Raw genomic sequence first — 228,191 nt, 5'->3', positions numbered from 1 at the left:
GATCGGTGTCAGAGAGCTGAGAAGCAATCTAACAGAGTCGCGCCATTGTTGCCTGACGATGGTCTCCCTATCGAAAAAGGCCAAGCTCGAGACACCGCCGATAGACCCCCAAAATTTTTACTAAGTCTCTCCCATATTCGGAGCCGATGGAGTCATTAATTAAGATACCTTGGGACAAAGCTTGCCATGGTGGGAAGAGAATCTAAAATCTATCATGATAGAGGGAGGATTTGAAGTCCACCATGGAGGAGGATACAAAATCTGCTATGACAAAGGAAGGATCTAAAACCTACCATAGTAGGAGAAGGACTCAAAATCTATTATGACGGAGGAAGGACTCGAAGCTTGCAATGGCAAGAGCACTCGAAATCTGCCATGGTGGAGGAAGGACTCGAAGCCCACCACACTGGAAGGAGCACTTCAAATTAACCACTATATAAGGCCTTGAAGCCTACCATGGCAAGCTTTCGACTTGCGTGAGTATGCTTGAGATGCGTGAGTCGAGAAAACTCGACTTGCATGAGAAGAAATATGTCACAACAGAAGCATAGACCGAATGTGCTCGAGATGAGTGAGTTAGGAAAACTCAACCCATGTAAAAAAAAATCCACCACGGTAGAGCCATAAAGTAAAATGTGCTTGAGGCATGTGAGTCAAAAAAATTAAACTTTTATAAAAAAAAACTCGTTACGATAGAAGCCACAAGTCAAAGAAGCCTAAAGTGTATGAGTCGGGAAGCTCGACCTCCACCTCTGCCCGAGGCGTGGATGTCGAGAAGCCCGACCCTTGCCTCTGCTCAAGGCGTGGAGGTTAGGACACTCAACCTCTGCCTCCGCCATCGTGTGAGGTGTGGAGGTTGGGATGCTTGACCCCCACCTCCGCCTGGGGCATGGAGGTTTGGATGCTCGACCTCCGTCATCGCATGAGGTGTGGAGGTTAGGACACTCGACCCCCGCCTTTGCCCGAGACGTAGAGGTTAGAATGCTTGACCTTCTTTGTCACACAAGGTATGGAGGTCGGGATGCCAGACCTCTGTCGTCGCAGGTGGTGTTAGTCGAAAAAACCCAACCCTCAAAAGGAGATTTCGAACGCTCTCTTGTCGGATGAATTAAACGTCAAACTATGAGCCCCTTTAACAAGAGCCTCGAAGTACGTTGGGGGGGGGTCAAATTATAGGGAATACATTAACAGTCAACCATCATTCGACACGTAAGCACCACGTAAAAGCTATCATGGAAGGAAAAAGATCCAAGTCACCCTTGCTCATCTGCCCGCTTGGACAAAAGTCCAACACAGGTTATTCGGGGTTGTTGCTCCCATGTTGCTTGTGTAGACAAAATGTCAAAAGAGAGACGTTGAAGCAATTACAGATTATCCCCTCCGAGACTAGGTATAAAAGATAATCTTCGACTCTACGTCAAGGGACTCTTTTCTTAAAGGAAAACTCATACTCATTATAGACCCCGATCACTTAAGCATCCAAAAATCAGATTAAAAAAATTATTTAACGTTAATCTTAATACCGGTACGGCGCTGGAAGATCGATAACTCTATCTTAAGGAGCCATCTAGAGCAGGTGAGATTTTGTCGATTAGTTTCCCTAATAAGAGGTTTTGATAGATTCACTAGGACGATTTGCTTCACTTAACATGTCCTTTCCCACTTTGACATTTCTCCTCCAATATTCGGTAAAGAGGACATGTTCTTGTTGCCATAATCACCCCTGTCACCATCTACAATTATGTCAGCTTGTGGTGTGCCTTTGGAGTTGGGACTGCCCACTCCACCACCACGAGAGCCTTTTCAGCACCTAAGCTTTCCAACAAATTTTGCTGCGAATCTACCAACACCACAATCTACATAAGATCAACTATACTTCGTTTGTGGAGTCTGTCATCAACATTTTTAGTAGATTATTTGGATTGGGCAACATAAGGGATTGGAAGATTACCTCTGGATCCACTATGAACATTCTAACACGAATAGCGGAAGAGAGTTCCCTTGAGTACGCATCCGATAGACTTCGACGTGTTGTGTCAGGGTGATATGGTACGCCAAATTAATAATGTTATGTCATTCGGTATTTATGGGTTGAATTCACCTTATCAGTCCTTGTGGATCCATCTAAAGCCTTAAAACAAGAAACATTTTCTATATTTACAATAGTGTCTCTCACGTATGAGTTAAGAATTGAGCTATATATATGATATGATATGATATGATATAACCATACAAAAATTATACCCAACAATGAATTATAAGAATATGAAAATTCTTAAAATTATGATTGTGAAATGTAGAGTTACACCCAACTAAACAAGGAATAAAAATATTCCAATCATTTTAAGCCTATTAATGACATTTATAGATATCCTTCCAATGTTTTGGATTGGCATATATGTCCCTCTAAATTAAATGTCACATATTATATCTGGACATTTGAGTCAAATCGGACTAATCGTATGTACGTTTTTGGCCTTTTCTTAGACGCTCGCATATAGACCTTCATAGCGCAAGCAACTCCACTGGCTTTCCGTTTGCGATGGAGGAAAAGGCGGTCACACTTACACCGCCGTCGACGTCGCCGGCAATCGATCCCAGGAGTGGTTTCGACGCCGTCTCCAGGACTTTCCACAGCCTCCGTCCGCCCGTACAGTTGCCGGCCCGCGATCGGCCGCTCTCCTTCACCTCCTACGCCGTCTCCCTGCTCCCATCCCCGCTCCCTCCCCTCCCAGCCGTCGTCGACGCCGCCACTGGGGATGCGCTCTCCTTCCCCGATCTGCTGTCCCAGATCCACTCCCTCGCAGCCGCCCTCCGCACCGAGGTCGGCCTCTCCAAGGGCCACGTCGCCTTCATCCTCTGCCCCGCCCGCCTCGACGTTCCCCCACTCTACCTCGCCCTACTTTCCCTGGGCGCCGTCATCTCGGCTGCCAACCCCGCCTCAACTGCCGCCGAGCTCGCCCGGCTCGTCGGCCTCTCCAAGCCCCGCGTCGCCTTCGCCACCTCCGAAACCGCTGCCAAGCTCCCTGGCGACGTTCCGACGATCCTCCTCGACTCCCCTCGGTTCCGGTCGTTCCTCGCCGGCAGCGGAGGGGAAGTGCCGCCGGAAGAGGAGGTCGGGCAAATGGATGTGGCCGTCATACAGTACTCGTCGGGGACGACGGGAATGGTGAAGGCGGCAGCCCTGTCGCACCTCAACTTCATCGCGATGGTGGCAGGGTTCCACGCTTCACGGAAACTGCCGGCAGAAAGGAGGCGGCGAGAGGCGCCGGATGTGACGGTCGTCGGAGCGCCGCTTTTCCACTCTATGGGGTTCTTCTTTTTGCTTAAAGGAATAGCACTGGGGGAGACCACCGTTGTAATGGGCGGCGGCGGCGGCGCGAGGGAGATGCTGCGCGTGGCGGAGAAGTACCGGGCGACTTCTTTGACGGCGTCGCCACCGGTGGTTGTTGCGATGGCAAGGTGGGAGGAGAAGATCGACCTGGCAGCGCTCGAGTTCGTGACCTGCGGCGGAGCGCCGCTGCACGAGGCGGCGGCACACCAGTTCATATCTCGATTTCCCGGTGTGGAGCTCCGTCAGGTTGGGTGATTTATATTAGTACTTCTCTTTTATTTGTTTATATTAGCCTTTATTTGCATGAGACAAAAAAATTATAAATATAAGTTGAATTTTTATAAGCGAAAAAAGGAAAATAATAGTCTAAAATTGTTACGATAAAAGTGTGGCAAATAATTATACAGCTCTTTTCCTTCCTAAATAAAAAATGAGGTGGATTCAAAGCTCTCTCAGGCCATTGGCTGAGAGAGGCGGGTCACACGTGCGGTTGTCGTCCTACCGTCAATAGCACGACACGACGCGACGCGTGCGTCAAACTTGGTCGTCGTCGGGGAGTTGATTGGAAGTCCAACCCCTGTCGCTGCATTAAATCATGGGGGATAACAGAGCCATTTTTACTAGGTAATGCAATAGTACACTCTTTGAGTCATCAGTTTCCTTAGGTCTTTCCTTGCAATAAATAATCTAGTAATGCTTGTAATAATTTACCATGGCCAGCTATGATTGCTGGCACTGTCAGCTTCCTTGAAGCCAATACACAGTTAGGCAATTGCTTTGCATGTGGCCAACTGGAACAGATCTCAAGTTTTATGGAATGTTGTCTCTTGAATAAACCTGGATAATGAGATCCCTTGGCTTTGAAGGAAGGACAAGACTGATGCACACGATGTTCTTATTGTGGCCCTAACAAACAGCAATATTAGGTACATTAAAGGCAGCTGTTGCACTAAACTTTTCTTGGTATAATAGATGACGAATGCAGAAATTTTCTTTTATCGTCTACTTCTCCTTTTGTATAATGCTACTGCATCATCTGCCAAATTCCAATAGATTCTGATGCTATATTGCAGGGTCTGTAGTACCGAACTGTACCGCCTGGTACGGGTGGTACGTACCGGTCCGACAGGTTGCCGGTTCGAGTGCACTGTAGCAGTGCACTGTACTCGGCACACCTGAGTGTACCGCTCGATATACCGTACTGTACCGGTACCGAGCCCAGATCGAAATACCGGTATGGTACGGTATTGCGAACCTTGCTATATTGTGTAAAAAAGCTTACTAATATTTTAAATGAATTGTAAGTTCACCTTCCATCTTGTTTTGAGCCCCTTCTAATGAGTTAATAATTCATCATTGGGATGAATGATTGCAACTGAACATGGCAAATCATAATAGTTGTTTTAGACAAATCACTTCTATGCTAATAAAAACAATAAATCTCGAGTTATCATTTTGATCTCTCTAAAATTATAATAGTGGTCATTTCATTTTTTTATAGCTGTCACTGCATAGGATGAGTTCACTTAGTCTCCCTTTGGTATAATATAATAAAATGATGGAATAAGAAGTTATTTAGTCAAAACAAATATAGTCAATGGAGTAACCTATCAGGTTAAAAACACAAAATAATCGACTTTCTTGATTTTTAGGTTTATTTAGTAAACTGAATGAGATTACCGGAAATAGATTGTTTTGGTAGGATAGGAACATGCAATCCACAAGTGTACAGTTTCACCATGTTCTCAAAGTAATGCATGTTATTTTCATGACATTGGTACACGAACCAAAAGGAATTTTAGAAAGTAGTACTGTATCTTCATTGAATAGACCATTGCTTGACCAAGATGAAACCTTAGAATTTTTCATGTTCAAACAGAATAGAAGTTGCTGCAGAAGCCAAACCAAAATTGAAAGAAACATTTTAATTTCAGCTTGGGTATATTTGATAAGAATTTACCATGCGATGTGGATATTTGATTACTCGTTTTATTTATTTATTTAATTTTTGCTTTTGTGATTATATATTTTTAAAGATTATTATTTAGTTTTCTTTATGAAAAAGAGATTATTATTTACCAGGGTTCATCTTATTGATCTGTATCAGTATAGTAACTGGCTATTGATATAGTACGTATTGAACTGTACTGATGTATCGTGTGTAAGTATGGCAATACGTACCGATGACACAAAAAAATGATAAAAAATAGTTCAAAAATTCTTAAAATAGAAAATTAAAGATTTTTAAGTTAGAAATAAATTTAATTTTAGTATAATTTTAGCAAAAATAATCTAAATTAGGACTGAACAATGATATTTTTTTGGGCTTTGAGTAGCTTTGTGGTATATTTTGGACTGTCCTTCGGTTGAGGTTGAATTATCCGCAAAGAAATGATTTGAATTATTAGATTATTTTTTAAATAACTTAAACTTTAAGAGTCAAATAATTTAAGCAATCAATCGATGAATATACTTGGTTCTACCATAAAAAATAATGACATGACTTCATGGGTGATGAATTGGGGTCCTCGATCCTATGTATCTGTAAAGCAATTTGACATGTTTGTTGGACCCAATCTTGAAATAGATCTTACGACATAATATTGATACATCATATGCTATTGGTGCATCGATATGGTGATTGTTGTAGTCTGATCGTCGTGAACCACACATGTTCAAAGTGGCTCTTAAGACAAGTATGATTGTAGTATATATTGGTGCGGAGTATGAAAAAAATCAAAACTTTTACTTTCATCACTGATTTGCTACTCTGTATCATAAGATCGATCGTACTACTGTTCGGAGAAGAATAACCAACTATTATCATACTGGTATTGGCTATAAGATTCTCCATAATACGACAACTGTTAATACGAAAAGCTTTGCTCTATGTTTATATCATGTAAGCTTTGTTGTAACTACTCAAAATCATCTATTGCCTTTCCTTTCCCCTTCTATGTGTAAACTTGATCAGTACCTCGCCAGCTTCATGGTATGAATCTTGGGTGATGTGTAAAATACTGCTCCTTGATCCATGCACCACTCTTAAACTGTGTAAATGGGACCATCAACTCCCCAACGTCGTAGCCATCATTAGTTGAGGCACTATTGTCAACATTGTTACTATGTTTTTAAACCTAGTGGGTTGTTAAATGCAATTAAGAATGTGTCTTATCACCCAACTCAATTCTTTCCAATGATGCAATTGATGCCACTACCTTCCCCTTTGCCTTTGCATTTGCACGCTCGGTGGACGACTGTGATGGTTAGGTGTCTCTAGTTTCTTGAATAGTTTGACTCGATGTTGGCCGACCCTTTCTGCCATGTTTTGACCAAGGGAGATTTTCAAGTTGTTGAGGATATACGTCCTTTTCTTTTATTACCTCTGTAATAAAATATATTAATTAAATATATTAATCATAACATAATTAAATACATTAATCATAGAATTAACATATTTAATTAATCCCTAATTAGTCCTCTTTTACCATTATAAACATATCAAATACCCTGATAGGTATTAAAGATATTGAATTGACCCAAAATAAATCAATTCAATAAAATCATTATTTATACCACTAATCACAACATTAAAAACTTAATTAAAATATAGCTAAACCTATTATACCATCACATAAATCACCTTAGTATGCAAAATATAAAGATTTGACCCATTATCTAATTACAAAAAATTAATATTAATCATAATATTAAAGACCTTAATTACTCCTTAATTAACGCTATTCTATCATAAAAAATATATCAAACAATATTTTAGACATTAACCACATAGAATAGGCTTAATCATTTTATAAATCAATAAAAATCTAGAAAGAGAATACATACCTCTCGATTAGAATGTTCTTCCTCTGAATTAAGTATTAATCCAGCTAAATTAGCCTCTTGAATTTGATCTAATCCATAAATCACTGCCTTGTTAAGTTTAAAAGAATTCAAATGTGAGAATGAGAAAGAGATGTGAGTGAGAAAGAGTTAGAGAAAGTGAAATGAGTCGAAAGAGGGGAAGGAAAGGGTTTAAAAACCATTTCTATTGGTTCAAATGGTCGAATTGACCGTTTGAAACAAGGTAATTTCAACCCTTGATTGGTATTAGTTAAAATTTGACTATTACCGACTGATACAAGTCGGTAATGATCGGATTTTGATCGTTCTAATAGATATAGACCTCGTATCGCTAGATACAGGGTCATGTGATGTGTATTGCTCGGTATGGGGCGATCCACGTATTGGTCCCATGTCGAACTGGTACATACTGTTCGTGCCAACACCAAATTTACTATTTATAACCTATTTTAAATTTTTTTAATATTTCTAAGTTGCACCTTTGCAAATAGACATAAAAATATCATCTTCTTCTTCCTCCTCTTTTTTTCCTCATCCTTCTCTTCTTTTTCCTCCTCTTTTTCTTCCTTCTTGGAGGATGATGTCAAAGGGGTGATGAGCGGGGTTGGATGGCTTTGAGCGACGTTAGCAATGGCAGTGAGCGACAATGACAACGAGGATGAAAAAAGTGCTTATGAAAAAGAAGATAAAATCAGTAATACTAGGGCTCTAAATAGTAAAATAATATATTATTATTTTAAGGGATTGTCAATAGTAGAAGAAACTGAATAGTAAGCTTATATTAAAATTGAAATTTACCTTCCTTCTTGTATAATCAATTGCAATGATTTCAATTTTGGCTGTGAATCCTGAGCCAGTACTTCTTGGCCCTTGGTGGACTTTAGCTTCATCTAAAGAAACAGGTGTTGCAATTTTTTGTCATCTTAATTACAGCCCTTGATGCCCCAGTATGTTAGAAGAAAATATATGGTCAGTTTATGCATATTTGGATGGATAAAATTAAAAATCATGCAACTTTTTCTATGAGATAATAATGATGATTGAGTAAAACATTTTCTACTGATCCTTCATTTTTCTCTTTGGCTTTGAAAAATCAACTGATAAGATTACATCCATTCTTCATGTCAGGGTTACGGATCCACTGAGGGTGGTGGTATAGCAAGGATGATAGATCGTGAGGAATGCCTCCACCTGAGGTCTGTCGGTCGCCTGTCACAGAATGTTGAAGCTAAGATTGTGGATAGTGTCACAGGTGAGACCCTGTCAATTGGCCAAACTGGAGAATTATGGATTCGTGGTCCTTCAATCATGATAGGTAATGTAGCATAATGCATTCTTACTTGTCTGAACTCAAGTGACATGAGCACTCAACCAAAAGAAAGATATTTGGTTGCTCATTGTTTTCTCTTATGTCAGGTTACGCAGGAGATGAGAAAGCAAATGCTTCCACCTTTGCTACCGGTGGCTGGCTAAAGACAGGTGATCTCTGTTACTTCAATCAAGATGGGTTTCTTTTTATTGTGGATAGGTTGAAGGAAATGATCAAGTATAAAGCTTACCAGGTCAGTGCAGAATTCTCATCACTGAAGTAAATATGCCAAGACTTCTCATCTGTTGCAATGTGGACGTTTTGCAGGTTCCACCTGCTGAGTTGGAGCACTTGCTTCTATCACTACCTGGAGTTGCTGATGCTGCTGTGGTTCCGTACGTATCCAGTGATGCAACTTCAATGCACTTTATTTATACGCTGTTCATGCATCATTATCATCAGTCGTCATGAATTTTTGGGCTAAATACTCCATCAATCAATAATCACAACTAGTTTCATTAATCTGCACTCAGACTATTTCTGCATTGAAACATCAATGCAGTATTAGTACGTTCAGTATTAACCTATTAAATCATTTGATATTTTCTGCAATCAAGAAGGAAGTACCTTGAACTGTCTGTAAATATTGACAGCTTAGTTGTTCTTAAACCAAGAAAATAAAAACATCGCTTGTTCATTAAGGATCCTCTTTGTTGATTAGTTTGAGTTTAGATTCTACCCTCTTCTTCCTTAATGATTGTTTGCAAAATAACAGTTATCCTCACGTGGAGGCAGGCCAAATACCTATGGCATTTATTGTGAGACAGCCAGGAAATAACCTCAAAGAAACAGAAATCATGGATTTCATTGCAAAGCAGGTATCTTTGTTTATGATTCTGCTTCAGTGTTTTTGTATTTTAAGAATTGAAGCACAGAACGTGATTTTTGTTTTGTATTATAGGTAGCACCATACAAGAAGATTCGCAAAGTTGTTTTCACCAGCTCTATACCGAAAACAGCATCAGGAAAGATCTTGAGGAGGCAATTGCGCAACCATTCAATTTACAGCTCCATGTCCAGACTATAATGTGCGTCGAGTTATCTGCACCATGTCATGATCATGAGTTTTCAACCAAAGTCCCATTTTAGCATCTTTGTCAAACTCTTTTAGATGATCTGTTTCACCTACAAAAATCTGAAATGACCTCAGGATATCATCAGTCTACAGTATTTTCTGATTACTGTTCTTTGCATCTTGAGCTTTCAGGATGCTGTAAGTTATTGTTTTTTTGCATCTTAGCTCTATTGTTGATTTCATTTGTTTCCCAATGGCTGTTTGGCTCTGAATTATTGTTCTTTGCATCAATTAATGTCATGGGCTTAAGCCTGTAACCCATTATGTGTCAACCAAGTCAACAATAGTGGCATCTTAATGTAATTTCATATTGAAAGTGGGTGAAAAAGACTCAAACGCATCAAGTTAATGGAAGGATAATTACATTGGGCCGATTGATATGTATTGGGATGGGCCAACCATATGTGATTTGGGTAGACCCGATTAGGTTCGGGTCGGATCTTCTCCTATTTGTGTTGCCCTTTCTCCCTTCCCAAGCCGGCGTGAATGAGTTTCTCTTTGCGTCGTTGTCTTCGTAATAAGCCTTTCTTTGCCTCTTTAGCTTCTCCCTCGTCCTCTCGATCTAGGGATTCTTATCACTTCTTCTCGCTTGTTGATTCGTCTTCCGCCATCGTCGTGTTCGTGAATCATGAAGCTCGACGCGAGTGGTCTCCAATACTTTCCTTCGGTCACCGGAGGCGGCGTCGACGGTCTCGGCGAGGACCTCTTCGCAGCCCCTTCGTTCCAACTCCCGGATTCCTTTGATGTCTGTTTCTGATGGGTTTGTTGGTTATTTGATATGATGACGGGATTGTTGTGATACTCGATGTATTGATTTGTTGCCACATTTTGTTGTGATACTCGATCCAGATGGTGAAGCCTGCGAAGGGGACGACCACGCTGGCTTTCATCTTAAAGAATGGTGTCATTGTGGCCGCCGATTCTCGAGCTAGCATGGGAGGATATATCCGTAAGCATTTAATACTCCATGTCATTGGGAGATTATGCTAGAGCTGTTTGCATCTTGTGTGTGCCTCTGGTTGCTTGATGATTAACTATTAAGCAAACAAGAAACTCGTGATATTTGACACAGTGGAGATCAACTTAGCGTGGAGATCTTCATTATCTGATAGTTCACCTAGTATTGTATTAAGGATCAACTTGTGATGTATGTCCACAATTGCGTTTGATAAAAACTTCGAAACTAGTTTGATCTTCTTAGACATATATTTCTTGTTAAAGTTTTGACGAAGCAAGTGGAGTTATTTGCTTTTACTTTTTCTCCTTTCTTAATCACAAAGGGATTATAGCATTATTGTTATTATGTGAACTTAAATGAGCATAGAGTGACTCAAGGAAAATTAGCTGATATATTCATTTTTGAGAAAGCAAATGAAACTGAGGTTAAGATATGAGTTCTTTCTGTATGCTAATCACGATAATATTGGCATGGTTGACACAGAACTAAGATACAAATGACATCATACTGATGCATATTCGCAGAGTTCAGTGTTTTCAAAAGGTGTTTGGCCGTTGACCTAGAGGCTCAGGCAAGGTGAGGTGAGTCTTGAGCACCTTGCAAAACCTTGGGGCGAGGCATTGCAACGAAGCACTGCTCAGGTGCTCACCTGAGTCCAAGCGCCGAGCACTTGAGCTTATGGTTCGATTGAACGAGTAAGTTAGTTCAATCAAACCAACTAATGTACCCTTACACCTCCCCCAATCGCGTGCCCAACCCAGTGAAAGCAAAACCCTATGTCCGTCGCTACAGCTTCATCTACTGTTGTTCGCCACTGCAGCTTCGGCCATCGCCTTCTCCTTCCCCTACCTTCCTCCACAGCCGTCAGTTACTTCTCTTCTCAATTCATTCTCTCTCATTTCAATTAACTTGCTGCACCATATTGAGATGGTGCTTACTCACTTTGTTAGGAGTTAACCCTATTTAGTATCATATTGAAAATACTATTTAGCACAAGTCTTCGTCAGTAGAACCTTTGTTTAGCATATCATTTTTATTTGATATGTCATTTTTATTTTTATGATCATATTTATCAATAATAATATATTTTTAATTTTAATATTCTAGAGTGCCTCGCTTAGTTCGCCTTGCACCTTGGTTGTTTTGTAACCTTGGCGCATAGCGCTTTTAAAAACAATAGCAGAGTTACACTACTGCCACAATTTTCACCATTACCATAAATTTTAGCCAGAATTGCAGAACTATGATTGATTGAGATAGACTCATCTAAATCTGCCAAACTAGTAGGTAAATCAGTATACAACATTCATTGACTCTCTAGCACCTTCTTGATTTATTGTTCTACATCATCTGTTAAATATTCTGCATCGGTTCCTGTATCTCTGTCCATAACAAGAATTATTGCAAGCCCATGAATATAGAAAGAGCTTGATTCTCAAACTCTTGGCATTTGAATGACTCTTCAATGACTAAGAAATGATTTAAAAGTTTGCAATTCTATTAAGGATGGTGGTGCTGGTAATGTGGAGCCTCACACTAGCAAACAACAAGAAGTTTCTATCCTCAAACAAATGCTTATTGCCAGTAATACAGTCTCAGCAGTAACACTTGTATTGTTGTTCCAAACAAATTCACTTCCGCTAGGTGTCTACGATAGCTAAGTATTGCTTCTTCAGCTGCTTATTGCTTTTGCACAACCAGGAAGTATCTCATGCATCCACATCTTGAAACTGTTTTGCACAGCCAGGTTTGAACATTGCATTGTCATCTTTTCAATTTCCACAATTTGCAGTATCCATAGGGTACACCAACTTAATATCTTCCTTCCAAATGTGAACTGGATTTTGTTCTGCTTTCACATTATGCCAGGATATATGAAAAGGCACACATAAACCAAGATAGTGACTCTGGTACTTATCACTCCCATGATATCTTTCATCTGCAACTTCTCTGTGTTAAGAAAATCATCTAGATCAATCCATATATGCTCGGTACAATGGCTGGTGGTGCTGCAGATTGCCAATTCTGGCACAGGAACTTGGGCATCAAGGTATAGCTGTGCTTTTACTCATCCATGCATATTTGTGTGCATTGTCCATTAGTTGATCTGTTTAATTTAGTGGAATTCCCACCTTAGTTATGCTATCATTTGCTTATGGAATATTTTACTAGTTATCAGTTTCATCCTATACAGCACTGCCTACAATAACTGGCAAACAAGAGATGGATCTCAGTCACTAGTGCTTCAAAGCTATTAGCAAACATGCATTACTCTTACTGTGGAACGGGCCTTTCGGTAGGGACCATGATTGCTGGATGGGATGAAATGGTATACTCAAGTTCCAAATCAGTCCTTTTCTTCAGCTGTTTGACCTGGTCTCTTTCGTCTTGGGAACCTGGATTGTATTATGTTGACAGTGAAGGTGGAAGTCTCAAGGTAACACACTTTTCAGTCGGGTCAGGAAGTCCATGAGCTTATGGTGTTCTGGATAGCGGGTAGGCATTCGTTCTGTTGCTGTATTTTGTCATGGTAGTTTAAAAGCAATTAACTCATGTTCATTGTCACTTAGTTATCACTATGACACGACACTTGAGGAAGCTGCTGAACTGGCATGTCGAGCCATCTACCATGCAACATTTCATGATGGAGCTAGTGGTATGCTTATTTCTTTTTCTCAGTTATTGTACATTCTCTAGCTACTGCTAATGATAAACTTCCTTTCTTCACTCATGGTGGGTTCTTTTTCAACTAAATTTCTTTGATCGAATCTACCTACTAGTTTGAACTACTTTTTTATCATTATCACCCAAAAATGGTACAATTATGTCCAGAAAAACATGTCAGACCTGTTCTCCTAACTCCATTGATTAGAGAATTGCCTGTTGCCTTTGATGTTATAGACAATCAGATCAATTATATTTTTACTGAATCTAGATACTGTTGTTTGTGTTAGTAGAATAATATAAAGTAACTTATTTTATGAACATTTCGATTTAAGTTCTGCATTCATGACAATGAAAGCAATCATTCTATACTAGATGTCAGGACTGTGAAGCTTTTTCTTGCAGTTTTTCATGTCGGGCCTGATGGTCGGAAGAAGCTTTCTGGACATGATGTTAGTGAGCTTCACCGCAAGTATTATCCTGTCGTCCCAACGTCTGTTGAGCAAGAAATGGCTGAAGCTCCAGCAGCCTGAGAGACCAGCCTTATTGATGTTTGTGTATCATCGAGATTATGATTGACCACTTCCGTCGGGGTATATTGCAGACGAGGCAACTTGATGTAAGCCACGTTCTGCTATCCGTATAACTTATTTGCATCGTAACGACAATTCTGTGCCCAAAATGAAGGGCCATCAGGTAGTGTTCGAAAGTCGCATCTGCCTGTATTATCAATGTTGATGTGACCACCAATTACTATGTTTCCAATAGCAGTATAATATACGTCATGTCCTTTATTCATCCCATCGATCTGTCGCTCATGCCCCACGTCCTTCTTCTACTCCAATTTACTCTCGTTCGTTGCTCCACCGGCAAAGGATGACATCCACCACAATGGATCGCTCATGATGTCCCGTGTAGAGTGTGTCCAGCTAACAAAACAACCTTGGCAGCCAACAAAGCACGAACATGTTCGTCCACGTCCAAACGCTTCTTCTCTAACCCCAAAAAGACGCATAAACGTAACACCCAAGATAAAGCAATCACACCCCACCCCACCGCACCCCCACTCCGCTCCTCTCCTCGCCGCCTCTCCTTTTAACAACAGTAACAAAAACAACCCCCACCAACGCTCGAGCACATCATTTCCAACCCCTTCCCCCCTTTGCGTTGCTTCTACTGCTCCCTTCCCACGCCTGCGCTTCCCATCGGGCCCCCGCGATTAAGTATCGCCCGCACCTCTCTCTCATTCCACAAATGCATACGCATTAACGCGCGCACTCCCTCCACCTCCCGCTCCTCACTCTTAAATACTCGACCACCTGAAACCAAACTGCTTCCACCGCCACTGCTGCATGATGGTGAGGAGGAAGTTGCATCTGTCGATCATCTTCTTCTTATGTATAGTTTACGCGGTTGCCCTGGCGAGGAGATGCGGGGCGTTGTCGCCGGATGGGCTGTCGCTCCTCGCCTTCAAGGCGGCGGTGTCGGAGGACCCGTCGTCGTCGCTCGCTGGGTGGAGCGAAGGCGATGAGGACCCGTGCCGGTGGCCGGGCGTGTCGTGCGCCAACATTACCGGCTTCGCATACCCGCGCGTGGTCGGCATCGCCGTCTCGGGCAAGAATCTGTCTGGTTACATCCCGTCGGAGCTGGGCACGCTGTTATTCCTCCGCCGGCTTAACCTCCATAGCAACCGCCTCTCCGGGCCCATCCCCGCACAGCTCTTCAACGCCTCCTCCCTCCACTCTCTCTTCCTCTACGACAACCTCCTCTCTGGCCCTTTCCCCGCCGCCGTTGTTTGCGACCTGCCCCGCCTTCAGAACCTCGACTTCTCCCGGAACGCCCTCTCCGGTCCCCTACCCCCGGCGATTCGCGGCTGCCGCCAGCTCCAGCGAATTCTCCTCGCCGGGAACAGTCTCTCTGGCGAGATCCCCGCCGGGATCTGGGCTGAGATGGTGGGGCTCGTCCAGCTCGACCTCTCCTCCAATGAGTTCGAGGGGCCCATCCCGCCGGACCTCGGCGAACTCGACTCCCTCGGCGGCACCCTAAATCTCTCCCACAACCGCTTCTCCGGCGCGATCCCCAGCACGCTCGGCAACCTGCCGTCGACGGTGAGCCTCGACCTGCGCTACAATAACCTCTCCGGGGAGATTCCCGGGGCAGGGTCGCTGGCGAACCAGGGCCCGACGGCCTTCCTTAACAACCCGGGGCTGTGCGGGTTCCCGCTACTGATCCCCTGCGAGGCGCGGACGGAGCCGGCGGCGGAGGCGCCGGGAGGGAGGCGGGGGGCCGCGGCGGCGGCGTCGGCTGGCGGGGCCGGGGCAGAGGCGGCGGCGGGCGAGGCGACGGGGGGGATGAGGGCGGGGCTGATAGTGCTGATCTCGGTAGCGGACGCGGCTGGTGTGGCGCTGATGGGGCTGGTCGTTGTGTGCGCGTACTGGAAAGTGAAGGATCAAGAGAAAGGGTGCGCGAAGCTGGGAGGCGAACGGGGACGACCCGGCCGGCGGTGGGGTTGCACGTGGTGCGGGGCGGCGGGAGAGGACAAGGGGGAGCAAGGGTTGCCATCGTCGGAGGACGAGGAGGAGGGTGTCGCCGGGGGCGGCGGTGGTGCGGAGGGGGAACTGGTGGCGATGGACAAGGGGTTCAAGGTGGAGCTGGAGGAGCTACTGCGCGCGTCAGCGTACGTGCTGGGGAAGGGCGGGAAGGGGATCGTGTACAAAGTGGTGGTTGGTGACGGCGCCGCGGTAGCAGTGAGGCGGCTGGGCGAAGGCGGCGGCGCCGGAGGCAGGTACAAGGAGTTCGCGGCGGAGGTGAGGGCGATGGGGCGGGTACGCCACCCCAACCTGGTCAGGCTCCGGGCCTACTACTGGGCGCCCGACGAGAAGCTTCTCATCACCGACTTCATCTCCAATGGCAATCTCACCGCTGCACTCCGAGGTCAGCTCTCTCTCCCATTCTTCTTCTTCCGTACATCATTAATCAACTAGTTAATTAATTAATCTTAAACTAACAACTAAGACGTCAACATTATTCATTCCCATCTCATCCTCCGAATTAGAACCCAAACCCAACGATTTGACGAACATTAAGCTAAAAGCCGACACCAGGCACAGCAGTGTTCTGTCCGGGGAATCTTCCAAGTGAAGACCGGAGAGACTGCATTCGTCCTCGTCTCCTGCCGCCTTTGTCGTCAGGGCGCAGGCGACTTCAGTTGGGTTGGGGTGCGGCGCGGTGGATCACCGCTCAATTAATTATTCCCGAGTACTATATGCCCCCATTCATCAAATATATTATAAGCATTCTTACATATACAATCCTTCCCAAATTAATGATTTCCTTATTCACCGTTTTAAATTGAAGTTCCACATGTGCACATATATCCTGCAAAAAGCTAAAATCCATGGTATCAAATTAAAAGTAGTATAGAAGTCGACAATCATGCACACGAGGAGCATTACCTCTTTCTTTTTGTTCTTAATTCGGGATTCAAATGTTGAAAATGAATGATCTAAACATTAGCCGAAGATACCTTTAAAAAATCAAATTGTTTACCTAATTCCCACCGAAGGCTTTTTTTTCTTTTCTTTTTTTATATTTTCTTTATAATTTTTTATTATATTAAATTAAATTTATCAACTATACTTATAGTGTTTTATGCATCAGGATATTTCTACATAAATAATTAGGGCAAAGCAAAAGGTGTAGAAAAAGAGCCTTAAGTTGGGAAAAAAAAAAGATGTACATAAATAATTGTACATCATTAATTGCTTTCTCATGAAGTATAATTATGGGTGACACTCATAATGGGAGAGACTAGCCAGAGGAAAGGGGAGTAGTACACAAGTTAATGTGCGACCTAAAAGGCGACGACTTCCGTGTCCTCGAGGCAATCTCCGTTTTACTGTGGTTAGTCAAACAGCTCTGTACCGTCACATACACTCTCCACTCGCATCTTTTGCACCATTTGGACGCCCGCTTTGATTGAGACATTAAAGTCTAAAGACGTTTAATCTCATTTTAAATAATATCATAAGTAATCCAAAAAAAACTATTTTCCTGCTTATGTGAAGCTCGTGAAACCTTTTCTATATTGTAGATTAATTTGGGAAGTAATTCCACTTTTAATTTATAAATGTGAAAATTGTGGTAAATTAAGAAGACATTAATAATGTTGGTCAGGGCGGTCGGGGCATCCGAGCCTGTCGTGGCCGGTGCGAATGCGGATCGCGCGGGGAGCTGCCCGTGGCCTCGCCTACCTTCACGACTGCAGCCCCCGAAAGCTCGTCCACGGCGACCTCAAGCCCTCCAACGTCCTCCTCGACGCCGACTTCAACCCCCGCATCTCCGACTTCGGCCTCCTCCGCCTCCTCTCCCTCGCCTCCTCTCCCTCCTCCTCCTCCGACGCCGCCGCCCCTTCCTCATCCACCACCGGTCTCCTCGGCGCCGCACTACCCCAATCCGCTAAGTCCACCCACCTCGACCTCCCCAGCCCCTACCGCGCTCCCGAGGCGCGCGCCGCCGCCGCGTCCGCCGCGGCCCTCCCCACGCAGAAGTCCGACGTGTACTCCTTCGGCGTCGTGCTGCTGGAGATGCTGACCGGGAAGCCACCGGAGATGTCGTCACCGTCGCCGTCGTCGTCGTCCGGGGAGCAGGTGCCCGGTCTCGTAAGGTGGGTGAGGAAGGGGTTCGAGGAGGCGAGGCCGCTCTCCGATCTGGCGGACCCGGTGCTGCTCCGCGACCTGCACGCGAAGAAGGAGCTGGCGGCGGCGTTCCACGTCGCTCTCGCGTGCACCGACGTCGATCCGTTGGCCAGGCCGAGGATGAAGATGGTATCGGAAAAGCTCGACAGGATCGTATCGTGAAGAGGGTGAGAGAGTGAGAGGAGAGAGACAACATTGGTACGGCCAAATCCCGCTCTGAGTCGGAATGCTTTTATGGGGAGCAAAGAACGTTGTAATGTAACGTTGTGTGATAATAATAGGATTACAAAGGGCAAGCTGAAGATATGAAGTGTTTGCTAAAAAGATAGATAGTTAAATATGCCTTCTTTCAAACGTTGCGTCTTTAAGTTGGGAGTGAAACGATTATACACATGATTTTCTTGAAAAAAATCGTTTTTGGAATTTTCTCGGAAGATGCTTTTTAGTTTTTAGTTTTTCCATTTGAGGATCTTTGTCACATTCACCCTGTCATAGCCATCATAGCCACATATGCTCCATGATGATGGTGCGATCGAAATGATAAGGAATATGATAATGGGATGCGTAGGTAGTCATGATGGAACGAAAGCATAGAGCCTTACATAGGGAAAGGAGGTGATAGAGTCAAAGAAGATAGATGGAATTGGAATTATGAAGGCGATAGGGTGTAGGTGACCATGACAAAATGGAGGCGACGAGGCCTCGCGAAAGAAAAGGAGGCAGTAGAGGGACAAAAATAATGAAACGAAGGTGGTCAGGATGAGTAGAAAGCGATGATCCACAATGCCATCCAAATGAGAAGATTACGATGATGAGAGATATACGAGCCATGATTTCAAACATTAAAGGTGTTTTAGAAAAATCAAAAGATTTCTAAACATTAAAGAGCTATATTTTTTTTTTATCAGAGCTATAGAAAAATCCCACTAACATTAACTATTTTAATATATTTCAAAACCAAGCATGAAATTTCTAATTTTTCTCACTTTATATCAAATTTAGATCAAAATATCATAGAAATCTTTATAATATCTGAATGATAATAAAAAAATATGATATTATCCATTTGCAACGTTTTAAGTTCAGTATCAAAAGCATTATTATAACTCTATCTTACAATACTATAAATAGAAAACTTTACATGTCTATTTTAAAAAAATTATAAATTCTATTAAAAAAATAGCGTACATGATTATCACAAGTGCACATCAAACAAAATTTCTGTTACACCAACACGTCTCAACGGAGACACATTACAACTCCATTCGAAACTACTGTAATAAAAAAGAAAGTTTGTATCATACAAGGATAGTTTGTTATCTTTACATAGGAAACATAGAAACGATGGTTTAGGGAGCTAATTATATATTATCTGTAGTTAGCTATCTTTAGTATTTAGTATTCGATTCATGTACTTTACAAAGTTACACTGATGAAACATCTAGGCTCGTTTATCCTAATATTATCGGTTTTATTAATAAAAATACGAAAATAAATAGTAAAAAAATAATTTAAATATTTTTAATTGATGGTGGCGGATGACGTCGGTAGTGGTGGACAACGGTGCTGCTAGGGGCCGCGAGTAGTTGTTTTGGATGAGAAGTGAGGATTGCTCTATATCTGTATCGATACTAACACAAATACAAAGTGATGAAAGAGTCATTCGATAACTATACGTCGACATTGACGCAAATATAGAATAGCTCTCACCTCTCGCCAGTACTCTCTTCATTCATAATAGCCACCCGCAGTTCCTAACAACGTTTTTATCTATCACCACTAACTGAAATATTAAATTTTTTTTTATCATTTATTTTTTATTTTCGTTAATAAAACTCATGACATTAGAATAAATGGACTTAGATATTTCACTTTCATTACTATAAAGATATCAATGTAATTTTTTAAAATATAAAAACTAAGATATTAAAAGTCGCTAACTAAGAAAAATAATATATACTTATCCTAATTTTAGAGTTTTTCATAGTACTAACTTCATGGTTGGTTGCCCGACAAGCTTATTCGAACCAAACAATGTGCGATGCATGTTATCTCTAGAAGTCGAAGATGATAGGTAGGAGTAAAATATGTCATAAGAATATGGATATTGCCTAATCTCCCAACATGTCACCCGAGACCTTATAAAAGACCAATGTCGAAGATAGTCCAACTCGGTCCCTTCGATGTCTAAATCAATCTCTAATCAATCATGTTAGTGATGTAGAAAAAATAGGTGCCAAAGAGAGAGAAACAAAATGAGAAAACATGTTTATACCCTAACTCAACTGGCCACTATGTGGTTACATATCGTAACTAACATGCTAGAAATGACGACCTTCCACTGCTAAGTGAAGGTCTCGATATGTTGGTCTCTGAGATGGTTCATTTTATCCTCTATCAACTGTCACCTAGGAAATCGCCCAATATACTACATGAACATCGAGTGATGCACATCTGCAATACCATAGCCAACAAATATGAAAGGACCAAAACCATTTGTTAAAACTGCATTTCGTCTACACACACAAATTTACAACTTCTAGGAAGAAATGAAAACATGTTCACTGGTCGAAACAAAATAACAAGATTCCGCAGCACCCAAATCAAAAGAAAGCAGGCCAAGGGCAGCCAACAAATGGATTAAGAACAACACCCTGACCATGAGATTAACATATTTAAATATGACCACATCTACAAAATTGTAAACAAAACATCACTAACAAAACTAATTATTCAGTGGAGACAACTCAACTCGATGTCCAATCTGGCTGGCAAATATCACCCATTTTTGAAGTTGTCGTGCCTAATCAGTATATCCATAGTCTTTTGATGTGTCATCCCTTGGCATATATCCATGACCAGTATCCCGTAAACAGCATATCATAAAATAGCACAATGTGAATACTTTACTCGCTCAGAATATGCACAATAGACCAACTGCTACCATATTAAGCATGTCATATAGCAGCACCGGGTGATTCTTTTGCTTGCATTTTCTCATCTGCATAACCTGATGCCCTGCCGGACCTGCCTATCACATAGGATTGAGGAGCCAGGTTTTCATATTGCCTGTTGAGACCCTGGTAGGAACGAGCTGCAAAAAATTCCGACCCAGATCTAGCAGCTCCTTTGAACATAATAGTATTAGGATGCTGGCTTTGCAAATTTAGTGCCTTCTCAGTGGTCTCTGCCAATGCAAGGGACCTTTCCTCATGTTCACCATTTTCTGTTAAAATGATCAGTTCTCAATTATCAAATTAACTATGAAACATAAGTTCAGTAGCACTAGCGTTTGACCAAAAGGTATCAAAAAGATACCATAAAAAATTGCATCAATAGAAAATTGGCATGAATTACAGACCAAATGTGAATTCAATTTCCCAGTGGAAATGCTGAACAATCTCACTGTTTAAAAAGAGCCAATAAAACAAGAAATATTAAAAGATTGTCAGCATCAAAAGAAGCTATATAATTAGATGTCAGCTATAAGTCAATGTTTCAAGATGTACTGTGGCAGAAGGATTGGATACTTGCGCAGAAGGATTGCATAGTTATCTCAAGTAATCTTCTAATCATCAATGATTAGCTCTCCCCTCTTCTGGCATTATTCTGATTATAAACTAACTGGAGAGCTATACTTAAGAAGGAATGTTACAGAAGTATGCTAAGAAATTACAGGAATGCTACAGAGCTATACTATATCTAGGTCTCTTTAGCATGTCCATACCTCCTTAAGAAATTACACTTGAATGTAGATCGAAAATGCATCTTCCAGTTTCACATATACAGCCACATCGGAAAAGGTCATGCACATCAACTGATAGGAAGAAACTGAATAACTGCTAGGACTTGCTGCTTACTGGTGAAGGTATGACCAACTTAGCTCCCTTATATATGGGACATCTCTCTCAGCTCTCAGCTCCCTTATCATATTGGGCATCTCTTTCAGTTGTCACAGGATCATATGATTGAAAAACTTGATTTAGTATCCAAACTCATATCAATTTCCTAAGATTGATCCCAGCAATACCTGCAAAATTTACGTTCGGATGTGCCCACATGACATTAGAAGAAAGCTGGTCGCACTTAATGATGAGATCATCGACCATTTAGCTCATCAAAATTCCACTGCGTGTGGAATCCTTTGCTTTCTAAGTACAATAAACTTCTTGATCTTGTTAATTTTGAGCAATATTTTCCTTCATCAGAGACAGCACTATACAATAATGATCCCACACATTTACATGAATAATCAGAGAATCAGAATTTAATATTCACCTAAGGCTATAAACCATGGGTTTTTAATAACTTTAAGATACAACTTCTGAAATGTTAGATGCCAACCTAGTAGCAATGGGACACTTCAATTTGCCAGATGCAGTGTGCCTAGCACTTAACAGAAAATTTATAACTTTTATCTCAATATATTGATGACATATTGTCTGCTAATAATGACAAGGAACTTGTCAAATGCAATCAAGGAATAATCATCCTTAATTTTAGAATGGATGCATGAGAAGCTGCATATATTCTTGAAGTAAAAATCTATAGGGATCATTTTAGATAAATTTCCAATAGTTCCCATTAACTCTCCAATCTCGGAGGTATAGCATTTGGTTCCAGAAGATGATGCATCTCATGTCTCATGATTTTGCAAGTGGCCCATGGCAGCAAGTGATTCGTTTTCACATACTAAATATCAAGTTCATTCACAAACTCCTAACAACGGTGTATTTATCCATCCAACCATCAATAGTAAAGATCAACCATAGTTTGATAAATCACAAGGCTGACTGTAGCCTGTTTGTTATCATAAATTACTAAATAAAACTCAGTGCACAAGGAGGAAATTTACTCTACAAGGAAACAGATGATGAACAAATAAAGAGAAAGTATCATGTTAAAACACATTGAAAATACCTTCAGGCTGAATATCTTCCATATAACCACCTTTGATAAAGGAAAACCGAGCTTCTTCGGTGCCACTGACAGCTTCTGGTCCACTAGAAACCATCAGATCGTGGAAATTTAAAACATATTCTCCTGTCCACTGTCTTCCCCTAAAAGTTGGAAAAAGTCATTCAGAAACCTTTTCTTCTGATCAGATGTCCAGGAAAAGAAGAATGGTACACCAATCTAACAAAATAATTCAGTGGCCAAATTGCATATTTGTGGAGCAAGGATGCAGGGATAGACAACCAACCATGAATACATGTTCACAGCTGTCAATGACACTGCCAGTGCATTCATACAGAAAATTAGGAACAGGGTTTGCATCACAGGCATCAGTCCGTAATGAAAAGTTAGAAAAGTTAAAAGTTCAGACATTAGGACACCCAGTATGATGACATAGTTTGGTGAAAATATGCAAATCACTTTGAGGTCTAAGTTGGCTACCTAAACACCATGGTATCAAAATAAATTTGGGTAAAAAACCATGAAATTTTACTCTATGAGAGAAAGAGTTAACCATATTTAATCATCTTAAAATATAAAATCAATTTAAAGATAATAACAAAAATGAATAAACACATTTCTTTATCAACAAAAGGTAGTGAGTGCATGGCAGTTTGTGACAGTGCATGTCAATTTACCTGCCAAAAGCTAATGCAGCTTCAAAAGGAGTGATGATTGGAGCTAAAAATTCTTTGCTGTCCAGCAATGCGGTTTGGGCACAAGAGACATAGACAAAAACATCACACTGGCCCAGGATACATGATCAGATAATTCAACCTAAACAATTTAACAGAAGAAACTTGCAGTTTGTGAGTAATTACTACCTCGGGAAAGTTTGCGAGTTTGGCAGAGTTTGGTCTTCCCATTACTAGTGTATAGGACTTCTTTCCAGCGCCCTTAATCAGTTCTTTCATTTGTTGGATGATACTAAGATAACCAGCTGTATGGAGCAGACAAAATTGACCATATGCTTTTAACAAGAATTAACTTGGCAAATTAGAAACCAGAAACAGAAATAGACTGAATATAAAGCTTCAAGGATTTCAGAACTCAAAGCCAAAGAGAAACTGAAGTGTTTGCATTACTCTCCAGACCCAGTATAGCATGGGTGTGTATCTGATGGTCTGACCAGCGGTCAGGTAGCAAAACAAGCCCAATCAGGTCCAAGACCAATACAGGGATTACCATCCAATAACCCTGTAAATGGAGCTTACCAAGCAGAAGGAAAATAATTGGGTGCTTGCCTAGGTGCCCGAGTAAAGCGAGGCCCAAGTGCCTAGTAATAGGTCCAAGCAGGCACCATCAACTGGGGACAACCTAGGTGCCGGCGGTTCAGGCACAATCCTGAACCAAATCCAGTTGACTAGAACCTGAAACAAACCAAATTCGCCATGATCCACTGATTCTGGTTCAATGGAACCATGTCAGCATGAGCCCAACACCTTCCCCCGGCACCATATCAGCGTGAGCCCAATTCCTTCCCCCCTCCCCCACTCTCCTCACGCACATGCACGAAACACTATTTCTTTCCCTCGGAAAACCTAATCAGCGACAACGTCTTCTTTTCCAACAGCAAACAGCAGCAGCATCTTCCCCTCCAACGGCGAATGACATAGTCAACCTATAGTGAGAGGCTTCTATGCATTGAGTGGATCTCCGATGGGCTCTTCTTCTTGCAGTCACTCTCTCTCCTTCCCCTCCCCCTCATGTTGAGCCTCCCCGAACCCCGACAGCCTCCTACTCTCTCCTCCTACCCTTCTGCGTTGAGCATCCCCAGACCCCGATATAGCCCACTTCTCCCTCATCCTACTCTTCCGCATCGAGCCTCCTTGAACCCCGACAGCCCCCTCTCCTTCCTCCCCTACCTCCTCCCCAATAACTCCCTTCTCTCCTCCCTCCTTCCTCCTCCCGTCCTAGCTGATAGTTGACCCACCCTCCTCCGATAGCTCCCGCTCCCGTCAATGATAACTCCCTACTCCCTTCCAATTGATACCCCCATCTCAATCCTCCTCAATAGCTCCCTGCTCCCCTACCAATTGGCAGCAACTCCCAATAGCTGATAGTTGACCCACCCTCCTCCGATAGCTCCCTACTCCCTTCCAATTGATACCCCCATCTCAATCCTCCTCAATAGCTCCCTGCTCCCCTACCAATTGGCAGCAACTCCCAATAGCTGATAGTTGACCCACCCTCCTCCGATAGCTCCCGCTCCCGTCAATGATAGCTCCCTACTCCCTTCCAATTGATACCCCCATCTCAATCCTCCTCAATAGCTCCCTGCTCCCCTACCAATTGGCAGCAACTCCCAATAGCTCCTCAGGGATACAAATCAACTGAACAGCAGGATGATGACAAGATTGAGATTGTTGAGGATAATGAATGATCATTGATATTAATCTTGTTTTATTTTATCATTTTTATTATTATATTTGGACAATGTAATACTATGGTACTTTGAATTAATGTAATTTGATGTTTTATTTTAAATTTACTGATCATATTTCTCAATAATTACATATTTCTTTAAAAAATTTCAATAGTAGCAAGTGCATGGCATCATTTAGACTTCGGGCAAGCACCTAGCACCTCAGGCATTTTAACACCTTATTGCCTTTTAACGCCTAGCACCTTTGACTATACTACCAAGTGATAAGCCCACCCGACTAGTCGTACCTCAAGCGAAAGAGACCAATTGAGGTCTCTTTGGCTGGTTCATATCAAACCAATCCTCTCTCTTTCTCCTCTACTCTCCTTCTCATGTGCCCTCTCTCTCACTGTCATTCCCTTTTAATCTCCCTCAAAACTCTCCTAAATCACTCCAGAACATCTAAAATAGAACTACTTGCTCAAGAAGAAGATATTTTATTTTAATTCTCTTCAAATCCAGGTAAGTTTGAACCTAATCTCTAATCTAATTTCATGTAATTAGGTTAGGGTTTATGGTTTCTCTTATCACCCTAGCCTAGCTCTCTTCTACTAACTTGATTTACAAAAATCAAGCCTTGATTAATGTAAATTCACAAAGTAGTCATTGCAAATTATTTTTAGTTCAGCACATGACTAATAAGGTGCAACGTAAAGGACTAATTTATGCCAGAGATAGTGTAGAGATGCTGAACTTTAAATAAAATGCCAAAATGGTACATATATAAAATAAAAATCTGCTATGAACATACCACAACCTAAAGTGCCAACCAATATGCCAACAATGTTTGCATCCTTTGCTTTCTCCACAAGGTAATATCTACATGAATTTATGCATACATGGGCAGTTAATCCAGGTCAGTTGTCCATGAGACACGTGATGTATTAAAAACATATGCCCGATGCACATTTAGTACCTACGCTTGAGAATTCTTCTCTGACAAGAGGTGTCCTCCAGCAAGCGTCTTTCATCAGCATCATACCTGACTGAATAAAATAAAAAACTCAGAACAGAAACAAATGTGCATTATTTAAAACTTCAATTTGCATTTTCAAATATCCTCAAGAAAAATGATATCATTACGTGATTTTCAATGTTATCAGCATCTTTATCATGCTAAAAAAAGTTAAATCATAACAAGAATAAGAGACTATTTAATGCATGCATTCACAACATGTCTAAAAGTTTGCTTGCTCTTCCATGTTAAATTCTCAAATTCAAGTAGTGAGATAACTTTTGTTCCACCTTGACATTCTGAAGTGAGTCACACATATTTGTATCCTTGCAATAAGGTGATTACAGTGGTCCACTAGCATCATTTTACCACAGCATTGCAGTTCACTGATATGATAAATCATAGTGCATCAGTTGAAAGAGTTTACTTATCAAACTTGCAAAATAGCATCACTACTAGATAAGTGGTCATGAAGAGTAAATTTTTTACACAACTATCAAATTGAGATTGCTATCAGCACTTGCAATGAACAGAGATATACAGCAGAAGGATGGATTTATCTATACTAGACAAGAAGTCATGCATGAAAATGGTCCAACTCCTTAAGTAAACTTCTGACACATCTCTACTGAAATCAAGACTACCAGTGGCACTTGCAACAAAGATAAATAGCGAGGATGGATAAGCTACCAAAGATACATAACAGAAGGATAACAATTAGCTTTCCTTTTTGTTATGTATACAAGCTTAATTGCCTTCACTTGAGGTTCTTAATGTAAAGAGTCCTAGACAAAACTTACAACAAAATTAATTGCACAAATAAAATATTCAATTAGTCCTGTTTTCAGTGAAGGCCAAACTCATGTAGCATAAGCTGTCCCTAATCTGTTAAATCAATTTTGTTTTTGTCAGTAGTGTAAAAGGCACCCCACAGAGTTGGGACATTATGGATTCAACCAAGTTATGTACCTGGTTATGGACAGAAGTCAAGAAAGGCATGCTTAAGGAGCAACATCAAAGCATGATGGTGAAAACCAAATTTTGGACTGAAATTGCCGAATAATTGAGAATAGGAGTAACAATGAATGGTAAGATCAAGTGAATTTGATCCACTGAATTAACATTTTAACAAACAAAATAAAAGTAAGGGAGAAGCGCTATCACGTCATTGCTTAAGTTGTACACTGCTTACTAATATCACGAGTCTTGCAGACATACTGTATCTATCTACAGTTTCATCATATCGAGGATCTTGATCAACCTGCCATGGACTCACATCAATCATTTTGGTAGGAGCAGGTACATCTTTGAGTTTTACATTAAATTTATTATGCATGTATATTAATTAAAACTCTTTCCCATATACATGTATTTTTTAGATATTGTTTTTTATCCTTATCCGATATATGTTTCAATTTGGTATTTTATTGTTTTCAAGATTGAAATCACTTTATTGTTATCAATTCTGAATGTATTTGCCAAGCTTAGGTGAGAAAGAAACCTAAGATTAGGTTTTTTAAGTTTTTTTGCAGATTTTCTTGCCTTTTTCATACACCACAGTACATCTCCACATATCATGTGTCTATGCCAGTACAAACAGGACCATACTGATCCAGGCCCAACCTTGTATGTGTTTGGTACCCTAAATTCAGTTCCTTACAAAGAAACATTTATGCTAAATTACCACCAAGAATTTAAACTAAATTAGTCATTGTCTTGGCCTGTATTCTAATCTACCTGAAAATAAAAAATAAGACATCCTGACTTCAACTTATATCCAAGTTCAATTTTTCTGAAGTAGCTCAGATCTATTGTAAATATTCTAGCTTGGTGATTTTTAAAAGTGCAGCTCAGTTCTGATTTGAAACAATCCACGAGCTGCTTCATGTTTTTCTTTATATAAAGATATAGATTTACTAAGTTGTCCTTTTCCTATTTGTTGTGGTCGGGAGTTTGAGGGAGAGGTTGGGAAGACCATTGCTGGGGTTTGGAAGAGGCCAGGGTATCACCCCTGCTTATGCGTCTTTTGAAGAAAAATTAAGGAATTCACAATAAATTGAACCAGCCCTCCCTCGTCCTGAAGCAATGAGTCCTAGTCCTACTTTTAGATATCACCACTAACAATGATGATATGTGAATAATAAATTAGATGCCACCTCTTCCCTTCCTCATCCAAAAAGATAATAAAATAAAAGATACGAAGAAGACATATGCATAAGTCAAATGTCAATGTCACTTAGAGTTAACTGATACAGCTTGATCATGGCAAAATCAGCTGTAAGCAGTTGATCTGAATTGTTTTTCTCACATATTAATCAGTACATCCAATATCTACCACCAACCCTGCCATCATCAACACCATTCATTACTCTGTTAAGCCATCAGTCCCTTTCTATTTTTCTTCTTTCGTTCTCTTCTTGCTCTATTGCTACAGCAATTGACATGCTTTCATCCAGTTTTACATTAAGTGCAGCCCATGTTGCACCTCACACCAAGGCTCCAACAAATATTAACAATTCAGCGTCCCTTCAGCTTTTTGGTGCTGCCATTTCTGCTGGTCATCATCATATGGTATATCAAGTACAAAATATTAATGAGATCAGAACTCCAAAGTAACTCAAAGAGCAAGAATATATCATCTTGGCAACTAATATTTCCTTGAATGAAAGAGGGATATCTTGGCTATGGTAAAATTTTCACAATCATAATATTAAGCCTTTGAAGCATTATTTAGCCATCTGTTAATAACTATTGACAAGAAATGCAGCAAACTCTTACAGCTCTTGTCCTAATGAGTAAATAGATAAAAGAATGACTTCCATTAAGTATGAAACACCGACAATTTAATTCAATGGCAAATTTGATAGAAATTATTTTACACTAAAACTTCAAGTGCTTGTAGGTAATTGACATGCAAATAATCCAATAAATGCACAAGACATAACCTCCATCTAAAAGTAACAATAATGTTACAGAAAAGTCAGTACTCGAACAGGGAAAAGAGTATTTTCAAATAACAACCATATCCTTTAAATAGCAACCAAATTGAGTATGAGACTCAATCAACAGAATTATAATTGCAAATAAAATGAAATGGCACTAACTACTAAAAGGTCAATTATTGGCAACAATTGAAGTATCCAAACATCCTAAATTCAAGTTAAAATTCCTAGAATTTTAGCTTTAAACAGAAAAAGATCCATAATCTGACAATTAGTTAAAAGAAATATATCAAACATTTACAGAATTTTACTTACTTATTTCACAGTTATTGAATGTAAGCACAACATTGGTAAATGCAGAATTCTCGGGTCCAATCCAGAATAATAAGTAGTCCTCTATCTTGTGATCTGATGGGATACTCCATGTCAGTCCTCCAAGTTCGAAGCAGGTACCATTTTCCATTCTTCGGCCATTACCAAACTTAAGGATCTTTTTCTCATCTCTGCCACTAGTGAATCCAGCATTAGTAATGGAACCATTTAGTGACCTAATTTGATCTTTCTCTGTTGTACAGTCCTGTGATGGGTTTATCACTGAACCAATGACATCTGAATATTTCACCATAGGGCCCCAGTTGGAGTGACTCAATACCAACGAGTCAGCTACCACTGTTTTGAGATGCATCAATGCATGTGAATACTCCAGTCCATACAAGACCTACATATTAAATGTGGTGAATAAATAATTTAATAACAAACTTTAAAAGAGACCATGTGAATACATTACATTCTACTTTTTAGTTTTGTACACTGCAAGGTGATTTATTATGACGAGCATCTTATGACTAACTGATCATATAACTAAAGCCATAGAACCTTTTTTTATCATACTTATATGTCAACATGAAATCGCATGTACTCTAATGATTACATTATTTATAATGATGACAAGTCAGTTGCAAATGAGGATGGCCACATCATCTGTACAACATATTGGTTTTTAAAGCTAACCATTAGCAGATAAATTGTTTGGTAAAGATTAACAAATTGTAGACCAGATTAATCACCATAAGGAGAGATGTCCAATGATTCCATGAAAGCCCAATTAATCCATGAAGGGCCAATGACACAAAAAGTAAAGGAACTTAAACAAGTAAAAAATTGTGTTGAAAGATGAATAGAGCATGAAATTAAAAGGCAACAAACAGATGGTTGATGTGGACAAAATTTTTATTTCAAAAACAAAATATCATGGTTATGAAACATTTAGGAAACCATGCTCAGATTTATAAAAAGAAGTAGAATAGTAGAAACTAGGAAGTGAACAGCGTTACAAAAGTCCCAAAGATGTACCTCACATATATTCTTGCAAAAATAAATGACATCACAAAAAGGGACTGAAACTTCAAATATAATGTATATCCCTTCTATAGCTAATATTATGGTACATACCACGATTGTCACATGCTTCTTTTCTAAATCTCAATCTTTAAGGGGTAAATACATAGTTATATACTCTCAGGAAGTGGACAAGGGAATTTTTAAATGGCATACTTACATCATAACACAAGGCAAAACCAAAGGCAAGGAGGATTCATGACAACTGCAATACTAATAGTTATCACTTGTTTAGTTCGTGAAATTAAAGGATTCTTATATAATGGATTTTCAATCTAAGCTATAGAAACATGTTTATAATAACTTTCTTTACCTAGTTCACACCCCTAAAAAAACCAAAAAAAGAAAAAAGAAAAGAAATAATTGGTGACTCCAGCATGCCTATCAACAAGTAGTGTGATCAAAATGGGACATGCAATGTGTCAGCCAGCACAGTGTGCTGATGACAATGAGATCCTTATAAGATCTTATGATTTAGTTCAAGGTCTAATCCTTGATGGCGACAAAGCATTTGATTAACAAAAACATGTAGGCAAATCATAAATCTACCAAAACACATTTTAATGTCTACACGATTGAGATTTGGAATCAGTGGCACTTCCATTAAAATCCAAATGTAGAGGACAAGGAACTCCCTGCATCACTATGTCTCTACAAGCATCCATTGAATTTATAACAAATATTTTAAGAAGCTTGAATAGGTTGCCATGCTATTCTGCCTCACATGTTTTAGCACTTCCATTTTCTCTTATTTAAGCAGCAGAAAAATCTTTCTTTAACCAATAGCCTTTTGAACATAACAGACAGATAGAATTTAATACAAAAAAAACATAGGTACTTATAATATATATGCATGTATAAGTGGCACATACCAGAATAGGTTTGTTGGTAGATGATAAGCAGTGACCTATTAGATCAGCGCAATCTTTTATGTCGATAGAAGCCTTCCCGAACACAAACATAGCGGGCAAAGTCGACGTTCTGAAAGTAAGAAATCAGGAATTACAGATAAAAAGGAACAATGATTTCAAAGCAGAAGCAATTTGTTTAAAAATCTATAAAATGGAAGACATTCAAAACCACCCAAGTAGGGAAAAAATGTGTCCTTTTACAAAATTAAGAAAACTGAGAAAAATTGAGACAATAGTACAGTAAAACTTTGATAAAATTTACAACTGGCAGATCAAAACCTGAACAGGTTACTGCATCACCAAAAAATTCTCGATTCAAGTGCAAAATTCCACCAAGAAAGAACATTAAAACCAATAATAACAGCACAAGGTTGGATGAGGTATCAATTTCAAGAGATATCATACACTGAACTGGTAAAGACCATTAGAAAAGGGACCTATAGATCCTACTCAAATCTGAAAAATAGCTCTAAATTCAAGACCATGATGTGCAACCCATAAAGAAGCAAGGTAGTGGAGCTGAAAACAGTCCAGAACGATGAAGTTATGATCTTTATGCTAAAATTAAAGCCTTAGAAGCTTAACCAAAACCGTCAGTTGCCAAAACTAACTGGCAGCGACCAGAAAATTTTCCCTAAACTGCAACATCGGGAATTATGAAAAGAAAAGTAGAATCGTCGTCTGGATGATGGAGAAACCTAAGGCACAGGATGACGAACCGACATCTTTGATCACCGTCAAAGTGAGCCTTTTCATCAAAAGTACATACTTTTCCAAGTCCCCAGTCCCTAAAACCCAGAAACCTAAGTTAACATATCAAAGATAACTTACGGGCTCATGCAAGCGTGCCCATAGTGCACCACACAGTCGGCATCCACATGCGAGGCCCCAATCTCATCCACGCAGCAGCTTCCATACGCCGCGTCCGCCATGACGAACAGCCGGACCCCCGCCCCGAGCTCGCTCCTCAGGGCTTTAGCCACCCGCGGCGAGTCCTTCAGCAGCTCGTCAGGAAACTGACGACAAAGATAACACTTCATAGATCATGCGGTAGAGCAAGATAAACCCTAGAATCGGAGGTTTCAGAAAGCCGAAGCTATTGGACCGAAACAAAGGACGGGACAAGGACCTGCAACGCGACTCTGGTGAAGTTTCCGGCGCGAAGGTAATCGACGGTGCGAGAAATTTCGTAGTTCAATTCGAAATCCATGGCGCAGAAGAAGAGGAGTCGGAAGCGCAGCAGCGGAGGAGGCGGTGAAAGAAATCGCGTCGATGGGGTCTATCGGAAAGCCACGTTTGGAGGGAGGAGCGATGGATTTGGGCCTCTTTGAAGCCCAATCAAATCTCTTCATGTGAGTTCGATTTTTCTAGAAAATATATTTTCTTTTGGATCTTTTTTTTTTTAAATAGGATCCTCTAATTTTTAAAATACTTAAATTACCTCTTAAAATTTTTCTCATCTTTATTATGCTTTGGTCTGTTATAATATTTTGACTATCATACTAAAAATACAATAAAGTCTATTTGAAAATATTATAAATGATTTAAATGGATCTATAACCTCAATTAAACTAATTATAAATCTAAAGATATGATATTATAATAATTTATTAGTAATAATAACCAAAGAGATATGATATGAAATCATTTCTAGTTTATAGAGCAATCCAATGGTTTCTTCCTGTCCAAGTAGAAGTCTTGTTGTCAACTTATTATCCTTCAGTAGTGATATGCCATAAAGAGCAGAGTAGATGTGCAATCGAAGACTGAAAAGGCCATCTCATAGCTAAACAAAAGGATTAACATTAATGAACTGATCAAAAGAAAAGCTCAATGAAGTGACATAATCTGTGGATCAAGCAAACCATGCTTTAATTATGTAGGTTGGGTTATCGTCTTATGATGGATTCCTCCCTCAGCGGTATCTACAACCATGTTGTCTCCTCCACTGCAGCGATGCATGGCTAGCTAGGTCAAGGCCGCAAACCCTCCGCCCTTCATCATCTGCTTGAACTCCTTGAAGTTGACCTTGCCGTCGCCGTCGACGTCAACCTTGCTTATCATCCGCCGGCAGTCCTCCACGGTGCGGCCTTGCTTGAGGCCGAGTGAGCCGAGAACCGTCCGAAGCTCCTCCACGGTGATGAAGCCGTCACCGTTCTGGTCGAACACGTTGAAGGCCTCCAGCATGTCCTCATCCTCGTCCCGCTCGTCCATGATGGCCTGGTAGAGCGTGCCGAACTCCTCCATGTCCACGCACCCGTCCCCGTTCACGTCGATCTTCTCGATCATGGACGCCAGCTCCTCCTCGGGGATGTGGATCCCCAGGTTCTTGAGCGAGTCCTGCAGCTCCGTCTTGGTGATGCTGCCGTCGCCGTTGCGGTCGAACATCTGGAACACCCGCTTCAGCTCCGACGGGTCCATCCAGGCGCCGCCGACGACGACGCCGGCAGCCCCAAAGGTTCTCTCTTGCGGCTAGGAGAGGAGGAGGAGGAGTCGGAAGCTTGGCGAGAGATGAAAGCAAGAGGAGGGAGGTGAGCTTGCTGCGGGTCAGGAAATAGAGACGTAGGATGCTATGGAGGTGGTGGCCAACGAGGGCTCTTCTTACGATAACAGCTGGCCAGAGTTTTTTCCATTGCCCAACTTATTCGAGTGGTGCGGAGGAAACGAAGGTGGCGACGGTTGAGGATGGGCGGAAGAAGCCAGCCGTGGCTAATTTAAACGCTTCTCTCTCTCTCTCTCTCTCTCTCTCATAATGGCTTTGTTTATTCGGTCAACAGGGATGAGGGAGGGAGTTGGCGGGGGATAATAGGAGGGTGGAGAGTTGAACGGGAATGAGCTGTGAAAGTGGGTGGTAGCCAAGCAACGAGGCTGTGCTGCTATTGATAGGAAATTTGTTGTTCTGTTTCTGCTAAAAGAACAACATTCTCTTCATCTTCTTCGTCGTCGTCATCCTTCCTCTATATCGCCATCACGTTTACGTCTCCCTCTCCTTCGTCGTTCATTCGCCTCCCCACCTTCTTTCTTTGTTTCCCCCCTCTCCTCCCCGTGGCATCGCCATCACCATCGCCGACCATCACTCTAACGTCTTCGAGTTCATCTCTATTGTCATTATTAGTATTATCGCCCACCATCAGCATTCTCCAACAAGCTTTGCCTCCATCGAGACGCTTGCCCCCCTCGAATGAGGTTGCCGGTAGCGTCTTCGACCCCTGCTGGTATCGTGGAGGTTAGGTTAGACTGACCGCGTAATCGCATTCGGAGGTGGAGACGATCCATCGAAACTTCACCCCAGCCTTGGCTGCCACTATCATATGTCCATCGTCATGGGAGTTCCGAACAGTCCTAACCACACTCAATGTTCTATTCCACGAGTCAAAGAAAATAAAAGAATTATTAGTCACTTATGAAATGAGTGACTAATTATCAAAGAAAAACCATGATTTTGTATAACTTGAACTCTAATTGGGTAGAAATTAGTAAAAAATATAATTTGAAGTCATTCAAAAATCCAAAAATGCTACAAGTGTATAATATGCATTTACAGATTGTATGCTTCTTAAAATTTAATGTAATTTTAAATGGAATTACATTATTTTTTAATAAATGATAAAACAAACAATGTAATACTATTCAAATAGTTTTTCCATTAAATTCATTTTATAATTTCATAAACGCATGTGATATTGTATTATAGGCGTTTGATCCATGAGAAAAGTGACTAATTATTAAAAAAATCTAATTCTTAATTAGGCTAAAATTATTGAAAATGTCTTTTAGTTTCGAAAAAAAATTCCTAAATTTTCATATTTTTATTTAAAACTCATTTTTTTAAGAATTTCACATAAATCTGAATATTTTAGACTTCATGATCTGAGTAAAATTGATTTCGAACGAGATTATCCAGATATTTTCAATGAGGGATAAAATCAATGTAACTAATGCTCAAAAATTCCTTTTCCATTGAGATTCATTTGAAAACTTCACAATAAACATATGAAATTATAAAATAGTAAAATGAGTGCTCAAAGCATGAAATTAATAGAAAAATAACAAAGATAATCCAAGCCAACTATTTCTAAAAAATCTTACAGCATACCATTCGATAAATCAAACGTAGCAATTTGATTCGCCAAGAAATCCTAGTTTATTCTACAAAGTCGTTTGGAACAATGTCATATCATGAACATACAACAATATCAATTGGGGGCCATTATATATAGGAGAACACAGAATCTATAAATTTTACAAGAATGAGGAGACATCATGCCTTTTCTGAAATTGCGATTTCAATTCCCAATGAAATCAAATCTTGTTTAAGAGCATCTGCATTCCTGAAATGTAAACCAATCATACCTGCATCCTTGGCTGCCTCAACATTTGTCATCCTGAAAAATGAGAGATCTCTAGTATGTAAGAATAGTAGGGAATCACATCTTGTGTTCTTTATTTTGTTTATTATTTCATTGGATCACAGTTTACTGGATTATTTTTCATGTAGACTGAATCAAGAAAAAAAATATTCAGACAGTTGTTCCAGTGAATGACATTATACTGTTGTTGAACATGAAGTTCGGCTTCCTCATAGAGAATGAATTTACTCTCGCTGACAGATAGGAGTAGCAATAAGTCCGAATCCACCGAGTTCAGGTTGGTGGAATCTGAGTCAGAATGTTGAAATGAAATTGCTTTATTTTATACAAATGCATGTTCAACCAGTAGCCAATCTAGTGAAATGATTAAGTGAAGCACTTATATAGACAAGTTACAGAACAAAAACAGGTACACTACAGAAAAGAAAGTTCAGAATATGAGTTTCTGGTTACTGTTCTTTTTTGCCAGCTCAATTACCAAATACCTGCAGTATGTATGGGACAACAATATTGATTTTGGGTCCATTTAGGAGTCATGCAACAATCATTTTACAATCAGGTTGGCATTGGGAAACTGTAACCAAGATGTGAAAGTCCAACATGAGCAAAATCCATTTGTACGCAATTTTAGACAGAAATGGGGTGATTCTGGAGTATGATCCACTAGCATAAAATTTAGAATTGGGAGACAATGACAGAAGAAAGAACCTGTCATCAACGAAGATACAGCTTGATGCCTCAACTCCAAGATGATGCAGGACTTCCGTGTAACAATCTGGAGCTGGCTTATGTTTCCCTATGCAAGAGAATTCTGCAGTTAGTTTCTTAAAAGAATAAAAGAAAGAAAATGGTAGTTTGAGACATATCAGAATCCATTTTTGCATGTAAATGTCAGGTAGTACAGTAGCATTTCCCCAGTCTAATTAGAATAGGAAAGGACCATGAAAGTGAAATGTTTTAAATGAAACAATTCTATTTCCTTCAGGTTTATCGGATGGGCAAGTTGCATTCTTCAGGTAAATGCTCTAGCATTCTTGGTGGTACCTTCAAATGTGTCACAAAAAAATAAGCAAGCAGAATGATATTTTAACTCGGAATACAACAACCAACATACCCAGGTTCTTTTTTAAATTAAGTGCAAGCAAAATTATTTTCTTTAGAATTTCACATAAAGGACAGGATGTCTTTTACAGTTGTTTTTGGATGTTAATGATCTACTGTTGGATAAAGAAAAGAAAAGAAGAGAAATCTGACTACTTAAGTTAACATTTTAAATAGTAAAACCACAAAATCTTAAGTCAGGAAAAAAAAAGGACAGCTTAACAGTATCATGCAGAAATATTACCAATTAGACAAGAACAAAATGTCCAAGACAAGTACTTTGACAGTCTTAACTTCTCCTCGATCATCATGTACCTATATAACAAAGCTTGGAAATAATTAAACTTAAAACTGATTAAATAATTATAAAGAAATTTAATAAAACTAACCAGATTGGATAGTTGGTGAAAGCATGTACTTCATAATTTTTTTGTTTTAAACTCTCGAGCAATGCTTCAATCCCATCGACATACGAGTATCCTCTTATCATGCATCTTTTGAGACCTAAAAAAGATTGGCCAAGTCATTGACCAGGTTAAACAATGGAAATAAAATTAAAGCATGGATGAAATTTAAAGAGCATATGTAAATTATAGACCTATGTAAGTTAACATCCTACAAGTATTGAGAGTTAGCCAACATATATAAATTATAATCCTTCTATTACAATAAATAAGAAAGCTGATTATTCTCATTCTTGTCAGTCTAAACCAACTGTTGCACATCAATGTAACAAGATAGAGGTCCCACTGGTTCTTGAATGATTTTATCCAATCTAACTAAGTTCTTAGACCTCTTCATCTAGATATATGCCATATATATTTATTGGCATGGGGGTTGAATGCCAAGATCTATCTTCCAAATGGATGACAACATGCTTTGCTAGCAAGAATATTGGGCTATATGGGTTAGATTCCTATGGAACTTGAACCCCCTGGAATAGCCTTTCCAATGTCCTTTTTCTTCTCCTTTATGTAGGCATCATCAATCTGTGTTTGTTTTGTTATCTATGATAGATAAGCTCTGGGATCTAAATCAATGACTGCTGCATATTCATACTGCAAGTTGATGGACCTTATCCCTTATGCATGTGTTAATGATCTAAGGAAGCACACTTGTTGGCGGCAAGATCCAAGTCAACATCAAGGTCATAACCTACTCATCACAGATCTGTAGCTCATCTTCTCCTGCAGTCATAGTGTTTTCCAAGCATCAAGTTAGTCTCTGCCGACATGGGAATGGGTTCCACCTTGCACTTCCCTATGCATAGCCACCATGATCCAACCAAACTAGGAAATTGACAAAGGCAACTAAATGGAGGGAGGAAACTGTAGTGTAGCTACACTTTGCAACAACATTTATTCTAGCTTTGTCCCAGTAGATATCTTAATTTAAATTGATGCAGAAAGGGAAAAGTAAATGGCTAGTTATAGCTAACGAAGAAATTTAATCTTACAGCAAGAAGTAACTAATATGGCTACCAGTTTCCCAGTTGGCACCAGGTGTCATGGAGCATTAGCAAAGAGTCACGTTCTCAATCATAGCTTATTTCAACATCTTCCTAGAAGTTAACATAACACTAACTTTGAGCACTGCCATCCTTCTTTGGGCACAGCCATCCTGATATATCTTGCAGATACAGATCTTTTGGACCAACCAGAGATCAAATGCTTAAAGCTTAAGACATGGATTTATGTTCTAATTTTTCATGAAGTGAAAGAGTGTTGTCACATTGACACGGGCACTGAAAGATATCTCGAATTTTCAAGTTCCAAAAGAGTACAGATAAATGGAAAGAAAATTCTTCATTAATAATCAAGACCGAGCAAAGATCCTAGAAGACCACAATCAATCAACAACAGTGAAAGAGAATTGTGCAGAACAAATATTTTAAAAGATTTTTTATATCTCTTAATTACAGAGCATATCATGGTGGATGTCTATGTTCTGTTGGTTTTAATGTCAAAAGTCGAAGGTGAGAATCATTAGCTACTTAAGAGGATTGTTACTACTCATTGCTCCAAATTTGGTGTTTTATTTTAATAAAATTCAACCTTGTCATTCAAGAATTAGCATTTTCTATATCTCTTTGTTGTATTTAGATAGATTTATAGACTGCAATAGTATATTCTTATTCTTCTCTAGTGGATAAATCATCCTCCATTTCTAATTTGTCACCAAGGAAACTCTATACCTCTATTATCATCAAATGCAGAACCTGCCCAATGATGTGCACTAATGTGATCAGGAAATTCCAAGCTAAAAGATGGAGTACAGGCAGAATTCTCACCAAGATCTGTTCAAATGGTTGCATGACAGTTTAACAAGAATATTATGATATTAGAATTAGAAAATATGATCAAATGCAACTGATCGAAGATAGATAACATTAGCAATAATTATGTTCAACTATTAGTAAGGTTATATGTGTTGTGAATTAAAAAATAATAATAATGAACTTCAAGGAACCATATCCACATTGTGATGGATTGTAAAAAAGAATAGTTGACTTTGGGATTCCTATGGATCACAAATAATTATCCTTACCTTCCAAATCAAGAGGTCTTCCATCTTTGAAGAACTTTCTAGCAAGCTCATTCTGAAGGAAGTTTGAATTTGTTAAACGAAGTTCAATATCATGTTATTAGCATCACAAAAATAACTAAGGTCAAAAATGGGATGTAACAAATCATGAAGACAAATGAAAAGATTACAGAGTTGTCAACACAAGGCATCAGAAAATTTGATATATTTGTAATACAGAGTGGTCTAACACAGGGCATCTATTGAAAAACAAGACAAAAAATTAGATACAATACAGTCCACGTTCTCATACACTTCTTATAAAAAACAATAGCACATGACAGCCACTTACAGTACACATCTGAAGAAACAAATATGCAATGGAAGACAACAAAGATTATTTCGAACTGTATGAATGTAGTACCCCCTAAGAACCCTAAATTATCTGACCTTTTAGTAATTATTTATTGAATGGATATTTGCAGGAATCATCTGACACATCCTAGAAGTATCCATGTTTCACAGACTACAATTGATATGGCTAAACAGCTACAAGTTGGTGCTCAATCTGCACATAAAAGGTTGATTAATGGGTCTTCATTGCATAACAATCATCAAAAGCATTTGATCCTGTTGCCATTTGGGCCTTTCAAACCACAACATGATATTAAAATTGATCAGTAAGAAACAGAATCTCAAGTCCTTTTAGGAGCATTTTCACTTTGGTTTTTTCAACTGTTGTGCAAGTTAAATCGACATTTTCCTTAACTAAAATATCACATACAGTTTAAATGGAAAACTTCAAAAAACAGGCCAACTATTAATATTTTCCTTAACTAAAATATCACATACAAGAACAGCTTTCTCATGCGAATATCCCCCTCTATAAATAATCTAATCAAATACCTTCTAACTCGGACTTGTTAAGTCCTAAAATTAATCAGAGACATTAATTTATTGTTTGACTCCAGCTAGGACTCTTATGAGTTAAGAAATTTTGAGTCTTTGACACAATAATCTTTAAAATAGAATGACATATTATACTTTGAATGAACAGAATTTATAGTATTCTCATTAATCTCTTAGCTTTACCATGAATCAAAATTTCAGGATTCATTTCATGCTAATTTCAAGATTAATGCTAAGATGTTTATGAGGCAAATTATATCCCAATGGACAGCCCAAGGAGCCAAGAATTCAAAGTATTTTACAGAGCTACTATACACAAAAATGGATGAAAATTCTTCTCACCTTTTTAGTTCTTAGATTACTCTTAGTAATCCCTGTGAATTTTTAATAGATTTTTATTTATTTTATTCTTGAACATAGTGAAGAAATCAATCACACATCCTTAGAGGGTCATTCCAAACCCATCACCTATCACCATATATCATGTCTTGTAAGCCAGAGGATAGAATGATTTGAATATGAGTATAGTTTGTTGAAAGATCTTATCCTTCTCATACAACTTTTATCTCTTTAGTTGATTACTTGGAATGGTGAGATCCTAAGCAGACTACTTTGGCTGATTTGGCTGATGAGAGTTATATCCCTTGGATGTTTTTATTAGATAGTGAGCTTGATTATCTTCCCTTCAACCCATTCCACTTATTTCATTTTCATTACATTATCATATTAGACTTAGATATTTAGTTGTAATTTTCATCATAATATGATATTTGTAACTAGCCATTTCTGCTAATAATTAAGTTAGAGTCATCATTTTGGTAAAGCATGTGCAAGATTTATGAAGACAAAATGTTGTATTTCACTATAAAAGAAAAGGAATACTATAACAAAAAAAATGAAAGTTCTGTATCTAGCAAGAACTATGATTCACACCAACATGTTCATATTTTTCATCTCCTTTTTAGCTTAAAAGACAATAAATTTGGCTCAATATCTGAGCATACAGATCATGAAGAATTTTTGCATATTAAGAACTCATGCACAACAAATTTAATAAACTAAATAATCAATAAAAGTCATTATCTTCCTTATTTGACAGGAAACTGTAGCTGCTTGATATTGTTTCTTTCTCACAAATGAAGATATCATTGACAAATAGACTTTACAATAACACTTGATTCTCATCTAGTATCATACAATTTCTGGTGTAATGAATTATAAAATTAATACAAAGAATATTATTACAATGATTTAGCTAAGAAATAGAATTCAAATTTATCTCCAGGATTCTAATGTAAAAGGCACAGACATTTAGTATTTCTACGAAAAAGCTGATACAAAAGCAAAAAGTAAGTCAATTATCTTTTTGGAGACACATGCTTTTCCATCCAAAGTCACAGAAAATACCTCATCAATCAGTCCCTTTTCGAATTCAGTCCATGCAGTGGGATGTTTTTCCGCTAGAAGTTCTTTCATAGACATTCTGTACAAGAAAAAATTCCACAAAAAATGAAAAATGAGTAAAATATGTTCCTAGTCGCAAACTCCAATAGATAAATATATTAAATGTGAAAAAAATTGCAAGAACTAGGAATCACCAACAAATTATTAGGAACTGCAACAACACAAAGCATAAAAGATGCACAACCAAGGAGTTGGAACCACTACATTCCATCATGTAATGTCCACCAGTCCTTTGACCTCAAATGAGATTTATCCTCTCATTTTTTCTGGCTATGAATTTTTATCACATTAGCTTTCCCCTTAGATCTCATCAAGACCTAAGTTGTTTTTACAAAAATTTTCTGTCTAACACCTTCCTAACGAGGAGCAACATAACTACGTTTGAAACATATAATAAACAAATCATATATCGAACACAAATTTAGACAAATATTAAATTAATAACGAAAGGTTTACTAGTTATGGAAACAAAAGGGACTTTGATTATAAAAGAAATAAGTCCAAATGCGCAAAAGATTTCTTATGACAGTGAAACGTCAAGCTCTGATTCCATAAATAACACGAATGGTATGGAATTTATTGCATGACAAAAAAGACAATGTGAAGAGGATATACATCAGAGAAGGTTAGTAAAATAACAAATTGACCTAAAACACTACACAACCTTAGTAGCAGCAGTAGGGGGCAATTGTGGTTTGTTAATAATCAAATCAGCCAGAAAAAAGGAAAACAAACAAGTAATCTCCCAATCAAAACTGTATTCTCTATCGTAAGGATCATAAATCGATAGACGTATCAATTGGAAACAAGAAATTAAAAAGGATCTGACGGCCAGAGTTCTGCTTTTCTCTAACTTCATAATGTTAACGGTAATGGAAGCAATTAACTGAAAAGGATGAGTGAACGAGAACAATTTAAGGCAAGGAGAAGTCAAACAACAACGCTTAATTGCAGCAAGCCCAAGGGAAACGAATGTTTACCGTGCAACAAAATTGGCACCCCTCCTGTTCATAATTTTGATCTCACAAGAAATGGATCAGAGTAATATCATTCGACATGATCTTACTATTGATAGACTCCAATCAGCGACGACAGGAACACGGGAACCATGAGAAATCGAGATATTATTTCATGGCATATCACAGAGAAAAATGGGTGAAAAAAACAAAGGAGGAAACTGAACTGGAAGAAAGCGGGGACGTCGTCGTAGAAGGGATCGCGGACGAGCGTGTCCATCACGTCGAACAGCAAGACGGGAAGCTTCCGCCAACGCTGCGAGGCGGAGGCGCAGTCGACGGTGGCGGGGGCGGCAGAGCAGAAGGCGGTGGTCATGGCTCGTCTTGCAGGGACCGGCTTTGGAAGAGGGTGGAAGATCGGAGGCCGGAAGACGGCAGCGGCCATTCACAAGAATTTGATGTTAGCAGGGAACTAGGAACTTCTATTTATCCTTTTGGCTCTCAAATCATTTCTCCCTCTACGGATCTTAATAATTTCCGAAATTTTCAATCTATATACTGTTTTAGATATTTAAAATATGAATGTCATGAAAAACGTTTCATTTTGGGCTGTCCTTTGGTGCCTTCCTTTTTATTTTTCCTTCACATTTTTATATCCCAAAATATTCATGATAAAATAAGCCAAAAAATTATTTTTTACATGAGACCGATCCATAAAATGAAATGGTTTAGACATAGTATTTTTTACTGGGTTATTATATATAATATTTTTATCACCTCCAAGAAGACACTGTAGGTCTATGCAAAAATATTATGGTTAAAGGAATATGGATTTACTAACTTGTCATCATTTATGGGATTTCAAATATATATTTTTATTGTTTGGGAACGAGAACATGTAAAAAACTTAATTTTTATGTTAGTAATAATGTTTATTATATATACAAAAAAATATTGTAAAAAATCATTTCACCTAATGGATTTCTAGTAAAAAACATTTTGGAACTAAGAACAAAATACTAATAGAGAAATAAAAAGGAACATCTCGACAAAAACCCAGAACTAGAGATTTTTTTTTCTGAAAATTCATCCATAATTAAATCTTAGCTAGATTTACCACGCATTTGCTTCCTAAACATTATATTTCTATTCCTGTAAAGTTTAATATTATAATATGTTTTTATATGAATATATATTTTTTATGTAATTTTGAATGGTATCGTCTGATACGGACGGTACGTACCGGTCCGATGACATATTGATACACGGACCATCCGCTACCGGACAGACCGTACTACGGTGCTACAGTGGTACACTGTAGCAGTACTACAGTCATACAGTAAAAGGAAATAGCTCGATAAACCCTGGTATACTGTTTGATACGTTCTGGTATACCGCTCGGTACGCCAGTACCGTACTGAGCCTACCTCGAAATACCGGTACGATATGATATAATATTTTCCACTTATATTTTGTGGATATATCACTCACATTGGCTCAATAAACTTATTAATTAAGGTTTATTCATGAAATCTAACAAACCTATCCATATTTAAGAATAACAAATTTAATTTTAAAATCATAAAATATAAATTATTAGTAGTGCCCTCACTTTCATTCATTAGTATCAACTAAGGTTTCAATGTCTCCACTTTAATGGCTTAGCAATAGTCATTTGAGGAAGATTAACTACAAGCACATTAATTCAAGTTTATATTTACATATGGATGTAGAATACAAACTTCTATTTAAAATTAACTCAACTTTAATATCGGACTAAATTGGTAATTCTAATCAATCAAATTAATAAGACAGTTACTAATATCCTGATCAAACAGTGCACAAGTAAAATGAGAGAGATTCCAACATGAAAGTAAATTTACCAAAACATACTCTCACAACAGAGAGAGATCCCCTCTATAAACACTTTTGGGACGTCTTCTTTGTAGTTTTCAAGATCTACAAAAGAAACTATTGTCTCAGTTACTTGTACAACATGCAATACCACAACTCATAGGTAATGTCATCAATAAAAATGAGAATGTACGGGACTTGAAAGACTAAACCAATCTAAATCTTGACAAGGATTTTTTTTCTGTCTTGACATATATAATCGAGACCATTGTTCTCCGGGAAAAAGATTGCTTGTTATTCCAAGAAGATACTCTTTGACTTGTTACCATCACTTATATCTACCTGCAAGACACCATGTGCAGATTTGTGGCAATTACAGTAGGAACACACGAGATCATCGTCGGAGTTGGGTAAACATATTTACACACCTTTCGAAACTTACTAGCTACAATGAGACAAAGAACAGGAGAGTTCAAAAGAAAAATCCTCTACTTCATTTCCTCGAGTTTTGTTTGGATGATGAAACAAAGCATCCATTTATACCACATGATCGTCAGCTTAGGAGGTAGGAAAGCTGAAGAAGACAGATGATGTGGGTACCCGGCCGATAATACCAAATTCCAATATTTTGGTGGAAGATAATTCACCTTATGAACATTCTTTGTATCCATAAATGTCAGCATGGATATAATAAGATGCCTTCCACCACCTTTCCAAAAACAACCATCCTATCAACATGTCAGATGCTTGGATAGATGATTCCAGCATCTGAACCAACTTCTGATAGAAAAGCTGCAATAAGAACCATATAGGTGATTAAAAATTTGAGTAGTAAGTTCAAGTATCATGAAATAAACACATCAGATAATAAGTAGTACTTTGCACAGCTCCTCAGGTCATGCAGAATTTACAGAGCATCAGCTTGTCTTTTGTGGCTGGTGCCCTTTCTACCCAGTCCATCCATTCGGTGCATTTGGCGACGGAGTCTCCTGCATGTCAATCACATCAACCAAATATGGACTACCCATTGTATTTCAAACAGCCTTTGAATAGAGAGTTCATTATGAAATATCTAATACTAAAGGCATCAAAATGGAAGGAAGGCGGATGAATGAACACCTGTAGCATTTGCTGATAGATCCATTGCATCCTTGGTTGTGTTCCAACAGCTTGTTGGTCAAACTGGCCCTATAAAGCAAGAAGTACCGAATGAGACATGTGAGGGATATACAAAACTTAAAAAAGAGAAGTCATTGAAATCAATGCATTATTCAATATTGACAAGCAAATTAAAGTGATTATTTTATTTATCAATACCATGTGGAATTGAAATTGTAATTAGAAGCTTGGATATGGTAAAAACACAGATAGACAAACCTGGAACATGCTGCCCAAAGACATCCTTGATTGATTGTTAGTTTGATGTGAGTGGTTCACTTGTGGTCCATAATGGCAACCAAGCGAGAAATCACTCGGGCTAATTTCACCCTGCATTATATTCTCAATTTTATGACCAAAGGAAGCTGAACGACCTCATTGGCCAACAGACAACGAATATATACAGAAGTAAAGAAATGTTGATCACTAAAAAGGCTTCCCAATGCACAAAGATCCTTGCTAATGCAGGATCAATGGAGAGTCAGATTATGAGACCTTATGACTGTAAGCGATAGAGGCTGTTTCCATGACTCGAACCATGACATCTTAGTTACAAAGAAGCAACTTATGGTACTGCTAAGGCTCACCCTCAAAAAAATGTCTCTTACTGTTAACATAGAAGTCTTTTAAAAAGATATTGGCATTTTAAGTACCATTGGCGTCAAGCTTTCCTGAGCATCAATATCTATCCCTGCATTTGAAGCAGAAGGAATGACTAGATTGATCCCACTATGATTTCGGGACAGTAATGTTCCTTGATCATCCTGTGGAATGTGGATACTAGAATCAGAAATGGTTTACAGGAAACGTAGTACTTCATAAATAAGGAATTTGAGTATGCCTCACAACTCATATATCATTTTCCTGTTTAAATAAAGTGTGAAGTATATGTCAGACTACCTTTTTCTTGGGTGGCCGACCTCTCCGTTTAATTTGGGGTGAATTTTGGATTTTATGACCTGCAGATGTGACCAGGTGTTGCACAACATTTTCAGCATTCTCAGGTGTCCTTGAATCAGAAGGAAGAATCATAAAGTTTGCATTTCCAGAATTTTTATCATTTGATAAAAATTTCTCAACCTCTCCAATCATCTTGAGAGCAAGATGGTATCTGTCACTGGACATCATTCCAACTTCTACAAGTTGAAGGCAACTCATTACTAAATTGTCATAGCGCTCCAGTCGATTGTTTGCAACCATCTCATCAGTGGGATAAGATATTGTATTCAATAGTTTAATGTCCTTTCTCCAGCGATCAATTACGTATCGAGATGGAATCTCATACACCTGCTGTAACTTAAGCACAGATAAAGCATGCCTACACAAAATGCCTCTAAATTGGAAAGAACCACAACAACACTGGACCTCAAGTTCATTTGAACTGTAAAGAACTCTGAAATCTCTATACTCTGTGGGGTTACCATCTTCCAATAGAAGAGACTCCTTAATGTCATAAGTTGAAATTTGTGCTTCCTCTTTGACCAAGGAAACATTACAATACATTGTGGCCTTTAGCTCATCTTGGAACTCTTTGAACTTGTTATAAGTGTAAAGCTCAACAAGTTGTTTTTCCATATAAAATTTAGAGACCAAATTTGGGATTTTGTTAAAAGACTCAAGTTCAGCTTGCGCTTCCTTCTCATACTTATTCTGTAAAGCAACCTCATAAACACTCAAAAATTGCTTTAAGGAAGTTTCAGGATATATAAATCCATCAAAAAAAGAACTCAAGCATGTGCCTCGATCACTACAAGACAATCCTGCCCAAAATGTGTCTTTCAAATAAACAGGAACCCAAGAATGTCTATTCTCATATAACCAATTGAGCCATTCATTAGCTTCTAGTCCATATGCTTCAATCATGTTTTTCCAATCCTTTTCAAACACATCAGTTTCATACGAGTCAAAGACTATCTTCTCCAGTGCCTTCCTGATTGAATTGCAATTTTCATGTTCTATAAAGCGCAGTGAGATCCTCTTCATTATTTGCCAAAGACATAGACGATGACGAACACCTGGGAACACCTTCGTCAATGCATCCTTGATGGCCTCACATTCGTCAGTTATCAGAGAATTTGGGGGTTGTCTTGACATGCATGCTAACCATGTCTTAAATAACCAAAAGTAGGTCTCAGCAGTCTCATCTGATAGCAAGCCGCAGCCAAGCAGAACCAACTGGCCATGATTGTTAACTCCAACAAACAGTGAAAGAGGTATATCAAAGTCACCTGTTAGGTAGGTTGTATCAAGTAGAACAACATCCCCAAAATGTTTGAATGTGGCCCTTGATATAGCATCAGCCCAGAATACATTCCTCAGGCGGCCTTCCTCATCCAAATCCATTGAATAAAAGAAGTTTGCATTTTTCATTTGCATATGTGTAAAGAACTGATAAATAGCTTCAGCATTGCCATCATGAAGCATCAAATGCCCTCTTTCATCCAAGGTTCTGATGTTCTTTTCACCAAAAGGTATGTCCTCAACTAGTTTGAGCACGGGCGACTGAAACCTCTTCAGTCTTCGTATCATAATCTTCCCATTGTTTTCATCATGCTTTGGCAATGCATAAGACATCTTTTTTCTGCGCTTCTTCAATTCAATCTTTGATGGATCCATAGGATGGTTGTGCTCTAGAATAGCTTTCTTTATATGTAATAATCCATCAGCCCGCAACTTCAACAGGATTGTGGCCTGACAGTTTGTTTTAGCCGTAGGCCTACACAAGTAGCTAGGATCATCTGCCCGTCCCTTGCCCCCCCTAGAACAAATAAATTCCACAGATTGGTATTGGCCAAACTTATTATAATTCGTCCTCTTCAGACGTGCACTAAACCCCACGAGCCGAGCATACTCTCTATAAAACTCCAAAGCTTCCTCATAGGACTTGAATTTCATTCCGACAGTAGGAGTTCTATCATCCACTATGTTTGTTTTGGCATCCCCACCACAAGCATCATCGTTGTCTGTTTTCTCATCTAATGCACTGGCCATAGCAAACTCATCGTCCATCCCCTCCAACAGTAAGTTACCTGCAATATTGTAACAAAATGCCTTCTCAAAAAGATAAACAAGACAAAAAAATATTTGACATAAGAAATAAATCAAGTTGTAAAACCCAACATTTCCAAATACTAAAATTCCACCAACATCATTGAAGAAAAAATTTAACAAAAAGTCATAAATGAAAAACAAGTACATTAGTTTAAAAAACTATCTCTAGCTTGGTACTTCCAACAAAAAATTCTTGTGTTATGGAAAAAGGTGTGAGAGTCCGGAACTGAAGGTAGTTTAAGGACTAATTGATATTAATAGTGATCATCATTCTATGAATCTTAATCACTATAGGCTAATTGGCTACACCAAATGAAGCTTAGAGATAGAAATTAAATCTAACACAGCGCATGGAAGCCATTTGGATTTAAACTTGGTAATGGGAAGCTACTGAAGCTTTGGTACGATAAATGGTCGTATTTTGGATGAAACAGGGAGATAACGGGCCTGAGTACTATGGATGTCGATTCTGATGTACCCCAAGACACGGTATCTGACCTAATCATCGATGGCAGGCTATGGTGCCTGGACTCGGCACGTCGCCCCCAATTATCCACGTCGATACAGCACGATATGCATCCCGGTGTGGAATAAGGGCCAAATTCAGCCGGGATCGGTAGAAAACCCGCAGGGATCGATTCAGGCCGATTCCAGCAGATCTGTCGCCATGGGGAAGAAGAAGGAGAGCAGTAGCAGCAATTGGCGTGGAAGGAAGAAGAGAAGGATGAGGGGGAACAGGAACAGGCTACCTGGCTCCGGCCGTCAGCTGCTGTTCGCCGCCTGCTGGGTGCCCGCTTCCGCCTGGTAACGCTGCGTAAAAGAGGGTGAGAAAGAGGCCGAGCGTAAGAGGGAGGCTGACGGGACTGAAAACATTTCAGTTCCGGATTTAAATCTGCTTAAAATCCGTCTACTGTGTTTAGAGGTTCGACGGCCCAGCCCAATTTTAATCGGCCCATCATAGGCCAATGCTGGGTTTATCAACCACTTATATATATATATATATATATATATATATATATATATATATATATATATATATATATATATATATATATATATTCTCTAATTTTAAAAAATTCTACCGTCTCATCTCCTATAAAACATGATTTTATGCCTACACCTCTCTACTTGGCCCTCCGCCCCTAATCATCTTTGCCTCTATTCTTGACATTCTTTATATACAAGCTATCTACCTTTTACTTGTCATCTCTATTATTTTTAGTAAGGGAGACATAGGTGAGGACAACAAGAGTGAGGCGTGCAAACAAAGATGGCGATGATGATAAAGGAAGAGGGGAGAAGAGACTAGGGCGATGGTGTAAGGAGGCAAGGGCGAGGGTGTGAGGTAGAGGTGGCTAAGGGTGAGTGACGGGTGAGAGGACTTACGCATAGAGACTTAGGCAACCAAGAGTTGAGGCAGTTCTCAATAGTTCTCATTTGTCCTCTTTGATCATTATAGACACGATGATTAGAAAAGGAAGTCACAACATCCTCTTTATAGATGATGTCATCATGGGATAAGACTAGCCATATCGTCGAAAACGGGAGGAGAGGTGATGGTCGATGTGATGGTAGTAGAGGTAAAATAGTTTTTTAATGAAAGAAAAAGTGTTTTACAATAATTTCTCAAAACTAATATATATATATATATATATATATATATATATATATATATATATATATATTTGATGTTTGGGGCTAAAACTAGGGATTATGATGTAATAAAATTTAATAAGGCTTTAGTTAGTTAGTTTAATGCTTTGTGGAGCTTACATCCATCTTGGATTGAACTCACTAGCTTCAAGTAACTATAAGCTTGAACTCAATTAGAACGAAGAAACAAGCTCTTAGTTGGCTCAAATATTTGAGTTGAATTCTCTATTCTATGATGCTTTGAGGAAATTGCCCCTCGACGGAGTAGTATTTCTTGTCATGGCAACCTCAACCTCATCCAAAGAAGATGAACTATGGTTGATTGAGATAGATGGGGCATGAGGATTGAGCTATGACCTCCTCAAGAGAGGATTTCTACTCTGAAAAGAGCGAGAGGAAAGCATATTGAAACAAGGGATTAATTACATATTATCTTATATAATTAATATTTTTTTATATTTCAGTCTTTAAACTTAAAAAATCTCATATTGAAATCTTTATGGTTATGAAAGTAAAGTATTTAACCTCATTTATCTTGATATAATTGATTTTATCGATGAAAATTATAGCACGTGATAACAAATATATGAATAACATGAAAATGATTGATAAAAAGATAATTTTAATAGTGGTGATGGACGATAATATCGTGGGTGACTTTTGTGATGGTGGTCGGTGACAACAATACGATGGGCAACTTTTCAATATCGATCCAAATATCGACGATGATAAGGAAGATGAGGTAAAACGATGAAGCATCTGCATCGATATTGGGAGAAGAAGAGCCAAGAGGTGAGGCATCTACGTTGGCATCGCATTACTCTACCTCCTCTTACATCGCTCTGCATCTATATCGATATTGAAGGAGGAAAATGAGATAGGTAAGACAGAAAAATATGAATTTAAATGAGAAAGAGGAGATAAGTGATGCATCAATATCATTGATAAATTGAGGCTGATTGAGAGTGAGAGAGGGCATGGGGATCGACCATTGAATGATTGAAGTAGTGAGCTCGTCGAGCAATGATTTCGACCTCGACGAGAGCGAGAAAGGCATATTAGAACTTAAGGGTCTAAAAAATGTTGATGGAAAGCAAGAGTTCAAATTATTTATTAGCATGTAAAGTAACAATTAGCCAAGGCCCCTTCTCGAGGCAAACACTACTTACTTAGCTTCACACTAATTTAAGTAAACAAATCATATGACAAAAGATGATTCAACATTCAAGATTGAGCATACGAAAAAGCTATCAAATAGTCAAAAATCAAATTAATTAGATTTGGTATTATAATTAGGGTAAATCATTTCTAGCAAAATTTATTACAATCGTCGGTGTAGAAAAATAATAAAACCAATGATATGACCAAATTGAATCATAAAGTATCATACTATAAGAATATGATCAAACTAAATCATGAAATATCATACTTCAAGAAGACGATTGAATTGGACTATAAAATATTATTTTCTAATAACATAATTGAATTTTGAGACATGAAGTATCGTATTCTAGAAATGCGATCAAATTAGATCATGAAATATCATACTTCGATGATGACGTAATTGAAATGAGCAACAAAGTATCTCAACCTTATGATGCAATCGAATTTGGTCACAAAACATTTTAACCCTACGATGCGGTCGAGTTTTCGATCGTTGTTTTACATCACTAAATCATATCGTAAAAACATCACGCCTTAGAACACTAATGTCAACTCAACGTCGAGTCGTATACCTAATCTAAGATGAATGATCAACACACAAACCTAACATTAATGCTTGACGATTCGAACAGACTCTTCACACATTAAATACTCAATATTTCAACGAAGCTGTTCACTGTGACAATAACCAGCCAGTAAATATAGATGGTTGTGTGTCTCACATATAAAAGCTCCAAGTAAACTCGTGGAATCTTCTTTCGTTCGTAAGCTTTCAATACATGTTACCAAACACTAGGGTTTAATTTTCTATTCCTTTGCTAAATCATCTTATCTCAATACCAATCTTGTGATGAGGTAATCCGAAACCGATTTCTCGAAACTTGATTTGGTGTTGGTCGGATTTTACGGCCCTGCGTACGAGATCTTTATCAACGAGGTCACTGTGATGTCGCCGTTCTCCCCACAATAAACATTCTCGAGACGCATAGTAATCTGATCTCTTCTTCTGCAGGTTTGCCTCTCTTCTCCTATTTTCTCCTTTTTGTTTTTGTGTGGCACAGAACCGATGCTTCTGATCGTCAATCGGCCTAAAGTCTTCCGTCAATCCTTTGTTGGTTGCTAGAATTAGGGTTTCAGTTTTCCACGATGTCTTTCTTTTCACCTTATAAGGTTTTCTTGATCTTCACTGCTGTTGTTTTGATGTATAATGTTATTCTCTCCTTACCAACAAAAAGTAGTTTTGATGTTTCTTCTAGGCAAGGAGTGGCGTAGGAGTTTGAAGTGATTTAATCGCCTGTTGATTTCATTTCCCAATATCGATACGTTTATCATCAGTGGCTCGATCTCTTCTTTTTCAAGCTTGCCTCTTCTCTCCTGTTTTCTTCCCTCTTTCGTCAATATGCCCAAAAATTTTCCTTCAATTCTCTGGGGATTCTTAGAATTAGGTTTCTATTTTCTTCATGATTCTAGGGTTTTTTTTTTTTTCTTGTTGAGTGATGCTAACCTAATCTTGATCCTCACAACTATTAGTCTGATCGGTAATGTTATTCTCTTCTTGCCAGCTTTTTTTGGTTGGCTTTCGAGTAGTTTCGATTTTCCCTTTAGACAGGGAGCGGAGTGGGGGATTTTAGTTGCCTCGAGACGCTTGTGGTGGTTTAGATTATTGCATCTGCCTGTTGATTCTAGGAGCTCTGGTGTTTCAGCTTCTAGCCCATTTTGGAGGGTGCTTATAGAGACATGGAAATCAATGGCTTATTTTGGTGGTCTATGATTTGTGAAATGGACTTACTGAATATAATTATTGATAATGAAGAAGGTTATCATTTTTGGCACCCTCTTTTGTATGCCACTTTACTATAGAATCTTCAAATGTCTTACCATAACTCTTTTAGGTTTTTGTGGTGGTTGTTGGTTCGTCTACTATAACCTGTATCTTCCTGAATCGAGTTGGAAATTTGATCGTCAAGTGAAGTTTGTGTCAGTATATGTTTGATAATTGTTTGGTACTTTTCACTGAGGTGATGTAAAGAGAAGTGGACAAAAAATTTTTTTATTTTGGTGAAATTTCTTCAGTTTTCCTCAGAGGAAAATTCCAATATTAAATATAAACTAAGACATATCTGGGCAACATCAACATGATACTGTCAATATGAACCAATGCATATCTAAGTGTCTGTTTGTGGAAGGGTGATTTAAGGCAGTCAAGAAGGTGTGGAATAAACTAGCATTTGGTTGATGCTCTTATATTTGGATCTGAAAGACTCAACATTTCTGTGCAAGTGATTGAAGTTTTTATTCTAGCATGGTAATTGAGATCCAGAAAAGGAAAGCATTGCTTTCTTTTGTGACAATAAAAATGAATCTGTGGACACATAATAAAGGAAAAAAATCACAGATATTTGTGCCACCTGATACAGTATGTTGACAAATCATAAATATTTGCACCACCTGGTACCTAGTAAAGGATAACATAAGTTCTCTGCTGCAGAGATCTGATTGAGCATTGGTTCAGAATAATCCTTGTAGGACTGGAAATTAAATAAATCGATCGAAGGGGGTTAACAGGGAATTAAGTGAATTCTTAGAAAGATTAAAGAGAAAAAGTAAGTGAGGGAGTGAGAGAGAGAGAGTGTGTGTGTGTGTGAAGGCAGATGTTTGGGCCTTTGGGGCTTTTAATAGCCCCCATAACCTTTCTAACAGCTAACCACTGACTATCCGGGTAGTCTCACCCTTTAGGTAAAATTACACTTTGGTAGGGACATATCAGCCCACTGCAGGCTGCAGTTGTTTGCTCCTCGTATGTAAATACTGCCTGCACCATATCAACATTGTTACAAAAGGTGGCATATGATAGGATGTTTTATTTGTTTTTTCTTTTGGCGTTCCTTTCTTTTTTATGCTGTTATTGTGGAGAGATGTGAGATTGAGTTGGGTGATATCTACAGCATGAATTGTCGTCTAGTATCGACCATGTGTACCAATCCTTAGCCAAACGCATATGTACCAACCAATACCGATGCACATGATAGTGAAGACTCAAAGAGGAAAAAGAACGAGGAGAAGAGGAATGAACAGGAGGAGGGAGGATGGAATGGAAAGGAAGAAGGGGACAAGTGAAGAAAGAGGAGGATAGTGAAAGAGAGCAGGAAAAAGAAGGAAGAAGAGGAGGTAACAAAGGAAGAAGAAGGAAGAAGTGGAGACATTGGAGGAAGAAAGAAGAGGAAGAGGAAGGAAGGAGAGGAATAGGTGGTACCGATCCATATGTCCACTTTGTATAGGTCTAGGGGAAATTAAAATCCTTGGTACTTGGGTCCTTGTGAGAAGAAGAGATATATATACCTTGACTTTTTTGTTTTCATTTTTTTTTTTTTGCTGTTTTGACTTCTTTTTTTCCCGCTGTTTTTATACTACACTAGAGAGGGAAAAAATCAGATTCCAAGCATGGAATGGAGAGACTCAATGGAGGAGAGGCGCTGTGATATGGTGAGACCCATGTTGATGATGGGGCAATATTTTGCATGAGAAAATAGCCTCACATGTGAAGAGAGAAGGGTGGAGGACCTGCCTGAGTAGAGGAAGGCATAGTGGGAGTTTGTGTTCATGTGGTGGACTGTCTCTTGTTTCTTCCCTCTTCTGCATACTCCGTTCCCTTGTCTCTCCAGTCACATCAAGGTAGAAGCGACAATAGTGACGGAGATAGGAAACAGGACGGCAATAGTTCTTTCCTTTCCTTTTTTTTTTCTGTCTCTTTAGAAATTATTTGATTACACAAATAACTATTGCTTCTAGGAAGCAAAATGATGGGAACGGAGACAATAGAAGTAACCATACGTGACAAAACCTTGCTCCAGAAAAATGCAAGACATTAGTATGTTTGGAGAACAAACTTCTCTATTTCTCACCTCAACACTCTAATGATCCTATAATATAGATACCTGTATTGTTGATTATGAAACATTAATGCTTCATTGTGTTCTTTTCTTGGTCTTGCATTCTTTGCAGCTACATTCCCCAATGACCAGATTCGGCAGCCTTGCACCAAAGACCAAGAACCTGATTGTTGCAGGTGGGTTGTCAGGCTTTGTTCTTGGGGTTTACTACTACACTATGAGAGCGGTTGGGGGCACAGATGAGCTGCAGGTTGCTATCAACAAGTTCGAACAAGCCAAGAACAAAAAGGAGGCTGAAACAACATCCTCTGCTGGCTCCTAGTCCTGTGCAGTTGTCATTAATGTTGGAAAGGTATAATTCATTAGAATGTTGTAAAGACTTGGTAGCTGTGAGATTATGGCCTGGTGACATGCTTTTGGAAGATTTTTAGTACTTAATAATGCGGAGTTATGTTCTATGACTCCTATAACAATATGAAAAATTCCATGTGAATGCCCTGTTCTTTGTTATTATTGTTTCCAAGCCATTGAAGCTTATTCTCAGTTACCTTGGTTCAAGGAAGATAAAGCTGAAGTCTTCGAAATTTCCTTGTTTCTTATGATATCTATATCTATTTATTAACAGCGCTATATGGTGCTGCCAATTCTGTAGTCGGAAAATACTCTTCGAGCTTTACACTCAATTAGTCTTTCTACTTTTATTGCATAAATACATGACTTTTCAGTTTTTTCAATCACTGCTGTCTCTGTCCAGAATAAATTTTGAAATGATAATCTGATATGTTTGTTAGTTTTTTCTTCAAAGATATTTATGATTTTGCAGTGAGCTGATGAAGTCTTTATACTACTTATGTTGGATGAAATTTTGAACTAAGTTGGTTAAATATATTATCATCAGACTTATGTTTTAGATTAAAATATCAGATAAGATTTTAAACCTCAAATTTTGAAATACTATTCTGATATGTTATGTGTGTGTTTTTTTTAGTGAATTTTGATCAAGGATCTTAGGGTGATTTGATAAAAGTCTACTAGCCTTGGATGAGATTTAAAATATATCATTCTCAGATTAATATTTTACGTATAAAATACATTAAATGAGATTTTGAATCATCAATCTTTGATAATTAGGATAGCTATACCATCACAAGATTAGTATTTTAGGTATTATGTTAGGTATTATTGATGATGTTCACAAATTTCATCAACATAAGTCTTTTTATTCAAAAACCTTAACAAGTCATTTAAATACAATCGCATCACTTCCGATCAACCCGCTAATTCGCTCCCTTCTCAGATCTTTACCAGGATCCAAATACCCGTTAACTTTGCAACCGAGTCCGGATCACTGTGCCCTAACCATTAGCGGATCGCATTCGAATTTGGTCTCAGACTTTGACTCGGATCGACATCTCGTCTCCTGCCACGTACGATCTCTTCCTCCCCACGCATCGAGAGACGTTTTCTACTCCGCCTCAGGTACCCCCGGATTATTCTTGAAATGTTAACGGAGCGATGTGGACCCCACTTTAGAACCACAGTTTGATCAATAAAAAGTAAGGTGAAGAGACTCGCAGAGATGGAGGAGTATATAAATCATTTTGTTCCACACATATACCGACTCAATCGCGAAATAGAGGAATCATTTCAGTTCCCAAAGAAGAGCAGGGAATGGCGGCAGTGTTGGAGGGATTGGGGGTACCGGTGCTGGAGACCATCCTTTCCAAGGTCGCTTTCAGCGACGCCGCCGCCGCAGCCTGCGTCAGCACTACGCTCCGCTCCGTCGCCTCCGATGACGCACTCTGGCGCCACTTCTGCGCTCGCGACCTCGCCGTCTGCGATCAACCCCTCGACCCCGACGGCAACCCTTGCCACTCCTTCAAGGTCTCCCTCTTTCTCTCTGTCTCTGGATCCGTCCATCTTACTCACACTTCCATCGATTTGTTTTGCGGTGCTTCATTCGGTTCTACTGCCGTTTATTAGTCCCGAAACTTCTGCTTTGGTTAGCTGAGGGATGGGAATAGAAATGGTGGATATGCGGAGGGATCGGGGTAGAGAGTAGTGATCCGCCGGAGTCTGGTGGAAAGTTGCCGACTCGGGCTTTGACTCTATGAGGGGTAAGATGAGTGCTTGCTTTCATAGAGTGGGATCGAGGAGGCGGCTGGGTGGTGATCATGGTGATGGACCGAGAATTAATGAGTCCGATTTTGGGTTTCTGGTAGAGAGATGGAGAGGAATGAGGATTTAGCCTGGACAGACAGGTGATTTGCGAAATCTTAGTTTTTTCATGATAAATTCTTCTTCAGAATTGAAAGTTCAGAAGAGAAGTGGAAAAGAAATGCAGATTCTTGGAGGTTTAGTTCGAGCTTGTTTTGGGTGATCTGAATGGGGGCAACAGAGATAACATGAGAATTCTTTTTCTTTGTTTTTCGTCAAAATTTAATGTCCCAAGATCTAGAATTGCTGGCGGCTTCTGTCGTAAAATTTGAAGTACCTTGGAAAGGGGGAAAATAATTTTGAGGAAATTGCTAGAGGAGAAGAAAACATTTATAACAGAGTAAATTCTAATTAGATGATCAGTGAGCTAGTATGCTTAATTTCAAGAGGAGGTAAAATAAAAATCTTAAGTTTTGCTTACAGACATCCGTAGTGCTTTAGGATGTTCATGTATTTGCATCACGAGATGATCTGCAGTAAGAGAAGTTGTTGTCATAGTAAGAAGGCCTACCTACCACTATTGATGCAATTTGACCTTGAATAATATATGGTAGACTAATTATACTTCATATATCCAAGTTTTCCAGTCATATGATTTAATTGTTTCTGGGATCTCACCATTTGGTCAACCTTTTTTTGTGGTGTGGTGACCTGAGGATAAAAGAATGGTAAACAATGAACAACAAACTAAAGTCTGGTTGCACTTAAAACTGAGAGGGCCTAGTTAATATCCTCCTTTATTTCCTCTTTTATATGTAATCCTGGATAGGTTTCTTTTTTCAACTTTCCATTTCCTACCAAATGGATGTGAAATTTGACTAAATATCATTCCATTATGCAGGAGGCGTACAGAAGATGGTTTGAATCTTTTGGTATGTACCCATTTCCTTTGGTAAGGAGAGCAAAAGAATGTTGGAGTTCAATTAAGAGTTGGATGGCTGTTAATCTTCCTGAAGTCAATGACACTTTGAGGAAGGGTGCTTCTGAAGCTGAAATAAAATCGGCTGAGAAAATACTAGGAGTCCAGTTACCTATTCCAACCAAGGTTCTGTATAGGCTGTGTGATGGTCAGCAGACATCGACTCCAGACCTTGTTGAAAACAGACTTCTGGCTCCCTTGGGAGTTATAGGTGGCTATGAATTTTATGATTATATTGTAAATGTGCACTTGCTGCCTTTAAGGCTGGTTGTGACAGAAACCAAAAGAATTGCTAGACAGCTAGGTTTCCTGACTAGATCCAAGTCTATTGTTGTGGCAGCTTCCTACTACATGGAGAAGTTCTTTTTCCTAAATTGCACCAGTGGCCAACTTTATGTTGGCACAAGGAATTTGAGGGAGGATGGGGAAATGATGCCATGTGTCCCTCAGTCATTGATAAGGCCAGCAGTTGATATCGGTCATGATATGCCACAAGATGCGCTTTTGTTGTGGTTAGAAGAACATTGTAGACGTTTACAAAGTGGTATGATCAAGACTCGTGAACTAAAAGATTGTCGGAGTATTTGCATATTTCCAGAAACACCTCCTTATTGTTCTGTTGCAGTAACTAATGGTGTTCAGGTATGGAGAACTAATTTTTGCATTATAGTTTGTTTTCTATGATAGATGAAAGTCATGTTTGCCACACTAAAAAAATAAAATTGCTTGCATCACAGTTATTATCCTTTAAGCTACATGTTAAATACTCATAAGTTGAAATTATTCTGCTCATAACATGTGAATTAGTTTTTCAATGTGCTTAGTTAGGTTTGGAGAGTAGGGAGAAGAAACAAGCACTAGTATTTGAGCTAGAATCTTGCATGCTTAATCAGTGCAAAGAGTGAACGGGTGTGGTTGGATTGGTTAACTTGATAAACCATTCTCTTCTGTAAAATAATTGGAGCAGTTTTATTTTGAAACCTCATGTTACCAAACAAAGAATACCATATTTGACTCTTGGAATCTCTTTTCTCTTTGTGATCTTTTTGAGTGCTTTCTCCAACTTACAAATGACATTACCATTTCTAGTAATGTATCTTAACCAAGGTTGATAAATATCTGAATTTCATTATGGAAAATCACCAGTCTATGGACCTTTGCACAATGATATAATCAAGGCTGTATCATTCCCAAAGGAAGGTGAAAATTAAATCACTCCAACCATTTGTCATTTGCATTCCAAATGTTTATTACTTCATGTGGATGTGCCTTATGAGCTATTATGTCCTTTTCATGATGGAACTTTTATAATGATAGATTTTCCATTTTCTTTTGAAGTTGTTTCCAAGCTGCCAGAACCTTATTTTGCAGGCTTTGTTATCTTCAGGTTCGTTCCTCTGCTATTTTTGTGCCGGAAGCTTCTGAAGGCAATGGAGGGGACTATTATTATTCTTACTCAATTCGCATTTCTCTCCTGCCCGAGGGATGCTTACTGGATGGCACATATTACTCGTCATGTCAGCTTTGTTCACGTCACTGGATTATCCGTTCCAGGGATATCATTGTTTCCGATGTGGGTGGAGAAGCTGTGATAGGAAAGGTATTGTTTCTATTGTTTCAGATGCAGTTGAAATGGGACAAAGATAACTTCCAGGGTTTGAGGATTTGCATCGTATAATTTCCATGCATTAGATCAAACAACTACTCATCTCTGATCGTGTACTTTTGGCCTTTGCAGTTTCCTCTACTGATTCCAGGTAAGGAAGAATTTGTTTATCAAAGTTGCACTCCTTTGCCAGGTGCTCCTGGATCTATAGAGGGCTCCTTTACATTTGTTCCTGGCAGGTATTTCCAAATTATCACGCATCTTTCTGTCAGTTTTTAATGTTCGACTGAGATTATTCCGTGCTGACGTTAACATTTCCTATTTTCTTTTCAAAGCTTACCATCTCTTTTGGCTTTAGGATAAGCAAGCCTGAAGGAAGACACTTTGATGCGAAGGTTGCACCTTTCATCCTTGAAGAACCAGAGTATATTTTCTAGTTGCTCATTGAAGATCCATTATTATACTTGATTGGTGTGTGTACCGGATTGTTTTGTGTTCAGTTTGCACAAGTAATCCAGAGACTAACTATATCCATCATGTAATTGGTTATTAGTTCTAATAATCAATGGTATTGTTCATATGCAAGATAGAGATTAACATGGAAGAGGTTTGTGTAGCTTGTTGCACTGCACAATTTTTTTTGCCTATTCATGTGCTTGTCATCCCTTTTGATCAATAATTATGCCAAGTGCATGATAAGTGCCACATTATATTTGTGCATATTTATTTGCAGGAAAATTTTTATGTTAGGTTTGTTGTAATTTTGAAAAAAAAAATCTAAAATTTGCAAGTTTATCTTTACTTAATTTAGTTTATTGTCATAATTGTTATTATCTTTAGTTATAATTGTTGCCAATATTATCTTTATAGATAGTATTATGGTATTTTATTAAAAATATCTTAATAGAAATTATAAATAAAAATTTAGGTATTTTGAGCTTAATTAAATTTATATTTTTTTTATAGATTTCAATGATAGTAAAAGATTCATATACTTGATCTCAAATAATTAGGATTTATCATTTTTATTATTATTATATATATCATTATCGTCATCATCATGTGTTATGATAATATCTAATCACTTATCAAAGTAAATAAAAAAAACGATGTAATTACCATAAACAATAGAGAATGAACTCCACAACGAGAGGATCGACATCACTTTAATACCTAGGCTTGTCATTCCATTTGAAGAAAGGAAAGTATGATAAGGGTTCAACAAAATTAAAATACTCGAGGAATGATGCGTACTTTACATGTTCCACAGCAGCGTAAGGCTCAAAACCTTAGCATTGCAGCAAAGGTATATGCAGACTTAGCTGAAGCTTATCAGTTTCCTATATCCGGATTGTATATTAAATATGTCAATTGCAAGGATTTTATGCGACTTTCTATATTTAATTATAATTGTAGTTTAGAAAGTATGCTTCAATATTATAGATAAGAAATCTGGCTATTATACTGTATATTAATACAATGTTTGGTTCCAACAAATCTTATGAACCCAAACCATGATTTCTCCAAGGCTTGTAAAATTTGTTGGTGTAACATCTCGTATTTGGGTTCTCACGATTTAGATACGAAATGCTACACTTAGCCTATAAAGTAAACTGGATACAGAGACCTCATTCATTTTCAGACAATGTGACAGTTTCCTACAGTTATTTGAGATTGAAATCTCATCCTATAAACTTTTTACATATAAGAAAAATATATTAATATCATTTCTACGATGGAGAGTAACCTGACCGCGACACCCCTTATTATTGCACATGCGGTGAGCAAATAATTGCAGCCGGTGTAAATTGCCACTATAAATGCAGATAATTATTATCCTGTGGACATCATCATGCAACGTGGGGGTCTTAAAGCACTTGTAATTTTTACCTGCATCGGACTCAATTTCGTTTGCTGACTACAAGTATATTTGTTTTTTTCCCGACAATCCCAGTCAACATTTGGTCAAAATCAAAACAACTCATTTCCCTATCTAATCATCCCAGCGGCAACCATCACACCGAAGAAGGTTCCGATGGCCGAATAAACAATTCATGAAATGACATAACCAGCCCTCTTTTTCACTCACTGGACCACAAGGGGAAGAACTGCACATTGAATTTGCATCGACTTTTTACATAATACTTTAGAAAATCTAAACTACTAATTTCTAATTTTAAATATTATTTTTTTAAAAATATAATGAATTTGATATAAATTAGAACAATAACTAATAATAATAATCGACAAAATATTAATTATAATGGCATGCATAACTAAGAATAATTGGTGCCAGTGGTTATGTCGTTTCTGTACCCATCGACATGTCAATGATGTTGGGACCCACCAACTCCATCCACCGACGCCTCGCACAGGAGAATGGCGCCGTCGTAATTTGTCCGCCTCTGTGATGTACGTACTACCTTCTCACCTGTTAGTGATTATTTGCACTAATATACCTTCTAATATTCTTAATGTTTCTTATACCCTTTTTTTTATTTTTCACAGTTATGTGTTCTCTTCTTCTTAATTATTTTGAAATTCTTATATTGTTTTTAATTTTATGTAAATGTTATTATTATAAGGGCGTAAATGTTAAAATAACAATCCTTTTTTACATTTTAAAATCTCAAGACACAAAGAGAAGTTAAAAAAGCAATAGACACAGTGCTGCCCACCACTAAGCTCCAGCTTAACTCTCCCTCCCTTCCCTCTCTCCTCGCCGCCTCCTGTCCGCTCCTCTTCCTTCCTCTCTTCTTCTTCTAACCCTAAGCGGAGAGACCTAATCTTGGTCTTGTCCTCGAATTCTCGTCTTTCTTCGCGGCAATGGGCGTGTTGGAGGAAGCGCGCGGAGGAGGAGATGCGGACTGAGGAGATCTAGTGGGGCCGCGATGGGGAAATCCCAGGACGAACATCCGGCGCCCGCGCCGCAGATTTTCCCGCCGGAGGGTCACGAGGGTAATGCCTGCGACGGTTGCCCGCGCTGCCGCTCGATCGGGCGGATAGCGCGGCCTCGCTGCGTCACCACGCTGGTTCTCGCCGTTGCGATTCTGCTGTTGGTCGTGTTCTGGTTGCCGCCGTTCGTGAGGCGGTACGAGGGCGCTGGCCGTCCCGATCCGGACCCGCGGTTCTCAGGTGAGGTGGTGGGATGGTTGGATCTTGGGCTGTTGTCTCCAGTCATTTCGCCGTCGGCTACATTGGCCGATCTTGGTTTGATTTTTTCTTTTTCTCGTTAATAATAGTCACTTGTTGTTGCGTTCCAATCGATGCATTCATTCCGCCATTCCCTTAATGTGTTCTTGCATATGTTAGATTTACTGATTGAAAATTCCTTCATGGGGGGACTGTCATTTTAATTATGCTGATATGTCTTATCTCGATTAAATTACATGGTAGATGGTTTCCTGTGATTTTGTATTAGATAAAATAAATGTCGATATTAATGGAGTTGGTTAATAAAGCTTTAAGAACATGTTATCAGCAACTCTTTATGCTGAAACTCTGTTTTGTTCCATGTCGCAAGTTAATTTCGCACAACAGCTGCTGTTTCTTGTATTAGATAGATGCACAATTGAATTCATAAATGTCGATATTGACGAAGTTGGTTAATTAAGTTTCAAGAACATGTTATCAGCAACTCTTTATGCTGAAACTCTATATTGTTCCATATCACATGTTAGCTTGGCTGGACTCCTGCTGTTTCTTGTATTAGATACATGTTCAATAGGGTTCATGGTTGATTGGTTGCATTCAGTTCTTGGATGGTCCTGTTCCACCTTCGATAACCTCAAGATTTATTCTTATGCCCAAGTATGTGTCTGTTTCTACAACCGATGACACTAAAGGTCTATATTAGGTTTCTATAAATGGATGGTAGGCTTAATTAAGAAGTTACAGAATTGTTCAAATATATGTTCTGTATTTGGATGTATTCTGCAATGGACATCTTAGATGTAAAATATGCCAATTGTATAGCATGCAAGATTTGTCATTGGTTTTAAGTTTTTCGTATATAGAGGAAGAGGAGTATTAGCAGCCCATTTTACTTGATCCATATTGCTTACTTTTTCAGGTGCACACATGTCATTTAACTGCATGAATGGGCATGTCTCTATATTCTAGTATCTTATGTAATCTAATGTTAGAGCTAACCTCTAAAATATACTAGTTACTGCAGTTATCTCAGTGCTTTTCTTGTATTTTCTAAACAATAGCATGCTACTAATTTTGTAATCAGTTTGAACTTTATTTTTTCACTATTAATTGATCTGTACTCCTTTAATTGAATGTTTATCGAGAGCAATGACATGGAACAATATCAACATTTAAAAAAAAAAGGAGCAAAAACAAGAAGCTATGATGTCTCTAGCTTTTGGGGTTGACTACTAGGATATCTTTTTATTCTTGCTAGTAATTAAATGAAGAACAATTTAATTCTAATTATTGTTCATAACTAATTTTTCTTATGTCTTCTTATACCTCTCCTAGCATCATTAATCGTAGTTGACTCACCTCATTTGATCAGACAATGGTTTAAAATCGGTCCAGTGCCGATGCAAGTTGGCAACTGGATTGATACAGTAACAGGAAAGATTGAGTAAAAGGATAGATTGATGTATCAACACCCAGTACGGGTTAGTATCATTGAGGACCAGAGAGAAAGAGATAGGGAAGGAAATGGAGGAGAAGGCGGAGCAAGTAGAGAAGGTGAAAGAAGAATATGAAGATGAGGTGGAGGTGGCAGAGGAATAGACAGACTGGTAGGAGGTTATGTCCCTTAGAAGGAGGCAACAATGATGAGGTGGCAGGAGAGAGGATGAGCAAGAGGCAGAGGGTACAGAGAGATTATACTAAAAAGCGAAAGAAAGGGGCCGAGAGTGTGTGAGGAGAGAAATAATTTTATAAAAAAAAACTGACAGCTATACGGAGTTGTACAAAAAAAAAAAAAAGACAACTGTATCGGATGGTAGTCTTACTGTTCCTCCATTTCAACAATTAAAATTAGACGGTATATCCAATAAGGTAACCATACTGGTAGGATGACCCCTACATTAAACAAAAATGAGCAAGAACCAGTGGTCTGCATACCAGTTCACGTCTGGTCCAACCATGAACTAGTATGATCAGTTTCTTATACCTGGACTAGGACATCTGGAGATCCCCTTTGAACAAGCAATCTACCATAAAAAATGGCCTTAACTCATTTTCTACTCTAGTAGGGATAGACATAATTTGTCGGAAATGAAAATACTTCTTTTTCTTCTGATAATCTCACACATCTATTGCAATGTTTTCTTCTCTGCTATAGTACATGTTTCTACACTACTCAGTATTTGATTCATAAAGCATGACTAGCATCACATGATAATTGCACAAATCTTCTGCTCAACCACTTCAATCATCTTGCTATTATTCTATGATTCCTGTTACATAATAGATCTAAGATACCTAAAATTTTTTGCTTGGATACTTTTTGTTTATTCACCTTATCTACACCTCTTAATTTCTCTTTATATGTTTCATATATTCAATATTAATCCTATTTAGTTAAAAACGATTATCTTAGGAGAATTCATGGATGCTTGATATGAAGTGGTTGAGTTATACAGATCTCGAAGCCTTCATTGCTTGACTCAACAAGATACTAGTCTTTCTAGTTCATGAATTCTTTGCTTTAGTGCAACAAAGCGACATGGATTATTCTTTGTCATTTCCACATATGGCAACATGCTTCTAGTCATGATTGGTTTTAAACATCTTACGATGATCAATAGTCAGATCTGTTTGTCAAAGTTAGGAGATAAAAGCAGTATATTTTTTGCCGTATTAATTTCTTTCATTGTTTTTCAATTGGCGATTTATTTTCTAACTGACTAATTTATTCCAGCTGATGTTGTTGCGAGTTTTAAACTGCAAAAACCTGTTGGTTTACTAAATTCCAATATCGGAAAACTGCAACTTGACATCTTTGAAGAAATCGGTGTTCCTGATTCCTCGGTACACTTCTTTTTACTCTACCATGTGTTTTTATGTTTATATTAAAATAGATGTGCTTGTCTCTATTGCTTCTATTTAAACAGATAGCTGTAATTTATCTGGAACCTTTGGATGGATCAAATTGGACAAATGTGGTTTTTGGAGTTTGGCCTTATCGAAAGAACTCAACTTTGTCATCAACTGGGCTAAGCATTCTCAGGTCTTCCTTCATGTCCTTGGTCATTCAGCAGTCAACTCTTCACTTGACTACAACACTGTTTGGGAACTCGTCGTTCTTTGAGGTGCTCAAGTTTCCTGGAGGGATCACCATAATACCTCTCCAAAGAGTTTTTCTTTTGCAAAATGTGCAAATGCTTTTCAATTTCACTTTAAACTTTCCTATCTATCAAGTCCAAGATAAAGTCAATGAACTGAAGGACCAGATGAAGGCTGGGCTACTACTAAATTGGAATGAGGTTTGACCACAATGTTCCATTCTTGTCTTTCTTTCATTTGAGAGATTTGTTTCTTTTTCAACTTTTGTCCTTTTCTTTTGGTTTACCTGTTGTTTGTTGCATGATGTCTGTTATCTTGAGTAAATTATTGGAACCATGACAGCTTCCTTCTGAGGATTTTAAAAGTCCTGTAGCTTGCATGACAATGAAGAATCAAATATCCTAGATTCTGATTAAAAATTTGTCTTAATAAGCTTGGCTCTAGTTCTAAACAGTAATTGTGCTTATTGTTTTACCAGTACAATAACTAGTCCCCAGGTGATTTTATAGGATGTTTTATCTCTAATAACCATGGTTTGGACAAGATGAGGTCCTGCTAGTAATTTTAGAAAATCTAGTATGACATGTTAGGCAAGGATTGTTGTACCATGCGATGAAGAAAGAGGCTTCACATCAAGTTAGTGGAGCTGTGCATATGACCGTCCTGTGTAATGTGTTTGCCAACACCTAATATGTGGTGCTGGTTCCACACCGTGTCTAGCCTTGATGGAATAATGTGGTGGTTCCAGGGGTAAAATTAAAGGAAATATTACTTGCTTCATAAACTGTTACTTTTCTGATACTAATATTCTCTTTTCGTGTTGCAGAATCTATATGTTCGATTGATAAACTTGGAGGGCACAACAGTTTCTCCTCCAACAATTGTTCAAACATCAATTGTACTTGCAGTTGGGAATCGGCGGCCCTCCCTTCCACGGTGGAAGGAGTTAGCTCACACAATCCAGAACTCTTCTGTAGGAAATCTTGGACTAAATCACACAGTATTTGGTAGAGTAAAGCAAATACGTTTGTCCTCTTTTCTTCAGCATTCCTCAAATAATGGAAGCAATACCAGTTCACCACATCCATCTCCTCAACCAAACCATCATCTGCACCACCATCATCATCACCATAAGCACCATTTTCCTGTGGATAATGCACCTGGTCCTGCTGCTCCTGATACTGCTCCACGACATGGTTATGAAATTTCACCTTCTGGTTGTGGATGTGGATTTTCAAGCAAACCAAAAGGCAAGGGTTATTCAGCTCCAGCTGCTGTGCCTGTTGATGCTCCAAAGCATTCTGCTGCACCAGCAGCTGTTCTGGGGTGTTCTTACAGGCCTGTGGGTGCTCCAATGAGTGCTCAAAATCATTTACTTGCTCCTCGTGCACATGAAAATCCGCCTGTTCCAGCTCCAAGCAGGATTTCAGCATCTCCTTCGCCTGCTGTTTCTTTTATGCATGTGCCACCTCCTAGTAAGAGTGTAAAAGATACCGAGCCTCCAGATCGTACGCCATCAATTTCACCTGCATCATATTCATGTGAGTCCCACAAATATGGATCATGTTAGCTTAATATTGAATTTTAACAGTAAATTTTAACATAATTTAAATAACTAACTAAAAAATTCGCTAACGAGAAAATATCAGACATCAAGATCTCGTCTCTAGACAACTTGAAATACTTTGTCATATTTTGAATAAATACTATCTGATCGGAAGTAGGTCAAGAACATGTGGTACTAAGTTTTTGTTGCAATATCATTCTTCCAAAATATTTTCATGATGTGATCCCAAGCTATAATTGGAAAATGGACAGAGTATATGAAAGTAATATTGCTTCTGAGTCCGGTTTATTATATTTTGTTTTCATTTTTATGTACACTTTGATGATCGACTTTATTAAACCAGAGTCATATCACAAATTAAGAAGCATAACGTATCTTTACATTACGATGGTGGCATCAAGTGTTCTTTGTATTTATCTTAAGCTTCCATGTATTCACTCGTACAGGCATCATGTATTGTTATGTCTAGCCTTCATGGTCTTTATCATTTCTTCTCATTCATTGCATAATTCATCTGTCATGCATAAACTGAATATCTGTCCATACATTTGTTTTTATCAGTAAAAAACCTGGGGCCTGATATGGCCTGAAGTTTAACTGATTCCAATTCAATCTTTTAGAATAGACACATGTCAATTGATCTCTGTATATATTGTATTCTTGAATCAAATGGTGCCGTGCACTTTCATGTTTCATGCATGCACCACTTCTTTTGTTCATGACTGCAGATGGTCTCATACTTAACGAATGGATTTATTAGTTTGGCCCTGACAAAAACATGTGGTTAAGTGGATGATGGAAATAAACAAAGTATGTTAGTTGTCTTCTCCTGTCGTTATGGTACTAAATATTGCAGGGAATGGTCAGTTCATTTATCAATATGTTGGCCTTGTGGGTCAGTATGTTACATGACATGGTGCATATGGTTTTGCAAGTCGAGGCTAAGGTTTATATTCTCGTCGAGTAACCATTGCCACTTTAGAAATCCTCCCATTTGTTTGCATTGGGTTTCACCTTCTACATACCCTGACAGATTTAACCCCACATTGCATATGCTTTGATGTCGCTTTTAGCATCTGTCGACTGTCTTAATAAGCTTGAAACGGTGTCTATGGATACCTTCTTTCAAAGAAGTGTCTAGTCGTCTAGCATGTATTTGTTTACTTAACCACATTATCTTATAGGTTGGTTCTATTTTGTAGCACTGTTTTCCTATTCTTCATATTATCACCAGTTATGCCAATGCTTTTGTTACCCAAAACCGATAATCTAAGTTGTTGCCCATGCTATTTCTGTTACATATAACATGTCAACGTAATTTTCGTTTATGTGCAGCTTCTGGGTCAGGCAAGTCTTTTGCCCATTTGGTCCTCGTGCCGTTGTTGTATTTATCATCGAGTTTGTAATGACGGAGGATAGCTCTTGCTTTTGCGGAACGGAATCAGACCGGTCGATATACAAGAAGCTGAGAAAGTGGGCCGCAGCGTGTGATACAAGACCAGAAATCAGCATGTGGATGTCGCACAGACTATGCGCCATGTATTCAAATGGTGGCTCTTATTAATGTATATATATGGATAAACGGAGTTGACAAATATGTTCTCCGGTCAAAGCCACGGAGGTGGCAGGCCATGGTTAGGTATGTTGTCTTGCTGCTATGTACTATTCCCACGAAGTTAAGAAATGTAATTTTCTCCTAATAATTTCTCATATGTTCTCATTTTATTGGCTGTCTGAGTGTTCATCCTCTTTGGAGGCAGCATACATGAACTAAAAGGAGCGTTTTTCTTTTATTATTTGATTTGGTTTTTGATCATTTGATGTTCCCTTTGGGCCGAGTTTGAAATTTTCCAAGGTCATAGTTTCATGGATAAAATGACTATGGGGTTATAAACCCATGCAAAACCTGCTATAATTTGAAGAGATGGGCTTATGTGAAAGTGGATTTCTTCTGTACACGTGAATTATTTTTGGGTAATTTCTAATGTATAGTGATGTATGCATATAGATTATTAGCATCAAAATTAGTTATATCTTTAAGATCATATCTATCTAAGAGCGAGTAGGATATTCCTTCAGAATAATTCCCTCAAGATACATCTCTTGCTCAAGATTGTGTGCGCAAGTCCAGTCGATATGAGGCTCGATGTCAGAGGTGAAGGAAAAGCTTTAAATCTCCGAGCATACATGGTAAAGATAATGATAAATGAAAATAGGGTAATGGTAATGATCATAATAATAATGGAATTGATAATAAAAATGATAATCATAATAGTAATCCAATAGTAATGATAGTGGAATGATAGTGAAACTAGCAATTGTAATTGTAATAATCGTAATGTCGTAGCGACAATGATAATGGTCCTAATCATAATGTAATGGTGGCAGGAATAGTGTTAAAAATCATAATGATAATGATAATAATATTGATAATGGCAATCATAATCAGAACGATAGCAATAATAATACTGATAATCATAAAAAAAAAAAAAAAATCTTACTGGCAATGGTAATTATAATGGCGATGTTAATAATAATAATAATAGTTTGTCGACCATTAAGCATTATATCGTTATGATTTGCAACATCTAAATAAAAAAAATTATAAGTTAATTATATATTACTCCATGTAGTTAGCTACCTTTAGCATCTCGATCTTTATATTTAAAAGGTTACATTGTCATCATCATAATGACAAAAGTGAAGTATCTATATTTATTTATCCTAACGACGTCAGTTTTCTCAATCAAAACACGAAAACAAAAGTTAAAAATATTAATTTAACATTTTAATGGTAACAAATAGCATCGGTGGTAGCAGACGACGATGTCGCTAGCATCAACACCGATGCAATTGCCTAGCGATAAATTTGCCACTCTGCATTTTCGTCGATGCTCCATCACCATAGAATCGAAGTCCACTACCAAAGCCATCGCGAAGATCTATCATCTATTAAAGCAAGATCGGGAGATGCACGCCTCCCTCATTAGCGTCGTGCCCCTTCTTATTGCTCGCCTCCTCAACCACTACCACCACCACTCGTCTGCGGCCTAGGAGAATATCATTGCTGCCCTCCCCAACCTCTCTTCGCTCGTGAGGCACTCTAAATCCTCAACGCCTTGGTGGATCTGGTTTGGGGGTGGGGGGGGGAGCATCTCTAAATCCGACTTCAATTGGTGACGGATCTTCACGATAGTTTCGACAATAACATTCGATTTTGTGATGACGAAGTGCCAACATAAATGCAGAATGACAAAAAATCGTTCGACAACTACGACGGTGTCGACACCAACAACACCATCGTCCGCCACCACCAATGTCATCCGCCATCATCAAAATGTTAAATATATATTTTTTACTTTTTATTTCTATATTTTCATTGATAAAACTGATGTTGTCAAAATAAATAAATCTAGATGTTTTACTTGTAACTATAAAGATACGAATATAATTATTTTAAGCGTAAGAATCGTGCTAAAGATAACTGACTGTATGAAATAATATGTAATTAACTCAAAAACTACCAACCTACTTGGGACAATAATCTCAAAGGACGTTGAGAAGAGTAGAAAACATTAAACTGCCACAATGTGCATGTCTGATTTCATAATGTTTAATCTGTTGAGCTGATGCAAGATTAATGAAAGAAGATGCACCAGCTTTAATTAACTTACAAATCAGTGAATTAAATAAACAAGGAAACCTCTATTTTTCGATAACAAAAAGCTGCTAAAGAAAAATACAATAGTTAAGTTAAATGCAATGCAAAGGATATAAATGGGCATCAGCTCCTGTCCATTTCTAATACAAGCCAGTAATACAAGAAGGAAGGCAAAAGTCCATTTCGACCCAAGACAAATCAAGACTGCATAGATTCAACTTCTTCACCCACACTGGGCACTTCATTAAACATGTACTGGTTCTGATATTCCATAAGATACTGCGTGGATCTCTTCACATCAAGAAACAACCGGTAAACTCTGCTTATGTCATCCATCTCAACCATCTTTCCCTTGCGCTTCAGAGAAACCAGTGCAGCCGATGTGATTAGGTGGATGGCATATCTCAGGGATGTCTCGACCCCAATCTTTGTTAGCAGGAGCTTTGCGTCCTTGGACATCTCAACCTCTTCTTCTTCACACCTGATTTCAATAATCTTGCCAATTTCTTCCTCTGTATATGGCTGAGTAGTTACGATGAGGAGGCGATCTAAGAAATCGGCAGGAATTCCATGAGGTGATCGGTAGTTGGTTCCACGGATTGTAGTGATCCCGCGATTTGTTGCAATGACCAGTATTGGAGCCATCTCATTCTCCAATGCTCGGTTGAGAAAGGAAAAGCACTCAATGTCCAGCATATGAACCTCGTCGATGAACAGGACACCAGGTATGATTTCAGCCTTTCCTTCCTCTTTCCACTCTGAAACCTTCGAATCAATCTGTTCTCTCACTTCAGATCGGATTTCACCAGTGTCGCCAGTGAAAAGTGCAAGAAAACCCTGCGTTCTGAAGTTCATGCCATAGCATGTTATAAAGAGAATGCTTAAGAATAAGCAGAAGAAGAAAATCTAGATAATATTGCGATCAGAGTTGGACGTAAGACTGGCTGGAAGTCCAAGCCTAATTCATACTAATCCACTAAACATTCTGAGAGACCTTTCACAAGTATTGCTAAGAATGTACAAATAGAACACATGATACATTAGGAGTAAAAAAAAAAAAACCACTAGCATATTTATAATCTGCTCAAGCTCATTAGGATCCAAATGTTTTATACTCCCAGAAATTGTTAAGAGTGTAAAGAACTTCAGTTCCATCATAATACTATATGTGCAAGACAGCAGACTTACCAAATGGACAAGAGGAGAGACCTGATACCAAATACATGAGATGGTTTAAGTTGCACAAGGTTAACAAGTTACTAACTTATTTGGACATCATGCCAAGTAAGCTCATAATGACAGACCTATGCTCAAGAAAGGAGCCTTTTGTTGTGTATTATGAAAGTTCTGTTGCTGGGTCTCTATTGCCCTTTCCCTTCTTTAAATTGTCTTGACACCTATAGGGTGGATGTTCCTCAGATAGTTCCATGTGACTAACCTGAACAAGAGTATACTGATAGCATATCCTGGACATGTGAGATATAGCATCTGCTTGTGGATTTAAGAGTTTAACACATCCATCACATGAATTAAGCACCGAGTTTGATGCTAAAGTATCCAGCGGCATTGATTACCTCAAGTAAACTATACCACTCGTGTGTTCATACATATACATATATGCACGTGTGCATGCATGTCTGCATACTTTCGTGTGTGCATCTGCATACGTGTCAATGGTCATGTTTATGTCTGATTTTGCATGTGTTGCTGACAAGGGCCAAGTAACATTGACAGGCTATATAGAATATTAACCATCAGCAACCACTTCCCAACTATCATTATGCTTATATCAAGCTTCTATGTACAGCAAAGCATCTAGACCAATGTATGTAACTTTCTGTACTGTCCAATGAGTTGCATAAATATGCTACTTGCCAACTGGTGTCAGATAATATCATAATGACACCATTGGCACTTTCACATCAAAGTACTTCGACTTCATTTACTAAAAATATGCATATTTTTGCCATTTATATTTGACTCATTGTGTTAATTTGAAAATGATCATAGTAGTGAATCCTTAATTCTTGAACTACAAATACTCTAAAGGCGCACCATTATTTGACATCATTAACCTATTAAGCAATTGATCAAATGTTGAAATGCTCTACCACCAAAAAAATTTCGTTTGTAAAGTGATCAAGGCAAAGTACGGCGGTATTAAACAAAATAAGTGATGCAACATCTTTATTTTAAGTAAATACTCCTACAACATTGCAATTAATAGATATAGCACCATGATAACTACACTAAAAAACAATAATAGGCAAAGTTAGTATTCACACAGGAATGAAATCTCAGGCGGCATGGAAATCACCAGTATTTACCGGTCCAACCAGTGGGTTCAGCCTGATATAAGACATACTGAGCAAATTCGACTGTTACCGACCGGTACAAATTGATAATAGTCAGATTTCGACCGACACCAGCCCTCAAAGGCCAAATTGACAGTTGGGATCTCTTTAGGGCTTATATAAGTCCCTCTGACCGACTCCCTACCTCCTCTCTCACTGTACTCACACTCACACACTTTTTCTCAATCTTTTTCTTGAGTTTAGACTTAAATGTGTATAATCTCACTAATTGGCGTCCAGTGGACACTGATTTGCACAAAGACTCTTCACTGAATATTTTATGCATCATACTCGAAAGGAAATAAAAATATCTACTATTTCCATCTCATTAATTCTAAATAATTATTGAAGCTGCTACAACCTCTGGGACAGTGCAATGGTTTATGTTCCTTGATTAATGGTATTATGCATTTTGGGCAATGGCGGTATTTTATCTGAATTACTGATGTTGGGGCCGAATGTAAGAAATGACATTCACAGTTTTATAGATAAAAATAACTAAATAAGAATAAAGTACAAGTTAGACATTCCTACTTCACAGTACATTTAAGAAAACCTTGAAACAAGCAATTGAACAAAAAATCATATTAATCAAGTTCACAGCTTTTAGGTTATCTACTGCCCTTTTTTGCAGCATTAAACATATAGCTAACAACTCAACAAAAGTGAGATATATTAGCTACTGCAGTGAGTGACAAAATAAAGTGGCTTCGCATGCAGCATGACACAAAATAGCGAACCAACTAAATGCGCTCCCCTCACAACATGAACCACGCTAATTTGTCATATACCTCTGCATCTGAACTTTAGATGAAAAGTTCCAGATTCTAGCTCACTGTAGTTCTAATCAGATCATTTAATCTGAACTTATGAACATGCACTTAACATTAAGCTTCACACCTTTCAATAATTAAATATTAAATAGTACAAATACTAGATATGGAAGAAGCAGAAGTTAAGAATAAAAGAATATCAGTTCAAATGACCCAAACATGCCATCGTCAAGAATAACACTATGACTAAATTTGTTTTCTTATAAAGTGAAGCTAAAATTACAAATTGTACTTCAACACTGGAACAATTTCTAGCTCTAGTATCAACCTGCGGAAGGAACCTCCCCATTAAACTTGCATTATTTCTTTCATATCTCAAGCTCTGAGTGGACTATCTAATTTGGTAATCTTTTTTAATTTTACAATGGTCCTAGTAGGCCCATTGTTCTCAGTAAACATCAAATTCTAGTGAGAAAAAGAACAAGCTTTTTATATCACTAACAATATAAAAGTAAATTAAGGTAAATTCCTATAAGCAAATAAAAAACGCACAAACACCTTAGCAGGAACTCAGTTCATATGTCATCTTTATTTGAGACCCATGGTGAAAATCTTTCTTCACAAAGGAAAAAAGGCAAAACATGAAGTGTATAAAGTTCAGAAAAGGCATTCTCCAGGAATTCAATAATGGCAGCACTCATGGAATCTAAGAAGATGATATTTTACACTAATGCAATATAAAAAACGGAAGCATATTACAAACTAAAATATGGACAGAGAGGGCAATCCTATACCTGCTATTGATGACATCGATCTCATGGAGGGTGACACAATGCACAACCTCCTTCCTCTTTTGCAGCTCTCCTTCTGGGCACCTTACAAACTTTGTGCTTGGGCCAGTGGCATCATAGTCCCTCGAGCGTGTGATTGATCGACCAAGCTTCGTGACCTTTCCAGATGCCCTATCCAGTGATATCACGTCCCCACTCTGAACCTTCTCCCTACCCAGAGCCTCTATCATCTTCCCTCCTAGCTCGTAGACCGTCTCCATATCAGTAGTCTTCAGGGTCAATTTTCCGGTCTTTGAAGAGGACTGGCCAGCAGACGCCCCAGCGCCGGCGGCAGGTCGGTCGATGGAGATCTCGACGACCTCGCCCTCGATGATCTCGGCCTCCTCCTTAATGCGTACGCCAATGGCCTTGCGGAATGCCTGGGTGAGGGCCTCGGTCTTGGACATCTCGAGGGAGAAGATCTCGGAAGCAGAGACGGCGGCGAAGGGGGTCTCGGCGCCGAGGGACTTAGCGAGCCCCATGGCGACGGCGGTCTTCCCGGTGCCGGGCTGACCGGCGAGAAGGATGGCTCGGCCAGCGATCTTGCCTTCCTTGATGAGGCTGAGGATCAGGCCGGCGGCCTTGCGGGCGGCGCACTGGCCCACCATGCCCTCCGACACGGCACGAGCCTCGAGCGCCGCGTCGAGGCCGAGCCCTCGGATGTGGGAGTGCGCCCCGATGCGCTCGATCCGCGTCAGGTCGCGCGCCTCCGATAGCTTCTTAAGCTCCGCCATCGACGACGATCCGGAGAAACAACGATTAGGGTTTTAGCTGCGAGGCGACCGCTTGGCCGAGGGTTTTATGCCTCTTTGGGTTATTTGCATATGAAACTTACCAACTCACATGAAACCGGGCAAGTTCCCTTTTTATATATATAAAAAAAACCCTCAGTTTTTTCCGTTTTTTTTATTTATTAGCGTTTCATTTTCGATTTATTTTCGTAAAACAGTTTTTATTACATAATAATAAAATAAAAATAAAATAAAATTACCCCTCGGCCTCACTGGCCTATTCATTATATCGATGCACCATTAGCTTCCTCGTAGAATTAATAGTTATAAACAATATGAAAGAGGATACAATGTGAGGGCAATGATGATCATAATAATAAAGATAGGTGAAATGAGATCAAAGGAAGATGAGAGGAAAAGCGACGATGACAGGGCGCGATGACAATAATTGATCACAATGACAAAAAGGGAGAAAAGAGAAAATATAAAGATAAGATGAAGGTGATGGATGAGAAGCAAAAACTATGTATGAAGATTGTCGCAACAAAGTCGATGCAACGATTTATAGAGTGAATGCTAGATATAATTTCATCTTTTAGAAACTAACTGTTGTTTTGCGAGAATAAATAAAAAAAGTTAGATAAAAAGTGAAAAGGGTTTTTTAGAGAAATTTATTTCAAAAAACCCCCTATTTTATTTTTTTTATTTTCGAAGGTCTTGAAATATCATACTTACTCCTCTTCTCTAAATTTAATATATTATATGTATCCTTCCAATTAAATATTACATATTTATCCTTTTTAAGCAATCAATATAAACGTGCAACTATCTTGGTTTTGAACAATCTAATCAAACTCAATAAAAAGAAAATCCTATATGTATAAAACCATTCTCATTAAGAAAAAGTATTTAAATTTTCATACAACTAAAATATATCTTATCAATTTCACTAATTATTTTTCGTTTTCAAACTTAAATTTAAAGTAATAATTTAAATACTAAAAACAAAAAAAGAATATGTATCCTCTTAAAAAAATTAAAAATAAAAAATTATTATACTAAAATGACATATATGACGTTCATAATCAGATCTGAGACATATGATTTATGTAATAATATACTAATCAATTTGAATATCTTAATATTTTTTAAAAAAATATTACTATATCATTCTATTGTTAGGAAATCAAAAGGAGCATCAAGATCGATAAAAAATTGATTTGAAAATTTATTACCTCATCTTAATGGAGCTAGCTCTAGATGTGTTTCTTATCTTATTTAGATTAAGTAGCAAAATTTTGAGATAAGATATTGACTCAACATTTTTGTATATACTATATCTTAGTTAAAACAATCCATTGGCTAAATGATAGTTTATCTATCATGGAGTTAGTTGATTTTATCTAAATCGTGCGATACCCTTACGTGTCCATCCGTAAAGATTAACCTCTCCGAAACCTCTCATGGTTTTTTAGGACCTATAAAAGAAAAAAACGGGTTAGAGAAAGCATTTGGGATCCACAAATAAACATTTCAGAAAACACTTCATAATCAATGCAAATTACAAACAAACTTTACAAAACGGTTATACAACAAAGAATCAAAATAATCCATTACATACCGATGAAATTTTGTCACCCCTAATTGCCCAAACATTTAGCTTGGGTTCGAGAGAACACTATACTTGCAACTTGCAACTCGAAGTCAAAATAGATCCATCAGGATGTTCTAAAATGTAGTTTGAGCCCACTGGCTGACTTCCAAAAGTCACCAAGTGGCAAGTGACTGAACATTGCGTAGCTTCAGTTCGAAGGTGCCTGTGAAATCCCTCAGGCTTTCCTTTGTAGCATGAGGAACAGCTCTGAAAAGGATGGATATTAATTATATTGGACTAGTGGTTAGTTTTTTATTAGGTAAGATTTTATATAGTAAAAATATTTATCAGCTAATTTAATTGATAAAACTTCAATTTAATCTCAGACTTTCTTTCTTTTCGAGGTGTAATAAAAGAGAGGATAAGAAAAAAGAAAAGAAAAAGAGAAGATGGCATTATTCGATTAATCAGTTTAACATAAAAGTGAAAGTAATATCAAAAGTATATTTATTTATTTATTTATTTAAGAAAAAAAAATCATTTGTAATTTTTCTACGGAAGGATGTCGTATGAATTAAAATTAATTTGCAATTTAACCTTCATTCCCGAGTTTGGACCAGCCAATGAAGGCTGCAATGAAGATCTCAGCGACCGCAAAGACGACTTCGACCGGATAGGATACCAGAAAGCAATTTGGGAGCTCACCTCGTAGGCCAGAGAAAGCGACGCTTGAACTGCAATCTTCCGTCTGTCCGCAGCAACAACTGCGTTGCCTCCGCCACCCTACTTTAGCCTGAAGCCAAAGGGAGATCGGAGGAGGAGGAGGAGGAGGACGCGGAGGCGGAGGCTATCGCCATGCCGTCTTTGATCTGTCGGTAGATCTGCGAGATCTTCGGCCTCATTCCCATCTCCGCTAAGCAGGCAGTTCCGTCCGATTCGTACCCAATCGGACCGAGTCAAATGCTGGTCCAAGACCGGTCCGGCCCTAAGCCTCCCAAGCCCCTTTCCTCGCCGCTTCCCGCTTCCGACCGTGACCACCATCGCCGCCGCCTCGTGCCTGCCAAAAGCCTCGACTTTTCCACCTGGGCGTCCGACAACCTCTACAAGATCCTTGCTGTCTGCTTCCTCGTCGCCACCGTCGCCGCCATTTTCTTCCTCAGAAGCGCCGGCGACACCGCCGCCCTCCTCTGCTTCGAGAAGACCACCCGTTCCGCTTCGTCCGCCGCTTCCCGGATCATCTATCCCCAAATATCGTGGAACTCCGTTCCCCCGATCCAGCCCCTCAATCCCTCCGCCTCGCCCTATGCCTCCTTCCGCTCCGACCGGTGGATCATCGTCTCCGTGTCCGCCTACCCGACCAGCTCCCTCCGAGCCCTCGCCAGGATCAAGGGCTGGCAGCTCCTCGCCGTGGGCAACTCCGTCACTCCGCCCGACTGGTCCCTCAAAGGCGCCGTCTTCCTCTCCCTGGATCAGCAGGCCAGACTTGGCTTCCGCACCGTTGACTATCTCCCTTACAACTCTCACGTCCGCAAGTCTGTCGGCTACCTCTTCGCCATCCAACACGGCGCCAAAGTGATCTTCGATGCGGATGACCGCGCCGAGGTCCTGGGCGGCGACCTCGGCAAACACTTCGATCTGGACCTTGTGGGCGAGGCTGCTGCTGCCGCCCCCAAGCACCCTATCCTCCTACAGTACAGCCATGCAGAACCCAATCGGACGGTGGTGAACCCTTACGTCCACTTCGGGCAGAGGTCCGTGTGGCCAAGGGGGCTGCCGCTGGAAAATGTCGGCGACGTCGGGCACGAGGAGTTCTACACCGAGGTGTACAGTGGCCGGCAGTTCATCCAGCAGGGCCTCTCCGATGGTCTCCCCGACGTGGATTCCGTTTTCTACTTCACCCGCAAGTCCTCGGACTTTGAGTCGTTCGACATCCGTTTCGACGAGGACGCCCCCAAGCTTGCGCTGCCCCAGGGCCTCATGGTGCCTGTCAACTCGTTCAACACCATCTTCCACGCACAAGCATTCTGGGGCCTCATGCTCCCCGTCTCTGTGAGCTCGATGGCTTCGGATGTGCTCAGGGGCTATTGGGCGCAGAGGATGCTGTGGGAGATCGGCGGATTCGTGGCCGTCTATCCGCCGACCATCCACCGGGTGGACAAGGCACAGTCGTATCCTTTCGCGGAAGAGAAAGACCTCCATGTGAATGTTGGCCGTCTCATCAAGTTTTTGGTATCCTGGAGATCGAGCAAACAAACACTGTTCGAGAGGATTTTGCATTTGAGCTATGTGATGGCAGAGGAAGGATTTTGGACAGAGCAGGATTTACAGTTCACGGCTGCATGGCTACAGGACTTGCACGCCATCGGATACCAGCAGCCAAGGCTGATGTCCTTGGAGTTGGACCGACCTCGAGCAAATATTGGGCATGGAGATACAAGGGAGTTCATTCCCAAGAAGCTACCATCTGTGCACCTTGGGGTTGATGAGGTCGGGACAGTAAACTACGAGATTGGGAACCTTATAAGGTGGAGAAAGCACTTGGGAAACATTGTTCTTATCGTGTATTGCAGTGCGCCTGTGGATCGTACTGCTCTAGAGTGGAGATTGCTCTATGGTAGGATATTCAAAACAGTGATAATTATATCAGAACAGAGCAACCCAGATCTTGTTGTGGAATATGGTCAGTTAGCTGAAGCGTACAAGTGAGTTCTACTTCTACCATACTAATTTTATCTTATTTTTTGTATTAAACATAAAATGTTAAACAGCAACATAGCTAGTTACCTTCATCTTACTAGCACTTTCTCAATTTGAATGAGCAACAATTTTGAGCTCGATGTCTTTTCTTTTTTGGTTTTAAAATTATAGATCATGGCTGCAAATTCCTCCATCCTTTTATGCTTGTCACTTGTTTATGATTTTGTTAGCTAATGTGTCATTCGAATTAGTAGCATCTTTATCATGTTACTAATCAAGACTTCTTAAGAACTTGACATGGATCCACCTCCAACTCTAACATGACAATCCTTCTGGTGAAAATTGTTGCTAATAAGGTATAATGTATAATTTAACTTATAAGTTTACCTTTACAAGTATTCCAACTGTATATTGGTAGTATATGTAGCGTGTAGTCACTCCAATACATTTAGAAATTTCTTAGGCATGTATTGTGACATATGGTATACAATTAGTCTTAAAAACATATTTTGATTAGGTTATTGAGCCAAAAGAAAAACAACTAAAATTTAGGATTTTGATTAGACTTAATCGGCCCAGAACTTGTTCTGTTGGTCAAGAAAAACAACTAAATTTTAGGATTTTTGTACCATGCTGGTCTGGCCATCAATTAGTATTGGTGCTGGTCCGGGATTTTGGTCCTTGCTTGGAGATGACATGCAATTGTAATACTCTTTATAGCATAGGTAAGTCTTCATAAAAATGGCAGATCATTAACCAATGGTTTAAACCAGCTTCATATGATAATTCTAGCCAAGAATAGTTTGTCTTGCAACTTCATAGTGTTCTTCTTAACTATTTTCTTGGAATATCTGATTAGAGCTTCTGTTCTTTTGGTTGGTTTATAAGAATCCTTTATCACTGTGTGACAATCATAGTATGATATCATGGCATCTTATAATTTCCCATGTGCAACTGTGGAATACACTCGGTCATCTTTCTATTCATTTTTACATTACAGAATTATCTTAGGCAATTGGTTTTTGGAAATTCCTATGCCATCAGAATAACCTGGGGCCTTGGTAGTACATAAATACATCAGCAACGCCATAGCATCATACATGTTTTTTTGCACTGAAATGCCCCATTATCTTAGACTTCTGGCAAACTTTTTCTTTGGTATTCTTAACCTTAAACAAGATTACTTGTTGTGATATCTTGAAATAATAATCTATTATGTAAGCCAAAAGTCTGGTCCTGTAAACTTATCTATTGTGGTGCTTGGTTTATATTGATGGTTTTCTTCTTCTCTTGTAAAGTTTTTCCCTTTCTCCTTTCTTTGGTGTCTTGATCCGTACTGTGTGATTATCAAATAGGTACTTGCCCAAGGTGTTTAAAAAATTCCAAGATGCAGAAGGATTTCTCTTCCTTCAAGATGACATGGTTCTTAACTATTGGAACCTGCTTCAAGCTGACAAGACAAAGCTTTGGATAACAAACAAGGTAATGATCTCTTTCCATTTGTTTCCCTTTGTTTGTTATGTTCTCAAGGGATGACATATCAACTGGACTTGCGTATGCTACCTTCAGGTCCCTGAGTCATGGGTATTGGTTTCTACCGAAGGAAATGTCTCAGAATGGCATCTAAATCAAGGAAATTTAGTCAAGAAAATTGTCGACAACTTCCCAGTTCATTTTCAGACAAGTTACAAAGAAAGTACCACTGATGGAAGGCTCGTCATCTGCAGTAGCGAGATATTCTATGTTCCTCAAAGACTCGTTACAGATTTCGTCGATCTTGTGGGAATCGTTGGAGATCTACAAATTCATCACAAAATTGCTGTCCCAATGTTTTTTCTGGCAATGGATGCACTGGAGAATCTCGACTCAAGTGCTCTTGCCACGGTTGTTTACAGAACAAACCTGATGGCTAATGATTCGATCACGAGCTATTATACTGCTCAGGTTCCTGCTGTTTATCCACTGAAGGTGCAGACTGAGAATGATTTCGTAAAACTAGTAAGACTCATGGCTTCAGGTGACCCCCTTTTGCTAGAGCTGGTATGATCTATGGATAAACCATCTGGGGGTGGTTGGAGGATGGCTAAAGAGAACAGTGCTGCTTCTGTATGTTCTTCTTCCCTTTTTCTTTTCTTTTTTCCTTTTTTTTCTTCTGTGTTGTAATTTTAATTTACGGACAACTTACTGCTCCTTTCAGTAACTCAATTTCTGAATCCACGGTGAAGAATCTTGTGGACTACAAGAGAGAGAGAGATATATATATGATGAAACTGCTCGCTTCACATGAACTCCGATAACAATTTAGATCATGTAACGTATTTGGCACCTTCTACAATAACAACTCACTTTTTTTTGCCAGTGCTTTGTAAAATTCCTATCATATTCCTGATGGTGCTTTCTTGACTGAATTGTGTTTCTGTGGTCAACCCCATCTCGGGGGGTAAACTCTGTGGTCAACATGATCAGGATATTTCTAAAAACGTTTAAAACATCAAATATATATATATTTGAAGGTTGACCAGACGATGATTTGATGGTTTCAAACTGAACTGGAATCAGGTTCTGATGACTGAATTCCGAACCGATTGTATAGAGAAAAAAATTAAAACACAAACCCAAGTCCAATTACTTGGGTTTGAATTTTAATGAAATGATTTAATTTTTTTTATTAATTGGAACTGATAATTTTGAAGCCAATGATTGAAACTTCGTATCATATCGGAGTTTCGAGATTCTTTCAGTATGACACTAAGTGGTATATTTCGATATATCGCTATATATAGATCTAGGTTCTCATCTTCTTTCTTACGAGTCTTTCTCTCTCTTGGCTAATACCACCTATAAAGAGTGATGACGATTGAGTTAAGATGGTAACAGGACTAAAACAACACTAATTAATGATACCGTCCAGTAGCAAGTTATCCGCATATCGATATGTTGACGAATCGATATGTACCACCCGATATGGGCAGTATTATTCGAAACTAAAATCTTTATCTGAAACGACTAAAACCAATTTGATTTTGCTTCCAACTTTAGTAGAATCTGAGTGGCCGATTCTGAAACTATGATCAAGTTTATTTGAAAGCAATCAAAAATAGCAACAGATCCAATTAAAGAAAAATGTAGGCTAAACCTTACTTAAACTTGTAAATACGACACCACTCAAGCTTAAAAACAAGAGTCAGCCTTATACATATTAAGCTAAATCAGGCTACACACGTTAGACTCAACACCTCATCTTAAAGCTTTAGATTCCAACAAAGAAGAAAAATAAATTAATGATCAGTGATACGGAATTTAGTTTGGTTCAAAGTACATTGCTAAAACTGTTGAAATAACAACATAATATTCGTTCTCATAAAAACCAACTTGATGCTCGAAACTAAATCCGAAAACAGTGATGTGCCATTGTGGTCGTCTGATCTTATAATCCCTATCTGTTCAAACTACATTGCTTAGACTGTTGAAATAACAACATAATATTCATTCTCATAAAAACCAAATTGATGCTCAAAACTAAATCCGAAAACAGTGATGTGCCATTGTGGTCGTCTGATCTTATAATCCCTATTTACATCTCATTCACTTGCCTCGCTAACAAGAAACATGTAAATCACCATCTATTGATGCGGTAGAATGGCATATATATACATTCATTTTTTCTCAGGAAGAATCAAATCATTAACAATAATTACAGGAACCTAACAATTGAATCACTTACCACATCAGCTCATGATGGAGACACCTTTAGCAATAGCCTCATTTACTGTTCATAATCCAGATCATTGAAAATTCATGGCTGGAATGAGTGAATTAACTTGACAGCCATACTGATGCAATAGAAATACCACCTGATACAGCTTACAATGCAATGGACATCCTTCATTATATTTTGTTAATTGTGATAATCAAGATAGACCATGCTGCAAATGAATGGCAGTAACAAATTGCCAACCAGGAATTCATGTGTAGCACAATTACTTCAAGGCAAGATAATGACCGTAAAATTAAACAAACAAAATAGAGATTAAAAGAGAAGATAAATTCATAAGCATACTCGGTAAGGACAACCCAAAATGAATAACAAGGACTAACTGCTGGATTCATACAGTAATATATAAACTTTTCCATGTATTTTTGACGTAGCATGTTCAAACTCATGCCTACAAAGAACCTGCAGCAAGAAAACTAGATAATGCAATGGCAAGATGCACAAAGAAAATGCAAAATCCAGATTAACACTAGAAACATACTCCATCCAAGAATTACAGATGTCATTTTATGAGGCAACCTTCAGGATCACTTGTGTGACAACAAAATGGTGTACGCAAACCTGTGTCTCCAATTCATGCTGGAGATTAGATAAACATGGGCTAGTTTCAGCCATGTGCTGGCCGGCCTTGGTAAAATAAATAGATGGCCTACCTTGTGACTCAGCATGACAGCTAGGACACGGGCTAATTACAGATTATCCCTTGTAATTAACTACATTTAGCATCTCGGTCCCTACACTCTCAAAAGTTATATTGGAATATCTATACTTACGAAAATGAAACATTTAACCCCGTTTCTCCTCACGCCGTCGACTCAGTTGACGAAAATACCACAAGTGCTAGGACACGGGCTAATTACAGATTATCCTTTGTAATTAACTACCTTTAGCATCTCGGTCCCTACACTCTCAAAAGTTATATTGGAATATCTATACTTACGAAAATGAAACATTTAACCCCGTTTCTCCTCACGCCGTCGACTCAGTTGACAAAAATACCACAAGTGCTAGGTCACGGGCTAATTACAGATTATCCCTTGTAATTAACTACCTTTAGCATCTCGGTCCCTACACTCTCAAAAGTTATATTGGAATATCTATACTTACGAAAATGAAACATTTAACCCCGTTTCTCCTCACGCCGTCGACTCAGCTGACGAAAATACCACAAGTGCTCAGTGGTAAACCTTGCAGTATTTTTGTCAGCAAAGTTGACCGCCTGAAGAGAAACGGGATTAAATGTTTCACTTTCATAAATATAGGGATCCCAATATAACTTTTGAAAATATAAGGACTAGAATGCTAAAGACAACTAATTACAAGGGAGAATTCGTAATTAGCCCCTAGGACACTTGCAACAAGTGCTTGCCACTATGGTGTCCTTGGATGGGCATGTGGCACCCAACTCAGTGCTTGCAGAGACCTAATTTAAACTGGACTCAAGAGACACTGACCCATGACCCAGACATCTTGTTTAAGATTGAACCGAAAAATAATTAGGATTCATTAGGCAAACATGGTCTGATCCTATGGTGCAGAGGATTTCATATGGAATGAACCCTAGTTGTAGTATGAGTGCTCAAAACTGGTCTGAAACCTTCATGACACATGCAAAGGAAGAAGTCCTGTTAGGCATCAAAGTCATACAAAGGCCAAAGGCAGCAACTGGACTTGGTTTTATATTAAGTAGATTGGCTCAAGTTAGAGATTGGCAAGCCTCCAACCCACCAAAGAAAAGAGCAACCAGATTTGTGGCGATTGGCAACCACTTTCATAAAAATATATATATATGATTCACCTAGCCCTGTGGCTCACTTGTCATGGTCACAAGAAGAAAAAAAAGAACAGAACAGGTCTTGAAAGGGCCAAAAAAACTATGCTTCAGCAGCAGCAGTGAATGGAGGAATTAGGTGATTGATTCCAGTCCTTAACAGCAAAATGTCTAGTTAGAAGACCTATTTTAACAAGTTACGGCTATTGATATGATAAAATATTTCAGGAAATTAATGTAACCTTTGTTAAGTAGGTATCAAGGCACCAGTAACCTATAAATATGAACACCGTAAACCAAAGAGGCATATTGGATGATTGTTATATTTCTTTATACACCAGATATCTAGTTCAATTAGCTTAATTTCTCTCTCTCAAAGTGGATCAAATCATATCATGCCATCAATAGAAACTATCAATCTGTTTACTCAATGATAAAAAAGGTTCATAAACAAACAAAGATCACTCTAAGTACCAAATCAAGAAATTAAAAAGATCAACCTTGAGAATTCTAAAGGTTTCGATGTAACTATGAGCCATTGGAATCATATGGTCATAGAAGCCTGGAAGGTAAGTCTGGCAATGTATATAGATCATGAGCACAGAGAGAAAAGCATGATGCTAAATTCAAGTCAAATTAAAATGGGTTAATTCCATGTACTTAAAGAAGAAACCAAAAGAAATATTTCCACTTCTACTCAAGAAATGCATGAATTAGCTACAGTCAACAAGAATGATAGTTATAGGTAACATAACTAGCCAAATTATAAACAACTACAAAAGAAATTTCCATTATGAAATTATATCATGCATAATAAACTAAATTAGCAAGATCTGCAGAAGGGAAAACCACCAAGTACCATGCACATACAAAAGAATAATTCCTACTCTATGCAACAATAGATAAGTTACAACAGAAATAATAATTTGTTTCACCCTAGAAAAAGAAAACTGTTCATTTGACAATGGCATAAATAAACCATAACAAACCCAAGTGGTGGTCATAGGAGATCTCTGCTTCAATCATGAGCCTTCTCATTAATAGTATCAATCTCATTAAATCTCGAAAATGATTTCAATGGCTCCTTTGTCAAAGATCCATTCCTCCTCAATTGCAAAATTGCATCACTGCCATGGAAATCATGAATGACTCGCAGAGTCCTTGCCCTGCTGATAGTAGGACTATTGTTACTAGTCACACCAGCTGCCAACGTTTTAATTAGCTCTCGATCAGGCTGAGCCATGAGATCCAACAGATTTGTACTTCCTCTTGTGTCCTCCAAGGGCACCCTCCTTGCGTTCCTCGAAGAATGAGTTTCCTTTATAATCAAAGGGGGCTTCTTCACATTAACAGCCATGTCTCGATCCTTGTCAAGTGGCTCATCCTCTCGATGAAACCTCGAATCTGAAGCTGGACTCCAGCCCCGATTGATACTAGTAGAATTCAGCTTCGTCAAGGGCCTCTCCACGTCAACCACCGAGCATGGGTTTCCGACCGAGAGCCCATTCCAAGCTCTCGACAGCACTGTCTTGCTCAACACATTGAGTTGCTCCACGACCTCCTCCATGGATGGCCGCATTTCCTTGTATGACCGCACGCAGCTGGCAGCCAGTGCCGCAAGCTGCCTCCTCGCCACTGGGTCCTTGGGCGGCCCAATCCTTGGATCAAAAAGCGTCGAGACCTTCCCCTTTCTCAACAAGGGGACAGCCCACTCCACGACCGACGGCGGGGAGTGGGCAACATCGATTGCCTTCCGGCCGCTCATGATCTCCAGAAGTAAGATCCCGAAGCTAAATACGTCCGTCTTGGTGCTCAGGTTCTCAGGCGTGACGTAAGAGGGGTCGAGGTAGCCAAGCGTGCCTGCGGGAGGCGTGGAGCGGGCGGAGGGGAATTTGGTATCCTCATCGTCGCGGAGGGCGAGACCGAAGTCCCCCAGCCGAGCGTTGAAGCTATGATCGAGCAGTATATTTGCCGACTTGACGTCGCGGTGGATGACGGGCGGCTGCACGGAGTGGAGGGTGAGAAGGGCTTTGGCAGTCTGGAGGGCAAGCCGGATGCGGCGAGCCCATCCAGGCGGGCGTGGATTGGAGTGGAGGAGGTCGTAGAGCGTGCCGTTGGGCATGAACTCCACCACCAGAAGCCGCTCTTTCCGATCGGAGGCGGAGGGGGTGAAGCCGATGAGGTTGACGAGGCGGGGGCTGCGGATGCCGGCGAGGATCTCGATCTCGTTCTCGACCTCGTCGCGAGCAGTGGCCGCGGCGACGGAAGCCGCCGGCAAGGGGGAGCAGAGATGGTGGGGACGGCGGGAGGGGCGCTTGACCGCGACCTGGCGCCCGCCGCGGAGGACCGCCTTGTAGACGGCGCCATGGCTGCCGCGGCCGAGGAGGACGTCGTCAGAGAAGTTGCCCGTGGCCGACTCGAGCTCTCGGTAGGTGAAGTGGCGGATACCGGGGTGGTGGGCGAAGTCGCCGGCTTCTTCTTTCGGTGCCGACAAATTTGTGAGGTTGTTGGTGCTGTGCTTCTTCTTTCGGAGGGGCTTGTGGGAGCTTACGTCGGAGGAGGAGATAGAGCGGCAGGTGGCGACGGAGGAGTCAGCACGGCACGAGAGGTAACCCATCATCGAGATGGAAGACGAGGAACCGGATGGGGCTTTAGACGGCCGTGACGGATGAGCAATACAGCAGCAGGAAAGCAGAGGCCAAAACAATTTAGCCAAGGCAGGCAAAAAATGGGAGAATAAAATTAAATATTATTATATATAATTCTAAACCTACAAAACCTATAATTCTAATTCGCACTTTGTAATTATCGCTAATACAGGTTTAATTATTCATTATTCCTTAGTTAATGAGGATGTCGATGACAAATAACTGGGCGCCAGCTGTCCCACATTGGTTTCTAGTGTATGTTCTTTTATTGATGGACAAGAATCTTTATTGTTATTATGAAGAGGAACACATTATTTTCTGATGAATATTTTTATTAAGAAATAGAAATAAGAGAAAAATGTTTTGGTAATTTGAATTCCACTTTCTCTGAGAATTAGTTCGAAGCAATTTACTAAATATTTTTAACCTGAAAAAGTACTTTTACCTAAAGTCTTTGGAGGCATATTTGCCGAGATCATGAATGGCATTTTTGCTTGCTGATCCTTTCAATAGTTCACTTTTTCAGTGTGAATTACAAAATAATTCTTTGAAGTTCTCTTTTTCCACTCTATTTTGGACTTTCCCATATGGAGAATTTTTTTTTGTAAAATGTATTAAAATGTTGATCACATTATGTTATGACAAACTTATGTGAAGTGTTTTTGGAATTTTGTATTTGAAGTTGGCTATGCTTAAATATTAATTTTTTTATATAAATGCTATTGTTGATAAATGAATCTGATAGTCTTTTGTGAAATTATTGTGATGTATCCCAGCGGTTGTAAAGTATAATCATAAAAAAAACCATCTTATATACTATATAATTTATTATTGTGGTTGTCATTCATGACATAAAATATAATTATTTTTATTATAAAACATAATTATTTTATATTTATTACTGTGATTGTTTATGCAAGATAAGTATGATTTATTACTATGGTTAGCATGATCTATTATTGTTGTTATTGATTGTTAGGATAAATAATTTAGAGCTAATTACATGTTGCTCCTTAATTAATTATTTTATGTATATTATATTGGTCTTTATATTTTAAAATTTATATTAGTATATTTATAGTTATGAAAGTGAAACATCTAAGTTCATTTATCGTAATACGATCGATTTTACTAATAAAATATAAAAATAAAAGGTAAAAATATATAATTTTAATATTTTAGTTAGTGATAACGGACGACATCAATGGTGGCAAACGATGATACCATTAGAGAATCATGAGTAACTATTGTGAATAAGAAGAATGACGGTAAGAAGTGAGGATCACTTTGTATCTAGATCGATATCGATGTAATTGTTGAGTGGCAAAAGGGCCACTAATGTAGATGTCAAGCAATGTCATTCAACAACTGCATTGACATCGACACAAATATAGTTCAATGCCGCTCAATACTTACATCAGCGTTGATATAGATGCAGAGCGACCTCATCTTTTTTTTCATCTACAACAATCACTCGTAGTTTCCAACGACATCGTCCGCCATTATAAATCGAATTATTAAAATTATTTTTTTAATATTAATATTTATATTTTTATTAGTAAAATCGATGATATTATGATAAATAAATCTACAAGTTTCTTAAGAATTAAAATGCTAAGTGTAACTACTAAGTGGGTAATATTTAATTAGTCCAATAATTTATTATTATGGTTGAGTTACATGTAAATATTTACTTAAAAATGTAAATTCATCTTTTCACGGTGGCACTTATTGCCATAGTTCCTGACGCAATAGTTCATAGTAATATATATAGGTAAGAATCACAAGAAAAAAATATATTTTACTGTAGTGTTTCTTCAAATAATTTGAGGACGCTCGAAGAACTCAACAATTTATTGGAATCAAAGAAAGAGATGGAAGAAGGGTGTAATAGAAAGAATAAATGATGGTTATAGTAAATATATTTGATACTCTTATGTTTGTCTTTTCCTTCTTATAAAATTGATCGTCGTATATAAGATAATTATAATTATGGTTTTTAAAAAATATAGTTAAAACTTGAAGTTAAAAATGATGTATTTAAAATTCAATAATTATTGCTTTTTTAAATTACAGTTACTTAAAACTACTACAATTCATAACACGATTATTATTATTCAATGTAGCATGATAGTAATTGGATAAACTTAGCCTACAACGATTTTGGCTCCGACCAACATCGACAATGGAATTCTTTATAATTATAATCATGGCAGAGATATAAACTAGTGCATGCATTAATAGAAAAATAGCTCGCATGTTGATTTTGATGATGATATGGCCTTTTTATAATCCTAATTATATAAATATTAATTTAATTCTTAAATGTAACGTCCTACTCAACTCAATATAGTTCGGATCCACAATTGCCAGAAGAAAGAGATGTCATCGATATGTCTAAAATTTTTTCGAGATTCAAGATGAAAGCGCTCGTGTGTCATGAGATAATCCGCAAAAAATTATGATTTTATATGAGTTTCTCGACTCGATCTTTATGATGCTCAAATTAATTTTAAGATGATGGGTCTAAATAGTAAAAAATATATGGTATCGATTGTTATATTGAAAATAACTTTTATACTAAATAAAAAGGTTAAATATTTTATAAAATATTCGTACAGGGGATAGTCCGTAATTATTCTTTTTGAAATAGGATATATAGCTCAGGTAAGTTTTATCCTCCCGATGTCAATTAAGTCATTATATATATATATATATATATATATTTTTTTTTTTTTTGATTGATAATTTTTTTCTCTAAGTGTTCTGAAAGAAAACCCACTTACTAATTTACTACTTCACCAGTTTTATTAAACCACCTGATACACTCAAAACAGCCCTTTTATGCATGAGTGTTAACCTAAAACAAGATATATTCCAAAGTGTTTAATGTGATCATAATGACCAAAACATTACCTAATACAGTTGCCTAAAACAAAAAAGGTATCCGAGGCACCACTTAATCACTTTCTAAATTAGGAAACAACGGTTATAGTCTCAAGACAGATATGACACTATAAAACAAACAAAACCTTTAGCTTGAAACACAATAAGGACAGATGATTAAGATTTATTTTAAATATATAGATCTAAATTTAAGATTAAATGAGAAAAATAAATATTTTGTTATCGTTTATTTCGAAATATGCTAATATATTCCTAATCTTCATTTAAAACAACTCACACTTTAATATAGTAAAGTCAATAATTAAGATTGGTGGGGTTTTAAACCAATTAAAATTCAATTATAATATTTTTATTGCTTATAGTGTTTCGATTCATTGACTAGATGAACCCAAATACATGTATCTTTCCGTGTGCATTTTTGACTCAGTCTTAGATTCTTCAACTCTCTCACTTTCTCAATAATATTATATTAAATAATCATCATCGATACGAATTTATTATATTAAGATTTTTTATAAGAATTTTTGTCCTTCTTTATTTTTAAATGTGTCAAACCTTCACAATACTCATCCACTCAAATCCCCACATGAATTATCGTATAAAACCTATAATCTACAATAAAAATTGATAATTAAGTGTGGTTAGATTCCAAACTAATGAAACCTTGAGTTTTCTTTTTTGATCATTCTGGGAAAATAAAAAAGATTTAATCGGAGAAACACAAAAGATTTGAGGTTCTTTTTCTTGCCAAGACAAATCACAAACGACATTTGCTTGCAATCCCCACCACCCAAGTCCGAAGGCAGCCCTGCCGTGCCCACCGCTTCTTGTCCACGGAGCCGCACCCGCGCTCGACCTTTCAGCGATGGGAGGCGTCCCGAATCTGACCGGCCTTTCCTTTGAGCATTCCAACGCGGCAATTCCACGTCGCATTAAGCCCGACGTGACGGTGGCGAATTCTCTTCCTCCTCGCCGACGAACCGACAATCCACACGTGTCTCTTGAAGTGCCGTCACCCACGTGCTTTTATGCCGTGTCGCTGTCACGCTCCTTCAGCGCCTGTTCGCTGCTCCGACAAGAAACTTCCGATCCGCGCAACACCGCACCGCGACAGAAGGGGGCGTCGTCTTCAGACTTTTTACGGTCACCATCGGACCGAGATAAAAGTGCGTTCGAGGAGACCGGGGTGGACAGTTCTCCCTCGCCCTCCCCCTCCGCCTCCCTCCCTCTCGACCCAATTCCCAGATCGGCGATGTCTACATGCTATCGTCGGATCCTCAACACCTCGATCTCCCCACCATCCGATCTCTCTTTCCGGCGGCCACATCTCCGACCTGTGTCCGTCCGCTCTGCATCGAGCGATGGGATCACCCGCGCTCTCCGATCGACGAGCGTGTCGTGGACTCCAGAACCGGCCGTCGACCGTTCCCTTGGCGGCCGAGTGACGCGCCGGGGGAAGGGATCTCCGGCGGTTATGTGCCTCAGCGCCATGGGGGAGATGATCGGCGAAGTGGAGGTGGAGGGGCGGCGGAGCAGGGCGGCGGAGGTGTTGGCGGCAGCGGCGGTCACGGTGGTCTTGGGGACCGGCAATCGAGTGCTCCAAAAGCTTGCGCTCGTCCCGCTCAAGGAGTATCCGTTCTTCCTCGCCCAATTCACCACGTTCGGGTAGGCGAACCTTTCGCAATCTCCTCCCTTGATCTTGCTTTCACTCGGCGTTTTCGCCGTCGGGTTCGCTCGCTGTCAGTTATTTTGGGTTGGGAAGTGAGCGGTGGCAGTCGATGCGCGATTATTGTTCGCACGTGCCAATGATGGCCGGCCGAGTCGGGGGTAGCTGTCTCAGTTGCTTTCAGCATGTGGGCGTGACGTTGAGATTCGTGCAACGATCCCCTTTTGTTTTTTACGCTCGGTAGCCGCATACGGTCCTGGGGCCGATGAGGAGGGCAAATGGGTCGGGTGGTTCTGGTTCAGATACGTACTCTGTTGCTCGATACAGGCTGTAGACACCATTGGAGATCCTAGCCCTAGGGCTCCTTCCCATGTAAGAGATAGGGCAGAAGGCAGAAATGTGTGCGGGGCCTCACTGAGTAAGGCACATATTAGTGTATTAGTGGAAATACTCTTCTTTGTTAACATCATCTTGTATATTAGTGGTATATATCACACTATTGTTAAATTAACTTGGTTTGTTATATCCCTTAGTAGTATTAATATGTATAGTGGAACAGGCTTTGGAATTCTAGACTGGTACTGGTACTAAAATATTCTCGGACCAATGTTCAATTTGCTTTTGTACCCCAATAAAGAGTACAAAAAATTTCTTTCATGTAGTAGCACCCAGTAATACTTTTGGCACACTGATCTATCAATTTGATATCAAACCAGTACACCATTGTCGAAACATTATGGTATTCTGAAATCATGTCTAGGAATCTACATGTCCCTGGTTAGATGTCATTTGACCTAAAATTCTTTTTTTTTTTTTCGCTACTCTAGTTTACATAATGAGCTATATGTTGTTATTGATCAACCGATGAGTCATCCTTTTGATCAGATACTTGGTGGTGTACTTTTCTATCCTTTGCATTCGTTATCATACTGGCATTGTCACCGATGAGATGCTATCTCTACCGAAGACCCCATTTTTGGCTGTGGGACTTCTAGAGGCTTTGGCAGCAGCATCAGGAATGGCAGCAGGAGGTATGCTAGCATATGAGAATTACTACCTATTGCAGCTTATCTTGTCAAGCGATATATCTGTTAAACCTGTTACTGTGTGCATCATTAGAATTAGACAAGTACTTGGTGCTAGATATCAATTATTTTCTCTCTGATTTCTTGAAATACTTTCTCAGTATCTGCAGTTGTCAATTGACTTATAATGTCTTTGTAGTAGTTAGTATGGTGAGCATGTTACAGGATGGAAATTCACTTGTATAGATTACTTATGAAATATTCCAATGAAATGAGGGACTGGAGTATCTTTGCAAAACTGAATGCTCTGATTCATACTCTTCATAAGTCCTGATTCTCAGGATCCTTCCTGTGATTCTAATTTGCATTAACATTTTTTAGTCTAATGGGCACCCAACAACAAAAGATGACTGAACTAGGCACATGTGGTGCACACTCTAGAAAATTCACTATCTGATGGCTATTAGCATGCCAACTTATCCATAATGTCATCTCATCTTTTAATCAGATACAGGTTGGTTCTTTGCTTCCTGTACTTTTCTCTAGTAGAAAATTTTTGTTCAAGGAAGTATATTAACCTGACTATACTAAAAAGTGTAATCTCTTTAGTTACACATTGCACTCGTACAAACATCAGAATAAATTCATCTTACTAATTTCATGAACTGTATGAAACTATATATAATAGTAAACAAAGGAGAAATTTACTATCATGAACACATGTCTCTGTGATCTTATATTCTTATGTACCTTTAATTTAGATAAGTCAAACAAGTGGTTGAATGCCCGAATTATACACATGATTTTTTCAAATGTTATGCCAGAAATTTAAGTATTTTATGTTAAAGCATGTGATACAGCTGGTAACTTCAACATTGTACCTACTCTATCATTCTATTATTTTTTGTGTACAATATTCTGATACCCTTATATTGATGTTACTATTTAGACTGCCTCTTTGTTTCTTACATAATAGGCTTCTCAGTCCTTATATTTTAGATATTATTACTAAATGGAATCTGCATTCAAGGAATTGACTCATAGAGGCTACACTAATATATGTTGTTGGTTTGATTTTTGTTAGAGTAGCTGTTCTTTCTGGGGCATCGATTCCAGTGCTATCTCAGGTAATAGACTTGACTGATATATTTATTTTCATGATGCATTGATGAATTAGTCCAAATCAAATAACATGTTGTAAATCTCGTTTTGCAGACATTTCTTGTTTGGCAGCTTCTTTTTTCAGTTATATTTCTTAAGAGGCGATATCGTTTCAACCAAATACTAGGGTGCTTGCTTGTGATGGTTGGAGTAGTAATCACTGTGACAAGGTATCTTTATCATATAGATATTAAAGACAATTGTTTTGATGTTTTATTTGAAATTAAATGAAGATTTACAATGCATGGACAAGGGCATGGGACGTAAACATGACAAGATATAAATATTATGACAAAAGAAATGGGTACAAGATGGCATAAAATATATTATAATTAATTATTAGTATGATTTCATATATGATTTGTATGATTGGATAGTATTTGATTGTCTTATGCTACTTGAGAGGAGCACAACAATCATTTTTACATACAAAAACACATGGAGATTAACATATACATTGTATGTCCCTTTATGGCCTTAAAATGGAGGTCTAATGGTTGGGTTTGAGGTTGATTGGTGATTTTGGGATAGTAGTCTTCTATGCAAGTTTCATATATTTCTCTCTTGTGATTTGTGAAAGAACTGTGTTTGCAAGTTTCAAATTAAATAGACCGTATCTTCCAAGTCTTACTATGAATGACATATCTTTCGTCAAGATTTCCAAATCAAATAGCCCATTCAAAAATCTTATGAAAGAAAGTAGAATACCTATCTTTAGGACTAAAAATTAAAGATGCTTATGAATTTAGATGAAATATCTATGAAATAACATATTGATACGAGGTTTCGCTGCCGCATGACCGTTATCAAAAAGCTCAAAGTAGTTCCATGCAAAATGATAGAATTACAATAGTGTTCTAGGGATCTCCTGGGCTAGTTATATTGTTCTCACTCTAATGGTGCATTTGAGGATGATTATTAAAATCTCAGTATATGGTATAAAAATTACTACTATATTATAATGGTATCAAGATTATTCATCAAAACCATTTCATGGTTTCAAGCAGCTTTCTGAGGATTTTTATTATAATTGACTTGAATGAAGCTAGGTACAATTATATTGCCCATAAGCGATGATCAATATTATTTAATGAAATACATTATGTTACAGGCCTCTGTATTTAAATGTGATGATAATTCTAAAATAATTGTGGTACTAAAAAATCATGATTCATCTTTAGTCCTTCCATTTTGGTAGATTTTTTCCTTTCAATAGATAAGTCTTGTATTTAACAGTATAAGCCAACAAAATCTGATTGTTTTTTGCAGTGGGTCAGTTGCTGGCATGTCATTGAAAAATGCTGGAATATTTTGGTCACTTCTCATGATAACATCATTTTTATTTCAAGCTGCTGACACCATTTTGAAGGTATCACATTTTCTGGTAGAATGTCACAAACTTATCAATGAAAGAAGTGTATAATAATTTGGTGTTTTTGTACATGCAGGAGATGATATTCTTGGATGCTGCTAAGAAACTAAAGGTTCATTTACTGGGAACATTATATTTTATTTGCACTAAGATGACATTAATTCTGATCCAAAAGATATTCTAATTATTCTTTTAGTGTATTTTAATGGTAACTTCTTGATGGAAATGTTGATTCTTCATATGCCAGGGAGGTTCGGTTGATCTTTTTGTAGTGAACTCATTTGGATCTGCTTTTCAAGTAAGATTCAACTTTTGATTAATTTTTTTTCCCAAAGGTTATACACACATCTTATGACCATATGATGCAGGCACTGTTTATATGCATTTTAATGCCGTTTTTGTCAAAGCTATGGGGCATTCATTTCAGTCAGTTGCCCTCATACATTAGGGATGGAACAGCCTGCTTCTTAAATATTGGTTCACTGTCAAAAGGTATATCAATTGTATTTTTCTGCTATTACGTCATGAAGCAGTTTCATTTTTCCCAGAATAAACTCCTAGTCACGTAAACAGTAAAGCATAAGTTTATTAAAGTCTGTCTTATGCAATGTCTTGTGTCATAACTGGCTATAGTCAGCTCAAATGTTTGAGATACATAACTGGAATCAACTTCTGAACTTTTTATTGTTTGGTTCTTGTCTTTGCCAATAAAGATGCATGTAGACTTCTTAGATCTCGTTCTATCAAGAGTGTTGTTTGTATTATTTTTTCAAAGGACACGAGGTTGGGGCTGAAGAGTAATGATTGCGTCAATGTGACCATGTCCTGGTTAAAGCTTCATGCCAAGGTTTAGGATCTTGGTCCTGTGCCTAGATGGGGTTGGCAGCCAGATTGGTATTACACCAGTACAGATCGCTACCAGCAAGATAAAGGGAGAGAAGATGGGTGGAGGAGGAGGTGACGAAGAAGAAGATGAGGAGGAGGAAGAGGCGTATTGGAGGAGGTGGCGACTCAGACTAGTGGGGAGGTGGCACCAATGCAGCAGGGTGTAGCGAGAGAATGCATGTGATAACATGGAGAAGAAGGGCAGCAAGAGGAGAGAGAGAATGCTTGAGAGAATTAAAAGGAGAGAGAGCACAGTGAGAGAGAGAAAGAAATAGAAAACAAAAAGGAAAAATAATTGACAATTGACAAATAAAAAATTGGTACAATAAGCTTACTGCCTAATATAGGTTGGCACCGGATTCCTTGTTCTCCTGGATCCAATCACATTTCACTGTTCTAGACACACTTTCAAGAATTTCCATATTACCATTCTATGTCATTTGACATTCTATTACCCCCTTGAAGTTGCCATTCTGCCCTGGTTGTTTCAATTGTTAGAGTGTAGTGGTAGCCAAGTCCTGGAATCTCCTTCATCTTTCTTCTTTCATCCTGTTTTCATTTTTCTTGTTTCTTTTTTTCATTCCAATATTCTTCTTTTGCCATCTCTTTTATTTTTCCTCCAATTCCTAGTGGCTGTGTTTAGGTGGTAGTTGGAGGTGCTTTGGTGCTTGCATTAATTCGAACTATGATTATGTTTGTACTGCATTGCTTCTTCCTCTTCTCCTCGTGTTCCTTCCCTTTGCTTCAATAATCTTCTGTAGTTTCATAATAGTTGCTGGTTTCCCTTTGTATTCTGCATATCTTTGTTAATTTTTTATGAATTCATGAAATATCATTATTTTTCTTGCATCTCTATGGTTGGAAGTGAATAACCAATGATAATTTTCTTCAGCTAGACTCCTACAAGCTTTAGTTTCCTATTTGCATCAAAGTCAGCCTTCTAAATTTATTAATTTGCCTTTAATTCCTTCAATCTTTGTTCTTAGCCTTATTGGATATGTATTTATTCCTAAATTTTCTTTTCTAAAACCCTTGTAATAGGAAAAATATCATAATAAAAAATCAAACACCCTAATTTTTAAACCTTGATTGTGGGTATAAATAATAAGGCAAATGTATATTGCCGGTTTCAAATAGGTAGATAATCAAATGCAAAAAATCAATGTGCATTTGTTTTCCAAAAAGGACACTCTTGGAAGAAGAACAAGCAAAGCATTAATATTCTATAGAAAAAAAACATGAGTTCCAGGCTGAAAGATTGAGAAGGTTATCTTTCAAACCAAGATAGATAGTATAGGGTGCATTGTTAACTATCAAGAGTCCTGTCAGAATGGTAGTTGCAATTCCAAGTATTCTGGGATATTAAAAATGGGTCTAAACATGCTATTAGCTATTTATTACTTCAAGACATACCTCCAAGAGTGGAGAATTCATATTATAACTTTTCATATAGGGTTCCAGCATTTTTCATTTTGATTGATTACATGTTGCCTTGGATTATATATATATATATATATATATATATATATATATATATATATATATATATATATATATATATATATATATATATATATATATATATATATATACACACACACACACACACATAAATATGTATATGTATTCATGTCTTATGTTAATTTTGTATGTACCATTATCCCATGATATTTTTCTTTCTACAGTACAAGCAAGGAAGAATTTATGTATGTACTGTCCATCTATCTCACTAGTGAACTGTGTTCAGTTAGTTAATTATTTTGACAATAACTCTTAGCTTATGACAGGATGTGAGGGTGCACCAATTTTACCAGTATTGTTTGTGATTGTTAACATGGCCTTTAACATATCATTGCTACATCTTCTGAAGATTTCTTCGGCAGTAGTCTCTTGTCTTGCATCCACTTTTGCAGGTTCATTTCTATCTTTCTTATCAATATTATATGTTTGCAGTTAGTTTATTAAAAGATGTCCTTAGTTTCATATCTAATGGTGTTCTTGTATCCCTTTTTGCTTTTAATGGTTGTCCTATAGAAAATCTCACATGAATAGCTGTTTCTTTAACAACATTTTACACTATTAGGTTGTGACTTGATGAAATTTAACTTCATTGTACATGTCCCACAAAGGAGTTGTATCCAGAGACCAGCAAAGTTCCAAGTCTAGTGCATAAATTTAGCATCTGCAAATTGAATACTGTCTCAACATAGATTTACCATCTACATAATGGCACATTTTATGAATGCTAAGCAGTCAAGTTTTCAAGACACTGCTTGTTTGATTAACAAGAAATTAAGAAAGCATTTAAGTCAAGTCAAGTGTGCTTTCAGACATTGATTCATAAAAACAAGATGAGTTAAACGTATCTTTTCTATATCAAGTGGTAAAAGCTTTTACCTTCAAGGTATGATTAGTAAGCTCTTTTACATGCTCTGTAGAACTTAAAGAGTTTAAGTTTTAATAGTTCCATTCTAACTTCAATAATTTGAACCAAGGTTTTTAATTTCCAATGATACTGCTCGTACCGGGTGGTACGTACCGGTCCGCCAGCAGACCAGTATGTAGACTGCCCGCTACTAGGCGGAACCATCGATTGGGGCTATTTCTGCCTTGTTACCATGCGAAATCGATTGGTGACGGTCGATTTCGATCGTTGCTGCCCGCTACAGGGCAGTATTGGCCGAGGGAGAAGGAAGAAGAGGGAGAACCTAGAGATCTAGCGCTGCTCTCCCTCGACGATCCTGATTCGTCACCGCCCTCTCTCGTCGGACGCCATAAATGAGATGTCGTCTCCTCATCTGAGGCGACGAGACCTCGGTGCCTTTGGCGACTTCTCCTCATCCGTGCCAGGAGAAGAAACGAGGCGACGTTGCCTCGACGAGATCACCCTTTTTTATTTTTTAAACTTATTATTATTATTATTATATATATCTAGCGGTACACCAGAGCATACTCGCTTGGTATACTCATACCGTTCCGTACCGAGCTGAGCTTGATACTTCAATATGGTACGAAATTGCGAACCTTGATTTGAACAAAAAACATCTAACTGAGAACATCAAGAAATAAAATTAAAATATCAAGTATGCCACCATGTATGCTACTCACATAATTCTCTATGTAAAACACAATTTAGATCATATGGACTTTGCAGAACCACCTACCACTATCAATTCCTCATGCTATGTATAAGATCCAACTATCCATCACTGGCAAGCAAAATATCCTCCTATGTTGCATCATTCATATTAAAAATTAGTCAAGAAAAACCAGGATACAATTTTTATGAACATAAACATTTATCATATTTCAAAATGATATTGTTAAATTATGATATTCATATAAGAAAATGTTAAACTTGGATGCAGCTTTGAAGAATTTATGACACTGATGTCTCTAGCTGCTATTGTAGTCAAGAATTTGGTACTACAAAGTTAAAAGGAAAAAATATTTGAAAAGAGTACACATGGGATTTAATAATTAATCTCAAACCCCATATGTTTCTTTTTCATGACATCTCTAGTTGAGATAAATACTAGTTTCTCTCCTTATCTATCCTTTTTGTTGTCTAGCATGATGTCACATTATTATGAACTTAGCTTATGCAAGTCAAGTCATGTGACATTCGTTCACTAACCTACATGGAAGAACTAGACATCCAACAAAAACTAGGGTAAGTAGCTTATTTATCCCAAGCTTGCAAGTTGAAAAGATTGACATGGGGCACCATGATTGCACTAAAAAAATGTAGGAATTTTGTTGGAATGTGGAAAATCATACGACCTAACCATGGCCATTAAAGTTAGAAATAGTGATAGGAGTGGATGATCTTACAACATAACTATGGTATGAAGGGGTTCCTATGTGACCAGGCAACTCAAAAACACTTTCATCACAAAATCTTGCGAAGGCACATGACACGGTATGAAACATATCATGACATGGCAACATATTCTTCTGATGACAACGTAAAATTTTGAAAAAGGATGAACCTAGTTCTTGAGGCTTATGCTAATGTGGCATCTGGGAAGGTCAATGTACTAACCTTATAAGTTGGGTGCCGAAGACCAACATGGGCGCCTACTGCAGCTTGGTGCAACTAGAGGTAGCTAGCATTCAAACTATTCAGGATCATGACAAAATTATAATTCTTTGGTTAAAAAAGGCCTCACCACCATGTCATGCATGAGATAAAAAATACATATTTTTTTTGTGAGGAAGTTGATTGTGTTTGCCGACCTCTTCCCTTTTTATGACTTTAAATTGCATGCTGGGGGAGCAGCTCTTGTCCAAGGGTAGGAAAGGAAACACAGGGTTATACAGTGACCAATGGCCCATTAAATGGCATGACTTCAGCATGGATCTTGTATAGGGATTTCTTCAGGCACGTAGCACAAGTCTTTCTTAGCTGTGGTTGATAAGTTTTCAAAAATGGTTCATTTTAACCCTATAGTGATACTGCCAATGCTTCCAGTGTGGTTAAGCTTTGTAAGGATATAGTTTGATCTGATGAGTTGCTCATCAACATTGTCACTTCCAGGGATGTAATGTTTATCCAGTTCTTTTATGAAATCATAGCATTGATGTTGAAGTCTCAAATTCATCCATATTATCCACAAATAGATGGACAAAAGCAAGTAATAATTAAGAGTCTATAGGATCTTCTTAATCATCTAGTTGATGATTGTATGACTAGTTGTATTTAAACTGGCTGAGTCTTCACATAATAGTTTTGTCTGTGGATGGTCTGTTTGAAATAGTCTTCAGCTACAATATTGATTTGGATGGTTATACGAATAATTATAGAAATTCTTGGCGAAGGTCAACTAATTCTTTGCAAAGTGCCTTCACTGTAAGTGTTTAACTCGAGTTCATTTCGAACCAATTATAAGGCATTTTTCATAAAGCTTAGGGATGCATGAGAGCCTTGTGTTTGCAAGCTGCTCCACGCTCACACTGGCACAAACATACTGATGGTCCATCATGAAATCTGGACCTTGGTGCTAAGTAAGTATATTATCCATTTTGGTCGACCTTATTTTAAGAAGCTTTCTTATTTCCTAACGCCAGAGGATTATTCAAATTCAATGATTACAGTTATGAACCTAGAACAAAGCAGGTTGCTATTTTTAATTTCTATTTTGGTACAACCAGTGAGTCTAAATTGGTACACACTTGATAGAAAGATGGTATTAAAAAATCTATGTTCTTGTTGTTGCCATTTACTTCAGAACTTGAACAATGTCTATTCCTGTTTTCCTGTTATTACCATCCATTTCTTTTTTAGGCACAGAAATATCCTGGATATGCATATCTATAATGTTCTCATTGTTTACTGCACATGAAAATAATTCGAACAATGATGTGAGCAAAACTAATACAAAAGTTGCTCAACAGAGCTTTGTTTCTTTCTTGTATGCTTTGACACGATGGTGAAGTGCAGCTTTGAAACTTACGGTTGGCATTCACTTTTTTCAGTTCCTCTGGCCATCTATGCCTTCACACTGCCATTGCCATACATTGGAGCAGCTTCATCGCTACCCACAGGCTTCATTGCTGGAGCAGCAGTTCTTGTGTCTGGCCTCCTCCTCTATTGTTGGGCTCCATCTCGAAGCCCCTCTCACACTAAATTATCCTGACTCTCCAAATGTTAGAGATGTAGATCTCTCTCTTTTCCTCATCTTGTATGTTTTTAGTTTGTGTTTCCTACTTCCATGGCTTTCTGGATCTTTGACCTGAGAACCAGAAGGAATTTTGTTGTCCTCTTTGTTCACCGATAGCAAGAAAAAAAATGATCATCCATCACTATCTGTCAAATCAAAGTTTTTATTAGTTAAATTGGTCAGCACATTTAAAAATATAATAGATGCTCCAATTATATTTATTATATGAAATTATATCGAAAAGTTATTCTGTAAGGAAAATTTCATAAATAAATAAAAAAAATCCTTCGGGATATTAAATTTATCTGTTGTAAAGAAAATTTTTATTTCAAAGATCAAGCTTTATGAAGGTATTAATATTATAAATTGTAATTTCGTTCGACTAGAACATAATTGGAGGTTATTCTACTAGAACCAATAATTAAATTACGAGTTAAAAAAATATATAACATGGTGAATGATCGTAAGAGAATTCATGCTCCAAAGATTTGGAAGTATTTTTACTTGAATCGAAGGCATTCAAATCTCTATCTATAGTTATAACTACGTTTTCTTTTATTAATACCAATTGGTGTCATAATATTTAATTATGTCTCTATTTATACTTCTCTTTTGAATATATTCATATCATCTTAGATATTTTTTTATTTTATTATTTATCAATACTATGATTAATTTTTTCATGAACGAAACTAATTGATTATTTCGTTTCTATCATTTTGTTCTTTATTACCTTTGTTTAATTCTTACACAAATTGGTATATGGAAATCGTGGCAAAGTAAATAAAAAGGCAAAATTTGGTGCCAAAGACTCTCAAATTATACCTTTTAAAAGATTAAAAAAGTATTAAATATACGAGGAGGAGTCTTATGAATTTGAAAAGGGCGCCCAACGCCATCTGCCAATGAAGGAAATGGAGCCGCCTGCCGCGTTTGGGGGGAAACCTTTTTAATTTTGAGGAGTGTAGGAAGGTCCCCTCTTCAAACCCTAAAAGATGATTTCTTTTGGGGTCTCGTATGGATCGATTCCCGTGTAAGGTGTAAATTTCTGCTGGATCAGAAGGTCTCCGCTTCTCCGCAGATCATCCGAAGCTCTCACTCTACCGCACTGTGTAATTCCCTGCTTGCTCTGAAGGTTTGAAGATCACTTTTTGAACTTTTCTAGCTGTTGATGGTTTGATCACCAGTAATGCCGCCTTCAGTGCGCCATTTTAGGTGGATTTACACACTTGTTTGATGCTGGATCTCGGGATCGCGCTTTTTTTGGTATATGATCGAGGAAACCTTTTGTGTCTGTGCCAAAAGATCAAATCTTTTGGCTGTTTAGGTGCGATTGTTTGGATATATTTTTTTTTTCCCAAATAGAATATCTTTCGCGTCACTTCTATTTTTGGTGGACTTCTGCTATTCGTCCTGAGAAGTGGTTCGATACCAAGCCCATGTTGTTGATTTTTCAGCTTCATTTCGCTTAACATGAGCTTTCTATGCTTCACCTTGATTTGTTGTTTTGATTATTCCATCTAGGTGCTGATTTTTCATCTACTTGGTGTCTTTAGTCTTTCTTATACGCATGTTTATGATTTCTATAGTTCTATGCCTAAAAGAAGAATGATTAGGGACATCGTAAATCTAAGAGTTTGAGATGGTAATTTGTTGATGTTTAGTTCTAACTTGCAATGTTTTTTTAGTTCTTGTTCTTTGGTTATTGTTAATGGTTTTCTACACCATTTTGTCTTTCATTCACTGATTGGTTCCTTTTACATGAGCTTTTTTTTGAGCTCGTCACATTCTCCTCCAGGTTAAGTTGATTTATCAATGTTACCCCAGAAGTAGTTAATACAGCTGGGTTGGTCATTTCCTTTCAGAGTACCATCCCAGTAGTTTAATGTCTGTATTAATTACTTCATTACCTCATCGTTTTTCTTGGTGTAGCAAATGGACTTTCTGTATTTCTATTTGCCCCCTCTTGATTTGCCAGTTGAAGAACCTGTAATTCTATTGTCTAGGTAGGTTGATGCCGTGGAGTCTCTCCTTCTCTTATTCTAATTCTTTTCCACTCATTTTGAGGGAACTCAAATGGACATAACCAGAGAAAGTTGGTATCATCTTATACTGTGTATCTGCATTTATTGAAAAGAAATGTCATGTTTCTAACATGGATTTATCTATTTATCCTTAAAAATGGAAAAAAGTAGGTGGGTGGCTGGCAATTTCCAGCTTCACACAGTACAAACAGATGTTGAGGTGGAAAAATAACCTTGTCCATCTTCAACAAATTCTCTTCTCCTTTATACCTCTACCAAATGTTTGCTTGGTACGGATTTGTATAGCGGGCCAAGTTGACTCTTGTGGGTGCTTAACTTGGCCCTATCCTTACACATATCCTTTCAATTTTTTCATTTGAATGGTTTTCCTATTTAAATATTAATTTATCCTTATTGTCTTATGCACTTCCTGTTAATTTACTTTGTCTTTGAAGTCACTGTTAATTTGTGTGGCATAAAATTATTACTTGTAGACCACTAAGATATAAAATAATTTTAGCCATTCAAGGATTATTTGGGATGCTAAATAAGTGACTAAAACAAATTCATTTTGACAGGTGTTTTCCTTGTCATCTCGATTTCTATAATCTAACACAACAATTTCTGAGCACAATATAATGCATAATGTACTCAAATTGGAAATTCCATATTGATACTGTTAAAATTTGTAACCATCATTTGAGCATTTATGTTTGTACTTATCAATTTCTTTTTGTCCTTGATTAAGTTTCTAATACATTGAAGTTTGTAGCAAGTTCAGGGTCCTTATTGGTTAATGAAATTGTTTATAATGGATTAACAGCAACCAGTGGATAATTATTACCACAATCTTCATTTCAGCCAATTTGTCCATCTTATGTAGATTATTAGAATATTATGGCTAAAACAGTTTATTTTGATCTTTTGTTGCTTTCTTTTACAAGCATTCTGGAACTGTTTTTGAGATGCTAAATGATTTGCTGGTGTGTACATGTTCCACATATTGAGAGAGCCGAATGTCACAAGTTACAGAATTAGTAATAGTTTTGCATGCTTGTTGGGTACCTCTTTTTCTGTGTAATGAAACCGTAAAGATGGTTTCTTATGGTTTTGCATGTTAATGTCATCCTTCTGAAATACATAGCTAACATTTCTGGAGTGGTGGTTCAAAGTGCTGGAAGCAAAAGTAATGCTGCAAAATTAAACTTTTAGTTGGGATATACATTGAAGTTGATCCTTCAAACGTTCATTTGTTGCATTTTAGGATATTTTTACATCAATAGCTTTTATTCTCTCTGCTCGTGGCACTTATTTGATCTTGATGTTCAAATCAGTGGATCATAAATTTCATGAATTGTATCTTCAGTCTGATTTGAGTTTCGATTGTTTTGCAGGAATTATCTCCATTTGATTAACAGAAACTAATTGCTGCCCGTTAATTGCGATCATTTGTTTATGTAGCCACATTACGCTCACTAGAATATTTCTCATACAGTGATTTTGCATGGCTTAGCTTGTGTTATGGTTTAAAAATGATGATTCTGGTAGATTTGTTATGCAGCTGAATACAACTTAGGGACCAAGTGCAGTGCATTCTGACTATATCACTTGGTCTTCTGTGCTTCAATTGAAGCTTTGATTGTGAAAAAAATGTTGAAGACTTCTGTTGGTCCAAGTGAACTTCACTTAAAGAGGGAGCTTACTGCTCTACAAAGGGAACGCTTCTTACGTGACCCCGAAACTTGTTCATCTTGGAGGTCCCCTTTGAGTTCCAAGTCATTTGTTGCAAATTCTAAGGTAAAAAATGGAAATGGAATGATGGAGAACTTCATTGGAGAAATTAACTATAGCTCACCACTCAATGTATCTTTAAGAGGCAGAAACGGAAGGCAAAATAGGTATCTCTACAATTTGAGGCATCATACTACTGAAAGAGTGCGAAAACTAGATGAGGAAGACAGAGATGACTTAGTCAAGGGAAGTCCAAAAGACAACACTACCTTAAGCAATTCTCTTATTGAAGATTCTAAGAGTGATACTTGTCTTGGAATTCCTGTAAATTTTCATAATGTTACAAGTACATATTCAGGAAACCCAGTTAGAAGAAATATCCGAGAATTCAGAAGAACAATTTCAGTTAGGGGGATGACTAAGCATCCAACTGTATCAAAGCTAATGGGCACAGCATCATGCTCTTTAGGAATCATTGACTCAGGTGAGCAATCTGATGATGGTGAAGATTACAACTCTGAGGATTTGCAGCAACTGGTGCATGAGCTGACCCAACAAGATGGTTATATTTCTCACTCGTCTTCACCCTTATTGTATGGATCTGGATTTGGTAGCCGGTTATCTTCCTCCAAATTCCATAGAACTTGTAGAACATTGCTATCATCTCAATCTTGCACTCCTGCTTCTACTAGCTCTTACTATAAATATGGTGGCCGAGACACCAGTACTGTTGGTTCTTGTAATGGAACTGTTGCTTCCTTTGATGTTGATGAACTGGATCAACCAGAGTTATCAAAGGTTCAAAGATGTGGCATTCCTTGCTACTGGCCAAAGAGAACTAAAGATATGGGAGTTGGAGGTCTTAGTTCTCCTTCCCTGTCAGATACTCTAAAAAAGAGAGGCAGTGGCATTCTCTGTGGGAGCCAGCATTCCCTAAAAAAGAAATTATCTGGTTGCCACAAGCAAAGTTACCTGGCAAAATCTTCTCAAGGTTTACCTTTACTGACAAATAGCTGTGACATAGGCCAATTGTCACTGGATACGACTAGTGATGAGTTGTCAAGTAAACTTGGGGAGCTTGATTTGGAGGCAAGAAGCCGTTTGGATGGAAGGAGATGGTCTAGCTGTAAAAGCCAGGAGGGACTGCAAACAGATATGCCTGGAGGAGCTGCATTTGATATAGTAGATCAAAGATCCTTAAGCCAAAAATACCAGCCTAGGTTTTTTCAGGAAATAATTGGGCAGAATATTGTCATCCAGTCACTTGGTAATGCCATCTCAAGGGGAAGAATAGCCCCTGCTTACCTGTTTCATGGCCCTCGCGGGACAGGAAAAACTTCAGCTGCAAAAATATTTGCTGCTGCTTTAAACTGTTTATCTATTGAAGAGAACAAGCCATGTTGGTTTTGTAGGGAATGCACTGCTTTTTCTAGTAGAAATGGAACAAGTCTGAAAGAAGTGAATGCAACAAATAAGATGAGCATAGATCAAGTTAGACATTTGTTGAAAAGTCTATCATTGGCTAAAACAATTTCACAGTGTAAAGTATTTGTCATTGATGAATGCCACTTGTTATCTTCAAAGAATTGGTCCATGTTCATGAAATTCCTTGAAGAACCACTGCCTCGTATTGTCTTCATATTCATAACTATTGAACCTGGCAGCTTGCCTCATTCTATTATGTCACGGTGTCAAAAGTACATCTTTTCGAAGGTCAAAGATGTTGATATAGTCTGCCGGTTGAAGAAGCTTTCTATAAAAGAAAATCTTGATGTCGAATTGGATGCTCTTAATTTAATTGCTTTAAATTCAAATGGTTCACTTAGGGATGCAGAAATAATGTTGGATCAGTTGAGTCTGCTTGGCAAAAGAATAACTAGTTCACTTGTAATTGACTTAGTGAGTTTCTTTTGCATTTTTCTTTATTTACAGTCTTTATGTTTAATAATTAATATTATTAATTTTTAAACATTTAAATATTCATACCTGTCTCACTTAGAAGCCTTGAAAATCAACTACATTTATTGGTACCTGGAAGGCATTTATCACACAGGAAAATGCATCTGTATTTTTCAATTTGCAAAGAGAATACATAAAGGTTGATGACACAATTCATTTCTAAGGTTTTTAATTTTTGCACTAGGATTTTTCTACTGTCATAGAAAAGCTTTCATTTGAGTTTCTTAAATTTTTTTCTTGTGTATCGTTTTACTAAACAATTTTGGTTCCTTTTCATTTCTCTCTTGATGTCATCTTTCAGAAAGAATGTTTTTGAGTTATTGAAGACTGTCTTACTCAGATTGTCTTGAGCTAAAAATATAGTGTTCTAGTCATATCAAAATAACATTTTTTTTCTTTTTGTGAACATTTCTGATATAGACAATCAAACAAATATACATGTGTTTTTAGATAAATAATTATATTTCTATTGCCCCGGAAACATGTCCTCTTATTATGAAAACTTACAGGTCGGAGTTGTACCAGGTGAAAAATTGCTTGAGCTTCTAGAGATCGCCATGTCATCAGATACTGCTGAGACAGTAAAGAGGTCTAGAGAGCTGATAGATTCAGGCATTGATCCTATAGCCTTGATGTCCCAATTAGCTGGACTTATAATGGACAGAATTGCTGGAACGTATCGAATGACCAAGTCAAATTCTGGTGGTACAGCTCTCGGTGGGCAAAGTTGTGAGTGCATCCGATCATGTTCTTTCATGCTTGCCATTGACAGGATGACAATCAACAATATATCTTTCTTATTCAAACTTCTTTTTTTGTGCCAATGCAATGTGTTGGTTCAAGAGAGCTAAGTGAAGGAGAAGATAAATACCTATTTATTACTAGTTTGGTATTATTATCATAAATATTATATTTGACTGATATCTTGCTTTGATTTCTTTGGAATTAGGGAGGAGTAAGCACACTAGAGCAGTGGTTGCTTGAAATTTTGAAACGGAAAGAAAGTACAAATTTAACAAGAAATTGAAAAATGTAATAATTAAATCAGATATAACCATCAGTCTGAACTGCTGCTTTTTCTGTGTCAATCATTTGCTCTCTTATTAATTCTTCAAATATTGGTGATTGAGGTCTAATCAGTCTTATTTGCCACTGATGATTAAATCTCTAGTTTATGACTATTTCCTCCTAGTTGATCCTTTATTGTCTACTCAATTTTAAATGATTGGCAGCTTGCAATGTCTTTGATTACATGGTCATTTACAACTCCAATTCAGTTACCATTATCATTCATTCTTATTTAAAATTTATCTATCACATTATTAATGATATATAAACTAGTGAGATGGCATATATGTACATGTCAAAAGTAAAGTCCTCTTTCAGGAGGATTTCCACAATATAGTGTGCTAGGTTTATGAAAGCATAGTTCAACAATCTGTTCTATTAGGTTACATTTTTATGATTTAAAACTGGCCAATTTTAAAGTTTCTTCTATAATCAATCTGATCTTTTTTTTTTTGCATCATATTTCCTAGTGCTTCATGTATTGGTATAAATGAGGTTACACATGAAATGCCATTGTTCGGAGCTTGCTTTTATCTATTATGTTTGAATAGGGCATCACTGGAAATGTTACTGGATGAGTTAATAGATCTAGGGGGAGGTCATATATAAGGAATTTACTATTAAAAAAGGAGAAGGAATAAAGGGGAACAGTTATTGAAATTGCTTGCAGTTTAAAAAATTCAGTTTAATGTGGGGTAATGGTTCAAAAGAGTCATTACTCTTCAGGATAACTGAAAGGGTGTTTTAGCATCCTTTTGTGTCTATATAAATTCCTATATACTGAAGAGTAAAGTATAAGAAAATTCTAGTGCAAACAAAGTACTGAATTCCTTCTTTCTCTTTATTTTCTGGTTGAGTTCTGATTCTTCAGGTAATCAAGAAATGCAGTCTTGATTATTTCGGATAATAGACATTGTATCCTAGAGATAGAATTTTTGTGAAGCCATCTGCATCCTAGTGGGGAAATTATCTATCTTGAGTGGAAATGCCTTGCCTAATTCAGTTTGGTTCGAGTTTTGCTCAGATCTATGTCTCTACTGTAACAATTTCAAGATTGATATGTTCACAATGGATTCTGCATTAATCAAGGCACTGATTAAGAAATATTGTTAAAGGTTATATTGTTAAAGGTCATGAGCATAAAGTATGTAAATTGAATATAGGTTATATTATTAAAGGTCATGAGCATATATTTACATCAATTAACCTGAAGATTATATTGTTAAAGATCATGAGTATAAAATATGTAAATTGAATAAATCTTTGTATGGATTTAAACAAGTACCTTGACAATGGTATAAGAACTTTAAAAAGAAATTAAGGAATTTGGTTTTAAGAGCAGTAAAGTAGAAAGTTGTGTGTTTACTAAAGTCACTGCAAAATATAAAGTACTCATTACTCTTTATGTTGATGACTTGCTTATTTTTGGTACTAATATAAATTGCATAGATGAAACTAAGAGTTTCTTGAGCAAGCTTTTGACATGAAGAACTTAAGTCCTGCAGATGTCATATTGGAGGTCAAGGTTATCAAAAGAGGAAGGGAGTTTGTCTTAATGCAATCTCACTATATAGAAAATGTGTTAAGAAAGTTCAATCATTTTGATTGTAAACCTTCTAAAACACCTATTGACCCTCATGTAAAACTAGTTCCAAATGAGGGAACAACAATAAATCAAGGAGAATATGCCAAGATTATTGAAAGTAATCATGTATGCTGTGAATCACATAAGACCAAATCTTGCATGTGCAATCGGCATATTAAGCAGATTCACTAGTAACCTTAGTGATCAGCACTAGAAAGAGTTAAGTAGAGTATGAGATACTTGAAAAATATTATAAATTATGGATTGAATTACAAATGTACAACTTCTGCACTTGAGTGTTACAGTGATGCAAATTGAGCATCCAATAGATCAAACTCTAGATCTACTAATGGTTGGTTGTTCACTTTGGGTAGAGCAATTGTTGCTTGGTCATCCAATACACAAAATTGTGTTGCTTTATCTTCTATGGAATCAGAGTATATTGCAATGTCAATTGCAAGTAAAGAAATTGTTTAGTTTAAGAAATTTTTAAGAACTATTCCTTTTATCAATCCACCTGGTAAATCTATAACATTGTATTGTGACAACCAAGCTGCAAACAAGACTTGATTATTTTGGGTAATAGGCATTGTAACTTGGAGATAGAATTTTCATGAAGCCATTTGCATCCTAATGGGAAAATTATCTATTTTGAAGACAGTTTCCTGAAAACACCTTGCCTAATTTTGTTGTTCAAGTTTTACTCAAATTTGTGTCTCTACTCTCTACTACAACAGGAGCGGCAGAGGAAAAAAAAATTCTAGGAAGAATAAATAGTGTTTAATTATTTTGAAGATATCTCAGAACATAGTAGAGTAAAAAGTTGTGGAATAGGATTCTATAGAACATGATATTGATTTTGATCGACTTTTGGTAGTCTGACTAGGTTTTAATGTTTACACTGAGTTTGATGGTTAAAATTTAAAAAGTGAAATTTTTTTAATAATTATTATGAAAAACAAGAGTAATTTTCACTGTTCATCATATTAAATAAAGAGTAATTTAAACAAAAGTTTAGCATTGGTGTCCTAAGGCATCAATTATATTTTTTGGGATAACATACACACATACATACAGCCAAACAAGAAGTGAATTTATAGTAATCATTGCTCATTTTATTAATATTGGTTTACCACTCTCTTAATACATATATTAATAGAAACATGCAAGTTTGTGTAACCTTCATAATATAAATTTTAGCAATGAACAAAATGTTAGGTTTCTTTCTTTCTGTTTCTATTAGTTTCTAATTATTAATAACACCTCTATATTCATGTAGCAGGTCATGAAGTTTATTTATTTCCTTCCTAACTACTTCATAACATCAGTTGCTGAGGATTTTTCCAATCCTATGCATGCTTATGTGTTACTGGCGATACATGTTAACCATTTGTCACTTTGAATGATGCTGGCTGTTTCTTCTAGTCCTGACTTTATTTCATTTACCTCTAAAATGTTTCTAGTAACTGAAGCTGAGTTAGAAAGATTACAGCTGGCTTTGAAAATTCTTTCTGATGCCGAAAAGCAGCTGAGACACTCAAGCGAGCGCTCAACATGGTTCACTGCTGCTCTATTGCAGCTTGGTTCTGCTCATAATTTAGAACTTAATCGAATAAGTAGCAGCAGCACCAGCAGCAAGAGGAATGCCATAAAAAATAGTAACACTGTGTCTAGCATGGAGAAAAACTCCCCGTTTTGCGAAAACAGGTCTTGATAATTTATTCCTTACATATACTTCTCATCATGTATAACTAACTTGTAAAATGTTGCCTGAAAGCAGGAGATCTCATGAAAGAATATTAATTGATTCTGGTCAAACAAATGATGCTACTTGCAAGGAAATATTCAGGTCTGCTAACCCAGAAAATCTGGATGAAATTTGGACAATGTGCATCCATAGATGCCACTCACAAACACTTAGACAATTGCTTTCAACCAGTGGAAGACTTCTATCAATTACTGAAAATGAAGGTAGATAATTGATATTTTTTCTTTTGAAATCATGACATTTTCTCGATTTTAATATAGAAACTTGTTAAGATCTACCATCATATATTTGCCACAACTTTTTTGCTTTATATCAGTTTAAAACTATCTTTTTCTTTTAAATTGTTATTTCCAACAATACAAACTATAACACACAATAAGACATCAGACTAAAGTATTTTTGGATATATTCAGTCATTTTATTATTCGTAAGTTTGGTGTAGTCACCAATTATTTTAGTTTGATCAACTTGCCAAAGTTCCCGACAGTTGACATTTAAAGGTGCTCTATGCATTAATTATACCCTTCTCTAGTAGAAATGGTATATATAATAGGTGAGTGCAAGGTTTTCAGTACCAGACTGCTATCTGTCTGGTTCATTGCCGGTATATATAGTAGGTCTCTGGCTGAACCAGCACAGATCTGGTTCATGTTGGCTACCATGTGTTGGAAGATTGATGGGGTGGGCGGTCCGACGGTGCGAGGCTTGAGTGGCTTCTTCTGGGAGAGATGTGATGGGGTTCTTGTGTCTTTTTAAAAGGGGTAGATTCAAAGGAAAATAATAATGGACCAGATTGGACCACCTGAAAAGGGGTGGTTTGTGTTCCGGTTGATACCTGAACTAGTAAATATTTGTCATTATGTACTGGCACGGACAAAATGTTAAGTTCTATCCTAGCATCCACTGAAGTAACATAGCCCTAAGGTAAATTAGAGGTTTAGTGAGTGTTTTGTCATTACACGATTAAGATGCCCTTTTTGAAAAATGATTTAGTGGAGTCCCAATACATAACAAAGATAATGTTTCCCTCATTATTCGGTCATGTAGATTCCTTGTAAGAAATTTTGAAAAATGTGTCATGTCTGTCTTCCATATCTGTAGCCATGCTTCATAAACAGATTATTGCTTCTGGGAAGGGATCAAGCAATAATACATATCTTTTTCATACCTCAGTACATTTATGTAATTATTCACTATCAGGTTGTGAAATAAGTGACAGAAACAGTTTACATATTAAAAACATGTTAGGTAGTTAACATCCAACTTTGCATATCAGCAAACAACGAGCAGAGGTCATAATTAAGTTTTTATTTAACAGAATATGTTACAATCTTTGAGATCTGCAAAATTTTGCTCCACAAAGATTAATTTTGCAACAAATCCCCTCCAAGGAACCTATGCTTACAAGTATGCTGGCCATGCCTAATTATTACTGACATGAGATATTTGTTTATATATTTCAGCAGATATCATGGTATCCTGTATCATTTTTAGGTATCATACTGGTCCAAATGTGGATCAGTATTTAGTATGGATCGACATTTACATGCTTGTTTTATATGATATGTTTAAGCTTTTATTTTAATTAAGGTTGTTCATGCCACATAACATGCTGGTGCATACTGCATAACGTGCAGACACGACACCAAACCACACTGCATTGCAGTTGTGGTCCAGTTATTGTGGTAGTAAATGCTGTTGTATGTTGTCCTACATTTGTGCTTTGTGATTTTCCTGAAAGCCAAGCAAACTATTGAGGGCAGACAAGACAAACTTTATTATTCAGAATTGCTGCAGGAATTTCACTTGGTCACTAGGAATCACTGACACTGAAACTCTATTGAGAAACTCGCAATTAGAACTAAAACATGTTAAATCTGTGGTCCATTTTATCATTGTCAATTTTATATTCCAGAGGAACTTCGTGTGCAATTCTCTTATTGAAACTACATTGTCTCTTATATTCTCCTTGTCATATTAAATTTGATTTGCTTACAAACAAGAACTTTACTACATTTTGCAGGCACATTGATCGCTTTCATTGGATTCGAGGATAGCATTATTAAATCAAGAGCTCAGAGATTTCTGAGCAGCATCACAAACTCAATGGAGATAGTCTTGAGACAGAATGTAGATGTTAGATTAGGAGTTGTACCCGAAGGATTACGATCAATGCCATCTCTGGTAAGCAACCAAATGGAAAAAGATAAGCAGAGGAAGGTGGACTCTGATAACCTTAGTAGCCATTCCAATCAAGAAAGGATTCATGCCAACAAAATTTTGGATTCATATGAAAGAATTTCAGAAAAATCTTATGAACAATGTGACAGATCTGCACCTGGAGACAGCAACGATGCTGTGACAAGCATACCCATGTTGCTGTCAGAAAGAAAAAATGGTTCATATAACAACAAAGATAAAGGGCAGGGGGTTTCAGCCCAAGGGCCTCTAAAAATGGGGCCTGATGAGCAGAGGTTGGAGACTGCATGGCTTCAAGCTGCAGACCCTAGGATTGTAAATCAGTCAAAACTCGATATGAACCAAGTTCTTCCACTTAATGGTGTCAACCATCAGTGTGTTAAACAGTCCTCAATAGTAACAGTGAAATCAACAAGGCATTGGGACGATGAATTGGATGACAAGGTCAGGTACTTAAAGGTCAGTGCCACTGGGGGCCACAACAAGAAACGAATTGAAGGAGCCGATCACTATGCCACGTCTCCAAGTTTATTGCACTGTAATAAGAAGTCAGTAAACTGCGAGAAAGAGAATAAGTAAGTCTTTCAGCTTTCGATGAATATGTGAAGTAATTGTAGGCAACTGGTTCTTTTTCATTTCTGTTGCATATTAATTAGAACTTGTTGTAATTAACTTAGACTCTGGATATAGTAATCTAAGATTTATTAAGTTGATAGGCATGAATCGCATGACCCAATCTGGTTATTCTAGGTTAGTAATAGTAGACCCATTAGCCTTATATATGTCATAACTATCCTCCCACTTATAGGTCATTACAACCTCCTTTAATTTAGGCTTTTGTCAAAGTTCAAGATCAAGTAATGGTTTCATGTTTGAATTGCCTCCAGCCTTGTCACATGTAATCCTTTTCATACTTGGACCCCTCATCCTATCTGTACGAGTTATGCTATGATATCAATTGTCATTACCTGTCCCAATGAAAATTTGCACCAATTAACTTGATAAACTGAAACCACATGACCTGATATGTTCATGTCATAGTTGATAAAAACCCATCTAACCTATATTCCTTTATAACAGCCTCACATTTCCAATGTGGAAGCAAATTAGGGTGTCACAAAAAATTTGATGAATTTTTACAAGGGTATTTTGTATTTGATTGCTTTCTCCATATTCCGTAGGCTGACAATAATAGATGCTTGTCTCTACTGCAATGTAGCCAGTTGACTCAAGCTTTGCTTTGTTCAGGCATGTGTCGACTTATTTCAGGGATCTTTTGACTTGAAACTTGACATCTTGGAATAAGGATTCCAAATAAGGTTCTTTTCTATGAAATAAAATATCTAAGTTTTGAATCTAAAAAGAATAGAGTTTTTGGTGTAATTTCTAGAGGAGCAGTTATTTTCGGGAATCGGTTGTTTTACATCACATTTTTAACAAGAAATTGTTTTCAACTCCTAACTCAGCGATTAGAAGTAAGATTTAGACTATCTCAAAATCTCTCAAATGTCAAACAACTAACAAGTTAGATAGCAAGCCTAGATGAATCAAGTTCTGTCATGTTCAAGCTCGGTTTTTTTAAAAACCAAACTTTGGAATGAGTAAAGCTAGTCCATTGACATTGTGAATGAGTTTGAGCAAGACATTAACGAGCCAAATAACTAGCTGCTTGCGAACAATTGACTCATTTGCTTACCTGATGCTGAGTTCCTATGTAGTTGACATATTTATTACTTTTTTCGAAGTTCCACATTTTATTTTAAAATGCACATGTCAGATCTATCCAACTGAATCAGTTTATATATTCACACCTGTATATGTTTTTTACGCTATTTTAGTGTGAGAAAGGGATGCCTAACTCTTGATTAAAATGCGAATACCAGCTACTGGTATGGATAGAAAATAACAAATTCGAACACTTTGCATTTGTATGTGGATCGGTGGCTGATCTTGTTTCTTGCTCATGGTCTCTTTTTCAGTCAAATAACTTTCCTGGGCCAATTGTAGTGCATAATTCTTAGTAATAAGACACTTGCTGAAGGGTGATTTTTTTGGTGTTACACAATAACACTAGGATCTTACAACTATGATCAGGTGTTTGTATCTACCTTGATTTAATCCATTCCTTGCATAATGTGGCATGATCTATGTTAGGGAATACAAGCCAAGACCTTGTTGCATTGGCCTCCACTGTTGGACAACACCCAAAAACCAAGAAAAAAAGGTAGCAATCGAGCTTGCACTTGCCTTTTTCTCATATATATAGATTTTGAGGTTCAAAAAGCTCAGCCTTTCTTACTCTTGGTTATTATCAGGTAAAGCATGGAATCCGCGTGGAATCACCAAAGGCTAGTCATTTCTTGTGTCTTCGACAGTGTGGTAAGCTCAAGTCAGCAGAAAGTAGATTCAGAAAATGAAAGGGAGAAATATGGATGCACAAAGCCTTTTCATTCTTCATATACTAAAGGTACTTAGGGAGAAGCTGCAGTGTCCTAATTATTGCTACCAGGTTAAGCCATTTTGTTATCCAAGGAAATAATAGGTGATGCCTGATTCATCGATGGTTCATATCAGTGTTCATTGCTAATTAGCTTTATTTTCTGAAAGATAATACGCAGTTTACGAGCTAACAGACGATTGCATAGTATAAAACCGACATTTTTTTTCTGTTTGTAACATGATAGATGTCATATGATCACAAAATCATGAAGAAAGGAAACAGAGCATTTTTATTGTGTTGGCACGGATAAATAAGAGCCTATCAGTTGGTAATTATGCTTTTGAACTACACAATTATGATCATAATTATGTTCTTATTTTGTTGCTCGAACAAGTTGTTTCTGCTGAGACTAAAACCATCTTAGATTTGATTTCGCCCCCACAGACATGGTAGATTAATTTAATTATAGCAACTTGTTAATCTGAGGCCAGCTGACCTGGATTTTATATTGCTTGTGCATCATAGAAAAGCCTCAGTTATTTTTCTAAAGATTAGATTTAGCACTTGGCATTTTTTCTGGATGATATCATAAACAATTATTCTTGTTTGTTTATGTGCTTCACTTGCCACTATCAATGTCTATTATAATTTGCAAGGTTGGTGATGATCTTTTGTCTAATTTTCTTAGAAGCTTCACCATAGAAATAAAAAGAGGATGGTGAATAAACATCAGCTGAGGTAAGTTCCTCAGATTGAACTTAGAACTACCATGAACAGACAAAAACAACAATTATTTCTGACCATATATGTGATCTTGAAGGTCATCAAACCAAAATAAGCTGCTCAAAAAATCATGTTGTTGAGAAAAAGAAAAAAAAAGCTTGAAAACTTGAATAAGAATTAATAGCACACACCTAAAACATTAGTTTGGTGGTGACACTTATTCAAGGTAGAAAGTTTAAAATTTTTTCTAACATATTTTTCGCTTAGTTAAGACTTTATGAGATCTCCACAAAGTTTTGAGATCAAAATATATTTTCAGCATTTATCTTTTATGAAAAAAAAACTACCATCTATAGTGGAATTATGAAATTTTTGATAAAGGAGAGAGATGCCAAAGTTTAGTTGGTAAAATTTTTTTTCAGATCATCTTAGAGTCCTACAGATCTTTTCTTCATTTATTCTATACCGAAAAAAAAGAAAACTAACATCTAAAATGAAATTATGAAAATTTTGATGAAGGAGAGATTCTAATACCATAGTGAAGGAATGGTTAGATAGAACATGATGACTCAAAATTACCGGAATTACCAATATGATTAGAAAGATTATTAATGTGTAGTGAATGTAGAACAAGTTGATCATAAATTAAAGAAATTTGATTTAGAATAAAGCAAGACAAAAGAGAAAAATATGATTTAGTAATAAAAAGATGATGTGATTGACATTAGATACTCTTGTTGAGTTCTAAAAAGAATAGGGTAAGCTCATTTTTGCTCATTAAGAATAGAACCTAAATTGTTGTTTGACTTGCTAATTTCCATCGTGGGACCCCACTAATTCTTTTATTCCCACCTTTTAGATTGATGAGGCAAATAGATGAAGCGATAATGACCTTATGGCAGTGTCTTTTTTGTGGTTGAGGGGTACACTGTAGAGGAACAAGAAGGGATAAGGGGATAAGATGAGGAGGATTATTTCTTGGCTGTGTCAGATGATTGAGATGAGGTATATTTGGCTGAGAAATCAAGGTTGGATTTGCTTGGGAGCCTACGACTCGCGTGATCGCTGTGACACCAACAATGCATTTAATTTGCTGCCACAACTACCAGCTTCCCCCCTCCTGCAGCAACCCAAATTTATTTCTCTTTCTCTCTCTCTCTCTCTCTCTCTCTCTCTCTCTCTCTACACTCCAACAAGCACACATTCATTAATGAAATTTAATATGTGACTGTACCCATATGAGCTTATTTGGGTTACTTATAAATTGTCTTAGGTAGATAAATCATTTTAGTATTTCGATATCTAGATTTAAAAAAATTACGTAAAAATTTTATAATTAGACCTCTTTAGTATTTTGGTTTCGAATTTGAAACATTTAACCTCATATACCCTAACGTCATTAGCTTTACCGATAGAAGATACAGTGATAATACATGTATGAATGACACAAAAACGATTGACAAAAAGATAATTTCAATGATAGTGACGGATAATGATGTCGTGGGTGACTGTTGTGGTGATGATCGATGAGAATGATGTGATGGTTAACGTTATCGATGTCACAAATGACACAAAAACAATAGACAAAAAGATAATTTCGACTCGATCTATATCTTCCATTAGTAAAATCAATGATGTTAGAGTAAATGAGATTAAATGTTTAATTTTCATAACAAGATTTTAATATAAATTTTTTTAAGTAGGGATAGATGCTAAAGAGGTTTAACTATAGAAATTTTAATGTAAATTTTTTAAATCTAGAGATCGAGATACTAAAGAGATATAGTTACGAAGGATTATGTAATTAGCCCATTTATTTATATAATTAATTATGACTGATGACTTTGGTGATATGGTGAGTGCTTAGAAAAAAAAAAAATTGAAGAAGACAACATCAACTGTTCCCTCCTCAAGGATGATCTGTCAATTCTGAAGCAAATTGTTGTTGTTCATTAAGTGCTGTCTACTAATTTGTGATTACCACAAAGTGAGGCTGATAGAAGGATCTCCGGGAATAAAGAAAACAAAACAGTATTATAGGGCTGCAAGAAGGATTCAAGAAAAGGATAAGCTGACTGAAGGAGGGTACTGAAGAATAAAGCAACATGCATGTAGAAGATGCAGACATGGCAAGAACAAGGCACTGAGCTTCTCATGCTGACTTCCACTTTGAAAGTTTTCATGTCCTCTTCTTCAGACGTGTTCAAGAATCTCATCTCGTTCTAAAGCTAAAATAAAAAGCTCTGTGATGGAGAATATTGCTCAACATCTGGGAGATATTTGGTCACTGAAAGCTAAAGATGATGAATCTTATGGGCCATGTTATCCACCTTTTTGAATGGCAGTCTCAATGAAGAGATTAAAATGATATTTCTTGGCTTCCATTTTCTAAATTCAATACCTAATCACATCATAATGATCTGATAAGGAAATTAAATAATTAAGTTTACGGTGATCAATATATTACTCCATGTAATTAGCAATCTTTAGTATCTCGATTTTTGTACTTTCAAAAATTATATTGATAAAGTGAAATATTTAATCCGTTGCTTTAACAAAATCTTTCTTTTTTAACATTGTGAAATTACTCTTTTAACTTTATATAGGGATCTCAATATTTTGTTTTCCTAAATATATGGATCTCTTTTCCTAAATATTTTGACACATGTGTATGTGCCATTTTATCTTCTTTCAAGGGGAATTTGGTGGCTAGCTTTCCTCCAATTCATTATGTGGTCTCTCACTGTGTGCCTCTTCCCTTCTGACACTACAGTGAGCTCCCTTTCTCTCTTTGTCATCTCCCTCCATCTATAGCCTAAGCTTGATTCCTGATAGTGCAAGCAAAGCAAACACCCCACACTTCATCTTTGTTTGGTCACAGCCCCCCTGAGCCTTTCTCTGTTCTCCTCCGTCTTGTTCCAACCTTTTTGCTCCCTCACTACTGCTGTAAGACCACTATTTAGTGTCTCACAACCACAACCATTCTACCAAACCACTTCATTTCTATCCTTCCAACCCTTTGGCCTCGTTTGTTTTCCTTCTTCTTGCCATGGGAAGCACAATGGAAAACACTCTGAATCTTCCTATGAAGGAAGCCAGCCAGAGCTTCTTGGAGTAAATTGCAGTCAGGTTTTTTCTCTCCCATGCTCTCACGCGTTCTGCTGCATTGTTGCATGAACCATCACGGAGTATTTCTGCCTACATTCTTGAGGTGTATACTCTGAGACAATGAAGTGGTCATTTGAATCAGTGGTTCTTGTTGGTTTCCTCATGGGTGGGAAAGACTAATCTTCCACAACCAACAAGACTTTAGTCAAGTGTTTTTTTCCTTCTTAGAGGGGGAGGTCAGCACCTCTGCATATACCAATGACTGTTTGGTCTTATCGCAGTTCCTAAGTTTCTTCTTCTTCTTCTTCAACCTTATACCAAGTTTTCAAAGCAGTCATTTGGAACAAACACTCAAGTCCTCGAGCATCTCTTCCACTTCTGGTGTCTCCTACCTCCCGCTGGGTCTTCTGGTTTGGAAGTGGTGGAGGTGTGTCTCTGGATAAGGTTCCCCTGAACCATGGAGCTCAAGTTTTCTGTCAAAAGGGCAAGGAAAAGCAATCATTAATAGCTGGAATTTTGGTTCTTAAGGTTGGTCTATTTCAAATTCTCAATTGTCCTTCCTTTCAGCAAAAAAAGAAATCTTGAGCTTGACCTGTTTCCTTGTTGAGTGGAGGTCAAAAAGAACACTACAAAAGGAAATAGCACAAATATTGAGAGAGAATGGATCTTTCTGGCCATGAAAAAGAGATCCCAATCCCAATAAACAGTTCATATTTTGGTGGTCACGGCCAGGCCCCTGGCCACAGCAGCATCCATGACACCCCTTCCATCCACCACTCGTCCAATGGCACTGCTTCTCCCGTCTCCACTGACACCAGAGAGGACCACCACAACGCTAAATCCTTCAGCACTAAGAAAGGGGTGGTGGTGAAGTACAGGGAGTGCCTCAAGAACCATGCAGCATCCATCGGTGGGAATGCCACTGACGGCTGTGGTGAGTTCATGCCAAGTGGTGAGGAGGGAACTCTAGAGGCCCTGAAGTGCTCTGCTTGCAGCTGCCACAGGAACTTCCATAGGAAAGAGGCAGAAGGAGAGCCCTCATGCGACTGCTTCCAACCCATTAGGTGGAGCAAGATGATGGGTGCATTTGGTTACAGCCCTGCAAGCCGTAGCTTCATTCCAAGGGCTACACCACACAGCATGATCATGCCTTTGGGTGCCATGCAGGCCTCTGAGTCTGATGAGATGGAAGGGGTGGTGGGCGGGGTGATGGCAAGGCCTCCCATGGTGAAGAAGAGGTTCAGGACCAAGTTTACCCCAGAGCAGAAGGAAAAGATGCTGAGCTTTGCTGAGAAGCTGGGGTGGAGGCTTCAGAAGCAGGAGGAGAGTATGGTGCAGCAGTTCTGCCAGGAGATTGGGGTGAAGAGAAGGGTCCTCAAGGTGTGGATGCACAACAACAAGCACCACTTGGCAAAGAAGACCTCCCTCCAGCTTGACTAACCAATGATTCCCATCTCATCATCTCACTCCTATTCTTCTGTTAATTTAGTGTTTTTTTTTCTTCCAGGATTTGCATGTTAGCTTGTTATAATTGTTTTTGTCTTGTGTCACTCAGATTGGAGTTCATTAAGCTTAGATGTTGCTTATTTCAATGCTGATTGGTATCATGGTTTCATGCATTTTACACAGCTAAAGAATAAGATGCCCAATGGACTTTAGGCTAAAGAAGAACATGGAATTTAGGCTTTTTGCACCTTCTGTTATGCTTCCCACAAATTGTTTTTTGTGTGTTGCCCTGTCTTATGATTCTTTCTCTAAGAACCTTGAATTTGATTAAGCTTCTTGGTGGAAGTATCTCTTAAATCTAATATTGATGGTGGGAATTGTTTTCTTATTGTCACATCAACTATTATTCTGTTTTCTCTCTCCTTTCAGTCTTCATTTTTCTCACTCTAATATTAAACCATGACCACAATTTTTTTCTTGCAGCTATTTACATGTTTCAATTTATTCTGATCCACTTACCCACAGACTTGCTTGAGATGAGGCTTTTAAGCAAAACACATGTAGAAAAAATCTCATGTGCTTTTTCTTCCTAGTAAAGCTTAATGGCTGTGAGCATTTGGAGCTCAAAAATGGATAATACCAACAGGCTAATCTTCTAGAAAAGATACATGGAATCAAGTTGGACTGCAACAATTGGCAAATCTATGCTTAAAGGTGCAGTTATAAAAAGGCCAAAAAAAAAAAGATTCAACAAAAATCTTTTATTTCAACCAGAAAAAAGAGATTCAATAACAGAACATTTTTTCTAACATGGCTGAGGGGAAGCTAAACACATATCTTCTTCCTTTGTGTGAAAAATGAAGAGCAATCTTTTATCCTTTTCCTTTGGATAAAACCATAAGATAGATGCATCATCATTGTTGGTTTGAATTAATAGAAATCACAAGACATTTGCTGTCACCATAAAGCCAGTCCTCACTAGTGTAATAACTATACCATTTTGTCTTTTGTGATTAGGCTTCTCCAAGGCCACAGCATTCACTAAATCACATGACCCTCTTTAATGTATGTTCTGGACAAACTTTGTGCACTGCTGTGAGACAAAGGTCAAGTGATGCAGTTAGTCCCAGAGCTTCTTTGATGTCAGCTGGAAGTGTGATTGCTCAACAACACTTCATCTCAATAGATATTGACATCTGTGGTTGAAATGTCTCTTACAATTCATTCCAAGAAATATCATTTTGTTCACTCCTTCCACTGCTCTGGTTTTGTGTTTCAAACCTACCACAGAAGGAAACTTAACATAGCAGTCCAATTAATCTACTGCCATTCAATAACAAAGGGCACCCAATTTTTGTAGCAGCTATTTTGTTCAAATGTATCTGCAATTTATTCAAAGATTTGAGCAATATATGTTCTCAAGATGCACAAAAGTTGCATAAGATTTTAGCAATATATGTTCTTAATATTGCTTTGCATCTTTATCATTGTTGATGATGAAGAAGCAAATTAGGAAGGACATGCCCAAAACATTGAATTCCAATACTCTGGTTGCAGAAGAAGAAGAAGAATCATGAGAGAACTATTGGAGACATGATTATATTGGCAGAAGCAGACTTTAAGTTGGCTTCATGTGCACATAGTACATGTATTATATTAGTGTAACATACAAGCATGAAGAATTGTATGATTGTGTTAGGGTAGTTGTTCATAGGCTTAGGAGTGTTCATCATCATATGAGCTGGGATTTATAGGAAAAATGGTAGGCAATTAGTGACACTCCTGTGTTCAGCACTCTATGACTGGTGATGGGTGACACTAATGTTTCTCCTTTGCAACCTGCTTGACAAAGTTTGAGTCACAAAAAAATCTTTATTTTGCTTTGCAACTTTGACTCACCTTTCCCAAGTCAGTCTCTTTCAGAGCTAAGATGGATCTGAACTAATTTCAAGACTAATTTACAAAAGACTAAGGTCTGGTTGATTTTTCAATCCGATCTTTTCGACGATCAAACATAAATTTAGTAAATGATTATTGATCTTGATTATCATAATGAAGATAATATAATATTTTACGATGGCTTAAAATAGAAAAAAATATTTCATGAAATGTTCTGGCACAGAACATTCCCTAACTGCCTTACTATCACCTTAGAAGCTTACATGCAGGAAACAACATTTCAAGGGACTTAGGGACTTTGATATTTGCTTGCTTTTATTTCAGCTCAGATTAGAATTGTTGCTAATCTTTTAGATTAATTATTTAAATTTAATAAGCTATATATATATATATATATAATACTTTAATATTAAAATACAACTGTTGAACCGAACCAAATGGTGGTCAGATTCCTATTATTTCTTTCTATTTGCTGAAGTATACTTATGAACGATACCTGCGTTGTGATTGGAGACATCACGGGGTCCACCATGGTAAACGGTCTAAATTTACTGACCCTTATCAACCGTCCGATCGGGAATTGATGGTGGATCGATCTATCGCCCGCCCTCCCGCGGTACGCTTCTCCGCAGGCAAACAAACCGCGGAGGCTGTCACCAGCCCATCCGCCTTCCGCAGCCGGAACCACGACACTGTCACCAGCCCATCCGCGTCGCGACGCCTCACACTTCCGGCCCTCGCATGTCCTCTTTCTTTCTCCCTCTCTCGGTGCTACCCAACTCTTTTTCCCTTTGCTCTTCCGTGATCTCGTGCCTTTCTCTTCGGTTCCTGATTCGCCGCCGCGAGAGATGCCCTTTGAGGTCCCGATCGCCCGATTTGGTTCTCCCGCGGTCCCCGGAATAATTTGTCCGAAGAGACAGCCTCGATCCGATGCTCCTTTTGTGATGCTTTTATAGGTAATTTCATCAATTTATTTTCACTTATTTGACTATTTGGCTTTTGATTCGTCGGAAATTTTCTGATGATATCCGTGTTGCTAGCCGATGTAAATGCTAATAAACAAACGCAATTATGTTGCTTTTCTTTACTACCATTCCCAACTGTTAGTGAACAAAAGTACCGTGGCTGATGAGTAAGCACGGTTAGGTCCGCGGGCCGACGTCGGGAACTTACGGTGGAACGAGTAGGATGAGTAGATAATGAGGTGGCTACGCCTCTTGAGCGTCTCGGGCGAGGGTCGGACCGGCGGGGTAGATTGAGTCCTCCTGAGTGGGTGGGGGTTCGTGCTCCAAGTCCTGTCGACTTGAGTGTTGTTTGTGGCGGGTTGAGCCCTCTCGTTCCCGAGGTGGTTGGCAGCTTTTTTTTTCCGTGATGTGGGCACGCCCTTGGGAAGGGGGTGCAAACTGGCGTTGGTCGGGATCCGGGCCGACGGGCCACCCTCCTCTGTGCATCGGATGACGACTCCGGAGTGAAGACGCCCGTCGCTCAGGGGTGCCCACCTTCCTGCAAAATGGCCTTCGTCGGGTGCTTCCCGACTTTGGCCCCTTCGACGAGCAAGTCAGTTCCGTCCGCCTTTTTTTTTTCTCCCCCCTCTTGGTCGGGCGTCGGACATGGATTTTTATACCTGCATGCAAGGGTTGGTTGCGCCTCGGTTCGACGTGGCCGTTGACTTTCATGAGGGCGGGATGACTTCTCTGACGAGATGGCGTCTTTGGGGGTGTCCGAGCGATGTCAGACGGCACCGCCCCGGGTTTTCGGGGTGGTCAAGTCGCACAGTGTATCGATACCGAACCTGACGTGGTGTGCACCCCGCGGTTCTGACGGCTTGTGGCGTCGGGTTCGCGACTGATGGCGTGTGACGTTGCTGTGATTCATCTAGGGCCAAAATATGCCCTATCACCAACCTTCTTACTATTAATAATCCCTTAGAAATTAATAGAATAATACTTTACTGTTTGCAGTCCTCCTAAAGTTTTATTTTTTATTTTTTCCCTACAGCCCTCACCTGCACACCCTATTGCCTCTGGCTCTCCCCCACCGTCCGTACACCTCATAGTGCAAAGGTCTGAAATATAATATCGTTAATGCAATTGATGATGATGTCTTTTGGATTTTTACAGAATGCACATAGCCTTATTTCTCACTGTAACGTTAAATCATTGTAACAAACTTCAAAAGCTATTTCTAATCTCCTCTTCGATCTTTAGTTTGTCCCATTTCATCATCTATTTTTTTCCCGTCATTTTAGTTCACATTGGGCGATTAAGAGGAGGAGAATGGGAAAAAAAGGAGAAGAAACAAGGTTGTAGATAAGGAGTGAAAATATTTTATTAAAATTAAGTTATAAATTAAGGTTATATATATATATCTATTTATAAAAAGGATAATTTAGGAATATTCAAAGTTCTTAACATGGGATTGTAAATAACAAAAAGGGGATTGCAGATAGTAATCTCCTTAGTTAAAGATGATATGGTGTTCATATTGTTGCAAAAAAAATTAACCTTAATGCCATGCTTTTATCAACTTATTATTGTTCATGAGTTGTAGCAGTAGTTTAGTTTGACCAGTAATCTTCTGGTGTGGCTATGATATTCTACCTCTCAGATTGAGTTCATATGCTATTACTTTGAAGCAACTAAATTTATTGTCTTTAAACATTTTATTGCTGCTGCATTTGAATTCTGAATGTGGGTTGAGGTGTTGAATTTAAATATCTTCTACTGTTATCCTGATTTTACTTTCTCCTTTGTAGATCCGGAACTGTATGTTGTTAGTTACTGAAAAATAGGTTAATATTGTGGTAAATTCAGTTTTGTGAAAATACTGTCTAATTGCTTAATCATAGGGATAGATTCTAGATTAATTGTACCTTCAATTAGCTATTCTAGAACAAGGCAATACTGGCATTTAAATTCTTGGGAATTTGATATGGGCTACTGTTAATCCGAGGCATTGTTTTTTTCAAAAAGATAAGGAATTTTGATTATGTAGCTTTTACTGCATGCAGGTATTCCACATGTACTGCTACCATGTGTCTTCCTTGTTGATATGCAGAAGCTGTTCCCTTTATCATAACTCAATTGCCTTTCATGCTGTTTATGAAATTCTTAAGTTCCCTTTCACTCAGAGGATGCTAAAGCTATTAGTTGTTGGAAATTGTTGCTTTATGATTTTTGTCAGTGGAAATATGTAATCTAAGCAGTTTTCCCTTTGGTCTCTGTATCAAGCTGCAGGACATCACATTTTCTTTGCATTTTTTGACAGTTATCATGGCTGGATAGACCTAATTTGATTAGATCATCATAAAATGTTTTAGGGTTGCTATGAGTAAGATATCTTTGCTGCAGAGAAAATTTATGTACACAAACTCTGAGGGCCATCTTAGATCCAATTATAGCAGATAGCATGTTTGGAATCTTTCTTTCAGGTGATGCCCCCGACTAAGTCTTGCCACAGATGCATTCGGTGTATCGACCATTTTCCTTGTCTTATTGCTATTCTCGGTCTCCTGTGCATTTCTTATTTATTATACTTTGGTTCTGTCAGGAGAAGACATTATCCACAGCTGAGCTACTTTAATGGGCCTTGGATTAGCCGTATCATCCTGATTCTAGTCTCCATTTGGTGGGGCTTTGGGGAGATATTTAGGCTGAGTTTCCTGAGACCAATTATTCTCCTTATCTCCTGGTTTATCTGACAATTATATAATCATGAAGCACTAGTCTAATGAAGATAGCCTTGTGAAAGAAGGCAATAGCAACAAGTTATGATGATCCAGTTCAGAGCATTTTCATCAGAGCTTAAGTTGGCTTCCAAAACTGGTAAGATGTGGTGTACAAATATGACCGGATTTTGCCTTTGTAAGCTGTGATTTTTAGTTGGTTGGTTGTACCGACCAGCATATAAACTTTGTGAGCACCACTTGATTCAATTCTCACAGCCACCATTTTTCTTGCTTGGTGGCAGCCTCAGTAACAGAGCGGATATCCTCAAGCAACTCGCTAGCATAAATCTGAGTCTTGTTCACTGGTATAGATTGTTAATATTGAAAGCCAAGAATTAAAGCCATTGGGTTCATCTACAGTAGCAGCGAGATACCCTGGGGAGGCTGTTGCTTTTTTATACATGTGACATAATTTTGCCTTCTTGGTTTTGGTTAACATGGGAATCAGAAATCCTTGAAGTACTTGTACTTTTTATTCAGTCGAGTACCACATAATGGTTCTCTAGCCAGATGAGCATGTGAATGATATCTTATCTCTTGGTTTATCAGCTTTTCTTTATGGTCATACATAGTCTTAAATTGTGCCTGATATGATGGATGAAGAAAAATCAACTCATAGTCTTATTTAGGATATGAAAATCATATATCATAGTTGCATATGTAATTGCTAGCAAAAGGTGAATATTGTTCTTTCCCCTTCTCTCATATGTTGCATTTGCATGGGCAGATATTTAAATAATTGCACCTGCTAATTGTAGCATTTGCTTATTTACAACTATTATTTTCAAGCACTATTAGTTGCAAAAAATCAAATGGCTGTTTATTTTCTTTTTTGCAAGATCAGATTTATGGTCTTCATTTTCTAACCTTCTTTTATCATAGATGACCAAGGTGTGGATGTTGGATCTTTTTTCCTCCGAGGATAGATATGAGGAAGTCACATTCTGGTGGTTAAGGTGTGTACTGAGGTCTGAGGTATGAGTTTTGCTGGAAGCATCTAGTACGCATGTCATATTGATCTTGAATGATAGAGCAAATTATAAGGTATTCTCCTCTTTCTTTCAAGTCCTCTTCCAATTTGTCTTGTTTTTGTGATAGTTTTTGGGTTTCTCTTATATGATCTGACGATGATTCTTTCTTCCTTGTTGACTGGATCTCAGACTCCTCACTGAATGTGACTGTAATGCATCACAATAACAAAAAAATGAACTTTGGTTTCGTTTATTTGCTTTGTGGTTCCATCCACATGAACCCATTGACAAAGTAAATAATCATATCTTGTTCTTTTGTATTTGGACAATGCAGTCTCGTTTTCCAGTTTATAATGATCTCTTGTTCATATCTGAAGCATATGTTCAGATGAAATAAGTGCATACTCACACTCATCAGCTGCATCCAAATCATAAATTGCTGTAGCAGAAAACTAATTCACATACAACATATAATTTGACTTTATAGATTTACATGTTATTAGTTAGATTCTGAGCATGATCATCAAGCCTTCAAAATTAGGTATAAATCAAATTAGAAAAATTGATTAAGCCCCTAAATTAAATCGATAAACTATGAAATATGGGTTCGAATTTACCTCATTTTGAAGAGACTAGTCATCGGATCTTCGATTGGAATGTTCTCTTTGAGAAATTAGATTTCTACTTCAACAAACTATTTAGCATGGAAAGGGTTTTGAGTGGAAGGGATAGAATACAGGAAGAGAATGGAAATGAGAGAAGGAAAAGACAGTTAGATGAAGGAAAAGAGCGTCGATGATGAACTCATACAGTAAAACCAAGTAGCAGATCTCAAAACCCGGTTTAAGTGATCAGGAAGATTGGTTTATCCAAAGGAATCTGATCCAGCTTGACTCGATCGACCTGGAATTTGAACCCGGTTTAAACGGATTGAATCGACCCAGATAGACCAAGAAAGCCGAACCGCTCCCCCGGCTTCAATTTGCCTTGCTTACCCTTTGGTCTTTACCTCGGGACGAAGCTCCACGGCGAACTCCTATTTATACCTGCTCACCTGCCTGTCTCCGCCGCTTTAGTTCTCGTCTCCAGAATCTTCGACTCTGCCTCGAGCGAACGTGGCGTTTCCGTCGGTAATCGAATCCGTCCCTGGGTTTAATGGTGCTCAACCTAATTTGAGCCCTTTCCCATTGGATTTTGTTAGGATCGGTGCTCGTTATTGCGCTCGGATCGTATTAGGGCATGTTACTGCGCTTAAATCTTGTTCATTTCTTTTTCCTTTGTGTTTTCTGTCGTGATCGTGCTTTGTTCTGATGTTGGGGGAAAGGAATCTGAAGTTGCAATGGTAGTTGTGTGCTGAGCTTCTGGAACTCGGCATTTAATTGATAATGAGAGAAACATGGGTGATATGACCAGATTTTCCTGTATAGCCTTGCCATGGTGGTCTTGGTGTTTGTCTATGCTAGATTCTTCGCATGATATATTCAGTAGGCTTTGCAACAATAACTGCAACCATCACGAGTCACTTACGGGTTTTGTATTGCTACATGTTGCCATTAGTAGTTTCTTTTTGCATAATAGAGTAAATTCTGTTTTTTTTTTTTGGTTTATCTTACTCAAAAACAAATCTAAGTATTTGTAGGTGTAAAGCTAAATTTTTATTAGTCAGAATGAAACGTTAAACTGGTTTTCTGCAAAGTTACAAAGAAATTGGTAGCATGAATGAACTTCATTTTGTGCAGCACCATCTACACTTACTCTGCTCGACACCATCCAGTAACCATGTTTAAAAAGCCAGTTGAGGCAAAACTATCGCAACGCTTGTCGGGAGCTGACAAGAAGAAGCTGAGAAGAACAGCAAAGGACAGGTTTCCACTTGCTTCAGATGCTAATATTGATGAAATCCTTCCCCCTAAGGTAAAAAGTGCAAGCAAGTACATGGTTTGGTGAAAACTTGTATTCACATATTCATGAAGGCTGCAACACGTGATAAAAAGAATAAATGCACTGCATATGATCCTTTTGTCTTGTTTCTTACAAGAATACTTGAGCACAATCAGATCTATGCTAGCAGAAGCTAAGAAAAGAAAAAGGATAAAGGCTTTAGTTGGTATTTGAACTTAAATTAACAAGTTCTTGTCATAACATTTTCTAATCTGTCCAAAAAAGAAGATACTTGACCATGATGGTCAATATGTGAATGCACAAAATTTTAGATGTTATACCTAAACAACTTTCACAAACATAGATAATTTGTTAGTCATGCATTGGTTTTAAAATCCAAATGACATTATAGACTTGAAATTTTTTACATAAAAGCTTGCATCTATTCCGGGATTGCAGGATGCGTAACAAGTAGTGATGTTTCCTATATGTTCAGTAAGAATAATAAATGTCAGCAGTAAAAATTTTGTTGAACTAGCTCTCTATCTTCATGAATTTTATTATAGAAATTGCATCTTACTGAAGCTATAGTTGATCAATTCATATATGCTTTCAGTTCTCACTTAATTATGACATTTGCAATTTATGCAGTATTCCAGAACTCATTCTTTATTGGCAAGCCTAATAGATGTATTATGTTCATGAATCTTTAGTTGACTACATGTTCAAATTCATTGCTTGCTTTCATTCCCTAGAATTTTCTTGGGCCCATAGTTTACTCAGTGTTACTTTATATCTTGAGATGATGGTTTACATCTAGGACTCAAACTATTAGTGTGCTTTGTAACTTATTTTCCTGTGGAACTCAAAAGTAACTATTATCAAGACTGTTGTTTATTTAATCGATTATTTATCTTCGAAACATGTAAGAAGTTGATCCCATCAATAAGAGACCAATCATTTTTAGTATAAATCCAAGGCTATTGACAAAACACTTGTATTTGCTCTATTTTTGTTTTTCTCATATTGTATATTGCTATATTTTTCTTTATCTATTTTGCTACACCTTACACCATTTCTTTTTCTTTTTCCATCATAATATGTTAGGCTGAGATAACAGTGGCCAAGTATTCAAACAAGGTTCATGTATATGTTATCGAAGGTGGGCTCCCAATGCTTTTTGACATTGATGGACGAGGCACTGAGATATATCCTACAGGTATTTGCAAATTATTATATGCTTTTACTCATGTCTACTTTGCCATTTCATATTTCAGTACTATGTATGTTACCATATTAGGTATTTTTTCATGAATGTGTTGCTTCATCTCTTGTTCAACCATGATTGTGACAATGCTCTTTAGGACTTTGTTTCCAAGGGGGGGAAACAAACAATGAACATTATGCTGTTTTTCTTCATTGATTGTCTATTGAGAAGTGTTTTTATGGTCCTTTATGAAGCATTTATGGATTGTATGCTGTAGTGAGGTCTTTAAGTTTCTCTAAAGGACTTGAATTTACAATCTTCAACCACTATTATTTTTGTTCCGCCTTCTATATTTTTTTAACAACCACAACATAAACCAAGGAGAACTAGAAATCAAGATAACTATGATCAATATTGTTGAATTGGGTTTTATTATCAAGGAAGAAAACCCTTTTCGGCCTAATGTTGTTAGGAATGTCAAATGAAGTGTGTCTTGAGATTCTTGTTAAAAGATCTACCTTGCTTACATCTTTAAATAAATTCACATGACATAATCTTATTGATGATTTGTTTGCCTGTTAGATTGGCAAATAATTCGCTTGAGTTGAATTTGTCAGCTACGCTGCATTGCAATTTCTGTTACCGTGATCTCAGTGGCTATAACAGAAAGGGTTTTACGGAAGAAAACCCTTTTCAGCCTAATGTTGTTAGGAACATCAAATGAAGTGTGTCTTGAGATTCTTGTTAAAAGATCTACCTTGCTTACATCTTTAAATAAATTCACATGACATAATCTTATCAATGATTTGTTTGCCTGTTAGAGTGGCAAATAATTCGCTCGAGTTGAATTTGTCAACTAGGCTGCATTGCAATTTCTGTTACTGTGATCTCAGTGGCTATAACAGATGTTTACGGAACAAAATTTGAATGGTTGAGATTTCACATCCACAAATGGTAAAAACTATTGATCAGATGGAACAGGTGATTGAATGACAACAAGAGCTTGTCTATACTCAAAATCATGGTTGCTATGTAGGTGATTAATTTTCGAACATTGTACAAATGGTTACTGATCTATTATAAAAAAATGTGCTGATTGGTTGACCTAGCTCACCTAAGAATGATGTAGAAAGGGAAGAGAGCATCATCAAATATGAAAAATTTAAAGTTAATTCAATAAGCACTAGTGAAAGGACAATTGTTAAGGATAATTGGTCGAAGGATTTGCATTCCTTTTCAGCTTTTTTCTTTGTTTATCTCACTATACTTTATTTGAGTTTCCAAGTAGAGCTGTGTTGGTACTTTGGGCATTATCTAAAGAAAATAGGAAGTTTAGTTGAAAGAATTTGAAGCAAGTCCATGTTGTTGAAGTCACTATATTTTTTTAATAATAAAAGATAAGTGATAATGTAGTTTCCTATAACTAGAGGATTTCATGAAGGATAGTTAAAGTTGTTACCTTTTGACATTAGTAGTGAATGAATTTACTAGTCATATATTGGATTGATATACATGTTATATATTAGCAGATGATATTGGTTTGGTTGACAAGAATTTTGATGAAATTAATCATAAGCTTGAGTTGTGGAGACAAATCGTAGAAACTAAATGTTGTGTGTTAAGTGGGTCTAAGACCGAATATATTAAATGTAAATTTAATAGTAGTAAAAGGAGGATTGAGGATATAGGTAGGATGGATGAACAACAATTTATGTAAATGAAAGATTTAAACATCTTGGATTGAAAAACTTGAAACTCAGTTTGAATTTGTTTCATTAATTTACAAGACAAATACAATATCAGTATGCTATGCGGTACACCAACCCGTACTATCTGACATCAACAAAAGAAAAAACAGCAGTACTGAAATGGTTTGGTACCTGACCGGCATATACTGGCCGGTGCATACCATATTAATTGGTATCTGAAACCATGCTTGGATTTATTATTCAACAAAATGAAGAAATTTGTGAAGATATTACTAATAAAGTAAAGGTATGGTGGAAGGGGTCATTGAAGGTTTTATGAGTTCTCAGGTCCCTCTTACTCCAAACATTTTTTTATAAAGTAGATGCTAGACAAGCTATGCTAAGTGTTGGATGGTTATGACTTAAAAAACATGTATAATAATTAGTGTGGTTAAGAAGTGAACACCGAGGTGGATGTTTAAAATTATAAATAAAGAACAACAAGTGTGACTCAGGCAGAGGATAAATTAGGGTGAATCACCTAAGATGGTATAACTTTGTTCAAAGAAAACCTATGGAAGTTGTGGTTTGGCGAGATGAGTCAATTAGAGTTAGTGATGGGGAGAGGTATAGGAAGAAAGAAGACTTTACTAACCAGTGATATTGCCTTGTATGGAGCTGAATGGTGGGCAAATATCCATGTAAAAGGCCCAAAATAGTTGGGATATAATATCTCATTATCATGATAGTTTAATTATAATTGGTTTTGAACTTGAGTTATAGAGACTAACAACTTAAACTAAAGGTTTTAACCTTTAATTTAAGTAGGAATCAATATGGATGTATAAAATTAAACTTTAGAAATGCTATATGAAAAACGAGAGTAAAATTAAGGTAGCTAGATATGACATCATTATAAGTAAAAGTTTTACGTATCTTGGATTTATTATTTTACAAAAATGAGAGATTAAAGAAGACTATATTCATCAAGTGAATGTGGAATGATTAAAAGGAAGAGGTGCATGGGAAACCAAGATGAGAGTTCCAAGATAGATGCGTAAGATTACTTAGGGAAAAAAAAAAAGACATGCCTACACTCGTGAACCAACAAGTGTTGTCCTAATAAGATAAAATAAATGAAATGCATTTAAGATGGTGTCAGTTCGCTCAAAGGGAGATAAAGAGTGACCTAACAAAACATTACCAAGCACAAAGAAGTATATTTGGTTTCTAGTTTGAAAACTAATATTGACATAAATGGGATTGTATCCATGTCAAAAACACTGCAACATACTGCTATCATACAGTAGAATGTAGGAAGTACTACTGATAGTTTTACTTGCTTTCATTCTTATGTGATCTTTTGTCTTACTACAGTCCTCTATCTGTTTTAACTGTTGTTCATCCATACTACTCATGGGTTGCCAGTATCCTGCTATAATAATTATCTATGCAGGCCAGGCAGCATTTTTGACATGGATAGAATCGTGCAAGGATTGAATTTTTATCATTTTTTTCCTAAATCGCCTGAATTTCTTGTGTTTCTCTGGCTGCTTTTTCTTTTTTTACTAGTCCTATGTTCTGTGTTTGCCTTTATAAAGACTTTACTATAGTTTAGTGCATATATTTACGATTCTAAGTGTATTATATTTTGTCATATAAAGAATATGGTTATTCTGTGAGAATATACATATTGAATAATTGAATTAGCTAAATGAATGCATCTTTCAGCAGAATTTCTTTTTTCTTGATGCATCATGTGTTATGCTTATAGTCTATGCAGACTGGCAGTTGCATGACTGTAATTGTAAGGATAAGGTTCTAACTAATTCTAAATGATCTTGTTGATTTATATTTGCGACGGAAATTAAATGTTTATTGGATTATGTGGCTAGTGAAAATTCATCTAATTACTGGTAGTCTAAGAACATTACATATTGTCAAATTTGCAGTTTATGCATTGTGGAAAGTTCCTGAACTCTTACCATCCTTTCTGCTCAAGGGTGGTGAGGTCTCTCGTTATGTGATTGGAGGTGCTGATTTGATGTTCCCTGGCATTAGTATACCTCCTGAAGGCCTGCCTTCATTCTTAGCTGGGCAGCCATGGGCAGTAAAAGTTCCTGGAAATCCAGCACCAATCGCGGTATGTGGGCGGCTTTATCTATAACAGTTAGTTTTCTTAGTTCAAAGTTCAGTTGCATTCTATATCCTGTTCAAACTTCAAACTATTGTTGTGAAGCTGTATCCAAAGTCTGCAGGTTGGAGCCACCACCATGAGTAGTTCAGAAGCCCAAAGAGCTGGTTTACGTGGGAAAGCTTTAAGGATAACACATTATTATCGTGATTTTCTATGGCAAGTATCCTGGCCAAAGAGAAGAAATTTTTTTAAAGAGTATGTTATCAATATTATCTTACTCTCGTTTTTATTAAACTTCCACACAGGCAATCAGCCGAAGGTCATTATGTTCCAAATGCTGGTTTTTTGGTAGATGTTGTCATGGAAGATCCTAATCTATTACTGATTTCTCAGCCATCTGATGTACATCCAGATGCTTCAAATGATGAAGATGATATTAATGTGGTAGAAAGCGGACCTATTGCAACAAATATCCAGGGTAGCACAGATGTTGATGCTTCAAAAAACTTAGATGTTGGTGTTCAAACCTCTGAAGAAATCACTGCTGATATAAGTGGGCTAAAGTTTTCAGACAGTGTAACAGCTGAAGTACAAAGTGATGAGAAGGAACAACAAACTTTGTCTGGGGAAGAAATTGATGCCCTCCTGGACAAATGCCTTTTGCAAGCACTGCATACAACTGTCAAAGATAAAGACCTTCCCATGCCTGGAAGCACTCTATGGTAAAACAGCCCAATTTTCTGGGCATTTATCCTGGTTGTTGAAGTGAATCACTTTTTGCAAGTGCTTTGGTTCTTCTTATTGAAAATAAATCTTGCATACTGGTTGAGTCAGCTAGTTACTAGTTAAATTTATTCAAATTTTTCATGTTCAAAAATGTAATTAATGTCATATTGCAGTACCCATCTACGAAAATGGTTCACCTTTCATCAACAAGGCAGAGGTTCCATGTCCTAAAGATTTTAGTTTTTTAGTCTTTAAAAGGCCAAATATATCTAGACTCGCTTTCGTTATTCATATTGCCATTTGCCCCTTCTATCCATTGGAGTTATCTGTGCAACATTCTTTCCTGGAGCATGGAAGTTGCAAGTTCCTATCAGTTTGTACTGGTTTTCTTGATAACTTCATTGAAATTTATTAAAATTGCTAAATCATTACATCGTAAACTACTGTGACTCATCATTTTAGGATACAGTCACCGAGACTTATTGGTTTTACCCTCCATTTTCCTCAGAGAAAATATGTGACTTTATGACTACATATAATTCAATCGATGGACTTCAAAATCCTTAAGCTATCATTACCACGGCACATTTGATTTGTTATGTTTATAAATGTTAACTTCAGGTACATTGTGTTTTAAGTTCTGTAATTGTCGTTTTAAATAACTCAATTTTTCTAATGCTGTAATGTGCTTGTGATGCATAGGTCAAGCCATATACTACCATGCAGACCTGCAGGCATTATTTTGGACATTAAAAAATCTTCTTATAAGAAACTTTCCAAGTGGTTGCAGTCCAAATCTTCTGCTGGGCTGGTGAGCATTTATATAAAGCTTTTAAGTAATATTTGAAAAAGAAATTTATTACTTGCTGCTTATTTCTTCATGTCAAAAGGTTTTTTAAAAATATTCTTTAATCAGTTTCTTGCTTTGAACTTCACATCTAATAATGGAGCAAATAGCACCACTTTGCAAATTGAGACAGTAACATGTGTGCTATTACTAAGAAAATTGTTTTAAGGTACAAGGATATAAAGAGGATGTGCATGATTGTAGTGGTTGTTGAATCTCATTTCCTTCTCTACGGTCATCTGTATGACAAGAGTTAGACAGGGATCTACAAGTTGTTAGACATCATTTTTATAAGTTGATGCAAATACTTTCTTCTTGTTAATCATAAATTCTGAACAGATATCAGCAAAGGAAGACAGATATAAAAAAGAGGTCATGTTACTAGGCGTTAACCGCGGACACTCAGACTACATGTCATTTAAGCCAGGGAAGCGCGTTCAAGAGAGTGCCGAACAAAGGCATGATAATTCAGGTGAGGGTTCACAGATGAAACTCCAACTACAGGTGGTCGAAGTCTACAAACCAAGCACTCATGTAAATTCCATATTCACAACTCTTGGAGCTGACACTGGAAGTTTTTATAGTGCATCAGATTCCTCGGACATTGTCTTCAGGTGCATTTAATCTAAAACCTTCTGCATTTTGTGTCTTGCAAGTTTTCTTGAGTTATGTGGCTTGCAAAATCTTTTTGTTATCACTTAAGTTTCATTTTATGTAGTGATATCCTGGAATTGTCAGGTATGTTGAGAAGGAAAATTTGGTTAAGCCAACAGATAAGGCAATGGTAGTTCTGGATGCTACATTGTGTGATGCTCTCTACAAAGGGTCTGTTAAAAAGGGCTCAGCTTATCCAACAGAAATCCACAAGAAGGATCTAGGATCAACTTTTTTAAGCAGGATGCAAGTTCATCATAGAGTATCAAAAGGGAATGAAGTTGCTGTCCGCAAAGGTGCTGCTAGACCCATTCAGATCATGACAGAACGACGACAAGGAAACAAGAAGGTCACGAGGGTCTCAGGTCTGGAAACTTTCCTACTGGATGCTGATTCACTGGCTACGGAACTGCAAAAGAAGTTTGCATGCAGTACATCAGTGGCAGAACTTCCAGGTTTGATCTTACTGAATGAGCATAAGGTTGATTCTTGTGTAATTGTGTAGCAGGACAAGAATGATTTCTTGGTTGACACAGTTGACTATTGCATGCTTATGTGGGTGCTTTTAGATGGTCCCCATTCAAGTCATGGTAGTTTCATTCAGAGTCTGCCATACTGAATCATATCGCCCGGTACGGGCGGTACGTACCGGTCTGACTGTTGCAGGTGCATCGAGCACTGTAGCACTGATACAGTGCACTAGTACACTGTAGCAGTGCACAGTTATATTAGTAGTACAGTGCACCAGTACACTGTAGTAATGCACTGTATCGGTGCTACAGTGCTCGGTGCACCTGGGTGTACCCCTCGGTACATTGTACCGTACCAGTACCGAGTCCAGGTCAAAACACCTGTACGATACGATATTGCGAACCTTAGTTTCATTAGTTTTATTATTTTAGATAGGTAGTATGTTGACCTTCCAGATTAGGTGTCATGAGAGGCATTGAAGACCAAAGGTGTACAACAGTGAGAAAGTAGTACTGGCCCTTGGATTATCAAAAAAATTTGCCCTCAGCAGAGCTAAATGATTGCTGATGATGTATCTGTACGCCGTATAATTGGAGATGGTGTACTTGTTCACTCCTATTGTGGGTATTATGCTGCTATGATACTTAAAGTTTTGAAGGAATAACTTGCAAAATCCATTAAGAATAGTCTTAGGAAGTCTGGATATGATTGCTACCTCGATAAATGATTGCAGCTTTCCTCAAGATCATCTTGCTAGAAATACCATGCCTAACTAAAATAATCAAATAAATTCTAAACCCTCCTGCACAATATGATATTTTGACATGAACTGTTACTTTGGTTTAATATCATGTCATTTGTGTATCGGAATGTCTGTGAAATAATCAGTAAGCGTTATGGGGGTTTTTATTTTTTATATTGTATATAGAAATCATAAATAGAAAGTAAGCATATGCTTTTTTCGGTGGAATGGTGTTCCAAATGGTAAGTGAAACTGGTAATGTTATAAAACTTCACTAGTACTGTATAGTTATGGTGTATCATAATATTTGTGAAATCTTGGGTTATCTTGTAGAATCTAGTTGAGTTCCCTTTGAAGCCACCTCTTGATGTTTAGATTGTGAGATCGTTGTTGTGGTTGTGGTCGTTTCTTTATGCTAGATTCTTGTTGCATGTTGTTTAATGCTTTCTTCATGTGATTTCTTTTTTGGTTTCAGGTAAGAAAGGACAACATGAAGTGCTGGTTCAAGGAGGTGTGATCGATGACCTGGCAAAGCACCTCGTGGACCACTATGGTGTTCCAAAGAGATACATTGAGGTGTTAGACAAAACTAAGAAGTGAAACAAGGTAATTAGAGGACCGAGCAATATATAATTGACAGAACCAGGACGTCACTACTTCTTCTCTCCTGGATTGTAGGAGCTGCTTGCAATGGGCTATGCTGGAGGATAGCACGTTGATATTTGCCAAGTTACAATAAATTGATGAAGATGCTCTCGGTGAGTTGATTAGTAAGTTTCCACTCATTCAATATCGAGACTATTTGTTGTTACAACAAGAGTGAAAATTGGTTACATATCTCATGGCTGTTGAATTTTGCCACAACTAAAAGGATGTCTATATTTCTTCTTCCTTTATTTAGTGACTATATAGACAACTGGTTTGGTAGACTAATCACGTTTTTCCCATGTAGTTACTCAAACTTATTGTGGGTATAGATTTGATAGGGGTAATCGTCTCCAGGGACTTAATAATCAGCCTATTATTATTTCGGTAACCTACTGGATCAGTTTGATATTGGTGTATCGGACAGTATATCGTCCAGTGTCATCAAATAATATATAGAACAAAATTTATACAGTATCAGTAACTGCCTGATCCATACTGAACCGTAAGGTCGTGATGCCTCTTGACATCTACTAGTTTGCTTGTGCAGGTGTAGCTCCATGCACCTTCTAAATATTTCTCTATAAATTGTGTGGTGGATAATTGTGAATGTTGGACCAGCTATTTCAACTGGTCTTTGTTTCATTTATGTTGGTATCCAATTTATTTATGCTACATTCAACAAGTGAACGTATCCATGCTTAACTAATTTGGATACTTAGACCAGAATTTCTATAATTTTTAAAATGACTTCAATCAATTATGAAGATATAAGCAGTGAAATTATTCTCAATCCTGCAATTAATTGATATTTTTCTTGTTATATTTCCTACGATAATTTTAGGTAGTAATAAATCTTTAGGACTAATCCTAAGTCATATAGCCAAGCTGTAATTTAAGTTGCAAGAAGGCCATCTATGTTTCTTTTATGCATGTATTTGATTCCTCGGACATGCAATGGCCAACAGGCTTACTAGTAAATCAGTGGCTTGATCTACTTATTATATATATAGTATGTATATATGTACGAAATTTGATGTATATTAAACCATGCACATGTTAAAAGATTATTGAAAAGTTTTTCAATTACGGGATTCTTGAATGAGTTTTGTATTGTTTTTTATTATTAAAATAAAATATCATAAATTTATTCAAAAATATTATAATAACTGAGCCAGTTATATCTGAGGAAAATATTTTCAGAAAATCATATTATGTATATGTTTTGTGTAAATTAAGCATTTTTATCCGCCTCCCTAATTCCACGAAATTGCCATTGCTTGATGGGGCTCCAACCTATCGCTCCATAATGTTACCAAATAACACGCGTACTTTCGCCCGACGTGGCCTCAGAGGGTCCCACTCTTCACAGCATGCCCATCGACCCCACACATGTTGCCTCCCCTCCTCGCATCAGATCCATCTCTTGCCCATCCCCACAAGCGACGCCTTCCGCCCCTTCCATGAATCTAAGGACTCGATTTTTCCCCTAACAAAGTCGACCACAAACCCTAATGCCTGCCTCCTCCTCCTCTTTCTTGGGCTTTTCGAGGGCTTCATCTCTCAAAGATTTGGCTTCTGTTGGTGTATGAACTGTTCCTGGAGTTATTGCGTTTGGGGCTTCATCTTGGTGATGTCTTGTGGCTCCTCAGACCCACCCACATACTGTTCAGCTGCTTCCCCTGAGCTCAAGCTCTACCAGGCTTTCATCTTTTCCGTGCCAGTCTTCTTCACATTCATCCTGCTCCTCTTATTCTACTTGTCCTACTTGCGGCGGCGGCGAGCGCATTGGCAGTCCTTGAGGCTGAGAGCCTCCCAGCTGGGTAGAGGAGACGTGCCGAGAGTAAGTTCTTGTCTCGAGTATTGGACACCGAGGCATGTTTCCTGTTGATGTCAGTCTTTGATTACCGTTTGTTTATCCCCATCCAGAGTTCAGAATCGGGCATAAAAAAAGAAGTCAGAGAGATGCTTCCGGTCGTCGTTTTCAAGGAGAGCTTTTTGATCAGAGAGACACAGTGAGTTGCTCTTATAATGAACTTTGTGAATTCCCTCAATGTTTTATAGTACTGATTGCATGTTTTTTCCCTTTACTTTTTAGTTATACTTATTGCATATTGCTGCAAGATTTCTTTGCTATATGTGGGATCTCATCTGAGTGTACATTTGAAATTCTTTAACTTTTTGTTATAGTGACATCGCCACTTCAATTTAGATTGTGCGAGTTAGGTGTAGTTATATTTATTGATTCACTTTATGTTAATGGTTGTTGCTTAAATTTTTTATGTGCATTAGGTAACTTATTTTCTCAAAATCACACAGGTTCATATTTGGGCATGAATTAACTTGAATAGTTTCATAATAGATTATTCACGACACCTGATTTATATCTTCTGAATGTATGGATTAAATGAAACGAGTTCTCACTGGAAACTTCTGTCCTGGCTTGCTTGGGCCTTATATGTCAACAGCAGGGATCTTTGAATGTAAAGTCAGGCTAATTTTTATACACCCACTTTCTGCAATACCTATGCTGAAAATGAAGTACATTTATGTTTTATATGCATATGACATGAGGAAAAAATCATGAGCGATGGAACCAAAAGCCCTTAAGATGATTATTCTGCGTTTGATGTGAAAAAGGTTTATAATATTCATAGTGTTCCAACATTTGTATTTCTGCCTTGTAAACGAAGTTAATTTTAAGTTTGAGTAGAACAACATGTTTATTTTACTTGGACAATTAACAATCAGATGGTCCTTCACTTGGTTGGCATGTCTTTACCTTACTAGAAATGCCAATTCTAACTTTATATGTTGCCACATTACTTCTACAATTATGCTATTTGACCTGTTCGTTATGAAGGAACAGTTAGGGTGCAATAAGTTGTCTATGGAAAAATATTCACTATATTAATTGTCTATGGAAGTGAGATGTTGTGGTTGCCGAACTTGAAGTAGTTGCGCTTGACGTGGGATTCTCGATGTGACTATTTTTCTATATGGATGACCTCGAAGCAGCATGGAGACATAGAGAAACTATTGCTAGGGCATGTCCAACAAGGCTCTTTCGATGCTCAAGTAAAGACCGGCCCGACATGGGAAAAGAGTATGTTATGTAGTCTAATGTTCATGGCTTCCCTATAGAGGGGATCTTTTTTATAGTGCACTAGCCATAAGCATATATGCTTAGAGAAGATCTATTGTGTCAAGTTTGGTTGAGAAAATATTCCCTGTCGCAACCAGCCATAACAAGGTTTGACTGATTTGGGTTTCATGTGTCATCTCATAGTTGGTGTAAAAATTCACTGTACCAATTGACATACTCCATGTGGTAGATGGAGAGTGTTATTCATGGATTCTTGACTAAATTTTGGCTGAGGGTAGTTTGCTAATTTTAATTTTGAGTTTTTGATGATTTTCTTAGATAGATTAGGAGTAGAATTTGTTTAGATGATAGAGTTGGAGACTCATGTGACTATGAGTTGGAGGAGGATTAGATTTCTGATCCGGAAAAAGGGGTGGTCTGCATCCATATTCCTCATTGGACTGATAGATACCACTCGGTATGGTCCGGTTCGGGTAATATTTAGAACCATTCCTTGGTATACCTATCAAAGTTTTATTCTACAAGCAGCATTTTAGCAGTCCTTCCCAACTTAAGTAAAACCATACTTTTGGGCCTTCTGTATTATTGAGGATGTCATAGATAAGTAGGCACTCTATTGTGTAAAGTCTTTCAACAACACTATAAATTTTACACTGTTGATGATGCACTTCTTCAATCCTTCTAGGAGTGTACGATTGGTCAACTTGATTTGTCTGTTTGAACTCCTGTGCTTTGCATTGCTAAACTGAGTGTTGTTGTTGATTATGAGAACTTTTGGGACCCTCTCTTCAAATAATGATGTTTTTTCTATAAGAAGGCCTCGACCTGCGTCTCAGTATTGCTTACAAATGGTTCAACCTCGACCCATTGGCTATTAAATACTTGCATTGATTATGCTGGTATGAAGGGTCCGAGCAGGTCCACTCCCTACTGTGCCAAAGGTCAAGCACAGTTGGTAGGAGGTAACTCTACTGCCAACTAAATTGACATTGATGGTGTTTCTGCATGTAGGTCGATGTGTCCTTTAGTGTTGGCCAGTAATACATTTGTCGTAGCACTTTAGATGCTAAGATCTTCCCGCTGATATGTTCTATGCATATCCCTGCTATATAACACTTTTTCTGCTTCAGAGGGTCCGAGGCATGTCAAATATGACTGGTTAATTAACTTCGACATAGTTGACTGTTAACTAGACTAAATCAAGCAAGCTTCCCTCTGTAATCACTGAGATGCAACCGGATCAAGAGTCAACACACTAGTTTTTTTGTGCTCCACGATCTTGTACATCCAGCAGGGCTTGACAGCGATATTCAGTACTTTGGGAAGATCAACGCTTGGAATCGTCAATGTTTTTTTCAATATGTTGCCCCCAAAAGCCGGATATAATCATGAAGTCAACTTGGATAATGCATCTACCTTCATATTCTCTTTCCCGAAGCACTTGGATAATACTAACGTTTGTTAATCCACTAGTTATCTCCTTTTACTTTCTGGAGATATTTCATCATGACCGGATCACCATAAATTTGGATGGCTTGCCAATTCAATTAGATTTTTCTACACCAAACTGGCTACGGGTCTCGATCCTGGTTTCTCTTGTCCGACCAATTGGTCTGGTCTGGATTTGATAACAATTCTTTTTTGTTCTTTTATTCGGTGTTTGTTTTCTATGGTTTTTCTTGTTCTTTTCATATCTTTCCTTGTTTTTGTTTATAAGTGTGGGTTGACGTTCAGGGTTTGACCCAGCTACTCCTGGGTAGATCTCTTTTCATTATCTGGTCAAACATTTTCAGAATCTATCGATAATAGTAGAATTTTTCTATGTTCTACTTAAAACCAGTAAGCATATAGGAAACATAAGCGAGAATATTATGAAATATAGGAAATATTTGGGGAAAGAAAATTTGTATTTTCTTATTCTGTTAGTATCTACTGATGTTACAGGACATTTTGAACAAGGTGGATAATGTCTGTTTCAAGTTGTAAATCGCAGGGGGTTATGTACAAAAGATCCTCAACTGTTTTCTCTTTTTTTAACAAACTTTTTTATGGACAGGTTTATGAATTTTAGATGTATTAACTAAATAATCGATGTTAGTGCTGCTTATACATTACCAATGTTAGTTCGTGCAATTGACAATGCCAAAAGATCCTTATACAAAAATTGTTTCCTATACTTTTACAAGGTCAATTAGGAGTATGGTGTTGTTTCCTCTGCAGATGGATAAATCGGTTCTATTAACATTTTTGTTTTCGTAGATGCTCTGTGTGCTTGGGGGACTACCAGTCAGATGAACGCCTCCAGAGGATACCCCCATGTGGGCACACGTTTCATGTCGATTGCATTGATCACTGGCTTGCAACCAACACAACTTGTCCTCTCTGCCGAGTCTCGCTTCTTCCAGCTACCAAATCCACTGCTAGCGACTTCTCAGATCATGCAGTTGAAGTTGAACAAGGGAGCTTAGAAGAACAATCATCAGAGAGGCCAACCAATTCGGGATTTGTTAACTCCCAAATTGAAGCAGCTGAGGAGCAGAGAGATGGTGCTGATGACCTCATCTGTGTTAGAAGAGAAGCTCAACAACTTCGGCATGATGAGGAAGGATCGGTGTCGAACGTCATCAAAGCTGATGGCAGTGTTTGAGGTACGTCTTCAGTGTGTAAGTCCACTATGAAATGTATTTGAAATAATGGGGCATTTCCAAATGTATCAACCACCACAACTGCATGCTTTGAGTAGTGAATTATGATGTTACAAATTATATTTGTCACGATTGAAACAAGTTATGTTCCTGGGCTATATCGGCATTGTAGTTATTTAACTTGACATTGTTTTTTATTTTCTTGGGCTGATTGTCGACGTAGATTATTTTTCTTGGCTACACTTGTTCAGAGTTTTTGTTTCCATCTCTGTCCCTACCGCAGAAGATCTCTATTGTAATTTCGTTTTGTAAGCTACGTGCGGGTTGATTTTGTTAGGACGGATGGATTATACTTTTTATATGATCAATGTAGTGTTCATAAGATTCTACTTTATTAATGTTTTGAATATAGTAAATTGGTTTTTGTATATTATACTATTGTAATATGTTCACTTGTTAACTACTGGTGGTGTCAGGGAATTATATATATATATATATATATATATATATATATATATATATATATATATATATGTATATTCGTTACTGGTGAGATCTGAGAAAGATTTGAGGATATTTTTTGTCAAAAGTATTTCAGTGTTATCAATCACTAGCGGAATTTGTTAACCTCAAACAAGGAGGTTAATCGTTGGTGGATTATATCATAAAGTTTAAGAAATTATCTCGATTTGTACATCACATAGTTAGCATTAATGACAGGTTTCTATAAGGATTTCAAACAAAAATTAAAATTTTTTAGGATGTGAAGATGACAATAAATATCCCAAATATTTTCTATTCACCAACAGATTCTAGGAGCAAAAGAAAATGACACCCACGTCAAAGACACAAAAGGACCCACCCTGACTGTGAAAAACAAGTGGGAATATTTTAATGGTAAAAGATTATATTTTTGGTGTCAAAAATCAAGGTATTTAGTAAAGAACTGCACAACAATCTTATCAGAACAAAAAAGAGTACTGAGCAAAGTTTTTGTAATAACCAAGAGAGAAGTAGAGACTAGCTCATAAATAATCTTAGGTGAAATATTTATTTGTTATTTCCTTGCATGCATTAATTGATGTATTGTATAATTATTCCATCAACGGATAAAATGTATTCAAGTTAGGAATTTTCTTGGCCAATTCAAAATATCGATAAAGAATTAATTATAGATATGATAATATTAAATATATAAGATTTTGATGTTATATTGGGCACAAACTGATTGTCTAAAATATTGATTGTAATAAGAAGGAGATAGTATTTTAATCTCTTTTATCTCAATAATAAGGAGACTCTTAAATGGTAGATGCATAGGATATCTGATAAATTTGATTGACACCAGTGTGGAATCGAAAGTCAAGCCAGAAGTTGTGTCGGTTGCGAGTGAATTCCTTCAAGTATTTCCAGAGGACTTTTCTGGACTGTCACCCGGTAGGGAAATTGAGTTTGTCATAGACTTAATGTCATACATTGAACCTGTTTCCAAAGCATCTTAAAAATACAATTGTATGAGCTCCTTGGGGCTCATTCATCCTAGTTTTTCACCGTAAGGAGCATTAGTCCTATTTGTAAAGAAAAAGAATGGGCATAATGTAATTGTGCATAGATTATAGGGAGTTGAATAAGGGGATTATTAAGAACAAATATCAACTCCCCAAAATTGATGACTTATTTGATCAATTATAATGTGCATCAGCGTTTTTCAAAATTGATTTGAGAGTATGGTATAATCAATTGAAAATCAAAGAGGACATTTCCAAGATTGCTTTTTGGACTAGATATGAGCATTTTGAATTCCTAATTATGCCATTTGATCTAACAAATATACCAATCCATAGACATATTTTTGATAATTTTTATTCAATTAATAAGAAAAAATATTAAATTTGAATCAATTGAGGCTTATGAAAATAGTTTCTAAGAACTAAAAAGATATTGATTTCAACACCAATTCTTATTGTACCATTTGGGTTAGGAGAATTTATGATATTAGAGCTTAGGTTAGGAGTCCAGTAGACTATTTGCATATGCACTTCTAAGTTTTAATAGTTGAATTGCATTGATTATTATTATTATTATTATATATATATATATATATATATATATATATATAATCAACATGAAATGTAAATATCTATATTAATATGATTTTATACAATACAATTTTGGACTATTTCTCTGAAAATATTTTCCTTTTTGAGGCTCTTCTTAGAACATCCCTTCAATTTTTAGTTTTCTTATTTGATACTTTATATAATACTCGTAATATCCTCACTATTGTTCATCACTTTTGCCTTGCCACGAGAACTCGATGCCCTGGCACTCTCCCTATCATCACTTGTTGACACGCTATATCCCTATAGAGGCGACTTTGGGCTCGCCCTCCTTTTTCCCTTTCTCTTCTCTATTATCGTTGCAACTTCTTTGTCATCCCCAATCATCTATGAGATAATTTTGTTGAGCCTCATCATTCATAACCTCTTCCTTTCTCATTCCAACAGAGCCATCATACGCATCGCAAACGTCAACAATTTCTCATTACCCTTTCACTCTGAGTCAAAGCGATAGTATCAATGAAAGCTCAGGATAATAATCACAAGACGAGGAAGTTCACAATGGGACCTCACGATATGTCAAAGATGATAACCGATAACGAGAATAGTTAACGTTGAGGATAGAGACTTCATGGATTGTAGGACTAAGGCTATGCACCGAGGAACTTCACGATAAGACGAAGGTGGCCACTGTAGAGCGAAGATGGTATAGGCGACGAGCAATGGGTAAGACGAGGGGTATTACGAGTATTGTAAGAAATATTGGGCACCAAATTGAAAAACTAAAAACTATGATACTTTTTTTTAAAATCCAAAAATAGAATTTTTATTTCAGGAAAATTGTCCCACAATTTTTTGCTTGCTTATTTTGACCTTTGGTAACCATTTGAATATCTTAAGAGTGATTTCCGAGGGGGGGAAAAAAAATCCCACATTTGTGGATTTTGCAGGATCAAACTACCTTTTCTCATTTTGTTTAGAGAGAGCTCCTCCCCTTACAGAATGATTTGGCTAAAGAATCTATCCAATCTAGGTGGATTTTGGTGAGAAACTCATGTCTTTTCTAATATTGAGGGCCCTTTAATGAGTTTGTGATGGGAGGGAATTTCTACAAGCGAAATAAAAGATAAGAGGGATTTATCCGAGAAAACCCACAAATGATTCGCTTTAACTATGCTTCATCATGAGTTTGCGACTAAATCAAGAGCATTCAGATGTCTTTAGGGCAGCATTTGCCTCAGGCTGATATGTGGTCATTAGTGGCGTACAATGATCATAACTTCAAGCTTTAAACTCAGGATCTTTCTTGATAATGTCATGTTTCCTCACCTTCTGGAAACTGATTTCGGACAATGACAAACCTGTTCTAATAAATTGTGGACTCTAATGCTTGTGGCAGCCGCAAAGTGACACTGAATATGTATATAGGGTTCATAGGGATTTTGATGATAGAAGCACGTCATGAACAATACAATAATATTTCATTGCAAACAAGAATATAATTGCAAATTACGTGATGAACAACACAAAAAGTACTATGAAACACTCCTAATTCCAGCTTATTATATTTACACTTACCAGATGCATATTACCTTTACATAACCTCGCAGAATTCTGTGAGGAAAAAGATTAAATAATGTTATATATGAGAAAGGTGATTACATGTACATTCATGAAAAAAAAAGGAATGAAATAAATGAATTTTAGAATGAAGATACTATACAACAGACTCCTATGTGTTTCATTCCAGCTCGATGCTCCATGTGTTCACTCCCAGAGCATCGTAATGACCTCTTAGCATATCATATTAGCAGCTGCACTAATGTTAGTGGGGACAACAGAAATGGATGACAAAGAAGTGAGAACACGAGAAGCTAAAGCTGTTTCACAAGTGCACTCGTCAAAGGAAGAATTCTGGAAAGGACCACATGATGAACTTTGCAAATATGTCGGTCTCAAGAAACTCTATGTGTGCTGCTCGCCCGATGATTGTATTCAAGTTCCTCACTTGAGAAGATGTGTCAAAATTCACATCACACCGCATGAATACTCTCCGTTCAGATGAAGGAGCACGGATTTGATCCAAGCAATTGTTGAGCATGTCCATGAAGATGTGAGACTTCTTTGACTGATCCCAAGACGATGCCTGGCACAGTTCAATTCTGGCAGAATGGTAAGGAACGTAACCATCCTGGAAAAAAAAAAAAGGAAACCAATTAAAAGAACTACTACAGCAATCATTTGTTTTGCATGTGAATAAACATCAAGTGTCAACAGATACAAGTTGAGAGGTGAAGCAGGATGACCTAGAATAAATGATAAATAGCAAGTTTCTTCATGTTTGATATTTTGCTACAAAAAGAAATTCGGCACTATGGAGGGTTAAAGATCAATGTATTCAGAAAGGCTCATAATCTGTTAATAGGTATCACAAAAGCACATGCTAACATTTTCAAATTCTGCCACTTAGATTATAAAACTATGTTTGCAGAGTTTGCAACAAGCCACTAACTATTTTTTCCCAAAGCCACTTATATATCATGTTAGACTTCAATCGGGCACTCATTTGTAAACATACTAGTTTAGTCCTAATGAAAGTGGCAGAAGATTTGAAAAGAGGAAGAGATTTGAGTTTGCTTTATAGGGACAGAGTAGGTCTACCATTATTAGTTTGGGATTGAGCATTATGGGAGTGGTTCAAATTTATCAAACTAATGAGTCAGTTATCGTACGAAAAGGAGTTGTTACAATTGATAAATATGTCTAGTACTATGCATGACCCAAATAGGAAAGGATTAGGAGCAACCCTTGGGCAATGCATGACGTGCATTATACTGAAATATAATTTTGGGCTATGGTTTCAGCTTTTATTAGATGTCAAGCCACAAGAGGAGAATCAGATCCATATTGGAAGTGGGTGCAGATTTGAGTTGGTTTATAAGACTAGAGTGGGTCTACCATATTATCAACATGAGCCCAAAAATTTTAAGCTGTTGGTTCAGACTTATCAAATAAATAGGTCAGCTATCCTATCGACTCAACTCGTGACATCTTTTATGAGCATGCACTTGTAGACGTAAGATAAAAGCAATCAGAAAGTTGTCCGATAGAATTCTGTCAATAAAATACATTATCACACATAATAATCCTAGACTAGATGTAATGATCGTGCTGTTGAAAACCCTAGTCTGAGAAAAAAAAGCTAGAGGAAACATTTTTTTGATGCAGTGAAAAATGGAGCCTTAGCTGAAAAACAAAATAAATGCCATTAAAAAAGAAAACAGCATCTGTTTAACAAATATGAATCTAGGCATAAGCTACTTATTTAAATGATTTGTACTCCTTGTTTGTCAATACAGCAGAAATAACACAAATACAAGCAGAAAACAAAATCAAAATAAGACAATGTAGCCAAATGCAGAACTTGAAAGTTGCTTATTTTTTCGGCCATCAGGGGTTAAAGGAGCCAAATTTTGATCAGGTCACCTTTTCTCAAGAAAAAGAAAAGGAGAAAAAACAAAAGAAAGTGTTTAGTGGTTTGCTTGGAAGAGCAAATTTAGATGTTCGGTAACACCATTTATCTAAAAAATCATCAAAATATACCAATATACGGTTCTAGGGGCCAATCATATAGAATGGTCTTAAAATTCAATTAAATGCACCCACTCTAACAATGTACATTTAAGCATGACACAGTGGTTATGATAAAAGTGAAAGACCAAAACATTTTCATTACTGTGGGAGAAAGCACAATAGATCATAGGACCAAGATAAGGTTCAAGAATGGCACAAAAAATTGTAGTGTTATGTGCATTTGGAATGAACCTATGAAAGTATTAGTTTCCTTTTTTTCACAGGCTGCCAGTTTAATTTTAGTACATACAGGAAAGAACTTTACAGAATATAGTACCTGTGGGGAAGATACCAGGATAATGTTTTTGAAATTTTCCAATGTCTTCTGCTGAAAAATGACAAGATAACATATAAGAAATTACATACAAGCAAGATTCTAAAGACTTGTTTTATTCTGGTTTCAACAAACTTGCTGGATTGGTACAAAGGTACTAAGCAGTTTACCATCATGAACAGCCTAACAATGATGAAATATAAAATAAAATAAAGGTATATCGAGTCGTACAAAGTGTATTTCACCAGTGCTTGATTGGGGTAAGTCAACACCAGATGGTAAGTAACTATTCAAACAATATTTTAAAGTTGGAATAGTACAACTCACGAACCAGAGAAAAACGATCTTGAAATGAAGCAGTACAAAAGATCTTAACAAAGATTTCTACAACATTCTTCTCATGTTCCTTCGGATAAGCAGGAAATCCATTTCACAACAAATATCTACAGTTCTACACTATTATATAACTCACCTGTCCTTTAGTGAAGCTTTTAGTGTGGACTTCAAATGTTGTTGTCATCACTGCAAATCTGAGGCATGCATCATGGTAGTATTCTTTAATTTTTTTAGGTTGCTAACATGGGAAGAGATGCTCAAAACAAGTGCTGCATGCTAACATGTTCATTTTTCCAGCAAAAAGGGAGAGACAATTATGTCTAGACTCTCTCTCTTCACTCTTACTACATCTAAATTCTAACATACTTTGGTTGCACGGCAGAGAACTATAAATTATAGAGAGTTAGAAACTATGGAGCAGATCACCACTAGTTTCAACCAGCAATCACAAACTGGCAAACAAATTACACTCATCTGTTTATACTAGTCAAGTTTATAATGGTGATGAAAATATAAACTAAAACGGGTAGAAAAGATACAGTGGAATAGTGAAAACCGAGTTTTCATTGCAAAGTTGTAGCAAGGGCCACAGTTTCTGTAGAAGATAGTGTATATCTATTAGTTTCTTTTATTATCTGATGGATAACAATTGCTGAATATAGTAATAATGACAAATAATTGCTCAAGGTTTAGTTTTTGATAAAAATATGTTATCTATAATTCTTAAATATTCATAATTTAAAAAAGGAAAAGTTACTTATAGGTCCCTCCGAGGCCAGTAATTGTCTTTAACTTCTAAAAATATGTCTAGCATATAAATCCCAGCAAACCCAGAAGACTTGCATATATGCCATTTTAGTTAATCTTCATCAGCTGTCTGTCTGTCATCATGTGACTGTTCAATTAAGGACTTCAAAATTTTAATCGTCATTAGGACTCTTTAAAAAATCACTTAGTTGACACTAATGATGATATAAATATTAAAAAAATTAGGTTTTTGTATTTTTTTTTTTTTTAACTAAAGATAGCTACTGATAACAATAATTAGTATCTGAAATTTTTGGATGGATGTTAAAGGAACGGGTTTATATGGAGGATCTCAATATTTGGACATATATGCTACACTAAATTTGTAGGTACAAATATACTACTTCCTAACACTGAAAGGATAGATATGTAAACCCCCTAAAATTTAAAGCCTATCTAGTCTGACTTAGTATATTATGTGTAGCAATTCCTGCAAATATTAAAATATTTAGTTCTTTATTACCTTACAGAGCTTGTAAAAGAATGTATTCTGAAGATCTGGATCATCAGTAGAAGTAAGTTGATTAATGCACTGAGCTCCTTTGAGTTTCTTCAAAAGCCACAATCCTGAATTGAACAAAGAGTTTGAGCTGTACCAATACCCTAAATGTGGCCCTGATATTGACATATATGTATACAAGTGCTTCAAGAAAGGTCCCATTACACTCTCTGCAAAATAGTACATGCTACACAGATATCAGAAAAAGACATATTCAAGTAAATAATCATGACTCCTCGAGTAAATAATCATTACCTGTTAAGGCACTCCTGATGATGATGTTTCCAATAGAATGCCCAACAAAACTAAGCTTTGTGACTTTACAGCCTCCATATCTTGAAAGCTTATCCATTTTCTTCCTAAGGAAGGCAACCACTTCCAAAGCCAACCTTCGACCCATTTCTCTAAAATCTCCTGTTGTCTTTTCTTCATTAGCTTCTGACATGAGACATTCAGCTCCAGGATCTATCAAAAGCCATTGATTCCGAACAAGTCGTAAATCAAGATGGTGCCCCTATTATGGCAAAGAACGATGTACAGAGTCAACAAAGCCACAATCTACAAGGTTAATCAATCAATACAAAAAGTTTCTATGTCACTTAGAAATTCACTTTGCAAATAAAACCCTTAAAAATTGCCATTTTGTAGATACAAAGACATAGATACCATGTGATACAGTTTGATCAAGGGTAATTTAAAGATTGTGAATAACAAACTAGAATATTAGAACATATAGAATTTAATGTAATTTTTGTTTCATTGTAGGTGGAATTCCTTGTGCTTCATGGCTTTCATCTCCATTTCCATAATGAACCAGGATTAAGAAATATAACATCTTGATAAGTCAACATTTGGTCGATTCACCATTGGTGCAGCCCGTAGGCTCATAAGGAATTATCCGCTTTGGGCGATGGGCATACCCGCATAGTTTTGTCCTTTCGGAGCTCGTGAGCTCTAAAAGGCGCCTCTGAGGGTAAGGGTGACCAGGCAGACTTATGAGCCATTGGTTCCCCTACTCCTCAAACAATGTAGGACTAAATGTTCTTATTAGTGCTCTCTCCCATAGGGGAGCGAAGAGCTTAGGGCCCTCCTTCTGGTGTCAATCTGATAAGTCAATATTCGGTCGGTCCGCCATTGGTGCGACCCCGTAGGCGCGCGAGGAATTGTTCACTTTGGGCGATGGGCATACCCACACGGTTTTGCCCTTTCGGAGCTTATAAGCTCCAAAAGGCGCTTATGAGGGTAAGGGTGACCCGACAAATTTATGAGCCCTTGGTTCCCTTACTCAACCAATGTGGGACTAAATGTCTTTATCAATTCTCCTTCTTGTAGGGGAGCGAAAGGCCCAGGGCCCTCCTTCTAGCACCAATCTGGAAAGTCAACATTTGGTCGATCTGCTATTAGTGCGGCCCGTAGGCTCACGAGAAATTGTTCGCTTTGGACAATGGATGTACCCGTACAGTTTTATCCTTTCGGAGCTCGTAAGCTCTAAAAGGCGCCTTTGAGGGTAAGGGTGACTCGGCAGACTTATGAGCCCTTGGTTCCCCTACTTCTCAACCAATGCGAGACTAAATGTCCTTATTAATGCTTCCTCCCGTACGGGAGCCAAGGGCCCAAGGCCCTCCTTCTAACGCCAATATGATAAGTCAACATTTGGTCGGTCCGCCACTGGTGCGGCCCGTAGGCTCACGAGGAATTGTCCACTTTGGGCGATGGGCGTGTCTGTACAGTTTTGCCATTTCGAAGCTCGTGTGCTCCAAATGGCGCCTCTGAGGGTAAGGGAGACCCGACGAACTTATGAGCCCTTAGTTTCCCTAGTCCTCAATCAATGTGAGACTAAATGTTCTTATCAATGTTCCCTCTCGTAGGGGAGCTAAGGGCCCAGAGCCCTCCTTTTAGCCCCAATTTGATAAGTCAACATTTGATCGGTCCGCCATTGGTGTGACTTGTAGGCTCACGAGGAATTGTCCGCTTTGGGCAGTGGGCGTACCCGCACGATTTTGCCCTTTTGGAGTTTGTGAGCATCAAAATGCACCTTTGAGGGTAAGAGTGAATCGGCAGACTTATGAGCCCTTGGTTCCCCTACTCCTCAACCAATATGGGACTAAAACATGGTTTACAATACCATACCATATCGCTCGATACGAGTGGTACGTACTGGTCTGATAAAGGACCGGTATAGGCAGTATACTGGTACACTTTAGTGTACCATGTGTTGGTGTGCTTGGTAAAGCTCGGTACGTACCGTACCGTAGATGATCAATACACCGATACAGTACGGTATTTAGAACCTTTGACTAAATGTCCTTATCAGTGCTCCTTCCAGTATGGGAACCAATGACTCATTTAGTCTCACATTGGTTGAGGAGTAGGGGAACCAAGGGCTCATAAGTCCGTCGGGTCACCCTTACCCTCAGAGGGGCCTTTTGGAGCTCACGAACCCCGAAAGGGCAAAACCATACGGCACCGCCCAAAGTGGCCAATTCCTCGCGAGCCTACAAGTTGCACCAATGGCGGACCAACCAAATATTGACTTATTAAATTGGCACTAGAAAGAGGGCCCTGGGCCCTTAGCTCCCCTACGGGAGGGAGCACCAATAAGGACATTTAGTATCACATTGGTTAAGGAGTAGGGGAACCAAGAGCTCATAAGTCCACTGGATCACCCTTACCCTCAGAAGCGCCTTTTGGAGCTCACAAGCTCTAGAAGGGCAAAACCATGTAGGTACACCTATCGCCCAAAGCAGAGAATTCCTCGCGAGCTTACGGGCCGCACTAGTGGCGAACCGACCAAATGTTGACTTATCACATCTTAATATGTTTGTCTTCCATAAGTAAGAAACTGAGTTACAATAACTTCTACATTAGGATAACTAAAGTATATCATCTTAATATATTAGGATAACTTTCATCAGTAATCACCAATTGGACACTGACAAACAGGAATCGTGGATGGGCAAGGAAATTGGTAATATCAATTAAAAATACTTCTAAACTACTATTTCTTGTGCCTTTCATATAATAGTTAGCCGAAAAAGTAGTTCTTCAGGCAAACAACATCCGAAGAGTGTTCAAATGTGAGTTCTTCGATACCACAAATTTCAGTGGTAAAAGTGTTCTGCAAAAAAACCTATAAACGAGATTGTTGGCTATATTAATTCAAAAGTGATTCTAAGTTTTCATATTGGACAGAAATAATACTTGTGACCTATTACATTCTTTTCACAGTGAAACAACAAAACTGCCAGTGCGATTGGGGACACACCTGAAATCCATGCACAAACACAACTGCTCGTAGTACACGACAATTTCTTTTGGGTCCCAAACTGAATTTGGGTACAACATTTTTACCAGGGCCAGTAGGTATTGCAGCATCATTTGGATCCGGACTATGCGAGGATGAATTGTTAGGAAGATCAATGACATGTTGTTCTACTAGAACAACAGGAACATGTGAAGGATCACCAAAAATATACATGTCTTGAATTGAGTGGCTGTTTATCTGCATACACCATATGAAATTTAGAATCTTCAGGAATAAATTAGCACTAATGTTGTAGCAATCATGATATCTCACTTTCATCTGGGCAATACTTCTCCGGTGAAGTTCAGCGCGTGTTGTTGCACCTTGAGCTGGCTGCACATAAAAGAAAACAAACCACTTAAATATCTTCAGTATTTCAAAACATTTATTTGGCAAGTACACTGAAAATGTGGTAACTGATAAACTAATAAAGGACATTATTACCTCATCATTGGACTTCCTCACACCTACTACTTTTCCAAGTGCATTATGGTGAGAAGAATCATCAGCTCCACTTTTCAAGTACCGGTGGGGAACTTCAATCTTCGAATGAACCATCCATATGGACCATTCTGCCTTCCGATCCATAGCCCAAACACCATGGAGATGTTCAATTATTGCAATTCTATTTATCCTAGAGCCAAATGAACTAGATTAACAAGATTTTGAGAACTCAAAAAATGCCTGGTTAATGAAGATCTTTCAGTACTTATTAAATAAGAATAAGGGAGATATTCAAGACTGCTCCAACTATGGAGGGACTAAAACAAGGCATATTATAAAACCTTAGGAAAAGGTGAATGAAGGAAGAATAAGATGCATAACAAGAATCAGTCTGGTTTTATGCCTACACTATCAACCATAGAATTTACTTATTTATTGAGACAACCAATGGAAAAATATAAAAGAGATAAAATATTTTCATATATTTTTACAACTTTATAAAAGCCAGTGGTAAAATTTCTAGGGATTTATCGTGATGATTTTAGAAAAGGAATGTGTATTTAGTAATTATATTGACATGATAAAAGATATGTTTGATATAGTAGTCACATGGGGTGAATCTAAAGAAGTTTCTATAACTAAAGGATTAATCATTAAAATTATATCCTTACTCTTTTGTGCTGGTAAATTAACGAACTTATTGATTATATAAATGATTGACCCCCAAAGTGTAATTTGCAGACAATATTTTTGGAAGATGAAAGTCCAATTGGGATTATTCTAAAGTAATGGAAATAAACCTTAGAAACTAAAGATTTTATATTAAGTAGAACTAAGAATGTATAACGTGAAATATAGCTTTAGCAATATTAAGAGAAAAACCCAGGGTGCAATTAAGATGAATAGACGAGTTCTCGTAAATGAGTTTCAATATCATGGACCTAATTTTCAATATGAAGGAGAGACTGATATACACATTATGCATATATTAAAAACTTGGATTGTTGAAGTGGCAATGGAGGTTTGCATGTCAAATATCAAAACCAAGTTGATGAATAACAATGGAAAAGAAGCAATTTAATGGCATATCACATTCATAGTTCAGAAAAGTTCATTCCAAAGGTAAAAATGTTCACTGTATTAACCAATATGTAAAAGAGAAATTAGCAAAAGTGGAATACCTATGGAAGTTCAAAAATGTATTCCACAAAAAAGAGAGTTGGTTTCCCATTGTGAAATATACATCCAGCAGTTCTTCCTTGGACAAAGAGTAGAGCATGACATCATTCTCAAAATCGACAGTGCCATTCGATTTCTGCATGAGAATATAGATATCAACTGAAAAGGAACTTAGATAATGAATTTTTTTTACAAAAAAATAAGAATTCCAAAATGCTCAAAAGCAATAAACTGCTGAAATGCAGCAAAACAAGCACCTCCAGAATATTCTGTAGCATGCCAGCTAAGTGTCCAACACCCATACTTGACCCAGAAATGCCCGTGTTTGCAGTAGATAAATCAGTTCTCAATGAAGAACCAATAAACTCAAATTTACCAAGATTGAGGTCAGCATTATGTAAATCATCAATTTTTTGTCCAATCGCTTTGCTTAGGTTTCTTATTTCTTCCATAAGTATCTCACGTGAAACAAACAGTGACTTCACAATTTCAATTGCTTTTGGGCTCCACCCTTGACCTAATATCTGAAAAGATACCAAAGTTAGCTATATGTAGGACATATAAGCAAAAGCATAACAGATATATGCACAATTTTATTTAATGGTTGCAGGGAATTATTCTAGATCAATGCAAAACATAATTAGGATGAATTCTAAACAAGACAAGCAGAAATATGCAACCAAATGTCAGATCAAATCAAAAAATTTTAAGACTGCAATATGAAGGTTGAAAGGTAGTTCAAATTCTTTTCTCGATTTTAAAGCATATGAGTTCAAGGTAAGCATCATCTAATGTTTATCAACATAAAACTGTTGCCAAAAAGCAACTGAGTCTCGTTATTGTTTGATATGCTTGTATGATGCAGATTCATGAGGTGGCAATTACTCATATCCAGTTAAAGTGCTCATTAGTACTCTAGTAAAGCAGTCAAAGGAGGTAGTTTCTAAAACAAAAGACAGCTGATGATTAGTATGAGCTTCCGACACTATCAGAGTGGAGTGAACCCAAATGGATATGAAAAATTGAAGAAATGGCATTCATATTCATATAGTGCTGCTAAATTACATCCTATCGAAGTGATTTAAGCATCAACTGAATTTTGCATAAACAAGACGAAGCATTAATTACAACAGAGTAGAAGATGGAGTGGAAAGAAAAACCTATAACAAATTATCATTAGCTTTTAATACTGACAGTGGCCAAATGCCTTTGGTTTTAATGATTTTAAATGACAAATAAGTCAGGACAACAATAAAAAGATAGATACCTGAATCACAAAGGCCAAGGTATCCATTTATATAATATTATCATTGAAGATCATATGCACATAATTTTGGATATAGGAAACTGGAAAAATACACTTTCTGTATTTAGTGCTAGTGGATACAAAGGTAAAATGAAAAATTAACATAATCTGATTATAAAAAACTAAATGAGTTAATGAAAAATCTAGAAAGATGTAATCATTTGATTTATTTCAGATGTGCTTCCATGTTTCAAGTGTTATGCTACATTTTCTTGTTATTTGATGATCCTTTGTTATTCTAAAAACAAACATTTTTAGAATGCATCATTATCAATGGTCATATGCATCGGAGGAAAAAGTTTTACATAATCCAAGAATAGATCTGAGAAGGTAACATAAAGGATCGTTATATTTTTGTGTCGAAGGGCACTTACCTGATTGGATCCGTAATATTCATCAGCAATATTCTCCACCATTAGAGAAGTACTGGCATTTCAAAATTCAAATCAATTGAAACATACTAGAGAGCAAAGTAAATTTTAGTATATGGACAAAAGAACAAACTCAAATTTTCACAAACCTTGATACCTTCTCTTGAATGCTGGTACCAGATTTCAGGAAAACAATGTGTACACTTAAATCAACAAGCACTGCATGGAAAGCATCAAAATGAACAGGACAGTATGAATGCAGACCATGTAGTGCTTTAGGAGGAATCCTGAATTCATGGACTGCAGTTGGAAACATTTCAATAGAGGCCTGAATTTCATGGCTGTAAAAGGAACCGAAAGAAGATTCAAATTGTCGTTGCAAAGAAAATCACCACTACAAATAAGAATTGATCGATAGAGAAGAGATAGAGCTAGCTAGCACAAATCTCACAGTGTGATCATGTTTTTGACTTACCCATTTTCGAACATTGGAGCATACATGAGCTCAAACTTTAGTATTGCCGCAGAACTTGCTGGTCTCTGGAAATTAAAGTACAAAGGTGTCAAAATGCAAACAAACGGATCTCACCTCAAGTGAGTCACTAAAGATGATGCCAACCTCATATTTCCCTGTAGCAAAATTGAAAGACACCATGATAGATAGAGGAACATCCTGTCTAGCATATTTGATTTTGAATGGATGGGTAAAGAAACTATGATCAGCATCATCGATCCTCCAAACAGCAAAAATATCATCTGAGACTATATTGGGAGCTGCAAAATACACCTAGGATGTCAATTCAAGAGATGCAGAAACATCATGCATGAGGAGAAGAAGTAAACAAGAAGAATATAAAAATGTTACTATCGCAGACTAAAGATGTTCAAGAATTCCACTAAGGTAACAATAATTGGAGACAGTTTAATAGAACTTTACCAGCACCATGCCTGAACACCCACTTATTTGGGTCACGATCATTCCATGCTGTCATGGGATGGCTGTTAATCCACCAAAAAACTACCCTTAAGCAAAATGGAAGTCAGTTAGTCCTAACTTAAGTCCAATAGACTGAATTATGGTGACTTTATTCATATGGATCTTTGGATATATTAGCTTTTTTTTTGTTTAGAATTTCAGTTAGTTCAAGTGATCAGATACTGGTTTCCTGATTTAAATAAAACTGATTCTTTGGTATCCACGTATATATCTGAGAAGATATCTAATATATTAGGATTGAACCATTGGGATATAGGATTTCAAGGAAAAAAAGATCTTCTAGACATAAAGTGCAATTTCGACCAGTTTGGTATGATATGGCCGGAATTTAGTGGTCCGATCACTGACCGGTACATGAATTACCAATTTCGAGCAATCCAGGGCTTACCGCTTGGCAATTCCTGTGAACCAAGTGATAAGGTCTGTGAACTGGGCTTCCTGCTTAGTTCAGGATATGTGAACCGAGATTACCACCTAGTTCAGCCCCAATAATGGGTCTAGACTGGGTGGTAAGCCAGCTCAGTTTTTTTTTTTTTTTAAACAAAAATTCAAACCCTAAGACCCAAGTTCAACTTTGTGCTTTCGCCCCTGTGCCTGCTGGCATCTGTGTCCACCATCACGTGCATCCCTCACTGTATCCGTCTGCTGCCGCCCACGTTCGTAGCCACCAGCCCTAGCATTGGTACTCTTCCTCTCCTCCTCCACCGCCTTCTCCCTTCCTCCCTTCCTCCACCACCTCTTCGTCCTCCACTTCTACGGTGCCACCTCTCCCTCCACCGTCACATCTTCATCCATAACGGTTGCAGCTAATACACCCTTCTTATCAGAAGCATACTACAACAGTATTCATACCCGTTAAACACATCTAGCATCATAATTATTATACTTGTGTCAAGCATAGCAAACCTACGCCATCACATATCTGACGTCCAGTGATTACCCAGGTAGCACCAAACAACCAACAACATTTTAAAAGCTTCATCTAAAATCGGTACCTTCATACTGAATAACTCTGGACGGAGTACCACAAGATTCCAGGCTGCCGTCTTCCCATCTTGCGCTTATCTTTATCTGATACCATCTGCTTATTCAAACATAAGAAAATTAAAATTCTACTCTCAAAATCCAGATTAATAAGCTCGCAATTCACCTCATACCACAAAGTTCAACAGAAAAGTAGAATGCAGCGCTTTACCCTTGCTGGAATAGATCGAGGTTGTGGAACCGGTGAATATAAATGGCGATCTCGTGAACGGTCTCTAGCATGTCCGGCGTGAAGAATTGAACCCGTCGCGATCTCGGAGTAAGCAATCTCCTAGAGGGTGGGTTCTTCGGAATCGAGCCGGTGAGGCATCTCATCCGCGGAGGCATAGATTATTGGAGATCCTGATCGCGCTCAGGATTCGCATCCTCACCGCCAAGAACGACCTGATTCACATCCGAATTGACCGGTTCGTTCCCCTGCCACCGTGAATCCGACCAAGAGGCGAGACAATGGATCGAAAACTTGGATGGGATAGGCAAATGCAAGGATCCGGATGCGAAATGGGGTCTCGTTCCTCTTATCCGCGGAGGAAATTAGGGTTTTGGACGTGACCGGGAGGGCTAAAAGAGGACCGGGAAAGGGGGCAGCGGATTCTCCCAATGCCCGAGGGAGGAGGGAAGGAGATGAGTTATGGGGCCACCAATCAAAGCGAGCCACGACCGACGTCCCCGTGGAGCCAGATGAAACCGACGACGTCGCGCTGTCCGATGAGAAAGGGTGCGGCTTCCCTGCTGCCGCAGGGACAGGGTTCACAGCTATCGTCCGCTGAGGATTCGCTCACCCTGCGCGATGCTAAACAGGGGATCTGCGCCCGCGACATCGAACGGGATCGGATCACTTTATTATCATTATTATTAGCCGATGATACCTTTATTTTGTCTCATTCTTTCATCAGTGGCCATATAAGACTGTCACGTGCTGTTCTAATAACAATAGTGCAAGTTGAAGATAATGAATTGTCTCAATTATCAACGTGTTAGTTAGTTAAATCCTTGTCTCATAAGATCGAAAACATAGTGTCAATAGTGATGTTGATGAGTCTATTGTAATAAGGTAAGCCGTTTTGTTGAGGTGATAACTAATATACTATTAATAAACTATTCTGTAAATATGAATAGCCTAAATTATAATTAAATCTTACATCAGTGTTTGACCAACTTTGATATAGGAATACGATCGATTTGACTAGCATTCGGATAATTTCACAAAACTAATGTAATGATATTGCAAGCAATATCATATTCTAAACTCATCTAAAACTATAATTTAGGAGCTTAAACTTCAGAATTAATGTGTGGATATATATTAATACAAGATTTCTGACAATTAATCAAAACATTTGCCACTCTTCAAGTCAAAATAGCATCCAATGATTTGATGCAAATGTCCTCGAGAATTAACTCCAACTGAATAACCAAAGACACTATAAAAGATTCAAAATAACTATTCCCATTGATAATTTTGTAACGGTCCACCACAATGGTTATATAACATATGGTAAGAAAGGATTATTTAAGTTGAAGAATATAACATCCGATATATAAGAGAAGAACTGTTTAGGAAAACGCCGTTAAAATCCACCAATCGCCTCTCACGTCCATTTCATCTCCTCCGTTTCCTGGCAACGGAAAGGGAAGAGAGAGAGAGAGAGAGAGAGAGAGAGAGAGAGAGAGGAGGAACCAAATGCTGCCCTCTCTGTCGTCTTCCGGGAACGGAATAAAACCGAAGATAATCCCCTAATTGTTTATTTATTTTTATGCATTCAATGAATTAGATCTCTGTTCATCATTTCTCCCGTTCCTCCTCGCTGTATTATTCTTTCTTGGGATTCGTTGAGGTTGGCGGATGATGAGATGGGTGATGCAGGGGAGAAGGTTTAGGGGTCGAACCTGGTCTGGTCGGAGGGGGATGCCCGGGATTTGGTGCTGACGGATCATCTGCAGAGGGATCCGGATGGAGGCGGAGGACCTGCGGAGGCTGTTGAGGAGCTCCGACGTGGATCTGTGGGACTTGATCGAGACCGCGGTGGCGGTGGCGGCGGCGGACCGACCGGAGGAGCTCCGTGCGCGGCGGGATGGGATCGTGGAACGGCTCTACGCGCCGCCGGCTGATCGGTGCCGGGACTGCGGTCCCCCGGCTAGGTCGCAGCCGCGAGGGGAGGAGAAGGGGAGTAGCAGCCCGGCGATGAAGCGGGAGGCGGCCCCTCCGCCCACGCCGCCGTCGCCGGAGCCGGTGGATGAAGACGACGAGGAGGAGGAGGCGGAGGCGGAGGAGGAAGATGATCCGAAGAGTTATGACCGCTCGATCGATGCGGCGAACAGGAGAATCCTCGCCATCAAAGAGTCCTTGGAACACCCTGATCAGGTCTGTTTACCTCTAAGAAAAAAGTTCCCTTTTTGATTGGTTTCGACACACAGAAAAACGCATCGTCGTGACCATCTCCTTGGTCATCCACAGTCGGAGGATTCCCTAATTAGCCTCCTCCAGGATCTCGCGGACATGGACATCACCTTCAAATCACTGCAGGTGACAGATTCAATCCAGCAACTCTTCATTTATGCTCAAAAGATCACTACTTCCGATGCATTTTCTTGGGATTTTGAGTCCTTTCGGCACTTTCGTGCTTCAGGAGACGGACATAGGGAGGCATGTGAATGGCCTTCGCAAGCATCCTTCCAACGAAGTGCGCGGATTGGTGAAGCATCTCGTGAGGTGATTAGAGATCGAGAGATAAGAAAGAAAAAGGAAAAAAGTAGAAAGAAATCATCTGATTCCTCTTCTCCATGTCTGTTTGTTCTTCAGGAAGTGGAAAGATCTCGTGGAGGAGTGGGTGAAATCGAATTCGCCAGGTGATCAATCTGCTTCTCCGGCAATCATCGGTACGTCTCCCAACCCCAGTCAAAACATCAGCTTTTACTTTTCCTTCCTTCCAATCAAAACAACTTTTGGGTTGCAGCAGATGGTGAGTCCCCACAGCAAATTCCCCGAAAGAACTTCCAGAACGGGCTCCAGGTTCTTAGCCTTTCTGTAATCTAACAATAACAACAATTTGTTCCTTCAGATTGTGGATTCAATTGTTGAATTCTCTATTGGATTGTTCATGGCAGACTCCAGAACGTGGAAACACCCCCCATTCTCACAGTAAGCAGTGATGGAGAGAGAGAAGAAAAAAAAAAAAAAACACTCTTTTTTCCCCCTTTTTTTTCTTTCTTCCTTCGCATACACTGAACCCTGGCGTTGGATTCAAGCAGATGGTTTCTCGAGTTCAGAGGCAAAGGTGAAGGCCAATCCCCCGCGCAGAGAAGCTCCTCCAACCAAGCCGAACGCCCACGTCGCCACCGCGCTACCCTCTGCTCCTCCCCCTGTAAAGCAACTACTCCGTATCTTGTTTCCTATACGTCGGTTGACACTCCATGCTTCTCACTTGGTTCTCGATGGCAGAAGCCAAAAGAAGAAAAGGACGGCTTGCTCGACCCCGAGCGACTCGCTTCTGCCAGGAGGCGGCTCCATGAGAACTACCAGGAAGCACAGAACGGTAAGTGCCTCATCTCACATCTTACCCTCCCTCAGACGATCATAGCAACGACAGAGAGGATTAATCTTTTGCTTTCCTGCCACAATTCGGGACCGCCGAAGCCAAAAAGCAACGGACGATTCAGGTGATGGATATACACGAGATCCCGAAGCAGAAGAATACCTTCACCCGCAAAGGCGGGTTCCAGGGGAAGCACTGGTGACGGAGGAGACGGCGAACCGGCGGGGATTACCCGCTCAGCTTCCCTCCTCGATTTCTCTTCTCTGGCTGCAGATTTTTAAGCGGGAGAAATGGATTATAAATATGCATTCTATAAATTTGTGTGCGAGGAAATATGAGGATTTCGATTGGTTTGCGACAACGTGATAAGCTGGTCCTTTTGGTAAATGGCATTGTCGCCAGTCACCTGCGTTTCTTCACCAATTCGTTTTCTTTATCGAAAGATTTCTCGCTATAGGATTTTGTAGTTTGCCGGCAGATTGCTTACAATTTTTTAGGCTTGTTTGATCAACCAACACGGCGTTGTTGCTGAGAGACTGTTGTTTAGATGCTATGTGACATTACTGAGTCATACTAGAGGTTGCCAATCTTTCGAGTGCACAATAGACCTCCTCGTGTGTTGTCGATGGAAACTTGCAAGCGGTTGTTTCATTGCTCACCTTTACAGATGTCTCATCAATGGTATAACGTAACATGATGTAGATGTATGTTATAATATTACACAATACCCATAGTCGACTCGGGAAGCAACTTGGGAGATGGTACTTACAGCATTCGGTGGGCATTAGATGTTCATGCTGCCTCAATCCTCGTGTGCCAACGATCAGCACTGGCAACTGCCTCAATAAAGTTCTTTAATTACTTCATTACTTATTTCAAGTGTACTCGTCTTGTGGAGGACGACGACGATATTTTACCGGATGTATGCTAACCACCACTAACTTATTTTTCTATTTTTCTAGATTTCGTCCCAAATGTGCAGCCCACATGGTGATCCGGTGATGTGACGAAAAAACTACTCCAGTCGAGTGAAGGAGCACCTCATCGATGGAGCCGAGGCGAGCCTTCGATTGCTACTCTTCTATGTAAAAAAAGATCAACGTCAGGAGAGGAATTTTCGACTCGACTCCTACGAAGTTTACGTTAACTCGAGATAGTAAGTGTTTTTTTTTCTTGTTGACGAGGAGGGGATTGACTTTTATACCTCTTTGTTGGAAGGACAATCGTACGAGGCTCGTTAATGATATATGATACCTCGGGAGGTTGACTCATGTTTTTCGCACGACGTAGGCCAACCTACACGACTCCGCACAGTGCGACTTCATCTTGCATCATCACAGATAGTTTGAGGTAGGATAACGTCACTTCATACAAATCCAAGCGACATGGGTATAACTTTCATCACCCTCAATTCCGATGTACTTTGTCACACATGCACCACATCAGCCATGAGATGGCTGCCATCCGTTATCACACAAATCGTGCCAAAATATGCCCTATCAATTAGACACGGAACCAATTAGCCAACAGTGATATCTACTTTAATATGATATCTAAAGCGAGTATTCACTCGTTTAGACACTTAATTTTTTGTAACTTCAATGTTATTAAAAACATTCATAGGTTTAACTCCTACAACTCATTTTGAACTTCTTAATCCTCATGTCTTTTTCATTTGAGACTAATAGACATTGACTTTAGCATCAAATGGAACTTATCAAGTATAATGTTAAGCAAAGTTTATTTTACAAGAACCATCAAACGAAGACTTGGGACTCTTATGAGACGTGGGAGAATCTCACATCCAAACAAACCATCTCATGTGCTCTGGATAAGGCTCCTTAGGCGGATATCTTTCCTGATCAACCATCATCCCTGCTTCATTTTCTTGGCCAACCTTCCAGCCTTTAAAGTAAACTACTTTCTGAATACAAACGTAATAAGATTCATATCTTTCCTGATCAACCATCATCCCTGCTTCATTTTCTTGGCCAACCTTCCACAGCCTTTAAAGTAAACTACTTTCTGAATACAAACGTAATAAGATTCATAAAAACAGGATAGAAAGGGTCAATTCAGAGTCCTTCAAAAATTTCATGTTAACAAGATTCCAAACTATATTTCTAATATCTCGACTACCTTAGGACTAGGGAAAAGTAAAAAGAACCCATTATCAATTCTCGAAAGAGAGCCAGATAGACATCTCACAGTAATCAACATAAATAAACAAATCAGAAAAGGGTTAAAAGAAAATAAGAGACAGTAAAAGCAGAAGATGAGGAACAATGTGCAGGTCAAAGAAGAAAAGGCGTGGCCTCTCATAGTGTTGTGAATATGGATTGGATAACAAAAGAGTGAGACTAGAGAGCACCTCAGTAGTTAACAGGAGCTCCACTGAGCCACGATCAGGGTTAACACCTGCAATTACAAATCATCCCAAGAACATATTTAACTTTCTTCACCAACATACAAATACTGATCAATTTGTTTCTGTATTATTAATGAAGAGAAAGAAAGCTTAAGAGGTGTCAAGAGAAAACTACTTTTCCCAACTTGATTCCACGTTGAGGTATAAAAAAAAGGGTAGAACTAGTATCAAATAGAACACATCTGAACAGGCACAAAGTTGGCTCATTCCATCCTAGTTTTGGCTTCTGATGCATCTCCTCCACTTGACATTGAACTCTGAAGAGAAGATATCTAATGGAAGTGACAAGTAAGCCAACTTAGATTCCCAAAGTCCAGATTCATTTTCTAGTTTTCTTTCCTTTTGTTCCTATAATTTCCAATTTTAAGATGATTGATGGAGTGGAAATATATTACCTCCTCCCATTCAACTAACTTGAACTAGTGGTGAAATGCCAGGCAGGGGATGAGCACCAGCAGCAACCCAGAGCTCTCATCCTTGTGGTGGTTGAAGAAGTTGATGGTGCCTCTCCTCCTCTTCTGCCATGCAGTGATGATGGAAAGGCTGTGGACTACTAACCATTGAGGTTGTGATGGGGTATTGTTGCCATGTGGATTGTCGTGGACTACTGACCATTGGTCACATGGAATGCAATATTGTTGCATGTGGATTGACTCCCAGCACATGAATTGACCCTAATTAATTTGTATAATTAAAGACCAATGTTCAACCAATTGAGATATGCACCTTGCTAAAATAACCAAATGATTTTAATCCAATAATGACATAAGATATAAGATTTAACAGCACTTATAATTGAGTCCTTGTTCTTGTACCTTGAAACTTCATGTTCCTTGTGGACCATAGGCTTGGCTCAAATTTGAGCTGAATAGGATTCAGTTGGGCTGAAAGGCTTGGATAGAATTAAACTAATCCTAATTTAGAATTAAATTCATTAATTATCATTTACTAATCATAATTTAGAATTTAACTTGTTAAAATGACATTGTCATACATCATAATTTTTTAAAATATAAGACTCTTTATATCCATTTTTTTTTAAAAAATTAACAACTAAAATATAGATCACAATAACCAATTAAAGAAAAGGTAGAGGGTCTACCTTTAAACAAAATGATGATCTTCCCCTTCTCATTCCCTCCCGTTGACAAGCAATAAATAAATAACAAGGGGAGATATTTGACATTCTTAAATAAGAGGAGGGAAGATTCCCCTAAAAGAAATCAAAGATTTTAAATTCTTATCTTAATTAGTTTATCATTTAATCAATTTCATGCCTACCTTATCTGTCCAATCAAGGAAGTAAAACATTAATTATTAATTATTTTTTCTTAATTAAGTTACTCAAACAAGGAAACATATCAATTCAAAAAAATATCAAGCTCTAAATATAAAAAAATATATATTTTTTTAAAAAATCTCTAATGATTATATTCTCCTTAAAAAAATATTTTTTAAATTTAATTTATATTAAGAAAATAATTGTGAATAATAATTTCTCACATCCACTTTCATTTCCCATGTGCGTATTGATTTGACTAATACTTCTAATAAGATTTTATTAATGGTATAATTTTATGCATCAAAATGTATTTCTTCCTTTCCAAAATTTGGATCCAATATTCTATAAAGGTGATATTCATCTTAACTTATGAGGTTTATGAGAAATACCATAATAATAAGCAAAGCATGCTTGGTAGATATGATGTTACTTTCATAGAACAACCAATCCAAATTTTGGAAATGGAGTATGGTATGATGAATAAAATTATATCATAAAATCTTGTTGAAAGCATCATTCAAACTAGGAAACCACTTGAAAAAGAAAAGATGTGGGAAAGTAGCATCTATAATTATTTTTCTTAAGGTAAACCAAATTTAACAACTAAATTTCCTTTAGAGAATGAATCATCAAATTTTTAAAAAATATATATATTTAGGGTGACCTTTTTGAATTGACATACTTCCTTGTATGATTAACCTAATTAAGAAAAATCAATTATGAATTGATTCGTACAACCTTATCTATGCAAACAAGTTAGACATAAAATTGATTAATTAATTAATTAATCTAAAAATTCAAAATTTTATATTTCCTGGAGAATTCTCCCTCATCATCTATTATGTATCGGCGTGAGGGAAAAATAGAAAGGACCATGAAACGTAGATCCTCTACCTTCTCTTTAATTAAAAATTATGATTTATATTTTAGTTGTTGAAATTTTCTAAAAATTTTGGATATTAAAAATGTTATATTATCAACAATCATGATGTATGATGATATCCTTTTAACTAGCTTAAATTCTAAATAATGTTTAGCAAACAATAATCAATGAATTTTAAATATAAAAATAATGCTATATTTTTAAGATCATGATGCATGATTTATAATGTTATCTTAATTTTTTAAATTTTGAATCATGATTAGCATACTAATAATTAATAAATTTCATAAGCTCATATCATTATATCTTAAATCAAATTATTCTATAGAGTGAATTTAATTATTCTACAACATACTAATTTTTGTATAGATATTCAAATCAATCAGCAGAAACAACTAATAAAGAAAAGTTAAATTCTGCATAACGGTTGCATGATAAACACTTAAACTGAAACCTAAATTCAAAAGTCTCATGTAACAGTGACATGACTGAAAATAACTGCCTATCATACCTTAGGGTGTTGCAGGTTTGGGCCAAATAGTCAATAGATAAGATTCCAGAAAATAATGATTTTGAGGAAACAAAAACCAGAAGAGAAGCAGCATTAAGAATTGTCAAACCCATTTAGCTGAACATGCTCCACTAATGAGCATAGAGAGAAATAAAAAAGCTTCGGTGAAAGAAGAACACTTGAGAGCAAAATAAGGAACCAGAGACTTAACTCACAAGATCTTATTTCTAAGAGTAGATAGTTACCTCATCTGATGCCACCCTCAATCCAACAGATAAAACCTAGTATGTCAGAAGAACAAGTTCTTAAGACCAGGAAGACTATCTCGAACCAGCGGCATTAGACATGCATTTAGAATTGATAGTTGAACAAGAAGATGAAACCATCTGGCACTTAAAGGGGTACTGCATCACCAGGGAGTTACTTAGGACCATGCTCAATAACTTGTCCTTCATTGCCTCCTCTCCACAATGGAACCACTTTCATCTGACAAACTCTTCCTGTTTCCCAGGACCATGAGGACAAGTTTCAAGAGAGTTATTTGCATAGGCAGCAACAGGGCCCCAGTGGCATTTTATTTGAATATGTAAATTCTTTTTAGTTATGAGACATGGTCCACAATTAGATTCTTCCCAAACTATAAGCCACTGCAGTATGCCCATTACAAAGCTTCTTCCTTCTTTCTCCCAGTCCAGTGGAATCACTATAAAGATGCCATTATATAAGCCCTCTAAACATTAAAAGAGTCCAGTGAATACATCAGGATAAAGATGCAGAGATTCTGGTAACCTTCTATACTGAACTTTAGCATTGCTGAATATAACTGAGAACTAAAACTGGTCATCATATATAATATAAAAGCTGGCAAAACATTTCCAAATTCAATATATTTCTTGCTGGTGTCATTGATGAAAACCAATAAAAAGCATCACATATAGTCTCAAAGAGTGCATAAGGTATTGGATGGGAAGACACAGAGCCAAGCGTAGGACTTCCAAATCTTTTTAAATAAGTTTGATGACATACGAGCTCAAGATTACAACAACAATTGGATTAGTAGATGGGGTTATGTAGGTCCATTTTTCTTGGCATATAGACTCCACCACTGGAATAACTCTTAACTGATCTCTAGTCTAGTTCTGATACTTACAAAATCAACCAATTCGGACCTGTCCAATATTGAGAGAAGCAACCATCAGAAGATATGCAATATAGCCTAATACAACTAAAACTGAATGAACAAGTAAAATAGTAATAAAAGTAAAAAAGAAACAATCTTTCTGAGTTTAATCAATGGAATAAAACAACTAATAGTTAAAACCATTACTTTAAAGCTACTGTTTGACTTTCAGAGCAGCCTCAATGCGTTGGATAAGCTGATGAGCAGGCATAGCTCCTTCCTGAAAATTAACCAAAAGGTTGTCACAACAAGATGCGTAGCCGATGTCATTGTGAATGAAAGCTTTCTGGAATGATCAGCTCTAGATAGAAGAAATACAAGAAAAAAATAAATACATAAAAGATTCACAATGCTTTTTTTATCTTACAAAGCGATCACATGGCTTTCCATCTCTGAAAATGATAAATGTAGGCAACGCCTCAATTTGGTAGCAATTTGCTATGTTAGTGTGCTTTTCTGTATCAATTTTGATCACTTGGATTCTGTCTTTCAATTTTTCACTCGCTTCTTCTAGAACAGACACCATGAATTGGCAAGGACCACACCTACCAAAAGAAAGAAGAATTCTAAGTTCAAAACAGTAAAAAAATTTCATACACCTTACACACCATGGAGAAATTCAAATCCTGCACAATACTGCTTACAGATCCACAAAAGATCCAATTTTCGAAAGTAGAAATTTCACATACAAATGTTGCGAGTGAGGTGTATCATGTCTTTTTTCGATAAAAGGAAGAAAGGCATGAGTGAACCTAGCATAATAGGTTATGGAAACTTGAAAGATGACATGATGCAAAAACAGTATTGAATTATTTACATCATTTTGATAGATTAAGAAACCTAATTTTTTTTAATTGGGGATGTTAATGCTCAAAACTCAACCAAACAATTAAATGATAAAGCTCTCTCACTATCTCCATATTATCAAATCTAGCTCACCACATCTCCAAGGGTAACCAAGAGTCCATGTTTTACAAACTGTTCAAGCATTAACAGAATCAGCTTTATTTTTAAAGTGTGGCTCAATAAAATTAATACAAGAACACTATATACTACAACAATTGCCTTAGAGAAAAATATACAATAATAGCTTACTAATTAGAAATTTCAGACATCTTCTATCACATGATCTGGAACAATAGCCAGTGGCTACCAAAGTAAAAATACTTCCTAAAAGTTGAAGCAAGTATCATTACCATGTTGCATAGAAGTCGACCAGTAAAGGCTTATCACATTTTTCCAACAATTCATCAAAGGAAGAGTAGGTTTGCTTTTTTGCTTCTATCTGTAAAACCAAACAGAGAAAAATTGGTGCCATATACAATTTCACACAACCTCTTAGTTACATCTGGATTATAGAGGGAAAAAGAAAAGAAATGTGTACAAGGACACTAATAAATTAGAATGCCAAGTCCAAGTCCTTACTTTATCCTGTCACATATTCTTCCACAAGTAAAAGAATGCTCAATGTTCTCAGTTTAAACAAAAGCACATAAGAGAACCACTTTTAATCCAAAGTCAGCACTGTAAGACAAGGTATTTGGTAGAACTAATCCTAAAGAGTACAGGCACATGACAATTCAACCCCATCCGTCAAAGGGTCAACCAAAAAGATGTATATATTATCTTTCTATCCATTGAAGGCATATTACACGCAATCACGCCTCATACTTCATGCACATGTAAAGGGATTCACCCAAGCAATGAAAATTTATGAAAGAATGTTTTAATATATCTGGTAATGTGAATATGTTTCAACTGTATCAGACAGATGGATTTCCAGTTAATAAAACTAACCAGCATAACAGGCAACACTGGACAAGTTCTTCTATGTATTGCAGTATAATTGCCAGGAGACAAATCAGAAGAACATATGAAGCTTAGTTGGTAACTACTGTTACTGGGAATTCAATAACATCATCGATAGGTATTTACCTGAAATAACAAACATTAAGAACCAAACCCCATGAACAATAAGAAGTCGAATTAAGTCAATTTTGAGGCGGTATGAACATATTGTCACTCCTCTCTTGCGAATCCGGAATGAGCTCGACTCGTTGAGGCTTGATTCAAAACATCTCCGAAGAATTCAAATCAAATCGCTCATGATTTCCCTCGGGGTGTCCCAATCGAGCAATATGGTAGCATAAAACGATAAATCAAATTTCAAGAATCGAAGACGATACCGAATGCCTTAAGACTGACTATAGGATAAACAATCCGAAACTTCAACATCAAAAAATAATCGGGCAAAAACGAAGGACAAGCAAGTGTGAGAAACGAGTCACCCGAGGAAGAAGTCGGCGCTGAGGGACCGCGGTGAGACCGCGGCCCAGCATCGATTGGTGGCGAAGCGGCGAGAAGCGAGGCGTCGCGACAGCCGAGAGCTCCAACGGGCAGAGGCAGATGGAGCGGGTGCGGAGGTCGGTGGCGAACGGGGCCGCAGCAGCGGTGCAGGAGGCGGCCATTTCTCGTGATTCTTTAGGGTAAGGTTTCGCGGTTCTCCGCTTTGTTTCCAAGTCATAAACGAAGCTGATCTTTTGACAAAGACCGTTGAGCCCAACTGAATCGTGAACGTGGGTCACATCGAATTGGTTAAGGTTAGTGCATGATTGAAAACATTTGTTCCTGCAGCTCATCAGAACTCGTCTTTCGTTCCCGCCTTAAACTACCTATTTCATCCCCAAACAGCTCAAGAACTCTCCCCCGCATCAATGGCCAAATCGAACCCTCTTCCTCTTTTCCTCCTCCTGCTCTTAGTGTTCCTCTGCTCATCCAACACGGTGGCTCCGATCTCCGAGAACGAAGTGGACTCCGCGATTGCTGCCCTACGGTCGAGCGGCTACGCCCTTTTCGGCAACGGCATTGCCGTCTCCGACCTCCTGTTCGACCTCCTTCACCACGGCCCCAACGCGTCCTTCACCCTCTTTGCGCCCACCGATGCCGCCCTCTTCGCGCTAGACATGGCCTACCCCGCCGCCGCCTACCTCCGCGTCCTTCGCCAGCACGTCGCCGTCCGCCACCTCACCCACCATTCCCTCCGCTCCATCCCGTCGGGAACCCCCGTCCCCACCCTCCTCCTCTCCCGCGACCTCATCATCTCCCATCGCCGGGACCCCGTCGGCGGGGGAGGTCTCGACGTGGCGACGGTCGACGGAGTGGACGTTGTTCTGCCGGGGATCTTCCACTGCAAGCACCTCGCCGTCCACGGCCTCAACGGTATCCTCGCCCCGCGCAAGAGCGAGGCCTCAGATGGGATCCCGTACGAGCAGCCAGGATCGCCGGATAAGCACCTCCCTCCTAACGGATTCGATCACACTCCGGATTCTTGGACGCCAGCGGCATCCCCTACCATGGATCTCTCTCCGATCGTGCCGGACGCGGCAGCTCCGGTGCCGATGCCCGCTTATCCATATCCGATCACATTGCCGCCGTCGTTTCTTGATGAAATCTACCCGCCGACTAGCAAAAGCGGATGGAAGGGGAGACGCAGAGGCACCGGGAAGGTGGGAGCGTCTCCGACGAGTTCACCAGCCGCGGGCCGCCCTCTCAGTCCACCTCAGCAAGGTATTGTTGACGCCCCTTAACGATATTTTGTTAATACTCCCCTATGTCTTCATAATAATCTTTTTGTGATCCTGCGAACAACGCGGATCGGACGGTCACGATCACTCGGGTAGAAAGCTTTAATTCAACAAGTTAGAGATCTTACATGGTGCAGATGCTTTTATGTTAATTATCATAAGTAGTCATAAAATCCAACAAGTTATTAAGTTAATTATCAAATATACAATGATACCCTCCTTTTTCGAAAACTAAAAATAGTTTTTCAAAATTTAACAATAAATATATAATAATAATTGTTCGAATCATCCCAATTTAATTTAAGACTACAAAATAAAAAAAATTTGATATAGTCAAAGAGGATACTTGAATTTTGTTTTGAAAGATTATTCTACGATCAATCTATAAGAAAATCAAGATTGGATGAACTGAATGTCTTCTGTGTTTACTCTTTTACTTTCTTTTGTTCGTTAATTAGAAAAAATATAGTCACAAAATTCTAGAATATTTTGGTGCAAATTTTGCAAAACAGGCCAACCCTTTCTAGCAGACACATGATAATATTATTTCTTAGGAAATAAAAAATATTTAATTTTGATCAGAAACAATATAGATCTTTAAAGAGTTGATACTTTATTAATTTTTTTTGGACTATCATTGTGCATATCTTGACCTCCACAAACTTTCTTTTATGAGAGGACCCACATAATCGAAAGGAAACAGAAAGGACAAAGGTCCCTTCAAGGCATAGGATGGCCACTTGAGTTGAAGTAGTTAAATGACTGAGCCATGTGACACCAATGGACCAATACTTTTTTGTATGATGACCACTACAACAAAACTAATGGTCATAAGATTAGACAGCAAACCTCTCTCCCTCTTTCTCTCTCTCTCTCTCTCTCTCTCTCTCTCTCTCTCTATCGCTCTCCTCCATTCTTTTTCCTCCTGCTGTCATCATTCTGGGGCCAAACCAATATTCCCAAGTGGACTTTGGGTTCGTGCCAAAGACAATTTTGCAATCAAGGACAGTGGAGAAAGGACACTGAAAGGAACCATCCAGCATTGCAGCCCACCACCATGATTCCACACTCCCCTCCCCTTTTTGAAAAGCGTGCTGCATGCACCAAGCAGGCAAGTAGGCAGTGCATGCAGGTCACAGGCTCCAGTCCTCGGCCGGTCAACATCCTTGTGTCTCCATCCTGAGACATTTGGTTCTTCCCTTGGATTGGTGGTCATTGTAACTGCAACTTGATCCTCTCATATCTGGGAGCGTCACTTTCCAGAATGGAGACACCTCACAATCTCATCAAGAATTTGGAATCAAGCAACTTTGAAGAATATATTCAATACTTTTTTTTTTCATTATTGAGCTCCATACAAGGTAAAAAAAAATTAGTTAAATTAAGCATATTTAATTTTTTATTTATTTATAACTTCTTAATAAATTCTTAGATTTGTTTGCAAATGATAACCCGCAAACATGTTGAGAATCTCTCAAACATGGGGGCAGTTCCCTGCATTAACGAATCCGCTCCGGCCTCCTCCACTTTTCTAAACGGTATCTCGATTCCTATAACACTGATTACTATCTTATGCAAACAGTACTCAACTTATCCTCCCTTTACTGGACATTCTCACCCAGTCAAGAGTCAAAAAGGTAAAGCACTCAATAATGGCACCTGTTCTTCTTCCTCTCTCATATCCAGAGCTCAAGATAACATTCTCATTCTTCTGCACGAACAAGGCAAAGTAGAATAGCTTTTGTTCTTCGTCCACTTTCTTGTACTTCCTTTTCGGTTGAAGTATACTTAATTCAGCTAAAAGAAAAGAAGAAAATAATAAAGAAAACAACTTATCATGAAGAACAGCATGGGAACGAACATGCACAGATTTCAAGAGCAGAGTAACGGAAATTGCGGTATCGACCCATCCATTTCAATCCAAAATCCATACTTACACTCCCATCCGACAACCAAAACAGATGGTGGTTTTATCTCCATACGTCACAACCATAAGTCTCCCATCCCATATCACTCCTTTCTTCGTTCGACGTCTTTTCAGGAGGAAGGGGACATGAAAATCTATCGACTTGCTTTCTAAATGGAAGAGAAGAGTTCGACAGGTTAGAGAGAGAGAGAGAGAGTGTGGGAACTTTTAGAATGGCTGGAGGAAGTCGTCGGAGTTGGAGATGGTGTCGTGGCGTGGCCATGCCGAGCGGAAGAGCTTTAGGAGGAGCTGCGCTTTCCTCTTTGCCCTCTCCGAGCACCCGCCTTGCACCATCAGCAGCAGATGGGCCACCACGCCGGCCGCCACCGCCTCCGCGTGTAGAGCCTCTGACCCCCCCAGCACCGCCACCAGCACAGCCGCAGCGTGCTCCGCCGCCCTCCCTGACGCCTTCCCGGCCATCACCCTCACCAGTGCCGCCACTGCCACCGCGCCTCCCCCCCATCCCGCCACCACCGCGTCCCTGCCACCGTCCTCCCGGCACAGTAGCTCCACCGTCGCCAGCGCTCGTTCCACGTCGTTTGACGCCAGCTCGGCCACCCTCCCGACTACCGCCGCGGCTGCCCCAGCTGCCAACGCGCGCCCTCGGTTCTCCTTCGCCAGGCACAGGGCGAAAAGCCCCCGGATCCCCACTCGCCCCGCCCGCCCGTTCCCACGCTGCGCCACGAGCTCCACCAACCCCTCCATCACTCCCTCCGTTCCACCGACCGCCGCTCGCGTCTCCGCCGACCGGGCCCCCGCAGCCACCGCCTCGATCACCGTCGCCGCGTTGATCCGAGCCTCCGTCGACGGGTGCCCCCTTACCACCTCTCCCAGCCGGCGCAACCGCTCTGGTCTCGCCGCCACCCCCGCGCTCTCGGCCTCCGTCATCGAAAGCATCGACAACACCGCCATTGCATCCATTGCTGGCTGGTCCGCGTCCGGGCACCCTGATTCCTCTCCCTCGAACGCTATCTCGACGAGGGCCGAGCGGGTCTCGTCAGTCGAGATCACTACCCGGTTCTTCTCCGACTCCCGCACCAGTGAACCAAGCCGGCGGAGCGCAGCGACGCGCGAGGCTGCCGCGCCGCCTTGAGAGCGGGCGGCCGCCACGAGCGACCGGATGAGGGCTGGATCGGCGGGCTGCTTGGGGGTGGGGATGCGTTCCACCCCGAGGGAGCGGTGGGCGACGCACCAGTCCTGGATGAGGCGGCGGAGGGTGTGGTTGGGGATGAGGGTGAAGTCCGCGAGCCGAGCGCGGGTGACGGGGCACGTGGTGCTCCCCGTAGCCACCCACGACTCGATGCTCTCCCGGTCATACGTCTGCCCCGTGCACACCGTCACCGGATCCCGCATCAGCTCTAGCGAGATCGGGCACCGGAAATGGTGCGGTATCGTCACCCCCGCCAGATCCAACGGCGCCACGCTCCCTGGCATCGCCAATCTAAATTCTTCTTCCTCCTCCCTCTCGTACAGCTCCTCCTCTCGACCCGCCTCAGCTGGGTTGCCGCTGTCAGACCTCGCTCGCTTGCGCAGGCTTCCTCTACGGTGAGCACGGGGAGGTGGGGAGACGCCCCTCTTATGCTATCGCTCCACACGTGCGGTTGCTAACCCGAGCTCTCTACGTGAACTTTATGCTTCGCCGTGTCACGTGTGCGTCCCCGCCTCTCTGTGCAAGATCTCGTCGGGGAGCGCTGATCGAACGGTTGTCGTACACCGAGAAGGTAATAAATCGGCGGGCGCGGTCTTCGAGCACGATAACCTTTTGGTTTCGGTCGAACCTGAAATGTCGGCAATTGGAGATCATCCAAGCCGTCTATTGACGCAGGCCGAACGGCTCAGATAAGAGTTGGGTCAAAGCGAGCGTGCGAGAGTCAAACATCTGTGGAGCGGACAGGTGTGCAGAGCGGTGGGGCCCCCCCCTCCGAACCCTGAAGACCACGCCGTCGAGGATTGACTGGGACCGACTCCGACGCAGCAGACAGCTAGCATAAGCTAATCACAAGATGCCACGCCGGTGAACTGAATCTTGTCCGATACCAACCGAGAGCTTATCCGCGCGCACGAAGAACCATGGTCGACGTGTGGCGCAATGCTCGGGCGGCGCGTGCGCGTGCGCGTGCGGAAGGGGGTGGCGGGGGACCGGCGGGCGCCCCGGGCCTGGGAGTGTCTCCGGTCAACCCAGCACGACGGCCAGAGCGCGCGCGGCAGCTCTCCCTCGGCACGTGCTGGGTCATAGCCGCCGCACGTCTTCGCAGCTGTACGGAACCCATGCGCCAAATGACCAACATACCCTTTTCTACATGGCGATGGATGCGGAGAGCGCCGGCTGTCGGATGAGACGACGAGCAATCCAACGGCTGGGAAAAGACTTGTGATAAGAAGACCCGCCTAATATGTGGTCACGTGAAGCTTCAGCAGAAGGTAATAGAAAGCGTAAAGAGGAGTACAATTTAAGCACGTGGTAGATGAGACAGCTAAGTGGATAATGCAATGGAATTAATGAATGGCTTTATTATTATTATTATTATTATTATTATTATTATTATTATTATTATTATTATTATTATTATTATATTAATTATATTATATTATCTTTTACATTTAAATGAAGAACAATCAAATAATTTCTCTTTGATTAATATTAATTTATATTATATTATCTTTTGCATTAAGCTCATGCCAATGCTGGATGTAGAGATGGATAATGTAGCAATATATAGGATGATAATGTTCAAAATTGAGTAATTTCCCATAATATAAATTACTAAATTCAGACTAACTTAAACATGGATGATATTATTACCATAATTGTCATTTCTGTTCGATTTTAGCTAATTAAGCTTCTCACAGGCAAATAGGCAATATCCAGAACCAGGTGGAAGGTATATTTGACTAAAGGATTAATAAAAACTTATATCAGAAAAGACTGGTACAGTGAAGATTAAACATAGGATTCGCTAACATGTTTTCTCCAGAAAATTTAGTCTTCGCTCACAAGATCAAATTATTTCAGATCATAAGCTTCTGAAGAAGGAACTTGGAACACAAACAAAAAAAAAGATGCCGGTGGAGTTCCAAAGACTGGGTACCTTAGACGCCAAAAAGGACAAAAAGGACATCTTTGATTCCCCGGAAAGAAATGAGGCACATGAAGAGATTTGCTTGGCAATCAACCATCACTCGCTTCCAGATCCTGTAGCCATTAGAAATTCGCCCTCACAAACCAGGTCACCACCCACATAAGCCTTCCCTTCCATTTTTGCTATTCCAAAGCGTTTTTGCAATTTGATTAGTGTCATTCTCATGACTAGGGTGTCCCCTGCAATCACTGGCTTCCGGAATCTCACTTTGTCGATTCCAGCAAAGAAAAAATTCTCACGGGAGCCGCCTACCTCAGGTTGTAGCATAACCAGGCCTCCAACCTGGGCCATTGCCTGCATCACCACATTACTCAGTATTAATCACCAACTAGACTACAGATTATTGTTACAACACTACAAAGGACCTCCGAACTCAGAGAATTGCATCTAGTACTTACCCAATAAACCAGCATGAGTCTCACAAACCATCAGGATTTGGCAATGGTGTTTACCAGGACTCAAAATTGCTTCTCTATTTTCTATTTTTACCAAAGCCTAAGCAATCTGCGTTGTGGTACAAAAAGTAGTATGCTTTTCTCTTTAATTGGTAAGAGAATTATTACTTTCAATCATGTGGACAAGATGCAGATGACTCGTTTAGCAGAGCAGAAATAAAGATGCAGCATTTGGTACCAACATAAACTACTAGGATAATAAAATAATGTAATGTTCTTGATCACTTGATAAAAGTAATCCTAAATATAAAAGAAACATATTACTGGTGTTGAAGATATTACCAACTTTATGTGCCATCCATTTGAATGAAGCTAATAATTGTGAATAAATTTATGTAAAATAAAGCAACACCATGCACCAAGTAGGTTTATGATATGGTTCAGAGGAACTGACTAAGACGTATATAGTAGAACTGATAGTTTCATCTGAAATGACAATCAGGCCCCATTCAGAATTTTGTGACATGACAGAGCATTTCTTTCCCTTCCTATTATTTTGATACCTCATAAAAGATCACAGAAAAAGTTCAAGAAATATTTAACAAGAACTTGAGGACAAACTTCCGTGGTATTCAATATTGAAATGGTCTAACAGAAACAGTGATGGCATTAACTTGCCAGTTTGATGAATACTTGGTGCTTAAGGACCCCCAGGCAAAAGAAAAAGCAAGAAACAAGATATAAGTGCAGCAAAAAGAAATGAGGTACAATTAGTGATTAGTCAGGGTGATTCTACAAATACAAGACAAAACCCAAGACCAAGAGAATTCTTAATAATTTAGACATATGTTTAGATGAATGTTTCCAAATAGGATAACCAATGGACAAGAAAGGCAGAACATTAAGCACAAAGCAAGAGAAAATTACACAGATGATATAGTGCATGTGAACAAAAAACAAAGAAAACTCATGATTTGCAGTGCTTTACAGAATTGCCACGCAATGGTTGACAATACCATATGCTCTCTTAACACTACATTAAAGCTATTACGATTTCACACCCAGAAACCACTTAAAAATACATTAAATTCTGGCCAAAAACGGGGTAGATAAAGAAAAGGATAATTATTCATGCTGGATATTTTAGACAACATTTTAAAAAAAAAGAAGAGAGAGAGAGAGAGAGAGAGAGAGATCAGGTAAAAGAAGAATATAAGATATAGGAGCACATGAAAACTAAATAAAAAATGTTTTTTCATTAAAGAATATCTGCGTAGAATATCAAATATCTCGAAACTTCTTTTTTTATGTAATATATAACCATATGATAAAACTAAGCAAGCTAGGACTATAATCAACCCATTTGAGCCCAATTCAAATCCAATTATCTAGAAAGAGCTTCCCTAGTTGATCAACGTTTGAATTAAGTTGGAGAAAATCCAAACTTTGATTTTATTTGGGTGAAAAGGGGATGGGATAGACATAAGTCAAACTGTTGTGCAACTTCACATCGTGGCCGAGGAGTTAACACGGCTTAGTCCGAGGCATGTACATGAGGTCGTCAAACGTGGCTTTCCTGACTCGACCCCTCCGAGGCTTAAGTCAGTAAGGAGAAGTGATGGTGAAACTGGGTGTTTGAAGTCCGACCCTTGGCATTGGCCTGGAGGTCGACTTTTATACTTGCAATCAGAAGTCGTCGTATGCGATTGATTAATGACCGTCGACGTCTCAAGCAGCTAGCCCCTATGCCCTGTGTAGGCGCTGATCGACCTGCTCAATCCCGCCACACCTCCCAAGTTGTTCTGTACCGTGCAGCATCGCCTCGTACAGCCTCGAGCGGCATGGGCACAGCAGGCAGGCAACTATCTCGTACGAGTCCGAGGTGTCACGTCAACGTAGTGCACCACATCAGCACCGAAGCACCATGTCGACTTCGACGTGGTGGTTGACGCGATCACGAGGATGATGTTGGAATATGCCCTATCACAAACAAACCCACCTTGGTCCCCAACCCATGTAATAACTCAAAACTAATCCTATAGTAACACTGTGTCTCTGAGATATTGTTGTTCTCTTTATCTGCTTATCCATATATCTTTCTCCTTCTCAGTGCCAACTAAGTAACACGACAATGCAAAAGAGCCACCTAGTGCAAAAATGTCAAAGGGAGAGATGACAATGAATTGTTGCATGAGATATTAAGTAGCAACAACTCAGCAGCAGAGAACCTGACATGGCTGGATGAGATGCAGAACTTAAACTAAAGAGCAATTGTCACGATATCATTGGGTCAATTCTCAGTTGCCACTGCTGCTAGCAGCAGAGAAGTAAATTGCCACTAAAAGGAGGAAGAGAGAGACAGAATGGAGAATTAAACCTAGGAGTACATTTTCGACCAATGGTCAATTATTAGGAATGGTTGAGCACACTAGTGGAAATTTCTTTGTTCCCTTTTTCTTTCACTCGTCATCCAGAGTGACCAACCAGACACTCAGATGTTTGTAATTCAGAGAAGAGTAATTAAAATGACAAAGTAAACATAAGGATAGCTGTGAGGTTGATGGTCCAGTACATGACAATGAAGAATAACAAAGTGCACCACCAAGCTTCTCACCTCTCCATTCCTCTTCCTCACTGGATGTGTTTATCAAAGATTTCCCATACCTAACCAGTGTCAAGATGGGAAAAGAAAAAACCCATTCTATCAAGGGTTAAAGTGATGACAGGGAACATAGAGCTACTTAACAACCGATTAATCTCCTATCATTTGGACACTTATCCTAACTCAAAACAAACTTTATCATTATATTGCCTGTAAATAATCAACACAAGAGCTATTTTCTTTAATTTTATTTTAAAAATAATTTTATAATTTTAAAGAGGTCTTCTACGAAGATCATAAGTTGTCATGTGGTTACATCTTCTGTATTTATATACCGCTCTACCTAGATTATCCATAAAGATGAAAAAATAATGCTAAACTAGAAAGGAGATAAATCTTCAACTTGAATGGATATACCAAGAAAAATAGAAGGTGACAAGTCGTCTGATTGATCGGAGATTCCAAATAAAAATCAGGAATACATATCTTGGGCTGGATTAGAAATTAAAGAAAAAGAGGAGATCAGTTTGGGCTTGATTGGAGATACCAAGGTTTCACTGGATATGTCATACCTACAAAGTAGTCATGACTAAAGAATCTACAAAAACGAACCCTATCAAACAAATATCTAATCATAAGAAAGATTATTTTCAAAGATATTTGTAAAGATATATCTTTCCCAAACAAGTAAAGAAGAAATGATTCATATGTCTTGAAAGAAAGGATGTATGACCTGGAACATTATAGAAAGGGGTTGTAACCTGGAACATTAGGAAAGGATGTATGACCCCATAATGTGTAAGTAATATGAGGTCATATCCTTAAAAATGATTTCTAGAGCTAAAAAGAACTTGGTACTTCCCTCCAATAATATGAGGACAAGATCTACATCCGAGGCAAGTAATCAGGTGCTCGAGCGCTCGCCCAAGCAAGGTGAGGCCTGAGTGGAAAACTAGTTTAGGTGTGCGCCTTCAACTGGGGTTGGGCACCCGCCTGATTCAAATCAGACCTGGGTTGAGCCCAATCAACACGCTTGGTTCAAATCGGGCCTGGGTAGAGTTCAATTCTCTTTGATTCTGGTTCGATTAAACCAAATCAAACGGTTCTCAACCACCCCCCCCACCGCTCCCCTCCAGTGCACCATGAGTCCTAATCACAACGGCGTCTTTCCTCTCCAAGCGAATGACAGGTGTAGCATCTTCCTCTCCATTAGTGAACGACGACGGTGGCTTCTTCCTCTAGCGAGCTCTTCCTCGGTATCTCACTCCTCTTCCTCCGTCGTCACACACTCCCTAAACCCCGACAATACCCCTTTCCCTCCACCGTAGCTAGTATCTTCCCCCCATTATCGCAACCCCCCACACCAATGTCCCCCCCTTCTCATCGTAGACCTGCCCTTTGTCGCAGCTCCTCCCTTCTTGACAAGATGCTCCTCCTCCCTGATATCTCCCCTCATTCCTGTCGGACCACAACCCCCTCTCCTCCTCGTCCCTCTTCTCCTCCCACCCGACAACAACTAATAGCTACCCAAAAGACAACAATCCTCTCCCAGACCTCTTCCCTTCTCCCTCTTCCCCTACTAAATGACAATAACCCATAGCCATCCAATGTCCCAATCGACATCAACCATTCCCATGACTCCTCCCTCTTCTACTCTCAACCGATAGCAATCCACAACCACCTAACCGACAATGTGATTTCTTTAAATGAATGCAATATTGAGGTTTTATTTTTATTTTAATGATTATATTTATTAATCATGATATATATTTTTAAAATTTTAATATTTGGGAGCATCTCACTTCGTTTAGGCGAGTGCTTAACATTAAACATTTTGACACCTTGGCGCCTTTTAATGCCTTTAACTACACTATACCGGTATGAAGTCAAGACCCTACATATGATGCCCAGTGACAAGTGAATCATAAAATCTTTCTCTTCCTCCTCCTTTTCTCTTTCTTATTATGTAATTCTAGAAAAGACAGAAAATACTATTTTTGCCCTATATGCACTTATCCTATGTCAGATTGATATTTGATCTTTCAATTTTGTTGATATTCTATCAACAAGGCCAAGTGCTAGGAAATTAAAAACCAGAGTAGGCAAGAGATTATCAGTATTAACCAGATGTATCAAAGTTTAAAGCATCTAGTCTACTCCCTAGCTACATGACCCCTAGCACACAACTATTAGAGGCTTTCTATGAATGACATCCCCTATGAATATTAGCTTGACCCTAAAAATCCTTGAAATGAAGATCTTCAAGTATTGGATCTTCGTGTTGCCTATAACGATGGACTGTTTGTATACTTGTCCTTCAAATTTCAATTTTATTTTAGCTTGTTTTTCCTTGACTCTTTTTAACAATCCCATCTTCTGAGGTTTTTCAATTGGAACTCCCCTAAATCCCCACCAGACTATTTTTTAATCTTCCATTTTTTTTGTTTCTGGTAGTTGGGGAGGGGACCAAGACCAAATGGATCATTTTATTAACTAATGTAGTACAAACAAGACTTGATCAGTTTCTTAACTAATGTTGCACAAACAAGATGAATGATGCTGCAAAGTATTCTTAGTCCACCAGAAACAACATAGCTACAGAAGAATAGAATGATCTTGTGGAAAACCAAACAGAGATATATATATATGATCTCAGAATTTAAAAAAAAAATCGTTCAGGCTTAACTAGATTTAACAACATTTTTCCACCAGTATTATCTATGTTTCTTGTTTTCTCCTCTCACACTGCAGACCACAACAATTAATTATTGGTGCTAGTTAAACTAGGATTTATAGACCCTTCAGATCTCAAATATTTAGCAAATGACTGACAAAATAATTGAATCCTTGCTAGAATTATTCAAACTCAAAGAGACATCTATGCTGACAAAACGAAATAGCTTACAAGAAATGAGGTTACTATGAATGCATCAAAAACCAAAGAAGCTTGATCAGAGTAGATTCGTCTACTCAAAATACCTAAACCTCATATAGTGTATGTCTTGACAGCACAATCTGTACAGTAAATGTTCCAAATAAATCAGATAAAAGCTCTATCTGTCAATACCATTCACTTCAAAAACTTTGATAATTAGATACTCTTAATGTATGGAACAACTTTGAGAGAGAGGGGGAGAATGGTTTAATGGATCCAACTTGATACTGAGAATGGATAATTTGGTTAAGCACAGATTCTACTGCTCAATGTCCTACTAAGTGTGGGATCATGAGTTGATAAGAAGGGAAAAGAACATACTAGGCTAATATAACCAAACTCGTCTTGATAGTAACCTGTTCTGCTTCCAAATTTTTTAACAAGTGGCTCAAAAACATATGCATATTCCTATCATTAAGATGCTTCAGTCTACACAGATTTTTTGCATTATATCAATATAGAATTTGACATTGATAACATGAAACTCGGTAAAAAAAATGTGACTATCATGCAATGTGCTTTGCTAATTAGTAAGCTTGAGAATCATTTGGCTTCAACTGTCGGATTAATCTGCAAATAAACATCATCTCATAGAATAGTTAACATTAGAAAATCAACGATATCAAATTTAGACGTACTAATTTTGTTCCCTTACATCTATGAATGATATCGATTGTACATGGAACCAAATTCTCTAGTACCAATTGTCATGGTGAGAATACACACAATGGCCCAACAACTCCGATATATCAAAGTGCAATGTGAAAGTTCCATAATACTTGTGAGATCAACTCTTCCATGAATTCATTAGCACAATCAAACAAGTATAGTTTCTTCCAATAATCACCCAAAATAAGTAACTGGAGAAACAGTAACATGTTCAACACTCACAGAAAGCATCATGGTTTCATGATTTTGCTCTATCAGAATCATTGAATATAGTCCGAACTGTGTTATTAAGCTGATCTTACCAGCCCCCGTAAGATTTCATCATGAGAAAATGTGATATAAGAATACTTATTTTGCTGATGCTATCAGTACCCTGAGACTTCACTATGATATGAGAATATTCACAAAATCCTTCGATAAATAAATAAAAGGATGATAACATATTCCCTACATCTTACCAAAAGTAACCATAAACTAGAAGTAAAAAAGGAAAGGTAATGATCGTGTGATCAAGTAGATACCTCAACCATGAGAACGCCAGGCATTATCGGACGCTCGGGGAAATGTCCCGGGAAGAAGTTATCATTAATGGTAACGTTCTTGATGCCAACAGCTGTATGTCCAGGCGTGTATTCGATCACTCTATCAACCAACAGAAATGGAAACCTAAAATCCAGGCCGCACATCATCAGATCAATCTCCAGCATCGGACTCGGGTCAATAATACAAACCAAAACAACCGAGAGGCGAACTATTCTCACCGATGAGGCAAAATGTTGCGGATCTGATTTATGTCCATTACAGCCGGAAACGGCGGGAACCCTTCAAATCCACCAACAAAAATAAGCAAAATGAGAAAAAATACCAACAAATCACCGATCTCGGAGCAAAAGAATCAGAAAGGAATCAACTTTTCTCGATGGGAACATCCGCTTTCGTCTCGACCCAGTCCAAGGAACACCGGGTTAGGAACCGGTTGATCTTCTCTAATCGCAACGCCGAAGTGGAAGTTTTGGGGTTTGAGATGGAGATAAGGCGAGTAAACCTCGCGTGAACCCTGAGGGGCGGAGAGGAGAGGGGCTCCGGGTGCGCGCGAGGGCCACATAGGGGCGGAGGCGCGGTGAGGAGACATCTCGCCATGGTCGAAGCTTCCATCAACTGAGGCAGCGATGTAGAGAACGAGGATCGGCGAGGCAAAATGAGCGCTGTCGTAGCGTTGGATGGGATCCTCTCCATTACTTGGTATACCCATTTCTTTTTAAACGATCTAGATCACTCAACGGAGGCGGGACCCTTTGTTAGAAGTGATCTTGACCGTTTAATGGTTTTGAGTACTGGAATCAGATCCAAGTAATTAGGCGGAGGACACGAAGTTGCCTCACGACAGGAACCCTTCGTGCACTCGAGACGCGATGTGAGACACGACGGCAGAAGAGCTTGGGTCCAATTAGGCTTTAATTCTGGTTGGGCCATAAATATGGGTTCAACGGAGACACAACACTACTTTTGGTGCCTAATTTTTTTCCATCACATTAAATTATGTATAATACATTTTGAGATATTTCTCTGTTCTTTTCTCCATAATAACTCTTATTTTTATTTTTTTTCAAATAGTATTTTTATTTTACGTAATCTCGTAAATATTCTTCCATTCCCTTTCCTTTCTTATCCGTCGCTATTATCTTGTCGATGCCACCTATCCTTTTATGTTCTTTTTTACCTATCACCTTCACTTCACGTAACAAAGAAAAAATGAAAAATACAAAAGTGATAGACATGATAATAAAAAAGGGTGAGGCCTTGCGACGATGGACATGAGAGATATGATGGGTAGAGAAGGACATCATACAGATTCAATGAAGTATCACGACGAAAGCAAACAATGGAGATGATAAACACAACAAGTAACGAATGATAGGTGACATTAGCAAGATGAAGATGACAAAAACGATGGGCTAAGAAAAAACAAACTTAGAGATCCTATTTGGGGAAAAAATAAAAAAAAAATATATATATTTTTTTAAAAATTAACCTTTTTTTGGTTTTTATACAAACATATATACATCCTTTTATTTTTTTTTTATTTTCTACAAACTAAAATTAGGTTATTACTAACCTAAAGATTCAGCCTCACGCTTTAAAGTTGGACTAAAAGTCGCCTCGAATCCAAATCTAAAGGACTTTTAAGGAGCTGCGAAAGCAAAGTTGCTTGCACTATACGCGTAGTATGTTCTTTATACTATTATGAGCTATGGATCCTAATCATACAGTATATTTTATATTAACATGACGCAGATGGAAATTTATTTTGTATCAGACACTTAAAAAGTTGGTGACATGAAATTATATTCTAAATTATTTAAAACGTTTATATTGTTTTGACTTAATCCATAATTTATTATTATTATTATTACATATTATTGCCAAATTGTATATTTTGCTACTAAAATTCAGCTTGATTTGATTTAATATGCTATATAATAGTAACACTTTTAGTATAATACAAATCTATCCATTCAAAGTTTAGTAAATAGCATGGATTAGAGTTTGGATTGGCTCCAAAGAGAAGATGAGTGGTGGAAATTATGGGTTAGAGTGGAATATAGTTGATGAAAATTATATTGTATCTACTTAGTCCTCTTTAGTATTTTGATTTTTATATTTAAAAAAAATATATTAAAATTTTTATAGTTAGACATCTTTCTCATTTCGGTCCTTAGATTTAAAAAATTTATATTCAAAAATTTTATAATTATGAAAGTGAAATATTTAATCTTATTTATCATAATAATATCGATTTTATTGACGAAAGATATAAATTAAGTTAAAATTATCTTTTTATCTATTATTTTCATATCATGATATTGATAAGATCGACCACCTTGTCGTTCTTACTGACAATCATCATAATAATCACTTATAGAGTTATCATCCATCATCATCATTAAAATTATCTTTTTTCAATCAATTTCGTGTTCTTTATATATATATTGTCAAGTGTTATATCTTCTATTGGTAAAATCAATAATATTAAGATAAATAAAATTAAATATTTTATTTTCATATTTATTAAGATTTTAATATAATTTTTAAATCTATAGATCAAAATATTAAAGATATTTAAATATAAAAATAATTTAAAATGATTTAGATATAAGAGTCGTATTTCAAGGGATAAAATAGAAAATAAAAACAAATACGAAAGAAGAAAAGAGATGCTCGTCACAGAGAGAGAGAGAGAGAGAGAGAGAGAGAGAGAGAGAGAGAGATAGAAGATTAGATTGTCGGCGGTCGTCTTCGTGAACTCTGGTGCCATGTGTCGTTTTCGTTCTCGAGACAACTCGTCAGGCTTTCCTTAGAAACCTCAACGTTCACGCATTGCTTGCTGGCACTATCGGTGCAAGAGACAGCGAGGGGTCCAAATCAGTCATCCGCATGCTTTTACTGCTACTATTGCTGGCCAGAATATGGGCAGCAGAGAGCAACGTAGGAAGTTTGAGTAGAGGGAGAGGGAGCGCGAACCCAAAATTGTCGTCGTCTCCACTCTTCCAGAGTTCTCCAATCTCGCGAATCCTCAACCCCGCCCCTCGGTTAAATATTCCCCTCTCGAACTCGTGGTGCATCAGATCTACGGCTTTGCTTCTCGCCGCCATGGATTCATAGAGCAGAATCGGATCGATTTCGCCCCCGCTTTTACCATGGCCTATGAGGTGCTGCTAACGCTACGATCGTTTTTCTATCTCCTCGATCCCTCGCTCTTAATTTCTTATTTTGATTTCGGACTTCGACTCAAATGCATGAAAAAAACTATTGATTTTGATGTGGGCGTTTTATTCATATTTTCTGCCGAAAGAATATTGTTTTCTTCTTTGTTGCCCGAAAGATTGGGTTTATATAAAGCACTCGCTTTCTCTCCCTTCCATCATGAACAACTTCGGGGGCCAAAATAATTCGTTGCTTTTATTTTTGTATTTTTTAATGCTGTCGTTATTATAAAGTGTTAAAAGAAGCCTCTTAAACTGTTAACGTTTCGATGCCATCTAACCATGATGTGATTGTTGGTGAACACTGTTTCTATTTGAATCTTTTGTGTTTGGGGTGAAAATATCTCTTGAAGCTCTAATGGAGTCATCTCTTCCTTGTGAAAGACTGCATTTTTTTGAGAATTCGGCGACGGAGTAATTGCTTATCTTCAAGGGATGAATCCATATATTGTTGGACTTTTAGTCGCACTTCTAGCTTCAATCATCTTACTGAAACCCAACAATGTGAAGAAACGAGGGTTGCCAGTTACTGTCGGTGGAGAACCTGGATATGCAGTTCGCAACTACCGTTTCACTTCTCCAGTGGAATCTCTCTGGGAAGGTATCTCGACACTGGCTGAGCTATTTGAACAATCTTGCAAGCGCTTTGAACACAGGCCTCTGTTTGGAACTCGGAAACTTATAGCAAGGGAAACAGAAGTAAGACAAGATGGAAGATCCTTCGAGAAGCTCCATCTGGGAAACTATGAATGGGTCAATTATGGTGACGCTTTCAAAGCTGTTTGCAGTTTCGCATCTGGTTTAGTGCAAGTTGGTCACAAAAATAATGAGCGGGTCGCAATATTTTCTGATACACGGGCAGAGTGGTTTATTGCCTTACAGGTGGTTTTCCTGTCATGCATGCTCAACACTTGATTTCATAATAAAATTGTCAAATTTACTGAGTACATAATAAAATTTTAGCTGGAGCATTTATTTGCAAAAAGAAGTTGTGAAGTTGTTGTCAGTTTCCTAATATAATTGATTTCTTTTCTTAAAACAGGGTTGCTTCAGGCAGAATGTCACTGTTGTTACTATATATACTTCACTTGGAGAGGAGGCTCTCTTTGTCACTCTTTAAATGAGGTTTGCATTTAAATCATGGCTTTCCTCCATCTGTGTAATTGTTGGATTGAATGTGTGGTATGCAGTGAAGTTTATGTGTTTTGAGCTTCTACTTGCATTTGGAAAGTTTTCAGTTCAGTCTTGTAGAAGTATATGTGATATTTCAATCTATCATATGCTTATTTAATATATTGGTAGCTATTTCATGTAGTACTCTTCTCCTGGTATGCCTTGGTTGTGATTCGTGATTTATATATTTACGAAAGGTATCTTCTCCATATTTTTTTTATTTTCTTTGTCCCAAATTTATATGTTGCTGCGATGAAATTTGTAAGATCTATTGGTGAGAAGGGTTTATGTGAATGCTGATTGTTTCAGAGGTATCAGAGAGTTCACTGTGAGATTTCTGGTAATAGGAGAGCTTGGTTTTCTCAGTAGTTTCCTTTTATATCTCTCAATTTTTCCCTATATATCTTTTTCACTATTCTGTCTTCTTTGCAGTCAAATAAAAATAAAATGATCAAAGTGACTTTAGTACTGGAAAGCTAAATACTTTTCTATTTTAGACCATATTGTGGAAGCATGTGGAACAGTAGGTGCTCATAAGAAAAAGGAATCTACATTTTGTTAAGTGAACTTACTACAGCTCATACTAGTTTATTCTTTGGTTTAATTACTTGGGAAGGCTTTACTTGTGCTCTGCATTGGAACCCATTTGGAAGCTGTGAATTGTATTTTTATATGAATTACTTGCATGGGATTGGTTGAAGAAATTATAATTTCTGTTTTTTACACATAGCTTGTTTGGATCTAAATGACTTCAGTGCCTTTATAGATAACGCTATAACTGTTAATCACTGAGCAACCATCATAGGACATGAAATCCTGAGAGCAAGATTGCCTATCTTAGTCTATTACTTGAAGAAAAAAAATTATTGGAGGCAACATCACAGGTTACAACTTAAAAGAAAGGTGTTTTTTATAACTTTTAGTGACTCTTTAGCTTGTTAGCCCATATTTGTCTGAAAAATTACCTGCATGAGTTAAGAGTTAAGACAAACTTCAGTTTCCTGACACTGACAGAAAAATTTTGTTTTCAATAAATTCAGGACATGTCTTCTTCCATGATGGCTAACTGATGATTCATATGGCTAACTTTTGAGAAGGATACTTGTGAACCTTGGACTTCTTAGTTAGATGATGAACAAAACCACTGAGTGAATAAATGGAGCAAGAAAATCTTGACTAGATTATCATATTCTTTTCTTATTTCTTAGATACATGGTATATATAGCGCAATGTGGAGCTTATGCCTACAGGTTACTGATCTTGCATAAAGTTTATTTCTGTGTTTCAATGAACTACTTTTGTGAATATTAACTACCTTTGGATCCAAAAACACATTTCACTTGCTGATAAACCTAACAATGAACTTTCACATCATGTTAATAATTTGTTTGTCTAGATTCCATTTTTTTTGTCTTCTTTTCTAGCCATTCAAACACGTGGCTTGAATCCCCTTACTTATCTGTTCTATTTGGTGATTGGCTCAGACAGAAGTCTCAACTGTAATTTGTGGGCATAAGGAACTAAAAAAACTGATTCTTGTGAGTAAACAGCTCAACACTGTAAAACGTGTTATTTATGTCGATGAGGAGGGTGTTCCAAGTGAGGTTTCATTGGCCCAGAAGAATATTGGTTGGATGATAACATCACATCATTTGTCGAAGTAGAGAGATTGGGCAGGGACAAGCCTGTGGATGCAGATCTGCCTCGCTCAGCTGATATTGCTGTGATAATGTATACAAGTGGTAGCACTGGTCTGCCAAAGGTCTGCTGCCTTCTCATATTTTACTTCAAATTGCATTTTCCATTGCAGGTCATATATAGCTTTCTAGTCACTAATTGGTACTTTTAAGGCATCGTGCTTGCATGTCTTCATTATTTCAGTTATAATTTTGGGAACCAGGGTTTCGATGGCATTGAAATTTTTGCTGTCAGATCAAATGGTAGCGCTAGTCATTGTTGATAACTTTGATCGAAAATGCTATTGGGTTAATCATACATTGCCTAGTATTCCACTTTGCTCGTTCATCAAGGAATTGATTTTGGTAATTATGTGGTTGATCTAGCCTTTTCTTTTTCATATTGCCCATTTCAAGTTGCACGATATTTATGTATGTTTTCTACAATTTCTGTACCTATTTCTAATGTACATTCTTTCAAAGACTTCCCTTGCCACACATTGCATTCCATGTAGCTGAGGTACTTATGTGGCATTTGATGCATCCCATCTACCATAATGATATTGAGGTTTGGTACTGTACTGGTCAGGGCTCAGACCAGTACTCTCATCAGTTTGTACCAGTGTACCAACACTCAATACACTAGTATGCATCAAGTTTTGAGAAAAAAAACTTAAAAAGGTTGAAAAATGAAAAAAGAAACTGAGTTGTACAGAGCATGTGCTGTCTCGTACTGGATAGTACTGGCCCTGGTGCATGCTGCAAAATACACATACTGTCTAGACAAGATGGACTGATATGATATCTGGTATACAACCCTTGATCTTGTGTTCTTGCCCAGTCCCAGAGCATGTGGAGATTCTTCTTGAAAAGCAGGTTACATATTGGCCCTAACAAGTTGGTCATAAGTTTCTGTATATTAAGGATTCTGTTTAGTAACGATTTTTTATGAATATGTGAATAAAGTAATGTGGAATTTATGAGGGACATCATAAGTTATGAAAAAAATGCCCCTCTTTTGGTTATTTTGACATATTGATTCGACTTTATTTCCACAAAAGGAAGTGTTTATAGTTTAATATACATTCTTCCCTTGACTTCTCATGCAGGGAGTAATGATGACACATGGCAATATTCTAGCTACAGTTTCAGCTGTTATGACTATCGTCCCTTCTATTGGGACCAAAGATATATACTTGGCATACCTACCACTGGCTCACATTTTTGAATTTGCAGCAGAGGTGAGGGGGCTTCAAATCAATCTACCTATGAATTTACACAGGATGGACATCATAACTTGCTCATGGTCTAGCTTCGTTTATCTTTACTTCATCAGTGACACTTTTGTGAATATGCCTTGTGCAGAACGTAATGGTTGCTGCAGGAACTACCATAGGGTATGGCTCACCTTTGACTCTCACTGACACATCAAACAAGATAAAGAAAGGAACAAAAGGTGATTCTTCAGTCTTGAGGCCTACACTGATGACTGCTGTACCTGCTATACTTGACCGTGTTCGTGATGGTGTGTGGAAAAAGGTCTTGCCATCTCTTGGAAAGGATAACTATAAAATCTGTTTCATAAGATTCTTTGCCACAAATTTTCATATGGTATGTTTTTCAGATAGATGCTAAGGGTGGATTATCGAAGAAACTATTTAATGCTGCATATGGTCGTAGATTGGCTGCAATTAATGGAAGTTGGTTTGGAGCATGGGGTCTAGAGAAGGTTTTATGGGAGTTTCTTGTCTTTAGAAAGATTCGAGCAGTTTTAGGTGGACATGTACGTTTTCTACTCTCGGGTGGAGCTCCTCTATCCGGTGATACTCAAAGATTCATCAGCATATGTCTTGGGTTAGTATAACCTTCATGTCTTTAGTTTGATACTTTGATAAACCTGCAAATAACTTAAACCTGGACTTTTAGGATTCTCCTGGATGTACAGTAGTAGTTGCAGGTGCCTTTGCTTTGGTTGCAGGCTTCAAGCATAAATGCTATGTTTATTAAAAAAATGATGCGTGCTATCTAATACTGGCACATCATTATACAAGTAGTTCGGCGAACATATTCTTTTTTTTTTTTACCTCGAAAAAGTCATTATGTGTTTCAGATGTTCAGGCTTTCTAAATTGAGCAATTGGCACCCATCTTGGTCGCCCAAATTTCTACCTCATTATAGACTCCGAGAGGATAGTCAATATCTGTGATCCTAATTCTAGAGGCTTTAGATTTGTCTACTGGTCAGTTTCGACGCCTGATTGTCACTCTTTGACATTTATTATTTTTAGGCTAGTGCTGTTGATAACCCTTGTGCTTGAATTATATGGGAAATCCATCTGCACTTTGGTTGAGAAGCATGCATTTGAAGTAAATTTTGAACTAATATTTTCAATTTGTTTATGTATTCTGTTTTTTGAGAAAACTATGGTTTCCATTCTTTATATAATGCGATGGTCCAATGTTGAACTCATCTTTTCCATCTGACTTGTCTTCTTAAATTACTCATTAATAAACAAGAAAAAGGATTAAGGAGTTCAATTATGTATATTACTTTCTTTTTCTTTTATAATCCTTCTGATTATGTATTTCCTCGGTGTCTCTCCTTATTCAGTTAAGAAAGGTTTAACTTGATAGTGATCAGAATGCTGGACATTTTACCAGGGTCCAATATTGTACTAATAATTTTAGGGTTGATTGTCGTATTAGATTAGATTATGCGAAGTCGACTTAGAGAGTACTTTATGAGTGTCAATTGCTAAATATATCAAAAAGAGGTGCTTAAACTGTTTTTACTAGAGATGTGTTGAACTGATCAACAGTGGGACCTCTTAGGAATGAAATTCTGTGAAGTCTTTGAGCAAATAATTGTTGAAACAAAGATTTATACCAGTGATTTAAAAAGCGCTAGGCGACAAGGTCCAAAAACGCCCGCGGCGCTCGCCCGAGCGAAGCGAAACGCTAAAATATAAAAATATATAATATAATTAATAAATATAATTATTTAAAAATTTAAATTAAAATATATTATTAAATATTAACAGTATACTGTATACTGTTAACAGAAGGAGAAGAAGGAAGTGTAAGGGGGTACTGAACCTGCTGACTAAGAAAAGAGGAAGTGGTAGCGGAGTGTAAGGAGGCAACGGCAGCGGCAAGCGACGACAGCGGCAGCGTTTGCGAGCGGCGAGCAACGGGAGGCGCAAGCGGCGATAGCGACAGCGTTTGCGAGCAGCGACAGCGGCGAGTAGCGAGATGGGGATCGGGATCGGGATCGGGAGCGGCAGCGGCAACGAGGGTTAGGGTTGGGTTGTCACTTATATTGGTTTTAGTTGGTTCGATTGAACCAACTAACCACCGGAGACCGAACCAGGACCAAACCAGACCTAAAATCCTGGTTCGGTCGCCTTGGTTAACCCAGGCGCTCGCCCGAACCGCCCAGCGCCTGGGCTCGGGCGAACGCCTAGGCGGCGCCTCTTTGAAGCGTGTTGTTTGGAAGATTAGCGAGGCGCTCGAGCCTCGCCTCGCCCGAGCGCCTAGGCGAACGCCTGAGCGCATTTTTAAATCGCTGATTTATACGTATGCATGAAAGTGTTATATAACCAACTATATATACATTTATGCAAGCTCTTATGTGCTGTACATAAGTATGAAGATGTGATCACATTTGCGGTTTATTCTTCCTCGTAGCATTAAGATCAATCCTGATAGGATTGCTGATTCAAAGTTCAAATCTGATAGGATTGATGAATTCAATGATCAAACCTGATAGGATTCGGTAAATGCAACACTACAATCAGTCTGCTATAAGATAGACACCTTATAAATTCGTTTATAAGGTCCTACTATATTGCTACGATCATGCCTTCCTTTCATCAGTAGTCAAAGAGTGCTTTTCTTGAGGGGAGAATGATTTTGCATAAGATCCCTCTTTCCTCGATATTACATACACTACATAAGTCTGGCATATCTCCGAGGTAACTCTGAAGATTGATCTTATGAAAACTTTTGATTCAGTGAACCAGTTCTTTCTCATTAATAATTGTAGCTGTTTTTTATTCCCCATGAGATTGTTAAACTGGGTATGTCAAACTTTGTCAAAGCTCCTATCACCGCAACAAAACAAGGTTTTGGTTTACTCTTTTAGTAGAAGCTTGGTGGCTTATTTTCCTTTCAATTCAAGAAGGGGCTGAGGAAAGATATCCCCTGTTTCCATACTTATTTGTAATTTCTATGGAGAGGAGTGATTTTATGTGGATTCAGCAGATGATGTGGCTAGGAAATCTAGCAGAGTGGTAAAGTCTTTTGGTGCTGATCAGAGGGAAGCCGAGTGAATATGACTGCAATCCTGTAAGTTTGAGAGAATGACAGCTATATATAATTCATGGATGTCATATAAAATATAAAGTGGTCTCCTAACTTGATCAAATAGATTATAGTTTGCCTTTTCGGGTACGAGATCCATTTTGGCAATCTGCTGGAACAGTACATACTGATCTATACACCATAACGGTGTTTTGATGAGGAAGAAAAAGAGGATGAAGAAGAAGCGGTGGTGGAGGAACAAAGAAGGAAAAAGGAGTAAGGAAGAAGGAAGAAGAAGAAATAAGAGGAGGATAATAAATGCAGTGGCAGTGTACCTAGGAAGCAACGACAGCAACGGCAGTGTCACAGTTGAAGCGGCAGTGGCAGCATCACAGCAGCGAAGAGGCAGCGCCGCTGCAGCATTGCAGCAGTGAGGCTGTGGCATCGTATGCGAGAAGAGGGTTCGTGTTCGCGAGCCCTAATTCACCTTTTTCCCCCCTTTCTTAATGCTGAAATGGACTGGGCCCACCACTTTTCAATTTTTTTTACTCTTTTAATCGGACCGCCCAGAACGGGGGTGGTTTGCGTATCGATCCATGCCTGGACTGGTATGTACCATCTGTACCATACCATGTCGGGCGGTACAACAATCACTGAAATAGATATCTCCTCTGTTTGCAGGTTGACTACAAGAAACAAAGCTCCAGTCTTTTTAGCATTCAAATTTACTGGTGCAATGTTGTCAGGCGCCTATTAGAGTCATAAAAGCCAAAGCTATGGAGAAAATGGGTAATGCTTTTCTTTGGAAAGTGAAAGATGATGCCGCCTATGTTGCTGAATTTGTTGGACTAAGGTTACCTATCCTAAGAAAGAATTTGTTCTAATTATTCAGACAACTGTAGATTTGAATCAAGCCTGAGGGGTTTGCTTGCTCTCTCTGGCCTGTGATGGTGAATAACTTCATCTCCATCTCTGTCTTCTTCTATTTTTTTTGTTTTCCAAACAGAACCTATGATTAGTTTTGACATAGCATTAGAGTATGTATGGTTTTAATAATATATGAAGCGTATATTGATCTTGACAACCATTCAAAGAAGAGGGCTAATACGTAGGAGTTGATTGATGACAGAGATCACAGTCGTCGGTTATCAAATTGAATACTGATTTATCATTCGAGGAGCAAAGTTGAAGGTATAGAATGGATTTCTTGTGTTTTTAGATATTTATTGGATGTGGAACGTTAAGATAAAGATCTACTTGAATTAGAAAACTTGAAAAATCTAGTTCTGAATGCCTTGGAGATGTCGCAGATTTACTAAAAGTTTGAAGCACTTCTATAAGAACAAAAGGAAGAGTTACTTCTTAATTAAGAAGAAAATAACAGAACATACTGTTCACCTATCAGGTGATAGAAAAATTATTTTCCATGGATTTTCAGAGTAATATTTATGGGAGAATCTTGGTTGCTTTTAATGAGATTTATTTCCTCCTATGCCACCAGAGGTTATTTTGAAAGCGGTAACCAGCATGATGGGTTGTAGGATAAAAAATTAAATGAAAATGAAATTATTAACTGAATGAAAGATGGTTTAATAAGTATAACCGATTATCATATTAGTGTTTATATTGAGATTGATCTTATTGACATTTGCACAAATGCAAGATAATCAAGGATGAATACAAATATACAGATATCTTTTTCCTCTTGATGTGGAATAGTTCACAAAGCCACATACATTATTGATTATTAAAGATTCAGATGAAGATATCATTAATATTGATACATAGTGCACATCTATTTAACACCTATATATAATGATGTTGATAAATTGTTTGATGAAAATGTCAAGATTAATATGTGAAGAATCTTATAGATAGTTATTTTATCAGATGGATTTGATAATTTGAGATTATTTCAAGAAATTTGATGCTAATGTTTTGATGCAAATCAAGACTTTATAACTGATCGATATACATAAGATGGATTATTTGTATGGTTTGCTTACCTTGGCAATGATCTCAAAGCTTGCAATGATAGTGATGACAAGATTTTTTTTCTTTCCATACTAATTTTTAAAGCTTAATTTAGGAGAACATAATGATTGCTTAATTCAGACACAATTTTGACTTTATAATGGGAGATGATGAGAGAGATGTGGTGATGATATATGCAAATTAGTTTAATGCTTTTATCTCTTCACTGTCTTTTCTATGCACTACTTAAGCCTTCTATCATCCAACTCATTTTCAAAGAAATATAAGAAGCGCTAAATTAACCATGCATGACTGAAGATGACACTTTAAGCCATATACCTGCTGAATGAACATTGTTGCAGCAGAACCTGGGAAATGATGTTATGGAGTTGATGCACAGAACTTTAATTGCCTATTATGTAACTTGTTAAATTTCCTTTACTATCAATATTTGTATCTTGCATTTGTGTAGATCTATAGGAGCTTCAATGCCTTAAACCTTGTAAATGACCTCAAATATTTGTCAGGGCTCCAATAGCGCAAGTATATGGTTTGACGGAAACTTGTGCTGGCGGTTCATTTTCAGAACATGATGACATATCTGTTGGCCGTGTGGGTGCTCCACTTCCATGTTCATATGTCAAGGTGAGGATGCGTAAACATCTTGCTGTTATCCGAATGAGGACATTGCCTTCTCAATTGGCATGATAAACCACCCCTTTTTTGTTTAAAAGCTGTGAGATTGCTGGTTTCCTTTTTGTTTGTTATTATTTTTTGCAAGGTTCTTATGCAGGCTAGTTTAAGATTATTCTTCTATACTACTTTTACTTGTAGTCCTTTTAGCTTCTAGTTGTACGATTTCCTATTATAACTTCATGATTGGGGGAAATAACTACAGTCCATGAAGTGATGTTAGTTCGAGTTGATTAACTGCATAATATTCTCTATATTGTATTTGTATCATTAACAATTTAAATATGCTACTACAAGGCTGCTCATGGAAAGCATATACAAACGCAACCTCCAAATTTTTTCTATTGGAAAGTTTACGTAGATATTCTTAGGTTGTTTTAGCACATATCTCAAATCTTTAGCATGATTGGATCTCCTCCCTGATTCGTCTTGCTCCAGCATTCTTTGCATATGCCATCTCTGACATTACACAATTGTCATGCTAACAAAATCTAATGTGTTTCTATCTTATGTATTGCTAGAACTAGTCTCACTTATTGATGCTTTAACCTATTTTGTTTCATCTCGGATGACTTTCTTTTTTGTCTTGATCAGATTTTTAATGTGATACTACAAAGTGAACTTTTATGCTAAACCAATTTAGAGTTTTTTTTTCCATTAGATTTTGTACACCATTACACCTAAGTTTGCTTTTATTGATACAACATGGTATCTGTGGTAATTCTTTAGGTTAGTAACATTCAAATGCTGTGTAACTGCAGTCTTTGAAAAATTCATTGCTTGATCAAATGTTGAAGGTATAATGCTGATTTCATTTTTAATGTAAAATCATGGATCCTATATGTTGGTCTATGCACTACCTATGCCTTGGTGATATCAAGTAAAAAGGGCGTAACCAATGCACGCGGCTCGCTCCCGCCAATGCGGGGTCTAGGGAGGGCCAACATACATAGCATTACCTTTAAAAACTTAAAGAAGTTGATTTCGTGCCTTGAACCTTGGTCTCCCATGTCATGAAAGAGCAACCTTACTATTGTACCAAGATCCAACCTTACCACCAATGCCTTGATGATGTCAAGTACCACTTTCAAATCCAGTTTTCCTATATGACTAGGTTATCTCCTATTCCAGTCTCAAAATCAAGGAGAATCGAAATGATAAATATAAGAACTTCTACTTAAAAATTCTGCTGAAATGAAAGCAAATTCATGTTTTATTAGAACACTTTTCAATGTCCATAAATTATTTATCTTCTTTCAAATTGCTGGCACTGTTAGGTTTTAAAGTTGCCAGAAAATGTCTCCTTGTTAGATGCAATAAATTTGATATCGAAAGCTGCAGAATTGAAGAATCTCCAATTCTTCATGATGAATTTCTACATTTGCTCTTTCACATTTCTTGAAGGAAAAAAAAATTGCATTGTGTCTTTGTACCCAAATAGAATTTTGATCTTCACAGGACATTTATTGATCAATAGTCGATAACTAATTCATTTTATCTTAGTTTTGCTTCTTATTTTTATAACCTTTCTTTTGGTTACAGTTGACTTATTTACAGAAAACATATTTTGGTTTCAGTTGATTGATTGGCCAGAAGGTGGATATTTAGTTAAAGATTTACCAATGCCTAGAGGGGAGATTGTCATCGGAGGTCCAAATATCACTCTTGGATACTACAAAATGGAAGAGAAAACAAAGGAAGTTTACAAGGTTGGTCACTTGCATTGTTGCTGACTTGCATGTAATGTCAAATGTTTTTTCTTTTGTGGCTAATCTGGTGCTTCTTATGTCCTACTGAAAAGGTTGATGAGAGAGGAATGCATTGGTTTTACACTGGTGATATTGGAAGGTTTCACCCTGATGGCTGCCTAGAAATCATTGATCGTAAAAAAGATATAGTGAAACTTCAGCATGGCGAATATGTCTCTCTGGGAAAGGTAAGACAATATGTCTATATGTTAATCTTTTAGTTTAAAAAACTAATGTTCTGTTTTGCAGATTGAGTCTGTCTTAGTTGCGAGTCCCTATGTGGATAGCATCATGCTGCATGCTGATCCTTACCATAGTTTCTGTGTTGCACTTGTTGTTGCTGCACAACGTGCCTTGGAAGATTGGGCTTCAAAGCAGGGAATAATCTACAGTGATTTTTCAGATTTATGCCAAAAAGCGGAAACTGTGAAAGAAGTTCATGGTTCACTGTTTAAGGTTTGCATCTCTTGTTTACCTCCATCTATGATATTCAAGTTTGTCTTCTGCTATGTCAGGTTGGTCACCAAGTAATTCTTTTAGTATATATTTATCTTAGGAGATATTTCCTAATTGGTTGACTGCGCTTATCAAAAGTTGACTTCAATTGAATAATTATGACATCTCTGAATATTAAACAATATAGTTGTGTGCTCTAATATTACTATAAAAAAGTTTTTCATATTTATATGCAGGAAAACTGTAAACTGTCTCCCTAATTCAGATTTATTTTTTGATCTATGGTTCTTATAAATGTATGTTGATAACACACATCTTCAAAGAACAAACCTCCATTGGATCATCGATCTTATGTACCTCTAGCTCATAATTTTTCTGATGCCCTTAAATGCCAGCTAGACAACTTAGGTAAATTATGTGTGCCTAGCCATGTTCGGCACTAGCAGGTCGATAGCCATGTGTTACAATTATTAGTTCTTTTGTTTTATTTGAATACAGGCGGCAAAACAAGCACGTTTGGATAAGTTTGAGATCCCAGCTAAGATCAAGTTGATTCCTGAACCATGGACACCCGAATCTGGACTGGTCACTGCTGCACTCAAGATCAAGAGAGAAGCCATTAAAAAGGCATATGCTGATGACCTTGCAAAGTTATATGCATGAATCTGCAGTATCTTAAGAGGAAATGCACAGAGCTGCAAGTCAAGGCAAATTTACTCCTTTTTGCCTGGCATATCAGATGCTTAAATAAAATGCACTTGGCAGGTTATGTGGTTAAGGCAAATATTAGTAAAGATAAATGAATTCTAATGTATTTTAAGAAATGTGTTTGAATTTGGGGAGCAGAATTGTGTCTAATCTGGAGGCAGAACTTAATGCAGTGTTGTCAGCTGGATATTTTAATATAGTTTGTGATTAATATATGAATATAAATGTGTCATGGACCGAATTTAGTGATAGATTTTAATTGCTAGATATTTGATTTTGAGTCAGAGAAATTAGACAAGGGAGCAGATGTCAGCTACTCTTATTTGCCGGTTAATTAGACATCATCAAAGCTTCTTATATTTTTTTTTTTTGGCACTCATCTTCTGATTCATCGTTCAATCTTTCGGTATATCAATTATGTTTGATCCTCTGATGTTCGAACTTTCGACGTAAAGGATGATCTCTAACGTATCCTTCGTTTCAACGTTTAATTTTTAACACTATAAGCTTTCAAACATACCATATTTTAAATGTCTAATTATTTCAAAATATTAAAAAATATCTTATTATTTTTGAAAATCTATTTATTAAAAAGAGGCCTCAGCATTTCTCGCAAGAGGAGAAACAAATACAATAAATATCACTCGATATATTTATTGCTATAAATATAGTGTTGCTATAAATATTCGTTATACATATTATATAATATTTGATACGAAAGAAATATTGCTATAAAGAAATACTTTAAACCAAGATAAAGAACGTAAACCTTTGCTTTCAGGTATATGCTTCCCAGCCTACCCTTCTTCCCTGCTCAACCAAACTCTTAATCCGGCTGGTCATGTAAGGTTAATTACATATTACCGGTTAGATCTCTTTAGTATTTCGCTATCTTAATTTAAAAAAATTACATTGGAATCTCTATATAAATATAAAGGTGAAACATTTAGTTATGTTTATTTTAATTTCATTGGTTTTACCAACAAAAACATGAAAAAAAGGATAAAAAGATACTTTTAACGTCCCAATTATATTTTTGGTGGTGGCATACAACGACACTATTGAGAGCTATGGATAATTGTTGTGGATGAGGAGAGAGAGAGAGAGTGATAACGAGAGGTAAGGTAAAAGAAGAGGAGGAAGAGAACGACGCAAATGCCAACTCTCTCCATTTACGTTGGCATCGCTCAACAACTATGTCAATGCCGATGTAGATGCAGAATAGCATTGTCCTTCTTTGCATCGTTGTCGATGCCGATACAAATGTAGAGCGACGTTGCTTTGCATCTACATCTACGTCGGCACCGATGCAAATACCAAGTGACGCTCTACATCTGCATCAGTGTCAACGCAATTACCGAGTGGCACTAACGCAAATGCAAAGCATTGACATCTATGTTAGCATCTTCCTCCTCTCATTTTGTCTCATCTCTTATCGATGATTTCTTTCTTCTTCGTTCATATCAATCACCTACAGCTCCTAGCGATATCGTCAAATATCTTTTTCTCTATTATTGTTACGCTTCCATCGGTAAAATCACGATTGAATAAAGCATTAGAATCTCACCTCCAGCTGCACTCCACCATCCCTAGTGCCACACAAATCCAACATCATCTACCGGCCTGTTTTCTCTTCTTCCCTATTCAATGCCCTTTACTCGTTGTAAGCAGCGCAGTTTATCCTTTGTTTCTCGCGGTTGGATCCCTCTTTAAAGAATGGACCAACCGGACCGCCACCACAGCCAGCCACACACACTGACCATATGGATAACGGTGTGCTTCACCTCTTCCTTCCTCGTTCTTGTGATTCTACTCCTTTCGTCCTTTGCGGCCAACGGTGGTTCTGAGACCACAAGAGCTCATGGTGAACTAAAACAGAAGCCGTGCCACCTACACTTCTACTTCCACGACATCCTCGACGGTCGTAACGCCACCGCCGTTCGCGTCACCAATCCACCGATGGTCACCGAGATAGATGACTTGCTCACGGAAGGCCCCGAGCTGACGTCAACGCCCGTCGGCCGGGCGCAGGGGTTCTACGCGTCGGCGTGCCTGCAGGAGGTGGCCTTGCTCCGAGCCATGAACTTGGTGTTCGGTCGGGGGAAGTACAACGGCAGCATGCTCAACGCTTCATGAGGTGAAAAGGAGATGGCGGTGGTCGAAGGGACCGGACTCTTCCTTTTCGCTCGCGACTACGACTTGGCGAAGACCCATCGGCTCGATGCCAACGCCGGCGACGCCATCGTCGAGTATGACGTCTATTTTATGCACCAGTGAGCAGATCTTATGTTTTCGTCTGTCTCAATCAATGAAATCTTCTACTGTGGTCGTGCTTAAGAAAATAAAATCCGAGAGAGAATCTTAGTATTACTATATCAAAGAAAATAAGAAAAAAATTAATCCAAGAGAGTTAATCTCAAATTACTAAATCAAATAAAATATAAAAAAAATTATTATCATTAGGTGAAACTATTTCTTTTATCAAATTTTTCCATGTGAAAATAACAATCAAAATAATCCTTTTGATTCTGATATCATTTGTGCAAGTGAAGGCTTTACTAGCAAAAGAACAATCCTAATAATCAACAATAAAAACACAAACCCAAAATAATGGAATATAAAATTTACGTAAAACACTCAAATTCTTTATTATATACAATAAAAAAATACAAGAAATAGATCTCTTATATATCATCTCAACTCAGTTCAAAACTTATTGTACACGTTCTTACATAAACTTTCATCTCAAACTTTCTAAATCTACTGGCAAAAATATTAAGCCACTGAGAGTGTTTTTTCTCTATACCTTCCATCATTAAAACTTTAAGATACATAAGATAATTCTGGAAGGTTCTTTTTCTTACTTGGAGTTACTTACCAGTGAAGTAACCTTGTTAGCCAAGTGATTTGGTTTCTATTAGGAATCCAAAAATACTTGGAACATGTATCACTGGTAGAAAAGCTTGTTCAGCTTCAAACAACAGTCAGGCAAGCAATCTCTGAAGCAAAACATTAACGCTAAATTGGTAATAAAGGTCAGAACTGTTCCACTCAGCAAGGCCCAACTCACAGTAGCCAAGTTACCACTGATTCATTCTATTTCTTGATCACCTGTGATCTTTTTCCTGGAAACAGCGGAAACTGAATTCAGCTGATGAATTTTCTCCCTATGTGAGCTCTAGCAGTGGAGCCATATTTTATGATGTTGATGCCATCTTCTTCAAGGCCATTGCTATTGATTTGCTGTCAACGTAGATTCTGGAACAGACTTTGGCAGGAATCTGGAACCCTTGATCTCCAATAACCGTTGCATGAACTGGAATAACACCTTCATACGTTTCTAGTAGAGAATATACCTGCAGTGGGCATAGTATATTTTTGTATTCTTAATTTTGTCTTATAAACCAAAATAATTGTTATCTGATGATTGTCTAAGTATCATCTAATTAATGAAAAAATATCTTCACTGACCCTGTATAAACACATGCACTTTTAACTAGAATAGCAAAAAATTGCTGCCTTGGTGAACCGATACCTTTTGGACATATTTTCAGCATAAACTATGTCAAAATAATATCAAATTCTTCCAAAATTGTATTTGATTTTGGTTGATCTTCAATTTAATTGCCTACTACACATTTAGGATGTGTTTAGAACAGAACTTTTGAAAAGTAGGTTCATATTAACATCAGTTGCACTCCTTTTATACCTACAGCATTGCTGATCACTAAATATTTATGAAAACATAGTACACAAATTACCCAAAGGTTTGTATAAATATTCTTAAATATTTAACATTTTAACCCTTATTTCTTATGTTTTTAACATATTTAACTTACAAACTGGATTGACTTATGTGTTCCAGTGTTATGACAATTGGCACAGTGTTGCCGAGCTAGATGAAGACAGCAACCTAGATAAAACTTCAACTGCTACTCTGCAAGCCCTGTTACCTAATTGTCTTTGGCTCCTGCAGAAGAAGCTGAACAAAAGCCACTTTCGCAACCACCATCCACAATCCAATGGGGAAACTAACCATTCCAACACTGACAATGATCTCGCCGACACTCTACTTCCTAAATTGTGATGGCTCATTCAAGGCTAATTGTTCCTCTGATGGAATTGGCATCATTCTCACAGATACACAGGGAAACACTTTAATCGCTGGATGTTCCAACCGTAAAGCAAGTAACCTGTTTCTTGGCTCAGACCGGATTCTCAGAACCTCATCATGTTGTCCAATCCCTCCCATCTCCCTTGGCACCTGAGAAACTTGTGTCAAGATATCTTTCATCATGTGAAGGTTGTTGCTTTCACTGGATAGGGTCCTGTAGCTAAAAATTCTTACTGCACAGCCCATAAATTAGCTAATTTTGTTAGGAAGAATGTAGCAGATATTTTTTGAAAAGGTAATTCACCACCTGATGTTTGTATGAATTGCTTTTATCTACTAGTTTATTGAATTCTTAGGTCCAAATTTTTTATATCTGGCTCACGCTCAATTAAAAAAATTGTATGCCTGTTGAACTTAAAGCAATAGTGATCACTAGAATGCATATGAATGCATCTTATACACATTATATTTATGAATATTTTTAGACTTTTATCAGTGGTGCCTTATTTCCTCACTTTCTTAGTGCTAGTCCAGAATGAATTGTGTCAAAGTTGTGTCTAATTGTTTCAAATTACATCAGAATTATGTTTCATCCTTGTTGACAATCGATTTAATCATCTACAACTCAGTTATGATAGTTTAAGCCGTAACCTTTTAAGTCTGCTCATATTTGTATGAATTACATTACTTTTGGACAAGGTTTAAAATAATCGATATTTACCAGTCTCACAACCAATCAAAACATAAACCAAACCATTTTTGAACAATTTCACCAAATATGAGTTGCGCCACCTGGTAGTGGTGCTCAAATTTATATATTTTTTTTCCTTCAGAAAATTATAGATATGTGCAGTTATCACTTCTCTGTCTATTTCTCTCTCTCTCAGCCACCTCACATCTGTCCGATTCTCTTTCTTTTTCTTTCTCTCTCCACCTTCTCTGGGTATCACCACCTCCACCCCCTCTCCATTGTATCATTGTTGACATCTTCTACTCCTTTGCCTGCTCTTCTTCCTCCCCTACCTCCACTTGATACATGGGACACCTAGCTGTACCAATCCTCCCAAGAACCCACATTGGGTACTAGATCAAGATTTAAAACCTTGTTTTTCAATTGATTTTTTTGTATTGAAAAAATTATAGCAAAAGCAACATAAGGGGTCAACCAGTTAAAAACTGAGATGACCAACTGAAAAAGTGAAAAAAAGAAAAAATTAGTTGATGATTTTTAAAATGCAAAATAAGCATTTAGTCAAGAGGAAGGTCCTGTGATAAGAAAGTAAAAGTAAATTTAGATGCTCTATGGTAAAAGTTAAAACTAGGGACATTCTCTACTGCATAACCAAATTTATTGAGTCAAATAAGAAGGGCACGCCCATCAAAATTAGTTAAAAGGTAACTATATAATCTGTTACACGGAAAGGACAATAATCGTCTGCATGATCAATAAATATTCATCACAGAGAATAACTTGAATTTAGCTAAACAATTATACAAAGCAATAGATCATACCTGAGACATGTCAATGAGCATTCCTCCTCTAAATGCAGACTTCAATGAAAACCAGCCAACTGCAACTTAATGTCAACAATAATATAAAGCGAGAAACTTCAAACATCAAACTCTTTGAAGCCCCACCATATTTTTATTAACTAAACTCTTCAAAAGCCAGTATCCTTGCTGGGTCATCATGTTAATCTGGAGATATATATTTCTTGTATGAGATTTGTAAGGATAAAATTCTTCTTCTGCAAATAGAATAACCAAATTGAATCAAATACATAAGCTAGATGAAGTCATGATGTTCTGATCAAGATATATTGAAAAACAAAGGATCAGTATCTAAATGTATAGCTCTAAACAGAGTTTAGAAGGCTTATTTTAGGATCAGAATAGCAGAGCAAATTAGTGTACTCAGCAATCTATAACTCTCTGACATACCTATGAATTCGATCTGCATCATAAGCACCAAAAGTCAGAATACAAGCACTACGGCCCTTATTCGGCTGAACAAAACCTGCAAATCGCAACTCAAATGTTTCAGTAGTTACAATCTTTGATAAGGAAATTCTGACAACTGATGTGGCATGAGATAAATTCTTTCTAACTGGAAATCAATATGGAAACTGCAGTAATTGTTTATTCTGATAAACACTTGAATTAGTATAAATAGATTCAAAAGAAAGATTGAATCTTTATTTACAGCACCTGATCAAAAGAAAGGAGATACCAAAACCATCCTTGGTTTCTTTCTTTACATCACAAATTCAACAATGCCACACAAGAGATGGTTATAAGTAGTATAAATAGATTGGTAATGAAAGAGGGTTATGTTGCCTCCAACTCCAAGTGACTGTATAGGATGAAAGTACTAACAGAACAGACTCAAGAATATTCCACACTGTAGTCCTTTGACTGAATTATATTTGTCAAATATTGCAGTCTTGACCAATATTGGTAGGAGTCCAAGTGAGTAGGATCCTCAATGGCACTGAAAGATGACCAATGATCACATGGGCCTAAACACACTCCAATCCTCGATGCATCTTAAATACTTCAGAAAGTCTTCATCCATGTCAAATGTTGGTATGACATGCCCTACTAATTATCCAGTCAACTACGAGATTTGGCCAATCACAAATGATCTCAATGCATATTACTTGGCAAAAGCAATCCAAAAATTACACTATCTGGTTAAATTCAAAGCTTCCTGCATCAGACTCGGGTAAAAATATATCCACAGTTAAGAATATTAAGCATAAAGTCCAAAGTGCAGAACAGGAAAAAAACACTTAAGCAAATTGAGGTCCTTCTAATTGTGTTTGTAAAATTTGGTATACACTAACTAACAATTGATCTGACTGGCTTTCAATAAATTTGCAACCCTCAACAGTTTCTGCTGCCTTAGATGTAATTATGCTAAAAATATGGCACAGGGAGCTGAAACGTTTGACTCTGGTTGACTTGAGTTCATTGTCAGTTGCAAGCCCATGCATGTCTCTCAAGGAGATGACCTTGGCATCCTTCCTCCACCTCTTCAAGAAATATCTTAGTGGAAGCTCTTTGATATTTGTAACATCAAGTGCTTTTAGGACATGCCGACATTGGATTCCCACAAACTCAAACTTTTTGCAGCTGCAAACCAGAGTACCATCAAGAGGGTTTAGTCTTACCAAGTGCACTTTCAGGCTCCCCTCGGATGTAACCTTATATTCATAGGTTGTCTCTACCATGCCAGCATTGTATACCATGCAGTCGAGTGACAACTCAAACTCCTTTTGGAAAATGTCAAAGACAGCTGGTGTGTATATATTTGCGGCTTGCCTCAACATTCGTGAAGAAGCTACTAATGAGTTACTTTCAGTGGCATGATGATCAGCCAGTAATTCTTCATATCTCCGTCCATACAACACTCTTTCATAATTCCCAAGGAATTGTAAGAGATCATTTTCTTGTCTCAAGTGCTCCTTTAGCATGCTGCTCAAGCTTTCTGTACGTTGAGTGCTACTCATGTCTGCACAGAACATTCCTCGCCCACATGCCACCGACCAATTGTCCCTCTCATCAAACAATTTCTTCAACCATATATTTTCTTTGAGATCATACTTCTCTAACATCTTTATCCATTCTGAGGCAAACTCTTCATCATCCTCACAGTCATAGAGACATTTACGGAAGTCAGATGCAAAAGTCCTGGAACCTTGAAAGACCTGAGCCAAGTATTTTGTTGCATTTTGGTACATATGCCACGCACATCCTCGATGTTTTGTACCATGCCAAACGAGATCAAGAGCATTGGTAATTGCCATATTTTGATCTGTTAGGACTACATTTGGTTCCTTTCCATTCATTGCACTTTTGAAAGTCTCAAACAACCACTTGAAACACTCTTCAGTATCATCATACATCAATGCTGTACCAAAAACAACAATTTGCTTATGATGATTTACACCATAGAATAGAGCTAAGGGCCTGCCATAATTATTTATTTTATATGATGTATCAAAGCAGACCACGTCACCAAAGTAGCCATAGTCAACAGCAGACCTCCCGTCCCTCCAGAAAAAGCATGTTACTTGATCTTCACTGTCAAGATGTATTGCATAATAAAATGCAGGGTCATCGACTTGTCTCCCTTGCAAGTACTGCAACATAGCACCTACATCTCCTGGCTTCGGGGTATCCTTACGCTTGGCATGCAAATAATTCTTACAGTGGGAAGGAAGAAGATCGCCCTGTTGATTGGCAACAGTCAGTTCACTCAAATTCTCATCTTTAGCTATGGGTTCCACCCTAGAGTCATCCTCATAGTCCACTTCATGAAATCGAGCCCTGTTAGCAGTTCTGTGTGATTTTAATGTGTGAGCTGTTCGTGCTGTCACAAACTCATGGTTGTGGTCCCAGTAAAATTCACTCACACGATATCTACCGTTCTTAGCAAGTTTAATGGTCATACGAGCATGACAACCTGTTCTCTCACTTGATCGCAGTCGATGTTGTTGTACCTGGCTCTCATTTTTCTTGTTTCCATGAAAGCCTTCCTTATAACATACATATGTCCTGGAAATAATCACCCCTGAAGCTTTTCGGTTAATCCAAGCCTTTCTTACATCGAAACCAATCCTTCTCGCATATTCATTATAAAACTGATAAGCCTTCTCGTCATTTTCAAACTCCATATCGACTTTCGGTGCCCAACTCTTGTTGGCAGCATCCTCCACAGAGAAGAACCTGACCTGCCGATACCCCCCAGCTTGCCTTACCAAATACTCAATCTTCGCCTTCTGTGATGCTATCATTCCGGCAACAGCAGCTCGAGACCGTTTTGCAACTCTATGTGACTTCAACGCGTGAGCTTTCCCTGGTGCTACAAGCTCATGGTTGTGCATTGGGTGAAATTCACTAATCCGATATGTCCCATTTTCTGTAATTTTGATTGTCAAATGTGCAAGGCAGCCAGTCCGCTCATTCTGCCGGGGTTTCTTCACCTCACTCTCATCTCTCCTGTTCCCCTGATAACCTTCTTTATGGCAGACATAAGTCCTCGATATGACAACTCCCGATGCCCGCCGGTTAATCCAAGCTTTCCGGACACTGAACCCTACTACCTTAGCATAATTGTTATAAAATTGGTAAGCCTCCTCATCGGTCTTAAATTCCATATCCACTTTCGGCATCCAATTCGCATCATCAGCGTTCACCACAAAAGTATCACTCCCCGCTAACTCCGCCATTCTCCTCCCTGGAATCAAAATCTTCTCTTTTAGCACAAAGATCTTTTCATTTTCTTCGAAACACAAATCCAAATTAAGCACGAAACACAGCAAAACTTAATAGGCTGAGAGTGGAGGGTAACAAGCTGAAATCAATGGAAGATGAAAAAACCATAAAAATCGCATCTTTCGCGTCGTAAGAGCAAAGACGGATGAAAAAGAGAGAAGAACAAGCCAGAGAAACACCAGGTTTCGAAGACAGGGAGCATATCACGATTCCAGTCCCAAATTAGAGGAGAATAGGGCGAAAAAACGAATTTTGGAAAAGGGAAAAAAGGAAAGGAAACTGAGAAAACAAAAAAGAGTATATAAGAGGACTCACTTGGAGCTTCGATTAGCGCCCAATTCGTTCTATTCGAACCGCTTCTGGTCGACCCCTACCTTTTGAGATAGCTCGAATGGTGAGGGGGGAGGGAGAGGGACGAGGAACCCTATACAAGTGGCGTTGGAAGAGATCGCCTTCCAATTCTGGCCGTGAGGTATGCCCGATGGAATAAAGCGAGTTGGGAAAGTGGTTTGGGGTCCGCCGAGGCCGAGTCACAGGTGTCGGCGTCTGGTTCGAAGTGGAAGACGACTTTGTCCAAGACGAGCGGCTTAAGAGAGAGAGTGGCTACGGGTAAGAACATGAAAAGAGACTGAAAATGGCAAACCGAAGCGGGAATCCAAAGAATGATATATTCCTAATTTAATGCATACATTTCAGAACATATTTGTTCGAATGATATCCTCATTTGATTAATCCAAGAAAACAATAATTTAGTTTTGGATTTTTTTTGAAATATTTCAGAAAGAAATTAGTGAATCATGAAGATCCCTATTTGTTAACTATATAAAAAAAAAACCTTTGCTCTCCCAAGGTGATAGGATCTATGCAATTTTAAAAAATTAGGTTTTGTTTTTTTGTTTTTTGTTTTTGCTAGCTTTATGCTATGAACAACACTTTGGAGGTTCCTACTTCCTTGTTCATAATTTTGGAATTATCCAAAAGAGAATCCTAAGCAAACAAATCAGAATTATATAAATAATCTATCTATTCATAAAAATAAATTTGGGTATACTGACCCTTTATAAATGTACATTGATGGGAGTCTCATCCACTAAGTTCCCCTGTCTTATTTTAAGATCCAAGAAGTATTTGTATATGCACCAAAAACAAAATTTCTTATAGAAAATTATCTATAATTAAAAAGGTTTAGGTCTAAAAGATTATTAAATTTCTAAAAGTGAATGCAACATTCTAATCATGCTTGACTATCTTGATAGCTACTATCCTTGTCTGCCAAATGCAACCATTATTGCTCCATTCAATAATTCAGTTCAAAAATCAAAATAATTTCTTAGATTAAAAAAACTATTTGACAGGTCTAACATCAAATATAGAATTATATAAGCATCTTAACAAAAAAAACATTTAGGTTACTTGAGCTTATATACTTGCTCCCAATCCTTTCTTTTCCTTGTTTGATGCCAAAACTTTCAAGGCAAATGAAATTATTGGAAATTTTATACAGGTGGTAAAGTGATAACATCTCTTATCCAAATTGTTAGTGATATTTTTGCCATATGTTACAAATAGAGAAGCAATGTAAACAATATAAGTTGGATATATCCTTATATTGGGTATTCTATATGCTATAAGTCATGCATCATTATACATGAAAATGCTGTGGCTAAACACTAAAAGTGTTATAAATAGATGGTTTCAAGAGACTAATTTCATCATATTAAAGCATCATGATATATACACTAAACATGTTAGCCAAAAGATACACAATGGAAATAGAGCAATACTTCAAACTTCCATAACTTAAATTTGAAGTCACTTGAATGGAAGGTTTGGCTACACCTATTCTTTGAATGAGTTTTCTATCCTAGTCATAACAAAATGACATAATTCATGGGTATTTATAGGATCATTTATCATCATTAGGCTAGAGACTCTTTCTATATATGAAACTTCTAGTGAGCTTCTATTGACCTAATGAGTTCTCCTTCATCAAGAAAACTTCTAGTTTACTCAGCCTCATTTATAAATGTTAGTTACTCTGGTTTGTATGATATACCTTACCTCATTATTTTACAGTTATATTATTTTTTAATATGATGACGCATTAAGATTATTTCTTTACAATCTAGACAATCTCATAGTTGTATCTAAATCTAGAATCCTAAACGCTATTCCACTCTAAATTAAATCATGATGTAGTTTGATCATTAGCTTCTCACTCCACCGTTGCAATTAAAATAGAAGGAAGAAGAAACTGGAACTAGAAAATCTGGGCCAGGCTGCAATTAAAATTCATTAGTTTAAACATATTGGTAAATGCAATGAATCTTGGTCAATGAAAATGTTAGAAAATCTAACAAATACTAAGCATTCAACAATATACACAAGAACATGAAGGCAAAAAAGACAACAAATGGAGCCAATAATTGAAGGGAAAAAACATCTAATGGAAGATGTAGCGGTAGGGACAGAGCACCAAATCCTAATGAGGAAAAGCTCATAACTCTGAGCCAAAACTATTGGAAGAAAATGTCTCATACACCATCAATAAAACCTGAAGATTGTTTCCACTTATTCCACATCCAGTTATTATTAACACTGCACTATTTAGCTGATCAACTTTGGAAAGTGTCATTTTCCTAGTAGTTTCTGAGCATGCTTCTCGCTCCAACAAAAGAACAATGTTTTAAAATGCATTGGGCACTCTATCCATCTATTAAAATACTTCCACATCACCTCTATTAGCTAGGCCTGCACTCTCTCTTGGGGTCCTACAAATGATATATTCATCTACTAGATCCAGCTGGTTATTCATCCCATAACCAATCTGCCATGGTAGAATCTATACCAGAAAGATAAGTTGTCAAACTCAGTAGTATATCTGCATCAACAAGAAACTAAGTTTTTCCTCGGTATGCTTCAGAATGTCCAGGTCCTTCAATTTGTCTACTGTATCAAGGTTCTCAAACTTCTGCATGGTTAACACTTGTTAGATCTGGAGTTTGGGCCATTCGAGAAATAACTATAAGGTGGACAAATTTAAAGATGAAAGATGACAATTATCTGTGATAGGGTGGGAGTGAATATTTGGGACTCCAACCTTCAATGTTCTCTATCCATTCCTTAACATAATACTGATGGTATTATTGTCACCAACTACAGATGCTCTGAGTCACCCTAAGCACCTCATCACAAGAGATGTTTCTTCCATAAACACATCATAAGTTAAAGAGGTTAACAAAATACCTAAAGTAGCTATCATTAAGACAAAAAAACCTTACCAGATCAAAAATGGCATGGAAAAATGATGAGATATTTTGCTATACAGGATGAAGCTTTGCAGATGGATTCATATGAAAGAATGAGATCCAAATTCTTCCCAGTCAGAGGATTATCATGATGTGATATGTAATTAATCTCCTCTTCTAATGCCAGCCGCACTTTTTAGCTGTTCACTAAGGATTTGGATGCAGCTGTGTGACTGCAAAAAAAGACTAAAGATCCAATGAATTCTGATTCTCAAATATTTATGGAAACAGAAAAAGATAAGCTTACTTAAGATGTGTACAATGAACTATAATCGATGATATAAACTTAAGAGATCTTGCAGACTGTGAAATTATGCTCTTTTTGTGTACCAAGGTTGAACATCTTGGCTTTTTCATTATAATAATGCAACATTTAGCATTAGCAATAGATTACCATAAGTGGCAATGTTTTGTTTTTCCTTGTTTAGCAAAAAGAGATACAATTATAAATTCTTTCATATAACAACAACAACAAAGTCGTACATCAACAACAACAAATACTAAATTCTTTCGTGAAAAGGGTAAAATAGAGCATTGAACTTCATAAGCATTTCAGATAAATAGGATACTTCAAACAACTATTTTATCATGTTGAATGAAAAGTTTAGAGTGCCAAATACTAAATTCTTTCATGACAAGGATAAGATAGAGCATTGAACTTCATAAGCATTTCAGATAAATAGGATATTACAAACAACTATTTTATCATCTTGAATGAAAAGTTCAGAGTGCAGATCTCATAAATTTCTTGAAATTAATATCAAATGCTTTTTAGCAGCTGTCTAGTAAGGTGGAAATTCTATTCTTCAGAAATAATGAAAACTTACTCTTAGGTTAGGCAAATGGTAGATAGAAATGTTTGGATTTGAAATCCTTCATATCAAATTATGTATTAGCCATCACCATATGGGTTGCAAAGAAGAATAATCACCAGCAAAATCAATCATCTAATTTGCAAGAATGTGCAGAAGTTTGGTGAAGGTTATGAAAGAAATTAAAGAGCAGATTTTTACTTTGGAAGCACTTGATTTATCATGTACAATTAATTTCTTATTAGTTTTACGAAAAGATTTTAAATAAAGTGAATGGGTACATAAAATATGCAAATGAAACAACAAAGGGAAAACAAGTACTCCAAAGAACAAATAGAATAACTAGGAATAATAGATCAAAATCAACATTGTAGATATATTAAAAAAAGACCTTATAGATTGCTCATAGAACTTTTTCAAGGCATTAGACACTAGAAGTATTTTCCTTACTACAGAAACCTCCTCAAACTCTGATGATGATGAATGAGAAGTTGCATCAGTCTCTGCAAGAAGATTCTCTTACATTGTCCCAGTAAACTGTAAAATATACTATTATGATTATTGGATAATAGAATGAGCTATAGATTGAATCGATCATTTGATCAACATATCCAATTATAAATTCATCTATTAATCAAACTTTACAGCAGAAAAGTTTAAAATTTAGCGAGCAAGGTGAAAGATATGGACATATCAATGACCTTGAAGCTCCATGATCTTTGTTGAAATTACGACATAGGTCAAGTTCAAACATCTTGAAATTTTATAAGTTCTATAAGTTAAAGAAACAACATAAGAGAATATAGTTTGAGTCTTGCGTTTTTTCAGGAAAAGCAAAAGCATGTTTTTGATGTTTTGGAAGATGTCAATTGGAGAGAAGGAGATGAGAAGATGAAACAGTGCAGAGGTATCAAGCAAGCTTGTCCTAGAAAATAAATTAGAAGAAGCCTTACTCTCATCACTGAGATTGGAGGTTGAAATGACACAGGAATGAATCTATTTTCTTGTAAAGTGACGATATTACAACATTAAAAAAGATGAGTCTGAAAAAAAAAAATAGCAAAGATATCAAGAGAAGGGCATAATGATAGCCACGGAGCACATGACAATACAGTGCTCTACAAACCTTATCTCTCTGTATAGTCTACAATATATTCCTTGAAATTCTGCTGGTTTCCACCACTGTCCATGTCATTTGTTATAGATCATCGATGTCTGGAACTATGAATATACAGAGACTTCAAAACTCATGCTCTGACCAAATACTCGTAACAAACCTGCACTACCTTCTCAGAAGTTCTGGAGGTGTTAGACAAGTTGTGTTGCCACATAGCCATCTGCTTCTGGTGCTGGAGCTTGTGGTGACTAACAAGGGAAACAAAAAATACATCTTTTCCCAAGGTTTCTTGGCGACTCTAAGTGCTAGACTTATTTGTATGTTTTTCATCAAAAGATTCAAGAAAATGAGAAATGTGTGTCCTCAGATGCTCCAAGGTCAATAGTCATAAGTCTATCCATTTGGATTTTTAGAATTTTCAAATTTTGATAAATTTCTTTCCTAAGTGGGTGTCTTTTATCTTTTGCCATAAATACATGAACCTTACTTTCTATCTCTATCCAACTGTAACCAGGTTGCTTAATCACACCTCTTATCCTCATTAATCTCCTAATCCTTAAAACATCAGCCCATGTTCCCATCTCAGCATACATGTTTGATAGAAGAACATATGGTCCGGAATTCCCAGAATCAAGCTCAAATAGCCTCTGTGCCGCCCATTCACCAATCTCCACATCACGGTGCAGCTTGCATGCAGCAAGCAAAGAACCCCAGAGCACAGCATCAGGTTCTATTGGCATCTCATGTATAAATTTCTCCACCTCTTTGAGATAGCCTGCTCGACCAAGCAGATCAACCATGCATGTGTAGTGATCTTGAGATGGAACTAGTCCATATTCCTTGGTCATGGACCAGAAATATTGGCAACCCTCTTCCACCAACCCTGCATGGCTGCAACCAGACAGCACACCTATCATCGTTACATGATCTGGAGTCTCCCCAGATAATAGCATTCTCCTAAAGACCTGCAGAGCATCCTCTCCAAGCCCATTTTGCGCATACCCCACGATCATGGCGTTCCAAGACACCTTGTCCCTTGCAATCATCTTATCGAATGCCTTGGATCCATCATCAATTGATCCAGACTTAAGATACATATCTACAAGTGAATTTCCAACAAAGATATCAGGCACAGCTCCTGCCTCAAACCGGAATCCATGCTTCAAAACATGTGCATGCGCTTGCTTCCCAAGCTGAAGATTGGCCAGATTGGCACATGCATTGAGGATGTTCCCAAATGTGTAATGAGTAGGCCAAACAGATTCTCTTTTTAGCCAGAGGAACAGTTTAAGTGCCTCTTCATCTTCCCCATTCTGTGTGTTCCCTGCAATGAGTGCATTCCAAGCTACAATGTTTCTTTCTGTCATCCCAAGAAACACTACTTCTGCATCATGTACGCTTGATGACTTTGCATAACCACTAATCATAGACGTCTCTGAGACTACACTCCTGACTGGAATTCGATCAAAGATGCTCCTTGCTTCACGGATTCTTCTGCACTTTGCATACATATCCACCAAAGCATTGTTCAAAACCAAATCTTCCCTGTATTTATCGTGCTTAATGGCCTGAGCATGGACTTGCATGCCTTCTTTGACAGCTGACAGACTTGCACAGGCACTAACCACACTGGCAAGTGTCATTTCATCATGCTCCACACCACCTTCCATCATTCTCACAAATAGCGCCAACGCCTCGCTCTCAGGACCATTCTGCTCAAAACACGCGATTAAGCTGTTCCAGGAGACCACATTCCTTTTCTTCATCCCCTCAAAGACTCTACAAGCATCCAACGGCCTCCTGCACTTTGAGTACATATCTACAAGCGCACTACCCATGTAGACATCACTAGTAAGTTGGGATTTTGAGATCAAAGCATGAATTTGCACGCCCATTCTTGAGTCCATTAGTCCGGCACATGCACTCAGAGCACTCGAAAATGAATAAGCGTTGAGCACAAAATCATCGGCATGCATCGCAACAAAAAACTCCAGGGCTTCTTCGAACCGGCCGTGCTGCGCGAAGCCGGAGACCATAGTGTTCCAAGAGCACTGATCCGGCTCGGGCACGGACACAAACAAACGCCTTGCTTCCTCGAGGAGTCCCGACTTCGTCAACGCACCAATGAAGCTGTTCCAGGTGAACACGTTTCGGTGGTCCATTCTGTCGAACAGCTTCCGTGCGTCCTCCAAGCTGCCGCATTTAGCGTAAGCATCAAGGAGGCGGTTCTGGATGAAGGTCTCAGAGGAGAACGGGGTCTTGAGGAGGCGGCCGTGGATGCATCGGCCGTCTCGGAGGGAATTGGAGTCGATGCAGTCCTGGAGGAGAAGGGCGAAAGGGATTGAATGGGGGAGGGAGAGGCCGCAGCATAGCGGGAGGTGCTTCAACACCGACGGATGCCTTGCCATCCCATTCTCTCAGTAGGCGGACGGCTGAGATAAGATCTGAAGAGTTAATTCATCTCTATTTATAGCACGGAAATCCTGATCACATGCGACTAGAGGTAATATTCTCCGAATCATATTTAATTTGGATGATACGCATCGTTTTGATTTGTGATGAGCATCATTGGCTTATTTCATCATTATTAGATTGACTAAGATCCATCATATCACTACTAATCTTAATCACATAAACATAGCTTAGATTGTCTTAATCACATAGCAAAATACAAAGCATCATAAAAGCCCTCGAGAAGTATAAGCTCAATAGAGATGGTGAACCTGATGTCAATCAAGAGTAATAAAACTTACTTTATTGTAAGAGTAATATAGGTTCTATCAACCCATCTTATTGATTCTTAATCTCAAGAAAGAAAGAATAGTCCAACTAGAGAAGACAACCGTAACCACACCCCAAAACAATGTGAAGAGACAAAAGCACCCCACAATAGTAGATTAAGATCTCACAACAGCAGCTTAAAACCTAGGCATAAACTATTTAAGCACCAAGTTTCCTGAAGAGGACTATAATATGCTTGATAAAGAAACCATCGGCACAAGGTCCATTATGGTTTTAGTTGGAGGGAACTCGGAACTTTTCGTATCGAGCTCCAGTCTCGTTATACGTTTTCAATCCAATCAAACCGTTGAACTCCTCAAATGTGGTGAGCTTGTGGAGATGGTCTCTGCTGCTTCCTTCATCCTTCATGACTTTAAGGATGTCAATCAGTGCACGGGCAGAGGCGTAGACAGCCGTGGTGGAATGCACAATCAGATGGAAACCCAGCTCTTTGAGCTCCTGAGGTGTGTGCAAGGGTGTGAAGCCACCTTCAAGCATGTTGGCAGCTCTGAATCCATTTGTGCGCTTGGAGATCTCTCTCATCTCATCATCGCTCCTCGGTGCCTCCACAAAGCAGGCATCAGCCCCTGCCTGCATCAGGTCCAAGTCCAGTATCAAAGTCATCAGTATTAGAGATATTAAAGTATCAAAAAAATATATATATAATAATCATGACAGTCAGATGTGTGTATGCTTAAAGGGGGGAGAGAGAGAGAGAGAGAGAGAGAGATGTCATAGATCTAACTGAGGCACTATGCTTGTTCACTGTTTCACCAAGAGCTTTGGTTGAAAAGTTCATCAGAAAATTGACAGTAAAGGAAGAATGTTGCTGCTTTAAGCTTGAACTATTATGGAAGGGAAACATATAATCACTGCTAATAAAGCATAAGAACCTAAACATGAGTAATGATTTTTAATAAACATATCCAAGATCAGGACTAGGAACTTCATTGGAAATTTAACTACTGCATCTACATTCACAAAGAGTTGCAGCAAGCTTATGTGTATAATGTACATTTTGTAAATACATTTTTTGTTACATACTACTTTTGTATCAGTATATACATGTATATTTACACATACAACATTCAACATTGGAAAAACGTCAGATAACTACTTGAAGTTAAGCATATAAATGAGCATCCCAAATATACCTATACAAGTCAACACAGTCATGGAAAGTTTCAAGGCATGAAGTTATTCAAAGGCAATTATGCAGGGAGCCAGAACTATTAAGGATGAAAATAACTTGAACATAATTCAATCATATACTTCTGCAACAATTGAAAAAATATATATCTAGTTGCCAACTAATTTTGCATAAATGTAGTAATTTATCAATCTGATACCTCCATGTAGAGGTTAGCTCGTGCAATTGCTTCATTTAGACCACCCGCTGTCGCACGTGCATCAGTCCGAGCGATAAGAAAGAAGTCAGCGTCACCAATGGCTTCTCGTGCAGCTGCTATTTTTGCAGCATGTTCCCCGGCAGGTATCACCTAAGGTAAGCAACACAAGACAGAGATTAATGCCTCATAATTATGAGATGCTACAAAATTAAATGGACAGTATTCAAATATTGCAAAAGCTTTACATTCAATGTGGACAGAACTTGAATTTATATGCACATAGATAGTACATGGACAAATATGTAATTTACACAGGAAAAATCACTACCAATCCATTCAAAAAAGGACATAATGTGGAAATCTACTAAGAATTTGTTGTTTTCAATGTGTTGACATAAGCTGGGGAGATAAAACAAGCTAGGAATCAGTATTCTTTTAAGCTTATTACCTGTTTACCCTGCATATGCCCTGGTTGCCATAGGAAGAGAAAATGAAATATTCATTAGACAGATTATATGAGGAAAGAAGCCAAAATCGAAGACATCTGCAAGTCATATGAAAAGACTGATATTCCCTTACCACACTTCTTTGGCCAAACTTGATCCTGGAATTAATATGAAATAAGGAAGAAGTTAGATCTATGAATTATAACTATGTTAGAGCAGACAACAATTCTCAGCATAAAGGTCGCAAGAATAACTTATGTATCAGTCACGGTGGTACCTCAAGAAACAAACCAGCGGCACCAGTAGCAATTATATCTTTAACAGTCCTTTGGACATTGAGAGCGTTGCCACCTCCAGTGTCTGCAATATTCACAAAGCAAAAGCAATCAGTCAAGTGCATTTTACAAGATGGACAGCATAAATAAGATAGCGAAACACAATTACAATATCGATGGTCAGAATTATACCTTTGTTAAAAATATAGATCTATACTTTGAAGTGACATTAGACTAATAGAATCAAGTGGACCAACATCGTTGTCATTTGTCAAGTCCTAGAACTTGACACCATGGAATTAAATCGAAGGTGCAGAACTCTACCAGTGAGTGAGATATGAGATACTATGATTTATGATTGCAGAAAAAATTATAAAAAATAGTTCTGTGTATAGCACAATAATTTTGCTGTTTTTTACCCAGTATCTCATTTGCTTCGATTTACTAGATCATAGCTTTTCTCCGAAGCAACAACTGCCGAAAAGCTAAAGAAGGTTCGAAAAGGCATGCTAAGACTTATCCTCTGGATGAATCATTCATTCTCAATTTTCTTTGCATATAACAGCCGTCTTTCAAGATAGGTGCATTTTTTTTTATTTTCAAAGCATTTCTCAAAATCATAACCAGAGGTTTTTTATCATTTTGTTTCTTACTGTTCGTTCCTCACTCACTCCTCAGCGGCTACTCATTGCGCCTGTTCCTTTTTGCCTCACTATTGCCTTCTCCCTTCCACTTCCAGACCATGGGATGGCAAAGTACCGTACTGACTTGTTAATTCCACAGCTAGCAGTAAGCAAGATCAAGAAGATTCCGTAATTTTATCACCATGAACGGTGATTCCAACTTTGTCTATTCGATTACTCCTTTGCAACTAACTAATGACAACAGTCAGGCTAAAAAATGACAGAGAACTGCGGAAATGTCATTGAAAATAAGCAAATTAACATGCAGGTGGAAGAAGATAATTACCAGCATCAACGATGAATGCGACGTCAGGAGCGGCAGCACAAATTGCTCGAGCTGCATCCGCCATCTCCGGCGGCCTAAAGTTCACAAGGAAGAACCTCAAGTCAACCAGCGAAACCAGATGACAAATAAATCGAAGTAGGAGAGTGGGGGGTAAGGGGGGAGATACGTGAGGAGGCCGATGTCAGGCATGCCGAGGCGGGACGCGGAGACAGCGTAGCCGGAGACGAATCCGGCTTTGAAGCCCACGCTCTGGAGCACCGCAGCGGAGAGCGCGTCGTAGATCCCCGGCATCAGCACGATGCCTTCCTCCTCGATGAGGCGGTGCATGCGCGTCTTCCTGGGCTGAGCGCCGGCGGCGTCGGCAGGCAGCGACTTCACAGCAACGGCCGTCGGAGTGTTCGCCATCTCTCTGCAGGCCCACTGACAAGCTGTAGATGGAGGGAAGGAAGCGGCAGAGGGCCGGATTTTATAGCGAGCGAAGGGGGCGAAGGGCAGGTGTGCGTTCCGCTTACCGAGGTGCAGCATTCGCCCCACGGCGGACCCACTGCAACGGCTCTGATCATCTCTCTGTCGGACCCGATTTAATCCCTTGCGTCCGATTTACCAGTGACAATAAAACAGGTGACCCACCATTGATTTGGAATGCCAGTTTTCTCCGCGGGGAAAAAGGAATTTGTACACGTATACGCTGTAATTTTCGCGTCACCTGCCTCGTTGTTCCTGGCAATTAAATATATATATATTTATATATTTATATATATATAAAGACTTTTTTTCTCAAAAATTATATAGGATGCCCCAATCTCGTCAAATGCCCAAAAGCCTCTAAATTGGTTCATTGAACCGTCGATTTAGATGAACCGAATCGGTTCATATTCTCTAAATTAGACTTCTAATTTTATAAAAAATAACAGAGTAATCATTTATATTATATTTTCTTTTGATCATAAAAATTTATGGTACACTCAATTACAGAATCATCAAATCAAATTAATTTTATGATGTTATATTCATGAATCAAGCATTTGATTCTAGTATGATATTATAAAATTTATCATAGGTATCAACTAACTTAACCGGTAAGTATCTTTATGAATTATCGTAAGATCCTGGACTCAAATCTCGTCTTCGTCTCTTGTTCTTTGTAAAAAAATTTCATTTATGAGCGTGACTATTCAACTATAAATAATATTTTTAGATAATTTTAAAGATTTTAAAATCGAATCCAATTAGAATCATATTAAAATCATGTGATAATCCTTAAAGGTTTATGTCTTTGATCTATCGTCAAATAATCAAATGTTCTTATGAGTCCATCAAAAGATGAAGTTATTATATTATTCGATTTGGTAATTAGGTAGCATTAATCCATCCATCACAAGTCTAATGCTTTTAAATGTGTTCAACAACTCAACTCCATCCTTGAAAGTTTTGGGTCCATCGCTTTGACACACTAATAAGCGTGATGTGGACCTCCGTAGCTCGGGACATCTTTTGTCATAAACCCACCGCTGCAAGGGATAATGACATGTAATAATTGTCAATATCGACTGTATTCAAGTCTCCCACAAACTCTTGATGTCAAGTCATTCACATCACTAACATAATGAAACGTGATAAGAGTATTATAATACACATCCGAAGTTTTCTCGCACGAGTTTGTTCTCTCAAAATGTGATCAGACATTGTTTTTCTTCTGAATATCGAGTCTTCATGATGATGATAATAATAATAATAGGTCTGATTACTATTTCAGTATTATTAATATGTAGAAAAATAGAATCAAACTATTGACCTTATCTTTCGATTTCGATTTCGACTTAATTCATTCAGTTTTCGATTCAATAGAAACTAAATGACTGAATAATAAGATCATTCGAAGAATGATGATGATGATGATGACAACCTACAATGACTAATACCTACAATCACTGTTCATTTAGTGAGATAGTGGTCCATTTTTTTCTTGTTACTATTTCTTTTATTGCTACAGTGTCTTCGTGATGTAGATGATCAAATTTCAGACAGAAAACTAGTATGTTTCCTGCTTGATAATTTTTGGAAGACGAGCATATCTAAATGCTTTCCGATCGTGAATTATCCTCCAGAAGGAGATAGGAAACACGTCAAAGAAAAGAAGGGGCCACACCACTTGAATCCGGGATGGCATGGTCAAGAACAGGAGGGTTCGCCGGAGATAAGTCCAAAGACCTATAATAATTGACTTGCAGGACATATCACCCCATTGTCATGTACGGTTGAGGCGTCGCTGTAGGCAGTCAGTGGACCGTGATAAGATCACAAGTGGTGATAAACCGTGAAAGCTTCTAATCGATTACTTTGGTTTTGTAATGATATATAAGGCATTCACTTATTGTGATGGACAAAAGGCAACACATGTGCATGCAGCTTCCTCGAAGCTTCTCATGATCATACCCTCTCTCTCTCTCTCTCTCTATCTATCTTTTTCGTCTCAATCGATTCAATAATGCTGCAACAATTCCTCGTGAAGGTGACTCCTAAAGATTTGCCTCGATCCCATGCGTTTAACTGACGTGCATCGATCATGAATTCACGTTAAGCAGGACCATTCACGGTACGATAACATAACACAGGTTATGTTTATATGATACTTAATTTATAGATTATTTTTATCCCTGAAGCCAAAAGGTTTAGTCTTGGAGTACATATTAGAGGCGGAGAGAGAGAGAGAGAGAGAGGGTGATGCTGATGCAATGGAACTTATCACAAGGTGGAGACGTGTGGGTCT

General features: G+C 38.1%; 25 protein-coding genes, 1 long non-coding RNA gene and 2 pseudogenes across 46 annotated transcripts; 15 read left to right on the top strand and 13 right to left on the bottom strand.

Annotated features, from left to right (window-relative positions):
- The first annotated feature begins 2,541 nt into the window (after positions 1–2,541).
- Positions 2,542–9,824, top strand: LOC103986804 (4-coumarate--CoA ligase-like 7). 2 transcript variants are annotated; one of them, XM_009404909.3, is made up of 6 exons: positions 2,542–3,580; positions 8,327–8,513; positions 8,615–8,760; positions 8,835–8,902; positions 9,283–9,385; positions 9,469–9,824. In XM_009404909.3, the coding sequence occupies exons 1-6, from the start codon at positions 2,543–2,545 to the stop codon at positions 9,592–9,594; spliced, it is 1,668 nt and encodes a 555-aa protein (XP_009403184.2). In that variant the 5' UTR covers position 2,542; the 3' UTR covers positions 9,595–9,824. The 2 variants fall into 2 exon arrangements, with proteins under 2 accessions (XP_009403184.2, XP_064983613.1); XM_065127541.1 differs by having other exon boundaries at positions 8,835–8,906.
- A 446-nt stretch (positions 9,825–10,270) lies between these two features.
- Positions 10,271–14,062, top strand: LOC135676092 (proteasome subunit beta type-5-like; annotated as a pseudogene).
- A 286-nt stretch (positions 14,063–14,348) lies between these two features.
- On the top strand, positions 14,349–18,267 carry LOC135623927 (receptor protein kinase-like protein ZAR1). Its single transcript, XM_065127420.1, has 2 exons — positions 14,349–16,198; positions 17,441–18,267. Exons 1-2 carry the CDS (start codon positions 14,617–14,619, stop codon positions 18,121–18,123), a joined length of 2,265 nt encoding a protein of 754 aa, XP_064983492.1. The 5' UTR covers positions 14,349–14,616; the 3' UTR covers positions 18,124–18,267.
- Positions 18,268–20,439: 2,172 nt separating this feature from the next.
- On the bottom strand, positions 20,440–32,840 carry LOC103986835 (uncharacterized). 2 transcript variants are annotated; one of them, XM_018827172.2, is made up of 10 exons: positions 32,678–32,840; positions 32,380–32,564; positions 31,510–31,618; positions 29,555–29,957; positions 26,259–26,328; positions 26,100–26,161; positions 23,742–23,857; positions 23,556–23,662; positions 22,882–23,021; positions 20,440–21,187 (listed from the first exon to the last, which is right to left on the bottom strand). In XM_018827172.2, exons 1-10 carry the CDS (start codon positions 32,756–32,758, stop codon positions 20,919–20,921), a joined length of 1,542 nt encoding a protein of 513 aa, XP_018682717.2. In that variant the 5' UTR covers positions 32,759–32,840; the 3' UTR covers positions 20,440–20,918. The 2 variants fall into 2 exon arrangements, with proteins under 2 accessions (XP_018682717.2, XP_009403226.2); XM_009404951.3 differs by having other exon boundaries at positions 26,094–26,161; positions 32,678–32,839.
- A 470-nt stretch (positions 32,841–33,310) lies between these two features.
- Positions 33,311–34,528, bottom strand: LOC135680132 (calmodulin-like protein 3). The gene has a single exon (XM_065194122.1). The coding sequence runs from the start codon at positions 33,967–33,969 to the stop codon at positions 33,517–33,519; it is 453 nt and encodes a 150-aa protein (XP_065050194.1). The 5' UTR covers positions 33,970–34,528; the 3' UTR covers positions 33,311–33,516.
- Positions 34,529–35,651: 1,123 nt separating this feature from the next.
- On the bottom strand, positions 35,652–43,389 carry LOC103986853 (flavin mononucleotide hydrolase 1, chloroplatic). Of its 2 annotated transcripts, none has more exons than XM_009404973.3 (7): positions 43,099–43,389; positions 41,859–41,934; positions 39,567–39,618; positions 37,409–37,523; positions 37,264–37,334; positions 36,627–36,714; positions 35,652–35,933 (listed from the first exon to the last, which is right to left on the bottom strand). In XM_009404973.3, exons 1-7 carry the CDS (start codon positions 43,314–43,316, stop codon positions 35,810–35,812), a joined length of 744 nt encoding a protein of 247 aa, XP_009403248.2. In that variant the 5' UTR covers positions 43,317–43,389; the 3' UTR covers positions 35,652–35,809. The 2 variants fall into 2 exon arrangements, with proteins under 2 accessions (XP_009403248.2, XP_064983276.1); XM_065127204.1 differs by lacking the exon at positions 43,099–43,389 and adding an exon at positions 42,896–43,041.
- A 1,398-nt stretch (positions 43,390–44,787) lies between these two features.
- On the bottom strand, positions 44,788–49,796 carry LOC135623623 (protein FAR1-RELATED SEQUENCE 6-like). 5 transcript variants are annotated; one of them, XM_065126938.1, is made up of 8 exons: positions 49,684–49,774; positions 49,433–49,593; positions 46,784–48,912; positions 46,537–46,647; positions 46,103–46,213; positions 45,845–45,913; positions 45,604–45,714; positions 44,788–45,517 (listed from the first exon to the last, which is right to left on the bottom strand). In XM_065126938.1, exons 3-7 carry the CDS (start codon positions 48,890–48,892, stop codon positions 45,673–45,675), a joined length of 2,442 nt encoding a protein of 813 aa, XP_064983010.1. In that variant the 5' UTR covers positions 48,893–48,912; positions 49,433–49,593; positions 49,684–49,774; the 3' UTR covers positions 44,788–45,517; positions 45,604–45,672. The 5 variants fall into 5 exon arrangements, with proteins under 5 accessions (XP_064983010.1, XP_064982950.1, XP_064982889.1 ...); XM_065126878.1 differs by lacking the exon at positions 49,433–49,593 and having other exon boundaries at positions 49,684–49,796; XM_065126817.1 differs by having other exon boundaries at positions 49,433–49,781.
- A 2,615-nt stretch (positions 49,797–52,411) lies between these two features.
- Positions 52,412–56,151, top strand: LOC135623585 (uncharacterized). The gene is made up of 2 exons (XR_010491443.1): positions 52,412–52,763; positions 55,754–56,151. It is a non-coding gene; the product is annotated as an uncharacterized LOC135623585 (long non-coding RNA).
- Positions 56,152–57,246: 1,095 nt separating this feature from the next.
- LOC103986885 (F-box protein SKIP16) lies at positions 57,247–60,999 on the top strand. The gene is made up of 5 exons (XM_009405029.3): positions 57,247–57,525; positions 58,700–59,419; positions 60,165–60,377; positions 60,516–60,622; positions 60,742–60,999. Exons 1-5 carry the CDS (start codon positions 57,313–57,315, stop codon positions 60,818–60,820), a joined length of 1,332 nt encoding a protein of 443 aa, XP_009403304.2. The 5' UTR covers positions 57,247–57,312; the 3' UTR covers positions 60,821–60,999.
- Positions 61,000–63,049: 2,050 nt separating this feature from the next.
- Positions 63,050–70,000, top strand: LOC135623502 (uncharacterized). Its single transcript, XM_065126579.1, has 5 exons — positions 63,050–63,518; positions 66,271–66,380; positions 66,464–66,835; positions 67,462–68,176; positions 69,538–70,000. Exons 1-5 carry the CDS (start codon positions 63,275–63,277, stop codon positions 69,606–69,608), a joined length of 1,512 nt encoding a protein of 503 aa, XP_064982651.1. The 5' UTR covers positions 63,050–63,274; the 3' UTR covers positions 69,609–70,000.
- A 1,887-nt stretch (positions 70,001–71,887) lies between these two features.
- On the bottom strand, positions 71,888–76,649 carry LOC135623465 (uncharacterized). Its single transcript, XM_065126487.1, has 2 exons — positions 75,785–76,649; positions 71,888–72,707 (listed from the first exon to the last, which is right to left on the bottom strand). Exons 1-2 carry the CDS (start codon positions 76,552–76,554, stop codon positions 72,062–72,064), a joined length of 1,416 nt encoding a protein of 471 aa, XP_064982559.1. The 5' UTR covers positions 76,555–76,649; the 3' UTR covers positions 71,888–72,061.
- Positions 76,650–78,770: 2,121 nt separating this feature from the next.
- Positions 78,771–83,200, top strand: LOC135623415 (probable glycosyltransferase STELLO2). Of its 2 annotated transcripts, XR_010491395.1 has the most exons (4): positions 78,771–80,847; positions 82,198–82,324; positions 82,412–82,948; positions 83,040–83,200. XR_010491395.1 is itself a non-coding variant. In XM_065126384.1 (3 exons), the coding sequence occupies exons 1-3, from the start codon at positions 79,106–79,108 to the stop codon at positions 82,886–82,888; spliced, it is 2,346 nt and encodes a 781-aa protein (XP_064982456.1). In that variant the 5' UTR covers positions 78,771–79,105; the 3' UTR covers positions 82,889–83,200. The 2 variants fall into 2 exon arrangements, 1 of the variants encoding a protein (XP_064982456.1); XM_065126384.1 differs by having other exon boundaries at positions 82,412–83,200.
- Positions 83,201–87,255: 4,055 nt separating this feature from the next.
- Positions 87,256–89,100, bottom strand: LOC103986922 (serine/threonine-protein kinase-like protein At3g51990). Its single transcript, XM_009405076.3, has one exon. It carries the CDS (start codon positions 89,006–89,008, stop codon positions 87,407–87,409), a length of 1,602 nt encoding a protein of 533 aa, XP_009403351.2. The 5' UTR covers positions 89,009–89,100; the 3' UTR covers positions 87,256–87,406.
- A 3,693-nt stretch (positions 89,101–92,793) lies between these two features.
- LOC103986933 (protein CLT1, chloroplastic) lies at positions 92,794–103,860 on the top strand. The gene is made up of 10 exons (XM_009405088.3): positions 92,794–93,608; positions 94,495–94,640; positions 95,724–95,761; positions 95,850–95,965; positions 97,065–97,164; positions 97,244–97,279; positions 97,415–97,465; positions 97,536–97,659; positions 99,840–99,965; positions 103,531–103,860. Exons 1-10 carry the CDS (start codon positions 92,809–92,811, stop codon positions 103,689–103,691), a joined length of 1,698 nt encoding a protein of 565 aa, XP_009403363.2. The 5' UTR covers positions 92,794–92,808; the 3' UTR covers positions 103,692–103,860.
- Positions 103,861–107,251: 3,391 nt separating this feature from the next.
- On the top strand, positions 107,252–118,612 carry LOC135623286 (protein STICHEL-like). Its single transcript, XM_065126104.1, has 7 exons — positions 107,252–109,369; positions 109,939–110,158; positions 113,546–113,789; positions 113,863–114,053; positions 115,874–116,624; positions 118,204–118,273; positions 118,365–118,612. Exons 1-7 carry the CDS (start codon positions 107,390–107,392, stop codon positions 118,464–118,466), a joined length of 3,558 nt encoding a protein of 1,185 aa, XP_064982176.1. The 5' UTR covers positions 107,252–107,389; the 3' UTR covers positions 118,467–118,612.
- A 3,328-nt stretch (positions 118,613–121,940) lies between these two features.
- On the top strand, positions 121,941–123,912 carry LOC135623211 (zinc-finger homeodomain protein 4-like). Of its 2 annotated transcripts, none has more exons than XM_065125953.1 (2): positions 121,941–122,341; positions 122,655–123,912. In XM_065125953.1, the coding sequence occupies exon 2, from the start codon at positions 122,981–122,983 to the stop codon at positions 123,758–123,760; it is 780 nt and encodes a 259-aa protein (XP_064982025.1). In that variant the 5' UTR covers positions 121,941–122,341; positions 122,655–122,980; the 3' UTR covers positions 123,761–123,912. The 2 variants fall into 2 exon arrangements, with proteins under 2 accessions (XP_064982025.1, XP_064982090.1); XM_065126018.1 differs by having other exon boundaries at positions 122,602–123,912.
- A 2,402-nt stretch (positions 123,913–126,314) lies between these two features.
- LOC103986971 (uncharacterized) lies at positions 126,315–141,649 on the top strand. 8 transcript variants are annotated; one of them, XM_065125578.1, is made up of 13 exons: positions 126,315–126,621; positions 129,215–129,489; positions 130,275–130,436; positions 132,103–132,277; positions 133,352–133,463; positions 137,092–137,282; positions 137,398–137,492; positions 137,582–137,998; positions 138,705–138,813; positions 139,189–139,463; positions 139,588–139,958; positions 141,192–141,322; positions 141,395–141,649. In XM_065125578.1, the coding sequence occupies exons 3-12, from the start codon at positions 130,417–130,419 to the stop codon at positions 141,314–141,316; spliced, it is 1,890 nt and encodes a 629-aa protein (XP_064981650.1). In that variant the 5' UTR covers positions 126,315–126,621; positions 129,215–129,489; positions 130,275–130,416; the 3' UTR covers positions 141,317–141,322; positions 141,395–141,649. The 8 variants fall into 8 exon arrangements, with proteins under 8 accessions (XP_064981650.1, XP_018686820.2, XP_009403410.2 ...); XM_018831275.2 differs by adding an exon at positions 129,635–129,697 and having other exon boundaries at positions 141,192–141,649; XM_009405135.3 differs by having other exon boundaries at positions 141,192–141,649.
- A 1,099-nt stretch (positions 141,650–142,748) lies between these two features.
- On the top strand, positions 142,749–147,309 carry LOC135623185 (RING-H2 finger protein ATL58-like). Its single transcript, XM_065125854.1, has 3 exons — positions 142,749–143,204; positions 143,291–143,376; positions 146,727–147,309. Exons 1-3 carry the CDS (start codon positions 142,950–142,952, stop codon positions 147,112–147,114), a joined length of 729 nt encoding a protein of 242 aa, XP_064981926.1. The 5' UTR covers positions 142,749–142,949; the 3' UTR covers positions 147,115–147,309.
- Positions 147,310–150,705: 3,396 nt separating this feature from the next.
- Positions 150,706–164,186, bottom strand: LOC135622740 (uncharacterized). 2 transcript variants are annotated; one of them, XM_065124880.1, is made up of 15 exons: positions 163,518–164,186; positions 163,318–163,403; positions 161,945–162,099; positions 161,801–161,865; positions 161,475–161,666; positions 161,329–161,380; positions 159,906–160,172; positions 159,651–159,784; positions 158,470–158,659; positions 158,299–158,358; positions 157,987–158,223; positions 154,977–155,235; positions 154,686–154,891; positions 153,083–153,133; positions 150,706–151,363 (listed from the first exon to the last, which is right to left on the bottom strand). In XM_065124880.1, the coding sequence occupies exons 1-15, from the start codon at positions 163,691–163,693 to the stop codon at positions 151,073–151,075; spliced, it is 2,421 nt and encodes an 806-aa protein (XP_064980952.1). In that variant the 5' UTR covers positions 163,694–164,186; the 3' UTR covers positions 150,706–151,072. The 2 variants fall into 2 exon arrangements, with proteins under 2 accessions (XP_064980952.1, XP_064981031.1); XM_065124959.1 differs by having other exon boundaries at positions 153,083–153,130.
- Positions 164,187–164,988: 802 nt separating this feature from the next.
- LOC135622556 (probable mediator of RNA polymerase II transcription subunit 26c) lies at positions 164,989–167,413 on the top strand. 4 transcript variants are annotated; one of them, XM_065124688.1, is made up of 9 exons: positions 164,989–165,731; positions 165,825–165,893; positions 165,997–166,079; positions 166,170–166,246; positions 166,327–166,379; positions 166,475–166,508; positions 166,616–166,731; positions 166,809–166,902; positions 167,004–167,413. In XM_065124688.1, the coding sequence occupies exons 1-9, from the start codon at positions 165,321–165,323 to the stop codon at positions 167,102–167,104; spliced, it is 1,038 nt and encodes a 345-aa protein (XP_064980760.1). In that variant the 5' UTR covers positions 164,989–165,320; the 3' UTR covers positions 167,105–167,413. The 4 variants fall into 4 exon arrangements, with proteins under 4 accessions (XP_064980760.1, XP_064980612.1, XP_064980687.1 ...); XM_065124540.1 differs by having other exon boundaries at positions 166,324–166,379; XM_065124615.1 differs by having other exon boundaries at positions 164,991–165,731; positions 166,324–166,379; positions 166,619–166,731.
- A 995-nt stretch (positions 167,414–168,408) lies between these two features.
- On the bottom strand, positions 168,409–175,941 carry LOC135622498 (thioredoxin Y, chloroplastic-like). Its single transcript, XM_065124436.1, has 7 exons — positions 175,475–175,941; positions 174,383–174,471; positions 173,554–173,731; positions 173,334–173,406; positions 172,252–173,175; positions 169,274–169,320; positions 168,409–168,927 (listed from the first exon to the last, which is right to left on the bottom strand). The coding sequence occupies exons 1-4, from the start codon at positions 175,823–175,825 to the stop codon at positions 173,341–173,343; spliced, it is 684 nt and encodes a 227-aa protein (XP_064980508.1). The 5' UTR covers positions 175,826–175,941; the 3' UTR covers positions 168,409–168,927; positions 169,274–169,320; positions 172,252–173,175; positions 173,334–173,340.
- Positions 175,901–176,773, top strand: LOC135675644 (fasciclin-like arabinogalactan protein 19). The gene has a single exon (XM_065186291.1). The coding sequence runs from the start codon at positions 175,901–175,903 to the stop codon at positions 176,771–176,773; it is 873 nt and encodes a 290-aa protein (XP_065042363.1).
- Positions 176,774–178,654: 1,881 nt separating this feature from the next.
- On the bottom strand, positions 178,655–181,144 carry LOC135622439 (U-box domain-containing protein 26-like). Its single transcript, XM_065124320.1, has one exon. It carries the CDS (start codon positions 180,168–180,170, stop codon positions 178,905–178,907), a length of 1,266 nt encoding a protein of 421 aa, XP_064980392.1. The 5' UTR covers positions 180,171–181,144; the 3' UTR covers positions 178,655–178,904.
- A 479-nt stretch (positions 181,145–181,623) lies between these two features.
- LOC103987064 (uncharacterized) lies at positions 181,624–189,696 on the bottom strand. The gene is made up of 4 exons (XM_009405257.3): positions 189,389–189,696; positions 189,239–189,299; positions 188,999–189,143; positions 181,624–182,170 (listed from the first exon to the last, which is right to left on the bottom strand). Exons 1-4 carry the CDS (start codon positions 189,630–189,632, stop codon positions 181,913–181,915), a joined length of 708 nt encoding a protein of 235 aa, XP_009403532.2. The 5' UTR covers positions 189,633–189,696; the 3' UTR covers positions 181,624–181,912.
- A 2,218-nt stretch (positions 189,697–191,914) lies between these two features.
- Positions 191,915–205,202, top strand: LOC135622824 (long chain acyl-CoA synthetase 9, chloroplastic-like; annotated as a pseudogene).
- A 2,435-nt stretch (positions 205,203–207,637) lies between these two features.
- Positions 207,638–214,881, bottom strand: LOC135622317 (protein FAR1-RELATED SEQUENCE 12-like). The gene is made up of 5 exons (XM_065124104.1): positions 214,680–214,881; positions 211,293–214,326; positions 211,026–211,101; positions 210,597–210,832; positions 207,638–208,326 (listed from the first exon to the last, which is right to left on the bottom strand). The coding sequence occupies exon 2, from the start codon at positions 214,316–214,318 to the stop codon at positions 211,877–211,879; it is 2,442 nt and encodes an 813-aa protein (XP_064980176.1). The 5' UTR covers positions 214,319–214,326; positions 214,680–214,881; the 3' UTR covers positions 207,638–208,326; positions 210,597–210,832; positions 211,026–211,101; positions 211,293–211,876.
- Positions 214,882–219,451: 4,570 nt separating this feature from the next.
- LOC103987092 (pentatricopeptide repeat-containing protein At2g13600) lies at positions 219,452–222,204 on the bottom strand. The gene has a single exon (XM_009405290.3). The coding sequence runs from the start codon at positions 222,007–222,009 to the stop codon at positions 219,940–219,942; it is 2,070 nt and encodes a 689-aa protein (XP_009403565.2). The 5' UTR covers positions 222,010–222,204; the 3' UTR covers positions 219,452–219,939.
- A 126-nt stretch (positions 222,205–222,330) lies between these two features.
- On the bottom strand, positions 222,331–225,861 carry LOC135622907 (carboxyvinyl-carboxyphosphonate phosphorylmutase, chloroplastic-like). The gene is made up of 7 exons (XM_065125261.1): positions 225,588–225,861; positions 225,422–225,495; positions 224,455–224,537; positions 224,311–224,335; positions 224,180–224,199; positions 223,732–223,881; positions 222,331–222,973 (listed from the first exon to the last, which is right to left on the bottom strand). Exons 1-7 carry the CDS (start codon positions 225,824–225,826, stop codon positions 222,617–222,619), a joined length of 948 nt encoding a protein of 315 aa, XP_064981333.1. The 5' UTR covers positions 225,827–225,861; the 3' UTR covers positions 222,331–222,616.
- Between the last annotated feature and the right edge of the window lie 2,330 nt (positions 225,862–228,191).

This window comes from Musa acuminata, chromosome BXJ1-1, assembly GCF_036884655.1.
Source record: "Musa acuminata AAA Group cultivar baxijiao chromosome BXJ1-1, Cavendish_Baxijiao_AAA, whole genome shotgun sequence".
In the NCBI taxonomy this organism is placed as follows: Eukaryota; Viridiplantae; Streptophyta; class Magnoliopsida; order Zingiberales; family Musaceae; genus Musa; species Musa acuminata.
Note: the sequence above shows the minus strand (reverse complement) of the source record. Positions and strands in the feature narration are given on the sequence as shown.

Bases quoted from the DNA above. Each gene is read 5' to 3' on its own strand.
- LOC103986835 (XM_009404951.3), bottom strand. From the start codon at position 32,758: ATGGATTTCGAATTGAACTACGAAATTTCTCGCACCGTCGATTACCTT. The intron at 26,162-26,258 runs GTACTAAATGTG...AAATTCATGTAG, and splicing joins AGAAGAATTCTCAAGCGTAG to ATATTACCTTGTGGAGAAAG. The intron at 23,663-23,741 runs GTAGTAATTACT...ATCCTGGGCCAG, and splicing joins AACTCGCAAACTTTCCCGAG to TGTGATGTTTTTGTCTATGT.
- LOC135622317 (XM_065124104.1), bottom strand. From the start codon at position 214,318: ATGGCGGAGTTAGCGGGGAGTGATACTTTTGTGGTGAACGCTGATGAT.
- LOC135622556 (XM_065124540.1), top strand. From the start codon at position 165,321: ATGGAGGCGGAGGACCTGCGGAGGCTGTTGAGGAGCTCCGACGTGGAT. The intron at 165,732-165,824 runs GTCTGTTTACCT...GGTCATCCACAG, and splicing joins CCTTGGAACACCCTGATCAG to TCGGAGGATTCCCTAATTAG. The intron at 165,894-165,996 runs GTGACAGATTCA...TTCGTGCTTCAG, and splicing joins TCACCTTCAAATCACTGCAG to GAGACGGACATAGGGAGGCA.
- LOC103986971 (XM_065125515.1), top strand. From the start codon at position 130,417: ATGATAGAGCAAATTATAAG. The intron at 133,464-137,091 runs GTATTTGCAAAT...TCAAATTTGCAG, and splicing joins CACTGAGATATATCCTACAG to TTTATGCATTGTGGAAAGTT. The intron at 139,959-141,191 runs GTTTGATCTTAC...TTTTGGTTTCAG, and splicing joins ATCAGTGGCAGAACTTCCAG to GTAAGAAAGGACAACATGAA.
- LOC135623623 (XM_065126878.1), bottom strand. From the start codon at position 48,892: ATGGACGATGAGTTTGCTATGGCCAGTGCATTAGATGAGAAAACAGAC. The intron at 46,648-46,783 runs GTAGTCTGACAT...CACATTCCACAG, and splicing joins GTCGGCCACCCAAGAAAAAG to GATGATCAAGGAACATTACT. The intron at 46,214-46,536 runs GTACTTAAAATG...AATATAATGCAG, and splicing joins AGGAAAGCTTGACGCCAATG to GGTGAAATTAGCCCGAGTGA.
- LOC135623927 (XM_065127420.1), top strand. From the start codon at position 14,617: ATGATGGTGAGGAGGAAGTTGCATCTGTCGATCATCTTCTTCTTATGT. The intron at 16,199-17,440 runs GTCAGCTCTCTC...AATGTTGGTCAG, and splicing joins TCTCACCGCTGCACTCCGAG to GGCGGTCGGGGCATCCGAGC.
- LOC135623415 (XM_065126384.1), top strand. From the start codon at position 79,106: ATGCTGGTCCAAGACCGGTCCGGCCCTAAGCCTCCCAAGCCCCTTTCC. The intron at 80,848-82,197 runs GTGAGTTCTACT...ATTATCAAATAG, and splicing joins CAGTTAGCTGAAGCGTACAA to GTACTTGCCCAAGGTGTTTA. The intron at 82,325-82,411 runs GTAATGATCTCT...TGCTACCTTCAG, and splicing joins AGCTTTGGATAACAAACAAG to GTCCCTGAGTCATGGGTATT.
- LOC135623211 (XM_065125953.1), top strand. From the start codon at position 122,981: ATGGATCTTTCTGGCCATGAAAAAGAGATCCCAATCCCAATAAACAGT.
- LOC103987064 (XM_009405257.3), bottom strand. From the start codon at position 189,632: ATGGAAGCTTCGACCATGGCGAGATGTCTCCTCACCGCGCCTCCGCCC. The intron at 189,300-189,388 runs GTTGATTCCTTT...GTGGATTTGAAG, and splicing joins GGATGTTCCCATCGAGAAAA to GGTTCCCGCCGTTTCCGGCT. The intron at 189,144-189,238 runs GTGAGAATAGTT...CCTGGATTTTAG, and splicing joins CGCAACATTTTGCCTCATCG to GTTTCCATTTCTGTTGGTTG.
- LOC135622740 (XM_065124880.1), bottom strand. From the start codon at position 163,693: ATGCCTCCGCGGATGAGATGCCTCACCGGCTCGATTCCGAAGAACCCA. The intron at 158,224-158,298 runs GTGAGATATCAT...TGGTGTATGCAG, and splicing joins GAAGTATTGCCCAGATGAAA to ATAAACAGCCACTCAATTCA. The intron at 153,134-154,685 runs GTAATAAAGAAC...GTCATTTTTCAG, and splicing joins TCTTTTACAAGCTCTGTAAG to CAGAAGACATTGGAAAATTT.
- LOC103986885 (XM_009405029.3), top strand. From the start codon at position 57,313: ATGGCGGCAGTGTTGGAGGGATTGGGGGTACCGGTGCTGGAGACCATC. The intron at 59,420-60,164 runs GTATGGAGAACT...TGTTATCTTCAG, and splicing joins CAGTAACTAATGGTGTTCAG to GTTCGTTCCTCTGCTATTTT. The intron at 60,378-60,515 runs GTATTGTTTCTA...TGGCCTTTGCAG, and splicing joins GAGAAGCTGTGATAGGAAAG to TTTCCTCTACTGATTCCAGG.
- LOC135623465 (XM_065126487.1), bottom strand. From the start codon at position 76,554: ATGGCGGAGCTTAAGAAGCTATCGGAGGCGCGCGACCTGACGCGGATC. The intron at 72,708-75,784 runs GTATAGGATTGC...CATGAACTTCAG, and splicing joins ATCGATGTCATCAATAGCAG to AACGCAGGGTTTTCTTGCAC.
- LOC103986804 (XM_009404909.3), top strand. From the start codon at position 2,543: ATGGAGGAAAAGGCGGTCACACTTACACCGCCGTCGACGTCGCCGGCA. The intron at 3,581-8,326 runs GTTGGGTGATTT...TCTTCATGTCAG, and splicing joins CCGGTGTGGAGCTCCGTCAG to GGTTACGGATCCACTGAGGG. The intron at 8,761-8,834 runs GTCAGTGCAGAA...GACGTTTTGCAG, and splicing joins TCAAGTATAAAGCTTACCAG to GTTCCACCTGCTGAGTTGGA.
- LOC135680132 (XM_065194122.1), bottom strand. From the start codon at position 33,969: ATGGACCCGTCGGAGCTGAAGCGGGTGTTCCAGATGTTCGACCGCAAC.
- LOC135623286 (XM_065126104.1), top strand. From the start codon at position 107,390: ATGTTGAAGACTTCTGTTGGTCCAAGTGAACTTCACTTAAAGAGGGAG. The intron at 116,625-118,203 runs GTAAGTCTTTCA...GATCTATGTTAG, and splicing joins AACTGCGAGAAAGAGAATAA to GGAATACAAGCCAAGACCTT. The intron at 118,274-118,364 runs GTAGCAATCGAG...GGTTATTATCAG, and splicing joins CCAAAAACCAAGAAAAAAAG to GTAAAGCATGGAATCCGCGT.
- LOC135622907 (XM_065125261.1), bottom strand. From the start codon at position 225,826: ATGGCGAACACTCCGACGGCCGTTGCTGTGAAGTCGCTGCCTGCCGAC. The intron at 224,200-224,310 runs GTAAGGGAATAT...TATGGCAACCAG, and splicing joins AGTTTGGCCAAAGAAGTGTG to GGCATATGCAGGGTAAACAG. The intron at 223,882-224,179 runs GTAATAAGCTTA...TGCTTACCTTAG, and splicing joins GGCATATGCAGGGTAAACAG to GTGATACCTGCCGGGGAACA.
- LOC135622498 (XM_065124436.1), bottom strand. From the start codon at position 175,825: ATGAGCTGCAGGAACAAATGTTTTCAATCATGCACTAACCTTAACCAA. The intron at 174,472-175,474 runs GTGACTCGTTTC...TTGGTTTTACAG, and splicing joins AGCGCCGACTTCTTCCTCGG to ATAGAAGCAAAAAAGCAAAC. The intron at 173,732-174,382 runs GTAATGATACTT...TTCTTTTGGTAG, and splicing joins GTCGACTTCTATGCAACATG to GTGTGGTCCTTGCCAATTCA.
- LOC103986922 (XM_009405076.3), bottom strand. From the start codon at position 89,008: ATGATGGGTTACCTCTCGTGCCGTGCTGACTCCTCCGTCGCCACCTGC.
- LOC135623502 (XM_065126579.1), top strand. From the start codon at position 63,275: ATGGGGAAATCCCAGGACGAACATCCGGCGCCCGCGCCGCAGATTTTC. The intron at 66,836-67,461 runs GTTTGACCACAA...TTCGTGTTGCAG, and splicing joins TACTACTAAATTGGAATGAG to AATCTATATGTTCGATTGAT. The intron at 68,177-69,537 runs GTGAGTCCCACA...GTTTATGTGCAG, and splicing joins TTCACCTGCATCATATTCAT to CTTCTGGGTCAGGCAAGTCT.
- LOC135675644 (XM_065186291.1), top strand. From the start codon at position 175,901: ATGGCCAAATCGAACCCTCTTCCTCTTTTCCTCCTCCTGCTCTTAGTG.
- LOC103987092 (XM_009405290.3), bottom strand. From the start codon at position 222,009: ATGGCAAGGCATCCGTCGGTGTTGAAGCACCTCCCGCTATGCTGCGGC.
- LOC135622439 (XM_065124320.1), bottom strand. From the start codon at position 180,170: ATGCCAGGGAGCGTGGCGCCGTTGGATCTGGCGGGGGTGACGATACCG.
- LOC135623185 (XM_065125854.1), top strand. From the start codon at position 142,950: ATGAACTGTTCCTGGAGTTATTGCGTTTGGGGCTTCATCTTGGTGATG. The intron at 143,205-143,290 runs GTAAGTTCTTGT...ATCCCCATCCAG, and splicing joins GTAGAGGAGACGTGCCGAGA to AGTTCAGAATCGGGCATAAA. The intron at 143,377-146,726 runs GTGAGTTGCTCT...TTGTTTTCGTAG, and splicing joins TTTTTGATCAGAGAGACACA to ATGCTCTGTGTGCTTGGGGG.
- LOC103986853 (XM_009404973.3), bottom strand. From the start codon at position 43,316: ATGGCCGCTGCCGTCTTCCGGCCTCCGATCTTCCACCCTCTTCCAAAG. The intron at 37,335-37,408 runs GTTAGTTTTATT...TTTGTTATATAG, and splicing joins TTCACCAACTATCCAATCTG to GTACATGATGATCGAGGAGA. The intron at 35,934-36,626 runs GTTCTTTCTTCT...CTCATTTTTCAG, and splicing joins TGTATCTTCGTTGATGACAG to GATGACAAATGTTGAGGCAG.
- LOC103986933 (XM_009405088.3), top strand. From the start codon at position 92,809: ATGGGAGGCGTCCCGAATCTGACCGGCCTTTCCTTTGAGCATTCCAAC. The intron at 97,466-97,535 runs GTAAGATTCAAC...CATATGATGCAG, and splicing joins CATTTGGATCTGCTTTTCAA to GCACTGTTTATATGCATTTT. The intron at 99,966-103,530 runs GTTCATTTCTAT...CACTTTTTTCAG, and splicing joins TCTTGCATCCACTTTTGCAG to TTCCTCTGGCCATCTATGCC.